This window comes from Bos mutus, chromosome 23 (genome assembly GCF_027580195.1).
Source record: "Bos mutus isolate GX-2022 chromosome 23, NWIPB_WYAK_1.1, whole genome shotgun sequence".
Taxonomy (NCBI): Eukaryota; Metazoa; Chordata; class Mammalia; order Artiodactyla; family Bovidae; genus Bos; species Bos mutus.
The window spans coordinates 9799556-10087913 of record NC_091639.1 but is presented as its reverse complement, the minus strand read 5'-3'; the positions used below and the strand labels follow the sequence as shown (position 1 = coordinate 10087913).

The following is a 288358-nucleotide window of genomic DNA, read 5'->3' as shown; positions in this document are numbered from 1 at the left end:
GCTCTAGGCTAAGGTACCCCAGATCATCCACTCTCCCACCCAGGATTCTTCTGGAAGTTTCTCTAAATCAATTGTCTTGATATCTTTCCATGTGAGCTCTCAGGCCTGTGGGGGTTCTTAGTGCTGTGCTTAGTCACTCAGTCATGTCTTTTCCGACTCTTTTCGACCCCATGGACTGGGTAGCCTGCCAGTCTTCTCTGTCCATGGAGATTCTCCAGGCAAATACTAGAGTGGGTTTGCATGCCCTTCTCCAATATCCCAAAGACACGGTACTAGCTACCACTGGGAGGCAAATGATGCTGAATGAGAATTTTTTCTAGTTCTCGCTCTGTCTACTAGACTGCTCTGCTCTCCCTATGGTGTTGCAATGAGAACATGAAAACAAACAAACATACCAACCTGTGTAACTTCTTTCCATCATCACCGAACGCTGTTTATTGAGTATCTCAGTGGATGTGCCAGTTGCCGTGGAAAGTCATGATATCTGCAGATGGACAAATTCATAACACGCGCTTGATGCAGGGGCCCCTGGGTGCCCTGCTGCAAAGCTCCACATTTTAAAATCACAAGTATTTAGGAATTCCGTCCCTGATTCACCAGGCTGAGCCATCAGTCGCCTACCAAGCCCAAAAGTGGACGGAACCGAGCATTTCCCCCATCCCTCCCCACTCAGGTCCAAAGCCAAACACTGGGCTGTTTGTTTCTCCAAAACCACAGCTTTAGCTTTTCCAGCAATAGCAGGAAAAGGTTCTCCGCTCCCCACCTCCTCCACTCCATCCCCTTCTTCAGTTAATACCAAGGGTTTCAATTATCCTGAAGCCTGGGCTCTGATGTGTTGGGAGAATCCTGTTTCAGAAAAACACATTCCCCACACCCAGTGTCCTGGAAGGTTTTTTCCTTCTCCGGAGCCACTGGGGTAGGACTGTGAGCAAAGGAACCTCTCTGGAGGTGGCTTGTTTCTCCCCTTTCATGGCCGGCTTGCCCAGGGAGGAGCAGGATCCCAGTGTGAAGAGTCTGAGCTACCTGTAGTCAGGAAGCACGAGGAACTTGATGTTTCCTCTTGGTGCTTGAAGTCCCTGAACGTGGATTTGCAGGGAGCCTGCTTCACTGGGCTGTCCCTTCACACGGGTCCCGTCCTGCCGGTGAGTGTGCTGCTCTGCGTGGAGGCGGGGTGGGGTGGGGGGTGGGGTGGGGCGGGGGGTGGGGGCGGGGTGCATCTTGTCAAAAGTAGACTTTTTCTTTTTTTCCACTCCTTATCCAAAGTATAAACTCCTTAAGGGGAAGATCAAATACTTTATCCATTTTTAAGAAGAGTAATCAAGAACTAAGCATGAAAGATGTGAATGGAAAGAAACCATGAACTAGAGGAAACACTCATTTATCAAACACAGGACTGAACTTGAGTATACACCTACAAGATATTTGCTTAACTAAAAGGCAATGGCACCCCACTCCAGTACTCTTGCCTGGAAAATCCCATGGGTGGAGGAGCCTGGTAGGCTGCAGTCCATGGGGTCGCTGAGGGTAGGGCACGACTGAGCGACTTCAATTTCACTTTTCACTTTCATGCATTGGAGAGGGAAGTGGCAACCCACTCCAGTGTTCTTGCCTGGAGAATCCCAGGGATGGTGGAGCCTGTTGGGCTGCCGTCTATGGGGTCGCACAGAGTCGGACACGACTGAAGTGACTTAGCAGCAGCAGCAGTCACAACTCAGCACTGGGCAAATAATAAAGCTTTTTTTCCTTTAATTTTCCAAGTAAGTGATATCGACTTTGCTTCTGAAGCCCCATCATTATGGGTTGTTGTTCAGCTGCTAAGTCGAGTTCAACTCTTCAACCCCATGGACTGCAGCATGCCAGACTTCCATGTCCTTCACTATCTCCTGGAATTTGCTCAAACTCATGTCCATTGAGTCGGTGATGCCATCCAGCCATCTTATGCTCTGTCGCCCTCTTCTCCTCCTGCCCTCAATCTTTCCCAGCTTCAGGGTCTTTTTCAGTGAGTCGGCTCTTTGCATCAGGTGGCCAAAGTATTGGAGCGTCAGCTTCAGCATCAGTCCTTCCAAGGAATATTCAGGATTGATTTCCTCTAGGATTGACTGGTTTGGTCTCCTTGCTGTCCAAGGGACTCTCAAGAGTCTTCTCAAGCACCACAGTTTGAAAGCATCAATTCTTTGGTGCTCAGCCTTCTTTATGGCCCAACTCTCACATCTCTACATGACTACTGGAAAAACCATAGCTTTGACTGCTACTGCTAAGTCACTTCAGTCATGTCGGACTCTGTGCAACCCCAGAGACAGCAGCCCACCAGGCTCCCCCATCCCTGGATTCTCCAGGCAAGAACACTGGAGTGGGTTGCCATATCCTTCTCCAATGCATGAAAGTGAAAAGTGAAAGTGAAGTCACTCAGTAATGTCCAACTCCTAGCAACCCCATGGACTGCAGCCTATCAGGCTCCTCCGTCCATGGGATTTTCCAGGCAAGAGTACTGGAGTGGGGTGTCACTGCCTTCTCCGATAGCTTCGGCTAGACGGACTTTTATCGGCAAAGTGATGTCTCTGCTTTTGAATAGGCTGGCTAGGTTTGTCATAGCTTTTCTTCCAAGGAGCAAGTATCTTTTTAATTTAATGGCTACAGTCACCATCCGCAGTGATTTTGGAGACCAAGAAAGCAAAGTCTGTGAGGTAGATCAGGAAAAATGGGAAGTTTCCCTGTTAAATGTATAGCAGTTTCTTCTTATGGACTTCAGACCCATACAGTCTCTTCTGGTTAAATCACTTTTTTTTCATGGTGATTCAGCATGGTCATGGTCATTCATTCCAAAGATAAACTCTTTACTATGTTAGCCAGCCTTCAAGATGGTCCCCAAGGACCCTCACTTCCTGGTGTTCACACCCTGGTGTAGCCTCCTTCCACACTGCACCAGCGTGGTTCTCTGTAACCAGTAGGAATATGGTGGAAGTCCTGGTGTGACTTCTGAGGCAAAGTCACTTAAAACACGGCCCCTTCCACCTTGCTGTTTTGGATCTCTCTCTCTCTGGAGGGCAGCCGGCTGCCATATCATGAAGATGCCCAAGCGGCCCAGGAAACCGTGGTTTCCTGTCAACAACCAACATGAACTTTCCAGACAGGTGAGTGAGCCATCGTGCAAAGAGTCCTCCAACCCCAGTCAAGTCCCCAGATAACAGTCACTCATCTTGGTCTTGACTGCAGCTGTGTGAGGGACCCAAAGGCTGAACTATCCAGCTAAACCATACTCCAGTTCCTGACTCAAAATAGAAACTGTGAGGTCATAAAATTTTATAGTTTTTAAGCCTTGAAATAATAAAGATTGATTGTTTTTTAAGCTTCTAAATTTTGGAGTCATTTGTTACACAAGAATAGGTAGCTAATATATCATCTGGGCTTTTCCTGCTTCTCCTCTTTTTTCCCTGGTGTCTGGTGTAATGTGATCTTGGGGGTCAAGGAGAGAGTCCTGTGTGGCAGCCTTGGCATCCTCCAGGTCTCTTTGATGATCCAGGTAGGGAGGGGTACTCATCCGATCTAGTCTCTGCTGATGAAGACTTCTATAAGTGATGTTTGTGGTCTCTTCTCTTGGCTCAGGCAGGTCAGTTGTTCTCTATAATTTGTTCAGCTTATTTAGCTCCTGCCAGCATGGCACACCCTTCCCTGGGGTCAGCTTATCCTTCCTGGTCAATTTCTGCCCCAGACATTCTGCCCTGTAGCACTAGGGACTACTGGTCACCTTGCTGTGCTGACAGCAGCCTTCCTGACAGCTTGTCAGGCAGCTCCTGTGGCCACCTTTCTTGTTCTGGATCCTTCCATGATACAGGGGCACCGAGAAAGGCTCAGGAGCACGGCCTCAGGCTTCCGCCCTAATAGCACCACACCGTCTTTGTCCCTGTTGTGGAGCAGACTCTTGTTTCACCAGGCTCATTCCGAAGGAGAGGCCCCCGTGGAGTTCCGAAGACGGAGCGGGAGCTGGGCCCTCCGGTTCAGGTTCCCCACAGGCTCCGACTAGCCGGTGGGGTAAGACTTGTCTCCCTGGTCGTTCGCTCCGGGACCTCTACCTCTGCTCTCCCCATGCTCCACCGGGTGGTCAGACAGGCCTTCCACTGCTGTCCAGAACTTTTCTGCCACACCTGCCTCCTTCCCTGGGGCAGTACAGCCCCTCACCTGGATGTCACAGGCAGGAATAGCATCTCCTTCCCATGGAAGAAACCTGGTATGCCTGCCCAACTGTGCTCCAGGTTTGGAAGCTGTGGAGCAGGGAAGAACTAGGCTACTCAAGATGAAAATGTGTGGATTTCAGTTCAGTTAGTTCAGTCGCTCAGTCGTGTCCGACTCTTTGTGACCCCATGGGCTGCAGCACACACATGGACAGGCCTCCCTGTCCATCACCAACTCCCAGAGTTCACCCAAACTCATATCCTTGAGTCGGTGATGCCATCCAGCTGTCTCATCCTCTGTCATCCCCTTCTCCTCCTGCCCCCAATCCCTCCCAGCATCAGAGTCTTTTCCAATGAGTCAACTCTTCACATGAGGTGGCCAAAGTATTGGAGTTTCAGCTTCAGCATGAGTCCTTCCAGTGAACACCCAGGACTGGTCTCCTTTAGGATGGACTGGTTGAATCTCCTTGCAGCCCAAGGGACTCTCAAGAGTTTTCTCCAACACCGCAGTTCAAAAGCATCAATTCTTTGGCACTCAGCTTTAATATGCTCAAATTATTGTCCTCGTTTTCCATTAATTTTGATTCAGTTGTAAAATATAAACCCTTCTCACCTCAATAAACTAATTCCACAAGCTTCCCAGATGACGCTAGTGGTAAAGAACCTACCTGCCAATGCAAGAGACATAAGAGACCTGGGTTCGATCCCTGGATGAGGAAGATCCCCAAGAGAAGGGAATCGCAACCCACCCCAGTATTTTTGCCTGGAAAATCCCATGGAGAGAGGAGCTTGACAGGCTACAGTCCGTAGAGTTGCAAAGAGTTGGACACAACTGAAGTGACTTAGCATGCATGCAAATTCCACACACACACGCACACATAGACACACACACATGCGCACACGCTAATGCTCACATGGAGCCAGTTTAAACTGGAATGATACTAACACATTTCCTTTGACAAGTTTGTCCAAAAGAAGAAAATCACCTCTAAACAGAACCTGAACTTGACTGTCATTCATTCAGTTCCAAACCTTGTGTCTAAATCAGACTGGTGTGGGGACAAATAGAGTCAGGCTGCCATGGCTTATGGCGGAGGTGGACACCCCTGCTATTTTGTCTCACCCAGTGTGTTGCAAAGTGTTAACTGCAACCACCTTTTTTTTTTTTAATTTCACTGGTTTATGTATGTAGCATTGTTATTATTATTTTTTCATGGCACACACCTCAGGAAATGCTTCCCTAGAGTCCTCTGCTTGGGCTTCCCTGGTAGTCCAGTGGTTAAGAGTCCCCCTGCTAATGCAGGAGACACGGGTTCCATCTCTGGCCCAGAAAGATCCTACATGCCACAGGGCCACTAAGCCCAAGCACCACAGCTACTGAAGTCTGTGTGCCCTAGAGCCTGTGCTCTGCAGCAAGAGAAGCCACCACGAGGAGAAGCCCGAGCACCACAGCTGGAGAGTAGGCCCTGCTCAGGGCAACTAGAGAAAGCCCTCTCACAGCAAGGGTTTTGAGAGAAAGACCCAGCGTAGTCCCCCCGCACCCCCCTCCCAATAGAGTCCCCTGCTCACAGGACTCACAAGAGAAAAAGCAACTCTGAGTGGATTTTTTGGATCCCTAGGTTCCGTCTTTTGAATGACACCATATCTGCTCTGAATTGGTTTTCCACATGTTATTCTACATCAGTGGCTGCAAATCAGTAACCTACAGGAGAAAGCCAGCCCTGAGATGTGTCTTGATTAGCGTGGGCACACTTGTTTCAGTTCCCGTGCATTTGAGAGCATCTAGATTGTGCCAGAAGTCTCCAGTCATTTCTGTTAAGAGGCTTACAGATACTGTCAATACTATTACTATATTATGGGGACTGTGAGGAAGTCTGTGCTAAGTGATGGAAAGGAGGAAGTGGCCGTTTTCCCTGGAAGGATCAAGAAAGAATTCATTAGGAGAGGATACTTGAATTGAACGTGGAAAGATAAGGCAGGGTTTGCCTGGAAGCAACAGTCTGAAGGACATTGCATGAGAGAGCAGTGTTGTGGAAGGCAAATTTCAAAAAGATTCTAAAGAAAGGGGGAACGTTATATCTTAAAAAGTGGACATGGGGGCGGGGTTATGGATCGCTAATAGCGCCAAATATTTCAGAAAGAGAAAGTAAAATGTGCGCTGGAAAAATTCTGTTGGTGTTGTAATATAAAGTTCATCACTGACAACCTTTCTCTGAGCAAAGCAGGTTCCGTGGAGGCTGGGGATGGGCCAGAACAGTAGGATGTGGTGGTCAAAGATGGGAAGATGAAACACAGATAATTTTCTTATCACAGAAGTGAGGGATGGTTAAGTTGGTCTGAGGGTTGTGTCTGCTGAGCAGGACTCATGTAAGGGTAGGGGGTGAAGGACGGACGTCAAAGGACGTGAGAGACACCTGGAGCTGTAGACTCTAGATCCTACACTGGGCAGGAAAGTGAGTGAAGCTATGAAGGGAACATTATGGCCTCAGGGAAAGCCTATTTTGAGGTCCATATGTGGAAGTTTGTCCATGGTCAGACACACTTAAATCAAACTTGGAGGACCCTTAAAGTTCATTCACACCTATTGGGGTTCATTAGAACCAATCTGAGCAAAACAGAAGGAAAAATTCCATTTCCCAAGCAGGATGTGGTTCTCTGATTTTTTGAGTGATCAAAATGCAATCTCTTTAAGGCATGAACATCTTCCTATTTCTATTATGGGAAGCCTTTGAAAGATATCCCTGGGAGAGTGACGTTGCTGCTGCTGCTGCTGCTGCTGCTAAGTCGCTTCACTCATGTCCGACTCTGTGCGACCCCATAGACGGCAGCCCACCAGGCTCCCCCGTCCCTGGGATTCTCCAGGCAAGAACACTGGAGTGGGTTGCCATTTCCGTCTCCAGCGTGTGAAAGTGAAAAGTGAAATTGAAGTCGCTCAGTCGTGTCCGACTCTTAGCAACCCCATGGACTGCAGCCTACCAGGCTCCTCCGTCCATGGGATTTTCCAGGCAAGAGTACTGGAGTGGGGTGCCATCGCCTTCTCTGGGGAGAGTGATGTTGGAACATCCTAATTCATAAACTAACATCACCTGTAAGCTCAGCATGAGCTGAAACTTGGGGTCCAGTTTCCTCTGGTTTCACTCACGCCTGTGTGGGGCTGTGGTCCCACCAGCAGCACCTGGGATTTTTCAGGTACATTGTGCCCCCGATACCTCCAGGCTCCCTGGCTACACCTGCCTGTCCCTCACAGCCTCTGCTATGGACCTGGGGACAGTTGTCCCAGATTCCTTGCCTGGGTAATGTCCCCCAGATTCCTCACGGCTGTAAAGTCACGTGTGGCCAAGGTAAGGTTCTGCCCGCCACGCTGTCATGGGGGCTCTGAAGTCGAGTCCCTCAGGGAGACGTCCCCCTGCCTCCAGACCCCTCTCTTCAGGAGTTCAGATAAGTCTGGTGTCAGACTCAGTCTGCTCCTCCCGTATTTCCCCCTCTTTCCACAGATTGTTGTTATTTAGTTGCTCAGTCGCATCTGACTGTGACCCCAAGGACTGTGGCCCACCAGACTCCTCTGTCCATGGGATTTCCCAGGCAAGAATGCTGGAGCAGTTGCTACTTCCTTCTCAGGGGATCTCCCTGACTCAGGGATCAAACCCATGTCTCCTGCAATGGCACTCCGATTCTTTGCCACTGAGCCACCAGGGAAGCCCCCTTTCCACAGATGCCCATGTACAAAGCCTCCTCCTCATGGCTTTCCCTACCCTCAGGACACTCTAACAAACAGACACCACAGTCTCACAGCATTCCAGGCTTATCCAGAAACCTCTGCTAAATTCCTAGAGAAAGTACTTTGGCTGAGCCTGTAGGGCCTTTGAGGTTGGCCATGCCCTGCTCTAGCAGCAAATCCCCTTTATGGGAAATTCCAGCAGGTGTGGGTATTTTTCCTTTTCACATCTCAGGATTTTAATTTGGTTATCCTCAAATGTTCTGGTCGTCTTTGATAAAATCAATCAGAAAAAGGAACTGGGGACAGGGAAGGGCATAGACAGGTAAGTAATAAGCAGGGGTGAGAGAGGATTTTGTCACCTGTATTTTGTATTCATCTGCTGAAGTCACCAAAACAAAATACCACAGATGTGGGGGCTTACGCTACAGAAATTTATTTCCTCACAGTTCTGGGGGCCAAAAGTCTGGGGTCAGGGCTGATTTCTGCTGAGGCCTTTCTCCATGACTTGTAGGTGACTGTCTTTTCCCTGCATCTTTGCATGGTCTTCCCTCTCTGTGTCTGTATTCTAATCTATTCCTATAAGGATACCAGTCAAGTAGGATTAAGGCCCACCCATATGGCCTCATTTTACCTTAAGACTCTATTTCCAAATATAATTACACGCTGAAGTACTGGGCATAGGACTTGAACATATTTGAAGGGGTCACAATTTAGCCCATAATATTGGCACTGGGGAAAACCACGGAAGGCGAGGGTGGTGAAGCAGGGCCTTCACGTGAGACCCCGAGGTCTACTGGGCAGAAGGACCCTCCATGGGTCGGTGGCTGGCAGAGCGTGGTGAAATGTCTGCATTCCTCCTCCGTGGCCAAGTGCCAGTTCATCATGGGCAGAAGAAAAGGTTTATAACTCCAGGTTCAAAGGAGGGGTTTGGAAAACTCTCTGTGGAATCACGAGCATTTATTAATTAAAGGCTTCCCAAAGATCTCTCCACCTTGATCAAACAGATGACTCTCTTTGGGACCACAGTGAGCCCTGAGGGACAGGAACTGTCTGGTGAACATCACAACCTTTAGGCTTAAGATCCAAAAGACAAAGTATTTGGCCAGATACAGAACAAAAGCCCCTTTCATGGTGATAGCATCATTGGAACTCAGTGACATAAAGATTTTGAAGGGTTTGGAGTGAGTGAGGAAGTGTGAATGAGAATTTGAAAATGGTGCTTGGACTGTATTCTCATTTAAGGACTGAAAATACCAAATATAACTTTATGATTTATTGTGCTATCTTTATCACTTTATTTTACTTAAAAAGTTGTGTAAGGTTTTAATAAGTTCACTTGAAATCTTGGTGCCCAAACTCTAAACACTCTTTTCTTTATGAAGACCTTAGTTCCAAAATGGCCCATACTTGTATGTAATCATAGCTGGGAAAGGGCTCTGTGGCACATTTTGAGATCTAAACCCAAGACACAGTCTTAGGGATGAGGGAGTCACAGGCCTGAGATATATGGTCTCTTTCCTGGTTTATGGCTCAGCCCTTCAGACACATATATTTCATTTTAATTTTAAGATCAATGTAAAAATGTCTTTCATGCACATTGAGTACTTTGAAGGGGTAGACTACATTATTACTATTAGTAGTAGTGAAACATTAGTAATAAATGCACTTATCACCGCCTGATGCACCAATCCAGTGTTCACTCATCACTCATTCACTCAATACGTTTTTATTAAGTACCTTCTATGTACTAAGTCTTGTATCCTCAGCTCTGACCACAAGGGACAGGCCCCTCCCCTCAGGGATTTAAAGAATGTTAAGTGCCAGGGTGACATAATAGGGAGGGCCTGGGGGGAGGTGACCGGGAGAGCAGGGTGAGAGTCGATGGAGAGAAAGCAGAGCCAGAATGTCTCTGGGGAAGCCCCAGAGTGATTTAATGCATCAGAGTGAGAGGTCCCAGTTCACATTCTAAAGCGGTCATCTGGACAGCTGTGCTCACAGGTCAGTGCTGAGCAGAGAGAGCACTGAGAGAGGAGGCTGTAGCCATGCAGGTGAGAGGTGATGACATTGGAAATGGAGCGGTGGTGGTGGTAGGGGTGGTGGGGGTGGGTTTGAGGAGGGGACGTCTGAGAGAGGAGACTGGGAGTGGTGCCAACATGAGACCACTGCTCGTCAGGAAGGACTCCCCTAAAGGCAGTGGGCTTACCCTTAATGGGTAAAGTTCAGTTCAGGCATTGAGGACCTCCTCACAGTCAGGGCTTATGTTCTGAAAAGGATTCTAGAGGGAAAACGGGCACATCTTCCCATGAGGACACCAGAAAGGGCGCTGTAAGTCAGGCTCCAAAATCACTGCAGATGGTGACTGCAGCCATGAAATTAAGACGCTTACTCCTTGGAAGGAAAGTTATGAGCAACCTAGATAGCATATTCAAAAGCAGAGACATTACTTTGTCAAAAAGGTCCATCTAGTCAAGGCTATGGTTTTTCCAGTGGTCACATATGGATGTGAGAGCTGGACTGTGAAGAAAGCTGAGCACCGAAGAATTGATGCTTTTGAACTGTGGTGTTGGAGAAGACTTTTGAGAGTCTCTTGGACTGCAAGGAGATCCAACCAGTCCATTCTGAAGGAGATCAGCCCTGGGATTTCTTTGGAGGGAATGATGCTGAAGCTGAAACTCCAGTACTTTGGCCACCTCATGCGAAGAGTTGACTCATTGGAAAAGACCCTGATGCTGGGAGGGATTGGGGGCAGGAGGAGAAGGGGACGACAGAGGATGAGATGGCTGGATGGCATCACTGACTTGATGGACATGAGTGTGAGTGAACTCCGGGAGTTGGTGATGGATAGGGAGGCCTGGCGTGCTGCAATTTATGGGGTTGCAAAGAGTAGGACACAACTGAGCAACTGAGCTGAACTGAACTGAGGTGGACTGAGGGCCACCCTGTGTGGGTGCAGGAGTTGAAATGGAAAGCCTGAAGTTGTCCCTGGCATTGATCCCAACCTGAGGGTGTTTCACATGTACACTAGCCGAGTTTCCTTCTCCTCCCAATGCCTTGATGGAAGCCATTAGCCATTGGCTGCTGCTGCTGTAAGTTGCTTCAGTCGTGTCCGACTCTGTGCGATCCCATAGACGGCAGCCCACCAGGCTCCCCCGTCCCTGGGATTCTCCAGGCAAGAACACTGGAGTGGGTTGCCATTTCCTTCTCCACATTAGCCATTGGAGGCCACTTGTATTTACATTTATACAGTTAAATGTAAAATTCAGTTCTTTAGTCGCGCGAGGCATGTCTCACACCCTTGGTTGCCACATGTAGGTAATGGCTCCCTCATTGGTTAGTGTGGCTGCAGAACATTTCCATCATCGTAGAAAGTTCTGTTGGGCCATCTAGCTGTAGAAGGCCCACTGTCGTGGATGAAATTCCTCTGGGAAAAATCTCATTTCTCTGTGTGCTCAGTTCGTATAAAATGAGGCAATCAATACCAGGATATTTTGCTCCATCGTGTTTTTTTTTTTTTTTTTAGTTACTCATGAAATGAAAATGAAACTGTTAATGCCAGCTCCATCTTGCTAGATCTCTGTTGCTTATTCTTTCATTTTGGGGGCTGATATGGTCTGAATGTTTGTGTCCTTCCCAAATTCATATGTTGGAATCCTAACCCCTAAGGTGATGGTGGGAAGAAGTAGGGGCTTAAGAAGGTGATTAGGTCATGATGGTGGAGCCCTCTTGAGTGGGATTAGTGGCTTTATGAAAGAGACTCCAGAGAGCAGCCTCACTACTTCCACTGTACAAGGACACAGCAAAAAACGGCCATCTATGAACCAGGAAGTAGGTGCTCCCCAGGCACCAAGTCTGCCAGTGCCTGATTTTGAACTTCCCACCCTCCAGAACTGTGAGAAATGAATGTCTATTGTTTATAAGCCACCTAATCTGTGGTATTCCTGTTACTGCAGCCTGAATGGACTTGGGGTGTCCTGCCTGCTCTCTTAGATCCACCTTTGACCTTCCCTAGTGCTTGGCTTGCCCTCATCTGGGGTCATCCTCATGGGATGTGGACCCCGGTCCTCTCTACCTTATGTCTCGCAGCCACAGTGAACCCTATTCACTCCCAGGCCAAGTACCAACCTTTGACCCACCTGGGGCTTGGCCATGGGCCCTTCTGGCTAAGTTCAGCAGGCATATCTTCCAGAAGAGGCTGTGATCCAGGAAGCAGAGAGCCAGGACTGAGAGTCAGAATCACATGCTCTGTGCTCAGTCTCCAGAGAGACTAGCTGGGTTTCTTAAAGGTGCGTGTTGATGCTCTCTTTGCAGGCACTGACCCATCAAAGACAATGGCCAAGGAACAAGTGTCATTCTCTGGGCAGTGAAGGAGTTAGGGGCCTCAGAAGAGAAACAATAAATTAAAGACAAAGTGCAAGAATGTCGTGCTTTCCCTGTACTTCAGAGAGCAGGTTTCATATATATTTCAACACCCGGCATGCTCAAGAATGGAACAGACATGCACGTGCCTGCAAAACCAAAACACAGCTGGTAGGTCTAATTTTAGGTCCCTGAGCCTTGGCAGTGTCCCTCTCTCCAGTGAGCACTGTCTGATCTCCCAGCATCTATGCCGAGAGCTAGACTCAGCTGAGCTCCATGACAGTCCTGTGTGCAAGCAGAAAGGTGGGTGCTTCCCCAGGTTTCCCAGGAGGGGATGAGAGGACTTGCCTGCTGCTCAGGGGCGACCCATTAGGACCAGAGGATGGGGAGGTCCTGCTCGTTGGTTCCCTCCTGGGCCTCAACTTGTTTGGGGAACCTTGAACAGAAGCACTTTGAAAGGGGTCTTGGGAAGAAAAATACAATCATACAGGGTCATCTGGTGGCCTGAGTAGGGGCATTTAGGAATTGAATATCTACCTGGAATAATGGTTCCATGGAACATTATTCTGCATCTTTCCAAGAATGATCACAGAAATGAGGGTCCTGGCTGACAGAAGCTTCTAGAAACCATGCTGCTTGGGTCTGAATCTGGTTCTAGCCTCCTTGGTGGCTCTGACGGTAAAGAATCTGCCTGCACTGCAGGAGACCCATGTTCGATACCTGGGTCAGTAAGATCCAGTATTCTTGCCTAGAGAATTGCATGGACAGAGGGAGCCTGGCAGGCTAGAGCCCATGGGGTCACAAAGAGTCAGACATCGCCTAGTGACTGACTCATACTCTGCCATTTACTTGTTAGGTGACTTTGGCTGAGGGGTGAGGGAGAGGATGCATGTAAAGTTGGAATGGCGCCCGCACACAGCACGCACTTTGTAGTTGTTAGCTATTATAATTGGCTGATTATTTTGGTCTGGGGTAGTTAGAATTAATAATATAACAAGCCAGCAGAAGGTAAAATGCGTCTGCCTGGACTCAAAGCCGAGTTCTACCACTAACCAGCTCTGTGAACTTGGGCAAGTTAGTTAAGTTCTTTGTGTCTCAGCATTTTCATGGATAAAATGAAGTTAATAATATGGACATATTAATAGCATCTTTTCCGGATGATAGTTGTGAGGATTAAAGGAGCTCTTACATGGGAAACACTCAGAAGAATACCTGGTGTTACAGAATAAGAACTTGAGAGGAGCCAGCTGCTATTATTATCATGATTATTGTTATTGCTATTATCACTGTATGATTATTGTTCGGCTTCTCACCTTTCAAAGGCAAGGAATGCAGGAAAGTTCACTGAAGGCTGAGATGAGACCAGACCTCATTTACTGTAGCTTTGAAGGATCAAAGTAGGATCTTAAGGCACCATTTCAGTTAACCAGCAAATATCTTTAGAACATGTACAATGTGTCCAGAACTGGCCATTATTGTAAACATCCGATGGCATCATGCTGGCGAATTCCTTGGTCATGACGGCTCAGACATTGCTGCCAACACAGAGGTCAGTCTGGGCCTGTCTGGTCCGGTAAGCCAGGCGTTCCCAAGGCTGCAAGTATCGTGGCGTCTCTAAAACATTGCCAAGTCTCAAGGCCAGGAGGAAGACCTTGAGCCTGTCTAAAGACTGAGGAGTGAGAGTCACTCAGTCGTGTCTGACTCTTTGTAACCCCATGGACTATATGTTCCATGGAATTCTCAAGGCCAGAATACTGGAATGGGTAGCCTTTCCCTTCTCCAGGGGATCTTCCCAATACAGGGATCGAACCCAGGTCTCCCGCATTGTAGGTGGATTTTTTACCAGCTGAGCCACAAAGCTGAGGAGGCAGTTCATCAGTCAGGACATCTTTTGTAAGTCAGCCATCTTCACTTTGGCTCCGTGAAGAAGTGAAAGCCAAAACTGTGTGTGTGGACTCTCTGAGGGGTCCTTGTCTGCCTCTGGCTGCTCTGTCCCAAGAGCATACCTTCCTTCTTCTCCTTTCTCTGGGGTCCGTGCTCCCTGTGGGGAGGACCTCCAACCTGGCTCCATCACCTGGACAGATGACCAAGGGGAGGAGGGTGGGAAGGGTGCCTTGCCAGGGAAACAGTAGGAACGAATAGGGATGCTGAGACTTCCAGTGGAGACAGGATCCTGGAGAAATCTGTCCTCTATTCTCTTTTTGTCACCCTGGTGTCAGAATTCCATCTCCCTCCCCAGTGAAGCCAGCCTCACTTTCTAGGACCCACGTGTCTTCACCTTTCCAAGATCTGTGAGCCTCACTCAAATGAACCAACACTGAACAGCCAGGAAGTGGTCGCCAGGCTTGGAGACCTGTTAGAGTCCCAAGGCCATCCTCCGCAGGAGTTAGGGAAAGCCAGGGCATGGGTTTAAGTTTTCCCTTTCTGACTCAGAGTGGGAAAGGAAGGCCACATCTCAGGCTCAGGAATGACCCCAAAATAGCATCCCTCTCACTCTTTTTCTCCATTAGTTGCTTTCAATTTAAGTCAGTTAGACAGAAGATGAGATCACAAAACCTACAGCTGAACATGCCTGGGTTTCTTATTTATCTGTTTATTTATTTGCCTTTTTTTATTTTTCCCCCTCTTTCTCTCTCCAGTACCTTGTTCTTGAAACTTGTCTGGTTCAACATCTCACCGGCTTGGTTAAGTATCTTGTAAGGAAATCATTTATAGTAAAGCTGGTGTGCTTGGGTTTATCATTTCTAAGTGTGGGTCAGGGTTTAGTTCGCTGTGTTAAACTCTCCATGCTGCATGTGATTTGTCAAGCTTTGTCAGGAACAAAAAGTTCCGGGATGTGCAAAGCAGGACTGCTTGGTTTCCATGGAGATACTGCTAGTTAGGCTATGGAAATCCTGAAAAGGCCAGAGGATGACTGACAATACAAGGATTTAGCGGCTGATCTGAAGAGCCAGACTGAATTAATGAGATTTTTCACAGAGCGTTATTAACAAGGCTAGCGCCGGATGGCTCTTAGGCCCTCGTTTTCTCAGCTGCAGTCTTGGAAAACAGACATGGAAGATTTAATTGCTGTTTTTTAAACCCTTTAAGATTATTTTAACCTATAACATTTTAAGGTGGTAATAAAAAATGGGGTTCTTCTTTGCTAACCCCCCCATCACTCAGTTACTGTTATTTCTATGTTTTTGGTGGCAGTTACCCTTTATCTGCATGGAGATGGGAAATTCAATAGTACTTATTATATTGAGCAGTTAATTCCCACATACTGTGAACACATTACTGTTCAAAGTAGGTTATCTGGAGTTCCACTTAGAGCCAAGGGAGAGATACCATGTCACTGGCTTTATACCTCCTAGGGCTGTATTAATTATTTATTATAGGCTGTTGATGTCAACTGTTAACTCTGGCAGGTCATCATTTGTACACATATCTATCCAGTGCTCTAGGTTTTCGGAGTTTGGGTGAGATCTCTGAAAACAAGCAAGTTGTGTGCTTTTCCAGTTAATTCCACGTGCTGCTGCTGGAGCAGTTAACGCCAAAAGGAAAGCCACTCAGAAAGGACACGTCTCACCATCAGCAGGTAGCAGTTTCCTCCGAAGTTTGGGAACCGTGCTGTCAAAAGGCCTTCTCCCATTTTCTTTGCAAAGATGATACCAGAACTCCTAATTCCAGCTGCTCTATTTATTTGTTTTTTTCTCCCTCAGCAGTCAGGAACCAGGCTCTGATCACAGAAGTTTTGGGTGTGATTAGCCTGACCTCCTTCTCATTCCCAGTGTGGTCCCTGCACAAACCATCCATAAAATGTCAGCATCTTCCCCTCCTGAAGTCGACCGGTATGGGGCAGGGACAGCGGCCGGCCAGCGCTGCTCTTCCTCCCTGGTTTGCAGAAGGGCACATGGCCATATGGTTCTGGGAGATGTAAAACCATAATGTTACTGCTGAGTGATCCACAACAAAAGCACATGCAGCCGCGTTCCCCGGATTCCTGTACAGTAGGCTAATCCACTTAATCTCACTGTTAGCTTCCCCGGGCGGGAATTTCACAGTCTCTTTTGATTTAGTGGTTTGTAAAATCTCTGATTAAGTGCCTGTGCCCTCCCGTTATTATCTGTCTATTCCCTACATGAGTTGGGAGGAAGAAACCAGGGAAGTTGAAATAGGGGTCAACATGCCCTCATCCTTCCCTATTGGGTTTTTCTTTATTGTTGTTATTTTTAAAATTTAAGTGGTTTTGTGTGTGGGGAGGGGGGTTACTGCTAGTGACAGCATTTAATTTTTTAAGTTTTTACATGTGCCCCTTTACCTTGACATCTGCACAGGGTCCTCCCAGCTGAACTGACCTTAAATTGATCTCTGTTGAGGACTTGTATGTTACCAGGTCTACTCGTGGTCTAAGAGTCCACTGCTCTGTGTGTCTTTAAAAGTGGTAAGGAGCAAGGCTGATGGGATCAGACAGATTTGACTTTGAGACTTGGTTGTGTCATTTGCTAGCTGTGGGGTTGTGGGCAAGTCACCTAACCTCTCTGGTCTCAATTTCCTCATCTGACAGTGAAGATTAAACACCATAGCATGTGTAAAGTACCTAGGTGCTGACACATAGTTCTCAATAAATTATGACAATAGTAGCTATCATTCATTCGACGGAATGTAGTTTTGCACAACAATGCTTTGTTTTGGGACATCCTGTTAAGCCCTTAGCTGTGTGTTCTTCTGGCACCTCCTCTTAGATTAAGCTTGTAGAATTTAAGAACCCAAGTTTTTCATTCACTTTGTAATTGCTAATTGCATTCAGTTTGAACTATTATCCACCTGATTCTCTGCCCCTTAAAAATGCTGATAAAAATATTTGGGGAAATTTGCCTTGGACAGTATAATTACAGAAATAATAGATATTCAGTTGAAAATCTGCCAGTTATATTGAAGTTCTTGCTTAAGTTTTAAATTAAGTTGCAAACTAGTTGAATTTGTGTCCATCCATAAGGAGAAATTCAAAGTGAAAAAAAAAATTCAGCGTTTTTGATGTTTGTTATTGTTTGGTTTGGGGTTTCATTTTTTTCCCCATGGAATTCTCTTGAAGACTGTTCAGACTAATGAAAACATTTTTTCTGCCTCCTCCTTCCTCAATACCTTTCAGAGAAGGGGAATTTGGAGTTTTTTTTTTTTTTTTTTCCATAGACACTTCTGAGTTTGAACAGTCCTATCATCTGACCCAGATAATCACGATGGTGTGATCACTGACCTAGAGCCAGACATCCTGGAATGTGAAGTCAAGTGGGCCCTAGAAAGCATCACTACGAACAAAGCTAGTGGAGGTGATGGAATTCCAGTTGAGCTATTCCAAATCCTGAAAGATGATGCTGTGAAAGTGCTGCACTCAATATGCCAGCAAATTTGGAAAACTCAGCAGTGGCCACAGGACTGGAAAAGGTCAGTTTTCATTCCAATCCCAAAGAAAGGCAATGCCAAAGAATGCTCAAACTACCACACAATTGCACTCATCTCACACGCTAGTAAAGTAATGCTCAAAATTCTCCAAGCCAGGCTTCAGCAATATATGAACCGTGAACTTCCTGATGTTCAAGCTGGTTTTAGAAAAGGCAGAGGAAACAGAGATCAAATTGCCAACAGCCGCTGGATCATCAAAAAAGCAAGAGAGTTCCAGAAAAACATCTATTTCTGCTTTACTGACTATGCCAAAGCCTTTGACTGTGTGGATCACAATAAACTGTGGAAAATTCTGAAAGAGATGGGAATACCAGACCACCTGATCTGCCTCTTGAGAAATCTGTATTCAGGTCAGGAAGCAACAGTTAGAACTGGACATGGAACAACAGACTGGTTCCAAATAGGAAAAGGAGTTCGTCAAGGCTATATATTGTCACCCTGTTTATTTAACTTATATGCAGAGTACATCATGAGAAACGCTGGACTGGAAGAAACACAAGCTGGAATCAAGATTGCCGGGAGAAATATCAATAACCTCAGATATGCAGATGACACCACCCTTATGGCAGAAAGTGAAGAGGAACTCAAAAGCCTCTTGATGAAAGTGAAAGAGGAGAGTGAAAAAGTTGGCTTAAAGCTCAACATTCAGAAAACGAAGATCATGGCATCCGGTCCCACCACTTCATGGGAAATAGATGGGGAAACAGTGGAAACAGTGTCAGACTTTATTTTTTTGGGCTCCAAAATCACTACAGATGGTGACTGCAGCCATGAAATTAAAAGACGCTTAGTCCTGGGAAGGAAAGTTATGACCAACCTAGATAGCATATTCAAAAGCAGAGACATTACTTTGCCAACAAAGGTTCATCTAGTCAAGGCTATGGTTTTTCCTGTGGCCATGTATGGATGTGAGAGTTGGACTGTGAAGAAGGCTGAGTGCCGAAGAACTGATGCTTTTGAACTGTGGTGTTGGAGAAGACTCTTGAGAGTCCCTTGGACTGCAAGGAGATCCAACCAGTCCATTCTGAAGATCAGCTCTGGGATTTCTTTGGAAGGAAAGATGCTAAAGCTGAAACTCCAGCACTTTGGCCACCTCATGAGAAAGTTGACTCATTGGAAAAGACTCTGATGCTGGGAGGGATTGGGGGCAGGAGGAGAAGGGGATGACAGAGGATGAGATGGCTGGATGGCATCACTGACTCGATGGACGTGAGTCTGAGTGAACACTGGGAGTTGGTGATGGACAGGGAGGCCTGGCGTGCTGCGATTCATGGGGTCACAAAGAGTCGGACACGACTGATCGACTGATCTGATCTGATCATCATGATAGCTGCATTCAAACTCACTTCACTTTTACAAATAAAGCCCCAACCTCTCATCAGGCCTGGTTGGCACAGACGGTAAAAACTTCAGTCTAAGATCTGGGAATGGGAAGCATAGCAGTTCGTTCTTTTTTAAAATCAAATTACATGGGGGCTCCACACTCCCACCATTAGTTGGAGGAAAGTCCAGGACTGGCTAATACTGGCCTGCGGGGCTCTGGTTCCATCACTCAGTCACTGGCTGATCTTGGCAGGTTACTAACCATTCTGTGCCTCAGTCTCCCCATTAGTAAAATGGGACTATTAGTACCTCTCTTCTTAATGGAAGGCTGTTGCAGAAGATTAAATGAATCTTACACTTACATGTACAAGTGCTTAGAGCAATGCTTCATATCAAATGTTCAGAAGGTGTCAGTTTGATCATAACGTTGATGATTATTGTTATCAATTGAGAGACTTATGTGATACCACCAATGTGGGACAGTGGCATGATCCTTAGTCTATAAAAATGACCATCCCTACCAGTTCACCCTTTGGGCTCCTTGATGTGCTCTCTAGTGTTGGCCCTCTGCCACCTGTTGGGCACCTGGGTGTGCTCTGGGCAGGTTGCAGAGTGGCCGCCGAAGCCAAACTCAGTGTTGGAGGACCCTCACCTGGAGCTGGGCTCCAAGAGCCAGTTCCCAGAAATCCACAGCCATCCCCACCAGAGGACTAGCTGCTTTCCCATAGTGGGATGGGGATGATGTCTTTTCTACAGGTCCAACTACTCAGTTTCAGAGTCTCTTTCTCTGTCTCCCTGCCCCTGTCCCCATGGACCCATGTCCTCCAATAATTTGGCCACTTAATATGAAGAGCTGACTCTTGGAAAAGACCCTGATGCTGGGAAAGATTGAAGGCAAAAGGAGAAGAGGGCGGCAGAGGATGAGATGGTTAGATAGCGTCACTGACTCAATAAACACCAATTTAAGAAACTCCAGGAGACAGTGAAGGACAGGGAAGCCTGGAGTACTGCAGTCCATGGGTCTCAGACAGTCGGACAGGACTTAGCAACTGAGCAACAACAATAACACAGCCTCCTAGACAATCCAGTTCTGTAGCTTTGGGACCGAAGTCTTAAAGCAAAATCTATGCATTCTCCCCTGGAGCAAGGAATGTTTCACCCTCAGAATGGAAAACTTGCTCAACTCACTATTCTCTCAAAGGTGTGGAATGTTCTGAGGGTGGGATTGGAGCAAAGGAAGACGACCTTTGTGATTGTGTTGAGCCTGTAGCTGAAATCAGGACACAGCTCATTTCTCATCTGGTCTTCACACTGGCTGGAAGGCAAGTTTTGGAAACCATGTGTTTGGCACACTCACCCCTTTAGAGCCTGAGCCAGCAGTGTTCTAGAAGCTGAGCTGAGGGAAGGGCGCCTCTTGGTTGAGTTGAGAGACTAAGGACTTCAGAGAGATGCCTGAGGCAGACAGACACTTAACGGAGTTGGTGGCTCAGAACTGAGTCTCCAGAACAAAGCTCATCTATTCAGTCCAGAGCTGCTGAAGAACCATAGGAAGTCAGTGGGTTCATGGGTGCTGGGGAGCCAGTGTATGGGGGATTCTAAGAGAAAGGAAGGAAGGGAGGGAGACGTATTTGGAGGTATTTCCGGTTGCTGGCAGTGGCACACTTTTGTTTTTTGCCAGTTATGTCACTTGTTCCCACGCTCTTCTAGGGTTATTGTCCTCTAATGGCCAGTGTGGCTCCTTCTTTTTATCCTATTATCTCTGGCTTGCACATCCCAATGTCTCAGGTCAGTTAGAATAGCCGGACTATCCACAAAGAAAATCATCAGGCCCCGCTTCTTCATTCAGTACCCCTGCCCCAGATCTAGATTTAGAAGAAAAGAAAACTAGCATCAATTGATCATTTTGTATACTATGGGGCACACGTAAGTGTGTTATCTAATTTAAGATCGGGTTCTGATCTCAGCTCTTCCATTTCAAGCATACTTATATATGATATCTTTTATATAAAGTCCAAAATAAGAAAAACTGATCTATGATGATTCAAGTCAGAATGGTCACCTTAGGAGGGAGGTGGTTAATAACCAGCAGTTATTAGAAGGTTCTCAGATCCTAGTAATGTTCTATATCTTTATCTAGGTAGTAAGTCCGTGGAAATGTTTACTTTCTACAAATTCATTCAATAAAAAAAAAAACAGTCCAAAAGCTAATTCTGGTATTTTGCTTATGGAAATAATTTTCGTGCTTGGCAGAATGGCTAAAAAGCTTGATATGACCCACCTATTTATTACATGTTCTTCTGCATGTAAGATGAAGCTAATCTGAGACAGTGGCTGAGAACTTTAAACCCAGTTGCTGTTTGCAGCTCGTGGAAGCTGCCCTGCTCCGCCTCCCTTGGCTGCACTCTAGGCAAGTCTTTGCTCTCATCTTGGTCCCTAGCATCCTTTTGCCTAGCCTCATTGCTCGAGGCTGTCAACCAACACTAAAGAATTATAGCATGAAGGCCAGCTTAGAAGCACCATTTCTTTGTGGTACAAATGAGCAGTGAGAAGGAGCTGTCTCCCCCGTCACAGATCTTCCTGGTTGAAGAAGAAACAGGGGTCACCGGGAGAATGTCCAGCTTTCATAGGAACCTGTTCCAGGTTATAATATCGAATCTAATCTTTGAACTTCCCTGGTGGTCCAGTGGTTAAAACTCAGCTCCCAGTGCAGAGGGCACAAGGTCAATCCCTGGTTGGAGAAGATCTCACAGGCCACGTGAGGCCATAACAGAAGTAACCTTTGGGGTGTGTGCCTATGCTCTAGGTTCTGCTGCTGCTGCTGCTGCTGCTAAAGTCATTTCAGTCATGTCTGACTCTGTGCGACCCCATAGACGACAGCCCACCAGGCTCTGCCGTCCCTGGGATTTTCCAGGCAAGAACATTGGAGTGGGTTGCCATTTCCTTCTCCAATGCCTGAAAGTGAAAAGTGATCCAATGCCTGAAAGTGAAAAGTGAAAGTGAAGTCGCTTAGTCGTGTCTGACTCCTAGACACCCCATGGACTGCAGCCCACCAGGCCCCTCCGTCCATGGGATTTTCCGAAAGAGGACTGGAGTGGGGTGCCATCGCCTTCATCTCCTTTTTGGTTTTCTTTTCATATGTGTATGTGTTCAGTTGTGTCTGACTCTTTGTGACCCCATGTCTGTAGCCTGCCAGGCTCCTCTGTCCATAGCATTTTCCACGCAAGAATACTGGAGTGGGTTGCCATTTCCTCCTCTGGGGATCTGCCCGACCCAGGGCTTGAACCCATGTCTCCTGTGTCTCCTGCATTGCAGGCAGATGCTTTACCGCTGAGCCACCAGGGAAGCCCTTGTTCTATTCTACATACTTTAAATGTATTAACTTACATGATTACTTAACGACTGTATTGAAATGCAATAACTTACCTAATTATATAACAACTGCATGAGGTAGTGTTATAGATTGAATATTTGTGTTCCCACCAAAACTCATATTTTGAAACCCTGACTCCTAATGGGATAATGTGAGGGAGTGAGGTCTTTGGAAGTAATTAAGTTATAAGGATGGAGCCCTCAGGATAGAATTAGTGCCCTTATAAGAATAGAGTTAAGAGAGCTTCTTGCTTCTTCTCTCTTTCTCTGCTCTCTACCATGAGAAGACACAGTTAGAAGGCAGCTGTATACAAACCAGCAAGAGGGTGTCCCCAGACCCCGACCATGTTGGCCCCCTGATATTAGACTTCCAGCCTCCAGAACTGTGAGAAATAGGTGTCTGTTGTTTAAGCCACCCACCCTATGGTGTTTTGTTATAAGAACCCAGACCGATAAAACAGGTAGAAACTATTCCCCATGTTGCTGGTGAGGAAATAGAGGCAGAGAGCAGTTCTGTCAAAGAACACACAGTTAGCAAGCAGGGGAGTCAGGGACTTGGCCTCTTCCTAGAGCCCTTGCTCATCACACACACGCAGTAAAAGACACAATCAACTTCCTGCTGCCGTCCATGTGTCTTCAGTTTCAGGAGACCCATAGCATGAGGCTTTCTCAACAGGGCCCCAGCTCTCTGTGAGCGGCTGGCTGTACATCAGAGGTCAGTCCCTGGGATTCAGGCCCCGGGGATGGTGAAGGGACCGTGAGGATCGTCCCTTCTTCATCTCTTGGTGATAGCGGCTGGGGAGCAGAGTGGGAGATTTTGCTCATTTCTGTTAAAAAAAAAAAAACAAAAAGCGTCACAGAGAATGTAAACCTAGGTAAATCAAGGATCTGAGCAAGGGCGACGAACACTGTTTTCAAAAAAAAAAGAAGCACGGCTTTTCTCATCGCCCAATATTCCTCCTGCTCCCACTGCATGGCTTCCTCAGAACCACCATTTTCTGAGCTCTCACCGGTAAACTTCATGAAGATTGATATCAGCGACAAATCTTGTCAACTTCCGTGCTGCGAAACTTAGTCACTGTGCAAAATGGACCAAGGAAAATAAATCACCCGAGGAATGATGAAGTGTGTAAATACTGATGTGGATGCCAGGCACCGGGAGGTTGGATGAAGCAAAAAAAGAGTTAGTGAAGGCAAGTTCCCATATCCTGATGGAAAGGAGAAAAGTCTTTTCACATTGATTTTAATTCTCTCTCATTATTTTCAGGATGGGAGTGTGTGTTGTAGGATTCCAAAAAGAACAAAAAAATCATTCTAGAAAAAGCATTTTTTAATTAGCTTAAAAAATTGCTATTACAAAAATAGTACTGTATATAGAAAAAATTTTAAATACATATATAAGAAAAATAGAATAATGAAGAATACCATCACCAAAATAATTCCATCACCGAAAATACTAGCTGTGAGTATCTTTCAGACTGTTTTCCATGCTTATGTATTCATTTCCTAATTTCTAAGGCCCAAGTTTTTCAAAATTTGGTATCTCTGAAATCAGACTGAATCTATGGCAGTGTTACCTTTTTTCCTAAAAGGCTGTTATTCAGTTAAAGTAGTTTCCTACCAATGATGACATCTTAAATCCAAAAATATATATGTGTACCACATATTTGTAGAAAATATTATATTGTACATACAATCTTTTCTTTTTTATTTTTTAACTGCTTTTTTTCTTTTTCTTTTCTTAAGGTATTATTGACATAACATTAAATTAGTTTAATGTGTACATTTAAATTAGTTTAAAATGTAATGATTTGATACTAGTATATACTGTAAAATAATCTCCACAATAAGTCCAGTTAGCATCTGTCACCACTCTTAATTACAATTTTTTTCCCTTATGATGAGAATTATCTACCCTCCTAGCTACTTTCAAATATGCAAATACAGTATTATTAACTATAGTCACTCTGCTGTACATTATATCCCCATGACATATTCCTTTTATAACTAAATTTGTACTTTTTAACCCCTCCACCCATTTCACCCGCTCTAGCATCTCCTTTTCTCCTTTTTTCTCATAGTATTGTTGTTGTTCAGTTGCTCAGTCGTGTCTGACTCTTTGCGACCCCATGGACTGCAGCACGCCAGGCTTCCCTGTCTTTATGGTATGCTGCTGCTGCTGCTAAGTCGCTTCTGGATCATTTTAACCATTTTTAAGATTACAATTCAATGATATTAAGAATATTCAGGATGTTGTGTAACTATCACCACTATTTAATTTCTGAACTTCTTCATCATCCCAAACAGAAGCTCTCTACCCATTAATCAATAACTCTTTCTCCCAACCTCCTCCTCCCAGCCCGGATAACCACGTTCTACTTTCTGCTTCTGTAAATTTGCTTATTCATCATATAAATGGAACCATAGAATACTTCTTGTCATTTGTGTCTGGCTTATTTCATCTTGCGTAGTGTTTTTGAGGTTCACCCGTGTGGTAGCACGTATCAGAATTCCATTTGTTCTATGGCTGAATAACACACCACATTGTGCTTGTCTGGCGATGGACACTTGGGTTGTCTCCACCTTTGGGCTATTGTGAATAATGTTGCTATGAACACTGGCACACAGTATCAATTTCAATCCTGTTTTCAAGTCTTTGGACTTGAATATCTAGGTGTGGAATTGCTGGATCACATGATAATTCTCTTCAGCTTTTTGAGGAACTGTCAAAGTATTTTCTACAGTGGCTGTATTATCGTGTATTCCCATTAGTGATACATTAGGGTTCTAGTTTTTCCACATTCTCATCAATAATTATTTCCTGCCATATATATATAATTTATAATAGCCATCCTAATGGGTGCAAAGTAGCTGTACACACTATTTTAAAATCTGCTTCTTCCTATTAATGATATATCCTAAATATATTTCCATGTCAGTTAATATTCTTCTATAATCCTTATCAATTACCATTTTAATGGCTGTAGTTTCTAGTTCTGTGTATGCTTAATTATATTAATATTTTTTTAAATAATCTTCTATTGTGGAATATTTAGGTTGTTCTCAGTTTTTTTCCTATTATAAATGATGATGAAATGGATACTTTATGGCTATTTTTTGCACACATTCTTAATTTATTTCATTGGTATAAATTCCTAGATATGCTATTGTTGGATCAAAAGTATGAATGTGTAAAACTTTTAATTCATAATTCTAATTTTCCTCCACTTAGTTTTAAAAAGAAAAAAATCAACAGTGTTTTAGTGATGAACCACCCACACCACCACTGCCAACTCCAAAGATTTAACTGGAAAATATTTGCAATTATAAGGAAAAAAGGAAGTGGAAATGAAGATCTGGTCAATGAAATAGAAATTGTATCAGTCAGCTCTTTTGCCAGATGGCTTGACAATTCTGGAGTGATGAAATTCTTTATAATATTCATCTTGGGTCTGAGAATAAACTTTTTTTCAAGGAAGTATGATTACTTTCTTTCTGACCTGATTTTCAGATTTCTCATCTACCAGTGTTGCCTGGATTGTAGTAAGAAAAAAAAAAAAAGAGTGAAAGTAGGCATTCCACCAAAGAGTTCCTCCAGCAGTTACTTAAACTTGAAATTCTGAGCATCTGTATGAAATTTCTATAGAAGAGGAATAAAAAGAAATTTCTGATTGGTATATCTAAATTAGTACAAATAACATGCTAAACCCACACCATAGAAATTCTCTGGAGGATTTTCTAACCTCTGAAAAATTGGATAATTTTATGGAAAGCATTACATTTCATCCCTCATTGCTCGTTAGGGTAGATGCTGCAACAGTAACCAGAGGGCAAGCAAGTGAGCAGTCATCCTGTAATTAGAATTTTCTGCCCCAGCTAAGTCACCTGTCCTAGTTTGTTTGGGCTGCTAAAACAGAGTGCCACAGACTTCTGACGGCTCTAGAAGCCAGGATGCCCAAGGCGCCGGTGGGTTTGGAATCTGGTGAAAACCTGCTTCTTTCCGTGGATGGCCATCTTATCACTGTGACCTCACGTGGTGGGAGGGACAAGGGAGCTCTCTGAGGTCTCTTTTAAAAGGGCGCTAATGGAATTAGGAGAGTTCCACCCTCCTGATCTAATCACCTCCCAGAGGCCTCATCTCCGAAGACCATGATGCTGGGGATTAGATTTCAACCTAGGAACTTTGGGGAAACAGCATGCATACGTGTGTGCTCACTCAGTTGTGTCTGACTCTTTGGACAAAAAGAGTGGACTTTATAGGCCATGGACTATAGCCTGCCAGGCTTCTCTGTCCATTGGGATTGTTCAGGCAAGAATACTGGAATGGGTTGCCATTTCCTTCTCCAGGGGATCTTCCCCGCCTAGGGGTTGAAACTTCATCTCTTTTGCCTCCTGCATTGGCAGTCAGATTCTTTACCACTGTGCTACCTGGGAAGCCCCTCAATGTATAGCGACATTAAAAAACCACAGCCCAACTGAGTGACTGAACTGAACTGAACACTGTGGTCCTTATGGCAGTAATTCTTAGACCTTAGTATCCATCACAATTACGGAGGGATGTTAAAACACAGATTGCTAGACTCCACCTCCAGAGTTTCCAATTCAGTAGATCTGAGTGGGGCCTGAGAATCTTCGTTTCTAACTGCTTCCAAAGTACTGCTGGTTAAGGACCGAACTGTGTAAAACCTGCCTTCATTGATACTGTCTTTCACTCGCCTCCCTCAGGACAGCTTTGGATGATCACTGAGATGAGTGGTTAAGAGCAAGCTAAATGCTAAACAAAACAACTGTATGGATTGTGATAATCATGACAAAGAGCTACAATTATGTTTTATTCATGGGGCAATTTTTCTCTAGGAGAATTATTGGAGTCCTCGTACTTAGAATTGGCATCAACAGACAACAGCCTTCTCACACGGAAACAAAGATGTCAATCCGGATCACACAGTAACTCTGATAATTAATTTTTTCACTGTGCTTACTTCAGTGGCTCTAGTGAATAATATATTTATGATGTGCATAAATAACACCAATGGGAAGTTTAAAATCCTTTCAAAGATGTATCTTTATAGGTTCCCAAATTAAATATATAGTCCTTGAGGCCAGAATCTTATTTCCTGTCACTCCAGGGCACTTGCTTCCATGGTAGCTCAGATGGTAAAGAGTCTGCCTACAATGCGGGAGACCCCAAGTTTGATCCTTGGGTTAGGAAGGTCCCCTGGACAGAGGAGCCTGGCAGGCTACAGTCCATGGGGTCACAAAGAGAGACACGACTGAGCAACTAACACGTCCTCTTTCACTTTCCAGGGTATTTGGCCTCTAGTCAGTATTCAGTACATGTTGTTGATCAATTCAAGGTTAACTCAACTACACAGCACATTTGAACCACCAGTATATGAGACAAAAACATATTTAGGAAGAACGGGAGGTGTGGTGTTAGACTGTGACAGGCCCTCGTGTGGGCCCTCCCATGTTGACTCTGGACTTGGCCATGTGCATTGCTTTGGCCAACGGAACAGCAACAAGTGTGATGATGCCAAGACTTGATCAGCACGTGTACACTGGGGCTTCTTCTCTGGAAAGATTCCTCTTGGATCCACCTCCCAGGCTGCTGGACACAATCACTGTGATGAGTGACCCCATGGAGAAAGAGGTCAGAAGACAGCTAGGATGTCCCCGCCCAGCTTCCAGGTGAGCACAGACTCATGAGTAACCTCAGCTACGGCACTTAGTCACTGAAGAACTTCCCACTGACTCCAATCAACTGCAGGCTCATAAGAAATGATGGGAGGCGGTGGGTACAAAGTAACAGGAAGCTGAAACAGGAGGACTGCAAAAGCAGTGTATTTTAAAATCTAAAAAATAATCCAACAGTCATGTAGATGATTTCCCTGGGTCATTTCTGCTTCTGTGATCCTTTTTCAAAGTCTGAGGAAAAAATCTGGATGTCACAAAACTTTCATTCATTTGTTTATCCACTCAACTGACTTTTGCTGACCTTCTATTACAAGCCCAGCTCTGTGTGAACAGAGGAGACAGGGAAGGAGGGAGAGACAGGGAAGTCAGTGATCCCCACCAGAGTGATAAGAGCCATGCAGGATGGTATTGGGGATGGAGGGAAAAAATGAAGCTGAGGCAGCTTCCCAAGACTGGCTCATGACTTCTATGGAACCCTGACTTGGGGTGATTGAATTCTAGGTACCTTGATGAAGCTCAGGATAAAAAATTAAAATTAAAACAAGAGCTAGAGAGGTGGACAAGATGGAGTGGCAAGCTTTTGTTATCCGTATAAAGGTTTCAAATATAGCTCTTCTCGAGATATGAGCAATCCTTCTTGGCTTCCTTAAAGCACATCCTGGACGCAAGGCCAAGAAACTGTTTCCTTCCATCACTGAGACAGAACATCTCGTGTGACAACACATGCACCCTCCCCCCAACCCACCTCCCACATGCTGAAAGTCAGAGCTCAGACTCACACTGCCCGCCCCCGCGCCGGACACTAACGACTTGGGAATCACTAGGAGCAGAGCCTGGCATGTGCGGGAGCCACCCTAAGAGAAACTGTCCCAGAAGAGAGGTGCTAACTAGGTGAAGACATATGACTCTGAGCTCCACTTCCTGATTCTAATGGAGGGAGAGTCTGGCATGGAGCCAGGAAGCAGAAAAGGCATGAAAGGAAGAACTAATTTGGAGCTGGCGCAGTGAGTGTTTTCTGGCTTATTTAAACACGTAGATATAGAATTCAAGCAGGGAGGAGGGAATCTGACTACCAGATGGAGATGCTGAGTGAGGTAGCATGTCAACAATGAAGGCAGCAATGCCCAGGCAGGAAAGGAGACATTTTTGACAGCAGGGAAGCTATAGAGGGATCGATGCTTGGTGGATTGGGTGGGTTCCACTTAACCTCAGGATTTTATTTTCACTTAAATCTCGAGGAGGCAGAGGATGAGGTTACTGGCTTGACCCCGTGTTAAAGGAAAACCACAACTCAGTCCTTTAAGGATGACTAAGGAAACAAGTCAAGTAGCTAACAAACAGGCAGATGTAAGACCTTGGAACATGAATGTACTGAGTGCCTGGTGTGAGGCAGAGGGAGTGTGCTGGAGTACAGGGAAGCACAGAGGAGCATGACAGCATCCTGGCCTCAGGGAACAGCCATTCTGGTTGCTGTTTAATGTCCCAAACACAGGGAGGTGCACAGAAGGCAGAGAAGGTCCGCAGGTAGCCGTGATGTGGCGGAAAGCTCCCAGAAAACCAGTCGTGCAACATCTCTCGGCAGTTTGCTTGCTTGGGGACCTGAAGCGAGTCTCTGAAATTCTCCTTTTCCCTTCTGTAAACTAGCGGTTCCTTCGAGGTCACACTGAAGAGTCACGAAGGCAGTGTTACAGGGTAACAGCGTGCTGGAGGGTGGAGGAAGGGCTTGGAGCCGTATTCTACCAGCTACCAACCCACATGTGGTAGCTCTCAGGGGATGTGACTTTCCCTGGATAAAAATGTGGCAGGACAGGCAAAACCACTGGGAGAACTTAGAGGCAACAGTCAGAGAGAGGGCTTCCCTGGTGGCTCAGTGGTAAAGAATCCGCCTGCCAGTGCAGGAGAGACGTGTTGGATCCCTGATCCGGGAAGATCCCACATCCATGGAGCAACTAAGCCCATGCACCACAGCTGTTGAGCCTACATTCTGGAGCCCATGAGCCACAACGACTGAGCCCACGGGCACAACTGCGGAAGCCCACACACCCTAGAGCCTGTGCTCTGAAACAAGAGAAGCCACCTCAGTGAGAAGCCTGCTCACCACAGCTAGAGACTAGCCCCTTTCTGCAACTAGAAAAAAGCCCGCATGGCAACAAAGACCCAGCACAGCCAAAACTAAATAATAAATGAATATGTGTGTATGTACTCAGTCGCATCTGACTTTTTGTGACCCTATGGACACATGGGGAAGACCCAGGGGAGCCTGGATCCCACCAGGCTGCTCTGTCCATGGGCTTCTTCAGGCAAGAATACTGGAGTAAGTTGCCATTTCCTTCTCCAGGGGATCTTCCTGACACCCGCAATCTCTTGCACCTCCTGCAATGGCAGACAGATTTTCTTTACCACCAAGCCACCTGGGAAGCCCAATAAATAAATGAAATTGTTTTTTAAAAAAGATGTTTAAAAAAAAGAGAGAGAGAGAGAGTATGCATCCACCTCCAGCCTAGTTCTATAGCGTCTGGAATTCATTGCTTCTCCCTCAATGTGATTCCATGATTCATGCTTCTCTGGATGTGATGTCACGTGCTCTCTGCTGTTCATTGCACTGCATTCCAAGGGTGGCGGAGGGAGCCTTTCCAATGTCAGAGAGCTTGGAAATGAGTCCTTGGTTTAATTTTAACTCCTTCTATAAACCGTGGCCTGATTTGAGGAAGACTCCGTCTGCGTCTGGCCAGACATCCCTGCCCCTCCATCGCTTCCTTCTCTTCACCCCTTTCTCCTGTGCTCAGGCCGACCGTCTCGCCTGTATCGCACATATGGACTTTGCAAATAAGTGTGAGGTGATTTGTGAGCTCATCTAACTTGAGAAGAAAGAAAGTGTGTCAGCAAAGCCGAACAGCCAGCCAAGTCATGAGCCCCTGCAGTTGGGGAGCTGCCTGCTCCTCTCAGGCAGTGAAATGTTATCTCGGCAGGGGGATGGAGTCCAGGCAAGGCCAACAGATCGGCCAGAGAGCCCCTTCTTTCTCTCCCAGCCCCAGATTCTGCTGTATTTTTGTTTCCTCCTTGAGCAGTAAGTCAAATTCCCTCTCTTCTTTGTATAAATTGAGTGACGTTATGGCTGAGGGAACTGCCCCCCTTCTTGTTCACGGCTTTTCCCCTTTCCCTTCACCCACCATCAAGGAGGCTGGATTTACAGATGGGCAACACCTTGCAGAGGTGGACACGACTGAGCGACTTCACTTTCGCTTTTCACTTTACTGCACTGGAGAAGGGAATGGCAGCCCACTCCAGTGTTCTTGCCTGGAGAATCCCAGGGACGGGGGAGCCTGGTGGGCTGCCGTCTATGGAGTCGCACAGTCGGACACGGCTCAGATGATAAGGAATTTGCCTGCAATGCAGGAAACCTAGGTTCGATCCTTGGGTCAGAAAGATCCCTTGGAGAAGGGAATGGCCACTCACCCCAGTGTTCTTGCCTGGAGAATTCCATGGATAGAGAAGCCTGTCGGGCTACAGTTTATGGGATTGCAGAATCAGACATGACTGAGCGACTTTCACACACACACACACACACACACACACACCTCACAGGGGAATAGAAACCACCCTTCTCATTGCTCAGATGCCGACAAAGGCACTGAACGTTCCACCGGGAGCCCCCAGATGATGGATGAATCCCAGTTAGTGAGCCACATGGTGGCCGTGGGTGGAGGATGGGGGTGAAACAGAGGGAGTGAGTGGAAGAGTCCTCTGAGGACAGATGGAGGGATGGCGACAAGCAAGGGTTAAAATGGCCGGCCACATTTTGACTGAGAAACATTAACTTAGGGCTGCTGCTGCTGCTGCTAAGTCACGTCAGTTGTGTCCGTCTGTGCGACCCCATAGACCGCAGCCCACCAGGCTCCGCCGTCCCTGGGATTCTCCAGGCAAGAACACTGGAGTGGGTTGCCATTTCCTTCTCCAATGCAGGAAAGTGAAACGTGAAAGTGAAGTCGCTCAGTCATGTCCGACTCTTCGAGACCCACCAGGCTCTTCCGTCCATGGGATTTTCCAGGCAAGAGTACTGGGGTGGGGTGCCATTGCCTTCTCCAACTTAGGGCAGGGGTCAGCAAACTTTTTCTGTAAAGGGCCAGGTAGTAAATAATTTGTTCTCTTTGTGGGCCATGCGGTCTCTGTCCCAACTACTCCGTGGTCGTAGGGCAAAACTGGCTGCAGACAATTGGTAAACGAATGGGCGTGTATCTCTGGCCCCAATAAAAGATGGTTCAGAACAAGAGGCGGCAGGCGGGATTGGCTCGTGGGCTGCAGTCCGTGTGTGCATTTAGCCAGCTATCTCGGGGAGAGGTGACCTCTGCCTCCTTCACGTGGCTCTGCTTTTTCCACCCTGCTTCTCTCTTGGTACCGACTCTGGGTGTTGGACCAGGAGACCCCCTAAATGAAAGCCACTGGGCTGGTGACTTCAGGGCTCAGGATTTTATTGATAAACCCCCCACCACAGGACAGGTAGAGAGTGTAGGCACTGAAATTCAGTCAGCGGAGGTGTTAGGAACTCCCTTAAGCAGTTTGGTATTAGGCTTCTCTGGTGGCTCAGTGGTAAAGAATCCACCTAGCAATGTAGGAGACAGAGATTGGACCCGTGGGTCAAGAACATCCCCAGGAGAAGGAAATGGCAACCCACTCCAGTATTCTTGCCTGGAAAATCCCATGGACAGAGGAGCCTGGCAGGTTACAGTCCATGGGGTCACGAAGAGTTGGACATGACTTAGCAGTTAAACAACAACATAGATATTATAGAATTCTATTTTCTGCCTCTTTTCCACTTTCCAGGTCTGAATGTTGACACTCTGACTTCAGCCTCTATATGTGTCTTATATTTCCTATTGTAGCTTCTATTCCTTATCCATTCTATGCTTTCAGGAAGGGCTCCTTAATCTAATACTCCACCCCCTGGGTTCACTCCTTAACTGCCCTCTGTCCACCACTTCCCCTTCCATTGGGCTCCTTCATCCAGCCTGAGAGTGAGCTCAGTGATACAAGCTAGACTCTGCTTGGGTTCAAATCCCAGCTCTGCCTGTAATTGTCGACCAGTTAACCAATTCGTGCCTCTATTTTCTCATCTGTAAAATGGCCTTAATAATAGTACCCAGCCCATGTTGTGAGAAGTAAATGAATAGCCTGTATAGAACATTTAGAATAACAGGATCACCAAACCTATAGTGTTCTCATGTGTAGTGCTTCGATTTCCTTATTTTTCTTCACAATTTTTTCACCATATTTTATTGATAATATAAAATGGATTCTGAGTGGTAAGAATGATAATGACTGCACAGAATCTGGAGTTATCACTGGGTGACAGAAACTTGTCTTCAACCCGTAGGTATGTGGGAGGTCTTAGGTTTTTCATGATCAGTTGAAATCCTAGCCCTTTAATACTTTGGTATCAGATGCTATTTGTTGTACAAATACCAGTTTTTTCAGCATCAGAACTCCTCAGGGGTCTAGTTGTGGTCAGATGAGCTCACGGTGCCCCTGGGAATACCAGCTTCTATTTTCTAGTGCTGTGCTTTGGGGACAGTCAAAGTCCTGCCTAGGTGAGCTTAAGGGGAGAGGTCATGAGCCCTCGGGGATAGCCCTGGTCATCCCAGGACCACCGGTCATCATTCCACCAGAAACCTCTGTGGTTTGGTTGAACTCTAAGCCCTTCCAGGGACTGCACTGGAAGGGGGCCATCTCCAAGGATTGCTCACCAGCCTGGGGGGGATGGGGGTGTTGGGGGGGCAAGCCTGAGGGCAGCTATGTAGCCTTAATTCCACTCCCCCCCACCAGGGTTTCTTCTGCTCAAATAGTAGCCCCGCCCCAACACCCCAGAGACCTTAGACAATAGGCACCAGTACCCTGCAGCCAATTTCTGTGTGGGATGGGTGGTCAGGGATTGTCCTCAGGCTCCTGGGAGGTGTGGTGGAGGCAGGGAGACCAGAGCAGAATTTTTAAAGCTTTCTTCCATCCTCTTCTCTCACTGTCCCTTCCAGCCACCTTCCTCAGCCCCACATCCCACATTCACACTGATTGAAGACAGGCCAGTGACTCAAGGTTCTGTGCGGTCATTATCATTCTCACTGCTCAGAACCCAGCTTTCCCTCTTGCTGCTGTGGTTTCTCAAGGGCTGATTTTGTTGGCAGGAGCCTGCACACTCTGCTAGTTCCCTATCTAAGGAAGAACCAGAAAACAGAATTGTAGAGTCTGAGAAAACTGAGATGCTGTCCAGCTTTCCGTCCTGGGTGTGACTCTCCCATGATGGCTCCAGTGAAGTGTCATTTGGGCTCAAACAGTGAAGGGATGGACCCGCTCATTTTCAGTGACTTGTATCTGAGACATACCATACATACGGACGAGTGCTAAGACCTAAGTGCATTGCTCGATACAAGTTACAAGTTACCATGCTCAGTTGTGTCCAACTCTTCGTGACCCCATGGACTGTATGTAGCCTGCTAGGCTCCTCTGTCCATGGAATTTTCCAGGCAAGAATACCTGGAAAATACTGTACCAAGGTGCCATTCCTTTCTCCAGGGGATCTTCCCGACTCAGGGATCGAACCTGCGTCTCCTGCATCTCCTGCATTGGTAGGCAGATTCTTTTCCATTAAGCCACCTGGGCAACCCTCACAAAAAGAATACATCCAAATAATCTGCACCCAAATTTAAAAATTCTACAAGTGGGTTGTTCATTTTCACATCACTGTTAGGAAAGTCTCCTTTATTTTAGCTAAGAGTTTCCTTCTTATAATTTCCACCGATAGTTTCAGCTCTATGGAGTTACACAAAAGTGCAATATTTTCTCACCATTAAGTATTTAAATATTTATCTTTCCATCAAGTTTCTCCCCCCGCCCGAAGTTAGACAATCTTATTTCTTTCAAGCAATTTGTCTGTAACAAGATGGTATTGCAGTGGTGACGTAAGGAGACGTACAAGGTTGAAGGACTCACTCATTTAGGCAAAGGGATGTTTGGAGGACAGATGTTTGGGGACTGGCCTAGAAGGAGGCAATAGAAGGAGAGAAACAGAACCAGCACTGTGTCTGCCAGCATAAGGAATCCAGGGCCTTTCTGCCGGGTCACACCAGGAAGTTTGGCAGCTCTGGGCTGCCAGGTGGGTGGGCATGGGGCAGAGAGCAAGCGAGGTGGACCTGCTACTGTGCAGCCTGAGGTCCTTCCAGAGGCCTGACACGGGGCAGTCATGGCCCAAGAAATCAGGGAGGTGTGATCAGAGCCAGCAGTGGGGAGATGACAGCTCAACTGAGGTGGAGCTGAGAGAGCTCTGGCTACTTCCAAGACTCCACAGCCATGCATCTGGAAGCTGAATATAGAAGCCAGTTCTCTGCAGTTCTCACTGGACAGACTGGCAGAGGGAATAAAGCATTCAGGATTGGTGGTGACACGGAGGAGATCTGTAGACCTGGGTAAGGGAAGGACTGATGCTGAAGCTCCAATACTTTCGCCATCTGATGTGAAGAGCTGACTCGTTGGAAAAGAGCTTGATGCCGGGAAAGACTGAGGGCAGGAGGAGACGGGGCAACAGAGGATGAGATGGTTGGATGGCATCATGGGCTCCATGGACAGGAGGCATGCTGCAGTCCGTGGGATCGCTGAGTTGGACATGACTTAGTGATGTAACGACAAAAAAAAAAAAAAGCATAATTCATTACAGGTGTCCAGATATAGGCTGAAGGTTTATGTGGAAAACAAGAAGTCCAACTCTGAGCCCCCTTCCACAACTGAGGCACCACAGGCGGGCCCTGGAGCCATGAGTAAGGACCGAGCGCGTGTGCAAAGGGAACCTGTGAAGCCTGGGAGCACTGGATCCATGTGCTCTTTGGGTTTCTTCCATTGTCCATAGAGGCCCCTCCTCTTTTTTGAAATTAATTAACCCATTTGGCTGTGTGGGGTCTTGGATGTGGCTCGAAGGATCTTCTTTGTCTCATGTGGGATCTCTCGTTTTGGCTCATCAGACTCAGGAATTGTGGCGTGAGGGTGCCGTGGCGCATGGGATTTTTAGTTCCCCAACCAGGAATCAAACCGGTGTCCCCTGCATTGCAAGGCCACTTCTTAAGCACTGGACCGCCAGGGAAGTCTCAGGCCCATCCTTTTAGCCTCTCTTTGTGCAGGCTTGGAAAGGAGAGTGTGGAGTTATCTCAGCTAAAGGGCCTCAGGAAAACTGGGGCCACCTTCTTTTTCTCTTCTTCCTCCTCCCTCTGTACTTTTTTTCTAACGTACTGAGTCACTTGAATAAAAAGAATGAAAAGGGTGAAAAACGAGCCCTTTAACTTGTGTGCTCCCTATTACCCGTTGTATCTATGCTTACATTTATGTAGGTGTTTGCTATGTTCCTTTTTATACCCTTCTTTAATTCAACTCTTGCTCTTTCTGTGTGCAGGAAATAATGGAAAATAAAAGTAGGTGATTAGTTTCTGCCACGTACAGAGACCGCCCCTGCATTTGCCACGACGGGCTGTGTTTATAGTTTCTCCTGTGTAGACTTTTGGTCTTCGACCTCCTGAGTTGCAGGCACTTTTGCTCAGAAGGAGTTCATCTGTTTCCTGTTGCCGTGTGCAAGTTTCGTGGCTCTTTTTCCCTAGGATTCCACGGCCGGCCATACAATACCAAAAAGCATCGGCTATGGCTTATCCTAAAAGACTGCCAGAAGGAAAAAGTGCTGGTGGAGAAAAGAGAGGTTATTTTGCCTTATTGCAATGAGGGGGAATTTCACCTTGACAGAATCTAGAAGCATCTCAGAAGGGAGAAGTCAGGGGAAGGTTACTAGGGGTAGATTACTTAGGCTTGCACTGAGTAGCTTTACGGTGGGTTTTGCAAGGCAGGGAACTAGTTGGGATTAGGCAGAATTTCAATGCACAGTAGCTATGGGTTGGTAGGCACAGATGTGAGTATCTAAAAGTGAGCTTTGATGAAGAGACTGGTAGTCTTGATAAGTTAGCCATTTTATTTGAATGTTATTTATGTATTTAAAGTTTAGTTCATGTGCAATGTTATGTTAGTTTCACATGTACAACATTGTAATTCCATATTTTTATAGATTATACTCCATTTAAAATTATTATAAAATATTACCTATATTTGCTATGTATGATCATCTCCACATAGATGCAGAAAGAGCATCTGACAAAATTCAACACCATTCCTGATGAAAACTCTCCACAAAGCTGACATAAAAGGAACTTATCTCAACCTGATAAAGGCCATTTATGACAAACCACAGGTAGCATCATATTCAATAATGGAACGGTGAAAGCTTTTTCTTTAAAATCAGTAACAAGACAAGGATGCCCACTCTACCACTTCTATTTCATATAGTATTGGAAGTTCTAGTCACAGCAACCATACAAGAAAAAGAAATAAAAGGCATCCAGCTTGGAAGGGAGAAAGTAAAACTGTTACTATTTATAGATGACATGATACTATTTATAGGAAACCCTCAAGTCTCCACCAAAAAACTACTAGAACTAATCAATGAATTCAGTAAAGGTGCTGGCTACAGAACTAATATGCTCGCTATTTTAGTAGTTACACTGTCTAATGTGCCAGGAGCAAGTATTTATTGATAATTTAGTAATTTTTGCCTGGTTCCAGCATTATTCAGCTCAAAACCAGGAAATTATGCTTTATCCCAGAACCGTTTAGCACAAGAATGGAAAAATATGTTGTTAGTTTTTTATTCTGTTGTATTTGAACATTTTGCTTATACTACAATTGAAGCATACAGAGAAAATACGGTTTCAATGTTTTGCATCTAACTATTCTGCTCTTCTGGATGAGTCAACTATTGGGGACATAACAACAAAGTCAACGGTGTAGTCATTTAAGTGTGTGTGTGTGTTAGTTGCTCAGCGTCTCACTCTTTGCAACCCCATGGACTGTAGCCTGCCAAGCCCCTCTGCTCATGGGATTTTCCAGGCAAGAATAATACTGGAGTGGGTTGCCATTTCTTTCTCCAGGGGATCTTCCCAACCCAAAGATCGAACCCACATCTCCCGCATTGGTAGGTGAATTCTTTACTTCAGAGCCACCAGGGAAACCAGTATGAATTTCAGGGAGACAAAAACATTCTGACCAAATTACCCTGCCATAGGGCCTCTAGATTAGACCAACTTGCTTCAAGATAAGCTTCTGTACTATGGAAATAAATGAAGACCAACCTGATGAGAAAAGCAAAGGCTATTTATTTTGAGCTTGGTATGGATCAAGGGAGTCAGCACCATCACTTGCATTTTGGCAGACTCAAGGGCAGGCAGAGGAGTAGGAAAGCTTGACAGTGGGAAAAAGGGAAGGCAGGAAACGTGTGCCCTGATTGGATATGTTGTGGGGAAGCTGGAGACAGGCAGGGCATCCTATGTGATTGATTGGGGGATGTGTGCATTTGATTTTTTCTGATTGGCCCTAAGATGGAGGTGGGGACAAAGGTTAGGAAAGATGTCAGTTATTAATCAAGTACTGGCCATTTGGGGCTGATTATTATAGAAGTTATTGTTCAGCTTCCTGGAGTCTCACTAGGGATAGCAATCTGGCTTCCTTCCCGCAAGACTGACTTGTATTAGGCTGCCTGCCTAGGCTGATTATCGTAGATAAGGAGTTGGCCTTCTGGGCAGATTTTAGGTCAGGCTTCTATTTTTAAACATGGCCTAACTATTTCCTTTGCCAACAAAGGCCCATCTAGTCAAAGCTATGGTTTTTCCAGTGGTCATGTATGGATGTGAGAGTTGGCCTATAAAGAAAGCTGAGTACCAAAGAATCGATGCTTTTGAACTGTGGTGTTGGAGAAGACTGTTGAGAGTTCCTTGGACTGCAACGAGATCCAACCAGTCCATCCTAAAGGAAATCAGTCCCGAATAGTCATTGGAAGGACTGATGCTGAAACTGAAACTCCAATACTTTGGCCACCTGATGCAAAGAACTGACTCATTTGAAAAGACCCTGATGCTGGGAAAGATTGAAGGCAGGAGGAGAAGGGGACGACAGAGGATGAGATGGTTGGATGGCATCAGTGATGCAATGGACATGAGTTTGAGTGAACTCCGGGAGTTGGTGATGGACAGGGAGGCCTGCCCTGCTACAGTCCATGGGGTCGCAAAGAGTTGAACATGACTGAGCAACTGACCTGAACTGAACTGTTTCCTGTTGGTTTGTTCCATCTCTCACTACCATAAACAGTCTGACCTCATCTCCCAGAAGTGCAATGTAGACCTCGGCTCGAACTCCACCCCATCCTCCTAACAATGCTGGGCTCTTCTGTGTTGTCTCAGTGCTCTGGCCCTTGGTGTCAGCATCAATTCCTTTGGGATGCTCCTAAATCAAGCCCTCCCCCAACTGCCTTTATCCACTCATCATCTCCTGGACAGGAAGGGGAGGACTCATCTGTGCTCCACTGAGGCATCTCCTCCTCCCCTGGAGCAACAAGCAGGTTGTATCTCCAGGGGAATAACTTTTCTATCTGCAGGAGAACACTGAGATTCTGGGTGCTTCTGGTTGGTGCTTAGCAGGTCAAAGGAGGAGATAAAGGAATTCCCATGGATCTGAGGGAAAAAATGGTCTTTTTGCTATTGTCTTGCTTCAAAAAACTTTTTTTTTTAGATTTTGAATATCAAAAGCCTCAATATCAGCTCTTTCTTTCTCTTTGCATACTGTATGTAACATACCCACAGACCTCTGGACAGATGACCCTGGAATCAATTAGGAAGAAGGACCTATACTTGCAAAATCAAAGGGAAAATTACATTAATACTTTTCCAAAATATGGCTCTCATTACAGAAGATACTTTTCATTGTGTTCAAATAGAATTTTTTTGTCCTGCTTTGCTTCAGCTGGCTTTCTTTGGAGGCCCAGAGGTTAATAGGGAGAGAAGTGTAGCTATTTCTTATGCCCTGTTTAGGAATGATCTCTTCCTCTTCATTTTAAGTGCTGGAGTATAAAGTCTCTTTTATCCTCTCAGTATAGGGCTCCATCTTCTCAAAAGGGTCTCCATTGGCTTTTCTATTTCTTCTCCATAATTTGAGCTCCCTGCCCCCTCTTGCTTGAATATTAATGGAAAATAGATCTGCAACCCATAACTTGTAAGGATCTTGTTCATAGGGCTCCCCACCTACTCCCCAACTTTACTGCAAGCTTTTTAAAGTTTGTGTGCACATGTGTAATAATAAGCCCTGTATCCCCTTCTTGTCTTGATCACTCTTACAGACTGTGTGTAATAATACTTTTATATCTGACTTTGCCTGTTACTTCATTCCGTCTAGTTCTAAGCCATTATTTAACATTTTCAGAGGCTCATTATGACTCATTGGGCAGCCAAAGAAACATAATGAGTCCAAGATGACTGCACATGGCGGTGCTCCACAAATAGATATTAAACAGCTCATGAAATCTATAAATGTCCTTACTATCCTGGGTGCATTATAAAGCTATGAATCAATAATTCAGGCAAGTTTTTTCATCCTGTCTTTAAAATCTGACTTTTGGGATGTTTTTCCTTCTGGAAGTGGAAGCTATGTACATACTGGGGAAAGAAAGCTGGAGGGAAAGAAGGCTAGAAAGATGATGAAGAATACAAAGAAAAAAAGGAAGAAAGCATGACTTATTTTAATAGTATAAGCCCTTTCTCTCAGCTTCATGACAGCTGTCCACATAAGGAATAAAAAAAATTGGCACAACACAAGCACTCAAAAAGTATTTGTTGAATGAGCAAAGAAATTTTATGATTGTTTTGGATTGAGTTTACATTGGTTTTGATGATTACCTTTGTTGAATTACCTTACCTGTCTCTGAAATGATCTCTCCCTCTCATCATCTCCTTAGTTGGAAGTTCCTTACCTACAAGATACTTTCCAAGACTTGGCTTTGTTTTCCTCTGGGATAACTTTCCCACTTTTGTGTCCTGCCCCTTCCTTCTCTTCATCTCGCTATTCCCTCATCGACCTCCGAGGTACACACATCTCAAAAGTGGCCTCCATGTCTATATTAGCCAGTGTCCCAGCAGGAAACGGATGGACCCTCTGATCAGTCTAGACTAAAGGAGAGTTTATCGACAAGGGACTAATTATAAACTAGTGGGTGGAGTTGAGTGCAACCATAAGAACTGGTGTAGAAATCTAGGGCCAGCGGCAGCGGAGCTGTCCCCAGGGAGAAGGTGAGCTAGTGGGTAGGTCTGTTGAGGATGAGCAGTGGCTTTCAACTGAGCCATCCTTCCAGAGAGGGAAGGGAAGCCCTAGCTTCCCTAGTGGCTCAGATGGTAAAGTGTCTGCCTACAATGCGGGAGACCCGGGTTCAATCCCTGGGTCGGGAAGATCTCCTGGAGAAGGAAATGGCAACCCACTCTGGTATTCTTGCCTGCAAAATCCCACAGATGGAGGAATCTGGTAGGCTACAGTCCATGGGGTCACAAAGAGTCAGACACAACTTCACTTTCACTTTCCAGAGAGGGAAATAAACGTCCTTGAACCCCCTCTCTCTCCCTCTGATCTCCTGAAGTGCTCTCCATTGACGGAAGCTTATGCGAGTTTTTTTTTGTTGTGGTCCCTGTAGGCCAGCCTCTCAAGGAAGAGAAAAAAGTGGTATAGAGGAAGAAAGACTTTTTTTTCTACCCTCTTAAGTTCTGACACAGTCTGAGAATGAAACCAACAAAAGACATATTAACAGGAGAAAAACAACACTTTTATTTGATGTTAATATTTTTACATGACACGGGAGCCTTCATAGAAAGGAAAATCCAAAGAAGTAGACAGGTCTGAGAGCTTATATGCCATTTCCTCAAAGAAAGATACATTGCGGAGATGTGACAAGACAGAGGAGAAAGGGTTTGGCCTAGGAGCAGTGAATTATGGGGAAGTGACTAGGAAATGTACGGGGAGCCCAATGGAAGATAAAGGTAATCCTAGTAGGTTTCTTTCAGATTCATCTCCGTATCAACTTCCCTTCTTGGGTGCAAGAATATTCACCTCTTCCTGGTGAAGGATGAGCACCTTTCTCATGGAAAATCTGGGCCCTACTTTCAGATAGAAAGAGGGGTGTGTGGGGAGCCCTTCCTGCTGCTGCTGCTTCTCAAAACCATATGCCAAAGGGACATATTTTGGGGTGGCCTACTCTGGTTCTCTTTAGTGAATCAGAAGGTACATGGTACCATTCTTCTGAGCCTCACAGACGTCCATGCACAGCTTTGGGATCCCACACCTCAACTGCTTAACCCTCTAGGGAATCCACTTGTTAGGGGGTCGGGGTTTTCATCATTTTATCCCATTCCCTATTAAGATGACTGGTGTGTAATACGGACTCATTCTCTAAAATGAAGTAACGTTTTGAGTGTATGTGGAGCCAGAATTGTTAGAAACCTAAGAGATGATTTTAACAAGTAGTCAGTTCAGAGCCAAATCCTAGTTCTCTTGATTCCCAGTCTTCCTCTCCTACTTCATTTTAACTGCCGTCTCAGGTTATCATTGGAAGGAGAATCCACACGCATTTCCCATAAAACCAAGAGTCTTATATTTTGGCAACAAGAGAGAGACAGCAAGGAGGGTTGGAACTGCCTGCCTCGAGTCCTTTGCCAAAAGCAATCTCGGAGCTCTCTGGATAAGCAACACTTTCAAACCCAGCAAAGTGGCAGGAGCTGGAGTCACGAAACAAAGTGCAGGGCTCAGGAATAACACGAACTACCTCTGGTGGTGGGTGGTGAGGGTGGCTTCCCTTTTAGCATCCTATTAGCCCATGATCTTTAGTTCCCAAAGTCTTTCTCGGTTCCAAACCCACAGGCGGGGATGGTGGGTGGGAGGAGGCTGGGTAAGATGTTCCCGAGTTGGGAGGCAGAGCTGCTGGTGCCTCCTCACTGAATGATTCAGCGAGGCACTGCTGCCCTATTGCTGTGTTCTTCCTGGGAAAAGCCACCCTTGCTGTGGAAGCGATTGCCTGCTAGAAGCACTCATCATACCACGTTGGAATTGTCTGTTTATTCATCTGCCCTCGGGGAACTGTGTGCTTTTGGGGGGCAGGGGTCACGTCTTTGTCTAGTCAAGCAGCTAATGTGTAGTCGGCACCCCACCCACCCCCCCACCCCCAAAGAACAAAGAAAGTTTGTTGGATTTGAGGATATGGATTCAGTGATGGGCTAGCTCCTAAGACCTGGCGTTCTTAGCGCTCACCTGACCCCCTAATCTGTCAAGAGAAGTGGTTCTATCAGTGTCAGCTGTCTGACACGATGACCCAGGAAGGTCACGTGCCTGAAACTCCATGTGACGTGAACTATAAAGGTCAACTGTAGCTGAACTGCCCAAAAGCCATCAGCTGATGGGATGACTTTGGACAAGTTAAACCACCTACGTGAACTTCGCTATTAAAATAAGAAGGTTGGAAACTGTGACTTATTAGGTCCTTTTCTTCTTTGGAATTCTTTAAAATTTCCCTGTTGTCAAACATCTGAACGTTCTTCTCTGACAAGACAGCAGCCAGTCCGTGAAGCTCCCCCTGAAAAGGATAAAGGGGGAATTGGCGGATTTGTGATCGTAACCAGTTCTGCTACTGCCAAAAGCAAAAGAGCGCTGGATTTTTTAGTTTCTCAGAAGACATACAATGTTTGAAAATCATCTTCCTTCTTGCATTTTCCAAAAAGTAAAAGTAGAAGAGCCATCGAATTCTGCATAGCTTGTCTACTTATAGACAGAATTTTTAATGCATGTTTTTTCTTTCCTAGAGGGGTAAGGGAGAATTCCCATAGCTGGAGGCGTGTGTCAGCCAGGGGACTCTGGGAGAAGGCGAGTGTGACTGTGGGGCTACGCTTAATTCATTAAAATGTGTGGTTTATGAAAATTGTTTTGCCAAAAATGAGCTTTGTGGGAAGAAGAAAGCAGCGGGGAGGACTGGGGTGAGGGGGAGGGAGGAATAAGAAGTGCCAAGAGAAAAGGGACTCTTATTTGTTGCTAAATGTTGAATCCCACATAAGAATGTGTCATGAGCCAATTCCAGGAAATTAAAATGCAAATTGGGGGAGTGTAAATCTATTAGGCTCAGATATTATGTGTTGACATTATCATTGTCCTATTTTTATACTAACAGTGAATATTCTCCAATGACTTAAGAAAGTTTGAGGAAAGTTCTTTTGAGTTCACCTCCCTTCTCATTTTTTATCTTCTATCAAATCAAATGGCAGTAATATAATGACTTTGTTCTTTTTTTCCCCTTTCTGTGGATACTGTGAGTTATTTCAGAAGCCAACTGCATTGGTGAGGGTAACACTAGCTGCTGTAACAAATAAACCCAACCTTCAGTGATTTACAGCAGGAGTCTATGTCTCATTCACAGAAGAGTCCAATGCAGATGTGCCAGGCGGGCACCAACTTCCTCAATGAGGTAAGTCAAGGATGGAGAGGCTGACATCTCATAGCTTTGCTGTCTCATAGGAATTAGATGTGCTTAGTATCCAGCCAGGGAAAGAAAAATTGAGGGTGGAGAAAGCTCTGTCTTCTTAATTGCTGTGGCTCAGAGTGACAAATCCTGATTCTACACATATTCCCTTGGCCCAACCCAGAGGGTGCTAGAAATAGTCGCTGATCGGATAGTATTTGTCCATCAGGAGCATTTTACTAGGGAAGGAGGAGCTTGAATTTTGACAGTCATTGGTGTTCTGCCCATTTATCTTCATTGCTCTCAGACTCTAAGAAAAATGGCAACACTTCCTTGTCCCTTGAGCGTGACTTTTTCTCTAAAGACCTTCAAAGCAGAGTCCTAATTCATCTTTTCCGTGAGATGGATGATTTGGAGGTGAATTCCCACGGGAGCACTACCAGCTTCACTCTGCATCTGCCTCCAGGCTTTCCCCTCATCCTGCTCCATCTCTTTTGGAATTCCACTTCCACCCAGGTACCAGGGCCCACCCGCAGTGGTTTCTCCTCACATTCTTTTTGCTTTTGCTTGTTTTCCTCTCCAGAGGTCTCCTCTCTCAGAGATATTTCTTTGAAAATCTTTGTCTTGATCAAAAGCATTTCAAGAATTGACAAACCAGTGGGGAGATAACTTCCCTTTAAGGAATCTCTTGATGGTCAGAGGCCCCAAGTCATACCCAGGCATGTCTGACTGTGCCTATACTCAGCAGTCACCAATGGGGTCCCCTTCCTCACTTATAAGTCAGGAAAGAACTATTCATAATAGTCTCAAACTGTAACCAATCAAACTGTAGCAATCAGAATCCAACAACACATTAAAAAGATCATACACCATGACCAAGTGGGCTTTATCCCAGGGATGCAAGGATTCTTCAATATCCGCAAATCAATCAATGTAATACACCACATTAACAAATTGAAAAATAAAAACCATATGATTATCTCAATAGATGCAGAGAAAGCCTTTGACAAAATTCAACACCCATTTATGATAAAAACTCTCCAGAAAGCAGGAATAGAAGGAACATACCTCAACATAATAAAAGCTATATATGACAAACCCACAGCAAACATTAAAAAAAAAAAAAACTGTAACCAACCCAAATGTCCATTAAATGGACAACAGAATGAATAAATATATTGTAAAATGGAATATTATACAGCAATGAAAATAAATGAACTCCTATTATATGTATACATGAAAAGCTTTCAAATATAATGCCAAGTAGCCAGACCAGAAAGAATATGTAAAGTACAGTTCTACTCAGTTGTGGCCTCAACGCAAATAAAACTGACCTGTGGTGTTACAACTCAGGAGTGGGCACCTTCGGAGGGAAGTAGTAATAATTGATGGAAATTTGCCAGGGCTTTCTTAGATGCTGATAATGTTCTGGTTGTTGAACAGATATGTTCATTTTGTGAAAGTTCATTGAGGTACAAACTTAGTGATCTATGTGCTTTTCTGTATGTATGCAATACTTCATTAGGAAAGTCTTAAAAGTCTATTGAAATTAAAGAAAAAAACTATTTTTCTTCCAACTAGCTGTTTCAATCCCAAAAGTAGGGCAAGACATACCAGCTGTACAGATTCTTAGGTGAGATTGCAAAACAGCTGTACATAGAAACAGCACTTGGAAATGTCCACACGAAGGCCCAGATGGCTTCAATGTGTTAAACTTTAAAGGTCATCAGGATGGGGGTAAGAGATAGGCAGTTTGGGATGGACGTGTACACACTGCTATATTTAAAATGGATAACAAACAAGGACCTACTGTACAGCACAGGGAACTCTGCTCAATGTTACGTGGCAGCCTGGATGGAGAGGAGTTTAGGGGAGAATGGATACATGTATATGTTTGGCAGAGTCCCTTTGCTGTTCACCTGAAATTATCATAACACTGTTAATCAGATATACCCCAATAGAAAATAAAAAGTTAAAAAATACGTCATCTGAGCTAGTGACCATTGTACAGAAGGAATAGTTTCTAGATACAACCAGAGAGGTTCATCTCAGAATTATCAGGTCGAGAGGACAGCACGAGGTCAAGTCAGAAGAACTATAATGCAATTCTGGTCTCTAGCAACAGTCCCACTTTGGTCTCCCTTTTCTCCTGCCAGTCTCCACGGTTACATCTCATGGGATGTGGTTTTACTCACGGGACACATGGCTGTCTATACCCAGTGGCTCAGACTTAAGTTCCCCTAGAGCTGGGCTGGGTTGATTGGATATTTTTGAAGCTCTATTGTTTTTAATATGCAGTAGCTGAGAACTCTATTCCTGAGCCCTGGAACTATCATCTTCATTACGTAAAGGGAATTTGGCCTCTCCAATCAGAGCAGAATGATTATTCAACTGCTTCATATTTTTCTCATCTAATCCTTGAAATCTTGAGAGGTCTCTAATTGAGACTTCCTAAATTCATTTCCTCTAAGTACTCCGCTGCAGCTAGAACCGTTACTGGGGCTCAGAATTTTCTCTGATGGAGATACAACTGCTCCTCTGTCGGAGTCTGGGGAGAACCTAACCTCAGTGCCCTGTTTTTCTAACCTTTGGTGGTTGAGAGAAGGCTGACAGGACGGCAAGGAGGGAAGGATCCACACATGTCACCTCGAGTGGAATTTAGAAAAAGCACAGACTTTGGAGTCAGACAGATCTAGGCTCAAATACAAGTGTCCAACAATCGCCAGATGCGCAAATGACTGCATCTTGCTTAGATTCAGTTTTTTCAATTATAAAATAAATTGTGTTTATTTGATAGAGACGTTGTATGTGAAACACAAAACAAGCTATGGAATGTTCCTAGTGCGATGACTGACCCAAAGCAATAAATAAGAAGAAGAATACTTAAATAGCATTTACCATGTACCAGGCATTGTTGTATGGGCAGTGTATATGTCAACTCATTTAATTGTCACAACAATCCTGTGAGATAAGTCCTGTTGACATGATCAATTTATAAATGAGGTGTAACTTGCCCAAAATGTCAGAGCAAGGCCACTGACCCAGGCAGCCTGGACCCAGGGCCCACATCTGTTCTTTTCCACTACACCAAACTGGTTTTCTGTCCCTAACGTGGAGAAATACATTATGGATTGTTCACTTAAAGAAACTCTTCTTTTCTCACCTTTCTCACAAATCTTAATGGCGTAGCTAATTTGTACAGTTTATGATAGAGAGATATTAAGGAGATCCCTATATGGTTTTCCCCTGGATCTTGCTTGAACCTCTTCAGTGAAAAGTTTTAGAGACTAGGACAGCTTTGGGGAGCTCGGCTATCCTCCACGAGCCCGTGCTATGGCATGCCGAGTGCTGTGCTGGGTGATGAGGAAAGAGCCTCCTCCCTCCTCACCCTTCCACCTCCTTCCTGTGGAAGCGCTGAGGAGCAAAGACCAGAGAACAGGCCCTCGGGCTATGGATGGGCCGCTGCTCCTGCAGCTGGGCCTCCTCGGTCGGCTTCAGGGAGGCTCATGTGACGCCCTGAGCGAACCAGCCCAGGGAGCCCCTCCAGCCTGGCCGTGCTCTGCTGGTTTGCTCCCGAAACAGCAAGCACACTGTTTCTCCTGGACGCACTTGCCAGCCGCAGCTCATGACCTTCCAGAAATTGCTTTGCTTTTATATAGCAGGCTTTAATTTTAACTCCCTTACCCGCCCGCCCCCCCCGCCCCGCTTTTTTTCCATCAAAAATTAATTAAAACACCATGGCAAGCACAGAATTCCCTCGCTCTGGCAAGAAAGGAAAGAGAAAGGAAAAGAAAGGAAAAAAAACATTTCATTGTTTGCCACACCTGGGTTGGCAAAGTCCTCAAGAGTTTTGCTGGAGTTGGCATTCAAGACAATCGCTTCTCCAACCCAAACAGTCCTGCTGAGGGTGGCCATGCCTCCTGGGCCTCCCTCAGATCTGCGGGTTGGGGGGGAAAGCCAGGCCCTGAAGGACATTCTTGGCCCAACCTGAATAAATGAGTGCCTACACAAAGTGCATTTTCTTGCTGCCCTCCACCCCACCAGCTTCTGTCTTCTCCCTCAGGCCACCTCTCTCCTTCCCAGGGGGCTTCTCCTTCCCTTAACACACCTAGGAATCATCCTCTCTACCCAGGTCCCAGCCCACCATGACCAGGCTGTCAGGCCTTGACAGGTGAACCTCAGCCCAAGATCTGGGGGGATGGGGAGGGCGTGCCTGACTCCCCTCTTCCTGGCTCTCCCTCCCCGCTCCCCATCCCCACACCCAAGCCCTGATATGGGTGGTGAGCGCCGAGACAGAATCACTCACAGGAGTTTGGAGTGTTTGCCTGTAGTTCTTCTGGCCCAAGCTGGTATTTTCGCGATGCTTCCGAAGTCGAGTTAAGACCAACAGTGATCACAGCAAGCCCAGTGGTACATTCATGTTGAAACCGACATTGGTGTTTCTCCTAAACTTGATGCTCTTGGAGTTTATATAAAAAGGAGGAAGGACAAGCTGGAGGAACTGGCATTCTCCCAGTTTGCTCCATTTTCTTCCCTGGTTGTGTAATGTTCATGGCTGCCTGCTCCACGGAGAAGCAGGAGTTAATGCCAAGGCTCAAAGGGCCCGGTGAGCGGTGGGCGGGGGGTGGGAGGGAGAGGGGCGGGGGGGGGTGGTGGGCGGAGCTGACGGCTCCCAACAGGGGAGCACGTGGGGCTTCTGTCCAGCTTTCTTGAACTACAGGACTGATTTTCTGCTGGAGTCCCCAAGAATCAATGAACCTATAGTCCTCCTTCCAGAAATTATCAGGCTCTGGGGAGATGATAAGAAAGGAACTGAAACTATTTTTGAAAAGTTTTCCAAAGTCAGTGAAGGCCACACAAGGCCCCCATTGCCTTTCATTTCTGCCGGGTCAAGGAAGGGAGAAACACGAGGTGACTGTGTGGTTGGAAGCTTTGGCCGAGGCCTATGTTACTCAGAGTTAAGACTTAGGAAGTAGAATGTCCCCGGGGGCCCTGGTGCTGACTTTGAGTCGAGATCTTACATGTGGAACAGGAAAACAGTTGCCCGTTATGCTTGCGCAACAGCAGCGTGAGAGAGTCTTTCACTCGAAGAATCTTTATGGGCTGATCTGAGAAGCCTGAACTTTAAGGAGATGACAAACGATGTGAGCTGAGGGGAAACTGGGTTGGTTCTGGGTGTCAACTACAAATTGGCACTTGCCGTGAGCACTTGCCATGTACCTCTCCAGGGATTAAGTCACAAGCTTCTGCTGCAACTGCTGACCTTCAATGGGAGGAGTTCGGGGTGGAGATCAGCAGTGAGGCGCTCTGTGCTGAGGGGGCAGAAACCTGGTAGGACAGGTCTTCAGATAGATATTTTCAGGAGCCAATTTCATGAACCCAATTCTTATATCTCCTCATATCTAGAAAAATGCCAAAATCCTTCAGGGCAATGACTGTTCCTTGTGACTAGCAAAGACTCCACAAAACTAGTAGAAACCTTCTGGAAAAATATGTGCTAGATTGCCCGTATTGCCCCTTCATCCAAATCACATGTATATTAACCTTGCCGCAACCTGCCTCTTCGGAGCAGTTTCTCAGAGCTATCTGAGGTACTGTCTCCTGGGCTGCAACTCGCATTTTGCCCCAAATAAAACTCAACTTGCAGCTCTCACTTTGTGCAGAATTTTAAGTCAGCCTGGGTCATGGAGCAAGCATTGCCCTGCATGCCTTGTGTTGTTCTTACTTAGGTTAGATTCACCGCAAGCATACACTGAGTGACTCATTTAAGGAACGTCCCCAGGAGAATCCGGTAGAAGGTTTGGGGAGTCAGGCCCAGAGAAGAAGGATACTAAGTAAGGGTGTAGCTTGGTGCAAAGCCCCAGAGAGGGAAGCGATGAGGGGCTGACCCTCTCTCCAGCCCCATGGCCCCTACCATGGTCCTGATTAGGACCCAGAGAAGCCGGAGTGTTTATATCCTACTTCCGCCTGTCATCTGCTGGTTAAGGGCTGTCACCCCTTTGTTGTCCAGTCGCTCAGTCGTGTCCGACTCTCTGCGACCCCATGGACTGCAGCACGCCAGGCTTCCCTGTCATCCCTGGAAGGATGCAAATTCTCGTTACTTTTCTCAAGCAGGCAAAGTAGTTCCAGATCCCGGAGGGTAACCTGCTGCCAAAGCGACAAAGGTCCTGCTCGGCACACCTGGAGCTGGAGCAGGAAAACGAGAAGGGAACCCTTGGGGGTGTGGCCGAGCACTGCCTGCGTCGGCTGTATCGTGTCTGGACCAGAGAGCGCTGGGCTGGCAGGTCATCACAGAGCAGGTCCAAGAGAACCCGGCAGGAGCAATCCACGGGGGCGCAGGGACAGGAGGCCCCACGTGGTCACTGGTGATTCGTGAGTGCCCCCAACCCTGCCACCAATCCCAGAGTTATTGTCAGCCTGTGGTCCCCGGGGGGTGTGCCAGTCATCTCAGCTTGTTCTGGTCCCCATGCCCCTGCTTGACTGCATGGAGGTGGGGGTCGTTGTGGGATGGTGGTGCATGAGCTGGGAAGCCACATACGTCGCCGTCATTAGCAACAGAGCCAGCTTTGCACAGAGACTTCTGAAGGCACATCCCTTGTCCCTAAACCTCAAGGAGGAGCCTGAAACACAGCCCTTGGCTTCTCAACTGTGGCCTGCCTCGAGGCGGCCTGCCAGCCTGCAGAGAAACAGAAATTAGCTGCAAAGGCAGCTCTGGGATCCGTTTTACCTGATACTGAAGTCTTTGGGAGACCGGTAGGGAGTCAGGGACGTGAGGCTACCACCCAGGGGCAGAAACAGCCAAACTCCTGGCTTTGTGCGAGTGCAAATCCCGCTGGTTAAGCCACACTGTCGCAGGCTTCCAGATCCTTGTCAGGCCTCTGCCTCAGACTAAAAATAATCTCTCGGATATAAACAAACGTAAATATATTTTTAACCCGCCTCAGAAAACCACCTTCCTGTTGGGTTTCAGGGCGTGTTCTCCACGTCAACCGGCAGATCACAAAAGCAACTGCAGCTCCTTGGAACTTTCCACCACAGATGGGCGATGGTGACCCCAGGTGACATCTGACTGCGATGACAAAGTGACTTGGGTTGAGAGATTAGAATCTCTAACTGCTTTGCGGTTTCAGAAGGCAAAAGGAGACAGACCTAAAAGAGGGGTGAGAGCTTAAAAATTCAGGGTGAATCGCTTCAGGACGATAGACTTGTCTGGTGGGTCATTCGTGTGGCTTCCTGAGGAAAAGCTTTTCAAGCCCCAGTTTGATACCGTTGAAATGGGCTGTGGAAACACAGGAAGCCCATCCCTCAACCGAGCAGCTCACTGGCAACTGCTTCCAGATGGAGTGGCGGTTCACCCCGTGAGGGCAGACAGACAGCGAAGGGAAAGCGGCCAGCTGACACCGATGTGGAAGACTGTGGCATTATAAAAACTGTATTCTGTCTTAAAGGCGTGCACAGGGCAGATGAGCCCTGAGTCACAGCTTATACCTGATGGGATAACACTGTGTTCCTGCCAAAACACTCATTCTCTCACTCCCTAATCGGACGCCGGGCACCCCTTCCTTCTCCTTGGCACTTCCCGCCATTCCGACGAGGAACTTCATTGCGGGGACACTGTGTGCTTTTCAGCGTGTCCCACATGGCCAGAAGGCAAGGCTAGGAATCGTTGGAAATATTTGTAGATAAAGAGGCCGAGATAGAAGGAGCCATGACATGTGCCCAAGGTCAGTGCTGGGTAAGCGGCAGAGGCATTTGCTGGGCACCAAAGGTAGGCCCTGTTCTGGTGATGACCTCAGGCTTCCTGTTCTTCCCATGAAATGGTGGAGGCTCGTCCAATGGAACGAGCACGAAGCCCGCTCAGGAGGGCAGAGCCCAAACTCCCAACCCCACCGCCTCCAACCTCTGCCGTTGGAACCGTTTGGGAGCCTCCTTCACCTTGGCCTTCTGCCTCCAACAGTGTCATTTCTCAGGGTGGAAAGAGGAATCCCTCCACTGTGCCAACATCACCACCCCCCACCCCGTACCCCCCGCATCTGCCTTCTTCTCACCCCGAAGAGGGAGCACAGAGGGGCAAGAGCGAGCCTGCCCAGAGACGGAGTTTTGAGACGTGAGGTAATGCTGGTTCCCCATCCATGGCAGGAACCAGAGGGAGCCTGGCAGGGGCCCTGAGGGAGCAGAGCGCCAGCCTGGAGATTTTCTTTATGTTTGGCCTGGAGGTGTTCCAACCTGAAACTCAAACGAAAGCTTTACAAATGTTCTGTTACCGAAGTGTGCGCGTGTGTACGTCTGGGGGGAAAGGATACGCGTAGAAGGATTTGAGGGGCGGGGAGGCCACTGCGAAGCAGCTGGACTCAACACCTATCCTTACCCGCAGCGTCTCCTGATGACCCCCGCTAGAAGGACAAAGCCTCACTACCCCAGCTCTTGGATTTTGTGCCTCAGTCACACACCAGTCCAGGGATGTGACTGGCACGCTTCGGTCCCAGCCATCCGCTTGTCACTAATGTGGTTGCTCACCTTCCTTCAATCTCCTTCCTTCTCTGACCCTCAGCCTGCTCGGTCATCAACTAGAGGCCCGAGGCAGACAGCAGGCATCTTTCCATTCACAGAGTGGTATTCAGACGCAATCAATGGCACATGTGATTTTTAAGCATCGGTCTCCCGTGCTTCTAAGACGGATTTGAAAAATGGGAAATGTTAAGGGGCTCAATGCATTCCTTTTTCTGTCTTTTTCAAAAGACCTTTGCTACTTCAGACACTGCCTCTGCGATGAGTACGTGTGTGTGAGAGAATATGTTTGCAAAACACACGAAACATTTGCGTATAATAGCATTTTCACAGCAGTGAGTATAAACAGGGCCAAACTTATCTTCTGCAAGTGATTAGGAGTGGCTTTTCGTGGGTGTCTCTGAAATGACAGATTGTGCAACTTTTAGAAAAAAAAAAAGTTTATAGGAAAAAACCCTACACAGGCAATAATATTTTGACCTTGAGGGGGAAAAATATGCTCATTTGTTTATAGAAAATAAACTCCCCTCCGAAGTTTACGTTCAGAAGACCCTTGGTTGGCTGCTTATAAATAAATTGAGAACAGAACTGTTGATTACTCAGTTTAATGTTCTTTTACTAAAGTGAAAATATTGTGCATAATTAGATTAAGAAGAGATTTCAGAAGAAAGGGTGACGATCTGAGTAATCGCGGAGTCAATACAGGCACATTTTGATTTTATTAGCCAGCTATTAGAGCCGTCTTTGGCATTTATATGTGGTGCGCAGGGCAGGCATGGAGCCGTGGAGAGTCATTTGTGTCCGCTGTCTGGACTAATTGAGCGACAATAATAAAACGCTGTTTTTAGATAAACAATGGGTGGCACAGCTCCATCAGTCCCCGCAGGGAGCGTGTTTATGTCTTTCAAAGAGCCACGGGCGGAGCTCGCCGGCCACAGTCATTTCACAGAGCAAAGTCAAGTCCTTTAAATCAACTAAATTGAACGCAGTTTTGAAATGGAAATCAGGGGTCCCAGTTTGGAGCTGCCTCGCTGTCAGTGGGAAGCTAGAGGCACTGATTGCCCTTTGGTCCTCTCCCAAGTCTTCTTCAAAGGAAGGAGGCCCCAAATGACATTAGCAACACAGGGGAATCAAAGGTCACGTATGATGTGTAATGTGTGGGTGCCGAGCAGCCTGACATGGAAATATCATCATAAATCCAGCTGCCCACTTCCATGCCGCCCTCCTTTGCAGAAAGTAGACAGGCCCATGACAGACGAACAGTCTGAGAGCTCCAAGAATTAAGTGGGTGAGTGCTGCCCCACCCAGGGCGCAGGCATTTCTCCTTGGGACCACGAGCTCTACCTCCATTCTCTGACCCCTTCAAAAAGTGTTCCTTCCTTCCTTCTCCCTCCACGCTCTTTAGACTGAAGAGTGTCTAGACATGAACCTCTGCTCTGTGTGGAGATTAAGATCTCTAGTTACAGACTAGGAACAGAAAAGCACTTGCAGACTGGTCTCCTGAAAAAGTCACTTTATCTTAACGCAGGCTCACACAACCGCCAGGCTTTTGTAGGCGCCAAGGGGTGGCTGGGAGGGTTTTAACACCTTTCTCTTTTCAGCCATCAGCCTTCTCCAAGCCAATTCAAACAACCACACCTTTGAGGGAAAAGCAGTGTGCTTGCGTGGCAAATACAGCTTCAAGATAGGTTTCCTGCACCCCACCAACTAAATTGCATGCATCTCTTTCCACTCTTACAAAATGTCATTGCCACCGCTGTGTTTTAAAAAGTTGGGTAGAGTCCACTGACATCTTCATTCAATAGCTCTTCCTTAAGCACCTACAGGACACCAGGTCCTGTGCTGGTTGCTAAAGAGACAGCCTCTCATAAGACCAACCCATGGAAGCTGAGGTCTTGTGGGGATACAGGGAGATAAGAACAATATGATAAAATACTGCCCTGGGGAGGCACTCGAGAGGCCATGAGTGGCTTCCTCTGTGTCTTAGCTCCTGCTGCTGTGATAAAACATCAAGGACTGGGCTTCTCCGGTGGCTCAGTGGTAAAGAATCCGCCTGCCAATGCAGGAGACATGAGTTTGATCCCTGATCCAGGAAGATCCCCCATGCCATAGAGCTGTGTACCACAACTCCTGAGCCTGTGCTCTAGAGCCTGGGATCCTCAACAACTGAACCCATGTGCCCCAACTACTGAAGCCCACGCGCCCTAGAGCCTGTGCTCTGCAACAAAAGAAGCTATCATAACGAGAAGCCTGTGCACGGCAACTAGAGTAGCCCCTCCTCACCGCAACTAGAGAAAAGTCCACACAGCAATGAAGACCCAGCACAGCCAAAAATAAATACATAACAATTATTAAGAAAAAAAAAAAGCAAAGCCTGAGTGGTTTAAACAACAGACATTGATTTCTCAGAGTTCTAGAGTATGTAAGTTCAAAAGAAAGTGGGGTGGGGCAGATTCAGTTCTCAGAGATATCCCGCTCTTACTCTTTTTGTAAAGGGCACTAATCCCATCATGGAGGCTCCACCCTCATGACCTCACCTGCCAAAGATCCACCTCCAAATACCCTCACACTGGGGGTTAGGGCTGCAGCATATGAATACAGGGGCTGGAGGGGGGTGACAGACATTCAGCCCATTATTCTCTGCCAGCATACCAGCTGCAGACCAGCTGTTCTCCCTTAGGTCTTCTCACTGTGCCACAACCTGACTTCCCTCCTCCACACTATCATTTCTGTCCATTTCTCTGATCCAAGCTACTGGGACAGATGAAAACTACTCTTCACACACTCAGCTGATCCCACTGGGTCCTGCCCATTGGTATGTCCCCAAGGTCTAACAGCCTGAAAGTCTCCTCCACTTTTCTAAGTATCTCTTCCTGAATTTCCTCCATCCTGGACATATTATAGTACTTTTTTCAAAAAATATCTGTGATGGCTAATTTTATGTGTCAACTTGTCTGGGTTATGATGCCCACATGTTTGGTAAAACTCCAGTCTAGATGTTGCTGGGAAAGCAGTTTTTTTAAAAGATGTGATTAATGTTTACATTAGTAGACTTTGAGTGAAGCAGATTACCCTTCCTAATGTGGGTGGGCTCAAAGGACAAAGCACTGAGCAGAAGAGGGTGATTCTCAGGCCTGAAAATCTAATGGAATTTACTCTGCTGGGTTTCAAACTGTGTCAGGATCCATGCCCCTTTTTCCTTCTGATTTCTCCCTTTTGGAATGGAAAGGTCTGTGCTTTGACTGTCCCACTGTTGTGTTTTGGAAGCAGGTAGGTTTCACAGGTTCCCAGGTGGAAAGGAATTTTGCCCTGGGTAAATCTTACTCTCTCACCCATACCTTATTTAGATGAGATTTAGGACTTAGAGTTGATGTTGGAATAATTGAAGACTCTCAGGGCTGTTGGGATGAGATGAATGCGATCTGCATGTGAGAAAGACAAAAATTTTAGGGGGCCAGAGGATAGGTCATTATGGGTTAAAATGTGTCCCCCAGAATTCACATGTCAAAGCCCTACTCTCAGAACATGACCATATGTGGAAATAGGATCATTGCAGACACAGTTAGAAAAGATGAAGTCATGCTGCAGTAGAGGGTTCCCCTAATCCAATATAACTTGTGTCCTTGTAAAAAGGGGTGATTTGAACATAAACACACATGCACACTAGAGAACATCATGTGAAGATTGGGGACTTCCCTGCTGGTCTACTGGCTAAGACTCCACACTTCCAATATAGGGGCCTGGGTTCAACCCCTGGTCAGGGAACTCAAATCCCACATTCTGCATGGTGTGGCCAAAAAATTAAAAACAAACAAACAAACAGCAAAAACAACACGGAAAGTCTAAGAAACTGTCATAGCCAAGAGGCACCTAGGGAGTCATGACAACTGAATACCATGTATCCTGGATGGGATACTGGAAAAAATAAAGGACTGTGGGGGAAAACTGAGGAAATTGGAAAGAAGTATGAATTAAAAGAGAAAAAAAAAAAGATTGGAACTATGCTGTCACAATCCAAGAAACTACTAGAAGCTAAGAGAGAGGCAGGGACAGCTTTTTCCCTCGGGCCTTCAGAGGGAGCTTGGCCCCAGCAGCACTTCCATGTCAGAATTCTAACTTCCAGAACCATGAATTCAACAAGTTTCTGTTGTTTAAGTCACCTGTTTGCAGTCCTTTTTACAACAACCCTACCAAACATCTTCAGCACTCTTTAAAAATTAAGCCAAAACATTATTAAATGGGGTAGGCACATTAACATCTGAAATGTAGGAATCCCATTCCTACTGAAACACCCATTCATGTAAAAAAATGAAAGGAGAGGACACAGCCTCAAAAATTACGTCTTTACTGAAAATGCTGAGAACACGAGATCTTGGCTACTCAAAAGCCAATGTGCTTCTTGACTAGCTCTGACCATACTAAGTCGCTTCAGTCATGTCTGACTCTTTGTGACCCCATGGACTGTAGCCCGCCAGGGTCCTCTGTCCATGGGAATCTCCAGGCAAGAATACTGGAGTAGGTTGCCACTTCCTTCTCCAGGGAATCTTCCTGGAGAAGGAAGATTGTCCAGGAAGAGAATCTCCAGGGATCGAACACTCATCTCTTAGGTCTCCTGCAATAGAGGCAGATTCTTTACCACTAGCACCACCTTGCCTTGGAAGCCAGCTCTGACCAGAAAGATCCACTTTCTTTCTTTCTTCAAATGAATGCCTCTGGTGGATTAGGAATATGGGATAAAGTAAGAAACAGCTGGGGAAGACTCTTGAGATTTGCCTGGACTGCAAGGATCAAACCAGTCAATCCTAAAGGAAATCAACCCTGAATATTCATTATTGGAAGGACTGATGCGGAAGCTGAAACTCCAATACTTTGGCCACCTCATGAGAAAAAGTGAAAGAGTCACTGGAAAAGACTCTGATGCTGGGAAGGACTGAGGGCAGGAGGAAAAGGGGGAGACAGAGGATAAGATGGTTGGATGGCATCACCAACTCAATGGACATGAGTTTCAGCAAACTCTGGGAGATAATGAAGAACAGGGAAGCCTGGTGTGCTGCCATGGGATCACAAAGAGTTGGACATGACTGAGCGACAGAACAACAAGAAACAGCAGTTAAGACGTTGAGGACCTGGGTTCAAATTCTGACCAGGTTTCTAACCAGCTCTGTGATCCTAGATAAATGACTCATTCAGCGCTTTGAGCATCATCTTTCTCATTTATAAATGAAGGCAAAAATGCCTAACTGAGAGACAGAGCTTCCTTTAAGTCATTTATTTTTCTGGCCTCTGACTTCTGAGAGGGAGGAAGCATTTTAACATAAAATATTGAAGTCCTGTAGTGAGAAGCCATCGTTACCAGCATGAGGAAGGTCTGCCCTGTGCATGATCCACAGGAAGAAGGTGAAAACCTCAAGATGGCAGGGGCCCCCTGCTGGTCCTCAGGTTGGGGCCAGGAATGCCTGTCAGCTCCCCAGAGAGCATCCTTATTTTGTGGAGTCTGGACCTTATCAATCTGGAGGAAGGCGCCTTCTGAAGGAGTAGAAATCCTGAATACAAATATAAAGGTAGACACAGGTCCTTGAATGAGGTTTGATGAATCCAAGCATGTCCATTTGGAACACCAGGAGGGCAGAGTCCAGACCTTGGGCAGTGCAGAAAGGGAAGGGGAAACGGACGGGGAGTGAAATAACAAAAATGATTTTAAAACGCCCATCAGACTAATCCAGCATGGCTGCAGCATCAGTTTTCATCCACTCAGCTGTTTGTAATGGACTACTTGTTGTTCAGTCACTCAGTCATGTCCGAATCTTCTGCAACCCCATGGACTATAGCCCTCCAGGCTCCTCTGTCCATGGGATTTCCCAGGTAAGAATACTGGAGTGAGCTGCCATTTCTTTCTCTAGGGGATCTCCCCAACCCAGAGATCAAACCCACATCTCCTGTACTAGCAGGCAAATTTATTTTACCACTGAGTAACCAGGAAAGCCCAACTGACTACTAGGAAGATTAAAAAAAATTTTTTTCAACATTGTTAAGTTTTTTCCCATTAACTAAGCTGGAACCAAGTGTCTGCTGAGATCTGACAACATTTTGTCTATTATTTTTTCTTAACTTGATGCTAAGGATGAGTTTTGTGTCATAAACTCCCACGTGCAGTGAGGGCCCAGCTTCGGGCCTTGTGTGGGCCATCCCCACCGGTCACACGGAGTCTGTGTGAAGCCTGGGGACAGTTGCTATTGTAGAGTCGAGAGATGGAGAACTTGACCTGCAAGTAGACCCAGGTGTGAGGAGTGGGGAGCGGGTCGGACTCAATCAGCACACGTACTGCAACATTTGAAGGCCACAGTCACGTATCTGAAGCTCTGGAAGACAGACAGATTTCAGAATTCAGAACATTTCCGATTTCAGTAAGGCATAAATGTGGTGCATAAACCAAATGTCTGATAACATCCCAAAGAGGTCAGAGGCAACCCCTGGGATCAAACACATCAATATTTCCAGTCCTGTATCAGCAAAATAGTACATGAATATCCACACTAGGGGGATAAATGTAGCCTTGTATCACTTCACATGTGGCCACCAAGGTGGTTATAAACAATCTCTCAGTTTTCGGGGACTTCTGGATTTTAGATGTATGGATCCATGACTGTGGACTTGGGCCTGGTGCCAGGCGGTGTTCTCAGTGCCCCGAGGACTGGTGCCTGCAGGAGCTGGAGGTTCCTAATGGGGAACGGGAACTCTCTGGGTCACATCAGACACAGGTATAAGCCCCATGGGGAGAAGGCAGGATTTGAAAGGGAAGAAAACAGAGCAAAACAATTAAAACTGTGTGCTTGAAAATAAGGGGTCTCACAGAAAATCACACAAGGAAGAGAGGACTTCCCTGCCCCCCCAGTTCCTGTCAACAACAGGAGGCTTGCTGACGACTCTGGTGTCCTGAAGGCCGGGGGCCTCAGCTGTGGTTGGAGGTATCAGTGCCCAGCGGACCAGAAGGAACACAGCTGACCCCGCCGGACAGAAGCAGAGCCTGATGGGAGGAGAGCCGCTTCTAGTGGCAAGTGTGCAACGTGTGTGTCAGGGTGGGGGTGACCGTGCGGCATTGTGAAACAGGAAGTCAGAATGCTTTAAGATCTGAAAGCGCCTGTAGTCTGTCAACAGAATGTGTGTGTGTGTGTGTGTGTGTGCACATTAAAACTCTTGGGAAAAAACTCTTCTTCCACCCACTTAGGTTGAATGGTCAGGACCTGCAAATTAACTGATGATAGACAGCCGAACAGGACAAAAGACAAGGTTTATTTGCCTGTGGCTGGGGAACTCTCGGTAATGAGTAACTTTCTCAGTACTCAGAGGTAAAGGCTTATATATCAGCTTAAAAGGGCGGGGGGCTTCACTGGGAAAACTGGGCTTCACTACACCCACTTCTTTTGGGTTTTCCTTGATGCTGCTGGGAATGGTCCGCCTGTCTCCTTCCTAGAATTTGCAGGGAACCCCTTGGAGGTGGGTTGGTGGCAGCTGTATTTTTCAGAAGGCTCTGCTTTGGTCAGATAAGGGAAGTTCAGATAAGATTTCAAATATTTTCACTCTAAATTAATTTTAGAGTGAAATGCCCAAATCATGTTGCTATATATATATATATATATATATATATATAATGTACTTAAATTCTTTTACCACCTGAGCCACCAAGGAAGCCCATACATATACATACATATATATGTATATGTGCATACATGTTGCTAATAATCAATCATGAGCACATTGATTCTCAAGGATGGGTCATAGCATCTCTGTTCCTTCTGAGTCAGCCTCAGTGGCTGTTCTGCATCATTCTTTGTTGTTAGGTTTTAAAGCTCCCTCTGTTTTTTTCTCTTGTTCTCCACTGTTTGCTCTCCTGGGGCTGTAGGATCAGGACAGGGAGAGGGCTGAGGAGGTGGAAGTGTGGCTTGTGTACTGGGGAGCTTTGCCATTTCCTGAGGTTCCGCCCCGGGCTCTTGGGCCCACCAGGAACGTTAGAGGACACTGGTTCTCTGTGGCTCAAGGGCTTTACCCTCTAAGTAGATTTCCCAGGGAATCTCTGAAACACCAGAGGGGCGGGGGCCGCTTTCCCTGGGGCATGTGCTCCACGGCAGCACATACGATCAATAGCCAGTGGGATCCTCTAGGCTGGGAAACGGAGGTCTAGACTTGCTGGTGAAGACCCTCCACAAAGTCTGAAAGCTCTTTACCTCTTCCTGCCACTGTGCAGCTCCTCCACCCCAGAGTCCCCAGGAGAGCTCCCAGAAATCATTCTGGATTCTTCCAGAAAATAACTTAGCACTTTTATCTCTCCTTTCGCTTATCTTTCGGAATGTAGGGCAGCAAAACTCATCACCCCAAAATGTCTCTTTGGCATGTGGATTACTTCAAGCTGAAAACAACCAAGGCCCAAAAGTCTCAGGAAGAAACTTTGACCTTGCCCCTTATCACCTAAGAGAATTCAGACAGAGGGCACATACCCGGAACAGAGCTATCCCCAAAGATGTCATCAGAGAATACAGGCTGGGTCTGGTGGGGGATGTCTAGGCAGAGCCTAGATATCAAGATATAAAGGTCAGAGTTCACGGCATGTCCCATCATCTCTGCCTGGCCCAATACTTATTTACCCACCGTTTACTCATCCGCCTCCATGTCGATTGACTGCCTTCCCTTTGAAGTCCCAAACCACTACCTTCAACATTCCTTTTTTATTTTAGCTGAAGATGGTATTTGAGGGTTTTGTCCATTTTGGCAAATGACATACCTGGGTTTCACCCATGTATGCATGAGTGCTAAGTCGCTTCGGTCATGTCCAGCTCTTTGCTACCCTATATAGACTGTAGCCCACCAGTCACCTGTCCATGAGATTCTCCAGGCAAGACTACTGGAGTGGGTTGTCATGCCCTCCTCCAGAAGATCTTCCCAACCCAGGGATCAAACCCACATCTCTTATGTCTCTTGCATTGGGAAGTAGGTTCTTTACCATTAACGCCACCTGGGAAGCCCCTCACCCATGTTTCAGTTCAGTTCAGTCGCTCAGTCGTGTCCAACTCTTTGTGACCCCATGGACTGGGGTGCACCAGGCTTCCCTGTCCATCACCAACTTCCGGAGCTTGCTCAAACTCAAGTCCATCGAGTTGGTGATGCCATCCAACCATCTCATCCTCTGTCATCCCCTTCTCCTCCTGCCTTCAGTCTTTCCCAGCATCAGGGTCTTTTCCAATGAGTCAGTTCTTCACATCAGGTGGCCAGAGCATTGGAGCTTCAGCTTCAGCATCAGTTCTTCTAGTGTACATGTCCTTCATCCATGAATAAGCGTTATTAAATTTTTGTTTGATTTTTCTCCTGTTCATCTGTCTCATGTCAATTTAATTCTTAGACCAGAAGGATAACTTAGAAGGACAGAGGAAACTTTCTTGCTCCCCAGCAGGGACAGCAGGTATAGACCATTGCCCCGTGCTGTGTCTCGCCCCACACCCTTCATCTCATTGCTCAGCGGTCCAGCATTTCCTCATCATCCACGTGGGCCACCCCACTCATTCAGGATTTACCAGCAGAGGCAGAGACCCACCTGGGGGCCGATTTGTTACTAAAGAAAAGGTGAAGCCATTTCTGAAGGAGGGGTTGCATTTGAGTAGAGAAAAGGAGCAAGTCTCTCACAGAGGTTTTGGTTCTCTGGGTAGGACCGCTCCAGCTCCTGTTTATCCAGCACAGGGAAAGTGTTCTGAATAGATGTCTTGGCTGACATGGATCCCTTTGCTCCGTGAATAAGGCAATTACTAAACAATGAAGCTATTACATAAGGAGTGAGGAGCTGGCTGGAGCCAACCAATCTTGTCCTCTAGGTTTACAGAGCTATAATTATCCCAAGTTTTAAAAAACAATGGTTATATGTGCTGAAAGGGAACATCTGGGAAGGAACCAAGCAGCCCCGATGAAATGAATGAGGCACATCCCATGGACTGCATGACTCCACGTTAATGGGGTGGCGGGTTTTTTCGGTGTCACTCAAGTTAACAAATGTGCTGAAAGGTTTAAGTAGAACAAATGCACAGGGCGGGGGAAAATCAGATCAAGAAGAGAGATCTGTTTTATAAGATCAACAGCAAATTGGCCAGAGGAAGCATCCTGGGTTGTGAACGCTAATCAAGAGAAGTAAATGCTCTATGAGGCTTTTCCCATATGAGAATAAAAGCTTTTTCCAGTGGCCCTTTCATTTAAAAATGAACTCTTTTAACCTCCAGGGGCCCCTGTGTGGAGGAGCGGCTAGGGTGGGGGAGTTAGTGGGGAGGTCTGCGTGGCCTGGTGATCTGAGACGGTGCCCAGCGTACAGTTTAGAGGAAATGGGTTGTTAAGGAGAGAAGGGAGCCTCTTTCCTAAAAATAGATTTGTTGGCCCAGATGGTAGCATTGGACTCTAATTTGAGAAGGAAGGATGCAGGATGTTCCCTTCCCCAATGATCTGGCCCCAAACTGAGTCCAGTCCACCCACTTAGGACTCTGGAGCACTTTTTCAAGATCTACAATGTCAATATAGGTTTCTACCCCCACATCTTCCCTGTATTGGGGCAATTCTTTCAGATAAAAAACTGAAAGAACAGCTGTGAGAATGACAACAAAAACAGACGGGAAGCAATCTCACTCAGTGTCTCCTACCGAGGGGAACGGACTTCCCAGGTGGCGCTAGAGATAAAGAACCCTCCTGCCAATTTCAAGAGATTGGCAGGGTTTGATAGTTGGGTCGGAAGAATCTCCTAGAGTAGGAAACAGCAACCCACTCCAGTATTCTTGCCTGGAGAATCCCATAAACAGAGGAGCCTAGTGGGCTACAGTCCATGGGGTCACAAAGAATCGGACATGACTGAGCGACTCCGAAAGCGATCGAATACCATCTGAGCCAGCCCTGGGCCGTTTGCCTCTGAGCCGTCACCTGCCTTTTCTCCTCTGCCTCCAGGACTGGCTTGTTTTAAGTTCTCCTTTTAAAGTAGATCAACATGTGCAATACTTTTTCTGTCTGTGAAAGATACCTTTAGAATTCTTGGACCTTGACACACATTTTTTGCCCTATCAAAGATACCTATCCACATACCTCTTCCCCAAATCTCCTTATCACCCAATTTTCCCATCATGTTCTTTCCAAGTCCATGCTCATCCAGCCAAACTATTGGCCACCGCCCATGAATCAGGATATAATCATACAATCACACATGTGGTCATTTCTCCTTCTAAGCAAATAAAACAACCCAGGGGCCCCTCTCACTCTTTTGCCCACTGAGAGGATTCCCCTTCACCACTGTCCTTCAGGGATGTTCCAGAAAGAAGGGCTGCGACGCTGCAGCTGTTCACTCTGGGCTGGTGCCTGAATACCTCTCAGAACCATCAGCAAACTAGACTCTAATCACTTCCTGTAGGAGAGAGAAAGCGGTGTAGCAGAAGGGGGAGATGACTGGCATTTTGACCATTTCTGCATGTAACTTACGCCTGCCTTGAGTACTGAAAATAGAAATCAGTAGCTTTTTTTTTTTTTTTTTTTACTTAAAAATTGTAATGAAGTATGTTGTACATTCATAGAAGTGTATAAATAATTAGGGTTTCAGATGAGTGACTTATTCCAAATATAATCAGACTAGAGAGTCAATTCCCAGAACCAATTCAGAAAACTCATCCTTAAAGTTCTATTCCACTCTCACCATTGTGGTGATGGTTGTATACAACATACACTTAACACACTTAATGCCACTGAACTGTACACTTGAAGATAGTTAAAATGGTAAATTTCACGTTATGTATATTTTACCACAAGAAAAAAAACATACTTAGAAAGAAAAAGGAAAGGAAATAGCCCAGGTTTAATGAAGACAGGAAAGTGGCAGAAAGGACTTGAATGCAGAGTTTAAATCAACAGATCGAGTGCTGATCAATTTGATGAATGGAGGATAATAAAAACTCAGGGTTTTAGGGTTTAAGAAAGGAAGTGTGAGTCTAAGTTTCTCTACTTTTAGTTTTATTTTAATCCTTCTTCCTCTTCTCCCTCTCCTTTCAATAGTCTAATTTCTTCCAGGCAGGACTTAGTCAAAAGTCTTCAACTTTTGGACCTATGATTCTATGCTAATTTGCACTTAAACATTTGTAATGTAATTTTCTCCTTGGCAAGATTAAAATAAAGATTAAATATTAACCTACTTCTACAGGTATAATTATAGGGAATAACATACATGAGTCTCAGAGATTTTGCTAATGTACCTTCTAATGTAAATTCTAAACCAGGCCAAAGGTTTAGCTTCGTGACATGCCTATAGGGTTGAGATTTTGACTTCCTTCACTTCTCTGCTACCATCTCACAGCGTATCTTTTGCATACTTTTCCAGGGATCATAGAAGTCACCCTAGGTGATTATTAGAAATCCCACAGCCATCAGTACTTGCTATTCTTCTTTTTGCTGTCTTTCTGGGGTTCCATATAAGAGGCTGGAAGGAGTAAGGGGACCATTGGCAATCGAAATGCTCTGATCTTTTTCTTCTGACATCCAAGAATCTGCAAAAGTTCCAGTTTTCCCAGCTTCATGTTAGGTATAGTTTCTATCTTATGTACAATTGTTCCCAAATGCTTGGGGGTTGAAATATGATTTTCCCATCTTGAAAATCTATTAAAAAGAAAGAGATTCTTCACTCCTCTCCCCACCTCCTCCAGGCATTGCAGATGGCAATTAGCACCCCACACAGCCCCTCCCTGTAACATCATCAATTTTTTGCCTGCATTGCATCTACTTCACAGCTCAAGACATGCCAAATCACACACGTGCTAAGTACTTGTTGCTAGCAACGAATCCATCTTCCTAAGTGGCCAAGCACGGGCTATATTTGGAATGTCAGAGCACCTCACTCCACCCTGGCCCACTTCCTTTAGCTGATACATCTCCAAGTCTTTAAGTAAGCTTATCTACATTTCTGGGTTCTGTTTCTCAAAAGAGATATTCTGGACCAACTCTGCAAAATGCAAATTGACACAAAGACAGGGAAATGACCAGATTCTTTCCCGTGAACTCCCTTCTCCTCTGTAAAAATGAACATTATTAGTAATGACAGAGGATGAGATGGTTGGATGGCATCACTGACTCAACTGACATGAGTTTGAGCAAATTCTGGGAGATGGTAAAGAACAGGGAAGCCTGGCATGCTGCAGCCCATGGGGTTGCAAAGAGTCAGACACGACTTAGTGACTGAACAACAGCAACAGCCTTACGGGAACAGCTGGAAACATTTGCTGAGATCATTGAAATATTAAAAATTGTCAGGGTTTTGACAATTGATAGTCAGGCGACTGTCAATCTGGCACATGGTCTGTGCTCCATACTTATACACCGCCAGGTGGTTCTACTCCTGTTTCATCCTCTCTTTTTTTTATAATTGAAGTAAAATTAACCATTTCAAAATGAACACTTCAGTGTCATCTCATAATTTCACAGGCTGTACAATCACATGTCTATCAAGTTCCAAAATATTTTTATCTCCTCCTCCAAAGAAAACCCTGAACCCCTTAAACAGTAACTCCCCATCCTTCTTGCTCCTCCTGAGCCCTTGCAAGCAACAACTTACTTTCTGTCTCCGTGGTTTTACCAATTTCTGAATATTTCATATAAATGAAATCATGCAGTATATGTTTTTTTTTTTGTCTGACTTCTTTCCCTTAGCATAATGCTTTCAAGGTTCATCCATGTTGTAGCATGGATTAGTATTTTATTCCTTTTTCTGGTTGAAGAATATTCTGCTGTATGGACTACCACAACTTGTCCTTTGAATCACTGATGGAAATTTGGGTTGCTCCTACCTTTTGGCTTTTGTGAATATCACCACTACAAACATGCATATACATGTATTATGTTCAAGAACTTGTTTTCTGTTCTGATGACTATATACCTAGGGATGGAATTGCTGCTTGTCATTTAGTCACTAAAATCATATCTGACTCTTTGTGAACCATGGATTGTAGCCCGCCAGCCTCCTCTGTCCATGAGATTTCCCAAGCAAGAATACTGGAGTGGGTTGCCATTTCTTTCTCCAGGGGATCTTCCTGACCCAAAGGTTGAACCTGAGGCTCCTGCATTGCAGGCAGATTCTTTACCACTGAGCCACCTGGGAAGCGGAATTGCTACTTGCTGTCTCTTTAATCTCTATTTCTCCTCTTAATGATCTCATGTCTGTGGGATCTATAATAGTGTCCTATTTTTAAATCCCTCATATTGCTTATTTTTGATGTTTTAACAGTAATTTTAAAATGTTACTAGTATTTTAATGAACCAATCTCTAATTTTGTGGCTTTACCTATTCATACATTTGAATTGATTTTAATTATTGCCTTCTCTTTGGGTTCATTGGCTGTTCTTTTTGTAACTTCTGGACAGGGCTGCTAAGCAGACCCTGTTGGGGCTCCACTCATATGCCCCTTTGCCTTTCTTATGCTCACCAGCCTGACTTACAAGAGCCAATATCTGATCCTCTGTCAGGGGGCTGCCATCGAGCTGCTGGAACCCTCGTTGTGGATACAGTACTCTGCCCCTCACAGCACAGTGTGTTACCAGACTTAAAATTTCTTTACAAAGTGCGTGCGTGTGTGCTAAGTCGCTTCAGTTGTGTCCAGCTCTTTGTGACACTGTGAACCGTAGCCCACCAGTCTCCTCTGTCCATGGGGATTCTCCAGGCATGAATATTGGAGTGCGTTGCCATGCCCTCCTCCAGGGGATCTTCCTGAACAAAGGATCGAAGCCCCATCTCTCGTGTCTCCTGCCTTGGCAGGCAGGTTCTTCACCACCAGCACCACCGGGGAAGCCGGGTGGCACCTCCACAAAGTGGTAGGCGTGAAGCAGTATCTTGTGGTTTCGTGTTTGCCTGACTAATAGTCAGTGTTGGTCAAGTGAGTTGGTCAAGACATCAGATATCTATTTAAGGAACAAGGTTGAACTTCAGAATGAGCTTTATCAGGGGTCAGAAAACTTTTTGTAAGGTTGTTTTTTTTTTTTTTCCTTTGCTGGGCATATGGTCTCTATTGCAACTACTCAGCTCTGATTGTGTAGTGCAAAATCATACTTTGTCAACACAGTGTGATTTTGTTCCAATGCAACTACTTATGGACACTAAAATGTAAATTTGATATCATTTTCATGTCACAAAATATTATTCTTCTTTTGATTTTTTCCCCCAACAATTTAAAAATGTAAAAATCATTCTCGACTCATAGACATATAAAAACAGACAAGGGGACATTTGGCTCCAGTGACCCCAGGCTTGTTGACCCCTGATCTATACCAGCTTGACCCAAAAGACTAAGAATACAATGGAAGGCATCCACTTCCTGTTAAAGCCACTCTCCTTGCCATCAACACTGAGGGTTAAGCTCCTTCCTGGCACATTCAAACCTCTTTCTTCTACTTCTGTACCTTATGAGGGTCTTCTTAGTTATGCTTCATGATCATATCTGGGTCCAGTTCAGTTCAGTCGCTCAGTCGTGTCTGACTCTTTGCAACCCCATGAATCGCAGCACGCCAGGCCTCCCTGTCCATCACCAACTCCCAGAGTTCACCCAAACTCATGTGCATCCGGTCGGTGATGCCATCCAGCCATCTCATCCTCTGTCGTGCCCTTCTCCTCTTGCCCCCAATCCCTCCCAGCATCAGAGTCTTTTCCAGTGAGTCAACTCTTCGCATGAGGTGGCCAAAGCACTGGAGTTTCAGCTTTAGCATCTTTCCTTCCAAAGAAATCCCAGGGCTGATCTCCTTCAGAATGGACTGGTTGGATCTCCTTGCAGTCCAAGGGACTCTCAAGAGTCTTCTCCAACACCACAGTTCAAAAGCATCAATTCTTCGGCGCTCAGCCTTCTTCACAGTCCAAATCTCACATCCATACATGACCACAGGAAAAACCATAGCCTTGACTAGACGGACCTTTGTTGGCAAAGTAATGTCTCTGCTTTTGAATATGCTATCTAGGTTGGTCATAACCTTCCTCCCAAGGAGTAAGCATCTTTTAATTTCATGGCTGCAGTCACCATCTGCAGTGATTTTGGAGCCCAAAAAAATAAAGTCTGACACTGTTTCCACTGTTTCCCCATCTATTTCCCATGAAGTGGTGGAACCGCATGCCATGATCTTTGTTTTCTGAATGTTGAGCTTTAAGCCAACTTTTTCACTCTCCTCTTTCACTTTCATCAAGAGGCTTTTTAGTTCCTCTTCACTTTCTGCCACAAGGGTGGTGTCATCTGGGTCCAGTGGCCCCAAAAGATTCATTCTGCTTTCTGACTGCATAGCTTCTTCACACAGCGAAGACCAAAGGCACAACCCTCACAGTCTCTGGATTACCAGACCCAAGTCTCCCATCAGTGGTTCAAGAACCCCCACATTACCCATCATCTGAATACACTTGTAGAAGCACTTTACAACATAATTTGTCCAGAACAGTGAATACTGGGTACCACCTTGTGTGGGAGAAAAGAAAACTCAGTAACGACAATGAATCTTTCATCAGAAAAAAAGGGAAAGACGTAAGAAGGCCATGAGATTCTTCTTTGGTGGGTTGTCATATGTTGAAAGGGATGAAGTGGTTCTAGGAGTCAAAACAGAGAACTGGGAACATCTGAGAAGACCGTGAGCAAGTCCCCAGAGCTGATTTTGGACATATGTGTGTTATGTGAATATTACACAAGATCTGGCTTTTCCAAAGGACCTGACTTTGCAAAGCTGATATAATGGTGCCTCAATGTCACTGTACTTGAGTTTCGCTGAAATGCTCTGAAGTCTGTTCGATGTGTAATTGGACATTTGCTACTGTCTCATTTTGGTCAAGCAGAAAACCACATGCAGGTCAAATGAGTTTAGTTTCTTCCAAGCCTGGAACACCCTCCACCCTCCAGTACGCTCAAGTATGGTGATTCGGATGAGTGCCATGTGGTGCCCTAGCCTCATTTCTCGATGGCTGGGACTACTATTCTCTCCCGGAACGGTTTTGTTTGCAATATATTTACTGGTACTGCCAACTCAGGGCATTGCAGAATATAAATCCGGTGCTGTACTCTCCCAAAGGCTGAGCAGAATCTTCTTTCTGTGAACATTTTCAATAGTTTGCTTCCAAGGTGAGGAAGTAGGAAGTACAAGAGGGACAGGCATCAAGGCAAATTTTTTTCTTTCTACCTTTACTTTTGTTAGGAGGGAACATTTCTATCAAGGAATACAGTTTCCTTTCATTTTACCTGATCCAGAGAAACTATGGAACTTCTGTTACCGATTCTTTATCCATAATTTATGTTCGTAACATAGGACCTGGTGATAGAGGTTATTGATGAAAACAGAAACGGGCGGCTTTCTTAAAGGAGGGGGCAGAGGCTCTTAAGAGAGTTGTGTCAGAGTCAGAGGAGCATTTCTCTGTCTAAAGCTTCCAGTGGGCTTTTTCTTTCCTTTTGCATCTGAGTTATCGCCACACTTACTGGCTACTGTTCCTGAAACGGTGAAAGAGGAAGATGCTTAAGCGTTTCTGTGATGTCACAGTGGATCTAAATATTAAAGTCTTCTCTTCCTCCCGTTTGTATTTGATCCCAATTCACATTGTTTAGTGATAAGTAATTTCAGGTCTCAGTAACCCACTCTAGCATATAATGCCAAGGCTGTTAAGGAAATAGGAGAAATAATTCCTGTAGTAATTACCATAGTGGTATTTCTAAATTTCCTGCACCCCAATATCTGTGGAGAGATAGAGCTGGACAAGTATTTGAAGCCTCGAAGTGAATGAGAAAAATCCATTCATCCATGAAATATTTATTGAATAACTACTATTTTAAAGGATACTGGCTCAGCACTCTGAGGGATGAACAAAAAATTAGAGTGAAGAGATAATATTAATTACTATTATTATTAATTAATTTATTTATTTTGTTTATTAACAGAAACTATGGTAACTGACTGGATAAGAGAGGGGAGGCAAGCATTCTGTGTCTCAGGCAATTCCAAAGGTAGATAGAAGCTACTGATCAATGCCAAAGACATTTGTTCTCCCTCCAATTTATCCCCACTGTGGTTCTACTTTGCCACTTAGACACTCCAGTTTCACTCATATTTCAGAGAGGAGATCAAAACTGATTCTTTGCGAGGTCCTAAAATGGGAATGTGTATGCTAGTCTAATCCCTTGCATAGGGAAATAACCTGCTTTTCCCCAGGTTTCCTATAGTTCTGATGGGGCTATAATGAACACTTCCTGAAAAGTAGAAATCTAAGAGCATGTGTGTAAGTGTGCCTGTGTGTTTGTGTGTGTATGGGTTGAGTGTTAGAATTTTGTTTCTAGGATTAAATGGCTAAATATCTTTTTTACATGTGCTAATTTCCACATTTGCTAAATTCTGAGTGAGTCCATAAACTAGTTTGCCTCAGAGTTGATTTTCCTCATTGCTATCAATTTTCTGCTCTGGAAGGTTTCAAAGATAAGAGGTTTTGAAACTAACACACTAACTAGCAACAAGAATAATCTTTTATTTGGAAAATGGAACAATGAGGAAGCTATTTGCATCAGAAATGACTCCATCATTAAAATATTCCACATCTAACCCATTTGCAGTGGAAGGTTTTTGCACGGCTTTGTTTTGTGTGGGGGCATCTCCTACCATGTGGTTTGGCCATCTGCATATAGTTATGGAGTCACCATCTCTGAGGACAGCTGAGCTGGTGAAACCTAGGGGAATCACAAGAATAACTCCACTCCATTTACTTGGATATATTTCACAGGGAATCCTTTGTATCAACTGAATCACTCCCATCCAGATATCCATGGGAAGTTCACATAACCTCATTTCCCTCTGTGATTGTTACTGAGTTAAGCACAAGACAGAAATATTCTTAGAAGATATATGGCTTCCTCTTCATCAGAGCTGGCCTAGAGTGGAGAAACAGAGCCCCTGGGGACAAAGCAAGACACTCATGAACTCTGGCCACCGTAAGACAAACAATGGGGACCTTATTCTTAATTTAGTTTCTAAGCAAAGGTTTTCCTGGTGGCCTCGTTTTTCTGGAGCAATCACAACACTCCCTTGATGGATTAGCAACTTGCCATCGTACCGTGAGTTCCCTCTTGCCTCCCATTTTCTTTCAGGAGATATGGATTTTTTTTTTTCCTAATTACATATTTCTTCCCTAATTCTGCACAACAGTGAAAATAAATATAACTTCTATCCTCTTAAAAACCTGGTAATCATTCAGCTGGAAGAAGGGCTACTGTTTGGCATAGATAAAAATAGTCTCCATGGTGACCTGCCTAGAAATAATCCAAACTTGAATTTATAGGGAGGATGACCCAAGGTCTCTCATGCTTAGGAAACCTTCAAGCTGTGATGGTGCCTAGCCGGATGCAGCTACTGTATTGCACTGGGGCTTAGGAGCCCTGAGGGATCCACATGGTTTATCTGGGTTGAGAGACCCCACCCAAAGTGCACGGTACCAACTTTCCCCATCAATGAAACCTTCACTGCCTCACCCCTACTGCCTCATCTTGTGAAGTGAGGAAAGCTGTCTGATAAGAGAAGTGGAAAAGAGGGAAGAAGGAGGAGTGTGCAGGATAGAAAGGAAGGGGAAGGTGGTTTCCATAGAGACCTAGCCTTCCTGGTGCCCTCATCCTCTGATGGTCTGGAAGAGCAGCCTCTGAGAGCCACTAGTCTGATTCCCCAGCTGCCTATAGAAGCCCTAGGGGCACTGAGACATCAGTTCTTTTTCCAGCGAAAAAGAGCTGTTAAATTGCCCATGGAGAACAGTGTGTAAGCTTTGCATATATCACACCATCTTTCAATGGAGCCAATAGAGCCAGTTTTGTTTCATTTTTTTCATTATTGAAATACATCTCTGATGAAGTAGTTGGCTTTAACGGCCATGTTAAGTGAGAGCTGTGGTTTCTGGAACTGTTGGCTTTTCTGAAAATGTGTTTGAATGCATATAAGTTGAATGTGAGTGTGATGTGTCTCCACTATGATGCAGAAAGGGGTGAAAGTGAAAAGCGTTAGTCGCCCAGTTGTGTCTGACTCTTTGTGACCCCACAGACAGTAGCCCACCAGGCTCCTCTGTCCATGGAATTCTCCAGGCAATAATACTGGAGCGAGTTGCCATTCCCTCCTCCAGGGGATCTTCCTGACCCGGGGATTGAAGCCGGGTCTTCTGCATTGCAGGCAGATTCTTTACCACAGAAAGGTATGAGGCTATTTTAAATTTGATATGGTCCTAAGATGAGCCGATAGGCAGAATGACATTTCTGTCCTTCCCCAGGAAATGCCTGGTATTCATTCTATGCTAAGTTGTTTGATTCCAAAGATCTACTGGTTTACTCATGGCTCCTCTGTAGTTTTCTTACCCAAATTCCATCCCACGCTACTTATTTGCCCGGGAGAGGTCAACATTTGAGGACCTAGTACATCAGGTCAGGCTCGAATTTCTGTTACAACTCTGATGTCTTCTGTGAGCACTTTGTATCACAGAGAAAGAGTCTGGAGGACAGGACACAGAGAGCTCAGAGAGGTTTCCACTGACATTTACTCAGATTTTATGTGAAAGTATTCTCCCCAGCTCCCACTTATATCCATTTAAAACACAGATATCCAGAGATGAGCACTATTTTGACTGATTGCTGCCACAGGCAGAAGGGAGGCAGTAAGGCCAATTTTGTTTTTTTCCTCTCCCCCCCCCCACCCCATTTTTTGGCCAAATAGTGAGGCATGTGGGATCTTAGTTCCCCAGACAGGAATTGAGCCTGTGCCTTCTGCAGTGGAGGTGCAGTGTCTTAACTCCTGGCCTGCCAGGGAACTCCCAGCAAGGCCAATTTATATCCCACCCCCACCCAATTTGAAGTGGCATGGTATAGGCTGGAGGGGAAAAACATGTGTGTGCGCACATGCTGAGTTGCTTCAGTCGTGTCCGACTCTGTGCGACCCCATGGACTGTACCCCACCAGGCTCCTCTGTCCGTGGGATTCTCCAGGCAAGAATACTAGAGTAGGTTGCCATGCCTTCCTCCAGAGGATCTTCCCAACTCAGGGATCAAACCTGCATCTCTTATGTCTCCTGCATTGGCAAGTATAATACAACTGTGTTTTGCATATTGGGATCCGTCAATACATGTTCATTGAAATCAATTAGATAAAAGTAAATGCCTAAAATATTTGTCTTGTGCTAACATGCTCAGAAGTGGATTTTTATTTCATTTTCCCTGTCATCTTGCAACATTTCCAAATATTAACTGATGTTTTGCATAACTCCAAAATATATTTATATTAGTATAAGGTGGTGTAATTGATAAGACTGTCACAATTTTCTGATCAATTACAAGGCTGATATAATTGTTGAACCTTACTTTTGAATGAAAGATTAAATACAGATGGGTGACAAAATCAAACTTGGAGGTGGAGATTGTTCTGCCCAGTCCAGATCCTGTTTTCAATCAAGATTTGGGATATTGTTTCAGGGAATTCCCAACCAAGATAGTATGAAATAAAAGCCAGATGAGTGAAGCAAATAAGGAGCGATGGGAAACCAAAGGAAGAGATGGTCATGTGAGAAAGTTCTGAAGAAAATTTTCACAGAGAAGATAACATGGGAGCAAAGGGCATGGATCTTACTGGCTTAGTCTCACATGGTACCTAGAGCCAAGCTTCACAATTAGTAGATTCTCAATGAGAAGATTTTAAAGTTATAATAGAAGGAAAGAGGGGGAGTTAAGGACCAAAGTTTTAATCTTGGAACAATCCCAATTTTTATTATGGAAAGTGCAAGTTGAATTGAACTTACACTTAACTTTAAATGAATTAAAATCATACAAAATTAAAAACTTAGCTCCTCAGTTCAGGTAGCCCGTTTCAAGTGTTCAACAGCCACATGCTACCTCGTGTCTACCTAGGGCAGTGGGACACTTCCGTCACGGCAGAAAGTTCTTCGGTGCGGCACTGCTGAGGAAGTCCACTCACCGTGCAAAGTGGTTGTCCCTGGCCTCACTCTAGAGACGAAAAAGATGATGTCCACTGAATAAAAGACTGGTTTAGTTGGTCTTCTTGTCCACCGAAGGAGGAAAGACTGTGATAAGCCAGGAGGTATGTGATGAAAAAATGGCGTCCGTGTAAGTCATTCCCCTCTTCCGTGTGGTGAGAGTGGGGTAAAGACTGAGCTTCTGGACTCCGTGGCCCCAGGAGCGAGCTCCCTAGAACATCCTCTCTCGAGGGAGTGCTCTGCAAGCCATGGTTGGCTCCCACTCTCCTCCTGGCCCACGCCTTCCCATTTCTCAGGCAGCCCAACTGCCAAGGTGGTTGGCAGTGCCCAGGTGCGACGCCAGGTAGCTGCACTTCCCCTCTGCGTGCATTCTGCCAGTCTCCTCTCAGTACAGTTTACATCCATCTGCTCCTCTCGCCCTTCCATGTCACAGAGTTAGGTGTTGTTTTGTTCCCTGGAGGAAGCCCATATTGTTCCATTCCTACCAGAGAAGAGACACATCAAGAGCAACAAGGAAAAATATGGAGTGTAAGCATGTGTTTCTAGGTCATCAACATGCAAGGAAATGTGCATGAAAATGAGTGTTAATTTTCTGCATGATTCAGTGTTTGCGAGACTATCGAGTCATTTCCCATAGGCAGCCCGACAGCCATCACATGATAATGAATTTCTATTACAACCATGTAAGATGGTTGAACCAGAAAACTAATGATCAAAGAAATGAACAAAATACTAACAAAGGTGATAACAATACTGATGTTTTAATAATTAACTGGCATTTACAATGGGGGTCAATTGGGTATTATAGTTACTTGGGGGCAGTTAATACAGGTCTGATTTTCTCATTTTAACATTTGTGGTTTCACCTGCCTTAATTTTTTTAAAAACAAAAATTCTCAATGAAAATAGACCTAGCCTAATGATCAAAATAGAAACAAGTTGTATGGTTAAGTAGTTTGTGCTTTTATTTACGTTTTTCTCCTTAGGTTTCAGAAGTCTTTTAAAATTACTCCGGACTGTTCTGCAGAAATTAAAATAAAGACTCTAGCTTTTTGGAATTTGTGTTTAGTATTAAATTATATTATTCGTTACCAATTTCCTCATTCATATATATGTAACTTTTGACTTTGCTTTAGTTATCTGTAAAACTCAGGTCGGCCCTATGCTTTAACATGGACTAAACCACTTGAAAACAAGACCATTTTAAAGATAGATATTTCAAAAATTAATTTTATCCTTTTTGCCTGTGTGCTAGTTATTCAATCATGTCCGATTCTTTGTGACCCCATGGAGTGCAGGCCACCAGGCTCTTCTGTCCACGGGATTTTCCAAACAAGAATTGTGGAGTAGGTTGCCATTTCCTTTTCCAAGGGAAATTTCCAATCGAGGGATCGAACCCATGTTTCCTGCCCTGGAAGGTGGATTCTTTACCACTGAGCCACCTGGGAATCCCTTATCCTTTTTTAAAAAATTACTATTATTTCCTTCTCACTTTTTCTTTCTCTCAGTTGTCACCAGGTATATTTTAATATCAGGTTGGATGGAAAATTGACCTGGTTTTTACAAGGTAAAAGTGCATGATGAATTTAAAACATCCAAAAGAGAATTCTGAAAATCGTAAATAGAGTTTAATGTTTGGTTAGCAATTTTTCTTGAAAAGTTGCCTCCGTTCATGCTTATTTTCTTTAATGGAGTGTTGTTAGTTATCTCATTTTAGGTAAATATCCTGTAGCAGGTTTCAGCCAGAACAAATATTTACAGTTAAACCCTCAACTCCAGAAAATGGCTTTGTGTGTATGCTGGAGGAGGGGTAGGGATTAAATGGAAAGGCTGACTTTGTCTTGGCTTTAGACAAGCCACCACAATAAATCACTCCAAGACATTCCAACGGATGTGTATTGGAGGAACGCTCCCCTCCAGGAAGCTAAGGTATAGGGTTAAGAGGCTTCGCAGGCTGTGATCCCATGTAACTAATGGGCACATGTTTCACAGACAGAAGGGCCATGCCTTAGTCATCGTGGTAAGTCTGTAGTGACAGACGTCTGTTCTATATTTGTGAGTGACCTGATTTGGCATGCATGCAGCTCGTTCTACTGACAATAATGGGAACATGGTGTGAGGGGGAGAGGCAAGAAAGGAGGAGGGGCTGGGGGAGGCAGCGAGGTTGAGGGAGGAGAGAGACCTGGGGACCAGGAGGGGGAGAAGGGGAAAGGAACTCTAAGCAGCTGAAGATCATGAGCGTCTAAACACGGCTCTAAGGAAACCTGCCCTTAGTGGACGGTTCTTTAAATTTGGGAGCAAGCCTTACATCTGTTGCTAATGGATTTGGGGAGGATCACCTTCCCCTCCTCGTGCTCCCTCTGTCTCTCTCACTCCTCTTCCCTCCAGTCTCTGGGGAAGATAGATATTCAGACAGCTGTCAGACGGTGGCAATGGGATGCTTCTGCCTCCAGGAGTCCCTCATAATTTGCAAAACGTGCCTGGCCCTCCACCCTTTGCTGTGGTCCTCCAACCTCTCCAGGTAGGAAAGAAACCGGCCCCAAGTGATGAAAAGAACAAAGGGCTGCCCACATATATATACATATATATATATTTTTTTAACTTGGAGTATAACTGCTTTCCAACGTTGTGTTAGTTTCTGCTTACAATGAAGTGAACCAGCTGTCTGTATCCACATACAGCTCTTGAACACATCCGCCTCTTGAATCTCCTACCTTGCACCTCCATCCCACCTCTCTAGGTCATCACAGAGCACCGAGCTGACTCTCCTGTGCTATACAACTGGTCTCCACTAGCTATCTATTTTATACATGGTAGTACATATATAGGGAGAAGGCAATGGCACCCCACTCCAGTACTCTTGCCTGGGAGATCCCATGGATAGAGGAGCCTGGTGGGCTGCAGTCCATGGGGTGGCTAAGAGTCGGACACGGCTGAGAGACTTCACTTTCACTTTTCACTTTCATACATTGGAGAAGGAAACGGCAACCCACTCCAGTGTTCTTATCTGGAGAATCCCAGGGATGGGGGAGCCTGGTGGGCTGCCATCTATGGGGTCGCACAGAGTTGGACACGACTGACGTGACTTAGCAGCAGCAGTATATATATGTCAATCCTAATCTCCCAATTCAGCCCACCCTCCCCCAATCCCTCCCCTGTGTCCACATATACAATGCAATATTAGTCAACCATAAAAAGGAACGAAATTAGGTCATTTATAGAGACGTGGATGAACCTAGAGTCTGTCATACAGAGTGAAGTAAGAAAGAGAAAAACAAATACATTAATGCACATATGTGCGATCTAGAAAAATGCCCATCATTATTGACATCTGCCCCAGCCAAGTAACCCAAGTGCTCCTCTCTCCTATCATCCTCGAACACAGCACTCAGTCTCATCTGAGACCATCTTATGATTTCTTCATGGCTGTTCGATTAGCTGGCTAGGACACCAGCTCCATGCAAAGAGGAGCACAGGCTGTCTAATTCACCACTTCTTTAGTGAAGAGTATGTTCGTTCTTGATCTCATTTATCTTCTCATTGTAAAATAAATGCTTCAGGAGCATTCAGTGAATCTATCGAGCTATTTTTCTACATTGAGTCCTTGCAATTGGCAAGTAGTAGAGACACAGTGGGGTTGCCTCAATGAGTGGGCATTTATAAGCGATACACCAGCAACAAAGGGCTCAGGCAACTCTTCTAGAGGTTCCCCTGGGATATGGAGCATGGCTCTCACTATTTGGGGTCCAGTCAGAGCTTTATGCTGGAGAAGGACATGGCAACCCACTCCATATTCTTGCCTGGAGAATGCCATGGATAGAGGAGCCTAGTGGGCTACAGTCCATGGGGTCCCAAAGAGTCAGACACGACTGGGCAACTGAAGAAACAGAGCTCTACGACCTGATAGTGGCCCTGACGACACAGCATCTGTCTGCTCACTTCTGCTCAGATCAAGTAGCCCTCGTCCTCTGCTCCAGGGCCCCTGTTCTGGGCTCTCCAGCATCATCAGGTCTCTGTGAGTTTTGAAGTCAGACTTGCTCCAGAAAGGGTTTGATTGATTTGTCTAATCACTATCCAGTATCAGGAGCCCCTCTGGGGAAAAACTGCCTTAAAACTAGTGCTCAGAGCTTCCTTACCAGGGGAGAACATCAGAAGCAATTGTACAGCTTTTTCAACTGTATCTCCCGCATTGGCAGGTGGATTTTTAACCACTGAGCCACCAGAGAAGCCCCATGTAGATGGGTGGCCCTGGGCAAGTCATAATATTTTCTTGAACTTCATTTTATTCCTCTGTAAAATAGAAACACAGAGAAGGCAATGGCACCCCACTCCAGTACTCTTGACTGGAAAATCCCATGGATGGAGGAGCCTGGTAGGCTGCAGTCCATGGGGTCGCTAAGAGTCGGACACGACTGAGCGACTTCACTTTCACTTTTCACTTTCATGCATTGGAGACGGAAATGGCAACCCACTCCAGTATTCTTGCCTGGAGAATCCCAGGGACGGTGAAGCCTGTTGGGCTGCCGTCTATGGGGTCACACAGAGTTGGACATGACTGAAGCGACTTAGCAGCAGCAGCAAAATAGAAACAATAATAGGTACCTGGATTTTAAATGATATATTTTATGATAAATCCCGGGGTCATCAACAGGACAGGGGAGGTTAATACAAATTAGCAAGGCTGTGGAATCCCAAGGTGGCTGGCTCCTGTCCGTTGCCTATAAATACAAATGCTGGACGAAGACCATTCCCCCACTTCTGCTTTGCTGAAGGGGAACTCCTCTCTCTATTTTTTTAAAGCAGGAAGCAGCTCTTGACAGCTCTGGCAAAATATCAAGTACTTTGTAAATGATAAATAACCATAAAAACACTGAGGATTAAGTACAAATGAAATAGTTCCATCGCACAATTTATATAAGATATGTTCCTGGGATGGAGGGCTCCACGTACCCTCATCCAGCCGTAGAGAGCAGAGGTGATTTTTTCCTTCAAGTTCTCTCTGGGGTAGTCCCACCCGACAAGCTTCCTGAACCATGCCTTTTCTTGCCCAAAATATGTCCTTCCTGTCCCAGAACCCTTCCTTTAGTTATGAGCAAATATAAGACAGGAGTTAGCAGTCTGTGTTGTGGACGCTTGCTGGTCAGAAAGCAGCAGGGAGATAAGAATGGAAGGTTGTTCCAGAGGCCCACGGCCCTGATGTAATTGGATGGTAAATTCAGGGGTGACAATGGAAGCCCACCCCTGCTCCCTGAGCATTCGAGGTGGTAGCTGGGCCTTCTCAGAAGGACCCATGAAAGAGACTCGACGCCCTTACTTGGAAAGAAGGGCTTCTCTGTGAGCAATCTCAGTTTTCAGATTTCTAACAGGCTGGAGTTTTCCAAGTGTCAGAGCATCAAGACACAGATCCATGTAGACTGGTGTCCTGGCTCTATCCGTCTCTCCTTCCTCGCACAGTTCAATCAGATCACCTGTTTGCAGATTCGAGTCACCACATGGCCGGCCCCTGTCTGTCATTTCCTCTCCCTGCCACCCGCTCACACCCTCTCGCCACTCGGGAGCTCAGTGAATACGGTTTTCCAAATATAGGTTTGCAGCCAGTGTGTTAGGCCTTCTAATGAGCCACGGTAATTGCTTCTGCTATTTTCCAAAATGGAAATCAACCTCGGAAGAGCAGCTGGTTTGTGGTAAAGCTCTCCTCCCTTGATTCCATCCCCCCTTCCTTCCAGTCAGTCAAGCTCCAGCCTTGACTGCTTCATCTGTGAGCAGGGCCTGAGGGACCCACGGGAGGAATGTGCTGATGGTGGGGAAACAGAATAAGGAGCTATTGTGCCTTTATTACATTGGGGAGAGGCAGGGAGGAATGGGGAGAGCTCGGCTTTTACTTTTGATTTCTAAGATAACCTGTTCTGGGTTGTGCTTTTCGATGTATCTGAAAAGACAACGAGGTTCTTTGATGACAGAGCAATGATGTCCCTGGCCTCCATCTTTTCAGAATTGACCAAAATAGCAAAGAGAACGAGAAACAAAAACACAGGCGCTGTATTCTTCAAGGGCAGGAGAGATCTGTAATCTGGAACCACAATATATGGAGATGAGAAACAGATGGAGGAATGGGAAGGTGTTTAGTAGATCTATGGAAAGTCAAGCCTGAAAGCCTGGTGGGAGTTACCATTGCTAATCAAGCCCATTCTCTCTGCAGAACACAGGGACGTCCTGGGCGTGGGGCCCACGAAGGCAGCGGCTGGGAGTGAGCATGGCCCTGAAGGCTGTCCCTGCAGCAGAAACGTAATAACACTAGTTACCATCGTGGTGTGCTTGTTGGTGCCTGGCTCTTCACATTCTCTCTTGCAATCCTCATGAGAGCAAAAGGTATTCATTTTCCCATTTTACAGATGCAAAAACTAAGGCTCAGGAGGGTAAAATCATTTGTCCCAGACAACAGAGAGAAAGATACTAAACCAATGTAGTCTTAATTCTGAAGCCTCACCACCAAATCCCACCGGTCGGAGGCTGTCATCAGCCCCAGAAAAGGGAACCGAAGGTACCAGAGTGTGTGGTCAGGAGCTGGGGGAGAGGTTCCCAGTGTTAACGAAGTTGTCCTTATTATCTGTGGCACTTGCTCTTCTATTAAATTGTGAGCTCTTTGAAAGGAGGTGATTTTCCCCCTCCAGGCCATAGCAGTGTGAGGGTAAGCATCTTCTCAGTAAGCATCTTTTGAACGAATGGATGGATGGATGGATGGATGAACCCATATGTTCAGAGGAAGGAGGACTGGACTTATCAGGAAAGATGTCAACGAGGAGGTGAGTCTGCAGCCAGGCCGAAGGTTTGTCATCCAGGGATTGATTCCATGTTACCAGCGGAAACTTCCGAAGGACAAGACAGTCCCAGAAAGACACTAACTTGAGAGTAAGCCCAAAAAGCAGGCTGGTGACAATGAACTTTGGTGAGACTGATGGAGACAAACGCATGCCACGGGGACACCAAAACAGAGCCTTTCTAGGAAAAAAGTAAAAAGTCAACTGTGGGTAAAAGAAGTATCTAGAAACAGGTACATGTTCTGATCCAGATGGTTGCCACTGACTATAAATTCCTATCTTGCAAAGACAAGGCGAGTTTTCTAATGCATTTATTGTTACTCCAGCCAGTCAATCTGCTCATTATTTGTACCCTAGGTGGCTACAACAGTCTTTGAAAGAACGTGAAAGTGAAGTCACTCAGTCGTGTCCGACTCTTTGCGACCCCATAGACTGTAGCCCACCAGGCTCCTCTGTCCATGGGATTTTCCAGGCAATAGTACTGGAGTGGATTGCCATTTCTCTACAACCAAAGGCTATTCAGAAAAGTGTGGAATTCTTGTTGGCACTGAACACATCAGAGTCGGGTTCCTTGCCTCCTACGCTGACATATCCAGCGATCAGGACCAGTTCAAACTAACTTCTGCCCGTGCTACTGACAGTTAAATGGAATTGATGGCTATCCCTTCATTCAGTAAATATTCACGAGCACGCACCATATGGTTCAGCACAGTCCTAAGTGGGAAACAGAGCGCTGGAGGTTGAATGGGGCGGTGAATAGACAGGGTGTCTGCTCTGTGGACTCTGGTTCTGGTATCTGCACAAATGCTCACTTCCTTTATTGGCGGATGCTGCTTCCAAGCTCCAGGGTCAAGAAACTACAACCTGGAGGTCAAATGCAGCCCACCACGTGTTTTTGTACAGCCCTTGAGTTAAGTTGGTTTTTGTTTTCATTTTTGTAAGAGGCTCGGAAAAGCCGAAAGAAAGATAATATTTTGTGACGTGTGAAAATGACATGAAATTTAAATATCAGTATCCGCAAACCGAAGTTTACTTGGAGCTCAGCCACGTGGGCTGGTTTATGTGTTGTTTACAGCTGTCTTCATGTTATAGCTCAGTCATTGCCACGGACCGCATGGCCATTAACCGGAAAGGTCTTCCTATTTGATTTTTTTATAGGAAAAGTTTCCTGACCCCTGTTCTAAGCTAACTTTCTCAAAATGCACTCCATAAAACATTATTTCTGAAGATATTGTGTTAGAGTTTTTGAGTTCTATTGTCAACATATTTAAACACAATGAATTGTAAAAAGTTATAAGTTTCTCTACTTAATATTTTCTCTACTGTGGAGTGTGGCCAGAATACATCGTGACCCTCTAAGACAGAGGATGTGGAGGTCTCCAAACCTGTTCCCTGTTGTTCAGTTGATAAATCGTCCCAACTCGTTGTGACCTCATGGACTGTAGCATGCCTGGCTCCTCTGTTCTCCTCTGTCTCTGGGAGTTTGCTCAAATTCATGTCCATTGAGTGGATGATGCTATCTAACTATCTCATCCTCTGCTGCCCCTGTCTCCTTCTATCTTCAGCCTTTCCCAGCATCAGGGTCGTACATGTGTCTGTTTCTAGCGAATCTCATAATCCAGGCGGTTGTGCACAGCGCTCTTTGGGAAATACTAAACAGAGTTCTTACTCATAGGCTTTGTGTTATTTCTGAAACTGGCTGCCAAAAAACCAAAGCAGTATCACTGCTAGTGAAGTAAGACTTCTGCCCAGATCTGAAGCCCCTTCCTCTTAAGCATAGCACGATTCTTCTGAAGGTTCCCAGTTTGATCCCAGCTAAACAATACCTACCTTCCCCTATTAATACCTTTGCAATTTCTTTTCTCCCACGCTCTCTGGGTGCCAATCACAGCACCTCATGGTACTTCCTGAAGGATCCTGTTGCCTCATTGACCAGTTAATACCTCCCTATCACAGAGTGTCCATATGCGTTCGGAAATAAAAACTTTGAGGGGAAGATCCCAATCCCCTAGCTGTGGGGTTATCTTGACGATGAGCTGCTCTTGATTTATTCTGTAACCACACACTGATTCATTCACATGTGTGTGTGTATAAAGGGTCTCAGGAAGAGCCCAGGATGGCTCAGCTGGAGCTCCGACACCCTGGGACACATCTGGAGAACTGAGGATTATCTGCAGGGTTATCTGGGAGGCCTCCTGGGAGAGCATTAAGGGAGAAATAAGCCAGGCACATGAATTTAACTTAGTTTTTTGTTTTTGGTGTTTTTAAGTTTTCATCATTCTGGGGAGGAGCAGTTCTGAGGACCGTGCAATCTCTGTCACGTAGATGTGTCCCCGGCTTCAACACCCGCCTGCTTGAGTCCTGTAAAGGGGTGGCAAACGGGAAAGAGTGTAAATAAAAACTGAAAGAGGTTTTTCTTGAAATATTTTAAAACCTCAAGGCCTGAGTGGCTCTGTTTCTAAACTGAAGGCGGCATTCTTCCCGCCACGCTGCAAGGTGTCTGTCGGGTAAGAGCTTTCCCCTTGAGGTTGCAGTGGCACCGGAGAGAGGGAGACGCGGTAGCATGGCCTCCTCGGGGCGCTGTTGGCATAGACGCATCCATCTGCGCCCCACCTGTGCTTCGGAACAGCAATGGGTGGTGTGGAATCGACAACCACAAAGAGATCATTGCGTCTGGTGGAGCAGCGGCTCTGATGGTCACCAGCGGAAGTTCTGGCGTCCGGTGGGAGAGGAGGCCTCTGGTCCTCTCCTTGAGCGGCAGGGGAGGGGCGGCTGCATCTCCTAGAGCGCTAAGTGAAAGTCGTTCAGACATGTCGGACTCTGCGACCCCATGGTTTATACAGTTCAGGGAATTCTCCAGGCCGGAATGCTGGAGTGGGTAGCCTTTCCCTTCTCCAACCCAGGGATCGAACCCAGGTCTCCCACATTGCAGGCGGATCCTTTACCAGCTGAGCCACCAGGAAAGCCCAAGAATACTGAAGTGGGTAAGTCTAGCCCTTCTCCAGGGGGATTTTCCCAACCCAGGGATCCAACCGGGGTCTCCTGCATTGCAGGTGGATCCTTTACCAATTGAGCTATCAGGGAAGCTCCTAGAGCACAAAGGAGACCATCTATTGTCCCTCCCAGGAGAGCAGATGCCAGGAATCCTTGGGGGTAATGGGCATGAGGCTGCCATAGCGTGTCAGGCTGGTGACCAGTGAGTTTGCATCCTTAGATCTCACTCCTAGTCCCAGATAGAAGGCGGGCGGGGGAAATTTGGAGTTCTTCAGTCTACTCACGGAACCACACATAAGCTCACACACTTACATGCATTCCTATCGAGACGTGTACTATGAACGTAATTGCTCACTCATACCCAAGCTATGCTTGTATATGAAACCATACACTGTGAAAATGAGGTGGAAATAGGTGAAAGTTGGGTCGGGGGGGGGGCGTTAAGTGGGTGAGTCTTGAGGGTCCCATCATCCCTGCTTCAACCAGAGAGCTCTGCTTTTGTCTGTTATATGCATTGTGGTGGTGATGATCATTTAGCAGTTTGGTTATGTCTGACTTTTGTGACCCCATGGACTGTAGCCCACCAGGCTCCTCTGTCCATACGCATTGTGCTTCTACTTAAAGATTTCTTTTAAGAAAGGGTTCCATGGCAAAAAAAGAAAAAGAACTTTGGAAATCCCACTTGATATAATCAAATTATATATATATATATTCCTATTATTTTATAAATGAGGAAATGGGGACACAGAAGGTTTAAATGACTCAGCTGAGTTCATAAAGACAAAAGCATTGGTTTAAGGGCTCCAATCCAATATTTTTGTTTTGTTTTTCTATAACACCCTGCAGAGAAAGAAAGAATATACACAATGACGATGAAGCCTGGATGTTTTTCAGAACTTGGTGTGTTTCTCAATTTTAGTGGTCAAAGGTTTGAGAACCGGCTTATTAGACCTTTTAATTTTTCTAACTATGATTTTATAGCTAGAAAAACATTAGCTATGGGGGTAGACATGTAGATTAAATTAACACAGTTATGTATCAAATGACCATGTTAATACAATTTTCAATTCAGCTCTAAAGTTGAATTAGAATCTACTTAGACATGCTATACTAATCAGAAATATATAGCAAAAATGAGATCATTGTGTTTTAGACAGGGCCTCGAGAACCATTAGCCCAATTTTCTAAGCACAGAAGGAGGCAAAAAATGATGACAGGAAAGTTTGTGAAGAAGTTCATGAGTAAATGTTAATAGAATTATTCACTCTGGAGAAGAAAGAACAAAAGAAGCTAACCGTTGTCCTGGAGCATAAAGAGTCTCTCGACTGAGACGCAGTCCCTTTCTCATTCACAGGAGGACAGAATAAGAGTGGACCTTTTGAGAGACCACAGGAGGTTCTAGGTGGTGGAGTCTGTAGGACAACGTTGAGGTTCCCCAGGCTGCGCTGAGCTATAAGGACCAGATGCAGTGCCCGTGAAGTGCCCTGTCCAGGGAGGAAATGGTAGCTGATGACTCAGGGTCTCTGCTATTATTTCAGAAAATATCAAGCATCACCGTATGGCAGAAGCTAAAGGTAATTCACCAACAAGGCATAGAGGTGGGAAGGAGAAGACTGGGGCACCACTTTCCACCTGTGTGCTAAGATGGCCACTCAGGATACCCTCCTGCTCTGCACGCTGTCCCAGCCGTGAGTGCTCTCTGTACCCCACCCTGCCTTCCTACTGTCAATCAGAGAGTCCCAGAGGCCTGATAGTCCCATGGTTGAAGTCTATGGATGAGCACTGGGAATAAGGCAAAACCCTTTCTGTAGAAACTTATGCATCTAATGTTCTTATCTCTTAATATGCTGTCGTAAAGGTCTGAAACATGACAGAGTTTGAGAACACAAGTTAGGTAGATAACACAAATGGCTATCACACACCCTTCCCCCATGTCACCTTTTCCCCCTTTCTTATCAGAGAAGGCATCTGAAGCTGGTGGAGTGGGATATATACAGTTGGGGAAAGGATGCAGACACGTCTCCCTGGAGGGGGTTGTGATAAGACATATACTCACATGAAAAGTGACAGAGATATGCTCATAGGAGTCACTAGCTTAACTCTTAATACCACGAGAGCACCCACATCAGGAGAGCAGGACTGTCCACTTGTCCATCTCTCAAGTTCCCTTTTTTCGGACCCCAGGTGTAATGTTGCTATATTCTATCTGTAGCTAACTTTACAACCCCAGGGCCCAGTGGTGTGGATATTTGTAATGGAAAAAAAAAGATTCAGAAATACAGTGATTATTCACTTCAGTTTTAAGGGACCCAGAAGATGTATTGGAATCCTATGGAATGAAAGCGTTATTTGTGACTGAGTGGAAGATTTTTGTTTAATTAACTCCAAGTCATCGGCTTAATTAGAAAGTGAAATCCAAGATTTCAGAAAGGCATATTTACAAATTGTTAATTATGAAAGCAAGCAAAAAAGCCAACTCCACAATAAAACTCCGACTCACTAGCCTGCCCAGTGCTTTGAGATCCTTGGATGACTTGTGGTCCAGTGACCAGTTCACTTTCAGGAAGAAGGAAATGAGCTGCTGAGACTGTCTCCCCAGGACAGACCTTGACTAATTCTCTTGTTGTTCCTACCTTTCTCAGTCTGGGTAAAGTCATCAGCTGGAAAACTCAGCTTCAGCCAGTGAGACACTGTCTTGCAAATTCCAAGGATTTAGCAGGAGTGGGTATTAATAATTTGCAGTGTCTGGTGGTGACTCAGGTCTCAGCAGACTGGCTGTTTAATTTGCAGCCAAGCTCCGTTTCTCTGACTGCGGCCCCGATCCCCACACATTTCTTCCAGCACTCCTCATTTCACAGGAGTCTTTGAGGATATAGACATGCCTCTGTCTTCACGCTTCTAGAAGTATGAGACACCCAGGAGGCAGTGCAGGGCCCTTTGAGCGTGAGTTGTTGAATCAGCCTGCTTTGACTGATTTTCTGTCACGAGTCTGCTGTTGAGAGCAGCTGTGTCCCAGTTATTATTCAAGCTGAGAAAACGTCAGCTTTTACCAATTGACTTGGGGAAGTCATGGGTCTTCCCAGGTGGCGCTAGAGGTAAAGAACTCGCCTGCCAATGCAGGAGACATAGGAGATGCAGGTTCGATTCCTGGGTCAAGAAGATCCCCTGGAGTAGGAAATGGCAACCCACTCCAGTACTCTTGCCTGGAAAATCCCGTGGACAGAGCAGCCTGGTGGGCTACAATCCATGGGGTTGCAAAGAGTCAGACACAATTGGAGCAACTTAGCACATTCCTCCATGTTGACCTATGGACAGGGCATAAGAGACGTGTACACTGCTCAATTGCTGGTTAATTACAGCAATTTTCTATGGATTTTTAAAGACTGGTATTTCAAGGACTGATTTGAGCAATTATTTCACTGGTCATCAGTATGAAATGGAAGAGATGAAAACAGCAACAAGATGGCATGTACATCATGACTATTGAATGAAACAACTATAGTTACAAACATTCTTTTAAGTAAGCTACTGAAATAAGGAAGAACGGTGGCAACTAAAATTTATTTAAAGGCTATTTGATCCAAGAAGATCCCACGTGCCTCGGAGCAGTTAAGCCCATGTACCACAATTATTGAACCTTATTTAAAGGCTATTTGAAACTTTTCTCCCTCCAAATGGCATTTCATCTCTAGCACAATGCAAACATCCTTTGAAACTTTCTCGCCCACTGACTGTGCCCCACCCGCAGTCCACATCTCTTCTCTCTTTTTCCAAACTCCTCAAACATCTCAGGTCCACATAATTGCACAGTCCTGGCGCCCTGCTCCACCCTACTCCTTTTCTTACCTCTTACTGGATTCTATTCCACCGGAAACGCTGACGTCTCCAACGGGCTTCACTCCAGCTGATCTTGGCTACGCTCAGTTCTGCCCTACCTCCCGATTCTGCAAACGAAGGACTAAAAGAGCAGCACAGCAGCTATCTTGTACAGGTGGGAAGAGCCAGAGGCTCTGAGTAATTCCTGCTTTTTTTCTATTAATTACACAGGAAAAGGCCTAAGACCTGGCCATAGCAAGGGAAATGATCAACAAGTAATTCACTCATATTAACTGATAATTAGCTGGAGGAAATAGAGTGAGGTTAGAAAAGCAAGAGAGAGAAAGAAAGAGAGGGAGCAAGAGAGAGAAAAGAAAGAAAGAAAGAAAGAAAGAAAGAAAAAAGAGAAGACATCAGTTCCTAGCAAAATTTTGCTTGAAGTCTCAAATTTAAAGTTCCAAATCTGATCATGGCAATCTAGACGTGGCCTTATTTGTAATAAAATTTGTAAATAAAGGTGAGACACTGTGACAAAACTGTGCCCAGAATACATCATGCGAAGAAATATATAGTATTAATAAAATGATAATGGTGGCTGCTGGGGGAGGTAGACAGGTAAGAAATGTAATTTTGAAAAAAAAAGATAAACTGATAATACACATAGAATCAAGCTATAACATCTCCCAAGCTACCCTAGCCTTCAATATCATCATTATTGAAACTCTCTCCATTGACATAAATACTCTTCACTTTCTTCTTCCTTTCCTTCCTCCTTTTTATCTTCTTCTCACTGTCTTAACCCACTCAGGCTGCTATCACAAACTACCATAGACTGTGACTTATAAATGACAGACTGTTATTTCTCACTGTTCTGAGGCCTGGAAAGCCCAAGATCATGACACCAGCAGGCTTGGTGTCTGATAAAAGCCCACTTCCCAGTTCATGGGCTCCCCTGGTGGCTCAGATGGTAAAGAATCTGCTGGCATTGCAAGGGACCTGGGTTCAATCCCTGGATTGGATTTGATCCCTGGGTTGGGAAGATCCCCTGGAGAAGGAAATGGCAACCCACTCCAGTATTCTTGCCTGGAGAATTCCATAGACAGAGGAGTCTGGTGGGCTACAGCCTATGGGATTGCAAAGAGTCAGACACGACTGTGCAATTTTCACTCCCAGTTCGTAGACAGCTGTCTTTTCACTGTGTCCTCGCATGGCAGAAGAGGTGAGGTTACTCCCTGGGGCTTCTTTTATAAGGTCACTCATCCCATTCCTTGGGGTTCCACACTCATAACCAAATCACTTTGCAAAGGTGTGTGTGTGTGTGCATTAGTGGCTCAATCATGTCCAACTCTTTGTGAGTCTATGGACCATAGCCCACCAGCCTCCTCTGTCCATGGAATTCTCCAGGCAAGAATACTGGAATGGTTAGCCATTTCCTTCCCCAGGGGATCTTCCTGACCCAGGAATGAAACCCAGGTCTCCTGCATTGTAGGCAGGTTCTTCACCGTCTGAGCCACCAGGGAAGCTCCCACCTCCTGATACCAACATGCTGGGGGTTAGGACTTCAACATATGAATTTGAGGGGGACACGCAAATGTTCAGCATACAGCAATCACCTTCAAGATTATTCAAGGATAAAGAGATTGATGGATTTTTTCCCGTCCACAGGGGTCCTGCCACACTGGTTATATCCCGTTGTCATCTAGTCTAAGGACCACACCACATTCCAATGGGCTGGACATCCATTCCAGTACCCATGCCTTACTGGCTGTTACCTGTTTTGAATATCACACGGGCCACATCTCACAATAGTATAGAGGGATCCGTATACGACAAAAGTGAGAGTCTGAGTCATTTTAGAATATTTTTGCACATGGGTAGTTACTGGTATCTGCATTTTCCAGATCGAGGAACTGAGGCTGGGATCTGAATGCTCCCAACTTAGCTTCTGTTCATGCTGGTTCTCCTACAGTGCCAAGGAATGCCCACAACCAGCTGCCTCCATCTTTGCTGTGAATTTAAGGTGACAACTGATGGAATGACCTAGTGAGACCTCAGAGAACAAACGAGGACTTTACTGTCTTTGTGTGAAAACATGCGGTGTAGTCACAAACTGTGTTGGGATCCAGAGTCACCAATGGCATCAGGACCCTTTGGAGCTGCCTGTCTGTCTGGTTCTGACTCATCCTAAAGCCCCTGCTAATTGTGCTGGCCGCGTGGGTGACCCAAAGCTTCTCTCGCAGGAGGACTTCCTAGAGAGGAGCAAGGCCTCCTGCCATCATGTCCGCTGTCAGCCTGTAAGATATTAAAACAGACTCGAAAAAAAAAATAAAAATAAAAAAAAAATAAAACTGACTCGAGATAGTGTTGAAAAATGTTTTCCTTTCCGGTATGCTAATAAGAACAAGATCATATACAACCGATGTGTATCGCAGCAGGACTGTTCCGTGGCCGAGGCTTTTAATGAGCTGTTTTGTAATGAGGGCCGATCTGCAAACAGTATCTGGGTGCTAGTCAAAGTTTAAAGACCTCTGATTCCCCCCAACACACACCCTCATCCAAGCCATGGCTTTAATTCTTTTAAACAGTAACATTAATTGGCTGTTAAGTAAAACAGGACAGAACACAATAGATTTATGATATTTTGAGAAGCGACACCAGTTCTCAGGCATTCAGAGAAACAGGCTTGGCTTTTATGAGCTAATTATGATTTAGTGGTTTCTCTCACCCTGTTGAGTCTGTGGGCTGCCTCTAAAATGGATCTGGGATGAATGTCAAAATCAGGATTTACAGTCAAACCTTTTCAACATAGAAAGCGCAGGAGAAGTTTATTGTTTTATTTTTTTCTCCTAAGCAATATTTCCTTCTGCATTTCTATGCTGCTAGATTTTGTAGAATTTCCACCCCCATCCTAGCTTTGAAATGGTGTCTATAAATTACTTCTCCTGTTAAGGCTGCTGTATCATCAAAAAGTGATTGTTTTTGCAAGCAATCACGAGAGAGCATGTCAATTTAAATAATCTCTTTTTTTCCATCTCACCCCTTTTCTCCCTCACCCTCTACAGGAGAACTGCTATCATCTTGGTTTTCCCACCCTTTCACAAATGAGCAGAAACTGACAAAGCTTGATGAACAAGAGATCTTTCTTCTTTTTCCTACATCTTTTTTTTTCCTGCTCTCTCTTTGAAATGAGAACTGTGTTTAGCTGTTGCCTTCAGGGACAGAAGACCCTAGGGATCAGGCTCCAAAGGTTTCATCCTTTTCTCCCCTCGAACATGAGGAAATCAGGCAGTTTCTTTTCCAATGGGAGCCTCCCTTCTCTTAATTTATAAAGTAAGGCAGTGATGATTTCTAAGATCTCTTCCAACTCTTGAAAGTGAAAGTCGCTCAGTCATGTTCTACTCTTTGCAACCCCGACCCCATTGACTATACAGTCCAAGGAATTCTCCAGGCCAAAATACTGGAGTGAGTAGACTTTCCCCTCTCCAGAGGATCTTCCCAGCTCAGGAATCAAACCCCAATCTCCCTCATTGCAGGCGGATTTTTTCACGAACTGAGCCACTAGGGATGTTACCTATATATGGCCCAACAGTAATTTGATGTGTGTTGTTGAAGGAGACATGGCAACCCCAAATATGCTGCTTTGGCATAAGAATTATTTTGAGCTAAATTCAGCTGAGGTCCTGAATCCCTTATCTGCCAAAAAACAGAGTCTCCTCCAAATAAATGAGCTGCTGTATCCCCTCCCTGGGAGCCAGCGTTACCTCTTCCTCTCAGAGACCTCTGGCCAGCACCACACCCAGTCGGGCATTGTCAGAAAACCATCATAACTCTCACCTATTCTCTTAAGGGCCCATTTATTTCTCCTAAAAGTCATTTGTCTTCTCGTAAGTGCTCTTCTTCCTCCCTTATGAAAACGTGACAGTGAAAGTGAAGGTTGCTCAGTCGTGTCCGACTCTTTGCGACCCCATAGACTACACGGTCCAAGGAATTCTCCAGACCAGAATACTGGAGTGGGTAGCCTATCCCTTCTCCAGGGGGTCTTCCTGACCCAGGGATTGAACCCAGCTTTCCCATATTGCAGGCAGATTCCTTACCAGCTGAGCCACAAGGCACAGTGACATGTAAGCCCCAAATTCCAACAACCTCCTCTGAATCACATTTTTTTTTTTCTGTGAACTCTCATGTATCTATATAAATCAAAATCTGTCTTTTCTCTTGCTAATCTGCCTTTTGTCAATTTAATTTGCAGGCTTCTATGAACAGAACATACAGGGTAGTAGAAAGGGCTTTTTTCCCCTGACATTTGTCTGTGTGTGTGTGTGTGTGTGTGTGTATAGAAGTTATAGAAATGCCGATGGAAAGGATGAGGCTAGGAGTAGTATTTTTCTTTAAAAAAATTTTTATGAGGAAAGTGTCATAATATGGAATTCTCCAGGTACGAATACAGGAGTGGGTTGCCATTTCCTTCTCCAGGGGATCTTCCTGACCCAAGGGATCAAACCCAGGTCTCCCTCATTGCAGGCATGATTCTTCACCATCTGAGTCACCAAGGAAGCTAGGAAATTTTGTGGCGAAAGTACCACTCACCAAGCTTCTTATCTCTACCAGGAACCTCTCTACAGTACCTTATCAGTACAGTTCTCCCTTCCCTAGTTAAGGGTGTAAGCATGGCATGCACTGGGTGTTTAGTTTTGATTTTTGGAGGTTTTTGTTGGGTGTGGGGAGAGTGAGGAAAAGAGAGAAGCAGCAGATGCCAATTCAAGGCCAGCAACTTTTCAAATGGCCTCAGACCACAGTTATTTAATTGTAAAGTTTTGTGTTTTTGCTCTATTATATTTTGGTTCCTTTCTTATTGGACAATCCTTGGAGGTTTTTCCTGACACGTTGGAAGGAGGAAGTTGCACCTCTGGTCTCTTCCCTGATGTCTCCATAGAAGAGACCGTTCAAGGACTTAGACCAGAGTCTAGAAATAGCCTCTGAACATTTGATTAGATTACATATTATATGCAATTTATTATCTATTATATATTGCACCATCGACTATGCAGTACACCCAAGATGCCATCATAGAGAATATACAGCTTTATAATATGGCATAGTTTATTGCAGCTACAATTTATTGAATATTAACTATGTGCCAGACATGCTATTAAGCCTTTTTCTTATGTTTTCTCATTTACTTTAGATGATTTAGTTCATATAAATGGTAATTTCAAATGACACTTGGTGTTAGTAATTTCTTCCAAGCATTTTTCCTGTCTCCAGATCTCCAGAATAAAGAAGTTAAGATACCTGGGAAAGGATTCAACAGTAAGGATGTTCTTGCAAACAGATGAGCATAAAAAATAGGAATCATTAGAGTTCCTAACCCTAGCTCTTCCCACCCCCAGCACCCAACAAAACTAACCACACACACACACACACACACCCTTTGATTTCTAGTACAGAATAATTCAAGGGTCCCATTAGATTCTAAAACCTTCCCAGCTGGGATAATTGGCTTTAGAATCTTCCCTCATCCCCATGACTCTCTCTCACATGCCAATATCTCTGACACATAGATAATTTATGAAAACAGAGTAGACACTTTTTAATAATTAAGTGATAGCTAATAGGAGCTTTTAAAACAAGCCGTAAGAGCTTGGAAAAGGAAGGGAAACCAAGATAGTTTGTCACCCACATATTTATTGGGAGTGACTCCAAAAGGCCCTTCACCTTGTACCCCACTACCCACGACTGGAAGCCCCGAAAAGTTTGGTGTGTTTGTTAACCAGGGTCTTCTTCCAGAGGGTGTTCAAAGCCGCAGTCGTTTCAAGGCAGAACCAGATGCCTGCCCCAGTCTCCATCACCCGGCATCACCCACTCTATTTTCTCCAAATTACAGTGCAAACAATAACACAGGTAAAATTAGGCACGGCACTAATTACGCGGTGCAAATGTGTAAAGGATATAGAATGACAAACGGCAGACGCCGGCCGTGTTGTGTCGTATCAAGTAATCTCCCCGGCTGCCGAGCCCAGGAACAAAGGGAGACTTGTGCCCTGTTTGTCTAACATGCTCCATCTCACAAATTGGAAATCCTTCCTAATTAAGATATTGTTCAATGTCCTTTGTTAGCAGATTTTAACAATGTTAATTAGGAGGTTAGAGTGATCATTGTTCATCTAGCAAACAATTAGGGTGATTCGCACTGTAGCTTTTGAGAAACTTCTGAGCAAAACAGAGGAGTTTCCCTTTGGCAGGGAGGGGAGCTGGGAAGGGAAGGAGCAGACGGGATGGGGAGAAAGGGCAGGGCTACTCCTAACATTTTTGGGCCTCGGACCAAGGCAAAGCCTGAGGAAATGTCAGCTGTGGGCGTTGCAGCTGGTGGAGAGCAGTGCGGGCCTTGACCTTGTGGGATAACAGTATTTGCAGATGCAAGGTCCATTCCCCCCATGGTTCTCGTCTTGATAATTCAGGAGACTGTGGTTACAGAAAGCAGAGTCCGGAGATCTCTTAATCATCTGGTTGAGTAAGGGCAAGGATGGAGTGTAGGACCTGCTATCTCAGAAAGAAACATCTGGCACGTCAAATGTGTTAAGCTAAAGGAGTTTGAGAAAACGGAAGATGCAGGAAGGTCACACTGACCTCTCCTCTGGTTGCCCTCCCTGAGACAAGTCAAAAAGCCCTCCTGTGAGAGCTGCCCTCCCTGGACCAGGAGGAGAGGAGCATGCCTGGCTCCAAAGACAAAGGAATGCCAAGAAGGATCCGAGTGCACAGGCCTGGCGATATGTCTCCCGGTTTACTCCCCTGACCTCACACCCTTGGCCCTAGGTATTCCTTCGTGACTGCCCTCTTCATCAAATCTGGGACAGACACACCCAAATCTCACTTTCTTCAGCTCATCTCCATTTCGTTATGAAACTCCTGTGACGTTTACAGTTTACATTAAATACATTTGTATGTGTATCTCCTGTTAATCTTTGTCAATTTAGTGTTCAGACCCAATCAGGCACCCTAAGAGGCTCAAGGAAAACTTTTTCCTCCTCTGCAGTTAAGGATACAACATCCCCTGGAAGAGGAAATGGCACCCCACTCCAGTATTCTTGCTGGGGAAATCTCACGGACAGGGGAGCCTGGTGGGCTACAGTCCACGGGATCACAAGAGTCGGATGTGACTGAGCACAGCACAGCACAGCACAGTACAGTTGAAGAGACAAAAACAGTACTATGCCAGCCGGATTTCAGACTTTTCTCAAATTACAACTGACTATTTTAGCATCAGATGAGTCTGTGCTCCTCCTTCAATACCCCCCGCCTCCTGCCAACTTTGTGCCCCACACACAGGAGATAAAGCGGTTGGCACTTTTTTTTTTTCTTTTGAAGGGTAGAAGAATATGCCACTCCAGGATATGATTGCAGGGGTTTGGGACATGACACCCCCAAATACGGCACTTTAGCACGTTGACAATTTTGAGAAACAGCAAATGTAGGTAGAGGCTTTCTCTCAACTCCCCTTACCTGTATAAAACAAACCCTCCAAAACGAACTCTATCGTTTAAGTCCTCTGCCCACCTTCCCCGGGAGTTTGATCAGCCAGGAGAGACTGGTCCTTATTGCAGGGGGCAAGACTAGAAGTTGACACCGTTGTGTGCTAAGTCACTTCAGTCATGTCCAGCACTTTGCGACCCTATAGACTGTAACCCATCAGGCTCCTCTGTCCACGGGATTCTCCAGGCAAGAATACTGGAGTGCGTTGCCATGCCCTCCTCTAGGGGATCTTCCCAATCCAGGGATGGAACCCGCGTCCCTTACATCTCCTGCGTTGGCAGGCAGCTCCTTTACCACTAGTGACACCTGGTACCGCATCCAGACAGATTGTGTCACAGTCGTTCCTCCTGTCTATTCTTCTACGGGCTCATTTGTCTCTCCTAAATACCACTGACTTTCCTCTAAGAGACCTGCATCTCCTCTGCCATTTGCCTGTTAAGATGATATTTAAGCCTGAATTCTAAGCCACCTCTTTGAGTTACTCATTTCACCCTGGTATCGCCCATGTTGATAAACTTCTTGTTTTTCTCTTGTTAATCTTTTATTACAGAAGTCTCAGCTAAGGGCTCAGAAGAGCAGAGGGAAAATTATTTTTTCTTTCCTTCCCACCGTGCCCAATCCCCAACCTGCTACTGGAGGTGACCGGACTAAAAGGCAGGGAGGAGGGGAGGGAGGGAGAAAAGCCTCTGTGTTCAGCTGCTTTGAAATTGCAAATATAAGAGCAAAATATATTTGCAGAGGAGGCAAGAACTGATCGTTTAAAAACTACCAGAGCACTTGGGTTTCTTTGAGACTCTTGTTCTCTCTTGGCAAAGGCACTGGTGGAGGGCAGGCATCCCAGAGAGAGGAAGTATTGACTGAAAATTGAACACAGATTCTGGGTTCTATTTTTAGCTCCATCCATGATTTCTCAATACAAACTCAGGATGAGTTGCTGAACTAAGAGTCACACCTACCTGGAGGTGGTTTCAGGTAGCTCAGTGCAGTGATTTTCTAACTATGCATGCCCAACTCCAGAGGAAAAACATCTCACAGCTATCAAGGAGCGGCTAGTGCCAGGCACTGTGCTGGATACTTTACATAAATTTAATCACAGCTAGCACTTAGCTTCAATCACAAACAGCCCGAGGCCCATTTAAGTGGCTCTTGAGTCTCTTTTATCCTTGGGGGACCCCATCTGCTGGGGGGATAAAAAGCCCTTTTATGTTCTACAACCTCACAGGACCACCCACCCCAACAGTTTGTGCTTTGTCACAAAAACCCTCCATCTAATTAACAGGGCACAATTTTGATGAAACACTGGTGAAATAAATTATTCATACATGTCAGAAATCAAATATAGATCGGATCATCTTGTAAACTGTTCCGAGGTCTGTAATTTGCTTTAAAGTGCTTTAGCATAGATAATGGAATATCATGTATGTGTTCGCTTAATTCACAACCAAAGTGTAGGAGTTACGCTAAAAGGAATTTACCTCTTAGGGGAGGGCAGTCAGAGTTTTCATTGGGAAGTCCAGTTACTACAAAGGCACTTCTGTTATCTTGAGCAATATCGGACAGTTTTTGAAAGAGCATGGTCAGGGTCAGAAATGAGTCTTCATTGGTGAATTTGTGACTTACTAATTAGCATACTGACTGTTATAAATGGGCTCTCATTGGTGAAGTTTGATCTGAGAGTCACATAACAGTAATACATAGAGATGAATTCAATTTTGTGTTTCTTTGCACTGTGCGCTGGGTATAAATACAAATTCATGTGTGCTCTTGTTCTCTTGGCCTGCCATGTCTGTTCTCCCCTGGTACATCTGTGCCTGGCACAGAGCAGGCACTCCACACACATCCCTTGAACCAATGATGAAAACTGCTCTGTTACAATTGGGGGAAATTCATCTAAGCATGCCACACCCCTCCACCTCATTCGAGACCCAGTGGAAAACTTGGCAAGTGCGGATCTTAATCTTCAGATCTCCACATGGGGCTTCCCTGAGTTGATATGTGTGGCAGTGTGACCCCTTCAAAAACATTAGTAACCCATGTTGACATTTAAAAAACTGTGCAAGGTGACAGTTGCAAGTTAAGTTTCATCTGGGGCAAAGCGAGGACTGTATCCTGGGAGACAGCACCTCAGAGAGCTCTGAGAAGAGGCAGGGGTCAAGATCAGTAAATGTGTGATTTTGGTGAAAGGGCATACATGCAGTCAAGCACTTATTTTTCCATAAGTCTTCTACTAGTCTTGTGAAGCTTTCATTAGTCATGGCAGTCATCACCATGAAGGATTTTAGTGCTTTGCTAGATATGAGGAGATACAAGAATTGGGCTCATAAAATCAGCTCCTGAAAATATCTAACTATCTGAAGACCTGCCCTGACAGTCCCCGTCCCCCCACCCCAACCCCAGCCCAGAGTGCCTTATTTCTGCTCTCCACCCTGAACTCCTTTCAGCGGGTGGCGAAGGCCAGCAGCTGCAGCAACACATGATTTAACCCTTGTAGAGGTGGATGGCAAGTGCCCATGGCAAGTGGCAATTTGCAGTTGACAACCATTCCCCTCCACTTAGAACCCTCGGTCCTCTTAAAGCCGGTCAACTTTTACAGTCGTCTTTATCCAGGAAAGGAGACCATAAACTCACCCACAGATAGGCCCTCCATACACAGGAGTGAGGAGTGGAGAGAATATTCAGGCTATGAAATTCTGATGGCTCATTACCATGACAAAGGTTGTAACAACTTGGACAGGAAGCTGAACAAAAGGCATCCACCATTCTATTTGCAATTCTAGGATTGTATTTGTAATCTCTCTTTGCAGGAGAAAGCGACTGCCAGTAAAAGGCTGAGACACAATAGGAAGAGAGGCCCCGTGATGCAGAGAGAGACCAAAGGGCTCAGTGCCCGTGCTCACACATACACACGCTCTGTGTGTGCGCCTCTCTGTGTGTACACAGTGGACAAGAGGAAATTATTGTCACGGGTAAGAGTTTAACATTATTGACCTGTAAGATGGCTTTAAAAAAAATATATATATATATATGTGCAACATGGCCGGAATGCCAATTGGAAGTGGAAAAGCATTTAGGGCGGGTGAATAGACTGGATGAATAGACTTGGAGCGGAGCGAGCCTCTTCAATTTGTTTGTTACGGAGCGTCGGGGAGTCAGCTAACATCGTAACCTGCTAAGGAAGGCGCCATGAACGTGATTAATAATGCAGACGGGGGAAGGCTCAAGAGTTATTACGTTATATAGGGTTTGGTGTCAGGGAGGCGGTAATTGTTCCAAAAGTCACTGACGATTTTGGTTAACAAGTGATACAAATAGAACGGGTCGCTCTGCTGTTCTTTGGAGCCAGCCCTCGCCCCGCAGCAGCTCGACTCTGCAAATTCTGATTCATTACCATTTGCTCCCCTTTTGTTACCTACCTAGCCAGTGATTGTACTTGGGAAGTGTGCGGTGGCAGGGACCATTCAAGAAAGGCTCATTGTCCCCGGAGCTCAAGGAGCAAAGCCATTGCTTTTGTTCCACTGGAAAAGAATGAAACCCACGTTCAATTCTATTGTCCTCCTGCAAACCTGGCTTTTAATTGGCACGTTGGTGGTTCGGATTGTAAAAGGTGTGTGATGACAGTTCAGAAGTCGGCATCATGGGGGCAGAAGTGACTTCACCTCCAGGTTAATGCTGCCTTGAATGAAATTCATGTGTGTGCCGACTCACAGGAATTGTGTGTGGTTGCCGTCAGCGGAGGGCAGACAGGGTTGAGATCACAGGACCACAGTCCAGATGCTATGCTAAACGAGCACTCAGGAGCACCGATCTCTTTTCCCCTCCACCCCTCTGACCCCCTGATGGACGTTAATAAAGTTGGCACCTAAGCACACTTCTCACCCAGCTTCCCTTGCTTCCTATCTTGTTAGGGACCCACGAATAAAAATTTCAATCTGTCAATCCCATTTATGTTTAGAAAGTGAACAACACCTAAGGACAAGACAATTAACACTGAGCAATTCAATGCAACAAGCATGTATCGAGCCTTAGTCTATGACTGATTGAAAGTGCTGAGTCATTAACAGAATCCCTTTTGTGACTTTCGAGACAAAGTCAAGGTGATTCTTGCTGTTAGCCACGTGGGTGTGTGTTTACAGCGGCCAGTGCAAACTGGCCAGTGGAAGCTGGGATGTTTGGTGTTGATGATGTCTAGCTGTTAAGAAATGCATTAGTTTCAACTCCTGTGAGTGCTTGCCTGCTATCCTGAACTTACCTCAAGTCTGGCTGCAGAGTTTCTAGGATCTGAAATGACGGAAAGCTATAATACTGATGACTGTGGAAAATCTGTCTCTACTAAAAAAGTATTGAATGTCTGGATTCCAAAAACTGGATACCTAGTTGTTCTCTCTCTGTATATCTTCATCCAGCCTGCCAGTGCTCAAACATTAAGCCACATCATCAACTCTGTTTATACACATAAAGTGAAAGTCACTCAGTTGTGTCTGACTCTGTGTGACCCCATGGACTGTACAGTCCATGGGATTCTCCAGGCCAGAATACTGGAGTGGGTAGCCATTCCCTTCTCCAGGGAATCTTCCCAAACCAGGGATCAAACCCAGGTCTCCTGCATTGCAGGTGGGTTCTTTACCATCTGAACCACCAGGGAATATCAAGAATACTGGAGTGGGTAACCTGTCCCTTCTCCAGCAGATCTTCCAGACCCAGGAATTGAACTGGGATTCTTTACCAGCTGAGCTACCAGAGAAGCCCTTATATACATGTAATGGAGGGAAAAAAATATTTTTCTTCTTCCCTCCTAGATTCTCCAGCTGGGGACTTCTAAATTAGATTAACAAAAGAAAGATTAGTGAGAAAAAAAATACAAATATAACTTTTACATGTCTCAGGCACCTTCAGAGGGAGAGGAAGACCTGAAGAAATGGTTAGACCAGAGTGTTTTGTACTAGGTTTGATGAAGAGTGGATAGTTAGGGAAAACGTAATAGGAGGAAGGAGTATGAGATATGAGGAGTAAACTGAGGGAAACGTAGCAGAAGCTTTTCACGTGGGCTCCTCTGGGGCCCCTCCATCTTTGGAGATAAGGATGTTCTTTTCCTGCAGGTATATAGAGAGGCCACCTGCCATGGGAGGGTGTAAGACCTGCATCAGAAAATAAGGGGGAGATTAGAAAATCCTATCAGCTTTGCCGTTTCTATGACCTTCAGCTTAAAATAATCAATATGCCAAGTTGCCACATTTTGAGGTAGTGTGTTCTGAACCCCAACAACATACATATATTCTTTAAAAAAGCATCTGCTTCTTAAATCTCTTTACTTTTAGGTAATGCTATATCCATTTTATTGTAGACTGGTTCATCAGCAAAGAGAAATATACTTAATTTTTTTAGAGTCCATAAAGAGAATTTTCTTTAATGTCAAAGGGGTTAGGATTAAGCTGTCTCTTAATTACTCTTATTATCTCAGGATTAACAACATTTTTCTTCCAAAGTTAATTTTGGAAATAGAGGATTTAGAGGTCTTTAGTAACATATGGAACTAATATAAGCTGATAAACATATGCTATTAAAATAATAGCCCTGGTCTCAACTGGTGTATTTTTCTGAAATGCAGTTTATCAATAGGCACGAATGGCCCTTTAAACAGCACACACCTATTGACCTAGTAATTTCCTTCCTAGGAATTTATCAGGAAAATGTTTGGACAAAGGGACAGAGATGTATGACTGAAGACAATCAGTGTAGACTTGTTTATAATTGGGGCGCCTTAGGAAACTCTTTTAATGTCCATCAATAGAGGATTGGTTGGATAAACAATGGTATATTCATGCGACAGAATAAGTTATACTAATTAAGAATGCTGTTATGGAGAAATATGTATATATTATGTTGGAATAATTCACACAGTATGTGATCGAGTGCAAATAGCAAGTTAACAAAATATTATCTACAGTATGCTTCTACTGTTACAAGAAAAACATCGGAAACTTAATGCTTCTATATAACCAGTGAGTCAAAGAAGAAATAAAAAAATCTTGAAACAAATGAAAGTGAAAATATAACATGCCAGAATGTGTAGAATATAGCAAAAGCAGTTCTAAAAAGGAAGTTTATAGTGATTAACACGTATATTAAGAAAAATGAGAGATCTCAAATAAACAACCTAACTTGATATCTCAAGGGACTAGAGAAAGAAGAACAAGCTAAACCCTAAGTTATCAGAAAGAAGGGGAAAATAAAGATCATAGCAGAAATAAATGAAATCAGGAAAGAAAACAACAGAAAAGATCAATAAGACTAATAATTTATTTTTTGAAAAGATAAACCATATGGACAGAATTAGCTAGACTTATCAAGAAAAAAGAGAGAGGACTCAAACAAAATTATAAATCAAAGAGAAAACATTATAACTGACACCACAGAAATAGAAAGAGTGCACATTTAGGGGAGTCAGTGCAAACGCGGAAGTAGAAACCCAGCACCAGAGGCTCACAGGTAACTTCGTGCCAGGATACAGGTCCAGTGGCTTTAATTAGCACTTGCTGTTTCCTTTCTGGCTTCGTGTAGCAGGCGGATCCGGTCACATTGTCTTCACCTCATCACTGCATCACTGTATCACCTGGAATGGCCCCAGAATCCACCCATCCAGGTTACTCTCTATATAAACCACAAGTAAAGCAACCGAGGGGGGGAAAAATCAACTGTGAAATAACAGACGTTTCTACAATTCAGACTCAATTTTTGTTAAGAAGCCAGGCAGAGGAATCATAAAAGTTGGGGAGAAAATTGAAGCAGATGCTATGAATACTGTTTTTGTGTGTGTTCTTAAGTAAGGTAATTTAAGAGATGGCAATCGGCAAAGGAGAAATATACATTTTCCATGGATTCTCCAGTAAGCTTGTTTGTTCCTCTGCTTTCCTGCCTGGTGTCTTCCCAATCCACTGTTTGCAAAAAGCCCTTGGGAGATACTTTATTTAATAAAACATCCAAATCTGACATTGACACATTTTTTTTGGAAAGGCAGTTTCCTTTATGCTTCTCCTAGCTATGACCCCAGGATTCTCTTGGCCTTTGACTTTCCTTTCATTTCTCCACTTTCACTGTGTTTCTTCAATTTCTTTTCCTCCTACTCAAGTGTTATAAGATCCTGTGTCTAATCATGCCCAGCTTTTCTAAAATAAAAATGAGGACACAGTCTGGAAAGTGTAAATGAAGCCACAGAACTTGAGTGGTGGCTTCTTCAGGAAGTAGAGGGCCTGATGGAGTTAGAGTGCAAGAGATTTATCTGGGTCACAGCTCAAAAGATAAAGGGGAGGAGGGGGGACAGGAGCAAGTAGGAAGAGCCTTCAGATAGATTACAGATCTGATGTGTGTGAAAGAAGAGTCAGGACTCTCCAGAGAAACAGAACCAAAAGAAGAGCTGTATATGTATATCTCCTTGGGCTTCCCAGGTGGCTCAGTGGTAAAGTATCTGCCTGCCAATACAGGAGATGTGGGGTCCATCCTTGGGTTGGTAAGATCCCTCAAAGATGGAAATGGCAACTCGCTCCAGTATTCTTGCCTGGGAAAATCCCATGGACAGAGGAGCCTGGCAGGCTGCAGTCCATGGGGTTGCAAAAGAATTGGACATGACTTAGCTACTAAACAATAACAATAATATATTTCCTATACATATATATATATATAGAGAGAGAGAGAGAGAGAAAGAGATTTATTTTTAAGGCATTGACTCATGTGATTTGGGGTGCAGCAGGCTGACAAGTCTGAAATCTGTAGATCTGTAGGACAGGCTGGCAAGCGGGAAACTCTAGGAGGAATTGATTCTGCAGCCTTGAAGCAGAATTCCTTCTTTTCCAGGAAACCTCAGTTTTATTAATTTACTTTTTCTGAAGGTGCTCAACCAATTGGATGAGGCCCGAACCATGTTGCAGAAAGCCATCTCTTTCACTTAAAATCAGCTCATTAGAGATTGTTAGCCACATGTACCAAGTACCTTCACGGCACCACTGAGATTAGTGCGCTAACATAACTGGGGTCTATAGTCCAGCCAAGCTGACATATAAAATAAACCACCATGAAGGGGAAGGAAGGGAGATTGGGTAGGAAGAGTCTCCATGTAAAGGCAGCTCTGAGAAAGCCTTAGCCCCCGCCCAGCAGGGCGCTCTGGGGCAGGGTTCACGTTGGGCAAAAACCCCAGACCCTCACCCCTGGTTGGGAGCTGCCAGGAAGAGGCTCAGGAACAACACAGTGGCAGGTGCAACGTTTCTGCAGCTGGGGGTGTCTCCTGACTGCATCCTTGACCAGGGAAGCGAAAGGGATCTGGAGCACACAATCCTTGTACATCAACATCTTCCATTCTCTTCTCGTACCTTATTCTGACACCCAATTTTCCCCTTTCGTGCCATCCAAGAAACAACACTGACAGTCATGACCTTCTCGCCTTCCTCCCTTAATTCTATTTCATGTTTCTTCCGGTTCCTCCCTCCTTTTCCATGCTCTTCATTTTTCATCAGTTCTTCCCCAGCTTCCCTTTGTCATTTACAAGATCTGTTGTGCCACCTCCCTTTCCTGAACCTTCAAGAGCAGTGGGTTTACGGGAGCCCTGAACCCACCGGTGTGTGATGTGGGAGGCTTCTCGGGACCCCTCCCTTGCTGTGGGGAAGACGGGCAGGCTGGCACCAACCCAAATGCATGCTTAAATAATGGGCACGCCAGTGCCAGAAAATTAAAACCCAGCATGGAAGTGCTGAATTCACAATTTTATTGTCACTGATTGCCTGGTGGCTCTGCATATTGAGAAAATCTTCACAGCTTCTTCCATTTTCCATGGCTTGGTTAATGTGTGGATAATGTTAGTGGTAAAGTTTTTATTCCCCCTTTCAACCTATTTATCCCCTCCTCCCCACCAAACCAGGCAGAACAGAGAAAAATTAACTCTCGGTCGTCACTAATGCGCTCTCTATTTCATCTCATTTCAGGATCCATCTTTAATACAATGGTGATATGTCATAACTGAAAGGTCATACAAATGGTTTGCCCACTTCGCAGAGGGAGAAGGTGACTTGTTAGAGGTGAGCCGGGGAAGTCGTGGAAAGGGCAGAGCCCAGGTGAGTTCCTCAGCTCAGGATGTGCTCATTGACTCCCTCTGGAGTCAGTGGAGAGAGAGGCAAGAGAGGGCCGTTCTGCAGCATTCACAGATAAGGAAGCTGAGTTTTGGCCCTTTGCAGGGAGGAAAGGGCAGATCCAGGTCTCCTGAGCCATTTATTACTCTTTTTGACACATGATGCTGGCTTTTGCTAAGAACCAGGGTAGTCTGCTTCCTTGATTGGAATTAGAGGTGGAGTCTGACAACTCACGCTCAGAAATACAGTGCCCACGGAATCTTTCTATCATGGAATAATGATAGATACGAAATAACATCTATCGTGTGTCGAGTGCTTCACTGTTTTCAGAATCACCTCTTATTCATTATCTCAGTGGGTCAGCACAATTGCTCCAGGCGGTAGCAAGTTCATGTTTCAATAGCCCCATTTTTATGGCTCAGAAAGTGAACGACGGGCCCAAATCACGTATTAAGTGAGGAAACCAGGACTTGAAGCCTGGATCTTCTGACATCGCTGCTCTTTATACTCCTGATCTGTCAGCTTGCTTGTAGGTGCTGAGGCTTCTGATGGAACAGTCACCCACGCAAGCCTGCAGTGACATTATCGCCGGCTTCATACCTAGCCCCTTCCTTCCACCCTCGGTGCCACTTGCCATTCCTACTTCAGTCGGCACGACAGCTTCCCATAGTTTCCGAGCCTCCACCCTTGCCGCCCTCCAGTCCGCGTTCCTCGCTGTCATCTGCTGCAGTCGGGCGATCTTTCTAAAGCAACTGTCCCCGAATTCTCAAATATGCGTTTATTTCCAAATGACAGGCACATACTCTGGCTACCACATTAAAGTGAATGTGTCAACCACGTAGAGAAAGAGAAAAATTTCAAGTGTGCAATCTTAAACAATATGATTAAAGAATCTAAAATGTTCTTATTATTCCTCTTTGAGAAATCACTCAAAAGTGCAAGTCTGATCCTTCCCTTGCTAAAAATTGACGTGGACCCAAGACGAAACCACAACTGAATATGGCTTCTGAAGGTGCTTCCCAGGTGGCTCAGTGGTACAGAACCCACCTGCCAATACAGGAGACACAGGTTCAATCTTTGGGTTGGAAAGATCCCCTGGAGGAGGGCATGGAAACACACTCCAGGATTCTTGCCTGGAGAATCCCATGCACAGAGGAGCCTGGAGGGCTAGAGTCCATGGGGTCGCAGAGTCGGACATGACTTCGCAACTGAGCACACATACGCACACACAAGCCTGCATCCAGCCAATCCCACAGTCCTCAAAGGGAGTAATACTTTTGACAGCCTTGCTCTTTTAAACCACCCAGTGGGGAAACTTTGCCTTGTCTGAGGATAAAAGTGCAGACACTCCATATCCCACAGCTTTACTATTTACTCTCGGGCAAAAGAGAAATCACACTGTCCTTCTACATCTCAGCCATGTCTCAGCTAATTCAGTAACAGATTGTGTGCAGCCTGCTATACCAAACAACTTCAGTATTCACAGGAAGATTGCAGGAGAGGATAAAGTTTTCCTCAACCCTCTTAGGATCCCTGTCTGAGTCTGAAGGTGAAACTAACAAAGACAAAGCAACAGGAGAAAGACACATACATTTATTTACTGTTCAGTTTCACGTGACCCAGAGCCTGTGTGAGGAAATGAAGACCTGAAGAAACAGTCCCGAGTCATGTCTCAGTTTTTCTTTTTTTGGCGCACGGGCTCAGTTGCTCCACGGCATAAGCGTGTGGAATCTTTCCAGATCGGGGATCGAACCTGTGTCCCCTGTGTTGGTAGGTGGATTCTTTACTACTGAGCTACCAGGGAAGCCCTCTGTCTTAGTGTTGATGAACAGTAGATAGTTGTGGAGAAATAAGACAGGTTAAAGAGGTGAAGGAAAAAAATGGTCAAGGGAGTGAACTGGGGGAGACTTGGCCAGGAAACCCTTTGCCTTCAGAGATAAGGATGCTCCTCTCCTCCAGGTGTGGGAGGTCACTTCTCATCTGAGAGCTTTATGACCTGTTTCATGGGAGAAGGGTAGGGAAAAGTCAGAGTGACCTTCCTGCTACTGCTGTCTTCTCAAACCCCTTCAGCTTAAAATATTCACTCTGCCAAGGCTCCATATCGGGGGGTGGCGTGTCGTGAACCCCATGGAGATACTGTACCTCCTTCTCCAGCAACTGTGCTGCCTCTCTTTCAGGAGAGGATGTGGTTGAATTTTCCCCTTTTCTGGTCCACCTTCTCCCCATTCACGGGCTTCAGTTTCTACTCTTTGGGGCAGAAAAGACAGGAAACAGAGATAATAACATTCTTAGTTGAGTGACACTGCCGTACGATGGCATCGTGACCTCTGGACCATAGATATTTCGAGTTGACTTTCTTAAGGGCAGTCTCATGCATTCTCTCCTCTTGACTCTTAAGGATACTGTCTACAACAGCCCAGGCCAACAGTACCAAACTGGGCTGCATCTCGGGTCCCTAGGATATAGGCAACTTCGCCCTGCCATTGCAGGGAATGTCATGATATAGCTCTCCTTCTGGTGACCGTGGCTTACTGACGTTCTCCCCAGGGATGAATCTGGCATAAATCCTCTGTGAGTTCCCAGCTGCAGAGGATACGCGTCCAGCTCTCTGGTGGTTTGCTGAAGCCCCTCTCTCAAATGTGAAGGAAGAACGAGGTGTCTGGGTAGAAGCTCCGGTTAGAGTCAGGTGGTCCCCAGAGGGAGGCGCTCATCTAAGGTTGCAGCTTTGACTCTCAAGCTGCTCCACAGAAAACAGACGCATTGAGTCCTGGACTTGCCCGTGTGCTGGGGACAGAGAGACGAAACCCAAGACGCAGGGTTCCAAGGCTTCCCGTACACGACATGGCACAGGGATCTTTAGCCCCTCTTTCTACCCAGTGATTGTATGCAGTTCCATGAGAAGGAAGAGATTACAACAGGACAGCCTAAGTCCTAAGTCTGAACGCCCCTTTTTAAAAATAATCACTTGTATTTATTTATTTAGTTTTGGCCGTGCTGGGTCTTCATTGCTGCGCAGGCTTTTCTCTAGCTGTGACCAGTGCGAGCTACTCTGTATTTGGGCCCTCGGGCTTCTCATTGTAGTGACTTCTCCCGTTGTGGAGCACAAGCTGGAGGTGCTTGGGCTTCAGTAGCTGTGGCCATGGCCTCAGTAGTTTGGACCCCCGGGCTCTACAGCACAGGCTCAATAGTTGTGGCACACAGGCTTAGTGGCTCCGTGGCACGTGGGATCTTCCTGGATCCAGGATCGAACCTGTGTCTCCTGTATTGGCAGGTAGATTCTTTACCACTGTGGACCCTGAACCCCTTTTCTTGATTGTTGAAAATACTGAGTTAAAAATTTTAGAAAGGCAAATGGAGCCTTGACTCCCAAGTCTTCTCTGCAATGGGTCTTCCCAAATTGCAGATATTTCCAACTCAAGGACTGAAGTTCTAAATTTCCAGCTCAAGGACTGCCATAAATAGGCTGGGTAATCCACATCCCATTCTTCAACCAAATCTACATCTCTTATTTATTTAAAAGGTGAAATTGTCCTTGGTGATCAGCTTGACTTTTAAAAATTCAGTTAGTGAATTTTCAAAATACATTAGCATCTTAAACTGTCTGATCTGTCCCTCTAAAGGCCGGCATTTATTACCCCATTCCTCAGAATGTGTTGCAAGATAGCAATTTTTTGTGGACCCCTTCTAAGGCAATGATAGCAAGATGAGACTTCCTGCAGCCTTTTAGAGGAGAAAAAAAAAATTAGGGGTATTGCTTAATCGGCAGTTTTAAAAAGACCCACGTGAAATCATAAAATGCACGCGTCTCTGAAAGTATGTTCATGAGACTATCATAAAAAGACCTGACTAAAAAAATACTTGCATCTAGAAGAGGGGGAAATGAAGGCATTTTCTTCTTGAGCATAGCAGAGGGTTCTTTGTTTCTCAATTTAATGGAATTCTAATCGAAAAACACTCAATGATCCATTTAAATAACAATGCCAGGTCTGACACAAAAATTCACAAAAACAAGGAAATCAATACCAACAGCTGAAAACTTAGCACAACCGGGCTGCCCTCAGCTCAGACTATTGAGTCAACAAATTAAAAGATGCCTCACTACGCCTTCTAGACACGGGTGTAAAAGTCCTGGCTTTGACAGCAATTTGAATTTTTACTCCTTAAGGAAAGTTGTGAAGCTTGAAAAGCAATTCTTTTGTTTTCTTTGCAGGGAAGAGGTGTGTGTGTGTGTGTGTGTGTGTGTGTGTGTGTGTGTAAAACTAAACGGCATTTGAAGGCTTAAGTGTTTGAGTCCATGAAAGTGAACAGACCATATGGTCTATTGTAGAATAAGTAATTACAGACTTATTAAAAATACATGTTAATTTTACTCACTGACACTCCATGATAATGGCTTCCTCAGGATCTAATCCATTCTGCCGATTATACTTATCTATTTCTAGTTCAGGAACCTCTGGTCCTGAACAAACGGCTTGAGCAAGATGAGAGCTGACCCAATCCTACCACAGAAGATGAAATCACCACTTTTCAGAGATGTCAATAATTTAAGATGTCTTTCTCTGTTGCCCTTTACATACTCACTTAAAGCCAGAGGCAGATAAAACAGAAAAGAGGCTTCTACTCCCCTCACCACCTCAATCTGAAGGGAAAAAAAAATACCAAAATATGCTAATTTTATAGGAGACAAGACAGAAATTTCCTTGAGTTGCCTCCTTAAAGAATATAGTACTCATTTACTTAACAACTCCAGAGTAAATCATTGATACTTGAACATGGGTTATAAATTGTATCCCCATCTGGTTTGGGGAAACTAGCTTTGACATTTCTCCCAGCTGTTAATGACCAAGTTACTTATCAATACTTCTCAAATTTTAATATGCTTATGAATCACCAGGGAATGTTGTGAAATACAGATTCTGATACAGTAGGTGTGGATGGGGCCTGAGAGCCTGCATTTCTAACAAACTCCTTGGCGATGCTGATGCTACTGATCTGGGGACCATTCTCTGAATAGCAAGGACTTGGCTGACTGATAAGATGCTCTGGTGCTGGTCCATGCAGACTCAAGCTGGAGAATAGACCAAGTATCTCTATTAGCAGACTATCAGTTGAATACAGATTATAACCCAGGCCTTAATTCTGAATATTAAACTTTATTTTCTTAGACTTTCTTTCTTTAACCACTGAAGTTTCCTTAGAGCTGATAAATCTGACCAGAAGACCCTGCCCTTCCATGGGATGCCATTCTAAAGAATAATTACAGAATACATTTCTCTCTCTTATAATCTAGGCCTGCTCGTTGTTAATCTGAGGTTAATAAATCTCCAAAGCTTTGTTGCTTATGAGTCTATATAACTCAAATCAGTCATGTGTCTTTTTAAACGGAAATATATTTATTATTTTTGAGAATTATAGATGACATATATTCCCCATAATAAAAAATCAAACAAGGAATAATCTAACATGTATTCTTCCCAGTTTAAATTGGTACCCCAGCAAAATATGACACATCATGGACATCTGAATAGAGGAAGTATCAAATATGAAATCTTGGAATGCCAAGTATAGTAATATGCCATTAAGGTAATTATAGCAATAGGTACCAGGTACTGAGAGTCTGCTTTGCAGAGCACCCGACTGTGTGCCCTGGCTGTATCATACACTTCAAGTTTGTAATGGCCAGCATTCCTGGATTCAAGGAAAGAGACACAAGCTGATTAATTCTGAGCAGAAAAGTATTGAAACAGTGTCAGAATGGAAGGCTAGAAAACTGAGCTCTGAAAATGAGCAGGAATCAAGGAAGGCTGAGCGGTGGGGACACAGCCTGGATTTTGTCACAGGGTCACTCTGGCCAGGACCTCGCCATTCTCAGACTCTGGGCCCCTGATGCAGCCTCCAGAAGGGACTTTGCTGCTGTCCCCAGAAGAGTGAAAGGCTCAGTTTTCCCGTGGGGCCGGAATCCTGCCTCCCCGATGGGACTCACACCATGGATTCCCCCAGGGTTGTCATAGAACAAAACAGACTCCACAGCTTTTCATTATCTTGCTTGATCCTTACAACTTGGTGACCAGGTTCCCCAAAATATGGTACCTTGGCATACTGAATACTTTAAGGATTTGGGAAGCAGCACTTGCAGGAGGGGCTTTCTGATTCTCCCCTGAAGTAGGTTGTAAAGCCCTCGTGTGAGAAGTGCCCTCTCTAACCTGGAGAGAAGCATCCTTGTTTCCTAAGACAACGGAACACAGAGAGGGACACCTAGGCTTGGCCAAGTCTCCACCCGTCCACTAGACTCACCCTGTACCCTTCGTCCTAACTCTGTCCGCTCTTCATCAAGCTTAGCATAAAGCACCCAGGTTCAGCAGTTTCTTCCAGTCTTCATTTTCTGGTGAAGGCCCCTTTGTGGTGTAAAACTTACATTGAATAAACGTGAGTTGTTGATGTTGCTGCTGCTGCTGCTAAGTCGCTTCAGTCGCGTCCGACTCTGTGCGACCCCATAGACGGCAGCCCATCAGGCTCCCCTGTCCCTGGGATTCTCCAGGCAAGAACACTGGAGTGGGTTGCCATTTCCTTCTCCAATGCTTGAAAGTGAAAAGTGAAAGTGAAGTCGCTCAGTCATGTCCGACTCTTAGCGACCCCATGGACTGCAGCCTACCAGGCTTCTCCATCCATGGGATTTTCCAGGCAAGAGTACTGGAGTAGGGTGCCATCGTCTTCTCCGGTTGTTGATGTTACAGGGATCCTAACCAAGACCCTAGAAAGTCAGAGGGAAAAGATATCCACCCTTCCCTACATGGCAGAGGCTGATAGTATTGTTGCCATTTTTGAGAGGAGGATCCTGGATCCTAAGGGTGAAGCTATTTACCCAAGAAACAAAGGTTCTGCCACATAAGCCCAGCACTCTCTTACCCTTAAACCACGCTCCCTGCCCCCTGCCCTTTGACTTCATGCCTCATCCTGAGGTGGAGGAAGCTGTATACCTTTCATCTGTGTATCTTTTGGATCAGAATCTTACCAGTGTCCTAAGGGGCAGGAAGAGAAACAAAAGCAAAACAAAAATAAATAAAGGAGTTGATTCCCTGCCCCCCTCCAGTGGTTGTCAGTCTCTTCATCTCTAAGAGAAGCTGCAGCAGAGAATCAAGGCCACAACAGAACCAGTTCCCCTCGCCCTTGTTTCTTCCTCGACGCCTCTTAGCACAGTAGACACTACTCACTTTATGCTGAGAATTTAGGTTACGGGGTTCTCCTTCTCAGACTCATCTCCAGCAGAAATCTTCTTCCTTCCTTCCCCACCTGTGGATGTTCACCACCAGTTCCCCCTGATGAAATATATTCACAAATGAAAGTCCTCACGACCCCAAAAACTGCCACGCGAGGCTACAGAGTGGTCATGAAATGCTTTGGGCAGAGGTGACAGCTCTGGAGAAAGAAGCTTAGTGTTCTGAAGGGACTTCTGGCCCAGATGTGACCTGGAGGGTTGGCTTTGTCTTAAGAAGGTCACAAAACAAAGATACAGGATGGTTGTGATAATCTGAAGACCTTTGGCTTAAACTGAAGACCATGGCTCTGGGCCAGCCAGGGCAGTCCATCAGGATGCCTCATGAGGTTAGAAAAAGAGAAATAGTGTATTTCCTGAAGTCTGGAAATTAAATTTTCCCCCCATTACTTTCAGAATGGTCTAGATTTCACTTCCTCCCCCAGCCGTATTCCCACTTTGGTAGGAAAAAAAAAAAAGCGCTTAGATCAGCAGAAAAGATTAATACATCAGCAATTCTATTATTGTGTGTATTGATTCTCAAGGGGCCAGAGCAGAACTCAAAGGTGAGTGTAAGTGGAAAATACACATAGGCAATATTCTACTAGCTGTATTTATGAGCCATTTGGGGCATCCCAGGAGGGCTACAGTTTAAAATCTATCAAAGCTTTGGCTTTTTTCTCTTCTTCCCAAGGAGATGCCAACAATTGTTCATTCTGCAAGTTTCTGTAAGGTCTCGATGCTCCCCATGAGTGGTACCTAGAAGGAGAATAGTGATCATCCTGCCGATAAATGAGAAGTGCTGGGGGTTGAGGTGGAGGAAAAAACCTGCCCTGTTCCAGTTTTTCATTTTACACCCATCATTTGAAAGCACAAAATGTGCACATTCTAGCCTGTGACATGGCCAGTTACCTTCTGATTTCATATACTGAGTTTTATAATGATCCATAGGCATGCTCTATTTTAAAAACCAAAATATTGAATCCAATTTCTTTACTTTGTTCTTTTCCTTTTTACTGATTTCCTCATTGTTTAGAATAAATAGTCTCATTTCAAATATGTGTGTGTGTATGCTCAGTCGCTCAGTTGTGTCTGACTCTTGGTGATCTTATGGATTGTAGCCTGCCAGGCTCCTCTGCCCATGGAATTTTTCAGACAAGAATACTGGAGCAAGTTGCCATTTCCTAATCCCAGGGATCTTCCTGACCCAGGAATTGAACCCTCGTCTCTTGCATCTCCTGCATTGGCAGGCAGATTCTTTATCAATGTGTTTTAAGAAATAAGTTTGCTCCACGATGGATGAACCAAATCAGGCTATTAAAGATGTATCCAGGCATTCTCATGGACTCATTGATTCACTCATCCAAAATACATTCATATAATATCTCCTCCATGCAAGATTTTGTCCCAGCATCTACGGATAGAGAAATATCCTCTAGAAAAGCTCACAGTCCTGTGGAGATGCCAGATAGGTAAACATGATTAGAGAATAGTGTGGGAAGTGTTGTCAAAATAAAAAGTTACCATTTTTGAGTATTATCTATTCTGGTACTATGTATGTTAGAGCAAATTATCTCTAATCCTCCCACTACTCCCTGATAGGGCTTCCCAGATGATGCAGTGGTAAAGAATCCACCTGCAATGCAAGAGATACAAGTGATGTGGGTTCAATCCTTGGGTTGGGAAGATCCCTGGGAGAGGGAAGTGGCAACCCACTCCAGTGTTCTTGCCTGGAGAATCCCATGGTCAGAGGAGCCTGGTGAGCTATAGTCCATGGAGTGGCAAAGAGTCGAAGATGACTAGCATCTAAAAAACAAGAACAAAACCCTCCAGTAAATTTCATTATCCCCTTTGTTTAAGGAAAGAGACCGAAAGAGACTTAGAGACTTTGCCTAAGGCTCAGTTCAGTTCAGTTCAGTCACTCAGTCCTGTCTGACTCTGTGACCCCATGAACTGCAGCACGCCAGGCCTCCCTGTCCATCACCAACTCCTGGAGTCCACCCTAACCCATGTCCATTGTGTCGGTGATGCCATCCAACCATCTCATCCTCTGTCGTCCCCTTCTCCTCCTGCTCTCAATCTTTCTCAGCATCAGGGTTTTTTCAAATGAGTCAGCTCTCCGCATCAGGTGGCCAAAGAACTGGAGTTTCAGCTTCAACATCAGTCCCTCCAATGAACACCCAGGACTGATCTCCTTTAGGATGGACTGGTTGGATCTCCTTGCAATCAAGGGACTCTCAAGAGTCTTCTCCAACACCACAGTTGAAAAACATCAATTCTTTGGTGCTCAGCTTTCTTTATAGTCCAACCCTCACATCCATACATGACTATTGAAAAAACCATAGCCTTGGCTAGATGGACCTTTGTTGGTAAAGTAATGTCTCTGTTTCTTAATATGCTATCTAGGTTGGTCATAGCTTTCCTTCCAAGAAGCAAGCGTCTTTTAATTTCATGGCTGCAATCACCATCTGCAGTGATTTTGGAGCCCCAAAAAATAAAGTCTGACTGTTTCCACTGTTTCCCCACTTATTTCCCATGAAGTGATGGGATCAGATGCCATGATCTTAGCTTTCTGAATGTTGAGCTTTAAGCCAACTTTTTCACTCTCTTCTTTCACTTTCATCAAAAGGCTCTTTAGTTCTTCACTTTCTGCCATAAGGGTGGTGTCATCTGCATATCTGAGGTTATTGAGATTTCTCTGGGCAATCTTGATTCCAGCTTGTGCTTCTTCCAGCCCAGCGTTTCTCATGATGTACTCTGCATAGAAGTTAAATAAGCAGGGTGACAACATACAGCTTTGATGTACTCCTTTTCCTATTTGGAACCAGTCTGTTGTTCCATGTCCAGTTCTAATGCTGCTTCCTGACCTGTATACAGGTTTCTCAGCCCTGGGATCCCAGCTTGGGCTGTGAGGCTCTACAACTCCTATTCTTTGCATGTTGCTCCAGAGTGTACCAAGAGAGCAAAAACAACTCATCCAGGCCTGGTAAGGGTCCCAGGAAGGCTTCCCAGAGGAGGTGAGCCAACAGGGAGATTGTGGTGGTGGGAGAGGCTTTCCTTTACGACATCTCCTTACACCCATACCCACCCCCTTAAATACAGCCTCATCAAAATGTGTCCAGACTCAAGCTGTGGGAGAAGGAAGGTGACAATCCCACTTTTTTTTTTGGTTGCTGTAGGAAAACCAGGCCAGGAAATGAACACATGTAATGATCAAGGGGAAGCTGTAGTCAGTAGCAAAGGTGACGTGACTTTTGGCCATAGTAGGTCCAGAGGAAGAACTGGCATCTACCAAACAGCCCCTAGAAACATGGAACTTCAGCTTTGTCATTCTGAACCATCACGTCTCCTCCCCAAGGCTTCGCTAACTTTCCTCTCACATGGATAAAGAGAGCTGCCGAGGAACTGGAATTAAATAGAGTAAAATATCTTATTATTTTGAGAAATGGGAGAGTGTGAGCCTCATTTGAATTAATTTTTAAAAAACATTCTTCCTCTAGGATTTGTTTAAAGAAATACTAATAATTACGTTACAGTATTTCTTTCTTCTTTTTTGCTATAAACTCAGAAATGAATGGGGTACTAATAAGGAAAATTAGCTAAATGAATCTAGGGTTTCATTTGTACAAACATTGTGTAAGAAGTGTAGACTGATAAACTTACAGATTTCTAAATTACAACCCTTCATTCAAACTTCTTACCCAGGAAGATCACGTGCCTTAATTAATACAAATTCCAAAATGCTGGGCCCAATTAAGGTAATTTTACTGTACAGCAAATCAGGAGGCAGGATATTATAATTCTGTGCTTATATGAAGAAACAGCTCTGAGTAGCAGTATTAAAAAATGTTCGAAGCCACTCAAAACACCGGGAGAGATTTAGTATGTGTATGTCGTGTTGTGTCAGAAGCCCTGTAATTGCCCTAGAACTGTTGCGCTTTCTGTATACTGATCACTGACTGCCTCCCGCGTGACCAGGTCCCCATAAATATGAGCAGGACGCAGTCAGCAAGGTACACCTGTGCTGGAGGGGAGAACACGGCCGCCACACACGTAGATATGGGTGTGATAAATCCAACACACACTCACCATTCCTGTCCTCCTCTGGCCTTAATTCCCTGGAGAACGAGTTGAGTAGTTTGGTAGATGAATAAACTTTCTACGGAAAGAAAGTTTAACAGAGTGGCTTAGAATTGTCATACCGTCTCCTAGAAGAGAAACACCAAGGATGGGAACATCAGGCTTTTGTAAGAAGATGATCTTGCCCTTGGCTTATAGGATCTTGGCTTGTGGATCCAAAACCAATTTTTGAATTTTCAGCTTCGCAAAAATGAAATGTGTCTAATTTAATGGAATTTGTTGGCAAACCTAATTTGCTTGTTTTTCCAAAAGTGACAGGAAGGGCCGTGAGTATAATGAGAGAGGTGGCAGGACCTGGTTCTCTGTTTATTTTCCCCAAAGCTATTATTGAAGGGTGTCCTGGAGAGTGATCTCGAAGTCAGTGGAAATTCACATGGTGATGCTTATTTTATTCCCGTGTAATCTGTCCCTCTCAGAGCCCTCCTGTGGATGGTTCACCCCCATCCCTTCCACCAGCATGGCCAGGCACAGTCCCTCAGAGCTGTTGTCCTGTCCCAGATGCCCAGGGGCAGACCTCTTCTCCCCTCTGGTCTGGCACTGGGTCACCCCTGAGAGCCTGCTGCTTCCTTCCCGAAGGGAGAGGCCCACAGCGCCTGCCTTCACTATCTGGGGTGCTGGTCCCTGGGCACCTCTTCCCACCGCTCCTTCCATCTGAAGTCTCCTTTTGAGAAGTTCACCTTCCAATTAAGCCTCCGTCATGACAGATGGGTTTAAGGGACCAATTAATCCACTTGCTGGGCGTGCCCTACAGCAGGGTCCCCAGCCTCCAGGATCTAACGCCTGATGATCTGAGGTGGAGTTGATGTGATAATAATAGAAATAAAGCACACAATAAATGCACTGTCCTTCTCTCTCTCTTTAGTCACTAAGGCGTGTCCGACTCTTGCGACCCTACGGACTGGAGCCCGCCAGGCTCCTCTGTCCATGGGATTCTCCAGGCAAGAATACTGGAGTGGGTTGCCATTTCCTTCTCCAGGGGATCTTCCCGACCCAGGACTCGAACCCAGGTCTCCTGCATTGCAAGCAGATTCTTTACCAACTGAGCTATAACATCACCCCAAAACCATCCCCGGCCTCACCAGTTCATGGAAAGACGGTCTTCCATGAAACCAGCCCCTGGTGCCAAACAGGCTGGGGACCTCTGCCCTGCAGCACCCAAGGTATGCATTCTGGAAGAAGGGCTCCAGCTTCGTCACAAACAGCTCACTCGGACCGCAGATGAACTGGAATAAAAGGAATACATGATATTCATAGGGGCATAGGGAGGGGAGAGAAGAAGAGAAGGGAGGAGATGGCAGAGAGAGAGAGCGCCAATACACCAATACTCCATATGCTGGCATTTGCTTTTTAAAAGTATCTTATTTGAATTGTTATATGAATTTTTAAAACCACTCTCAATCCACAACTTAATGTTAAGGAAAGCTGGAAGATGGAGAAAGAAGGCTTTCACATCCCCATGTTCCTACCTACCACCCCTGGCCCAGGTTATTTCTCTGACGATCTTGGACCCAGAGAAGTAGGCAAGAGCCTTTGCTAGCAGGGAAGGGAGGGAATAAATTGATGAGCTCCCTCCAAAACTGGGGGCTGGGTTTTTCTTGCAGTGGACAGAGCTAGGCCCCCATCTCAGCCACCCTTCTCACTGAGTGACTTTGAGGTTTTCCCCACATCCCAATTTGATGGCAAAAGTTACCAGTGATTTTCTCCCTCTGATTTACAGGCAGTGCTCCTCGAGCAGACGGATGCACCCACTTCCTCTCAGATTCCATAACTCTCCCCTTCTGCAGCCTCTCCCCACCATCCCTTCACTGCACACACACACACACACACATACACACACACACACACACATACATACACACACACACATTCTCACAGTTTTCCCTCAATTTGCAACAAGATTCAGGTACTTTTCCCAATGTATAACTTAATTCACCTACTCCTGAAACACTTATGAAATACCTATTAGAGTCAAGGGGCTTCCCAGGTGGCACAAGCGGTAAAGAGTCCACTTGCCAATACAGGTAGACGTAAGAGACACGGTTCGATCCCTGGGTCAGGAAGATCCCCTGGAGGAGAAAATGGCAACTCACTCTAGTACTTGTTTGCCTGGAGAATCCCATGGACAGAGGTCCCTGGGGGGCTACAGTCCATGGGGTCGCAAAGAGTCAGACACAACTTAGCAACTAACATTTTCACACTAGATTATCTTAGTCTGTGTGATTTTTTTCCTTCCTCCTTGGCCTCCTCCATCTCCATCTTTGTATTGTTATTATTTATTATTACTATTATTAATTAAAGCCCAAACATCACAGACTGTGCAGAGACGTAGATGAGCTAAAGAAAGCAGAGGAGAAGGAGAAACCAAGACAGAGCAGACAGTCTTAGGCACACACTATCAGACCTAGTTATCAGAAGGGAATGCCTCTAAGACTCCTTGAACTTTCTTTGGGACAATTTAGTAACAAGAAGAAACATGTGCTACTTCTGCCCTGGCTTTTAGCCTGAACATTTCTGGGAAGCGTGGTCACACTGTAACTGACTTGGCATCTGGAAATGAAGCTAAACCTCTTCAACCATAAGAAGAGTTTCCCTCTGCCCACTAAACTATTTGCAAAGTAAAAGAAAGACTGAGAAGTATAAATGTTTGGAGATCATGAAATAAATACGGCCATCTTTTTCTAGTCTCCAGCCATTCCAACATCCCGAGACCCTCCTGGTTGGTTACCCTTGGCCCCTCTCTACTTACTGGTACCTCCTCTTCTCCATCCGTAGGGTAGTGATGTCTGATGTGTCCCCTAGGCCAGGGTTCCCTATACGAGGGATGGGAGGTCATCCCCCTGCATGCAACAAGCCACTGGCATGTGGGGGTACCCGCCTCCAGGAAGAAATGAAAGTGGAAATGTTAGGTGCTTAGTCTTATCTGACTCTCTGCAACCCTATGGACTGTGTCCATGGGATTCTCCAGGCAAGAATACTGGAGTGGGTAGCCATTCCCTTCTCTGGGAGATCTTCCTGACCCAGGGATGGAACCCAGGTCTCCCCAGTTGCAGGCAGATTCTTTACCATCTGAGTCACCTGGGAGCCAGGAAGGGGTTTTACTAATTCATACTTTTACTAATTCATACATTAGTAATTCAAACATTTATAATTCATATAAAGGTGTACTGGGCTGAGATTAGCCTACACTTCCTTCTTATTTTGTGGAGAAGGCCGTACAGAAGCCACTTTCTCTTGCTAATTTCTGGTTGTGTTTTAAACCATCTAGATTTTTGTCCACATTTCTCTGGCTCCCAGGCAGTGACTGTGTATGGATACTCTCCCTTCCACGCAGAGAAAGTGTAACCATTTGGGCTTACACTGAACCGAACTTGAACCCTACATCTCCTACTCCTCATCCAAAGGAATTTGCATAGATGACATACCCTCCCTGAACGCCAGTGTCCCCATCCACAACACGGGCACAGCAATAGCTGTTCTGGAAGGATTGGTGAAGGATTATGTCTATATGACATATACAGTTGGCATAGAACATATCACCATTCATAGTCAGCAAATCACCAGGAAAAGAGAAATGCATTTTTTAAAGTTTCTAGGGAAAAAAAAGAAATTGTGTCTGGCTCCTGTCTTAAACAAACTGTACCAACTAGAGTAGACTTTTAAATTCTGTTCTTGCATCTCACGTGAAAATAATCTGATTACATAAAAATGCAGATCAGGCAAACAAAAAAATGGTGCCTCTACTTTTTATTGTCTCTTTATAATAATGTAAGTGGTTCGGCTACATTGAAAGAAGGATTCCATTAGCAGTTTCTTGACTTGTAGGCTGTTTTCTGAGGAAAGCATATAGCTTCTAGATTTGGGGTATGTGCCTCTCTCTTACAGAAGTGAACATTGGTAACCATGACAAAGATAAAGCTTCTGCAAATGACAAATGACTCAGAGGTGCAGAAACGAAACCAACTGATGAAGTCGTATGTCACCAGGAGAACCTAAGGCTTAGGGATAAGAAAAACTTGCCAACAGCTCACATTTTCAAAATGGGCCTCAGGATTCATTCACCTGGACAGCGGATTGAAGTGGAGAACTTGGTTAAATTGATGATATGTTAGAGCTGAGAAGCACATGGTAATCATGTGGTCCAAGCCCTGGGGAAACTGAGGCCTAGGGAGTCACACAGCTTGCCTGGGCACAGTGAGGCTAGTGCCATGACCCAGGTTTCCAGCCACCAAAGAATCTATATTTCATCTATAGGTTATTTTTCTAAGAAACCCACATGATTCTGATGAGATAGGAAAGGAATTTCAGCTCTAAATTTCCTGGCCTGCACTTGTTCAGATTACATCCTGAAGCCCTATTAGGAGCAGCAATGCAGTACATCAGGAGAAGACATTACCTGGGGAGAAGGGCTTTTCCTGGGATCCTTGTGTGGCTCACATGTCTTCATGCCGGTGTGATGCTTGGCATGCATGCATTCTCAGTTGCTCAGTCGTGTCCACTCTTTGCAACCCCCTGGACTGTAGTCCACCAGGCTCCTCTGTCCATGGGATTTCCCAGGCAAGAATACTGGAGTGGGTTGCCATTTTCTTCTCCAGGGGATCTTCTCCACCCAGGGATCAAACTCGTGACTTCTGCTTGGCAGGCAGATTCTTTACTACTGAGCCACAAGGGAAGCCATGTTGCTTGGCACACAGTAGGAATTCAATTAAGTCTTTACTGAATGAACAAACTTTGAGTGTGCACTTGCAAATCTTATTAGTTTAAGAAAGACAGTGATAGCCAGTAGCTAAGACTCTGTGCTCCCAATGCAGGGGGCCCAGGTTCAACCTCTGGTCAGAGAACTAGATTCCACATGATATAATTAAGAGCTCCCAAGCCACAACCAAAGATCCTGCATGCCGCAAGGAAGATCGAAGATCCCATGGGACTGAAGACCCAGCGCAGCCAAATGAACACATACAATTTTAAAGAATCCTTAAAAAAAAGAGAAAGTGATGATCATCATGACCTTTTGCCAGTTAGCAGGGAAAGAGAGCAAAGAAAGTGGGACAACACACTTAAGTAGAAGGATCAAGAACTCCGGAAAAAAGAGTCTCCAATTCCAGCTGTCCCCGCTGCCTGCCCAAGACAATTACCTTTTCTGAACTTCGTTTTTCTCACCTTTAAAATGGGATAAAAGTGTCTATCTCACAAGGTTTTATTAAGGTTTTGGAGAAGGAAACGGCAACCCCCCCCAGTATTCTTGCCTGGACAATTTTAAGGACAGAGGAGCCTGGTGAGCTACATACAGTCCATGGGATCGCAAAGAGTCAGACATGACTGAGTGACTAACCTTTTGAAGGTTTACTCTGATAATATCAACTGCTTGGCACTGTATCTGGCACCCACTAGGAGCTCCATGAATAATCACTGAGACTAGGAGAGAAAAAGACACTGTGGAAACACATGTCCTGTTGGGTTTAAAAGACGGGTGTTCCTAGAAGCACGCTGTCTGACAGCATCACATTCTGACAAACAGGGGATACACCCCCACACCAAAGCAAGTCACACCCGTCTGTTCTCAGGCTTCTTTAACATGAACCGCCCCTCTCCTCCCAGCTTCTGCGCTTGGCGTTCTTTCCCTTCCTTCTGCTCATTTCCTTTTCCCTCTCACTTTTGTCATGATTTCACTTGTGGTTTCAAGGGCTCCATCTGCCTAGGTCTCAGAACATACACCTTATTCACCACCAATCTCAAGGAAGCTGAGATAAGGCCCTGGGGTTCCAGGGGTGGCTCTGGTCATAGGGGGCATGTCTGGCTCCAGGCACGGCCCTGTTCAGTCCTGATCCAGGAGAGACTCCTTCCCCAGGCTCTCATGGTTCCATGTCTCCTCTAGGGCCCCGAGCCAGAAGAGGATCAGGGGAAAGACTGCAATGTGGGGCCCTGCTCCGCGGGCGGGCCCCTGGGGCAAACCCCAAGCAGCTCAGCTCCCTTTCCCAGTGCAACCAGAGGCATGCCCAAGCCACCAGCCCCAGCTCAACCCATCTCTCCCACACCCCCAAGTTGCCGCCTTCTGTAACTGCTTAAATCATTCCCCTGTTTGGGAATGTGGGTTTGAAAAAAAAAAAAAACACAACATTTAGAAACAGAGCAGAGGGAGGACTTAGGGGCAGAGAGGGGAGGCGCGGCGAGGGCCGACCAGAGAGGGGAGGCGAGTGGGCAGAAGCCAGGCACTCTGATGAACACACTCAGGGACGATGAGACAGGACACGGAAATCCACACACTTTATTCGAGAAACCGTGATGTCTCCATGTTCCCGCCTCTGCTGGGCCTTTCAGTTTACAAAGCACATCCAGAGACCTAGACTCACTCGCAGCTTAACAAAGTATGAAATGGAATTCCAGTGCAAGGTGATGACACAGGAGGCCCCAGGTCTCATCTCCTCCCGTGGACACACCGAATCTATAGCTACACATGGAAAATTCCCAGTGAGGAAACCCAGATACAGCTGAGTGACCCCTACACATGAGGTGAATGAGAAAATCCCCACATCAAAACAGGTGGAAAGGCTCAGACACACTCTTGCCTTAAACCCCACCTTTGGCACAGCAGCATACAATCCATGGGAGTGAGGGGACTCACAACTCCAAACTCTTTCCAAGGAGCAAAAGACCCAACATCCAGCGCCCCCAGTTTGGAGACTCCCACTTGAAGGTGTGGGTGCTAAGTCTCTTCAGTCGTGTCCAACTCTTTGTGACCCCATGGACGGTAGCCCCCCAGGCTCCTCCGTCCATGGGATTCTCCAGGCAAGAATACTGGAGTGGGTTGCCATTCTTCTTCCAGGGCATCTTCCCAACTCAGGGAATTGAACCTGGGTCTCCTGCATTGCAGGCAAATTCTTTATGATCTGAGCTACCAGGGAAACCCACTTGAGGGATGGGCCCCCAAAGAACCTTGCTCTGAAAGTCAGTGAGGCTTTGTGTCCATGAGACTCACAAAATAGTTAACAAAGAAATAGTTCAGCACCACTAGATTGGTCTTACTTGAAATGTTAACGGGGAGTCTTCAAGCTGAAACAGGTGGATGCTAATTAGTATCAGGAAAACATATGAAAGTATAAATCCCACTGGTAAAAAAAAATATGGTTAAATTTGGAATACTCGCATGTTGTAACGGTGGTGGCTAAATCACTTATAAATCTAGTATGAAGGTTAAAAGACAAAATTATTAAAAACAACTGTACAATAATTTGTTAATGGTTACACAATGGTTATTTATTTAAAATAACTATGATAATGTGTTATGAATTACGACATCAAAAACATAAAATTGGGAGGGAAGGGTAAAAATGTAGAGTTTTAATATGCATTTGAAGTTAGGTTATCATCAGCCTAAAAGAGACTGTAATAAACATAAGGTGTTTTATGTAAGCTTCATGGTAACCAACCACAAAGCAAAACTTATAGTAGATACACAAAAGGAGAAAGGAATATAAGAAAACCACTACAGAACGTCCTCAATCACAAACAGAGAGCAAGAGAAGAGGAAAGGAATGAGGGAATTACAAAGCAACCCCAAAACGATGACCACAATGGCAACTAGTACATGTCTATCAATAATTACTCTGAGGGTCACTGACATTTTCATAAAAATGAAAATGAAAAAGCGAGGACAGCCAGGCGAATCAGCCAAAGTAGATGTTAAGCCCAGACCATTACAGAGTGATAAAGAAGTCAATCCAACAAGAGGATATAAATATTTGTGAATATTTATGCACCCAACGGGCTTCCCCGGTAGCTCAGTAGTAAAGAATCTGCCTGCAATGCAGGAGCCAGAGAAGATGCAGGTTCAATCCCTGGCCAGGAAGATCCTCTAGAGGAGGACATGGCAGTCTACTCCAGTATTCTTGCCTGGAGAATTCTATGGACAGAGGAGCCTGGCAGGGTACAGTCCATGGGGTCCCAAAGAGCCAGACACGACTGAAGCAACTTAGCGGGTGCACACACACACACACGCATGCACGCACGCATGCATCCAACATTGCTGCTGTGGTTGTTTAGTCGCTAAGTTGTGTCTGACTCTTTTGTGACTCCATGGACTGTAGCCCGCCAGGCTCCTCTGTTCATGGGATTTTCCAGGCAAGAATACTGTAGTGGGTTGCCATTTCCTTCTCCAATGCACCCAACATAAGAGCACGTAAATGTATAAAGCAAATATTAATAGACCTGAAAAGTGAAGCAGACAGTAATACAATAACTGAAAAGTGCGAGCAAGGGCATTTAATGCTCTTCTCTGAGCAGCTGGGGGATAAAACCCCCACTTTCAACAGAGCAGCCACAGCAGGACTTCTCACAGTGGCTCCTACAGAAAAGGTGCAGGGGCGGGGTCCCGGGGTCCCTGCAGGCGCACAGCCAGAGTTCTTAAGGCTGGAAAGAATCTTAGATGTCAGTGGGCTCAACTCTCTCATCTCGTGGTTGTGGTACCTGGAGAGATGAAAGGACTTATCCAAGGTTACACAGCGAATGCTCATGTTTCCCCTAATTCAAGGGGAGCCTCCTTATACACATGCCCTAAGGGGCTGATACGGGCTGCAACGCAAGGACCACTGGAGGGCTCTCTTTGTATAGGAAAATGGAAGAGACATAGGAGGAAAAGGCACAAAGATGGGCAGAGAGTAGGAAACGAACGGTCCAGGCACCTAAGGCTGCAGAGACCTCTCTCCAGACAGGGAAGGCTTGGGGTTGTCACCGGTGATGCTGCGTGGGGACGAGGCTCTCTGCACTGAGGCTGGCAAGTGCGGGGTGACCCATCCACAGACGGGGCCCAGGGCGGCTCTGTGTGGCTGAGACCAGACAGACCTGCACCGTCCACAGTTGCACAGGCTCCTCGGGACACACTGACCAGAGGAAATGAGAAGCAGAGAGCACAGGACTGTGAGCAAAACCCTTCTGCGTTCTTCTCAGGGATCACAGAGCTCTTCCCCTCTTGGGGTTGGCACCCTGGGTGAGCCCTCGCCTCTGCTGTGAGGTAGGGACACCACAGCAGCAAAGTGGAGTGCTTCCTCCGGCAGGATACCGTCTCTGGAACCAGTGGGCTGCCTGGGTGCTGATGGCATCCTTGCTGGGAGGATGCACAGCTCCAGACAGAGAAACATTGCGGGAAGGTGGTCCCTTAAAGCCACACAAGGGAGCTCACAAGGGAACCCCATTTCCAGTCTTGGGGCTCAAGTGTGGGATGCAGCCGAGCAAGACCCAGTTCCTCTCCATCATGTGAACATTCTACACGACTGTTCGTCCTAAGCTTTCCTGTGCATTGATAAGCAGAAGCACCCCCTCCTGTGTCCAGGCTCATCTTTCCTTTTTAAAACTCTCTCCTTAGCCTCGCGTGCTCCTCATTCAGCCTCACAATAGCCCTGGCAATAACAAGGTGCCAGCGGGGAAGAGCTACGGTTTAATAAAGCCGGGGCCCAGCGGCTGCCGCTCCCCACACTTAGCGCTCTAATAAAGCCCTTTCGCCATTGCAGCCTGCAGTTGCTACCCCAGCGTCTGAAACAGAAAGGATGCTTTCTTTATACTCAGGACACGGTTGAGAGCAGGCATGGATTTCAACCACCCTGGGTGGGGAAGGGAATCAGGTGCAGGTAGCTCCCAACCTAATCAGGTGACAGGAATTTCCGGGAGTTGTGAAGCTTCTAGAAGTTTCTAGCGTGGTTCCCATCCCCTCTAGATGCAGTGGGATGCATCACTACCTGTACGCATGAAGCTAACTTGTTTCCTTGACTTTCTTTTTGCATAGAGAAACGATCTTTTCACTCTCCCCTCTGAAATCATGTAGTGGACTGGAAAAGAGCCCCTCAGAGGCAGTTCTTTCTGCAAATCCCACCCTTTCATGGCACTTTATAGAACGCGAGCCAAGGGCTTTCATCACCCTTGCATATTTACTCAGTGAGTCGCTTGTGCTGTTACTGTGTGTTTTTATAAAGTGTTTTTTGTGCTGTTTTTATAAACTGTTACTTTTTTTAATTACAAAGCCATTCAACACATTGGCTAAAAATGCAAGCATTCATGAAACATGTGAGTTAGAGACCGAAAGACCCCTATTAATGGTACCCTCTGGAGATCTGGGTGATGTGAGGGGGTTTTTATTTGAATTTTTCACCTTCGTTATGGGGAAAACAAAAGGATGGCTGGTCGGATGGGAGACCAGCTGGAAGCTCACAAGAATCAGGTAAGTCTCCTTAGCATGCCAGGCTGAGCCTCTTTCCCCACAGGCGGGGGTGCTCTGACTTCTGTAACTACTTTCTGCCCACAGATCATACCTGCCTTCACCTGGCAGGGCTCCTCTAGTCTTGGCTATGTGAAGGAAGGGTCAGTGTAGGGTCAGGGTACGTGCTGAAATGGGAGTGCTCTGGGCTGGACTGTGCTGTGCAGAGTGCTGCGCTCAGTCATTCAGTTGTGTCCGACTCTGCGACCCCACGGACTGTAACCCCACCAGGCTTCTCCATCCATGGGATTTTCCAAGCAAGAATACTGGAGCAGATTGCCAGTTCCTTCTCCAGGGGATCTTCCTGACCCAGGGATCGAACCCACGTCTCTTGTGTCTCCCGCATTGGCAGGCAGATTCTTTACCACTAATGCCACCTGGGAGGCCCCAGGACTGAACTGTATCCCCACCCCATGCTGAGTTCACTTGTTGAAGCCCTAACACGGGGTGACTATTTGGAGCTATGGCCTTCGTGGAAGGAATAAAGGCTCAGGAGGCCATGCGCATGGTGCTTAGATCTGATTGAACTGATGGCCTTATAAGCAGAGACACTGGAGCACTCTCTCTGTCTGCCCTGTGGGTCCCCTGGGGAGTGGGCAGCCAGCTGCAAGCCAGAAAGTGAACTTTTACCAGACCCTGACCACACTGGCCCCCTGATCTCAGATCCCCAGCTCCAGATCTATGAGACAATAAATGTCTGTTGTTTAAGATTTAAGCCACACAGTTCACGATTTTTCCTTAGGGCAGCTCGAGCTGATGAAGGCAGAGGGAGGGAAGCAGGACACCCAGCCTCGCTGTTCCCCATCTCAGCCCCTGCCCGACATCGCTCTTCTCTCAGTTCTTCCCCTGCTGCCAGCTCGGGGACTCTGAAAACGGGATCGGTGGGTAGGAGTATCGTCTTACACACCTGCATGTGTCTGGACTTGGCCTCCCTTCTCCCAGTAGGACCTTCTACTTCTGTCTGTACTTCAGTCCAGGTTCCCCAAAGGTCCCCATGTACCGGTAAACTTGCCAGACTATAATGGAGAGAAAGCCTTGGGGCACCCTCTACACACCTTTGAATCACATTCTCCATGTGTTTCTTGCTCTCAGCCGGCTTAGCTCAGATATAAATTCACTCAACAAAGCTGGTGCCCCTGATGGCCTTGGTTTAGAGGTTTAAAAGTTCTCTTCCACTTTTGAAAGTTCCAAGCTTGCTCCAAGCCTCCATCATTGAATTATTAATTATTTAGTGTCTCCTGCTCCTTCTTGGGAGAAGGCAATGGCACCCCACTGCAGTACTATTGCCTGGAGAATCCCATGGATGGAGGAGCCTGGTAGGCTGCAGTCCATGGGGTCGCTACAGTCAGACAGGACTGAGCAACTTCACTTTCACTTTTCACTTTCATGCATTGGAGAAGGAAATGGCAACCCACTCCAGTGTTCTTGCCTGGAGAATCCCAGGGACAGGAAGTCTGGTGGGCTGCTGTCTATGGGGTCACACAGAGTCGGACACGACTGAAGCAACTCAGCAGCAGCTCCTTCTTGACTGCACCCCACACCCCAGACCTGCTGATGGACTCAGGTTGGCGTCACCAACATCGGCTCACAGAGATCCTGCCACCAGCTCCTCCTGCAGCGTGAAGTCCACATGTAATTCAAAAAATGAAATCAAGGAAAACCCGGGAGGCACATGGAGCCAAAACAAAGATTTCTAGCTTTTGCTGCCAATCTTTAGCAAACATGTCTCCAAAACCACACATCAGGGTGTGTTCCAGGATGCAGGGTTTTTTTGAAGTGGCTGTGAGAGGGGAGAAGGGAAGCTCAAGGAAGCTGAGGGGCAGAAGGGACCCAGAATCAGTGCTTCTCCGGGCTTTTCTTGATGACCTAGGAGTATGTGCATCTACTCACACACACAGGCACATTTGAAACGGCTGTTTCACAGAACACTAACTGCCTTTATTGCCTGAGATGCACTCTAATGTTATGTAGTCGAATCTTGCCGATTTTTCCAAAAATTTTGGCTGAGAACTAACCTGATGTGATGGCTAATAGTAGCTGTCAACTTGACTGGGCTCAGGGATGCCCAGAGGGCTGGTAAAATATTATTCCGGTTTGTGTCTGTGAGCATATCTCCCGCGTGAGTGGGTAGACTGAGGAGACCAGATGGCCTTGCCAATTTGTGTGGGCTTCACCCAACCTCCCCAGGTGGCTCAGCAGTAAAGAATCCACCTGCAGTGCAGGAGACGCAGGAGACGCAGATTCCATCCCTGGGTCAGGAAGATCCCCTGGAGAAGGAAATGGCAACCCACTCCAGTATTCTTGCCTAGAGAATCCCATGGACAGAGGAGCCTGGTAGGCTACAGTTCACGGGGTTGCAAAGAGTTGGAACACGACTGAGCGCGCACGCACAGGTTAGCATTTGCAAGGATTCGGAGAAGAATCGGTGTTTACGTTTTAGGGACATACTTTGGTTAGACAGAGCTCAGCAGAGTACTTCAGACCCATGTCTTTTGAGTCAGAGGCGCCTCTGAGTTCAAGTCTCAGCTTTGCCCTTGAAGCAGCGGCATGGGCTCAGATGGGCCCTTTAACATCTGTGTGCCACGTGGACAATGAGACTTTGCTCACAAGGTTCTCATGAGAATTTTGAAAGATGAAGGGCTTAGCACAGTTCCCCCAAGACAGTCTACTCCCAGTGAAAGAAGTATTGTTATTAATGGGGAAGCAGCTTGTCATGTGCTTCCTCTGGAGGCTCTGAGTGCTGCTCCTCCTGCTTCGCTGGAAGCCAGTCAGCCCCAGCCCAGGCTGGGCAGTCAAGTCTGCCTCTGGGATTGCGGGCAGGGGGATGTTTATTAATAATAGTAAATGAAGCATCATTCATCTCAGCTGATAAGCATGGCCATCCAAAATGCTCATTTGCTTGTCTTAAACCCTAACTGCCGCTCTGCCACTTCGTGTCATTTCCAGCTATACAATCTTGTATATGACCACAGAATGGCCATCGGGCGGCTGAGATCTAATCTTTCTCAGATGCTGATGTATTATATTAGCGTATACCAGGCGTTCCGTCTTTCTGAATCGGTTCTTATAATAATGGGAATGATAATACCTGCGCGCCGTATCTCACACACAGGTTGAGAGGCGTGAGTACATTTAAAAACGCAGGAAGAGGCTTTGAACCCCTCGCAGACAGGCATATTATCAATACAAAGGTTTTACTATTTATTACGACTGTCTATCTTTCCTGGGTATTCCATTGTGAAGATTTGTGGATGGCACTTCATCTTTTTTTTTTTCTTCTTCTTCTTCCTTTTTAAAGGATAAAATTCATTTCTAACTACCTTTTGAAAGCCAATTTATGCTTTGGCCATTTGATTAATAGGAGTGAGGAAAACCAGCTCCCCTATCAAAGCGCTTTTGAATAATTCAATGCCCGATATTAAAAGAGGACGGCGCTGCCTGACACGGTTTACTCTCTACTTTGTGGGGGGAATACGAGCTGCCCCTCCACCCAGATGCATGCCTGGACCCAGGCAGCTCCCTTGTGTACCTCGAGCCCTGTTTCCTGCCTGGGGTCCAAGTCACAGACCCCAAGGAAGGGATATCTTTCTCTAGCTAGTCCACCCACGAGGGAGCACAAGGTTCACTGTATAGACTAGCTGAGGCTAGCTTCTCTTTGGGAAGATACAAGGCCAGGCACTGTCCCCACACAGACGTGACCACAAGTCCCTGGTAGACACCCGGCTGGAGCTGACCCTTTGGACCACAGAGCTCCTGCCCACAGGTGCCGACAGGTGCCGTAGCCCCCAGGGAAAGAGGACTAAGCCGCTGTCCTCTTTGCCTTAGGTAGGGCAGAGCCTGCACTGGGAAATTCAGCCTTTGGTGTTCTATCTCAATGCCTGTTGCGCAGATTAAATGAGAGATGTGTGTACATTACCGGCCACATGACAGCAGTGCTCAAAACGCACTAACCATCACCCCCTCCCCTCTGCTACTCCGGTTCCTCTTTCACCCTTTCCACGCCAGCCCCTGTGCCCCTAGTCTGCCTTCCTCCTCCTGTTCTTCCTCCCCTCCTCTCCTTCCCAAACCCAGGCTTCTGGAAGGTTCACATAGACTCCAACTGCATCCCGCATCTGTGATGATCTCCTTGCCTCCGTATTCTAATTCGCTTCATCCTCCCTTAGTTTTCTGGCTTTCTTCCTGGTTTATCAACTTCCTCTGGTTTTAAGGGCATGACGAATGAAAGTGCACGTGATGGGAGTTTTGTGGGTTTTTTTTTTCTCCTTTTATTCTAAGTGCTTTAAAGGCAAAGGCCCCTGTGTATTCAGTGTATTTTCCCCAAAGGATGCTGGAGGTCTCCAAAGCCATACATATGGTGATGGGAGGTAACGTTGCCACGAGGCACTCTGTGGCCTGGGGGACCCCGAGTCCAGCTGGGCCATCCTCGAAGCCAGTGGTGAGGTTCTGACAGCACTAACCCAACTCAGAAACAGGATGGTTAGTGCTGGTATTCACAACGGCTGAAATCTTCAAGATGTAATGTTTTGAGGAATATCTAAAATATCTACTCTTGTAATTGAGTCCGTCTGTGTTAAACATTGTCATGGAGGTGTCTTATTCTCCAGTTGAAATAATTTATCCGTTTTACTGTGACTTCATTGATCAGACTGTAGCGACTGAGGGAGGGACAATTCAGTTCAACTAACAATCACCTGTTTCATTAAGGACAAACTTGTCATCTTTTTCTCAGCTGTCTTACCAGCATCTAGAGGGATGCTGAGTACCCAATAGTGTCTCTGCTGGTAGGATAAATGACTGAGTGAAGGAGTGAGTAATAACATGTTCATCGTGGTGCCAAACACCCTTGCTTACCAAAAGGGGGAGGCCACGTAACGCACACCGACCATCTGTTATGAGAGCAGTTGTGAGTGTGTTTGTGTAGAGTCTTAAGAGAACAAGAACTCCGAACAGTAAATTGAGTGGCTGAGTGGAGAGGTGGAGGCGGGCTAAATAGGCCATCTTTTCAGGTCACGCATAAAAATTTTAACTGGAAGAAAAACATTTTAATTGGGAGGATCAATTATTCATAACATTATTCTCAAAATACAGTTAAAAGCCAAAGAACTAGCCATGTGCCGAGCCGTGTGATGGGAAAGCAGAGGCAGCTCCTTGTGTGTGGGCATCCCACGTGGAGGGCAGTCTCCTGGCCGGGAAAAGGCCACCCAGAGTGGACACGCGGGCCACACCACCACTCCGCCTTTATAACTCCTCAATCCAAACCATGAAAAGACTTCAGGCACAGCTTTGTTAACTCAATGCATATGGTGGCTGGATTTTCTTTAATTTTTTTTTTTCTTGTCCACGGTAACTCAAAGGATCAGAACCCCTTCAGGATAATAAGAAGGAAATTACCTGACATCCCCCCCTGGACCTGTTTCAGGAAGAGGGATCCCTTCCAGGGCCCGAAACTGGGCTCTTGTCTAACGCTCGGAAATGAATTGTCTGAGGAGACACATGTGCTGCCAAAGCAAGAGATTTTATTGGGAAAGGGCACCCGGGTGGAGAGCAGGAGGGTAAGGGAACCGAGGAGAACTGCTCTGCCGCATGGCTCGCAGTCTCGGGTTTTATGATGATGGGATTAGTTTCCAGGTGGTCTTTGGCCAATCATCCTAATTCAGAGTCTTTCCTGGTGGTGCACACATCGCTCAGCCAGGATGGGATGCTAGCGAGAGGGCTTCTGGGAAATGGATGGACATGCGGTGTCTGCTTTAGCCCTTTCCCCAACTCTTCCGGTTGGTGGAGGCTTATTAGTTCCGTGTTCCTTATCAGGATCTCCTGTCATAAAACAACTCATGCAAATGGTTACTATGGCGCCTGGCCAGGGCGGGCGGTTTCAGTCAGTGTGCTTCCCCTAACAGACCTGCTGAATTAGAATATCTAGAGGTGGGGATTGGAAATCCACATGAGAAAACCCAAGTGCCCTCGATGAGTTTTTCCCCCGCTAGAACTGACCTTAGATATTAGATTTTACAAAAAGTGAACAGAGAGTACTAAGTTTCCGTAGCACCCTCTGCCCACAGCTTCCCCTAGTACTAACACCTTAGACTGGTTGTTGTTACTGTTTGATCATTAAGTCGGGTCTGACTTTTTGACCCCATGGACTGCAGCACGCCAGACTTCCTGTCCTTCACTGTCTCCCAGAGTTTGCTCAAATTCAGGTCCATTGAGTCAATGATGCCATCCAACCATTTCATCCTCTCCTGCCCACTTCTCCTCCTGCCTTCCATCTTTCCCAGCATCAGGATCTTTCTCAGTGAGTTGGCTCTTCACATCAGGTGGCCAAAGTATTGGAGCTTCAGCTTCAGCCTCAGTCCTTCCAATGAATATTCAGGGTTGATTTCCTTTAGGATGGACTGGTTTGATCTCCTTGAAGTCCAAGGGACTCTTAAGAGTCTTCTCCAGTGAGTTTTTTTTAGAATTGACCTTGTGTTTTAGATTTTACAGAAAAAGTGAACAGAGACTACAGTTTCCATAGCATTCTCTGCCCGCGGTTTCTCCTAGTACTAACACCTTACATTACTATGGTGCATTTATTATAATTGATGAACCAATACAGAGACATTATTATTAACTCAAGCTCATAGTTTATTCAGATTTCCTTAGTTTCTACCTAATGTCCTGTTTCTGCTCTAGGATGCCATATTACATTCCCTCAATGATTTTTTGTTTTTATTAATTTTTAATTACAAAGAAAATTTATGAATATATTCTCTTATTAAAAGTTAACTATTACTGATGAAAAATCCCTTTAGCCACCCCCAGAGGCAAAAAAATGTCAAAAGTTTAGAGTCTATCCCTGTGGTCATTGTTCTGTGTGTTCATATCTATAGAGAAATGTCTCAACGGATAGAGTATTCCTTCGCATTTCTAAAACATAAGTTAAATGGTTTTGTTCTGCACATGTTATTCAGCTTCTCCCTTTGTTAACTCAGATAGTTACTGATGGTTTTATGCAATGAAACCTGCTGCTGCTGCTAAGTCGCTTCAGTCGTGTCCAACTCTGTGCGACCCCATAGATGGCAACCCACCAGGCTCCCCCATCCCTGGGATTCTCCAGGCAAGAACACTGGAGTGGGTTGCCATTTCTTTCTCTAATGCATGAAAGTGAAAAGTGAAAGTGAAGTCGCTCAGTTGTGTCTGACTCTTAGCGACCCCATGGACTACAGCCCACCAGGCTCCTCCGTCCATGGGATTTTCCAGGCAAGAGTACTGGAGTGGGATGCCATTGCCTTCTCCGGCAATGAAACCTACCAGATGCTTTTACAGTGAGGTTAAATATCCATACCTTGAATATGCTATATTTTATTCGTGAAGATTTACTGATAAGGGCATTACCTTATTTTATTTGTGAGGACTTACTGATAAACCTTTACACTGTTTAGACTATTTTTTTTTTTGCTTCACTACTATGAATTTGCAAAGAATACATCCCTGTGCATATGTGGGGCTGTTTCTCTCAGGCCCTGTATTCATTCATAGGGGCTGCTATAACAACAACAACAAAACCAGAAACTGAGTGGCTTAAAAAACTGAACCTTATTGTCCCTGGAGGTTAGAAGTCCAAGATGAAGTTGTTGGCCGTGTTTCCTCTGACAGTGCCAGGAAAGACCTTTCCCAGGCCTCTCCTAGACTCCACGTGGCCTCCCCCGTGTGTGTCTCTGTGTCTACACTTTTATAAGACCACCAATCATGTTGGATTGGGGTATGACCTCATCTTAACTAATCACATCCACAATCACCCTATTTACAAAAAAGGTTACTTCTGAGGGACTGGGCAGGGGAGTGAGGACGCCACCATAAGAATATTAAGTGGACACAGCAACCCTGTTGGTAAAGCATGTCTTTGAGCATATGCTAAAATATACGTGCATTTAAATATTAGTAAACAATATGCGTGTGCAGTTGTACACCTGTGCCTTATAGAACCTCCTTAGGCCAGCTCCCCAGGAAACAGACACCCAGGCTCTGAGCTGTGCACACTTGGATGTTAGTGGGGAGAGGAGGTGAGCTCCATGCAATTGCCAGCAAGGGCTCAGCGGGTCCCTGAAGTTCAGGGTTGGATGGCCACTCAGTGCTGCCTAGAACTGAGGCAAGGGGCTGGGCTCTCTACCCCCACATTGACCAGTCACCGGACACAGGTTGCCCAGGTTGGGCAAGGCAGCTCCCCTGGGCCAAGGGCAATCCCCTAGGTGTTGCTCAGCCATGAGTCTTTGGCAGTCACTCTTCCTGCCAGCTGAGGAACCAGCTAGAAAGGGCATCTAGGCTGTGCTTCATAGCACCTTCCTCAAACACAGACTCTCAACAAGACATTTAAAAGGATGGTGTACAGTCAAACTCAAACAGAAGTTATCATACTTTCCCTGATACTGAATGAGGCTGGTCGATCCCCCGAGATACACAGAATCTACCTTCTAGACCATGGCTGGGCCATAGAGAATATGCATTTTATTTATTTATTTATTGTTTACCATGGGCCATTTTTAAAATCTTCATTGAACTTATTACAACATTGTTTCTGTTTTATATTTTGGGTTTTTTGGCCACAAAGCATGTAGGATCTTAACTCCCCAACCAGGGATCAAGCCCACACCTCCTGCCTTCAAAGGTGAAGTCTTAACCACCTGACTGCCAGGGAAGCCTGGAGAACATGCATTTTAAATTTTTAGCAGAAACTGCCAACAGTCTCTGGCTACACAACATTATACTCCCATCAGGAGTATTTCATTATCTCATATTCTTATGAGATGAGATGGTACCCATTTCATTACCTCATATTCTTACCAACCCTTTAAATTATCAAACTTCTCAAGTTTTTCACCAATACTGAGTGTAAGAACATCTCATCCCTCTAATTTCCATTTCCCTGATAGAAAGGTTGAGAGTCTTTATTGTGAATTACATCTTCCCATCTTCTCCGCTCATTTTTTGAGTTGTCTTTTCCTTACTGACTTGTAGACATTGCTTAGATCTTTGATTATTGTGTTGTAGCCACGCGTTCTGGGAAACAAACTCACTCAGAAGGACAATGCAGATAGTGGAGTGCAGTTTATTACACCAGCGGGCCCAAGGCAGAGTCTCCTCTTAGCCAAGGACCCCAGCCAGCATTTGTGAAAATCTTTTATACCCCATGTGTACATGTCCGAACCCACCTCCCCAAATTCTCTGAAACTAGTCTGAACAAAGGAAAAGAAGGATATAATCAAAGTTAACCCGTGATTCACATGCCTTAAGCCTAGGTAGTTAACAGTGGACAATTATCAATAGGCCTGTGGTCATACCCCAACAAGCATAATAGAATTTATGATTCTATTTGGTTACACAGATAATTAGTGTATTCTTTTAGGCAATGGAGAATGTAGATACGAGCCCTGGGGCTTGTCCATCGGGTGGGTGGGGGGGCAGCTGGTAGTGGTCTGGTTTTCCAGTTGGTATGTCGTTTCCATAAATACTGGGCATAGAGCTCAAAGTCCACAGTCCCGCCCAAGGTGGAGTCCTGCTTTCAAGATGGAGTTTGTTCTGTCTTTTTCCTCCTTCAGTTGAACCATCATTCATTCTTCAGCACAGTAAAATCTGATGACCACACTCCCGTTCTTTCCCTGAAAGCTCTCTTCTCATCTTCCCTGATGAGTCTGTCCCCGAGACTAACTAGATGGCTCTGGTATCAACGACTTGGACCCGGAAGACTTGGGGCCTCAGCCCCCATCATCACTTACTAGGGACAACACAGGCATGAGCACTTAGGTGGTTGACACGGTCTCTCCGATCCTCAGTTTTCTCATAAGAAAACATGGGGATCATTCCCCCTCTCAAGATTGTTTTGAGAATTTACCCACATTGTGTATGTGAAATCTTTATGGTTATGGCTTATTTTTTGGCCTTTATGATAAAAATATAGAAGTCTGTATAGGTACATTCTCTCCCCACTGCCTGGGATTCATTCATCACTCATTTCTTCATTTGTTTATGATTCACTAAAGGGAAATTTATTATTGCTCACCACCTGCTGTGTTAAGCATTGATGGATAATGTGGTTCCCACCCTGAAAGAGGCCAATGGGGAGAGTGGATTAAAAAAAAAATAGAGTCCACTTATTAAAGATAATGGAAAAACTTTGCATTCTTTCTTGTCATGTTTCAGAGGACTTTTATAAATGAAAGCGGGGTCCAGCTGCTCACTGCTCAAAAGCCAATAAAGAGGCCAGTTTGGTGGAAAAGAAAGTTTGCTTTATTTTGGATACTGGCAACCAGGGAGGGAGGGCAGACATCTGTCCAAAGGCTGACTCTCTCCCCGCAAGCCTGCAATTAGTGGGCAAGAGCTTTTATAGTCTGGGGAAGGGGCTACATGCAGAAACAGCACAGTCAGTTCTGACAGTCATCTTGGAATTAGTCATCAGTGGTCTGACCAGCATCATCTTGATTAAGCACAGTTAGTCTTTGGTTCCAGGGTCAGTTTGTTCCCATTTCCTAGAGGCTAGTTCTTGGAATTGTGACATATGCCATGGCTACCATCTAGTCATCGTGCAGTTAGCTTCTCACCGGGTGGGGGTTTCAGTATCCATGAGACAGCCCATAGGATATGGCTTAGGTATTATCTATAGCCCTTGGGAAAGAGCTAAAGGTCCCCTTGACTGTGCTTAATGACTAAACTATTACTGTTTGGTCTCCTCTGACTGTTTTCCTTTGTTTCTGCCTGTTCTCACTTCTCTGATTAAACTTATTCTTTAGCTAAGGTTTTTGCACAGATAAAAGGCAGGCAGAGGACGTGGAGGGCAAGGACCTGCCCATTAAGGTCCTGCTCCATTTTACTTTTGCCTCTCCAAGCCTTGGCCTGGAGGGAGAGAACCATACATACAAATGCCTCCTGAATGTTAAGAATCAGAACTTGATATTCCCTGAGCCAGGCCTTAGCCCTGGGCAGTGTGACTGGGCTAGAAGAGACATGTAGGAATTTCCTAACTCCTCTCGCACATTCAGCCTCCTGGTCACAAACAGTTTAGGCAGCCTGGCCGTCTTCCTAGCTCCCTCTTCCCCACTGTGCCAGCAGGAGGTAGAGAAGGCCACTAGCTGTGCCCAGGCGGCTGGCTACTGCAGGGGATTTGATGTCTGCCCTGCAGGTCTGGCCACATCCTTCTCTCTCTCAAGTGCCCCTGAGTATTTAAGCCATCCGTCAGCTTATTGGTGATGAAAGGGAGGACAGATTCAATCCTGAAAGGAAACCATGTTTTCCAATCACGGTGTTATCAGAGAACCTTGCCTTTCTAGTAAGCAGGGTTTTGTCCCTCTTAATAAAGGATTACTTTCCCATTTTCCTGTCGGTCTTGAGTTAGCGCTCTGCTGGTTATAAAAGCATGGTCTTTTCAAGAAGTGGTGAGAAATTCTATGACACTGAAGATTCAATAAGCTCCGCTGGGTGAAAGTGCTAGAAAGGTAGGTTCCAAGTCAGTCATGAATTCATTTATACACCCAACATTGTAGTGGTGGAAATCTGAGTGTTTAAAATAGGAGAGTAGGACTTCCCTGGTAGAGGAGTGGATAAGGATCTGTCTGCCAACGCAGGGGACACAGGTTTGACCCCTGGTCTGGAAAGATCCCACATGCCAAGGAGCAACTAAGCCCGTGCACCACAGCTACTAAGCCCATCTGTGCTTTGCAAGAAGAGAAGCCACAGCGATGAGAAGCCTGCATACTGCACACTGAGGAGCCCCTACTCGCCGCAACAAGAGAAAAACCCTCGAAGCAACAAGAGCACAGACCCAGCACAGCCAAAAATCAATTAAAATAAATAATTTATTAAAAAAAAATAAAACAGGAGAGAGCATGCTAAGGTTTAATTCTTCAGAAGATGAGAATAGCATGAGTGTAATGAAGTGACAGACAGCTGGAAGCTTCCGTCGTCAGCAGCATCTTCACCCCTCCTCCGGGTCCCCTCTCTAGCCCGCCACCACCTTGGCTTTATCCTAGCTATCTCAGGCTATCTGAAGTACAGTGCAAATATGCTTCCAACTCTCCTGCCAGCATTCTGACTGCAAAGTGAGGAGACAGAAATGCACTTAACAGGCAATCACACAGAACAAACTGGAAAGCAGGAAAACCAGCATAAAAGCTGACTTTGCCTCTGAGCCTAAGCTGCATGTTTCAAACGTCTTTCCCCTCCCTGACTGTGGCGGACACAAGGCGGCCATGTCGTCCAGGCATCTCCCACCTGGCCTGTGTCCCACACGTTTCCAGCCGCAGGCTTACATTCTCTCTTCTCTTCTGAGATTTTAATGTCTTGTGTTTTCTTCTCCTGGTGGCCTTTTACAATCTTCCACTGACATATAACTCTTGGTTCTAAAATGTAGTTTTAATTATTATTGAGGTGTACTGAGGCCAACAGATCAAGAGATGACTGCCATTGAAAAGGCAGCTTGGGGACTTCCCTGGCGTCCCTCTGGTGGTTAAGACCCCGCGCTTCCAATAGAGGGGGGCGGGCGCGGGTTTGATCCCTCCTGTAAACAGGCTTAGGATTGGCTAGTTCCAGGGATTTCAGCAGGCTCTGGGGCGCAGGCGCGGGGCTGACCCTAGTTGCCTGGTACCTGGCTGCCTTAGTTCAGACGGCTGTAAAAGAACTCCAGTGACTGCCTGGCTTAAACAATGGACATTTTTTTTTTTTCCCCTCAAAAGGATGATCATTATGATAGTCTACTGGGATACGTTGATAGTGTTTGGGCCAGAAATTTTTAGAATATGCAGATTTCATCCTTGAGTAGTCTTACCCTTCGACAAGGCCCGCAGAATAAATACATGCATAGAAAAATGACATGCCAAAGTTAAACAACACTTTGTTTTTAACTGGGATTTCAAGGGCTAAACTACAATGTACTTAAGTGGCTAGACAGATCCTGTCTCAGTGAGCTCTGCCTAGGATCACAGCAGAGAGAGGCCTGATGTCATCTGTTCTTTTCCCCCAAACATAAGCCTTCACACTGTATCGCTCCAAAGAGAAGAAAGGGCAAGGCAAATTTCCAGAGAGCCAGAAAGTAAGCAAGATCCCCAGCCAAAGCTTGAACAATGCTGGCCTAGGTCTTCAGCCTCAGGCTTTCTTAAGCCAGTCAGGGGTTCACTCCGTGGGGGGAGGAAGAACATCTGAAATTGATAGTAAGAGAGGCATTGCTTCAGAGGAGCTGAACAGAGGACAACCCCATCTTCTAACACAGCCATTACACTCACCACCACATCAGCCAAATGAAAGATCACAAAACGTGACCAAAGACAGCAACACCTCCTTCGGGAGGGTGAAGTTCTCTCCCCGCCATCCCCAACCCAAGGAAATTAAAGGGAAAGCCTTGACTTCTTTTTTCTAGAAGCCAAGGATCCAGGGCTCCTTCTAGCTCACCCCACCCAGCCCCACCACATGGCCTCAGATGACGAGTTTTCATTTCACTTCTGCCATAACTTTACCTTGCACTTGGATCGCCATTCTTTGTAATCAGTTCCTTCTGTTGATCAAAACAGGTGACAGGGTTAAGGTTTCCATCTCCACAAAGAATGGAAAAGTGTGTGCAGAAAAGCTGATTGTAAAATTAACCGTAATGCACGCAACATGGTATTGAAATTCTTACACAACTACTCATTCTGTTAGGCAGAAAATGGTCTTAGATCTTGAAAAGTAAAGTCTGCTCTAGTCTATGTATTTGGATCCACACTTGATGTAAAAACACATCTGTCCTTAATCCCTAAAGGCATTGGAAAGATAGATTTGTTTTAATGTAGAGCATCTACTGGTCTTTTTTTCTATACAGCTTTCAGTCATTTCCTTTTATTTTAAAATGCCCTAACCTTCTGCCCAGTGCTTACCCTACTAGCTGCTGTTGGGCTTCCCTGGTGACTCAGAGGTCAAGAATCTGCCCAATGTAGGAACCACAGGAGATGTGGATTCAATCCCTGGGTGGGGAAGATCCCCTGGAGGAGGGCATGGCAATCCACTCCAGTATTCTTGCCTGGAGAACCCCATGGACAGAGGAGTGTGGTGGGCTACAGTCCATAGGGTCACAATTTCCTTTCACTTTAAAGCCCCCTACCCTTCTTCCTGGTACTTACTCTGTTAGAGTTCCCCAGAAAAAAATGTTTTTTACTAACTCCATCAGACTCAATTCATAGAGCTATGATGACTTACTGTCTTCTCTTTTTCTGATTCTTGAGTTTTAACCCTAATGTATTTGAATACTTTAATGCCAGTGGAGAAAGGTGAAGAGCTGATTCAAACGATCAGTCCTTTGTATTTATGCCTCCACACAATTTGGGGCTTTTCTTTCAGAGTAGATGCCTTTTTTTTGGCCATGCCCAGCAACATGTTACATCTTAGTTACCCAACTAAAGATTGAACCTGCACCCCAAGGATTGAAGGCTCAGAGTCATAACCACTGGGCCACCAGAGAAGTCCCCAGAGTAGATGCTTCTTGAGACAGGGATAATTTCTGGGGCTTTGGTTGGAATCACCTCGTCAAGAGCAGTTCTCTGCACAGAATGAGGATTCAATAAATGTTAACTGACTCGTGGTGACAAAGTAAACAAAGAGGCACTTACAGTTGGTAGACAACACCAACATTTTCTTCTCTTCGCTACCTTTTCTAGACATTGTAACCCTAGTTCTTTAGGTGAGTCTTTCCAGGTTATAGTAGTTACTTCCTAGGAACCTTCCCTTAGGCCATGTATTTCACAGCTTAGATCCTTTCTTCAGATGCAGGAAATTAGTGGACATGTGAAAACACATATGACCCCAATCTGGTTTAAAAAGCCTATTATAATAAGAAACCATTTCTTCTGCTCAATACAACTGCATATTAATTTTGTATTATGTGCAAATATTTAGGTATGGGTCCATGTACACATACATCCATTAAGCAGTCAAATACCTAAATTAAAAATGGCAAGCTGGAAAAAAAATTCAGAGTGCAAAGGTTTGATTGCTTTGAAAATAGCCAATTTAGAAAAGAGTTCAGCCTTTAATTGGCCAAGTTAAATAAGGCACAATTACTACTAACTTGGTCCCCAAAGATTGGCTCTAATCGTGTCGTGTTTAACTTGGCTGGTTAAATTGCAAATAGTGTTCTCCTACCCTGATTTGGTTCATTTACCTAATATAATGCCTTTCTATGGCTGACTTTTTCTTTCCTGACTTAGCTCTTTCTGTGAATGGAAACTCCATGGATTTGGAAATACTGTACCTATTTTTTTTTTTTCCCAGAAGAACAGCAAAAGGTGTGCGGTGGTATTGTTTTTTAAAGAGTTTCTGATACAACTTTCTGAGTATGTAGTTTTACAAATGTCAAAGGTTCATAATATGTGTATGTGTATATATGTCAAAGCTCTTCATATACTTGCTATCTCAAAATATTCTTGCAGATTCTTGTTTTGCTTTATGTTAACAGGTGAGGAAGAAGAATGTTCTTTTATACTTGCTTTATCCTCCTCCGTTACTGAGAGGTGAGTAGTTTAATTTAGACATTTAATGTTCGATTAGCTGGCTCAAGGATTCCACACAGATCCACGAGGGCAGAGTAGGATGGTTAAATATTTATCTCAATTTCTAAGAGCATCGGAATTCAGAGAAGGATAATTTCTTTGTTCAGAATGGTCAGTGTCATGCATAGTGGATTAAAAGGGCATCTCATTTCATATGCAACACCATGGAATGCATCAACCTGAAAAAAAAAAAGACAAATCTTTTTCTCCGGTAGAAGAAAATATATATGTGCGCATTAAGCATTAATTCATTCATTTACTTAAAAACAATAAACATTTAAGGAGTGATAACAATGTGCTCAGTTCTATATTAAGCACTACATGCATGCTAAGTCACTTCAGTTGTGTCCAACTCTTTGGGACCCTATGGACTGTAGCCCACCATGCTCCTCTGTCCATGGGATTCTCCAGGCAAGAATACTGGAGTGAGATGCCATGCCCTCCTCCAGGGGATCTTCCTGACCCAGGGATCAAACCCGTACCTCCTGTGCCTCCCAACTTGCAGGCAGATTCTTTACTGTTGAGCCACCAGGGAGGCCCATATTAAGCACTAGACATGCAGAAACTGGTAAGACACAATCTTTGCCTTTACGAAGCCTGTACATTTTACTGGGTTATTTGCACATAAACAAGTCAGGAATGAAATGGCTTCAGATTCCAAATTTTAGTTCTTTGTGTCTCTATTTAAGGCATAACATTGCTTAGGTTGTCTTCAGCATCGCTCACGCGTGTCATCCAGTTCTGTTTGGCCTCCCTCCTCAGTTGCATCCCTCTCCCGCCTCAGCTTCCACTACTTTCACGGGCACATGAACTCTTAGGAAAGAGTTAGTCTATCCTGTTACAGCAAACCATCTAATAAGACCTCTGTCCCACCTCTCCCATGGTTGTTTGCCTTGCGTGTTTAGTCGCTCAGTAGTATCCGACTCTTTGCGACCCCATGGACTGTAGTCCAGGCTCCTCTGTCTGTGGGATTCTCCAGGCCAGAATACTGCAGTGGGCTGCCATGCCCTCCTCCAGGGGATCTTCCTGACCCAGGGATGGAACCCAGGTCTCCCACATTGCAGGCGAATTCTTTACCATCTGAGCCACCAGAGACAACAAAACCATATGCTTATGAAAAAGAGAAAATTTTCAGATACCTTCAGGTATATTATTTACCAAAGAATAAACTAGACACACCAAGGCATTTTTATCTGAATGTGCAGCTTCAATCCTAACACTTTCCACATTTTCTTTTCTGCCAAGTCAGGACGTGCTTTCAGGGCAAAAAGTGTGTTGGGGGTGTGGGAGGATGGAGGCAGAATGTTCACAATCCAGGTCTACAGATGGGCAGAGGGATGGTCCAGTTTCTACATTTACTATCAAAAGTAATATCCTGATGTGGCTTTATCTGACATGCTCTTTCTGAAAGATCCAGGCTTAGAGCCTCAACTAATAAATTCTCTGCATCAACATATCACTCGGTTGTAAAGTCTGGATTTTCAGCAACACATAAATGATGAAATGAATCTGTACATAAAATGTCTGTTAGCCTTGTTGATCATTCAACGCACAAGTAAGTGAATGAACAAATAAAAACTCACCACTATGGAATGTAATGGATTCTGTGAACTAAAAAGCCCAGAGTTACAGAAGTCTCGGTAATATACACCCTATATCATAAAGAATAATTTAGAATTAAAATAGAATATTTTCTTCTGGGACTCAAGAGAAGGTGTCTATGGGTTATGCTGATACATGTGATAGGAACACCTGACCCACAGACGTTTCTGTTGTTTTTTAAACAAAGTCTTACCCATAGGTGAGTAGGCAAAGAAGGAACCAATCTTGTCAAAGTTAGAGGATGTCCCGCCCCCATCCACACACGTGCATATGAGTAATACACGTGCACAGACGCCCGGGAGCACACATCTGCAATGTGACCCTTGAAGAGTCTTCACAGAAGACTCAGAACATCTCTGCTTACATTTACCCTGATAGAGCCCGAAGCAGTAATAGCTGGGCTTGGCTTGGTGCCTAAACTGTAAATTTGTAATTAGTTCCAGGAAAAAAAAAATGACACTCAAATCAAGAATGAGCTTGGGAGAGAGAGAGGAATCTGATTTGGAATGTCTGCATATACTTATGAAATCATCTGTGAGATACAGGGAACCTTGAGTCCCAGGTTTTAGCTATGGCTACTAACTAATCAGATTACCTTGAATAAGTTACTTAAGCTCTCTGCCCTCCAGTTTTCTCCTATTTGTAATGAAGAATTGTAGTAAAATAATTTGTCTACCATCCATCATGCAGATGCTGTGTGCTCCCATATGTAGAAAAATACATTCCAAAGACAAATACTAGGGTGCCTAAAAATTCTTTCCCATGAACATTCAGTTTATTGGGCCATAAATAAAAGAAGAAAACAAGATTATTCTGCTAAATACAGCCTGTCATTTTGAATGACCCTGACCCATCTTTCATCAAGCAGTCCCTTCTGATGGTGGAACTAATTCTTGGATTTACAAAGAACAGACAACATGATGCTTCAGTACCATCAAATGTCTTAAGTCGCAATGTAGAAGAGGGAGCCAGGAGTGGAACTAACTGCAGTCCAATGCTGCAAGGTTTGGCCAATCATTCTATGCCTGAGAACTGATCCCATCCTTTTTCTGGATTTCCAAGTGAGTCAACCATACAGCATGAGCTAAGGTATTGTTGAGGAGGAACATACCACCAGGTGGCCCAAAGCCAGGCAGTGATAATTTAGGTCTCCCTGCACACGCTCAAACATTCATCACAGAATGCTGTGCAACACTGTCATGCACAGACTCCTCAGAAAGGCCATGAAACCTCCTTAGTTACCTTCTATCTGGACTGGTTTTGCCTGACCCCTTTTGGGACTCTTCATCTCTCATGCCCCTCTTTGTGTGGCTCCTGCCTTTCTTTCCTTTTTTTCCCTCCCCCTCTGTTTTTGGCCATGCATCATGCTGGACATTAGTTCATCCAACCAGGGATTGGACCTGCGCCTTCTGCAGTGAAAGCATGGAATCTGGATCACCAGGGAAATCCAGGCTGCTGCCTTTTCACTCACAGTGAAAAAAGTTCAAAAATTATAATTCTGTCATCCCAGAAAATATCAACTCTATATTGCAAATGCAAATGAAGTCCATATTAAAAACACAGTCAACAGGCATGTTGAAACATGCTTCGAGGTAAGTTCAAGTTTGTTCATATACAATTGGACTCATTCTCAACTAGACCATCCCTTTTGGGAAAGATCTTTGGGAATATTCTATTATAACAGTTCTGGTCCTATTAACTTCTGGAATTATTTGGAAATCAGCCCTTCTTAATTAGCTTGGCTAATTGAAACTTTTATATATAAGATTAAGACTATTTCACCTTGACATTAGTTTTTATACATTGTGTGGGTTCAAGTGAATAATCAGGGCAGTTCACAGAATTTAAGATCATGTTCAATATGAAGAAAGAAGAAAAACACAGGGCTTTCTTTCCTTAAAGCGAGAGTGAGATCAGTCATTCATTTATTCAACATTTTATCTAGCAACTGTGTGTCAGACAGAGATATCACTTTGCCGACAAAGGTCCGCACAGTCAAAGGTATGGTTTTTCCAGTAGTCATGTACGAATGTGAGAGGTGGATCATAAAGAAGGCTGAGTGCTGAAGAATTGATGCTTTTGAATTGTTGTGCTGGAAAAGACTCATGAGAGTTCCTTGGACTGTAACAGATCAAACCAGTCAATCAATCCTAAAGGAAATCAACCCTGAATATTCACTGGAAGGACTGATGCTGAAGCTGACACTCCAATACTTTGGCCACCTGATGTGAGGAGCCGACTCATTAGAAAAGATCCTGATCCTGGGAACGATTGAAGGCAAAAGGAGAAGCGGGTGGCAGAGGTTGAAATGGTTAGATAGAATCACCAACTCAATGGACGTGAATTTGAGCAAACTCTAGGAGATAGTGGAGGACAGAGGAGCCTGGTGTGCTGTAGTCCATGGGGTCATAAAGATTCAGACTTGACTCAGTGATTGAACAATAATGTGTCAGGCATCATTCTAGGCACCTACTAGTCAGAAAGGAGTAAAGCAGTCTTACTCCTGCGAATCTTCTTTATAAGGATGCTTTGGGGATGTTCAACATATTGTAGAAAAATATACATCTGTGATGTTATATTTAGTCATGCCTTCTGTAGGTTTAGTGCCATTGCAACTGTATGTAATGGAAGCAAGAACTCTTGATATGTTATCAGAAATTAGTAATACAACAAAAACAAACCAAAAATACTAGAGGTGGAAAAAATTGCCTAGATTTAATAAATTCCTATAATATTAGTTATTTTTACACTGCAAATTTTCTCCTGAACTTACTTTTGTGTGACAATGAAATGTTATGTAAGCCTCCATTTTTCCATCAGTAAAACTGAAGAAAGATATTGCTATTCTACCTTGAAATTAAGCAGCATTTATAACTATTGTCTTTTCTTTGTGCTAAGTTGCTTCATTTGTGTCCGTCTCTGTGACCCTATGGACTGTAGCCCACCAGGCTCCTCTGTCCATGGGATTCTCCACGCAAGAATACTGGGGTGGGTTGCCAAGCCCTCCTCCAGGGGATCTTCCTGACCCAGAGACTGAGCCTAGGTCTCTTATATCTCCTGCACTGGCAGGCAGGTTCTTTACCACTGGCGCCACCTGGGAAGCCTCTCTTCTTCTTTAGGACAGGCTAAATTTGTGAGAGCAGAGACCATGTCTGTCTGTTCCCCCATCTTCTCCCAAGTTAGAAAGCCTATGAGGCATTCAGAAACACGCACTGAAAGACAGTACACATTTGCTAAAGATCATTGTGAGGGTGACATGAGAAGACACACAACAGATTATCTGAACACTGTGAAGTATTTTTAAGTTAAACTCACTTTGTCCCCTACTTTCATGATATTCTTTTGATATTGATATTATTGCAGTTTGGATAAAAGTTTAACTTCTCTTTGCAGATAACCAAGATGCTTACCAGGAAAACCTTGGTCCCAAACTTTGAGAACAAAATCAAGTTCACTAGCCAGATACGTTAGCAGTTTTCCAGTTTTGCTGAGATGAGATGACCTGTCATTCCCCAGGCATTTTAAAACAAGGTTTCAAAGTGAGACTTCATCCTAGTCTCTGCAAGCATCTTCTTCCATCGCCACGAGATAGGATTCTATGATGTCCAGTGGTTAAGAGGCCCACCCCAGGAGTTTTCTGAGTCAGGCTCTGAAACAACCTGTGATGAATGTCCAGGATGGAGAACCATAGCAACACAAATCAAGAAACGATCTGGACCATGATCTGAGAGCACATCGCACTAAGTCATGTCACATTCATCATCCGTCCATCACACCCTGCTACTCCTTAGGAGGAACCCAGTTCTCTCCTGGCATTTCTTCTCCCAAGTCCATTGCAGTTAGCTTCCTCCAAGGGGAAGTCCGTCACCACCGCTAATCCCCACCCATCCTCAGGGCAGAGGACCCTGCTAGGTATACACTCACAGCTCTAAGTGAGCTCAGCATCTCAAAGAAAAGCATTTTCTTGAAAGATCCCTTCAAAACAACAGTCCTCATAAACTTCCTGTGTCATCTCTGGCCCCTTGGTGTCTCTGTCTACTTTCTAATGTAGACGCATGTGGTATGTGAGCCTCTCACGGCTGTTATTGACCAAGCCACCACCAGCCATAGGCTTTGCCTCATGACTTAGCTGGTTCCCCAACTCCACCAGCCCTCCAGTTCCCTTCGGTGCCTCCCAATTCCATCTGCACTCAAACCTCGTCCAGACGGTGACTCGCTGAAGCTCCCATCATGGGTATCTGAGGGCGGGCTCCTGGTGGCTCCACATCACTGCCCAAATCAGTCCATGTAGAACAGCAGCGTGATGACCATGCCACCTGGCATCATGTCTGAAGTGTTCCATTTATTTCCCTTCAGGGACATCAATGTATTTTTCTTGCCTTCAATGAATGCCCTATTGAAAATCCTAAGGAGAGGCAGCTCACTGTAGAAGACATTTACCATCAGCACATAAGTTCCAAGGTTTTACGATGTGTCTGACAGAACCAGACACAGGTTCCTTACACTGGGTACTCATAATTTCCAGGAAAACCCCCATTGTTCTGCTCACACCTGGAGCCCTGCTAAGTGGCCTGACTGGTGACTGTACCCAGATGTACATTGAAGTGTTGCTGGTTAGTTTCCTTCTCTCTTGCTGGAGGTGAGGGATTTGCTGAAAGAGTCAACCCACCCCAGTATTCTTGTCTGGAGAATTCCATGGACAGAGGAGTCTGGCGGGGTGGGGGTCACAAGAGTTAGACATGATTGAGTGACTAACACTTTTGCTTTCTTTCACTTTTCATGATTCCCCAGAGGAGCAACAATAAAGATACAAAATTTGGGTGCTAAGTCACATAAGGCTGAGATGGGCTCCCAGAGAAGTCGTGTGTAGGGAGCCATTCTGTATGTGTGTGTGTGTGTGTGTGTGTGTGTGTGTACACACGCATGCATAGGGGGAAGTGATGGTTTAGTAGCTAAATTGTGTCTGACTCTTGTGACCCTATGGATTGTACCCCACCAGGCTCCTCTGTTCATGGGATTTTCCAGGCAAGAATACTGGAGTGGGGTGCCATTTCCTTCTTCAGGGGATTTTCCTGACCAGGGGTTGAACCTGAGTCTCCTGTGTCTCCTGCATTGTAGGCAGATTCTTTATCATTGAGCCACCACGGAAGCCCTGTGTCAGGGGCAGGGGATATGGTAAATTCTAGTAGAGAAGGATGAATTATTTTGAAGTGCCAGGAAACCCAAGAGAATATGTATCTGATAGTAATGATGAGGAGGAAAATCTCTTAAAGACATTCCTGGAAAGGAAGGAAAAGCTAAGCTGTCCCCCCCACTTCTCTCTCACCTCCTCCCTTCACTGTTATACTCAGGTCCTAGGTGGCTGGAAGCAGAGTTCCTCCTCCCATCCAGCTGCCCAGGGCAGCCCCAGGTCACCACGGGGCCTGGAAGATGCCGGGACCACACCGGGCTTCCTGATGGGCACCGAGGGGAGACCCACTGGGTCATTCACAGCCTGGGACAAGGGCAGGGCTGACAAATGCCAAGCAGCTGCAAGAGGAACCTGGGAAAGGAATGGAGTAAACTTCAGGAGAAAGTTAAAACTGACACTTTGCTGGCACAAAATGACATTTTATCAGCTATTGGGAAAATGGGCCACAACAGCTTGGTCCTAAGGGAGTTGAGTGGTATTTATTTTTATTTTTAAATAATTCCAGACTTAGAAAAAAGTTGAAATAGAACAAAAAATTCCCATGACAGCTTCACCCAGATTCCCCAAATGTTAATAGTTTGCCTTGACCACGTTTGCTGTGGCATTCTCTCTGCACGGATGGATACACAGATGTATAGGTACAGATATACAGATATATGTGTGCATACACATATCATTTTCTTTCTGAACTAAGAGGTGGTTATTGTGTCCTTTTGCCCCCATCATTCAGATAACGTTATCTAGTTGATAAATTTTACCCTAATAATGTCCTTCGCAGCAAAATAATTTTTTTTCTGGTTCAGGTTTCAGTCCAGGATCATGTGCTATATTTAATTATCTTGTCTCTTTTGTATCCTTTAAACTAGAATTTGTCGTTGTTCAGCTGCTAAGTAATGTCCAACTTTTTGCGACCCCATGGACTGCAGCACACCAGCTTCCCTGTCCATCACCATCTCCCAGAGTTTGCTCGGACTCTTGTCCACTGAGTCAGTGATGGCATCCAACCCTCATCCTCCATCTTCCCTTTCTCCTCTTGCCTTCAATCTTTCCCAGCATCAGGGTCTTTTCCAATGAGTCAGCTCTTTGCATCAGGTGGCCCACAGCTGCCCAGTCTGAAGTTTTTCATTGTACTGAGAGTGGTGTTAAGAAATAACAATCTCTCCCAGAGACCCAGTATGGTTCAGATGGTTGCTGTGACCAGTGGAAGGAACTTGGATACACAGGAGTTGGATGGTATGCAGGCCGACTTGAAAGCCACAAAGTTCAACTCAACTAATTTTGGTACTCATCCGCCTTTCATAAAAGGCAAGCTGACTGTGAATTGATCACCAAAGGTCAGCGATGGGGGGCCTTCTGCATCCTAGACTCTAGAACTCTCATCACGTGGCTTCCTTCTCACCCTCCCCGGCCTCTCTCCTTGATCTGCCTCCTGCTCAGTCCCTTCCTTCGCATCAACCTCTTGTATTTTATTACTTTTCTCTTACTCATCTGCTTGGACCTTCAGCACCCAAGGGCATAACCTTATCCAAGAGACCAGATCTCATATCTGAAGCCTTTACTCACTGAATTCTTCTGAGAACTGAGTGTATAAGGCCATGGTCACTTGTGGGTTATGATTCGGAAAGATCTTGTATTGGTCAAAACTCTTTGCCAGCAACAGAAATCAACTCATCTAGTTTAAATACAAAAAGACATTTACTATAAATACAAAGAAGCATCAGAACAAACCCAAGAGCAGAAATGTCAACAGATCTTGGGGAGAGTTTAATTCAGACTGAAGTGCGGCCCAGATCCTGTTTTCATTTCTGTCCCTGTTCTGACATCAGCCCCATTATCATCTCTCCTCTCTGCAGACTGACTTGTCCTGCATTCCTGGTCCAAGCTGGAGAATCCTGCTACTCCTTTAGAGCCAGAGTTTATAGTAATGGTGGCAGCTAAAGTCCATAAAAAGAGGAATCTTTGTGTGTTAGGCAAATATCCCAATAGATAGCCCCAGGCTTATTACTCCAAACTTTCCCTTATTTTGTAAGTTCCACTATTAATAATTCTTTCCTTTTTTTTTGTTAGAAATCCTTCTTTAGGCATATTAGTAATTAAACAATTTAACAGTAAATTGTGGGGGAAAAAAATAAAAAAATCCACGTATAATCTACCGCCTAGTGACAGTTTTATAAATACTCAGTTTACATTCTTCTGTCCTCATTTCTATGTGTGTGTGTCTGTATATGTTTATTAACTACATGGGTACAATATTATACATGTACTGTTTCATAACTTGTTTTTCTCACCTAATTATCAGCGCATTATCTTGCCATTAGCCTTTATTCTAAAATACAATTTTGGATAGTCATACGGTCTTCCTTCCTATGGCTGGGCTATAATTTAATCAATTCTTTATTTATTAGACACTGAATGTCCCTTCAGTCCATAAGCCAACCCAGAAATTAATGGCCTTTGCTCCACAGCATTGATGTGGCTTTGGCTCTATTCCTCAGGTCAACATTTGTCAGCCTGGAGGGGACCCAGGATCCAACCTCAGCCAGGAAGAATCGCTCTCCGAGGAACGTGGAATCGGGACCTATAGCTTCTCAGTTTTTTGTGTTGTTATGCACATTTTTTATGGCTGAGGGGTGGCCATAACTTCCCATGAGGAAGGAGAGGCAGAAGTAAACAGTTGACTAAGACACAGATGAAAAAGCAGGGACGGGAGGCAGAAGGAGAGTGATTTCACAGGTTTTCTGTGATTTTTCATTCCCGGGCTCTTACAGTGGGTTGATTAGTGTTGTCTTTTTAAAATTCATATCCACTTGGAACCTCAAAATACAGCCTCACAAGAAAGTCTTTGCGAATGTAATTAAGGATCTCTAGATGAAATATTTTTGATTTAAGGTGGGCACTCAATCCAATAAGGGGTGTCCTTATAAGAGGAGGTGGAGCCCAGGGACAGAGGAGAAAGCCATGTGAAGACAGAGGGCAGATTAGAGTTACGCTGCCATAAGCCAAGGGGCACCTACCCCTTGGGGCCACCAAGCTGGAAAGGCAAGAATGATTCTGCACTAGAGCCTCTGAAGGGAGTGAGGCCCTGCTTACACCTTGGTTTCAGACTTTGGGTCCCAGAGCTGTGAGAGTTTTAAGCCTTATGGTTTGTGGGTACTTTGCTATGAAAGCCAGAAGAAACTAATACCAGACTTTCCTGAGGACCAACTGAATTACTGGTCTTTGGCTCAGGCAAGTGGGGGTCCCTGTCTTGAATCTCTTTTTAAATTTTTATTTAGTTATTTATTTATTTTGGCTGCACTGGGTCTTCATTGCTGTGTGGGCTTTTCTCTAGTTGTGGCGAGCAGGCACTCCTCTCTAATTGCAGTGCACGGGCACCTCATTGCAGTGACTTCTGTTGCAGAGCACGGGCTCTACAGCATGCGGGCTCCTGGAGTTGCAGCATGCAGGATATTCCCAGATCAGAGACTGAACCTGAGTCTCCCGCACTGGCATGTGGATCCTTTACCACTGAGCCACTGCTAGCTAGAAACTCCCCTAGCTTCTTTCTAGGGAAGCCCAGGAAGCTCCTGTCTTGAGCCCCTTGCCTTGGAGCCCCCATGTGAGGATCCTTGCTGCGCCCTCCTTCTAGTCAAGCTCTCCCCATGAGGGCTAAAGGATGTGTCCATTTGAAACCCAAACTTCCTTCTTTTAACCAAACTCCAGAAAAGCAAGGTCCCTAAACTTCCAGCCCAAATGGCCCAAGCCCACTTGTGGGCTGATGTGAAGCTAAAATTCCAATACTTTGGCCACCCGATGCGAGGAACTGACTCATCTGAAAAGACCCTGATGCTGGGAAAGATTGAAGGCGCGAGGAGAAGGGGACGACAGAAGATGAGATTGTTGGATGGCTTCATCGACTCAATGGACATGAGTTTAATAAACTCTGGGAGTTGGTGATGGACAGGGAGGCCTGGCATGCTGAAGTCTGTGGGATTGCAAAGAGTCAGACACGACTGAGTGTCTGAACTGATTCACTGACTGTGGACCCCACCCTGGGTCCATCCTTTAAAGCCATTTCACCTTGCTGGCACACATACTCCTAGATCAAAAGACAAGGCTAGGGGAGTTCTTTGTGGGGAGGAGGGTGGACCTGAATGGGTGGGCTGGTGAGTCCGCACGTGTGATGGTCAGCAGGATCCTGCAGACCAGGAGGTGAACAGAGGTCAGGGCCAGGGGTAAGGGGGCCTGGGATGAGAGTTTGGCTCTCCATGTGCTGAATTTTCTGGCATAAAACTCTGAGAAGTCTGGTTCCCCAGACTGTTGTGAAGGTATATTTGTCAAAGTAGGAAAACAGAACATTCTATTTAACAGTGTAAACATTATATGCACAGCTTGGTTATACCGTTTAAATACTGAGAGAACTGGAATGGGGACCTGCGTTTGTCCTCTTGCCCTAAGCTACAGATGTCAAAGGCAGGGCTGCCCAGATGTGTTCCTAAACTCACTTCCATGGGACACATTTATCTTTATATCATCAAACTTCCTCCTTTGCTTAGGCTGGCTGGTCTTGGCTTCTGCCTCTTGCCTCAGTAGAATCTCAGTGCCACAAAAATAGTGCACTATTGAAAAATAGTGCACTCTATTTTTTCAAAACTTACTTTCAGTTTGTGGCCATTATAAATTACACTACAGTGAATCCAAATGCATACCTTTTTTTGTGCTTTTCCCCAATTTGTTCATTAAGATAAAGTTCTAGAAAAGGAATGGCTACAGCAAGGGGTGTAGAGATTAAGACTTTAATACACGAAATTCTTCCTTACAGGCAGCGTAAAACGAGGACGTCGCTTCTTCCTTCTCCCGCCCTGCCAGTGATTAAAAGATATCTTCCAAGGATTTTTCTTTTCTTTTAACTTCAAATGTATTGAATTCTTGGTGAAAATGAGTTCATTCATTCTTCTGCTTCACAGAACATTCTAGGAAATATTAGACCCTAAGTTTGGAGCTATGTAAGACTTGCTAAAAGGGTTTAAAAGGTACGCTGCTATAATAGTTGAATCATTAAGTCGTGTCCGACTCTTTGTGAACCCACGGACTGCAGCACGCCAGGCTCCTCTGTCCTCCACTGTCTCCCAGAGTTTGCTCAAATTCATGTCCACTGAGTCAGGGATGCTATCTAACCATCTCATCTTCTGCTTCCCCCTTATTCTGCCTTCAATCTTTCCCACCATCTGGGTCTTTCCCAATGAGTTGGCTCTTCATCAGGTGGCCAAAGTATTGGAACTGCAGCTTTAGCATCAGTCTTCCCAATTAATATTCAGGGTTGACTTCCTTTAGGACTGACTGATTTGAAAGGAGCTCTCAAAAGGTATAGACAGGCAGTAACACCCAGGGCAGTGAAGTCAAACATCCCTCCTCTCTCAGCTTTGCTCAGTACGTCAGAGTCCAAACTCTCTTTTTATATTGTTACTGAAGATACTTTTCAAACAGCATTTTGGAAGAAGAACCCTAGGGTCCCCTCTATGTTATCCTGTACCTTTTATTTTTGTTTTCTGGAAACATGGAAGGGATGCTGGTGGCAAGATGATAGAAGGATACCAATATCTTCCTGGTTCTAAACGGTGGGTGAAGTTACCCTCACCAGCGTGGGGAGAGGGGAGGGACTTTTTTTTAAAAGAGTTGACAAAGGTTCTACAAGCATATAGGTCAAAAGGGGGAAGAGTCATTACCTCCACGCCAACAAGAGTTGAAAACCAAAGATATTAATCATTAAGTCCTTCCTGGGCAGTTAAGTTAAATTAAAACGCCTACTTACATACTTCCTAAATTGTCACACACACATACAGATTGCACGCAATTCTTCAGCCTCTGCCTGTGGAAGCAAAATCAATATTGTGTTGCCCATAAAGCACCTATTTAATTTAAAATTGCATTTTATAGTCCATTTACCCCACCAGAGTAGCCCAAAGTCAGTCCTTTCTTTCTGTTCATTTCCAAGCTCCGGCTCACTTTCTATTGTTCACCTTGTCAGCGTTAAGCTTGTGAAGGGGGCTTTGAAACAGACAAGAAAAGCTCCAAGCAGGAAACCAGCTCTGAGACCCCTGGTGAAAAAAGGAGCGCGCGCGCACACACACACACACGTGCGCAGCTCTAAGCTAACATGTATCCTTCAGCTTTTTTGTTCTTCCAACTCACTGTAGCATGAAGAAGGAAGAAAGAGAAAGAAATAACAGGCTCAGAAGAAGCGTGTGCATGTGTGCATGACCACGCAGTGCTGCGTTGGGCACATGGGTTATGATATCAAAACTGCAGACAAATACAGCATTGTCCACAAAGTTGTGCTCTCTCCCTTGGGGCCCCGGGTTTCACTTGCGTCATCTTCTGTCCCTCGGTCAGTTGATTCAGTCCTCACTGACAGCATAATTCCTTCTTCATGTAAGGAGAGAAACCCGTCAACAAAACAGTAATTACGTTGAGCTAAAACGGGCGTTACACACACCTGTCATCTGAAGCATCCGCACACTATATCATTTAGAGGCTTCTAAGAGATCTTGTTCATCGTTACATGTGGCAGCAACAAACTGCCCATAAATGCATGAAGATATTTAATTTTTTTTCATTTTCTTTAAATCTATTTCTATTGCAAATCTCTAAATGTCCAGGTACTTGGGACATAGTCTCGATCAGTTCAGGGTTTCCCTTTCCCCATGTTAACTCTAGAGTGACAATGTTCTACCAGGATACCAGGCAGGGCATGGGTTCCCTGTTGCCCTGTCTTCACACTGGCATCAACTGAGATGCCCAGTGCCGGCCTGGTCCCCAGAGACCCATCCACACATTTGGCCACAGCCTCCACGTTACTCCATTTTTCTGTCTTCTCTCATTCACTGGCTATTTCACTCCTACTCACGCAGGGATGCTGAAAACTCGAGGAAACTCCAGGCACCTCCCTGCCTCTCCCAGGTCCATGAGGTTCTTTGCTGCCACTCCAGAGGCTGCAGACCCCACCTAGATCTCCGTACTCAGCCGTCTCTACTTCAGAGGCTGCCTTCCCCACCAGGCTCCCCAGACGGTGAAACAGATTCCATCTCCTAACCTTCAGGCCCCTGAGCCTCAGGACTCTCCTGGCAGATGCAGGGCCTCTACCTCGTGACCCCATCTCTCTTCTGACTTCCTGCCTTTATCCAGCCTGAGAAATCCCTTCAGACCTACAGAAGCTGCAGCGGACAGAGTGGGTGTCTCGGCCAGACCACAGGGACCCTTCAAGGTCCCTTGGGGCCCATCTCCTGGCTCCGGGTCCATTTTCTTTTAATGTCCTGCACCTGTGACTCTCTTCTGAGTCCTCCGGGGGGCTACTGGAACTGCTTTCCATGAGCCCAGGCTCATACACATGCAGAGAGCCTGAAGGGTCCAAGAGTTTAAATCCAAACCTCCCCTTCCCGGGGGAGCCTTCAGCCAAAGATGGACAGAGGAGGAAATATGGAAGCCCAGCTCTCTGATCTCGAGTTGACACAAACTCTGAGGCATACTTTATGCCATGGGATCAGGCAGAGGTCGTCAATCATGCTCTCTCTGGCCATCTTTCTTTCCGTAGTGGACACTGTAGCGTGCTGCCCAGACCCCCTCCAGGACTGAAGGACTTACCCCCAGCACCGGGAGTACTGTCCCTGACAGCCCTGGCCAGAAGCCCTCGCTAGAGCTCAGGGCAGCCATCATCCAAGGATCAGCTAATGCAGGCGTACACACACACATGCCTTGCCACAACCTGGGACAAGGCTGAAGGGTCCCTCCACCTCCAAGCCCTTTCTGGGGTCAACTGAAGCCCTCACAGAGTCTGCCTCCCAACTCAGCTATATTTGGTAGGAGGCTGGGGGGAGAGCAGGGGTTAGATCTCATTTCTATGTGATGATGGCTCTTCCCCCAAACAAGCTAGTTTCTGCTTGGAGAGCTATCTTGGACTCCACAGATATCAATAAGGAAGACTCTTCCTCCCATGCTTCCTTGGTGGCTCAGCTGGTAAAGAATCCACCTGCAATGCGAGAGACCTGGGTTCGATCCCTGGGTTGGGAAGATTCCCTGGAGAAGGGAAAGGCTACCCACTCCAGTATTCTGGCCTGGAGAATTTCATGGACTGTATAGTCCACGGGTCACAAAGAGTCAGACACGACTGAGTGACTTTCACTTTCTTCCCATGGAGGTGTGCATACAATTCTTAGACTCACAAGAAACCCTTCCTCTCGGGCATAAAACAACAGCTATGGGAATTCTCTGCTGATGGAAAAAAACGGTTCTAAGGCTCTCACCCCTGGTAACCTTCTTAGCTGTGAGAATCATTCAATTGTAAAACCAGCAACTTTCAGGGGGCGGGGGACACCTTATTGACAATAGCGCAGGAGAAGGGCAGCTCAGATTTGGAATGAAATATTTATAATCCCTCTCCGGGGGCACTGAGCTTAGCCCAAGGAATCCACGGGCGTTGGCTCTCCTGAGGTATTTTTCTCATTCTCCCTGGCACGGATAAAATCTAAACTGTACTTAAGAAATGGTGTTAAATGTGTTAGTTGACTGAATCTGGCATTTATAATGCAATTTAGCCAAGTTTTATATTGACAGCATGACATTTTTAAAGGGCCCTTTCTGATTAACAAGGTTCAGAATCACTCCCCTGATTATGCCCGCAGAGTGAGCATAAAACGCTTCAGGCTCTGGGAGTGATGAATTGAGGCTCTGTTAGTGATCCACGTATTCTGCTTTCTTAGTGACCGTTTGGAAGGAGGATCAGGCCAGGGCTACGTTTTTTCAGGCAGAAGAAAATGTTTTCTTGCTTTCAGTGGACGTTCTGGGGGAAAGCGGCCTCTGTGGGCAGAGGGGTGTCTGCAGATTCCGAGCCAAGAATGAACAGGTGGTCCAGATGTTACCTGTCGTTTTTGGTTTCTGGGTAAAGAGAAGATCTCTGGCTGGGGGTAAGGCGGGGGGCACACACAGCACTCTTTCCAGAAAGCAAATTGAGAAAGTGCTTAATGTATTTTAGCCCCATTTCCATTCTTGTTTCTATTACACTAAATATTTCCTGAATATCCCCTAAATTTCCTTTGGGTCTCACAGAGGAAAAGAAGGGAGACATGGAAGCGATCTTTTACAAATGGAGCAAATGCCACACAAAGAAGGAACATAAATTATCCCAGCTGGTTCCCGGTGGAGCCAGATGTAAGCGTCCACTCCCCTGAAGATGATGGCCATCTGCTGAGCATCAGCCCGTGTGCCAAGCAACATGCTAAGAGCGCTACATGTCTTTTTTTTTTTTAATTGTGGTCAAATATAGATGCCCCCAAATTTTCATTGTATGTACATTTTTCTGTGGCACTTACTATATTCCCACTGTGCATCCCTCACCATCCATCTCCAGAACTCTTTTCATCTTGCAAAACTGAAACTTCATACTCATTGAATAATAAGTCCCCTTTCTCCCCTACTCAGCCCTGGCAAGCACCATTTTACTTTCTGTCTCTATAATCTGACTACTCTAAGGGCTTCATGTAACTGGAATCATACAGCATGTGTCCTTTGGCAACTAGCTTGCTGCACTCGGCATAATGTCCTCAAGTTTCCTGCATGCTGTACCGTGGGTAAGAATGGCCTTCTCTACTAAGGCTGAATGCTATTCCATTGTATGGATACACCACGTTTTGTTATCCATTCACCCACTGATGGATATTTGGGTTGCCTCTACCTTTTGACTATTGCAAATATGCTGCTGTGAACGTGGATGTGCCGGTGTGGGCCCTCTATCTTCTGATGCCTGTGATGATGCTGGAGCAGAGGCCCCACTTTACAGATGGTAAAACTGATGCTCAGAGAAGTGACCTGCCTGAGCCACCATGCTGCAATGTGAAGCCGTATCTGTCATCCTCCCCACCTCCATCCTCGGGTTCAATTCAACCCGTGTGTAGGGTCCACCCAGCATCAGACTTCTGTTAGGCCAGCAACTGTCCTTCAGGACAATCTCTCTTCTTCCTCATCACTTGTGACATGTTTTCCTATCCGTGGGTTGATCGAAACCTGGTGAGAATCCAGTCATAGATACTCAGAGAGCAGGCATTTCAGATGCCCCTTCCTTCGCATGCACGGAGGAATGGAGCAGTCAGGGGATATAGGAGGTGTGCGTGGGTACACGGAGAGGCATCACCACAGGGGGTCGAGAGATTCCACTCTCCAAGCCACGTGTCAGTCAACCTGAGATCCGGAGGAGAGAGCAGACCCTGGAGGAGCCATAGGTTCTGAATTCCCATCCACTGCACCGCACGCCCTTGGGGAAAGGGGTAGGGAGATCCAGCCAGAAACAAATCCAAAAAATGCTAATGTTCCTGATACCAAAGATCTCTTAAGATCACAATTCAATCTCTCTGAACATTGGACTCCTTACTGATATTCCCAGGAAGGCCTTTTTTAACCTGAATGAAGAGTTTAACAAGTCTAACTCCAAAATGATCTGATTTGCAGAATCTGACTTGCTTAGATTTTGTTTGGAGCTAAGGAGGAGGAAGGAGGTTAGCAGGTGCCCATGGGCTGGAGAGGCATTAGGGGTGTGGTTGCGATGCCAGTGCAGCGGGAATTAAGCAGAAGGGGCCGCCCTGCAGAAGTGGCAGCGGGTACAGGCCCTGCACACACGTTCCTAGATGACAGGAGGGGGAGGGTTGTGAGGCCCCCCCTGCAGCAGCTCAGCTCCCACCCCCCTGGGGGCATTGGGCGATGGGGGCATTGCCTGGGAGGCTTGGCAATGGCAGTGGGGTGGAGCCCTCCGGGCAGAGACCGTCATCAATGGGGGTCCCCAGAGAGGAAGAAAACGGCAGTTCCTGGTTGGGGAGCAGCTGACAGACGGGGCCTTCGGATGTGACAGGGGTGAGACTACATGCCCTTTCGTGAGTGCGAGCAAGAGTGAGTGTGAGCAGGTGTGAGAGCCAGAGAGCTCAGAGATGCTGTGCTGTCCCCTTGGACCCCCAGGCCCCGCTGTGGCCAAGCTTTTAGAAATGAGATGGTCTTTCATATCTGACCCACATCTAACCTCCTATGACTCTAAGTGATATTAACAGTGCTCCACGGACTAAGCAGAGAGTAAGAACCCCCCTGGGAGGCACGCAGTGTGAGCACATGCCATAAACACCATGACAACGTCCGTCCACATTTTCACAACACATTGTTTGCGATGAGCCCGGGATGCCCAGCTTCATGCTGCTGATTCCTGCACTCACGTGACACCCCTGGGCCCAAGCACTGCATCTGAGCTCAGCAACCCCTTCCCACCCCGTCATACTCACACGGGGCACCGGCTCCCCCAGGGATTGGCGCCTGGCAGTGCATCACTGTGAAAGGACCCATTAGTATTTCCATTTCCAACACCCCCCTTTGGAAGGATTTACTATTTGTGCGTTAAAATAAATTAAGCCTTACTGGAATCCAGGACCTCAGCATATAAGCAATTTGTGGGAGGGATTTTATTTTGGAGTGTGTATAAAATATAAAACGAGGTTCAAATTTATTCCAATTTGTTTGTAAGCTAACAGAAAATTCTGTCAAATATTTCACGATTAGTATAATTTTTCCCCCTAGCTGCTGCTGTTGCTGCTAAGTCGCTTCAGTCGTGTCTGACTCTGCGTGACCCCATAGATGGCAGCCCACCAGGCTCCCCCATCCCTGGGATTCTCCAGGCAAGAACACTGGAGTGGGCTGCCATTTCCTTCTCCAATGCATGAAAGTGAAAAGTGAAAGTGATGTCACTCAGTCGTGTCCGACCCTCAGCGACCCCATGGACTGCAGCCCACCAGACTGAAACAACTGCAAACGACAGTCAAGGAGCACAAATCTAACCTGGAAAGAAACTGCTAGGCACCCTTCCTCTTTCAGGATATTAAAGCCGAGCTCTCTCTGCGGCTCAGCCCTAATGAACTGACCAGTGATGAGCTAAAGGACAAAGCTGCAGGCAGATAGGGCCTGTCCCAGCACTTCCTCTGGGAGATTTCTGGAGGTGGGCTAGTGTCCCCCAGCTTTGCTAACAGGGTAGCACTCTCATCTCAAGGCCACCATTAGTAGAAACTTCTTCCTCTGACACTCCAGCCAGCCATCATCCCTTTCCTTCTGTATTATTATTGGAGGGAGGAGGGCCCAGATCCCAATGATAAATCACCCCAACACCAGAGGATGTGCTTCGGATGTCTGTGTTTTCCCCGTGTTTTCAGTGGGGTGAGGTTTGGACTGATCAGTTTTTGTCTGTGGTCGAAACTGAAAAGGAGATCCAACCAGTCCATTCTAAAGGAGATCAGCCCTGGGATTTCTTTGGAAGGAATGATGCTAAAGCTGAAACTCCAGTACTTTGGCCACCTTATGCGAAGAGTTGATTCATTGGAAAAGACCCTGATGCTGGGAGGGATTGGGGGCAGGAGGAGAAGGGGACGACAGAGGATGAGATGGCTGGATGGCATCACTGACTTGATGGACGTGAGTCTGGGTGAACTCTGGGAGTTGGTGATGGACAGGGAGGCCTGGCATGCTGCAATTCATGGGGTTGCAAACAGTCGGACACAACTGAGCGACTGATCTGATCTGATCTGATCTGAAACTGAAAAATATGACTTCTGGGAAAGAACTTTGGCTAGGAACTTCCAGAGATGGTTGTCAGTACATTTCTAAGCCTAAGTTGGCAGGACCAAGAGCTGAGACAAGAAAGAAAGAAATCCCAGCAGAAGTGAAGCCAGAGGTTTACCTGAAGACAGCTTGGTGAGGGGCTAACAGTGCTTTCTTTCTAGGGGCAGATGCCAAGCCCCGCTCTAGGGGCTTCATCTGTAGTAACGCGGTGACTCCCAACCGAAGCCCATGAGCCAGGAAGCACGGCCAGCCCTACTTTCACTGAGAAGGAGCCCGAAGCCCCGAGAGGTGGAGCGGCTGGGCCCCAAACACAAACAGCAGGGGTGCCCCTGACACCACACTCCAGGCCAGCAAGCCCCAGCCTCCGCCCCTTTCACTGCCCCAGAGACGGCTAAGGGTGGCCTGAGCAGATCTCAAGGGAAGGATAGGCTGACCTTTTGCTTTTTACCTTGAAAAGAAAACTGTCACTGACCTGGGCACTAAAAAGAAGCGTGTGCATGTTGGTGTGTGTGAGTGTGATGGCACAGGGCAGACCCGTGTGCCTGCTTGCACCTGGTACTTAACATTGCAGCTGAGACATCCCTGGTGGTCCAGTGGTTAAGAATCCAGCTTCCAACACAGGGGACACCGGTTTGATCCCTGGTTGAGGAACTAAGATCCCAGGTGCAGCAGAGAAACTAAGCCCTCATGCCACAACGAAGACCCAGCACAACAGTCGTCAGCAAAACAAAACCAACCCAAACCAACCAACAGCCAACAAACAAAACATTGTGGCTGTTAGAACTGCAGAGAAAGGACTTTGGAGGGAACTCAGCTGGTTTCCAGAAGCACGAGTTGGCCTGTCCACAGCCCACCCCACCACCCCAATGGTGGCACAGCAGGGCCTGGGACCCGGCGGCCCCTTTCAACCCAAGCTCTTCCGACCACACAGGAGAAGCACATCTCTCTTTGATCAAAGAGACAGAGGTTGTCAACGTGTTCAGGAGGACCAGACGAGACCAGCCCAGGAGGGAATTAGCAGTAGCTGACAGTCTCGGGAGTTGGGGTATCCACAGTCTTCCAGGAGTTTCTAATCCTCCTGTAGGAAACGCAGGTGTTACTCTTGGCAGATGGAGGGACACAAAGCGGGTGGCATGCCTCACTGGACTTGAGCCCCCATCCCCTCACCATCATTCCCCAGGACGACCACCCACTCTCCTAGAGAGGTCCTTGTTATTCACTTACAAACAGTCTTGTTTTTAAAAGAAGTCTAATTAGGAGAAAATGACATCAACAAATATTGCCTGGGCAGTGTTCCAGTGGGGCCTGGAAGACCTCCTTCTTCCCAGATTCATGGAGGCCATGAATGAACAGACCCTCCCACTCCAGCCCCAGGGATCGCCCTGGAGAGGGAGCAGAGAAGTTTCTCGGTCTCAACACCAAAACCTCCAACATCGAAGCCCTCCTGCAGACATCACTGGTTTGGCCAAACCTCAAAACATGAAAAGTAAACACCTCCCCCCAGTTAATTTTCTTAGTTATTCTTGAACACCCGAGATGGCTCTTTTTAACTCCCTCTGTCTTGGTGGGTGGACCTTTTCCATATAATTTTAGAGACCACCAGTTCCCCTATAGGACTTCCCTGGTGGCTCAGTGGTAAAGAATCTACCTACAATGCAGGAGATGTGGGTTCCATCCCTGGGTCAGGAAGATCCCCTGCAGGAGGGCATGGCAACCCACTCCAGTATTCTTGCCTGGAGAATCCCATGGACAGAGGAGCATGGCAGGCTATAGTCCATGGGGTCCCAAAGAGTTGGGCATGATGTAGTGACTAAACAACAAAAACAAGTCTCCACACAGCTTTTTAAAAGCAAAAAAGGGAAACCTTCTTGCAGGTTTCATCTCTCCAATCTCTGCTTCCTGTGGAAAGTCTGCCACCCGTGTCCCTTTGAGAGAAGCTGCCTCAATGGCGGGAGTTCCCTCTTGTATCCCAAGGGAACTCAGTAGGGAGGGAGCTTGGAGGGGAGGGAGCTCTGTGGGGAGGGAGCTCTGTGGGGAGGGAGCTCAGTAGAGAGGGAGCCCCGTGGGGAGGGTGCTCCATGGGGAGGGAGCTCAGTGGGGAGGGAGCTCGGTGGAGAGGGAGCGCCATGGGGAGGGTGCTCGGTGGGGAGGGTGCTCCGTGGTGGAGGGTGCTCCATGGGGAGGGAGCTCCGTGGGGAAGGTGCTCGGTGGGGAGGGTGCTCCGTGGTGGAGGGAGCTCGGTGGGGAGGGAGCTCTGAAGGGAGGGAGCTCTGTAGGGAGGAAGCTTGGTAGAGAGGGAGCTCCGTGGGGAGGGTGCTCCATGGGGAGGGTGCTCCATGGGGAGGGAGCTCAGTGGGGAGGGAGCTCAGTGGGGAGGGAGCTCAGTGGAGAGGGAGCTCTGTGGGGAGGGTGCTCCGTGGGGAGGGTGCTCAGTGGGGAGGGAGCTCCGTGGGGAGGGAGCTCTGTGGGGAGGGTGCTCAGTGGGGAGGGTGCTCCATAGTGGAGGGTGCTCTGTGGGGAGGAAGCTCTGTGGGGAGGGAGCTCTGTGGGGAAGGTGCTCGGTGGGGAGGGTGCTCCGTGGTGGAGGGAGCTCGGTGGGGAGGGAGCTCAGTGGGGAGGGAGCTCCGTGGGGAGGGAGCTCCGTGGGGAGGGTGCTCAGAGGAGGAGGAGGCCAGGCAGCTGCCCTCCCCTCTTCCCCTGGGTGCCTGCCAGAGCAAGGAGGGTCAGAAGGCAGCCTGCCTGCATGTGAGACAGGCCGGGGTCTGGATCCCAGCCCAGCAACTAGAACCTGCATGGACAGGTTCACAGCTGCCCCTCAGCTCCCTCGCTGAGAAAACTAGAAACATAATGTCCACACAGGGGCTGCTGTGAGGATCAAATAAGATGCTGTATAAAAGTCACCTCGCACCCGGGAGGTTGTCACGGGATGCTGGTTCTAGGGGTCACCTAAGCAGACAGAGGGGACAAGACTGCATTCAGGTGTGAGGCCACCTGGCACCTCTCTCTCTCCCCCACCAGAGGCACAACAACTGTTATTGCCTGGAGAGGAGATCGAAACTAGTTGCCACCACCGTTTCTTGCTTTCCTCAATTTGCAAGAGCCACCAACTGCCTGCCTCCCTTTTAGGACTCAAAGTGCTGAGTAACCAACACCTCCATCCAGCGTTTTCAGGCAAAGAGAGACAGGAGACCACCATGACCACCTTGAGAGGGTATGCCACCCCAGCAGACTGATGGGTGAGGGCTCTGAGCAAGCTGGTGCTGGATTTTCCAGGACTCCTCATAGACCACGCACTTCCCAAGGGAGATCTGAAAGACAGGCTTCCATGGGTCAGAGGGCTTTACACTGATGTATATACAGCTCCCAGAAAAGTGCCCAGCAGATGAAAGTCCTCAAAAATATGTGTTAAATGAACAAATAGTTGCTGAGCAGATGAATACTTCAGGGGCTTCAAAGGTAGCCGGCCTCAGATTGCTTTCCGTCTGACCACTTACTGCTGCTGCTAAGTCGCTTCAGTCGTGTCCGACTCTGTGAAACCCCATAGACAGCAGCCCACCAGGATTCCCAGTCCCTGGGATTCTCCAGGCAAGAACACTGGAGTGGGTTGCCATTTCCTTCTCCAATGCATGAAAGTGAAAAGTGAAAGTGAAGTCGCTCAGGTGTGTCCAACTCTTAGCAATCCCATGGACCGCAGCCTACCAGGCTCCTCCATCCATGGGATTGTCCAGGCAAGAGTACTGGAGTGGGGTGCCATTGCCTTCTCCGCTCACCACTTACTAGCAGTGAGCATTTGAAAGTCACTGGCTCTTCACTCTGTAGCCTTACTTCTAAAGTAGAGACAACCCCATCGATGTTGGGGAGAGTCTGATGGATTAGGGACAGTACATGCCAAATATGTGCGGAGAAGAAACCAGAGTGGTCTGGAGCCCTTAGGTAGTGCACCTGAGGACCTGGAGTCCGGAGCACCTGGCCTTATCCTGATGCTGGTGACCTTGAGATACTGCACTCCTCGGATCCACCAAGGCAGAACAGGGAGTCGACATAACCACAGCCCTTGGCCCCAACCAGACTTTCTCAAGGAAGACCATATTCTTATGATGAAACAACCCCTCCTCCTTCTCTCTGGTGGCCCTTGGAACATCTGATCCCAAGGATACTGGCGAGACCCTGTCGTCATCATTACTGACCTCATGCCTGGATATCACCTCCCCTCTCAGCGGGCTTCCTCTCTCTCTTTCTGGCTTGGGTGGTTCAAGGCCAGAGCTACCAAGGTGAGCTGTGTTTCCCCTCAACTGGGATCATTTGGCCGAGAGAGTTATGGCCTCTAAAACTGCAAAGCGGTTTGGTCAACTATAAACCAACAGGATACCTCACTTGCAAAAACACCCTGCCTTCCAAGATCAACGTAGTCCCGCCGTATCAACATTCCCAGTCTGTTTGCACTAGTATGGCTTCGATAGAACTTGTATCAGTATAAATATTACTTTAGCTTTTAACTGCTAATTATATCAACATAAACTTAATTTATAGTGATAATCACAGCCATAATGTGCGGCTGCCAGACACCACCACTCATGCTTTGAGGCTTCATGTAAACTCTGCCATTAGCAATCACGTAAATGCCCCCATTACTCATTACGATACTGGCTAAAGGACTTCTCTAATTGACTCCTTCCCAAAGTCCATAGTAGGCAAGAAAAAACAGAAGACTAGGCAATGTGGATCAATTCATTACCGCAAACTCGTTTCTTACAATAGCCCATGCTGTTAATATGAGATTGCAAAGGGGGACCTCAATCTGGCAGGAGCATAGTCTCAGTTTTGAACTTAGTTTAGGTCACATTGTATCAACTGAATCAAGATGCTCTCACTCAGATAAATGCCAAATAACACTTAGTTCATACAGCGCGCTAATTCTATCTCCCCGTGTCAGGATATAAAACAGAAAATTGGCTGCAGCTTGTGAATTCGTACTGCTTTTTGAATTCAAGAGATTTGAAGTGCTTTGCTAATTTCAACTAGTGGCCCTTTTCTGGTGACAGTTCAGTGAATGTTTGTTTATGCCACCCAGTATTTATCGAATACTGTTCCCATCTTGAGGCAACATCACCCAGAGTTTGCTTAGAGTACTCCGGTTCCCCAAGACTCTTAGTTCATACTGCTTTTGTAAAGAAGGCTCTACCTCCCGCTCCAAGAGCGAAGCACGTGATGACCTAGGACCATCCAATCAGCGTATTCTGCCCACACTCTGTCCACAGTGATTGGTTCGGGGTTGGGAGCACATGACCCATGTCTGGCCAGTGCAGGTCAATAAGACTCAAGCGTAGGAAGCCCAATTTCTTTTCTCCCTGGGGTAACTGCGCTGGGGGTTACAGCCTCAATTTGCTGACCCCATGAGGAATGCTGAGTAAAAATGAAGCTAATAACCAAGAGTAGGAGAGAAACAAGTGCCCGTCACATTTAAGCTCCTGAATCATTGTTTGTCTGAAACCAGCCCTTTCCCTGGACTTTTCAATTATGCGAGTCAAGAATCCCTTTTCAGCTTAATCCAGTTGGGCTGTTGACTATCACTTGCAGCCAAAGTAATCCTAATTGATACAGGCAGCAGATGGACATTGGGTAGGATTAGAAACATTTCGAAGATGAAGAAATGGGCGTATAAAGAAATAATACCCAGTCAGTAATGAAGTTGTATAAATTAAATACAGAAGGGTAAACAGATCCTAAATATTCCAGAGCCAAAGGACCTTTTGCAAGTACGAAAGGATTTTAACAAAATTCAAAAATCAGAAGTTTAAAATCACAGATACAAAAACCTGTGTCTTTCTCTTTTCACATATTTCTGATTCTCCAATCATTTCAGTGCTAAAGAAAGTAAAATCTCTGGAGAGAGAAACAGAGGCTTCAGGAGAGCTGTTTGGAATTTACAGGGAAGGGGGGTTACCCAGAGTCAGTGAAATGATCAATTCCAAAATCAGAAAAGTTGGTGAGAAACTAAAGTTAAATTCGAGAAGCCAGATGTGTCAGATCCTCTTGTACTTGGCAAATCTGGTTCCGTGTGCTGGGCTGAGCCGAGGAAAGGAAAAGCAAATCCTCGGGGCTTTTGAAGATACGGTTTTTCATCTTGGAATCCGTATTCCCAGAGCCTCACCTACTGCTCTCTGCCATGCCTTTGCCGGGCATGTTATCTGTCAGGGTCCCCCTCAATTAGCACTTTGAACGCAATCACAACATTGCAGAGTGTGCCCTCCTCTGCCAGGGGCGGGTTGGTCTCTGCAATTAAGCTAAAGTTCAGGTTTCGGCTAATAACAGGAGAGGAATGTGACAGTGAAGGGAAGCCTTAGTCATTAACTCATGCTAATGGCGCTGTAACCACCCAGCCACCAGCACGCCACGTGAAAGCCGCTCACGCAGTGTCACTCTGATCGCAGAGTGTTTGCAGGTTTATTTCACAATATTACCGAAGTCTGGCAGTTATCTAAGTGGGAGCGGTTTTACGGGAAGGGAAATGGATGGTCGTGTTTTAAGTGCCGGTCTTAGGTCTCAATATTTTATGAAATAGTCATTAATTTTCAATACAGGGAGGATGGTGATACTGCAAGGCCTGCATCTTTATGCAGAAAATGTTCCCTGGATATCCCTTAGAGTTTGGTGAATGTAGGGGAAACAATACTCTCTGATTTATGGAAGGGAGATGGGAATCATCTCACCAGCTCAAGTTATCCAAGAAGATGCGTGCATGTGTGCTAAGTCACTTCAGTCGTGCCTGACTCTTTGTGACCCTATGAACTGGAACCCGCCAGGCTCTTCTGTCCATGGGATTCTCCAGGCAAGAATACTGGAGTGGATTGCCGTGCCCTCCTCCAGGAGAATCTTCCCAACCCAGTGGTCAACACTGTATCTCCTGAGGCTCCTATATTGTAGGTGGGTTCCCACTGGGGAAGCCCCTTATCTAAGAAGATAGATAGATCACTGCAAAGAAGGGGACAGACAGTAAGACGCTGGGTGATAAAGAAAATGCAGAGAAGGAAGATAATCTGCTCATTGCAGAAACCCTAGAATCCACGCCTTCGATCACTTCTTGAACACAACTGTATCCAATATATACCTGTTAAGTGCCAGTCACTCCGATCGGCACTGCGTGTTCAGAAGCCCAGAAAGTAGAAACTGCTCTGCCTGCTGGCAGTTTATCTGGGATCCACGATATTATTTTGATCCTCAGCTCTGGCCTTCTGCCAGATGCCCTCACTTGGAGAACAGGCTTCTGGGGGCAGAGAGAAGAAGGGCTTCGTGACCTCTTTGGGCTCCTGGGTCCTCACTCAGGGTTGTACTTAGAGGACAGTATGTGAGTAAAGGGGTGCTCAGTCCTGGCCCAGTGATGATCAGGTGCCCTGCGGGATCTTAGTTCCCTGGACCAGGGATTGAACCCATGCCCCCTGCAGTGGAAGTGTGGAGTTCTCACCATGGAACAGCCAGGGAAGTTCCTGGGAGTTTATCTTCCTTTGGTCACAATGAGACCCTGTGAGGTCTTGCACTCAGGACATCCTGTCACAGAGCCATCGCAGGCACCCACCAAGTCTTTTAACTACTTCTGGCTCTTGGATCACCCAGTTTTAGCCACTGGTGACCTAGAAAAAGGTCGACTTTCATGTAATCGTTATATTTGAGCATTTGGGATTGTAGGGATTAACCCATGGGCCCTGACGCAGACGTGGTTCTTTCTAGGTCAGTCGGATAAAGCAGGCACGTGGACCCGATCCTCTTTCTGCCCGTTAAAGCTTCCTATCACGTTCTCACACTCCACTGGCTGCTTTGCACGCTGGCAACAGGAAACACACACGAACAAGGTGCCTGGATAAGACCGTTGTGGTTGGCGCGACTACAGGAGCAACAGCTTAAAACATATACTCTAAACACAGCAGGTCATTTGTCCAAAATGGCCACATCCGTGAAAACACACCGCACGGTCTGAAGGGCTCCAGAGCTCACAGTGTGATCAGGGTCATCTGTCAGGAGGTCAGTGTGGTTGGACTCTTACTTCAACAGCTGCAGATCTCCTCCTAAATGGATGCTTCCATTTTTAACTATTAATGACATGCAGGCACGTCCCAGCTTCCCTCTAGAGCACCATCTATTCAAAATTAATTTATTAAAAATGCATCCTAGTCATTAGTGCTAAGCAGATTTATGAAAAGCAGATCAACCAGGATACATAAATGTGCGGGCCCTGAGGTTTAGATCTGTGCCGTGTTTATGTATTAATAGAACCCTGGCGATGTGTGTCAATATTTGTAGATGATCATTTTGGAGGTCATTTATTTCTCCTGGTCCATTTCTCATGGTGACATGGCTTTCCAGCATCTTCTGACAGGTAGTAGTTGACACCAATCTACGTTAACTTCAGTTTATGCTGAAAATATCCCACTAAGTGAAGGCAATGTATGGGTAGATGTTGCATGCTAGGGAGACTTAAAATTTCTTATTTTAAAATGATGGGTGTTTAGGCTTTTAATTTTTTGACTTGTGTTTTTACTATTTCCTTTGTCTTTTTTTAGGTTGTCAGCTGACTTAGTGACAGCTGGCAATATGGGTGACAAAATCTATTTTTTTTTAAAAAGACTTTTAATAAGAACTCAGGTAAAGTCTTAGGTAGGATTTCTCTGTTAACTACCTCATCAGTGGGGGACCGGACTGTGCTAGTGGAAAGAGAGGGGAAGAAAACCCCTAAACCTTTAAAATAGGGGCTTTCCTGGCGGCTCAGACAGTAAAGAACTCGCCTGCAATGGGGGAGACCTGAGTTCGATCCCTGGGTCAGGATGATCACCTGGAGTAGGAAATGGCAACATACGCCAGTATTCTGGCCTGGAGAATCCCATGGACAGAGGAGCCTGGTGGGCTACAGCCCACGGGGTTGCAGAGAGTCGAACACGACTGAGTGACTAAGCACGCAGACTCACAATAATCATAAAGAGTTAAATTTGGGGCCAGCTCTTTGGGCTAGAATGGTGCATTCCCTAACGTTGTAGAATTTCCATATTGAGATGTATTTTAATACTTAAGATACTTAAGAGTTATCTTTCATACTTAAAAGTATTAAGTAACATGTAAGCCAGTTTCTCATTTTCAAAAGAAAAGTACGTTCATCTATTTATCATTGAATTCTAGGGCTGAAAAGGGATCACAGAAAGCACGTGGCCTTGACAGAACGCTTGACAACCGAGCCTTCCGAGGCTCAGGAATTAAGCGTGTGGCTCGTGGTCCCGTCACTGCAGTGGTACAGGCTGTACACACACTCAGATCCTTCCGTGACACCAGGCCTCCTACCTCCCCATTTATCATTCTCTGTGCGTCTAAACTTTCTGTTACCTTATCTGACTGCTTATCAGTGGGAAAGAGAGAAATGCAGAATTTTAGAGTTGGAAAGGACTTATTGACTGATAGACATCACATAAATATTTATGTAGCTAGCCCCTGTTATGTGCCTGGCATGACATTAGATGTTGTGGAAGCTAACAGAAGTAAGTCACTTCCCTGCCCGAAGCATTCATAATGGGGTGGGAGGGAATGGCATATGTGTGCATGTGTGTGCGTGTGTACGTGTGTGTGTGTGTTGGTGCTGGTGCCAGGGTGGACATGGGGGTTGGAAGGGACAGTTATTAGGGGAGAAATGCCATCTCGTACTTGCTCTGTGTTATAAGGGACAAGATACCGAGTCTGTCTGGGATGGGAGACAGCCCAGGACGGAGTGAGCCCTCCACCTATGGTCTGCAAACTGGGCTTCAGAAGCATGCAGGGAGTCTTATTTTTAAAAACTACAGGTTCCCAAGACCTCCCTGGTGGTTCAGTGGTTAAGACTTCGTCTTCCAAAGCAGGGATTGCTGATTCACTTCCTGGTCAGGGGGGTAAGATTTAAGATACCGCATTTCTAGAAGAGGGCTTCCCGGGTGGCACTAGTGGTAAAGCACCCTGCCCACACAGGAGATGTAAGAGACGTGGGTTCGATCCCTGGGTCGGGATGATCACTGGAGGAGGGCATGGCAACCCACCCCACTATTCTTGCCTGGAGAATCCCTTGGACAGAGGCGTCTGGCAGGCTACAGCTCGTAGGATGGTAAAGAGCTGGCACAACCAAAGCGACTTAGCACACGTGCCCACACATGGGGGACTTGGATTAGTCCAGAGCGCCTCAGCTGACCACTATTTCCCACCAGGCCACTTCTGACCTCCCTGGTGAAACAAAAGCTGTAGGTCAGTGTACCCTACACCCATCAGCGGTAAAGAATCTGACTGCCAATTCAGGATACGCAAGAGATGCGGGTTCAATCCCTGGGTTGGTGGGGAAGATCCTCTGGAGGAGGAAATGGCAACCCATTCCAGTGTCCTTGCCTGGGAAATCCCATGGACAGAGGAGCCTGGTAGGCTACAGTCCACAGGGTCACGCAAAGAGTCGGACACGACTTAGTGACTGAGCATGCATGCATCCTGCACCCAGGCCTTCAAGCTGCACATTCCTCTGACTGGGGGACCGAGCAGTCAGCAGGCTCAGGAGACCAAGGTGCAGGGTGGGCAGCGTCTTCCTCCAAGACTGAGATCTCACTGGGATGGAAAACAGGTCTCCCTGGAACCGGCAGCAATTCCAGAACAATTGTTCGCATTTCACTGCTAATTCATGATAAAATGAGAAAATAAAACTAAAGCTAAACTTACTCAATTTTAAAAACTCTTAGTAAAAAAAAGGATCCCTACTATCTACAGTATGCAAAATAATAGTAATATTTTAAATTTTCTTATTTGGAAAAAATAAAAAGTTGTCAATCTTATGTCAGTCCCTGGAATTTACAAAGGTTTTACTGGTCTCTGAAACCCACAAATCTATGTCTTCTAAACAGAAGCCTTTCCCTCCTCCACCCTTTCCCCTTGCCGTTGTTCAGTCGCTAAATTGTGTCTGACTCCTGATGACCCCATCGACTGCAGCTCGCCAGGATTCCCTGTCCTTCATCTCCTCCCTGGTGATGAAGGGCTTCCCTTTCTCCTTCAGGGTTTAGTATTTCACTGAGTCGTGTCCGACTCTTTGCAACCCTATGGGCTATAGCCTACCAGGCTCCTCTGGCCACAAGATTCTCCAGGCAAAAATCCTGGGGTCGGTTGCCATGCCCTCTTCCAGTGGATCTTCCTGACCCAGGAATCAAAACTGCATCTCTTCCAGTTTCCTGCATTGCCAGGTGGGTTCTTGACCACTAGCACCACCCTTACACACACTCAAGTTACACGGCAGACAACACTCAACCTTTTAAATCTGCTCTTTCGGAGGGAGGGGGTTACTATCTTATCAAGTTGGTTTTGTTTTTTTTTTTTCCCTGTTCAACTTAATTCACTATATTGTCCTTCCTGAAATCAACCTGAATGCAGGCTTATTTAAAACAACTTAAACTCGAGTTAGCAATGTGACCATTTATTCAAACTTCTAAAATCACTAAACAGACTTTTAGAGATATGACAGTTTTTCTCCCCAGTGGAGGCAGAAGGTAGTTATTCCTTCTCCCCAAGCCAGTTTGCTCTGGAGAACTCCTTTCTTTCAGTCATAATATTTGATGTCATCCACCGCTGTAGGATTTCAGAATCAGCCAGTAGAAGCACGTGTCTCCCTTGTGGCTGGGGGGCTCGATTTATGTGGATATGAATAAGATTTATGGTGTGTAATAAACATTACTAAAACGTGACAAAAGAGTGAAGATTTAAAGACACTTACTAATTTAAGATGACATTTTAAACATTCGCAGTCTTTAGAGCAATACATATTTCAGGTCTTTGTACAGGTTTTCAGGCAGAATGCCTATTAGGAAATGAGAATCATCTGTGTACTTTTCTCTCTTTGCAGGGGGGCCCCACCCGCACTTAGCGCTCCCCAGTAGCTCCCCAATCCCTCAGTGTTCACTGCTGCCTTCATGCTCAGCACCTAGATGTTAAACAAATTAGCATCTTAATATATGAGGTGTGACTATGAGGTCTAAAGGGAAGTGGGGAAGAAAAACATATGAAAAAAAAAGAAAAAAGGCTGGCCAGGACTTCAGTTCTGGATGCCTTGTTAGAAGCCCAAGTTTTAAAGGACTGAAATTGATGTAGTGCCAGTCTTTTGGAACCTGCTGCCAGGGCTATTTTTCCTCTTACATGGGAAATTATACAAGGAAGTCTACTGAGAAAACATGTCATGGATTTGGAAAGTTGGTGCCTGGCCAACTTTGACACATCTGGTTTGCCGGGCAGTCTCTGCTCATCAGCTAATAAGGACTTACGTGAACCCAGCTCAGTCCGGAGCCAGCCGCTTGATCCCTATTTGATCTCACCTGGACGCCGGCCCTCAGCTCTGGCCTGGCCCCTCCATTCAGGGCCTCTTTTATTTCCAACACAAAATGGTCTCGTGTTGTTAAATGGTCTCTAATTTTTCTAATAGCAGACAGTAGAGTTCCTTGCTGGTTTTCAGTAACGTGCTTTATTTTGCCTCCCTAATTTGCTCCCAGTCGAATCTGATTGCATTTTACTTGGGCAGCCGGGAGGGGCTGTGGCTGCCCAGAAAGCCATGGACTTGAAGGAGTCCTAATGATCTCACGGGGTGTTGTGTGTAATGCAAACCCCAGGTCCCCTCCACTGTGCACACGCCAGTCTTGGTGACTGACATGCACTTAAGCACTCAGGGCTGGTTTCCAGCGTGTGATTTACTCTCTCCCTTTAATTACCCAGGAGATGGCAAGCCAAGAATATTCGAGGCCTTCCTTTTTTTATTTTAGGATAAAGCGTGTTGCCTGGAACAGGTCACAGGCAGCACCTTTGGCCCTTGGGGACGTGAGTTCATTCAGGGAGGGGCTCCGTGACAGGTTCCAGGAGGGCCCATCTCTGCACTTCTAGTCATTTCAAAAATAGAGACCTTGGAGAGGAGTTGCAGGAGTGAATTATGGTCAGTCACAGAAGAGAACTTAACTCATTCCGAGGTAGCCCATAATGTTCAACAACCCATATTATAGGGAGCGATTTTCCTCTCTTCTCCAATTGTGGCATCTAGTACCCCACGCGTGGAGGAGCAGAGAGTGGTTCCCTCTCTTGTATCTGCTTCAGGGACTATCCAGGGCCCCCTATACCTATACGGATAAATGAAAGTTAATTCTTGACGATAACCACTCGTTCCTGTCATCAACATGAGCGCTGTTCAAACATGAAAGCACAAGAAATGAGTCAGGGCTGCAGAGCTCGCAAAGATGATTTCTTATAGCTGCGGGTGTTCACACACCCGTATCCTTGGATTTTTTTACGCTAAGTGAGTCTTCTTTTCGTTTACCTTTCTGGATGCTACACCTTACCTACCATCAGGTAGACACATGCCTGGTATTATTTTTCTACCGCCACTGGAAGAGGAGTCGCAGTTTATCAGCCGACTCAACGGACACAAGTTTGAGCAAACTCCAGGAGATAGTGAAGGACAGGAAATCTGATATGCTGTAGTCCACGGGGTCACAAAGAGTTGGACATGACGGAGCCACTGAACAACAAGCCCTGCCTTCTTGAGGTAGAGAGAGCTTTTCAACATCATCACAGCCCCACTCTCACATCTGAGCTAACCATGCCACGGAGAGGTCTTTTTCCTTGAAAATGATGACTTCCTTATACCACAGGTGGTTCTGTGCTATGATGTAGTGCTGACCTGGGATGCATTGGTTACAAAGAAAGCAACTGTTTTCCTTGAAGAAAACATCAGCAGAAAAGGTGTTAGGGTCAGGCTCCCCTCTTGCCAAGTTCTCTAAAGGTCTTCATCCCATGACATTATCATCAGAATTTGGAGGTGGTGTGGGACAGTGGTTAGGTGCTCAGGTTGTTAGCTTCAGAAAGCAAGCTGTGTGACCTTAAGAAAATGACTCAATATCTCTGGATCCATGAAATGGTAAGAGTGTTAGTTCAGTCTCTCAAAGTTATTTTTGGTACTAAAAACTGGTGATTCAACACTAACAATGGTTGGCAGGCAACTCTGTACACACTGTTCAGTGAACAGTATCTGTTTATCTCAATGTTTGGGAAAGTTCCCTCTGTTTTTTAAATTGTGCCCATCTTTACTCAATGACTTTCAGTTACGCATTTCTGACTGTTTTTTCCTTCCACTCATTCATGATGTTGACTGGTTCCTTTTGCTTTTCTCTCAAAGCAAATGAAACTATTCAGGCTTGTCCTTAAGCGGAGGTGTAAAACACTAGATACTCAAAGCAAAAATAGTAAGAACTATTGAGAAAGAATTGTGAAAATCAACACTTGTTAATAGACGTCATTTAACTAAACAGTTGGGACCATAATGAAAGTTCCCTAGAAACAAAGTTCCTTCAAGCTCAGGCAGAATGAGACTGTGGACTCAAGAACCTTGTGCAGGCAGGGTAAGGGCTCTGTCTGGAGTCTAACTACTGCCTGAAATGTTAACCTCCTCTAAGTATTTAGGAGCAAAATGAGATCATGTTAAGTAAACAAAAGTACTGAAGTGGAGGGGGAGAGAGAAATGAAACAAGAGTGGTACCACATCGGTACCAGATTGAAACTGGGGAATGGAGGACGAGGACATAGGGTAACATTATTCTCTTTGTTTATTTACAAGTATATTAAAAACTTTTCCAATATAAAAATTAAAAAGAAATTCAGCTCTGAGGCAGGTCTTACTCTAGAACAAAGAGGTTGCAGAAAGAAGGGTGGAAGGTTCTGGAAACTCATCTGGCAGAAGTCCCCAAAGCCACCCACAAGAGAAGAAAAATCCCACAATGATTTTACTAATGTCACTGCTCCTCCAGAGAGATCTGTAATCACTCTCACATCCTATCTGAAGGTGGGCTATAAACCTTGATGAAATTAGCCAAGGCCAAGGAAATTCTTTGCTTCTGTTTCATAAACATTTCCTTGACCTCCCACTGGGCGATAGATAGTCTAGATCCCATGGATATTTCTAATATGGGCTCTGAAAGCTCTTAGCACAATTAAATTAGGTGAAGAATGAAGACGACTTATTGCTAACTACTCCTTGGAGTGTCTGTTTCCTTGAGTAGACTTCAGTTACCCAGTTCCATGTTCCCTGACCTAACATAGAGCCCGTTCCCTGGTAACGACAGAAGGAATGCTGGTTGATTAGGGTTGCAGTGACACTAACAAATACAGTCTACCAGAGGCTCCAAAAGGAGATTTAAATTTTCAGCGCAGCATGGTGAATTAAAGAGCACACACTTTGGAGTCACACATAACAAGCAAGTTAAGTCACTCAGTCATGTCCAACTGCTTGTGGCCCCATGGACTGTAGCCTACCAGGCTCCTCAGTCCATGGAATTTTCCAGGCAAGAGTACTGGAGTGGGTTGCCACTTCCTTCTCTATACTGATGTTCAAATCCTGCTCCACCACTAGGGAGGCTGGTGGCACCGGGTCTGTGGTTTGGTCTCTGCATCACAGTGATGAGATTGGTACCTCAGCTGACTCACATCCCAGGGACTCTGGTGTGAGCTTGAACCAGAATCAGAAGGTGCTTTGGGAATAAAGGAACATTTAAATGCATTACAGAATTGTAAACATTTAAGACAATAAACATAAGAAGGTGAAGATGCTTCAAATAATGTAAAGTGAAAGTATTAATCACTCAGTCCTTCCAGGCTCTTTGTCACCCCACAGGCTGTAGCCCACCACGTGCCTGTGTCCTTGGAATTTTCTAGGCAAGAATACTGGAGTAGGTAGCCATTCCCTTCTCTAGGGGATCTTCCTGACCCAGGGATCAAACCAGGGTCTCCCACATTGCAGGCATATTCTTTACAGTCTGAGCCACCCAAGAAGCAAGTTGTTTAAAAGCAGAAAATGTCCTAAGGTCTTATTTTAAACCAAAAGTCCTAAAGCTGTTTAAGTCCCAAAGCCTCAAAACTGCTTAAAAGTAAAGATTAACTGAATTTATTCTCATCTCAGTTGAAAACAGAAAGGATAGAGTCTATATTGGAAAGACGCACTGGAGAAGAACATGAAGATTGTCTGGAGTCTGATGGCAGAGATACAGGCAGTGCTGGGCTCTGTATGACCATCATGAATACCAAAGTAATGCTGTATTTATTCTCTCCTTTTCTTGATGTGTATATATATATATTTTTTTTTCCTCCAAATTTCTGATTCTAAGGGAAAGCTTTTGCTGAAGGAAGAAAAAACAAAGTAGGGTTGACCCCCTATTCTACTCCCTCACCAGGATTCCCTAGGGTCAACATAACCTCTCTCCATGATGGGAAGAGATCCTCCAGCCCTTCAGATGGGGCTGAGCTTTGAAACCATGACCCTGGTCCATCCCCACTCTAAGACGTCCTGGTCATTAACCAGCCATGGCTGAGGCTGGAGGGGGCCTATCGCATTCTGTGAAGTCATCACCGTGCATAACAAGCCTCAGAGAGACTGAGCCTCTAGCTTCCTGTTACCATCATCAAAATGAATGAGACAGGTCTGGGGTGACGCTGGTCACGAAGTAAGGTCACCTAATGTGACTTCTTCACTGGAGAAATGAGAGTGTGAAAAGAAGTGGAGGGCTGATCTCAGAGCTGTAACTTGTGGCTTGACCTTGGACACATCTCAACGATTGTAACCTGAAGCTGCCACATGCCTCAGGCGGTACCCCTCTGTCTTAGAAGTGGCCTATCCTTCTTTCAGGCTTCCCGGTGGCTCAGCAGTAAAGAATCTGCCTGCAGTGCAGGAGACACAGGAGACAGGGGCTTGATCCTTGGATCTGGAAGATCCCCTGGAGCAGGGCATGGCAACCCACTCCAGTATTCTTGCCTGGACAGAGGAGCCTGGCAGGCTACAGTCCTTGGGATCACAAAGAGTCAGACGTGACTGAAGCAACTGAGCATGCACGCGGTGGTAAAGAACTTGTTGGCCTATGTGGGAGACGCAGGAGACACGGGTTCAATCCCTGGGTCAGGAAGACCCCCTGGAGAAGGAAATGGCAACCCACTCCAATATTCTTGCTTGGGAAATTCCATGGACAGAAGAGTCTGGTGGGATGCAGTCCATGGGGTCACAAAGAGTTGAACATGACTGAGAGACTGAGCACGTCTCCCCCTTTCAATCCTATATCATTGATTCTGGAATCCTGATCCAGGCTGGCAGCTCCAAGCCATTTGGAGAGAAAAGCAGAGGGCTGTGAATGAGCTTTTCCCACCTTTACCTCCCAGCCTGACCTGCAAGCCCCCACCTCCAAGTCCCTGGATGTCCTGCAGAGGCAGAAGGAAGCCCTTGCCCAGTCCAGCCCTTCTTCCGCAGTCAGGAAGCCCTGCTCTGAAGTAGGCAACTGACCCCTGTCTCAACGTCTTCCTCTTCAGTACGTTGTGGCTCATTTCTGTCCACAAGCATGTATTTATAAATAGAAGATTGATCCACTTTTTCACTCATTAATACATCAAGTATCTGTTAAGCACGTCTATATGACAGGTGTATCTGGCTACATTCTGGAAGAACCACAGTGAGTGAGATGCCTCCTGTCCATCAAGATCTTCTAAGGCCAGGAATTTTGATTGTTTGTTTCAATGTCCAGGATGGTAACTGACCCTGAGGAGCTGTGCAGAGCGTCCCTCTTATTACTGATAAAAGTGGCCAGGGCCACCCACATGGAGCAATGGACCCAGGACAAATCACAACCTACAGAAAGACAGCTCTGCCCCCTGGCTTCTTCCAAAAGGTAACATCTAATTTAAAGGAACAATAAGAAACCCTTGGGAAAGAAACAGAAAGAAATGTCCCAGAAGGGTAACCTGCAGCCTGCGGTGGAGATGGAGAGAACGTGGGGTGGGGGTGGGGCGAGGAGACGATGTTATTGGTGGGCTCCCTGGGTAAGTCCTCGGTAGGGGAACTTTTTAAAACCTTTGAATAAGTTTTCATGTGGAACCTCCCCCTCCCTCTTCCCTATTCTCCTCACCCTAAAGTAGTTCTGGTTGTCTGATTAAAAACATCACAGGGGACCTGACAATCACTTTACCAGGGCTAAGCAAACCTGTATTCACATATTCTACTCCAACTACAACCCTGAGCAAGCACCTAGGAACCAAAGGAGGCCACGAGGCTCTTCCTCTCTCTTCTATCTGAAGCCCTGTTCACCAAGTGAGGGCATCTGGCAGAAAGCCAGAGCTGAGGATTAAAATAATATCATGGAATCCCACGCCTCCCTTTGGAAAAAAAAACCAGAGATACACGACACAATGGGGAGAAGAAAGAAAATCCACTGGGCAAGGAGGCAGGAGTGCCCTCGAGTTCCCCTTCTAACTTCAAACTCCCACCCAACAAGTGACACATGAGGACCAAGGAAATAATACATTTGAAAAGCACTGCAATAGCTCCCACCTTAACCTTTCATCTGTAAAACGGGCATAGTAATAGCACCTACCTTATAGGGTTATTGCAAAGATTAGAGTTAACGCACACAAAGCATTTAGAATAGTGGTAAAGACAGAGTAAGCGTTTATATAAATGTTTGCTATTTTAAAAGTCAGATCTGGGCAGGACGCAGATGGTAAAAACGTTTAACTAGAGTTACTGAATGTCGGTACTATTTACAGAGGTGGTGGTTTCAGGAGTCAATGAGGGATGGCAACATGACTACGGAGAGCGAGGGTCCAAGGCGGGAGTTGTCAAAGACACAGGAATGGGAGGAGACACACCAACCTTTCTCTCCTTCCACCTCTGATCTCCTGCCTGTGTCTCCATCACCTGAACCAATCAGAAGCGGAGGACAGACAGGACCAGGTGATGCTGCCCATGGGGTCAGCCTCTGGGGCCCCCATCTAATGGAGGGGGCAAACCAAGAATAATTAGCATAGCTGTCCTTAGCAATGATTCTGGTATTAGTATTAACCAGTGCAAATTAATACTATTAATAGTTAACTATTAACTATGAATGCTATTATTCATTACAGGACCTGTTTCTTTCGTTATGGTTTGAGTGTTATTCTTAAATGGCTTCCTGTTTGAAGGATGTGTCGACATCACTGTTTACATTTGGGCAGTTTTCGTTGCCCATGAATTAAAGAGCAACCAGAGCCCAAAGCACTTGGAGCTTCATCCTGATTTGGAATCTCAAGCACTCCCCTGCTTGCAAACCATCTCCCACCCTGGCGAGCCTCAATTTCCCTTAACATAAAAGGGAAAGAAGAGTTCTAACTCTCACAGCAGAGTTGTGAAAAAGAATACCCTGCCAGAACTGAACAAATATAAGGAACTGGCAGATATAAAATTCTAAAATATTTCTTAATAGTATGCACGAGTTCTGACTTAACAAGCACGGCATATTGTGGCTACCCTGTTAAAAAAAAAAATCCGCTGATCATTTTTCACAACTTATTTATTCTTGGTGCCTATTTCCTTTCCAAGGAAGGAAGGGGGATAAAAGAACTTTAACATCTTTCCTTCTTTACAGAGTGCCTTTTACATTATTCCCGAAATTCACTTCCACACACAGAATGTATTTCAGGGTCTGCTTTCTGATTTGAAAAAAATAAATCTAAATAATTTTCTATAGACTTTTAAAGCATTTTGTTCACTTAAATGTGTATATTTCTGCTCTAATTGAAATTCCTAAATAGTCACTTTCTGAACTGTCAAAATTGTAAAGCTGTTGATGGGCGCAGCACTGGGGTTTCCATGGCAACTACTTTCATTGCCTAGGCGACGCTGGTCTGGTGATATCACCACTGAACTGGCTCAACTCTTGAAAGCTTGGCGGCTCCCAAAAATGTGCAAGTATGTCCTGAAAGTTTAACGGGCTTTTATTTTTAATGGCTGGCACCCAGCTTGGATCCACCAGGACTCGGGAGACGGCAGTACTGTTCTGAGGTTCAGTGTATGGGATGGGAGATTTGACAAGCATGCTCATACTACCAGATCCTACTTGGATGGTGATGTATTATGTGAAGAGCTCCCAAATAATATTTCCATCAGTCATTGCGGCTGGGATGTAAGTGGAGTTAAGAAACACAATCTTAGTTCACTCATGAGATAATAAGATGTTCCTGAATATTTGGAGTTTAGACTGTCTCATAACCCTACTATTTTTTCTTCTCCTTTTTTCTCTTTTTTTGCATCATGTGTTTATTTTTTTCTCTCTTTCCCTCTTTCCTCCTTTCCCCTTCTCTCTTTTTCTCTCTGTCTGAAGAGACAAGGGATACTGAAAGTGGGAAAAATCGTGATTTTTTTCATTTTGGATGTCTATTCGAACACAGTTGTCATTCCTAAACTACCTCCTATTACACTGTTTGTGGGAAAGTTACATTTAAAATAAATCATTTCTTGATAAGCAGTTTTATTGGTGCGTGGTCAGAAATTACCCAGGGAGAAGGAGCTCATTTAGCTTGCCTTTTTTTTTTTTTTTTTTCTGCCTATGGAACTCAAGTTTCTTCTAATTACATCCGGAGGAGCATTTAAACAGGGTGGTCCGTTTTAAAGCAGTCACATTTAAATCTACTTTGCATTAAATGAGCTCGCTTTTAGATGAGTTTGGCTGGCTCAAGAATACATCACAAAATGCAAATCTGATGATAAATAAAGCTTTGGCTACATCACGGAAATGGGGAGCATTTCAAAAAATGATGTTAGCACTGACTGCTAAGTGAAATGGCATCTCTCGAACACGCCTCATATTTTAAACATTGAAATGTATGCTACTGAATCAAACATGTCCATTTGACGTGTGGCAATTCGTAAGTCACACAAAATGAGGTGCAAGCTTTCCCTCACAAGTTAACACTGGCGAAAATACGAGGTTGAGAAAGGGCTGTTAGAAGTCAGGAGAATAAGGAAATGGCTCTGCATACTTATTCCAGAAGTCATGCTGAAGGAAGTAGTGGGCAGAATGGGAGTTGCTGTCTGGCGATTATTCCTCATCTCCTTGGGACCTGCTGCTGTAGAGATGTAGCCCCTGTTAGTCTGGCTCTCAGGAGAAAAGAGGGGGACTGCAAAGGGGAGGATGTCAGATAGGACTAAAAATAGTGTAATGGGCTTTTTAAAGAAATAGCTCAGGGCTTCCCTGGTGGCTCAGTGGTAAGGAATCCACCTACCAGGGCAGGAGACATGGGTTCAATCCCTGATCCGGGAAGATCCCACGAACCAAGGAGCAACTAAGCCCGAGCACCACAACTACGGAGCCTGTCCTCTAGAGCCGCGGTCCACAAGAGAAGTCACCGCAGTGAGAAGCCCACCCACCGCGACTAGAGAGGAGCTCCCACTCGCCGCCCTCACAGAGTGAAGATGCAGAAGGGTCAAAAATAAATTAATTAAGTTACAGATACACAGAAACCAAACAGCTCAGACTCTACATACAAAAGAAGACTGCTCACTTTGAAGTATTGACCAGTGACTGAACTCAATCTCCACTTCCTCTCCCATTCCCAGAACCAGACCCATCTCTGATGGTTGGGGGCCACCTGCAGCTCCAGGGGTGGGAGGTAGGTATCATCGGTGGTCCTAGTTGGAACCTTCCTACTCCAGACTGCTGTGATATAATAAAGAACGTAGGTGGTCTTTGTGTCTGGTCTGGCACAGAGCTTCAGAAGATCTTGGGCTATCCTGAGTTATCCTTTTAAAGTATAAACTTTAGGCGTATCCCTTTAAATTCATAATGAGACCTTTTTTTTTTTTTTAACCACACCTGTGTGTGTATGTGTTTGTGTACTCAGTTGTGTCTCACTCTTTGCAACCCCAATCCCATGGACTGTCCCACCAGGCTCCTCCGTCCATGGAATTTTTCAGGCAAGAATACTGGAGTGGGTTGCCATTCCCTTCTCCAGGGGATCTTCCTGACCCAGGGATCGAACCCTCATCTCTTTCATCTCCTGCACTGGCAGGTGGATTCTTTACCACTAGCCCCACCTAGGAAGCCACACCTGAGTTTATGCTAACGAGATGACTCAGGGTAGGGCCAGGAGACAATTTCAGCATCCAGACTAAGGTCAGAAAAACCAACCACAAGATTACAAGGTTGGGATTTCAGCCCCCTCCTCTGACCTCTGGGAATGGGAGAGGGACTGGGGATTGAGTTCAGTCACTGGTCAGTGATTGAATCAACCATGTCCACATGATGAAACCTTGATTACAAAAAATAATAATAATAATAATACTAACAAATGAAGCAAGGAGGCCGTGAGAGCTTCCTGGTTGGCGAACACACCTGGATTCCAGGAGGAGAAAGCGTAGGAGCTGAGTCACACCCTCTCACTCCCCAGGACTTGGGCCTATGTGTGTGTTCATCTTGGATGTTCGTTTGCCTGTTTTGTAATAAAACGGTAATTGTAAGTATAGTGCTTCCCTGAGTTTGGTGAGTCATTCTACTGAACTGCTGAATCAGAAGGAATCATAGAAACCACTGAATTTATACCCAAGATGGTAGAAATGTGGGTAGCCTGGGACCTCACTTGTGGCTGGTGTGTGTATAAGGGTGGTCTTGTTAGAGATCTTGCCCTTTCACTTATGGGATCTGATGCAAACTCTGGTTAGTTAACATCAGAGTTGAACTAAATTGTGGACACCCAGCTGAGCAGGGTGAAATATCAATAACCTCAGATATGCAGATGATACCACCTTTATGGAAGAAAGTGAAAAACTAAAGACCCTCTTGATGAAAGTGAAAGAGGAGAGTGAAAAAGCTGACTTAAAACTCAACATCCAGCAAACTAAGATCATGGCATCTGGTCCCATCACTTCATGGCAAATAGATGGGGAAACAATGGAAACAGTGACAGACTTTATTTTCTTGGGCTCCAAAATCACTGCAGATGGTGACTGCAGCCATGAAATTAAAAGATGCTTGCTCATTGGAAGAAAAGCTATGACCAACCTAGACAGCATATTAAAAAGCAGAGACATTACTTTGCCAACAAAGGTCTGTCTAGTTGAGGGCTATGATTTTTCCAGTAGTCATTTATGGATGTGAGAGTTGGACTATAAAGAAAGCTGAGTGCTGAAGAATTGATGCTTTTGAACTGTGGTGTTGGAGAAGACTCTTGAGAGTCCCTTCGACTGCAAGGAGATCCAGCCTCAGTCCTAAAGGAAATCAGTCCTGAATATTCATTGGAAGGACTGATGCTGAAGCTGAAACTTCAAAACTTTGGCCATCTGATGTGAAGAACTGACTCCTTGGAAAAGACCCTGATGCTGGTAAAGATTGAAGGAGAAGGAGAAGGGGACAACAGAGGATGAGATGGTTGGATGGCATCATCAGCTCGATGGACATGAGTTTGAATAAGCTCCAGGAGTTGGTGATGGACAGGAAAGACTGGCGTGCTGCAGGATATGGGGTCACAAAGAGTTGGACGTGACTGAGCGACTGAACTAAACTGTGGACACCCAGCTGGTGTTGCAGAATTGGCATCAGATTCCAGTATGTCACCCTGAGGCTAAAACAAAAGGTCCCAGGATGCAGAAGGCTTGGGTTAAAATGCTCATATTGTTACTGTTCACGTAACTTCTCTTAAAGATTCCATTTTTCTCATCAGGTAATGTTGGTAAAAGAACAATGGTCATATTCAGGGCTAACGTGAGAGTTAACTATATTGGAAAAGCACTTTATGAACTGAGGAACACAAAGCAAATATTGGCTACTATTGTGGCCCAGACTCTAATGTATAATCAAAAATCTTATTTATAACCCAACAAGAGCTTTGTGGCCCAATTTTCACCCTTTTTCAAATCAAGTGAGAAAATAATGAATGTAGATTCCCAAAGCTCAAGACATAAATTTGGTTCTATGTGTCTTTTGTGTGCATGTCTGGGATTTTTTTCAACCAAGTTTTTTCCACTCCGTTCCAGGCAGAAACTCGACAATTTCTTCTCATGAATCATCTTTCTATGGCACTCTTCCACACCCGGCAGAAAAATGATGTGAGGCCACGGTCTTTGCTGGCCGGTACTCAAACAAAACATGCAAAACCGAACTGCATGTGGTCTTTGAGTCATTCCTGAGATGCTGAATTCTCTCAACCCCTGAATCTGAGTTGGATTAGTGGGAATGCCAGCTGGATGCCGTGGGGACGGTTGCTCTCAAGAGTCAGCAGAGAAGGATGGCGGTGAAGGGATGTGAATAAATATGTTAGCTGCACCCACTCATGAAAATGAGACTCTATGCCTGAAACAAAGGTGAAGTGAGCCTGCCTCTGTGATTTTTAACAAATTAAGGCTGTAGTAAGTAAGATGCTACTTTCCTGGGTCCTCTATGCCCCAATCCAAAGATGGGCAAGGACAGGTAAGAGTTGACGAGACAGCAAGAGCATATTGCGTGCACTGTGTATCCGGTGCTGTAGGGATCAGGAAAGAAGAGAAAAACACCCAGCAGCACTCCAAACACACACGGAGTACTTCGTTTTCACCAGGACTGGAGATGCATGAAATATAGCCTTGAGTTTCAAATTCTCTGTGTTTGTACACACACGTCTTCAAAGAGACAAAATATAATGGGTCTATTGGTACTTTACATGATCATTAGGATCTTGCAAAGGAAACCCAAAAACAGATCCTCAATGCTCCACGCCCTGGCTTCTCTTCAGGGATCCTGAGACCCAGGGCGCTGGACTTAACTTGCCAAAAACTCCCCAAGTCGGACTTGGTATGCACAAGAAAGCACTTCCCTCTTGTTAAATGACCTCGCCTCATCATGGAACCATAAAAAGAAAGCTTTCAGATCATTTGTCTCCATCACGAAAATTTATAAAAATGAGGCTTTTTTTTTTTTTTTTTTAAAGTTAAATTATTTTGGCCTGTGAGTTTCAGATGGGGTTGTGTATTTCCCTAAAGGGTCAAAAATAGAACATTTATTAAATGGCAAGTTATTCAAAAACCAGCACAGGCCCCAGTTGTCTTTCAAAAGCTCTGATTTACTGGATATTTCTCCCTTGAGAGAGGCCTTTTTAAAATGTTCATTTCCATTTTAAGAGACGGAGGGCTTTGATCTGTTGGGAGCATTCTTTTTCTTTCCCTGAGTGGGACCTGTCGACTCCTCCAGGCAGAACTGGAGCCTTGCTCTCAGGGTCTGTATTTTTCCACGGACTTCCCAGGCATCCAGACAGCACCTCTCAAATCGGCATTCACCCCGGTCAATCTGGAAGTCAGCATTGGTGAGTCCCTACCCAGGGGACATGTGGTCTCATGTTTTTGTCACACCTAAATCAGAACCCAGTTTCCAGGACATAAGGCAAAGGTAAAAATAAATAGTCTTGACATCCCTAGGTCCAGTAGATGCTGCCAGGCCTTCCTTTAAATCATTCAGAATTTCATAACCAATTTAATCCTATTAGTCCTATAAAGTCAAATCACAGCTGTCGTGACATTAAGAGTGTATTTTGCTTTTGAAAGATTTTTACCTTTTTGTTTGTGTATTTGTTTGGCTTTGCGGAGGTGATGCCAATATGGGCACAGAGCCTGTGGGCCATGCATTTGTCAATTCTAGAGGGGTAGGAAGATAAAGGATGATGTAGCCACTCTCAGTATCAAAACTCTCACTGTGCTTTGTTTTCAAAGGACACCACACTTCTCCCTACAGGACCACCTCTGGCCCCCTGCTGTGTCTTAGCATAAGTTCAAGAAAGGACAGGCTTGAGTCCCACCAGGGTGCCCATCTCCTTGAAGGCTAGGTCTTAGCTCCCACCCATCTTACAACTGTAGGAACTGAGTGCCTGCCCTCCTAGTTGTATCCATGTCTGCTCCAGACACACACACGCAAGTACACACACACACACACACACACACACACACACACACACACACTGAAATCCCCAGGGGAGCATCAGGTGCTCCTCCCGGGGAATTCATTGCTCATCTACCTTTCTCCTTCCTCTCTCTCTTCTGCAACAATCCAGTGAATATTTCGTTTATATAAGCGTTCCGTGCAGTCAACCTGAAGATTCGTCTCCTGTATTTCAGGGCTGGGCCACTCTCGGAGGTAACTGTCACTCAACAGTTTATCCTTGCGCTGTTCCATTGAGTCTATTCCATATGTTAAGCGATTGATAGTAGACATAGGGCCACGAGGGGCGGGGGCTGTTGCAGAGACAGAATGAGCAATTGATAGAGGTGGACCCGCCTGCCCTGGGCTCCTGCTGCCATCTCTCACAGGTAAATGACATGTACAAGCTGAGAAAAAAACAACTCTCTCATTTTCTTGTAGCACATTTTGTTTGTTTGTGTGTCAGATTACACATTCAATCAATTGTGACAAGCCACTGGGCTATGCAAGGCATCGCGAATCCAATGTAAACCCCAGGCTCTGCAGACAGAGAAGAAACCAATCCCAACTGTTCACGGCTGTTCCCCACTGCGGAGGGAGAAAGGCAGGAACAAGGGGGTTTTTCCAACTGACTTTCTATGACAGGGAGGGAAAGAAATTGTGTTCCCCAGGAGAAAGTGGTTAATTTTATTTTATTTTTGTAGCTGCAGGCAGTCTGTGGATAAGTGGGTATTATGATCCTGGTACATCTCTAATTAATAAGATCAATTGCCACTGTATTTTCTTTTACAAACTCATTTAGATATGTCAGGGCTGCAATTATTTTGAGAATGATCTGGCTTTACGCTTATTCATCTTTCCTCTTCCTCAAGGAGAAAATAAAACTGTCAGCTTAAATGCCCTTTGAAGTCTGTTTTAGATCCTTGATTGAAAATTAAAAACAAAGTCGCTAGCCCAGTGCCACTTACAGGGTCAAAGTTCCTGTCCTCATGTTGGGGGGTGTGTGTGTGTGTGTATTGTGTTAATGCCTGTTGTTAAAAGGGTCACATGTTGGTTTTCTAATAACATGCTGCATCTCTTTGCTTTCATCTCTTTAGATCTACAAGAACCCTGAAGTTCCTATTATTTTGAAACTGAGAAGCACCAGGCGTTTTGCTTAGCTGTTGTTTTTTGATTCCGAGAACGACCTTTCTCCAAATGGACGTTATAACTCTTGGTGTAAACCTAGAGAATGGCTTAGGAAGCTTTGCTCACCACCCTCCTGCCTCCTGCAGGAATTACCGCCAACTGAACGTGCAGAAATCCACCCCCACTCCTGGGGACCCAGATGTCACCCCACTAGGTGGGAAGGGCCCGCCATCCCTTCTCTGAGTCTGTGCACTCAGTTCCGACAGCATCACCACCGAAAAACCCGAGAACCTGCCTGGTCGTTCCATCCGTCTCTGGGGAGCCCCCCACAGACACAGACAAATAAACCTGGTCAATCCTGTGATGCCCGAGGAATGCTTCTAGACGCTCCCTCTGGGAAGGGCGAACCCAAACTCTTTCAAACAGAGACCTAAACCTTTTAAACTTGGAGAAGCCAGAGAGGCTGGCGTGAGGCTAAGAAATCAGAGAAGCTGCTCTGAACTGAAGCAGCTGTCTCTCCCAGGCCATCCCCTGCCTGCTTCTCCCATCCCTGCCTTCCGTCTGATTTGTCTTTAAGGTTTTAACATTATCCCTCTGCTGACAAATGAATACTTTTCTGGAAGATGAGGTATTTCCAGAAGCTGGCAGACACTGGAGTGCAGTGGTCTGGCTCCCTCGATTCATTATTTGAACAGGAGAGGCCTGGAGGCTTGCACTAGCATCACACTCAAGGTGATGATAAATGTGGTCTGGCCGGGGTGGTAATATGGGAATTTCTAGCCAGGTCGTGTCTAGACCACGGTTTTGTTAGGGAGTGAAAACCACAAAGGAGGGGGCTCCAGTACCCTGCTCCTCAGAGAAATGGTCCCCAGGGAGCTCCAGCCACATTTCAAGTCTGAACCCTCATCCGGCCTCTCACTGGGGCTGCTGTAAATAACATTAACCTGTCTTTCAGTGAGCTCTGGGAAGCTTACAGACTGAACACGCTTTTTGTTGTCTGTAGTTGGGCATTAAGCTCAGTACTGTCAAGTCTAATTATTCTCATTAAGGCCTGAAAGTTTTAGGGATTAATTAAGCAGAGAGCAAAAGCTTATGCAGAACAGCAATATTTTCCCCCTCAAGGATTAGCCCGTCATTCTGGTGGGGTTTTCCTTGAGCGCTGCCCATTACTTTAGGAGATAGCAAAGTGTGGAGCTCATATAATATGGATTAGAAATAGCCTACATTTCACATGTGCTACTCAGCCATGAAAATAAGTCCTGGCCCTTGTGCCCATAACCCAGAAGGCTCACTAATGAGAACCAGGCAGTGGGGCTAATGAGAAATCCAATACGTGCTGTCTCTTTTTCCCATTTCCTTTCAATTTACTTTCCACCAGATTCGATGTGTATAGGAGGAGTCCGAGTTGGTGCTCGTATTCTTCTCTTCACTTGGTGAGATGTTTAGAAATTACCTAATTCTACCCCTTCATCCCAAGATGTGAATTCTGGGACTAAGTGATTTGCTCAAAGAGCCATAGTTATTGACAAAAGTCCTTTAAGTGAAGGTGGCAGGAAACTTCTGGAAGCACTGACGGTCCTCACGTCAATTAGAATGGTGAAGGTACTTAGCACTTGGGGTTGGTGTGCACCAAAACTCAGCAGAAGGAAACAAGGTTGTCTCACAGCAAAGGGATGATGATGGTGAGGACCTAACTTGCGTGTGAGCCCCAGGGAACCCTGGGACACCAGGAGGTGCCAGCAGGTGTCCTGTTCAATGAAGGATTCCAAGGCTTTGTGAAGAAACGGGGGCAAGAAGATGGATAAGCAGGCCCTGCCATTGCCAAGGATAAAAAGGAGAGACGTGTGGGTAATCATCCTTGCTCTATTCCGTGAACTTGAGTTTTCAGCAAGATGGATTTTCAGAGCGGTGTTTCTGTTGTTCACTTTTTGCATTTCACATAGAGACATGGTTCCCATTTGAGGATCTGAAATGGAGCATTCTGGCTCCCACAGACTCCCATGTTCATTTACTCGCTTAGCCCTTTAGATTGGCCCCTGGTGTGCGCCTAGAACTTGGGCTGCAGGAGAGCCACCATCCCTAGGGCTTCTCTGTGCTGAGCTGTGGCTTCCACCCAGCAGAGGTAGGGGTCCCGCTTCTACCCGAGACCTGGCCATACCCTGCTGCTCCCGCTGTACCCCAGCACATCTCTGGCACACCCAGAGGACTGCCCAGCAACCTGAAGGGGGCCAGAGAGAGCCCCTCCCATAGACACCAGTTGGAATACAGCCAGGAAGAGCAAACTTGGCTGCCATATTAGGTCGGGTACCTCAGTGGAGCTTCCTTTACTGTCTCTGGGAAGCTGGTTTTGGCTTCTCAAAGAAGGCAACAGGAAAAGTGTAGCTTGCAGAGGCTGGATTCACTGGGCAGAACCACATCCCAAGAGGAGTGGTCAGTGAAGCCAGGTATGACAGCAAAAATGGGAGCAGCAGCTATCCAACAGCCTTGGAGAAGGTGGTCAGAGGAGACAAGCCACCACTGTCATCATCAGCTGGAGCCCTTCTCTGAACGTGACAGATCCTTCTAGCTCCTCTGCTCATAAAGAGCCGTTATTCCCTTCCCAATTCTCCAGGGCACTTTGCTTACGGTTCTTTTTGTTTCCTAAATGCTGCATTTGCTTGTATGTTTATCTATGAACCGTGAGTCCCAGAGGATCTCACTGCTTCGTTTACCTTTGGCCTGTGTCAACCCTGCAAAATTCATATGTTGAAGCTCTAACCCACAATGTGACAGTATCTGGAGGTGAGGTCTTTGGGAGATCACTAGGCTTAGATGAGGTCATGAGGATGGGTCCCCCGTGATGGGGTTTAGTGGCTTATTAAAAAGAGGATGAGACAAGAGGTCTCACCCTCTCTCTGTACCTACACTCTCACCAAGGAAAGGTCATTTGGGACCATAACCAAGAAGAAGATTCTCACCAGGAACCAAATCGGCTGGCACCCTGACCTTAGACTTCCCAGCCTCCATAACTGCAAGAAAGAAATGTCTGTTGTTTAAACCATCGGGTCTATGGTAATTTATTATATAGCAGCCTGAGCTGACTCAGAGAGCCTAGAGCCATGATTCTTACATAAGAGGTGAAAGCAAACTCACTGACTGATGGGCTGGAATCTCTCTCACCTACACATAAACAGTGACCCAACAATTAATCGGTACATCCATTTTCAGCTTCTACTGTGGGAAACACGATGGGCTGAGCAGTGGGAAATGATAACTTCTTTTCAAAACCGAACCAAAGGTCCAAGCAGCTTAACACAGTATTAGATTTTGTCAAATGGGTATGTGTCATTATGCACGCAGATCTAATTAATTGTATTTCTAGTGGATGCATTGAATAACGTGAGAGAAGAAATCAATTACAGAAACTCATGTTGCTCATAATTTGAGGACTTTATGTCTCAAGGTTTAGGTTTGAAATCAAAACTGTTTAGCATGAGGGGTGGGAAGATGGGAGGGAAGTATGCTTTTTACATTCTGAAGACATTTAAGGGTAGGGGATATAGGATGGCTAACCTGTATGTGTTAATGGGATATCTCTGCATCTTTTAAATGTTGTGAGCATAAAAGGTGAACAAGAATTATTTTATAAGTAATACAGCTAACTGACACGTCTTCTGTTGTTTCTAAATCTGAAGAGAAAGCCTGTGACTTAGTACTTCTGCCCCAGCTCTTCCAAAGGCAAAACTGTGCACTGAATCAGGAGTGGAAGAAGGACTATGACACAGAGGATAAATGAACACAGGGTCAGGAATAAAGAATATCATTTTCTCTATTGCTTGTTAATTACAGTAACTCCTTAGATACTGAAAGCTTGCGTTCTGTTCAGTGAGCACTGGGTCGACACGTGTAAGATGTGCTCAGCTGTACTTCTTCACCCCATCGCTGACACCACGAGGGCCTGCTCAGCTCTTTGTGGCCTTTCCCAGGAGGACCCTGGCCCCAATCCCTCTGCCCACGTGCTTGACTGTCATGGAAGCGGGTCCACAGTGAACTAAGTCCAGGAGGGCCAGGGTGAGCTTTGCGTCCAGCAAGGTTATCTAAAGGGCCTGGAACGCTGCCTGAGCATAATACGAGCTTAATCAAAGTTGCCGCTTGGTTGAATAAAGGGACTCATCAAGGCTCAAAGCAACAGCCCATTCAGGCCCCAGGGCACCCCCAGGACAGGCTAACACCCACCACAACCCCCCCACCTCCCACCCCCTCACCTCCATCTTGGCAGTTTTCTCTGGTGTCAAGGAGGATCCAGTAGAGGTGGGGAGATGGGAGCGATGTGATTGGATCTGGGGAAAGGAAGCCAGATTTGGCAGAATCCAAGTTCAGTTCAGTTCAGTTACTCAGTCTTGTCTGACTCTTTGCGACCCCAAGAACTGCAGCATGCCAGGCCTCCCTGTCCATCACCAGCTCCCGGAGTTTACTCAAACTCATGTCCATTGAGTCAGTGATGCCATCCAGCCATCTCATCCTCTGTCATCCCCTTCTCCTCCTGCCCCTAATCCCTCCCAGCATCAGGGTCTTTTCCAATGAGTCAACTCTTCGCATGAGGTGGCCAAAGGATTGGAGTTTCAGCTTTAGCATCAGTCCTTCCAATGAACACCCAGGACTGATCTCCTTTAGGATGGACTGGTTGGATCTCCTTGCAGTCCAAGGGACTCTCAAGAGTCTTCTCCAACACCACAGTTCAAAAGCATCAGTTCTTTGTTGCTCAGCTTTCCTCACAGTCCAACTCTCACATCCATACATGACCACTGGAAAAACCATAGCCTTGACTAGATGGACCGTTGTTGGCAAAGTAATGTCTCTGCTTTTTATTATGCTGTCTAGGTTGGTCGTAACTTTCCTTCCAAGGAGTCAGTCAGTCAGTTCAGTCGCTCAGTCGTGTCCGACTCTTTGCAACCCCATGAATCACAGCACGCCAGGCCTTCCCTGTCCATCACCAACTCCCGGAGTTCACTCAGACTCACGTCCATCGAGTCAGTGATGCCATCCAGCCATCTCATCCTCTGTCGTCCCCTTCTCCTCCTGCCCCCAATCCCTCCCAGCATCAGAATCTTTTCCAATGAATCAACTCTTCGCATGAGGTGGCCAAAGTACTGGAGTTTCATCTTCAGCATCATTCCTTCCAAAGAAATCCCAGGGCTGATCTCCTTCAGAATAGACTGGTTGGATCTCCTTGCAGTCCAAGGGACTCTCAAGAGTCTTCTCCAACACCACAGTTCAGAAGCATCAATTCTTCGGCGCTCAGCCTTCTTCACAGTCCAAATCTCACATCCATACATGACCACAGGAAAAACCATAGCCTTGACTAGACGGACCTTTGTTGGCAAAGTAATGTCTCTGCTTTTGAACATGCTATCTAGGTTGGTCATAACTTTCCTTCCAAGGAGTAAGCGTCTTTTAATTTCATGGCTGCAGTCACCATCTGCAGTGATTTTGGAGCCCCCCAAAATAAAGTCTGACACTGTTTCCATTGTTTCCCCGTCTATTTGCCATGAAGTGATGGGACAGCATGCCATGATCTTTGTTTTCTGAATGTTGAGCTTTAAGCCAACTTTTTCACTCTCCTCTTTCACTTTCATCAAGAGGCTTTTTAGTTCCTCTTCACTTTCTGCCATAAGGGTGGTGTCATCTGCATATCTGAGGTGATTGATATTTCTCCCGGCAATCTTGATTCCAGCTTGTGCTTCTTCCAGTCCAGTGTTTCTCATGATGTACTCTGCATATAAGTTAAATAAGCAGGGTGACAATATACAGCCTTGATGTACTCCTTTTCCTATTTGGAGCCAGTCTGTTGTTCCATGTCCAGTTCTAACTGTTGCTTCCTGACCTGCATACAAATTTCTCAAGAGGCAGATCAGGTGGTCTGGTTATTGATATTTCTCCCGGCAATCTTGATTCCAGCTTGTGCTTCTTCCAGCCCAGTGTTTCTCATGATGTACTTTGCATATAAGTTAAACAACCAGGGTGTCAATATACAGCCTTGATGTACTCCCTTTCCTATTTGAGGTTAAACCAAAGCAAGGAAAGATTAGAAGCCAGGAAATGTGGCTTCCTTCATCAATGTGAGGAGAGCAGTGAAGAAGGTGGACAGATGGGACCTGAATGGAGGAAGGGAGGTGGGCTGGGGTGGCCACCTGGGTGGAGGTGGGGTGAGAAAGAGAAGAGAGCTATGGATTCTTCCAGGTTTCTCTGGCTCGAGACTGGAGGACGGCATGATTAACCCAAATTAGAAATGAGTTAAGAACAGATGGGAGTGCACCGGATGCTTCATTCAAGCCTCAGCCTGACTCCGTCAACGTCAAGTCAGAACATCTCAGTCATCCAGCTGAGTGGTTTGATGGAGACCTAAAGGTACGTTTTTGCTAACAGGCTGTCGGATGTAAGATCCTATTGATAGAAAATTCATTAACCACACACCTTGTATTCACCTTCCTTGTAGAAACAGGCGTGGCCTTTTTAAGCACACAGAATGCACTCGACAGGGACAGAGGGGCAGAGCTAGAGGTCACGGCCATGGAGGGTTTGCCGTCTCTGCCGGCTATCATGGCCCTGTGGGCCAGAAAAGGCTCCTCTGGTCGGAAAGCAAAACTTGGCCTATTCTGAGTGTCATGCATAGCTTCTCAAAGGCCCTGTGAGTTGCAGCATAGTGTTCTTCGCATTTTCCACTCAGAGGCACAGCAAGAGGTATTTGGCACGCAGGAGTCGGGCTGCCTGAGCGCTAATCCCTTCGAGGGCGGGTGTCCATCCTGTTCCTGCAACCCCCTCACTCTCCCCTCCCACCCTTTGCATCTTTTCATTTTCTTGCCCCTTTCATTTTGGTTCCTCACCCGGGTGTGGCTTTGTGTGGAAGTCATTTATTCTTGGAACCGGCTACTTCCACCAAGTGGGGGAAATGTGGAAGAGATTAGAAGGATCCCAGCAAACTCCAGGTCCTGATCCAGGAGATAAGGGCCCCACCTGTGGTTTGAGGGAGGAATGGAAGGGAGGACGGTGGGTCTTCTAGAAGGATCTGCGGCCAGCGCAAGGGAGTCCCATCCTCCAGGAGGATAGAGTCCTATGGGCTGTGCTTGCGCCTGATGTCACCTCCCTGAGAAGGAAGTGTGGTCCCCACTGCGTCCAGATGAGCAAGGTCAGGCATGTAGCACCCAAATCTTACTGGTGGCAATAATTTCCCTGTCTCCAGCTTTTGCCCTCTTTATCACAAATTGGCTAAATGGGATGATCCTATCAAAGATTTTGAATGATCCTTCCAACCTACTAGGCTTCCCTGATGGCTCAGATGGTGAAGAATCTGCCTCCAGTGCAGGAGACCTGGGTTGGATCCCTGGGTTGGGAAGATCCCCTGAAGAAAGGAACGGTAACCCACTCCAGTATTCTTGCCTGGAGAATTCCACGGACAGAGGAGCTTGGCAGGCTGCAGTCCATAGGGTGGCAAAGAGTGAGACACGACTGACTGACTAACACTTTCACACTTCCAACCTACTAAGGAGGTGAAAAAAAAATGTGTAAGAACTAGAAATCCAGTTCACTGCCAGTTTCTAGCTTTGCTTGAACTTCACAATTGAGGTGGCACGGAATAATTTGAAAATTTGACCTATGGTAAGTGCCCTACGTACGAACCTTCAAGTTTCGAGCTTTCAAAGATGTCAACGTGTCCCTGTAGGCCAGCTGTTGTACTGACTGCTGTACTTTTCAAGGTACTGTATTGTAAGATTAAAATGTTTTTTTTTTAATTTTTAAAAATGTTTTCTGTATTTTTTAAATGTTTTTTAAATGTATTATTTGTGTGAAAAGTATTGTAAACCTGTTACAGTACAGTATTGTGTAGCCGACTGTGTTAGCTGGGCACCTAGGCTAACTTGGGAACAAATTGGATGTATGGACACTCTCTCAGAATGGAACTCATTCACGTGTAGGGGACCTGCTGTATTATCCAATATCCCTTGTGATAAAGGGGCTGAGGCATTGGTCTTTAAACACCTCATTATGCCAACAGGAAGGAGTGAGGCTCTTCAACCAGTTCAGTAGCTGTTGAATCCAAAAGTTCAAAAGGTCCACAGATCCCCTGTAGAATCTGTTTCCTAGCCCGACTCCTGCTCTAGGATCTTCCTTATCCTAATCATTGTGTTATCACACTGTGACCTAGTAAGTGAGGCTCAACCGTGCCTGACTCTTTTGCAGCCCCATGGATGCGGCCAGGCTCCTCTGTCCATGGAATTTTCCAGGCAAGAATACTGGAGCGGGTTGCCATTTCCTCCTCCAGGGGATCTTCCCTATTTAGGAATCAAACCCGCATCTCTTACGTCTCCTGCACTGGCAGGCAGGTTATCATCAGTGCCACCTGGGAAGCCCCGTGGCACATTGGCAAGTGGATTCTCCATCACTGGTGCCAGCTGGGAAGCCTACTGTGATCTAACGCTATATTCTGGTCTCAGGAATGGGTGGTTGGCAGGATTGTCCGTAAGGTGTCCTAAAAGACCTTGCTCCACATTTGCTGGGCAAGGAGAGCAGAGGGGCAGGGGGCCCCGAGGGGATGACTGCCTCCCCCTTCTTCTGTGCAAGAGCCCAGCAGGCAGGCTGAGCCAGATCCGCAGACAGCCACTGCCAGCCGAGTAGAGGGCAGACAGAACACACCGAGAACCTCAGCTCCAAAGGGCCCAGCACCCAGCTCGCCGACGTGGGTGCGTCCGTCCGCACACACCGCCCCTGCCTGCAGCTCTCCCCACACGAGGAGCTGCTTTTGATCAAAGGCGGCTTGCCGCCCCCGAGGGGCAGGAGGAAAAGCCACAAGTGGTGACAAGCTCCAAAGACAGTGGAGTCACCATCCGCCGGAGTGGAATCTTCCGAAGCCTGCGGTCTGGGGAAAAAACCCAGGTGCCTATCCACTCAGCCACATCCACCGCAGGGGCAGGGAAAGGAAAACAACAGGCTGGAAAGGCAGGCCGCTTCCTGCTCTGTGCGGAGACAAACAGTGTCCTGCCAAGAGCTGACCTGCAGAAGATGTTTGTTGGGTGAACCGGTCTTGAGCAAAGCAGAGTCAAGTTTGAATGTAGGCCCATGATACATTTCATCATGATTTGAAAAGATTAATAATGTAATACACCAAAAATCATTGATTTGTACACTTCAAACAGATATAGGAACTGTATCTCAATAAAGCCATTGTTAAAAATGCAAAACAAGTAAAAAGACACATTTTGCAAAAAACAAAAGCAAAAAACCTAAAGCTCCAATTAAACTGTGTCTGTGAAAACTTTTTTAAAAGATGCTGTGTGTACTAGCAGAGTTTCTTGCCAGCAGCCTGGCACTGTCTTTAACTGCCTCCCCGCTCCCCATTTTTGGCTGTTTCTTGTATGTCACCACTGAGATTTGAGCTCAGCTTCAGGTGGGTGTTTCATGCAGGAGATGGTGCTTGGCTGCAGGCAGAACCCCTTGGTTTGGGGAGTTCTGATTCCTCAGCCACCTGATTCATCAGTCAGGCTGCCCACCTCTCAGACCCTGACCTTAAAAGTCTAATTTTCTCTCTTGCTGCTGCTGCTAAGTCGCTTCAGTCGTGTCCGACTCTGTGTGACCCCATAGACGGCAGCCCACCAGGCTCCCCCATCCCTGGGATTCTCCAGGCAAGAACACTGCAGTGGGTTGTCATTTCCTTCTCCAATGCATGAAAGTGAACAGTGAAAGTGAAGTCGCTCAGTCGCATCTGACTCTTAGTGACCCCATGGACTGCAGCCTACCAGGCTCCTCTGTCCATGGGATTTTCCAGGCAAGAGTACTGGAGTGGGTTGCCATTGCCTTCTCCGTAATTTTCTCTCTTAGCTGTGCCCTAAAACCCTGTATGCAGGCTCTTTGCCTTTCCTCCCTTACTTAGCACATCCTACACTTTTTTAAACCATCTCTTCTATCCTTGGTTTTCCCTTAAACCTTTAGCATTTCACTACATCACACCTTTAACTTGCTGAGAGCTGCAAGCAGGGTCATGGACTGTTTTGACTGAAGGAATCATTAAAATAGCAACAATTTACAATACACGCTGTATATATGCACACACAAAATACAGGTAGACACAAAGACAGAAACAGCTTGTCAGTGTCTCTCCTCTCACTACATTGGGAAGGGTAATCTGGAATCCCTGACACTGCATTTGCTGCAAGAGGACTGGAAATATTCAACCAGCAATGATAGAAGAACTAGGTCGTAAAAACATCTTGTATATAAATATCTATTGTTCACGGGGAGGTGCCATGTCCAGAGCAGGGCATATATTGTGATTAGATTTAACACTCATGTAAACATTTCCCAACCTGTCATTTTCTCAGCTGGATTTGTGCTTCACCCACATTAGACAGTCAGCAAAGAGTGCCAGAGAAGCACAGAAGACAGGGGGGGAAGCAATTAGGGTAGGGGAAAAAGAAGGAAAAAATAAAAACAGTCTTGAAAATATATCATCCTAACACGCAAAACAGCTAGTGTTCAGAGAAGATGTTAAGAGATTCAGAAAAAAGAGAATGACACTGTAAGAATGGTTGTAAGCATGTTTTTTATCTTACTAGAATCTTTAGAAAGTCAGCAATTTGCATACCGCACCTGTATTAATCAGATACTTGATTGAACAGAGGTTTCTCATTCCTTTCCTCCGTCAAACTGTCTAGGATGACACTGGGGGAATTGACTCTGATGTTCAAACGAGTAGCAGGGAGGAGTGTCTGGAGTCACCACTCAATGAAATAATTTAGCACTTTTATTAGGAAATCATTATATTTACCAAAGGAAAAACCTAATTTTCACAGCAAACACAGGAAAATCAAGCAGTTTCAAAGGCTGCATAAGAAAGATTAGTCAAGTACACATCTGTCCCCAAAGATAGACAAGTTGAACAGGTAAACCCACTCTTGGTTATGCAGACTTGTAGGTGGATCATACAACAGCTTTGGTATTGTTTCTTACTCTGAGCGATTGCCTCCTGCCGTTGTTGGCTGGCTATGCAAGAGCTATCCTGAACTACCAACTACTACTTACTTTCCAGTGTCCTTTGTATCTAAGGGTGTCAGTGTGACTTGTCTTGGCCAAGGAAGTTTGCTGAGGATGAGAACGAAGCTGGGTTATGGGAAGGCTTGCATGAGACAGGTAAGCTGTCTTATGGGCTTCCCAGGTGGCGCCAGTGGTAAAGAATTCACCTGCCAAGCCAGAGACATAAAAGATGTGGGTTCGATCCCTGGGTTGGGATGATCCCCTGGAGGAGGGCATGACAACCCATTCCAGTATTCTTGCTGGAGACCCCCATGGACACAGGAGTCTGGTGGGCTACAGCCCATAGGGTCGCACAGAGTCAGACACGACAGAAGCAACTTAGTAAGCAAGCAAGCTATCTCTTCCCCTTGTTTCTGCCCTGTAAGTGGTTTTGATGCTATGAGCTGCAAAAGTCATCTTACAGCTTCAGGATGGCAAGGACAAGGGACAAAACTCAACACCTCAGGATGTCAGAGTGAACAGAGGAAACACGTGGCTCCCCAAAGATTCAGTTGAGTGGTTGAACCAACACCAGCCTCCAGCTCCCGCCAGATGTCTTAAGTGAAAAAGCAAATACCTATGGGCCTAAGGTACCATTTTGGATTTCTATTACCTGCAGCCCAAAGCATTTCTAAGTGACCCATCATGTACCAGGGATCCACATAGGCCCAAAGCAGGAGCTAGAATCTGGGTGTCTGATGACTAGTGTTGCAAATTGCCTGAAGTCACCTGTTTGCACTTTTAGAAGTCGAATTACTTTAGCTTTCACCTTTAGATCTGTAATTTTCCTGGAACTGATATCTTTTATACCATGTAAGAGAAGAATCAAGACTTTTGACATATGGCTATCATTAGACTCAGACCATTATGAAAAAAAAAAATCTTTTAACCAATGCACTACTGTGTTAACTTTGTCATCAAGTATGACTTTATATAAATGAGTACACTTTTAATATTTTCTTCTGATATACTACTTGATATTTCTATTTTGTATGAACAGTAAGCTCCCTTAACTGTCTGCAGCTTTACAATACTTCTTTATATAATAAACTCTCCACTTTTATTTTTGTATTAAAAGAGTAGTTGACTATTATCCTTTGAATTTTCATACAAATTTTACAATCAACCTGTTGGTTTCCCAAAAAAGAGAAAAAGCAAAACATACATCTTAAATATCCTAGATATTTAATTTCTTGAGTATCTTGATCTGTTGGTGTCTTTATAACACTGAATCTTCTAATCTATGAATGTAGCCTATTCTTCTTTTATTTAGATCTTATTTGATTTCTCTCATAATGTTTTCTTGCACATTTTTCATTGTATTTATTTTAGAACTTGATGATTTGGGGATGCTATTATAAATAGTATGGATGTTATTTCCTTTACAATTGTTGCTGTACCATCATACCCAAAGTTTAACTTCTGTAGTTTCAGTAACCTGCAGTCAACCATATTCTGAAAATATTAAATGGTAAATTCTAGAAATAATTCCTAAGTTTTAAATTGTGTACTATTCTGAGTAGCATGATGGAATCTTTCACTGTTCCTATCCATCCTGCTGAGGACCTAGAATCATCATTTTTTCTAGTGTATCCATGCCGTATATGCTGCCGGTATCAGAAAAAAATATAGTCCATATAGGGCTTGGTACTGTCTAAGGTTCTGACATCCACTGGGAGTCTTGGAACATATCTGCTGCAGATAAAGAGGAAATACTGTATGTAGGAATAAACTGATTATTGTATATTGGTATTGTATTCAGTGGCGTGGCTGAACTTACTTAATAATTCTAATTATTTTTCTATAAATTCTTTTGTATTTTTCTAAATGCACCATCATGTCATCTACAATAGCAATAATATTGTATCTTCCTTTTGAAACCTCATTGCTTTTATCTCTTTTTTCTTGCTAGTAATTCAAATAAAACACTAAAGAAGGTGACTCTGGTATCTTTTCTCATTCCTAATCTCAAGGGATGGCTTTCATTATTTTACCTTTAAGTATGATGTTTGCAGTAGATTTTTTTGAAGATGCCCTTTATCAGATTAAGAGAATGACTTCTATATTTATTTTGAGAAGTAAGAATTTTATTCAGAATGCATACTGAATTGTATCCAATGCTTCTACATTTACAGAGATGGCCACATCTCCTTTATTCTGTTTTTATTATTCTAAATTGCCTATATTATCCTAGGTCTAATTTATCATTCTCCTTTACACTATTAATGTGTTCAATTATAATTGCAGTCTTTCGATTATTAAACCATTCCTATATCTCTGGAATTAACCCAAATTGGTTCTGATTTGTACTTTTTATACATCACTGGATTAGACTTGCAAATATTTTAATTAAGAATTTTAAATCTACAGTCATGAAAGAGATTCATCTTTAATTTTTCTGACTTGTGATGTCCTTGTATTATTTCAAATTATAGTGAAAGCGTTAGTAGCTCAGTTGCGTCTGACTCTTTGAGACTCCATGGATGTAGCCTGCAAGGTTCCTCTGTCCATGGAATTCTGCAGGCAAGAGTAATGGAGTGGGTAGCCATTTCCTTACATCTGACTTTATAAAACAAGTTTTAAAATGTCTTTTGTTTTCTTATTCTCTGGACGAGTCATCCAAGATCATTTATTTATTAAAGTTTGGAAAAATTTTCCAAACTGGACCTGGAGTTGTCCTGAGGGCAAGGTTTTTAATAATGGATTCAATTTTAATAGATACTGGAATTCCTATTTCTCTCAGTATTTATTTTCATAAGATGTGTTTTTATAATCTATCAAATGTATTGGAATAAAAAAATTCATCATATCATTGATTTTCCTTTAATGTAAGGAGAATATGTAATGATGTCCCTTTTTTCCATTCCTGCTGTTGAGAAGTCTGGGGTTAGTGTTGCATGTTTTAAAATAATAAAAATTTTTTTAAAAATCTGGCTACTTTTAAGATTTCTACCTTTAGTTTTCACAGTCACGTTTCAGATCATAATATATCTAGATAATATATCTATATCTTGTATTTATCCCATTGGGGTTTATATGCTTCTAGAATCTATGGCTGGTCTCTTTTTCAGTTTAGGAAAATTCTTAGCTGTCATCTCATCAAATTTTGCTTCAGTTTCATCATCTTCTTGTGGGATTCTAATTATAAATTGGGACTCTAATTCCATGCATGCTAGGGCTTTTCCCTCTGCTCCACAGCCTGGAAAAGACTTGAGAGATGCAGCTGCCCTAAGTGAACAGTGTCTGTGGCCTATTTGTAGACTATTTAACCATGTACCCTCCTTAGAGAGCTCTTCCTTATAGAGTTTCTCTCTGTATCACCCAATTCTCACCCTCTGTCCTTCTCCTTAAACGTATTCTGAGCCGCCTCCTAGTCCCAGATGCAGTGCCCGTTCCAATCACTCTTTCCTTGCTCCTACAACCTGCTTTGAAAGCTATATCCAGGAGGGTTTCCTGAACACTCAGGGAGGATCTTGGATCAAGTCTTTGACTTTTTTAAAATTTATTTTTGGCTGCTTTGGGTCTTCGTTGCTGCTATGGGCTTCTCTCATTGTGGTGCACAGGCTTCTGACTGTGGTGGCTTCTCACACTGCAGAGCTTCGGCTCTAGAGCAGGGGATTGGTAGATATGGCACATGGACTTAGATGCCCCACAGCATGTGGAATCTTCACAGACCAGGGACTGAACTCATGTGCCCTGCATTGGCAGGCAGATTCTTAACCACTGGACCACCGGGAAAGCCCCCACATCTGTGCCTTTCTATCAGCTTTTGGCTGTCTATGCAGAGTGCAGGAAAAACTAATATAATTAGTCAGGAGGATGAGATAATGTAACTCTGGAATTTAATACCGGAACCTTTTATCCACGGGAGGATAAGACAGCCATAATCCCTCCTGGTCTTTAAAAAGGTTTCATCTTAGTCTTTATGGTTGGATGTCATCACTGGTTCAATGGACATGAGTTTGAGCAAGCTTTGGGAGATGGTGAAGGACAAGGAAGCCTGGCATGCTGCAGTCCACGGGGCTGCAAAGAGTCGGACACGACTGAGTGACTGAACAACAACAAATAATAATTTTATGTTTTTAAATGTTGCCTTAACTACCCACTTCCCCAAACAAAAGAAAAAGAAAGAAAAAAGTGGACTTGGTATATAACCCCTTGTGTTCGCCTCAGAACAACCTGATGAAGATTTATTATTGTCACTTTAGAGCTTATATAACAAGGGATGGAACTTGGTCTTGTCCATCTGTTTTCAAGTCTGGGCACGTGTGTGCAGGCATCCAACTCTGCAACCCCATGGACTGTAGCCCTCCAGGCTTCTCTGCCCGTGGGATTATTTAGGCAAGAATACTGGAGCAGGTTGCCATTTCCTCCTCCAGGGGATCTTCCTGACCCAGGGATCGTCTCCCGCATCTCCTGCCTTGGCAGGCGGATTCTTCATCACTGCACCACCTAGGAAGCCTGGGCACGTGCAGTGAAATGAAGATCCAGCCTCCCTCTCATTCTCCTTTAGCCCCCTACACGCTCTTGCTCTCTGCAACGCAATCAATAGATCTAATGAAAAACCAGGTGACGTAGGACCAGGACCCCACTGGCTACAAGACTCCCCGCTCGGCTCTGCCCCGTGTGGAGCAGCATGTAAGGACCTTCAGCTCTGCTCACCTGTAATCAAGTTGGGAAGGTTTTGCTTGGCCCCATGACACCCGCGATGCTGGGCTTCTCCCCCAGGCCTCTCACCCTTTCACTTCTCAGCGATTCAGTAAGACTTCAGTAAGATTTCTGCGTCCACAATCTTTGAGGCTTTTTTTTTTCCTTAGGCGACAATGAACCTTCAGTGAGGGCAAGGGCGAAGACACCTGTTTAATGAAAAGGCTGTGCTATGCTTAGTTGCTCAGTCGTGTCCAACTCTGCGAACGCATGGACTGTAGCCCGCCTGGCTCCTCTGTCCATGGGGATTCTCCAGACAAGAATATTGGAGTAGTGGGTTGCCAGGCCCTCCTCCAGGGGATCTCCCCAACCCAGGGATGGAACCCAGGTCTGCTGCATTGCAGGTGGATTCTTTACCGTCTGAGCCACCAGGAAGACACTTAAAAAAAAAAGCACCAGGCAGGCAGGTAGAGAAAGGGTCATGAGAGCGAGCTTTGCACCAGGATGTGGCTTTGTGTGTGTGCTCAGAAGCCACTGCATGTGTGTGGATACGTGTCTTATGTGCATTTCATTGGCTCTGAGCACGGACGGGACCAAGGAAGGGGCGGGGCGGCTTTGAGGCCGTGGGTGGGGAAGGAGAGGGGGTCCTCAGGTGGGGCGGCGGAGGCTGGGGCGTCTGGGTGGCAGCCGTGGGTGCAGTCTCGGAGCTGCTGACTGACATACGATTCCCGGCAGGCCGTCACCCGTGTGCTCATCATCCTGCCACTCAGCCTTAAGAGACGCTCTGTGTTTACCCGTCCGGAAGGCCCGGCTCAGGCCGGCCTCTGCCTCATTGGGCAGGCCGTCGCAGCCATCAGCCGTCATCATTCCAGAGGCCTGTCACACAGCCCAACACCCGCCGCAATTCCCAGGCACTTGAAAGGCACCAGGCCCCTTCCGAGCAAGCACAGCATCCACGGAGGCGCCTCTTCTCTCCTCCCCGCTGCCCTCCGTGAGCGCCCACCAGCTGCCTGCCCCCAACCCATTAGCCCCAGACAGAACAGACAACCCGGCAGCCCAGGGACTCTGTTTTCCACTGTCATTGCCTCCAAGTCAGGTGTGAGGGTCAGGGGGGCCCGCGGGGTGAGGCTGTTAATCAGTTAGAAAACCCTGATTGCATCTTAATAACAAATGCAAAGCACCCGAGAGCAGCAATTTGCAGTAATGGGAAAAATCAGCAGGTCCCTGGGGGTTGACAGGAAGTAAACACTCTCCAGGCTCAAATTGGGGGGAGGAAAAATCATTTGTGAGAGCGTCCTGGCAGGGCTTAAAGCTGCGCTGCTGTCTGTCCTAAGAGGGGAGACGCTGGAGTGAGAAGAGACCAACAATAGATGGAGGAAGGCCCAGCTGTTGGGCATGGCCTCACCCTCAGGCAAAGAGCCTCCACCCTACCAGCCTCCCTGCCTCCCAGAGGATTCCAAAACTATCATACTCTTTCTGGCCCTGGGGCCTCCCTGGTGGCTCAGATGGTAAAGCATCTGCCCGCAATGCTGGAGACCTAGGTTTGATCCCTGGGTTGGGAAGATCCCCTGGAAAAGGAAATGGCAACCCACCCCAGTATTCTTGCCTGGAAAATTCCAGGATGGAGGAGCCTGGTCGGTCTAGTCCATGGGGTTGAAAAGAGTCTGACACGACTGAGTAACTTCACTTTCTTTCTTTTCTTTCTCTCTGGCCTCTCTGGGTGCCAAGCGCCCATCAGAAACAAACAGAAAAAAATCTCTCACAAAATCTGGCCAAACAAGGGTATCCAACTCAAAGCATTTGAGATTGATGGGCAACCAGGCAAAAACAAAAAACTCAAAGCATTCGAGATGGAAGAGCAAGCAAGCAAAGGTTCATTTCCCCCTCCAGCCTCAATGACTGTACACACCTCTCTCTGTAGTCAGAGGGGGTTGGGAACTCACCATTAAATATTTCTATCCTGCTGGGACATTCCTTTCTTTTACAACTTCCTCAGAATGGGAAGGAGCAGTTATCCCCACTAGAAGGTGAAATGTTTTTTCATAGCATCAATTTTTCTTCCTCTTTGAAAAGGTTCCCAGCACCAAACACGCACATTTTTCTTAAATGTAATTTGATTTGGATGGTTTCTTGACCTGCATCCAAATCCAGCCGTGGGTAATTATTACTGTCACTATTGTTATTAATACTGATATTTATCATAATCTCACAAATGCTGGGACAGCCCTTAATCTTGCTGTTTTATTTGGTTGAAAGGAAAATGGAAACCACTGGCCCCCCTCCCAGTTGATCCTCTTGTATTCACCTTCCCCGACTCCTACCATGCGAATAATCAGCCCGGTTACCAGTGAACTCTAGTCAGCTCTAACTCTGAATTGCATTCAGGGCATAGAGACAATGCCAGCAGGTGGAAGAGTCAAATAGTCAGAAATATCTCACTACAACTGAGGAAATATCTAATTGTCAGGGCTTCTCACCAAATGCTTCGCGAACCAGTGAGCTCTCTATAGCCAGAAATATACAGGTAGAGGCCACAGAGATTATCCTTCAGTTCAGTTCAGTTCAGTCGCTCAGTCGTTTCCGATTCTTTGCAACCCCATGGACTGCAATACGCCAGGATTCCCTGTCCGTCACCAACTCCCAGAGCTAACTCAAACTCATGTCCATCGAGTCGGTGATGCCATCCAACCATCTCATCCTCTGTCGTCCCCTTCTCCTCCCGCCTTCAATCTTTCCCAGCATCAGGGTCTTTTCAAATGAGTCAGTTCTTTGCATCAGGTGGCCAAAGGATTGGAGTTTCAGCTTCAGCATCAGTCCTTCCAATGAATATTCAGGACTGGTTTCCTTTAGGATTGACTGGTTTGATCTCCTTGCAGTCCAAGGGACTCTCAAGAGTCTTCTTCAATACCACAGTTCAAAAGCATCAATTCTTCAGCGCTCAGCTTTCTTTATAGTCCAACTGTCATATCTGTACATGACTACTGGAAAAACCATAGCCTTGACTAGATGGACTTTTGTTGGCAAAGTAATGTCTCGCTTTTTAATATGCTGTCTAAGTTGGTCTCCTTTTCATCCAAGGAGCAAGCATCTTTTAATTTCCTGGCTGCAGTCACCATCTGCAGCGATTTTGGAGCCCAAAAAAATAGTCTCTCACTGTTATCCTTCAGGTATGCCATTTAGGGAGGTAATGAATTAGGACCTTGGGTCTCAGATTTCAGGTCCATCGGAATCACTTGGAAGGTTTGTTCACAGATCTCTAGGATCCTTCCCAGCAATAGTTGCTAATTCACTAAGTCTGAGGAGGAGTCCAAGAAATTGCATTCTTCTTCTTTTTTTAATATTTATTTAATATTTATTTGGCTGTGCCAGGTCTTAGATGTGGCACTTGGGATCTTTAGTCATAGGGTGAAATTAAAAGACACTTGCCCCTTTGAAGGAAAGCTATGACAAACCTAGATAACATATTAAAAAGCAGAGACAACACTTTGCCGACCAATGTTCATATAGTTAAAGCTATGGTTTTTCCAGTAGTCCACGGGGTAGCAAAGAGTCAAACATGACTTAGTGACTAAATAACAACAACAACATCAAATTGGAACTCAGTCGCGGCATGTGGGATCTAGTCCCCTGACCAGGGGTTGAACTCCAGTCCCCTGCACTGGGAGCACTGGGAGCACTGGGAGCACTGGGCCACCAGGCAAGTCCCAAGAAACTGCATGTCTAATGAGCTCCCAGATGATGCTCTGAGGCAGCTGGTCCAAGGACATGCTTCGAAACCATTAAACTAAGGAGAAGGCTAGATTAGATCACTTAACTCTCTCTGGAGGCTAAGATTTTATGATGTTACAAAATAAGGATTATTTAAGAAGTCACCAAGAGTGCCTGGCTCTGGGTAAAGGGATGAGGTGTGACAGTTCTCTTACAAACTTAATATGCACGTTTAACAAGAGGACAACTTCACCCTTCACCTTTCAGCACTGTCGTGTCTCCATAGATAAGCTGATTCATCCCACAAATGCTTAGATGCCGGTCCAGCCTATCACTGGAAATTTTCCACTGCCTCATTTAGTTGAGGTGGATACGCGCACATACACAAAAAGATAAACCCCTGGTTTTTACTCTCCCTGGAATAACTGTACACCTTCTGGCTGCAGCATTTTTAACAAAAATAAAAGGACAAAAAAAAGTCTTTTTCCCGGACACAGGGTAACACAGCCTCAGCTTGTGATTTCTCTTACTCTGTTTCTTTCCGGGGCTGTGAAATCCCCTGGAACCCTGTTTTCAGTAAGCCGTGTATGGGTTACTGAAGCCCAGCCTTGGGCGGCTGTAAAGGGGAGTAAGGAGAGGAGAGCAATCCCAGTAAACATCTCACAGAATATGACCCTGTATGAGGGCTTCCTGACGGCAGAGCATCTTCCACAGCCATTATCATATCTGATCCCCAGAAAACTATAGAGGACAGACAGGAGAGGCGGCATTAACTTTGTATTACCGATTAGGAAATTGGTGCAGACTTTCTGAATTGCCCAAGGGTCACTGAGTGCACCACAAGTGTGTAGAAGAAAAATTCAGGTTTTCTGACTCTTGGTGAAATCTTTTCAACTACCTCAAACTGCTCTTGAAACAAAGCAGGAGCAAGGACAATGGCCAGGAAAACGGTAAATCTGCAGGAGTTGGATAGAGACTGAGTGTCTGGACAGCCACCGGCTCTCCTCCTTCCTCTTCTCAGTCTGTCTGGCAGGTATTCTCACAGACCCATCCATCTGTTCATGCATCCACCCATCTTTGGACCCACCCATTCATCCATTCATGCATCCAGGTACTCAACTGTCTATCCATCCACCCATCCTTGGTCCCACACACCCATTCATCCATTCATGTACTCATCCATCTATCCATCCACCCATCCACCCACTCACCCATCCATCCACTCATCCATTCACTTCATTTCAATGACAGAAACAGGCCTAGAGAACTGAAGTGCCTTGCCCAAGATCACACAGGTAGTTAGTAGCAGAGTCAGGACTAGAACTAAACATAGAACTCAACTTCTGAATCTCAAAAAAGTATCTACTATTAGCATGCTACTTTTCATGAGAATGGCAGCATAATATTAGAGTAGATTTGCTGAGGTAATTCTTCCCTGTGTTTTTTGTTACCCTGTGACTATTCCCTTTATTCTAGAATTAGCCTGATATTTTATGCTTACAGCCTGAGTGAAGGAAAGCGATATAAGAACAAACTTCCCCTATGGTATGAAGGGTGCCAGGCAGATATTTTTGCAGGGGATAGGAAACTGTCTGTAAAAACAGTTGGAGCTACCCTAAATTATCCTGTCAGTAGCACTGGAATCGGAGAAGGCAATGGCACCCCACTCCAGTACTCTTGCCTGGAAAGTCCCATGGACGGAGGAGCCTGCTGGGCTGCAGTCCATGGGGTCGCTAAGAGTTGGATGCGACTGAGCGACTTCACTTTCACTTTTCACTTTCATGCATTGGAGAAGGAAATGGCACCCCACTCCAGTGTTCTTGCCTGGAGAATCCCAGGGACGGGGGAGCCTGGTGGGCTGCCGTCTAAGGGGTCGCACAGTCAGACACGACTGAAGCGACTTAGCAGCAGCAGCAGCAGCAGCACTGGAATAAGGGTCCAACAATAAGGGTCCAACCTCATACAATTCTGACAAAGAATCACTGCTCCATCCAGTGGAAGTGATCTCATCACCAACCTACTCTTCTATAAAGAGCCAAGCCCTGGGGCCCTTGGCTGATCTTATAGGTACAAGGTCTAGGGCCCCTTGGGCATCTGGTAGACATCTGGCATCTGGAGGAAAGGGTCAGACAGTGGTCCAAAGGAGAGAAACGGAGATGGGCCTATGTGCCTTTCAGGGGCCAGAGGAAGATTTAGAAAAGTTCAGAGAAGACACTGCAAAGCATGGGGTTCCTTGAGGCACAGGGCCTGGGCAGGGGTCCCATTTGTCCGAGTTAATAACAGTACTGCACCAGACCACAGAGGGAGGGCAAGTCAGTACAAGCTTGGACGCGGGGGCACTAAAAATACTTGATATAGAAGCAAGGGTTCTCCACCCTGGGGCGAAACAAAGATTCTCTGGGCTGGAAGAATGAGGAAGAAAAAAGCTGAAAGGGAAGGAAAGAAAGCTGAGATGCTGTTGAGTTTCACCCAGCCAAGTCAGAAAGGAAGAGTAAGGAGTGACAGAAACCCCTGAGTTCCTGAGACGACGGTGCCCCTGGGCCAAGCCCCACGACCTGCAGCTCCCACCTCCTCTTCCGCCCGATTCCACCATGCCCGGCAGGGTGAGGATGGAAAAAGTGTCTGTGAAGTGTGTCTTCGTGGGTGGGCCTGAGGCAGCTCAGAAGTTCTCCTTGAGTGTGGATCACACAGGTGATATGTTTTCAGTGCTCCTAAGAGTGGTGGAGAGGGCAGAAATGGGGTGGGGTGGGGGAGAGGGAAGAAGGGGGGAGGGGAAGGGGAGGGAGGGGAAAAGGAGGGAGGGAAGGAGGGGGAAGGCAAGGGGGAGGGGAGAAGGGGAGGGGAAGGGGAGGAGAAAGGAAGGGGAGAGGAGAAAGGAAGGGGAGAGGGGAAGGGAGGAGAAAGGGAGGGAGGGAGCGGGAGGGGAAGGAGGGAGGGGAAAGGAAGGGGAGAGCGGGAGGGGAATGGGAAGGAAAGGGAGAGAGACAGAGAGAGAACCCTAAGAGGTTTCGGTATCAGAAGCAAAGGAGTCCCAAAAGAAACCACAGGAGGAAGAAGGGCCTCTCAGCAGAGGCGAGAGATAAGACCCAGGCTAAGCCAGCCCTCCTGCTCCCAGACCCCCCATTTCAGCACCGCATGCCTCCCAGAGAACGGATGCAGCCTTGAGGTGGAGGACCCTGACTGGACCAAGGGTAGGTTTTTACCACTTGGCTGAATGGGGGCTCAGAATAGAAATGAAATTGTTACTGAATGCAAAAAAAGACATTAAAACACTATACACTCTTGCCTATCTCACTTTTTAATTTAGCCTCATACTTAATACAAGAGGCTCTAGTGAAAAGTGACAACTGAAATCCTAGAGAATTCGAATAGACAAGGGTGCTCAGGAACCGTTCTGTCTTCAAGACCCGGGTGAGGGTTGGACAGAAGAAAACAGGTTCTGGGAATCGCCTGGCATTCTGTTTGTCACTTGGGGTTCTCTGTCTTGGTCTCTGGCATGTCCCCGGGGGCCCGTCATGTGGAAGAGATGGCAGAGAAGTGGCTGTACACTCTGTCCCTTCACCCTCACGCCAGCCCCTTACAAAACGATGTGAAAAGCCTGCAGAAATGGCCCCAAGGATGTCTCCGCAGGGTTACAAGCAGCACTGGCAGGGCTGGCAGGCTGTGGGGTCACGGCTTTGTTCTCATTTGACAGCAGTGAAACAGGAAGCTCTGCTCGGGCACACTGGCTTGCCTTGACCCTGCTCACGGGAGCCCTTCTCTGTGTGCAGGAGCAGGTTCACGGCGGGTCTTGGACAGGACAAGCATTACTATTCACCAGCAGCCCTGGGAACTCTCCCTGAGGCCTCCACTCCAGTCATTTCATAACCTGGCAAGAATCGTGTCACCTTCCGGGGTTTTCAGCACTGATGACACTCTTGTTTCCTCATGAAAAAGCCTGGGTCACCTGAGGACGCTTCTTGCATGGATCCAGCTGGCCTGCACCTTCCTGTCACCAATTCCCTGTGTTCCCTCCAGGGGCGCTGAGCATTGTTTTCACTGTGATGAATACACTGTAACTGAACTAGTTACGAGGATTAAAAAACAAGTCTTTGCAATCTGCTAAGTAACGCCTTGAGCCCTTGTCCTCTTTCAAAAAGGAAGACAGCAACTGATACCCCACCAGGTTTTAGCTGGGCTTACTGAAAAGCCGTATTTTTATTTTTATTTATTTTTTTTACTTCTTATTTTGTATTGGGATATAGTCGATTAATAATGTTGTGATAGTTTCAGGCAAACGGTGAAGGGACTTGGCCATACATATACATGTGTCTGTACTCTCTCAAACTCCTCTCTCACCCAGGCTACCACATAACATTGAGCAGAGTTCCATGTACCATACTTTTTAAAAATACAAGTGTAATATGAACCAGCCACACATCTCAATATTTCACCTGCTTGTAGAGAACATGTCTCCAAAAAAGGCTTTGGGGAAGAGCACTGCAGTATAAGGGCAATGAGGTCAGATCACCTGCTCATTGTATATACACAAATTATATGTGGAAAAGCCCAGAAGGCATATCCTGTCAGGAGGTGGATCGAATCACCAATAGTCACTGATTCAGCTGTTACTGATGGTGCTCCTAACTCCCAAACCACCCAAGGTACAGCAAGGTATATACCAATAAAAAGAACATGCAAACTGCTTCACCCTCACATAAACGGGGGACTCAAGGTTTTACCTATAGGGAACAACTGGAGAACAATACAAAGAATTCTTGTAATTAGTGAATACAGTAAGAACAGTGGTTGATACGCAATAAGTCCTAGGCCTTTGGTAAGCATTTGACATACGTTATCTCATCAAAACTTTAGGAAGACAAAGACAAGCGCTGTTATTAGACTGATTCAATTGAAACAGAGACCGAGAGGTCTGCACTGGCCCAAGGTCACGTGGTCAGAAAGGCAGGACTTGAACTCAGGTCTGCTTGACCTCAGAGAGCTCAAGTGCTAAGGTCTGTTCTGTGCATGCGTCAGTGAGTAGCCCAGACAGGACGTGCTGGGGTCATTAGGAGAAGACAAAGAAGACCACAGGGCAATGCCTGCTATGTCAGCAGTGCGCCAAACCTGGCCTGAATTGGGACCCAAGTAAAAAGGCCAGTCTGGCAGCTGGGCTGGTCTTGGTCATGTGGGAGAGCTGTGAGCGCTGGGCAGCTCCACTCCCAGGTCCTTCTGACTGCAATCTGGAAAAGTAAGCAACCTCTGCAGCGTCACACAGATCCCTGAGCCATGAAAGGTGGTAATTAAACAAGCTGCTGTCCAACTCCTGTCTTGGGGAGAGGGTCAGAGGAGGACACAGGATAGCTCAGGACACAGCTCGAATCCTGGAAGCGTATCTCCTTCGTAGGAACTTCTTTGATTGGCTGTGTTCGTGCACCTTGAGTGTCATCAGATTGGCACTGGCCCTGACACGCAAAACCACCTGAGACGGGCACGTTTTACCTGCTCTGTGAACGGATACTAAGGTTCCCAGCTTTCCCGTGTAAGGCCTGAAGCCATCGTGAAGTAACCAGATCTCAGTGATACATAAGATAGAGTGCTGCATCTTGATTGTGTGAAATTGGAATCTGAGAACCTCTCCTCTCTTTGGGAGGTAAGAATGAGGTGAGAATGGGAGACAAAGATGGGAGTGGGAAGTGAAAATAATCTTTTGGAAGGGTGAGAGATGTGAGTCCAGGGGACCCATTTCTTTTTCTTCATCATAAGCTAACGTTTTTATTTAGTGGGAAAAACATCCAAGGAAATGTTTCTGGGAGCTTTCACACACATTTCTAAGTAAAATTCCAAAATTCTCTGGAGTATGATCTAACACATTATTGTCTAATGTATTAATGTCTAATAAAAGCAACTCTCATTTTATTCTTAATATAGTTAAGAGTGTACAGTACGTGTGCTAATAACATGCATGTATTTTCCTATCCAGTCTCTTAATAACTCTATGAGGTAAGCATTATGCTCCTTGCTTAATGAGGTGAAGAACTAAGGGATAAGAAGTCCAGTAATTTGTTGTTGCTGTTCAGTCACTAAGTCATGCCTGACTCTTTGTGACCTTAGGGACTGCAGCACACCAGGCTCCTCTGTCCTCCACTACCTCCTGAAGTTTGCTCAAATTCATGTCTGTTGAATCAGAGATGCTGTCTAACCATCTCTTCCTCTGCTGCCCCCTTCTCCTTTTGCCTTCAATCTTTTCCAGTATCAGGGTCTTTTCCAACGAGTCAGCTCTTTGTATCAAGTGGCCAAAGTACTGGAGCTTCAGCATCAGTTCTTCCAATGAATATTCAGAGTTGATTTCCTTTAGGACTTACTGGTTTGATCTCCTTGCTATCCAAGGGACTCTCAAGAATCTTCTCCAGCACCATGATTTGAAAGCATAAGTTCTTCAGTGCTCACTCTTCTTTATATTCCAACTCTCACATCCGGACACGACTACTGGAAAAACCATGGCTTTGGCTATATGGACCTTTGCTGGCAAAGTGATGTCTCTGCTTTTTAATATGGTTTTTTCAGTAATTTACCCAATTTCAGTAATTTAAAGTCAAATGGCCAGGGGACACTGGAGCCTGGGTTCAAACCCCAATCTGCCTGAACCCAAAGTCTTAGCTCTTGACTGGCTCCAATGGCAGAGTAATTATCAAGTCACTTTCCTCTCTCTACGCATAATGTGATATGTCTACAATGAACCAAGACTCATTTGCACAAGGGACTCCTCTGCATAATGGGAAGTTCAGTTTTACACACAACCTGATGTTTGTTCTTCATAGTTTCCTTTTCAAGCCACAAGATCACGAGCAGCACCACCAACGAAAATCCAATATTTTTAAGCAAGGGTTAGAAAGCAGGTGTTCAGAGTCAATAGCTAATTTTTTAAAGGTACATTTTATACACAGTAAAAGGTATAGATCATAAGTGTGCATCAGTGAGTTTTGGCAAACCTATACACCTGCATAATTACCACCCGGTGAAGATAAGAGTATTTCTATCACACAAGAAATTTCCATTTTCCTACCTTGCGAGCAATCACCATTGTAATTTCTAACACCACAGATTTATTTGCTGTATATGTGTGGGTCAGTTTCTGTACTCTATTCTATTTTCCATTGATCTATTTGTCTACTATAATGCCAATATATTAATTACTGTAGCTTTACAATATATTGTGAAGTCAGATGATTTTAGTCCTCCAACTTTGCTCTTTTTTTAAAGTTTATTTTTATATTCTAGGTCACTTGCATTGACATAAAAATTTGAGGACCAGTTTGTCACTTTTCATTAAAAAAAAAAAAGCCTGAGATTTTGATTGGGAATGCACTGAATCTATGTATAGACAGCTGACATCTTAACAACATTTAATTCTTGATTCAAGAAAGAAAGTCCTTGAATATGATGTACCTCTTAATAATCTGTCTTCTTAAATATCTCTTAGCATATATCTTTTATAATTTTGTTTAATCTATTGCCAAGTATTTTATGTGTTGGTACTACTGTGAATTATTTTTATTTCATTTTAATTTATTTGCTATTAGTATATAAAAATAAAATCAATTTTTATACATTGACTTGTACCTTGCAAATGTGATAATTATTTGCTATTTCTAGCATTATTTTGTAGATCCCTTAGGATTTTCCACGTGTACAATCATTTGTATCTAAGAACCAGTCACTTCTTCTTTTCCAATCTTTATGTCTTTTCTTTTTCTTGCCTTATTACCGTGGCTAGGACCTTCAGTACCTGTTGAATATAGGAGATGAAAGCAGATGCTTTTGTCCTATTTCTTATCTTAAATAGAATGTGTTCAATAGTTCTTCATTAAGTATTAAGTTAGCAGAAGGATTTTTATCTCTGCCCTTTTTCAGATTTAAGAGGCTTTTTGTTTTTGTTTTTTTACTGAGAATTTTTAATCTATAAATGGTTGTTGAATTTTGTCAAATGCTTTTTTTTCCCATCTCATTACCTATTTGTATTTTTATTTAAAACTGAGCTCCAATTATTTCTTTCAGCTATTTGCTGTTTATCTCCTTATTTTCTGATATGTGTGGTCTCCTAGGCAATTTTGCTGACACCAACACAGCATGAAGCCGGATTCATACGTGACTGAAATCTGGTATTTCCTGACAGCTGTACTTTTGTGTGGTAGCTTCTGTTTTCACTCAAATACTGTTCATTGTAGGAATGTTTTTAATTTTGAGCCAAATCATACTAGAATTACATATTTAACTATTAGAAATAGTCATTACAGAGTTGTTTTTTTTTCCACCTACTACATTTCTTGAGACAAATGTAGTCAAAAGCCTCAGAACTTGGCTTGTTCATCAATTCACAATCTGAAAAAGAAATGCAGAAATATTGCACGTCTTCCCTTTGTATCAAAAACCATGCAGTCAAGACAGATTGGAAAGAAAATGAAGCACTGAGATGTGCCGTCCAGCAGCCAAATACCATGTCATCTGTGGATCAACCTGACCAAACTACGTGCATTAGGGAGCAGTTTGGGGAAAAAGACAGGCTATGACCCTGCCAGCCTAGATGTGGCTAGGAAAAATAACTACCTCATCCCCAAGGATTGCTACACACTGCTTATACTATTTCCTTAACAACTGCCACCCAGTCTCTAAAGGAGTTATCCATCATATCATTAGACATGACAATTTAAATGTTTGAAGCCAAGCCTAGGCCAAATTAAGAGTTAGGTTTTTTTTCCCCCCTCTGTGGTTTCATACTTTATATCTCTCTTTTCCTTTTCCTTGTTTTCTTTACTTCTAAACGGTTCTGTCAGCCAAACATACCAAGTGTCTAGAAAGCAACTTTTGTCTCCGACTACAAAAGAACAGATGCTCAACCAAGACTCTCTTCACGGTCAACGTGGGGATGGTCTTATTACAGTGATATTCTCAAATCTCAAACTCTTCTGGAACAAGCATTCCTTTGAAACTACGCTCAGGGTCAAGTCACTCATGAAAACCAACCTTTGTACTTTTGGCCTGAATGTTGCATCTAGTGAGAAAACCCTGCCAAACTGAAGGGAGCTGGAGGAAATAAGTTTACAAGTGTGACATTCTTACATCCTCCTGGAAATTCACAAGATACATTTGTATATCAAAAGCTCTTTGATACATTCTTTAACTTACTATGGCTTTCACTCTTTTTGACCATAGACATACTGCTTTGGTTTGGTTGACTAACACCTTTTAACTCTCATTCCACACTTTGACACTGTCCCTCTACTTTCTGTGTTCATTGGCACCCTATAAACACTCAGCTCTGCATCCTATGAAAGGGAAAAAAGCATCTTTTAGAGCAACACTCCACAGTGGATAATCAAGACCCTTCGATCTGGCCTTGCCTTCACAGCTATTTGGATGGTAATGCCCCCTTTGGAAAAGGATCACAGTTAGCTCTCCAACTTGGCTTAAACATTGAAGGAAGTTGAGGGCGGAAGGAGGGTAAAGGTTTTGCAGCCCAAAGTACAGACAGGGTGAAAGCGCTGGCAGAGAAAGGAGAGAGGAGAAGAGGGTGAAGACATGCGAGAGCTACGGAGAGGGTAAGCTGCCTTGTGGGAGAGTACAGCCCACCTGTGTGGTCCACTCCTGAGGGATGCGGTGGGACTCTACCCATGCGAGGCCAGAATTAATGTGGAGCATTATTAATGTGGTTTTTTAGGAGCAGAATTAATGTGGTTCAACCCCCACTTTGTTATGTTCAAAACATTCCTCTCGTGGGCAATGACATCCTCTTCTTTCGCCTCTCCTGCCATCTCTTCGTTTGGTATCCTAGTTTGGTTTAGTTTTCATTATTAAGCCAACTCATTTTCTTTTAGTGTGAAACTTCTTAATTCATTCTAATATGTTTTAATTTTCCCCCCCATATCTCAGAATATCCTTCTTCTGCATAGAGACTCTTGAGTTTGAGGTCTAGGCCACTGCTGTCCCACAGGATGTACTGGGCAATGGAGATGCTCTACATCTGAGCTGTCCTGTGGTCCCCACTGGCCGGCCACACGAGGCGACTGAGTGCCTGAAATGTGGCTCGTGCGACTGAGGGGCTGAAATGTTAATTTTAAAGAATTTAAAGTCAGATAAGTGGGGACTTCCCAGGTGGTCCACTGGTTAAGACTCTGCCTTCCAGTGCAGGGGATGCGGGCTCGATCCCCGGTAGAGGAACTAAGATCCTACGTGCCTTGCGGCAACTAAGCCCATGCACTACAACTCCTGAGCCCGCACACTCTGGAGTCTGTGCCACAACTAGAGAGAAGCCCCCGAGCTGCCAGGAAGGATCCTGAGGGCTGCGGCTAAGACCTGATGCAGCCAAACAAACACATAGATAATTTTAAAAATAATAAAGTCAAATAAACACACATGACCAGTGGCTACTGCATTGGAGAGCAGATTCAGATGCCTAGACCCTGAGAAGAAAAGAAATGTGCTTTTATCACATCGCACTGGGATGGCTACACCACACCTGGCACCCTGGGGAATCTGTTAAATCCATTACTGTGTGCTTTAGTTTTAGGCTAGCGCATGCGTACCACAGGACATCTGGAGATACAGTTTTCGGCAGTATCCATGGTTTTGTACATACAGGGACTCGTTCTCCCGATTATTTGACTTCACATATCCAGGAGGCTGTGTGTGTAAATACGTGTAAAAGGGCTCTGAAGGCAGACAGACTTGGGTCAGAACCCTCATCCCAACAATCTCTAATGACCCCTTACCCACGTTCCATCTACGAAGTTGCAGCAGCAACTATCAAATTCCTATCATATAGCCCTCGGCACCAGGTACAGGTATCTAGAGAGGACAGGTAACCCAAAGTGGGCCATTCTCTCCCTGGGAATTTGGGAGATTAGAGGGAGAGAGAGAGATTGGATGCTTCATTGGTTGGATCCACACACCAACATTGAGTACTGCTGGTCTCCTCATTTTCAATACCCAGATTACAAAATTCAAAGGAGCCAGTGTACAAGAGAGACAAGAATGACACAGGCAGGCAGAAGCGGGGTACAGACACTAGATGAACAGGGATGGGGAGGGCTCCTAGACCTCCCTCTGATGGGCATCAGTGCTTGCCCACCAATGCCTCTCCTCCGCTGACAACAAGAAGTTGCCCTCCCCAGCACTTTCGCAGGGCCATCAGACTTGCAGTAACATGTGGCCTGAGGCAGCGAAATTCCTCTCTGAGTTGCCCCAGGCTCTCACTGCCCTGCTGGGGTGCATTTAGGAGCCTCACGATGAGACAGATCCAATAGTCCAGAGATCCAAGCAGCTGGGTCTCTGAGTCACCACGTGGAGGACAAGCGCCCTGGAGAACCACCCGGGCCTGCATGCTGGTGTCTCGAACCACCGTGATTGTGAGGTGGTTATGAAAGCATAACTTGGCTTCTTCTGGCTAACATTCTCTCTGAGCCTCCGTTTGCTCATCTGTGAAATGGAGCTAAGACTGTTCTGTTAGAAGAAGCCTTTCTTTGTTCTTCAGCAGCGAGAGCTCCAGGTCTGGTTGATTCTTGTTGTTGTTGTTTAGTGGCTAAGTTTTGAGTGACTCTTTGCCATGGACTATAGCCCGCCAGGCTCCTCTGTCCACATGATTCTCCAGGCAGGAATACTGGAGTGGAGTGCCATTTACTTCTCCAGGGGACCTTCCCGACCTAGGGATCGAACCCACATCTCCTGCATCTCCTGCATTGGCAGGCAGGTTCTTTACCACTGAGCCACCAGGGAAGCCCCGGATTGATTTTAGTACAGTCTAAAAACCTCCCGAGTACCACAGTCAGTATGATAGAATCAGTGCCAATGCAATGGCATCTGAAATGCATTTGCCTCAGCCTAAGGAGCTCGAGCCGGTCTCAATAGGGACCAGTCACAGAGAATACACTGTCCTTTATCAGGGCGGCAGGAGGGGACAAGTGTAGGGCAGGCCTGGGATGGCTTGTCCTCCCGGGGGCCACTGAAAACTCCTGCATCCTCACAGCAAATCAGGGCAGGTACCCCGGGTTCTGGGAGAGGCTCCCTTCCTTCTTCTTGCTGCTGGCAGATGGGCAGTGACTCACAGAGCCAGCCCCTGAGACAGAGGAATTGGCTCCACCAGTTGGTGCCTAAGAGAAAAAGAAGGAAAATACAAGGCTTCCAGAAATCAGCTAGCAGCACCAAGGCTGGCATTGGACATCCCTCATCACCACACGCCCATCGGGCTCACTGTGCCTCAGCTTCTGTGTAACTTCCCACCGGTGCAAGTCTCACGGGTCCCTGTCAACGTTGAGCGTGTGTGTGTGTGTGTGTGTTGTGTGTCTGTATGCGTGTGTGCATCTGTGTGTGTTGTGTGTGTGTATGTGTTTGTATTGTGTGTCTGTATATGTCTGTGTGCATGTGTGTGGGGGGTGGCGGGGGGGATATCCACGTTTGTGATGCAGCAAAGGGAACCCCTGTGCTTTCTCCTCCAGAGTTCCACGAGGTCCTTGCTGCCCTTGGTGTTCACTGTTGGAAAGAAGAGCTAAGGTCCTGACAACAGCCTTGCTCTCCAAGCCCAGTCAGCTGGACCGGTCAGAGGGGCACATTGATGAGGTGTGAGCTTGAAAATGGGAAAGAGATCAGTTTGGGTTCATAACCTGTGGAATCCATCTAGTTCCTCTGTGTCGTCTGTTGGGAATCCCACACAGAACCGTGCCCGGCAGCTGGGAGGCTTGCCTTTCTTTCTGAAGTGGCTGTAGACTGGGGGGTTTAGCCGGGAGCTTTGGGACCTGGGTAGAATGCTCTTTGCACAGGTCCTGAGTGGCCTTTGGCCTTGCCTGAGGGGCAGGCCCAGGGGCTCAGAAGTGGACAGCTGCTCAGAAGAGGAGCATGGCTGGTGGGAGGGCAGGCGCTCTGACCCGGGCTGGGGTCTCCAGGCTCTGCCCAAACCCAGATGCGTTCACTTCTTGTCGGCGCCCCTCACGTGTGCTGGTGATTGCCCTGGAAAGGCAGGAAATGGATGAAGAGAGTAAAAGTCTTGGGCTTCCCTGGTGGCTCAGTGGTAAGGAATTTGCCTGCCAACGCAGGAGATGCAAGAGATGAGGATTCAATCCCTGGGTTGGGAAGATCCCCTGGAGAAGGGAATAGCAACCCCAACTCCAGTATTCTTGCCTGGAGAATCCCATGGACAGAGGAACCTGGTGGGAATAGTCCATGCGGTCACAAGAGGCAGACACGACTTAGTGATTAAAACAACAGCAGTCCTCACCTCAGTCATTCCGAGGCACTGCCAGGATCTAACTTATCTAATGGCCATTTCCACTCTTACCTTCTCACTGCTGATTCTTTCCCTGGGTGGAGAAGGGGTTATTAGATTTTCCCTGAAATTGTTTTTCTTCAATTCATGATCTCCAAAGCGCAGAGTCCTGGATCAGAAATGTGTGTGTTACACATAACGCCTTCTTGAAAGAAAGCCTGGCCCTTGAAGGCCGTGTCTCAAAGACTGAGCTAAAACCAAACTGAGAAGAGAATTTGTGTATCTTTTTGTGGTTTAGAAGGTCAGGGACTTCATTTCCTTCCTCTGGAGCTTGAAAAGGGCTCCCTGCTACGCTCTCAAGGAGCCTTTCATTTGTGTGGCTGCGAACGCTGGTTTATGTTGATGGCAACGTATAAAATTAAGTGAGTGGCTGGTTATTTCATTTCTAGTACATTAGAGTTCTTCTTATACAAAGCAGTTATTCACAGAGTTTATTCTGTTATTTGTTTTCTTTTAAATCCCGGGGTAGTGGGGGATGTTAACAAGGTTAACTCCCAGTTATTCAGGTTATCTAGTTTGTTTGCCGGTGGCTGAGTGGGGCCTGGGGTACAGTCTCTGGAAGCAAGAGGATGCAGGGGTGCTGTTACAGGGAGAGGGCTCATCTGGATTTAGGACTCAGGAAAGGAAGGGGAAGGATGAAAGGACAAGAGACTGGGTACCAGGGCTTGTTGACAGATTTGGTATGGAACCACAGAGCAAAACACAAAGAATAACTCCAGGATTGCAAATTCTAGAGTTGTTGTTGTTCAATCACTATGTCGTGTTTGACTCTGCAACTCCAAGGACTGCAACACGCTAGCTCCTGGAGTTTGCTCAAATTCATGTCCATTGAGTCGGTGATGCTATCTAACCATCTCATCCTCTGTTGCCCCCTTCTCCTCCTACCCTCTCAATCTTTCCCAGCATCAGGTCTCTTCCAATGAGTTGGCTCTTCGCACCAGGTGGCCAAACTATTGGAGCTTCAGATTCAGCAACAGTCCTTCCAATGAATACTCAGAGTTGATTTCCTTTAGGACTGACTGGTTTGATCTCCATGCAGCCCAAGGGACTCGTAAGAGTCCTTTCCAGCATCATAATTTGAAAGCAAAGTCTAAAGTACTTTCATACAATTAAAATGCAATGCATTCTATATATAGGAGCCACATTAAGAAAGTAAAAAATAAACAGATATATAATATTACTATTTTGATAATTTTAAAATTTAACCCGCTATGTCCCAATATCGTTAATATTTTACCTTCTGGGTTTTTCTCAGACTAAGTCTTTTCAAATTCAGCATGTGTTAACAGACCACATCACAGATCAGCCACACTGCAAGTGTTCTGTGGCCACACATGGCGGGGACCCCCAGAAAAGTCCAAGGGGATTGGAAGGATCTAAGAAGAAATGAGTAGGAAAGGATCCTTTGTTTGGAGAGGAGCCTGATAAGCTGTTGCCACGCTGTGTTTTGTGGGATGCCCGAGATGGTTGGAAGGAATTAAAGATACAGGACTGGTGGCTGGGAAGGGGAGGCAGAGAAGATGGATTGGTCAAGGCAGATTTGAGGAAATAAAAATCCCCTTACTATATTCGACAACACTTGTTTCATGGATGCCCAGACACTGCTCTGTATTAAGATTTAGCCCATTGACACGTGTGCCCATAACGGTAAAGGGCTAGGACCATCTGTAGTGGGCCTGAAAGAGTGAAAGTATCAGTCAAGTCCAGCTCTTTGTGCCCCCGTGGACCGTAACCTGTTCCCCGTCCACAGGATTCTTCAGGCCAGAATACTGGAGTGCATTTCCACTCCCTTCTCCCAGGGATCTTCCCAACCCAGGGATTGAACCCAGATCTCCCGCACTGCAGGCAGATTCTTTACTGTCTGAGGCACCAGTGAAGTAGTGAGCTTAGGCTTCCCCTAAACCTCTCAAGCTTGAAGTATTTGGGGATATTAATGCCTATCCACCAACCTCCAAATCACTCCCAATATACATCAAGGATTCAGGTACAAGTGCTTTTTGTTAAATTCACGTATGTTAAAATATCCAAGTACGGAAGTGTATAAAATAGAAAATAACTGTATTTTCAGCTTTCTTTTTGTTTCTTATAAAATAAGGATGCTATACTGTACTATATCATTTTCTTTAAGGTTCTTTGTTTTGTTTTTTCACTGGCTGTAATGGCATACAGGCTGTTAGTTCCCTGGCCAGGGATCAAACCCATGTCCCCTGCATTGGAAGCATGGAGTCTTAACCACTGGGCCCTCAGGAAAGTTCCTCACTTCCCCTTAAATGAGTATTGTGAACCTCCACCTCATCCTTTGAACCGGATGTGCACTACTCTATTGTATGGATGCGTTTCACCATTCATTTATCTGGTCTTTACTTGATGGAAATTTATGTTGTTTCAAATATTTTTGCTATTATAAAATACTACAATGGCTGTCCTTTCATATATATCTCTGTACAATGGTTGGTTTTATTCCTTAGGAATACATTTTGAAAGTGATTATCATTATCAGTATGAATATTTTAAAGTTCTCAATGAATACTGCTAAGTTGCTTCATAAAGCTTCCCTTTAATACTTCTTGAGGATTCTGTTCCCACGACTCCGTGCTAATACTGGTTATTTTCATTCTTTTCAATCTTGTCCATCTGATTGGTGAAAAATATATTACAGTTTACATTTTAACTTCTTTGATCACTAGTGAAGTAAAGCAGTCTTTAAATATGTATGAAACATTCATATTTCTTCTGTAGGTTGAAAGTGAAAGTCACTCAGTCGTGTCCGACTCTTTGTGACCCCATGGACTTCTCCAGGCCAGAATACTGGAGTGGGTAGCCTTTCCCTTCTCCAGGGGATCTTCCTAACCCAGGGATCGAACCCAGGTCTCCCGCATTGCAGGCGGATTCTTTACCAGCTGAGCCACAAGGGAAGCCCAATTCTGTAGATTGCCTGTTCCTATTTTTTGCCCATTTCTAGATTGAGATTTTGTTTTTCTCTTACTAACAAAATGACACTGACATTTTATATGTAATATACCCTGCAGGTGTCTCCCCCAATTGTTTGTTTTTTATTTTGTTTGTGGTGCCTTTGCCTAATATTTCCATTACAGGTAAAATCAGGCTAAAATCATCATGTGGAGAAGCTGGAGTTGGGAACCAGCAGAAGGGCAACAGTGGGAAGAAATAATCTAGTGCTTTCCCTCAGTGATAAAACTGGCCTAAAGGCAATACACAGAAGCGGTAGAAATCTCTCAACCATCTGGACATCTGGGGTAAGCCTCATTTTATTAAAAACAAAGTAGAAGTTTGTATTTTATTTAATAAACAATTGAGTCTCTAAACTGTAATAAGAATGAAAAATAAAGAAGGATGCTTTCCCTTCCAGACTTAATTCTGATTTTTCTTCAGAGAAAGGTCAGTTGGGATATAGGGAAAAAAAAGCTCTTGGAAAAGTAATTTTGCTGCTTTAGAAGTAAGGGTAATAACCATTTGGAAATTCTTTGCAGTTTAAACAAGTTTCTCCACGTTATCCCTTTTCTCACAGATGGGGCTTCTGGGCCAGGTTAAGCATAGCATTTACTCCAGAAACATTTTTTAAGCCCCTACCCTATGCTAAGTGCCTCTAAAAAGGGAAGAATTTCTTGCCAACTGGCAGTAGGACAAAAGCATGAAGAAATCAGGCTTTACTCTAAATGTGCCTGAACCCAATAAATACAGAAAAATCAATTAGTACAGCCCAGTCTTGAAGGCCTTATGGTCTCACAGGGAATAAGGTTATTGAACACACATGGGCAGCGCGCTGCCTCCGGAATGCTGGAGGTGTAGCGTGCTGGGAGGGGATGGGATTCCACCTAGAAGGATCCAAGGAGTTTTCAGAAGAGGCAATCCTCAAGCAGTGTTTAGAGACAGAGTATGTAGTTAAGTGATCTGGAAACTAAGAAAGCAGATTCCAGATATTCAGCGGAAAGACAGACGTGACTGCAAACACCAGGGATTTTTGAAGCACTTGTCATCCTCAGGATGATCTGCTAAAGGAGTACTCCGAGATACAAAAGTGTAAGTAGTGATCACTGTGGATACACAGACCATCAGACGGTGAGAACTGTGGGACCTGGCATGTCGGTACCCAGGGCTCCAACATGGGCCAGCTTCTGATGTGACTCTTTTAAAAGATAAGATGCCTTTTCAATCTATAGTAATAATACTCAGTTCAGTTCAGTTCAGTTGCTCAGTCGTGTCCGACTCCCTGTGACCCCATGAACCGTGGCACGCCAGGCCTCCCTGTCCATCACCAACTCCTGGAGCTTGCTCAAACTCATGTCCATTGAGTTGGTGATGCCATCCAACCATCTCACCCTCTGTTGTCCCCTTCTCCTCCTGCCTTCAATCTTTCCCAGCATCAGGGTCTTTTCCAGTGAGTCAGTGCTTCTAATCAAGTGGCCAAAGTACTGGAGTTTCAGCTTCAGCATCAGTCCTTCCAGTGAGTATTCAGGACTGATTTCCTTTAGGACTGACTGGTTGGATCTCCTTGCAGTCCAAGGGACTCTCAAGAGTCTTCTCCAACACCACAGTTCAAAGGCATCAATTCTTTGGCACTCAGCTTTCTTTATAGTCCAACTCTCACATCCATACATGACTACTGGAAAAACCACAGCTTTGACTAGATGGACCTTTATCAGCAAAGTTAACTCTGCTTTTTGTGTTTGTTTGTTTTATTTTATTTATTTATTGGACATGCAGCATGTGAGATCTTAGTTCTCCAACCAGGGTTCGAACCCATGCCCCTTCCATTGGGAGCTCAGAGTCTTAACCACTGGGCTACCAGGGAAGTCCCATCTCTGCTTTTTAATACGCTGTCTAGTTTGGTCATAGCTTTTCTTCCAAGGAGTAAGTGTCTTTTATTTCATGGCTGCAGTCACCATCTGCAGTGATTTCTGGAGCCCCCCAAAATAAAGCCTGTCACTGTTTCCATTGTTTCCCCATCTATTTGCCATGAAGGGATGGAACCGGATGCCATGATCTTTGTTTTTTGAATGCTGAGTTTAAAGCCAGCTTTTTCACTCTCCTCTTTCACTTTCATCAAGAGGCTCTTTAGTTCCTCTTCACTTTCTGCCATAAGGGTGGTGTCATCTGCATATCTGAGGTTATTGATACTTCTCCCGGCAATCTTGATTCCAGCTTGTGCTTCATCCAGTCCAGCGTTTCTCATGATGTACTCTGCATATAAGTTAAATAAGCAGCGTGACAATAAATAGCCTTGAGATACTCCTTCCCCAATTTGGAACCAGTCTGTTGTTCCATGTCCGGTTCTAACTGTTGCGTCTTGATCTGCATACAGATTTCTCAGGAGGCAGGTAAGGTGGTCTGGTATCTCACTTATATGGCCCTTCGTACTTTCCAGGCTCTGTTCCAAGCATCTTACATATAACAGCTCAGTTAACATTCATAAAAGTCTTCTACTTCCCTTTGGCAGGTAAGGAAATTGAGGGACAGAGAGTTTTAGCCACTTACTGAAGGCTCTTTGTTTCAGAGGTGATAGTGTCAGAATTTGAATCTGAACTGGGATGTGAGTCCAGCCATCCAGATCAGTGTCTTCCAAGCAGATATAGTTATTGAGTATTTACTAAGTCTCAGTAAATAAGTTGCACGTGAACTCAATGGACATGAATTTGAGCAAACTCCAGGAGATAGTCGAGGACAGAGGAACTTGGCGTGCTGCAATCCATGAAGTCACAAAGGGTGAGACACGACTTAGCGACCAAACAACAAGTTGCAGGTCGAGGTATTTATTCTGTACATGTGATTCTCAACTGCCATAGATCTGTGAGGTTGTGAGGTTGATACTACAATTTCTCCCCTTCGATAGCATTACAGAGATTATCTGCTTGCCCAGGGTCACAAAGTAGAAAGTAGCAGACCCAGGATTTGAGCCCAGAGAGAGTGACCTTGGAGAGCGGCAGAGCTCCTGGGCATGGTCACAGAAGCACACGACGCAGGAGGAGGGAGGGGACGGTCCCACGGCATTTGGCATGTCTACTCTCATAGCTTTCTCCGGAGCCTCCAAGACAAACGAGTATTCAGAGGATGCTCTGCAAATACTGAGGAAGACTGCAGGAAATGGGGGTGACAGGCTTAGCTAAAAGGAAACTGGGAAAGGGGCATGCAAATGTCCCAGTCATGGGCAAAGGAAGAACTGTCAAACAGAGAGATGGGACTGATTCTCTATGGCTTCAGAGGGGAGAATCAACAGGGATTTTCCAGTAGTACACTCACAAATGGAATGGCATTGTGAACCCCTCCGTAGCAAGGTTTTTCTGAGAAAAGGCAGGAAAAAAATAACTGTCAGAAAGTTTGGAGAGGGGCATTCCATGCTGGATGCAGAGCTGGCTTAAGTTGCCTCTAAGGTCACTCTCTTCTATGAGCTAATTGAATCTTAATCACCTTCCAACAAGCTCCGTTCCTTTTATGGAAATTAACATATGACAGAATCAAGACTTGCGAAGTTCATTAGAAGCTGTTTATCCAGCATTCTTTTGCCTGTTTTACCAAATCTTTGGCGCACGAGGTTCATAATCAGGTTTCTAAGGAAATACAAGTGGCATCAGTAGCTTATAAAATAGATTGGATTATGTTCCTTGTAATTTACAGTTCAGAGTATTTTGTTGCATACTAATGCTCTTGAAAAGTCATGCTCCACGAATGAGAGCTAATAGGTCACCTTTAACCAGAAGATATGATTAACCAGGATAACCCACCTGCATGCCATGACAAATAGCAAACGTTCTGGAACAGTCTCCAAACGGGAAACTGAGCAGCAAAGTATATGAAGCCGTTTCCTACTGGGAACCCAGAGGCAGCAACCCTCTGCTCATTTCCTCCACTGGCCAAGCCCAGGTCCCGGAGGTTATGATTTAGTGTCGGCCACAGGGTTTATTCAGCTGTTTCGGGGACAGAAGAGCTACTGCTCCTAGGCTTGATGGCCAGGGGCATCCAAAAAGGCGGCCAATGTTCACGACGTGTGTGTTCTCCAAGCACAAAAGGTCTGTTCTTACGCAGGACTGTCTGATGGTCTGGACGTGAACCCTAAGGGAGAGGCGATTACTCTCCCCACCAAGCTGCAAGATGCTCCAAGGAGAACTCTCCCAGAAGGCCGCAGTTCACTCAGTTTATTTAGGGAGCTTCTAACACCAGTGATAAGGAGAAGGCAATGGCACCCCACTCCAGTACTCTTGCCTGGAAAATCCCATGGACAGAGGAGCCTGGTAGGCGGCAGTCCATGGGCTCGCACAGAGTCGGACACGACTGAGCAACTTCACTTTCACTTTTCACTTTCATGCATTGGAGAAGGAAATGGCAACCCACTCCAGTGTTTTTGCCTGGAGAATCCCAGGGATAGGGAAGCCTGGTGGGCTGCTGTCTATGGGGTCGCACAGAGTAGGACATGACTGAAGTGACTTAGCAGTAACATCAGTGATAAAGAATCCTCCTGCCAATGCAGGAGATGCAAGAGACGTAGGTTCGATCCCTGGGTCAGGGAGATCCCCTGGAGAAGGAATTCCAGTATTCTTGCCTGGAGAATCCCATGGACAGAGGAGCCTGGCAGGCTGTGGTTCATGGGGTCACAAGAGTTGGATACGACTGAGCGACTAAACAGTGATGGCACCTCGAGGCGATGTGCCCACAGTAGGCACTGCATGGTCACACCTGCCCTCATCACCCTGTCTCCTGCCTGGCTGCTCTCATCACTGATGTTAACTTTGGGGAGTCACCTTAGGGCTGACCGGTCCCCCTGCTCCCAGGGCCACCTGGCTCACCCCCTTTCCTGTGTCCCAGAGCAAAATGAGCCCCTGCCCCACAGACAGGAGGCCTGCTGCCAGGCCCTCCGCCACCCCCGGCCTTTTCTCCACTCCTGTCTTGTCACCGACTTGTCCCTGGACCTGTTCTCTCTATCTGGGGGCCTCCTGTCCCCTCTCCACCTCCAGCGTCCACTTTGCCAAGTGCACGCCCAGAGGGCTCTGCCCATAACAGCTGTGCTCCAGGGAAAGCACCATGGACCAGACACCGAGAGCCTGTGTGCTGGTCTCTGTGTGGTCCCGAAGCCACGGGGCTTGTTTCCTCAGCTGCAATCCAGGAATAATAACTACCCCCTCCCCTGCTGGGTATAAAAGACCTTAGTGAACTGAGAAACGCCCCACGATGTAACAGAGGAGACGGACATACCATCTTAAAAAGCAAGGAAATCCTGATGCACACCACAGCGGGCACAAACCCTGACACTATGCTAAGGAAACACGACAGTCACACAAGTAGTAGCTCCCTGGGGCCACCGACTCAGGCAATGAATAAGGAAGTACAAGCCTGGAGGAGGAGACGAGTGTTCCAGAGGAATATCCCAGTGCTCCAGAAATCTCTCCTGGAAGCCTCTGGGAGGTTTCAGAGATGCCAAGTAACACAGGATGGAAAAGTAATGCACGTTGCATAAGTCAAAAATAGACTAAAACCCTCCATTCTTCACTATTCTTCAATCACAGATTTAAACGTTCATTAAGACAAATTAGTATTTTGTTAAATGCAAAAAAAAAAAAAAATCCTAAGGCATTTCACTTCCAGGGATAAACCCCAAAGAACTGAAAACAGGAACTCTAACAGATTTTTACACTCATGTTCATAACAGCATTGCTCACAACAACACAAATATGGGAGCAAACCCAGCGTCCACTGACAGATGAATGAAAAGCCAAAATGTTGTCTGTCCACGCAAAGGGATATTATTCAGCTTAAAAAAAAGAGGACATTTTGACATAGACTACATCAGGGATGAACTCTGAGGACACTGTGCGTGCGTGTTAGTCACTCAGTCGTGTCTGACTCTTTTAGACCCTATGGACTATAGCCCACTCGGTTCCTCTATCCGTGGGATTCTCCAGGCAAGAATACTGGAGTGGGTTGCCAAGCCCTCCTCCAGGGGATTCCCCCTCCCTGCATTGCAGGTGGATTCTTTACCCACTGAGCCACCTGGGAAGCTCTTAAGAACATTATACTATGTGAAATAAGCCACAACTTACAGTGCATACAAACGAGTTCCGTTCTGAGAGCTCATCAATTTGTTTGTAAGTTAAACAAAGTTAGCCTAGCACAGTCGGCTATACACCGCTGCTTTTTCCCTTGCTTCTGGATATCCTGGGCTTGAAATAAAGACACTGCACTACTGTACTCTATACAGCACTGGGCAGTAAGTGCCGCAAAGCACAGCCACTCGTAGAGCATGCCCGAATTTGACAGTGTATGCCAGACACATGAATGATTAATAACTTACCTGACTGGACTTGCAAACCCACGGTCACATCTTTGAAACTTCTCAACTTGAACGTTCGTAAGTAGGAAACCCCTTACTGTACAAATACTGTACTCTAGGAGGAATCTAGAATATAGGCATACCTTGTTTTATTGCTCTTTATTGCATTTCTCTCTCTTTTTTTTTTTTGCAAACTGAAGGTTTGTGGCCACCCTGCACCCAGCAAGTCTACTGGTTCCATTTTTCCAACAGCGTTTGCTTAGTTCCTGTCTCTGCGTCACATTCTGGTAATTCTCCTACTATTTCAAACTTTTTCATTATTATTATATTTGTTCTATGATCTGTCATCAGTGATCTGTGATATTAACATTATCACTCACTGAAGGCTCAGATGGTAGTTAACACTTTTTTTTAGCAATGAAGTATTTTTCTTTGTTATCTCAAACTTTAAACTTTTAATTTTGTATTGGTGTATAGCCAATTAACAATGTTGTGATGGTTTCAGGTGAACAGTGAAGGGACTAGCAATAAAGTATTTTTAAAGTAAATTGTATACATAGTTTTTTTTTAGATATAATGCTATTGCACACTTAATAGACTACAGTACAACATAAACATAGCTTTTATATGCATTGGGAAAGCAAAACATTCATGTGACTTGCTTTATCACAGAGGTCTGTAACCAAACCCACAATATCTCTGCAGTCTGCCTGCAGTCAAATTCATAGAGACAGAAGGTAGAATGGTACTTTCCAGGGGCTGCGGGGGAGGAAGCTATTGTTTAATGGGTAGAGTTTCTGCTTTGCAGGTTAAAGGGGTTCTGGAGATTGATTATACAACACTGCTGCTGCTGCTGCTAAGTCGCTTCAGTCGTATCCAACTCTGTGCAACCCCATAGACAGCAGCCCACCAGGCTCCCCGACCCGGGGATTCTCCAGGCAAGAACACTGGAATGGGTTGCCATTTCCTTCTCCAATGCATGAAAGTGAAAGTTGAAAGTGAAGTTGCTCAGTTGTGTCCGACTGTTAGAGACCCCATAGACTGCAGCCTACCAGGCTCCCCTGTCCATGGGATTTTCCAGGCGAGAGTACTGGAGTGGGTTGCCATTGCCTTCTCCATTATACAACAATGTGAACATATTAATACTTCACACTGTGCTGTTCTGAGTTGCTTAGTCATGTCTGTCTCTTTGCAACCCTATGGACAGTACCTCATCCGCAAGGCTCTGTCCAAGGGGATTCTCTAGGCAAGAATACTGGAGTTGGTTGCCATGCCTTCCTCCAGGGGATCTTCCCAGCCCAGGGATCGAACCCAGGTCTCCTGCATTGTATGCAGATTCTTTACTGACTGAGCCACCAGGGAAGCCCAAGAATACTGGAGTGCATAGCCTATCCCTTCTCCAGGGTATCTTCACGACCCAGGAATCGAACTGGGGTCTTCTGCACTGCAGGCAGATTCTTTATCAGCTGAGCTACCAGGAAATTTAATACTTAACACTCAGTTCAGTTCAGTCACTCAGTCGTGTCCGAGGCTTTGCAACCCCATAAACCGCAGCACGCCAGGCCTCCCTGTCCATCACTAACTCCTGGAGTCCACCCAAACCCATGTCCATTGAGTCGGTGATGCCATCCAACCATCTCATCCGCTGTCATCCCCTTCTCCTCCTGCCTTCAATCTTATCCAGCATCAGGGTCTTTTCAAATGAGTCAGCTCTTCCCATCAGGTGGCCAAAGTACTGGAGTTTCAGCTTCAACATCAGTCCTACCAATGAACACCCAGGACTGATCTCCTTTAGGATGGACTGGTTGGATCTCCTTGCAGTCCAAGGGACTCTCAAGAGTCTTCTCCAACACCACAGTTCAAAAGCATCAATTCTTCAGCACTCAGCTTTCTTTATAATCCACCTCTCACATCCATACATGACTACTGGAAAAACCATAGCCTTGACTAGACAGACCTTTGTTGACAAAATAATGCCTCTGCTTTTTAATATGCTGTCTAGGTTGGTGGTAACTTTCCTTCCAAGGAGTAAGCTTCTTTTAATTGCATGGCTGCAGTCACCATCTGCAGTGATTTTGGATACTTAACACTACTGAATCTTAAACATGATAAAGGTGGCAAATTTTATATTTATATAATTTTATATTATGTTCATTTTGCCACAACTTTTTTTCCCTCTGTGTTGGCTCTTAGCTGTGGCACTTCCACTTAGCTGTGGAATCTTCGTTATGTCATACAGATATTCCGCTGCTATGCTCAGACTCTAGCTGTGGTGCCTGGTCTCAGTAGTTGCAGCTCAGGGCTCTCTCATTGTGGCACTTGGACTCTGGAGCACATGGGCTCAGTAGCTATGGTGTTCAGGCTTAGTTGCTCCGTGGCATCTGGGATCCCAGCTCCCTGACCAGGGATTGAACCCACGTCCCCTGCATTGCAAGGCAGATTCTTATCGACTGGATAGCCAGGGAAGTCCCTACCACATCTTTAATAGGAGACATGAGCCCTGAGCATCAGGTGTTCCCAGGGGTCACTTGGTTTTAGAGGAGTTTCTGAGATTCACATATAGTAAACAGTCAACCGATGTTTATGGAGTTGAAAGGCTACCTTGGGTGCTTCCATAATACCTCAGTTGGTAAAGAATCCACCTACAATGCAGGAGATCCCGGTTCAATTCCTGGGTTGGGAAGATCTTCTGGAGAAGGGATAGGCTACCCACTCCAGTATTCTTGGGCTTTCCTTGTGGCTCAGCTGTGCCTGCAATGTGGGAGACCTGGGTTCAATCCCTGGGTTGGGAAGATCCCATGGGGAAGGGAAAGGCTACCCACTCCAGTATTCTGGCCTAGAGAATTCCATGGACTGTATAGTCCATGGGGTTGCAAAGAGTCAGACATGACTGAGACTTTCACACTTCACACACAAGACTATCTTGAACTCCCCTTTCTCATCAAGGGGCTCAATAAAGGAAAAGGTTTCTAACCAGAGAGGAAAGCTTTGATTGGATGAGGAGGCTGTCAATCACATCATCTTTCATACACATGGAAGAATGACTGATGAAGGTTGCTCGTCTCTATAGCTTTCTAATTCCACTCCTGTTGCCCCAGACGGTGGATTCTCAGCCTCCAGTGCATCAGCCTTCCGAGTGTCCCTTCCTCAGGGCAGCTGCCTGGTTTTCCTTCTCTTCCCACTCTCTGCATTCTGCCTGGGTCATTAGACTTTCTTTTATGGCATCTACTGTGTCTATGCTAATGAATCTCCAGCCCAGATTCCTCTTCTGAAACATAGATTTTTACAACCAAGTGCCTATGGAGAATTTCCATTTTAAGGACTCTCAGTATCTCTTTCTACCCCAAACCAATCTACTCCAACTCTCCTGGCATTTCAGTGAACATCACCACCATCCTCCCAGTTAAAAGCCAGGACCTAGAGGTCAATCACAGCTTCCCACCCTCATTCCTACATCTAAGTCCTGTTGCTTTTATCTCAAAATTAACCTTGGACTCCACTGACTCCCTCCTGACTCTTCCCCACTCTCATTTTTGCCTGGGCAGATGTTAACAGCTTCACGTTGCACTGTTCCAGCCACAATCCCTTGTGCCAGGGCCAGAGCCCAGCAGATGGCACCCTGCCACAGGCCCTTGAAGAATCCCTATTTACAAAGGGTCTTGGAAGGGTTGATGGAAACCCACAAGGGATGGTGATGTCCCCTGGGGCTAGCAACAAGGGGAGCCTTAGGCACCTGGACCTGAAGGGAGCTGTCACTATGTATAAGCCAGAGAGACAGAACACAAAGAGGGGAAAGGGCAGCCAGGCAGGACTGGGGCTGCAGGAGGGGAGCAGAGACTGCAGGAGGGAGCAGAGCCTCAGCCCATATGAGGCCACAGCAGGGAGGGAGCTGGGGAACAAACGCCCCAGTTTCCAACTCCGTCCCCCTTCCCATCCCCTGCTCCTGCCCTCTGTGGTCTGGACTCATCTGCAAATCAGCGGGCAGAGAAGCCCTCTGTTGCAGTCCCAAAACTGTCAGCCTACTGGAACACAGAGAAGGATGGAGAGAGGCAGCAGGCAGGTTTGGAGCAACAAATGGAGAATATCCCACACACCCTCTCTGTTTCAGCTCCACACTGCAGTGAAAGCACCTTTCCTATAGTACAGATCTGATTATGCCATCCCTTCACTTAAAGGTCTTCAATGGCTCTTTACTGCCCCAGATGATGCTTGAACCTCTTAACACCATCCCTGCATTATTGCTGCCAAAGTCTCTGGGCAGTCACCCATCAACACCCCCACTGCCGATGGTTCCCCTTAACCTGGCTGCTCTTTCTCTCTCTCTCCACTGCAGCCATTCCAAAATGATGGGCAATGCCCTCTTGGGTCTTTGCACCCCCTTCCTTGCCAACTTATTCCACCAATCAGTTCTCACTTCGGTTGTGGCCTCCTCCAGGCAGCCTTCCATCACCATCCAAGACGGGGCGGGGTGCCCCTCCCCTGACTCATCTCTCTTTCCCTATGGTAGCCCACTGTGCTTGCTCATCAGACACGATTGTCTTGATCTATTTCACATCCACTTCTCCCATAAACCTCAGCTGGTAAAGAATCCACCTGAAATGCAGGAGACCCTGGTTCAATTCCTGGCTTAGGAAGATCCACTGGACAAGGGATAGGCTACCCACTCCAGTATTCTTGGGCTTCCCTGGTGGCTCAGATGGTAAAGAATCTGCCTGCAATGCAGGACACCTGGGTTTGATCCCTGAGTTGGGAGGATCCCCTGGAGAAGGGAATGGCTACCCACTCCAGTATTCTGGCCTGGAGAATCCAATGGACAGAGGAGACTGGCGGGCTACAGTCCATGGGGTCACAAAGAGTTGGACACGACTGACCAACTTTCACTTTCACTTTCTCCTGTAGACCAGAAACATATTGGAAGCAAAGACTGACAGCCCTAACATTTGCTCAGTGCCTGGCACACAAGCACTCAACATATACTTGCTAAATCAATGAATGATGTTTACAAAAATCCTGTGACATATTGGTATTTGAGGCTAGAGATGTTTAGGGACTAGTCCAAAGTCACAAGGCTGCTCAGATGAGGCCCGGATGAAAGAACCTGTGAGTTCTGATTCTTGAATCAGAGGGTGGTACTCGCTCCACCTCCCCAGGCTGCCTGCCAAGGATGCCCCAGAGATGCCAGAAGAAGGTGCTGTTGCTTTGTCTGATGTGCCCAGAAGTCTAGGCTCCCCTGCCACTGGTTCCTCCTCCCTATAGAGCATATAAGATGTGTTCGTGGTCCTCAAATTTCCTTCGTTTGCTGGTTTCTCCGGCAACAAGGCAATTGATGTGGGGAAACAGGGTCAGAGGATTACAGAAGGAAAGTCTGAGGGCCAGATGCTTTTGCTGGAAAGAGGACAGAGGTAGAGACACAGACAGAGAGAGACTGAGTCACTGCAACTCGAATCCACCCCGGCCAATGTACTATCATGCCTCCCCAGCACCGGAAGGCTTCTCACACCAACCCATCTTATGGAAAAGCCCAGTCCCCGTTGCAGTAGGTATACCTGCTCCAGATTTAATTTCTCAAAGCACACGAGGGCTGAAGCAGGGGGAACCCTGAGAAGCAAAGGCCTACTGTCTACTTTGGGGAGCAGTTATTGGATTCCTGCTCCCTTCCCCCACTCCCTACCCTCTCTTCTTTCTTCCCACTGAAGGGAAAGTGCTTAATAGAGTGATCGCAGGCTTTCATCCAAAGGAACAAACAGCTAGCAAGCCTGGCTCTCGAAACACTAGTAGGAAGGATGTCAACATGGGAGTCTCGGAGAAATTCTTCTTGGAGAGTACTTTAGTCAATAACACCGGGGAGATGGCGAGGGCGCAGAGCAAACTTAAGTGAAGGCGTTTCTCTGTGAATGCTGAGAACCACGGCATGCCCAGCACTCTCCACTTGCCAAATGGGGGGCTCCAAGTCCTTTAGAAATGCACAAAAGCCTCCCCGCACTCCGGTTAAAAGGAAAAGGGGTCATTATCTCTGTTTTATAAACGGGGGTGCAGAGAAAGGCACCAGCGCTTTGCCCTGGTCCATAGCAGGAAAGCCTGAGCCCTCCCCAGATCCCACCTGGGGAGGTCTTTCCTGGCCCAGACAGGGGGCACCTGGTCACTGGGCTTGGTCCCACACACCCCACTTTCCCCAAGAAAACTCATGGGTGTTGGAGATCTCCAAAATGAGAGAGCAGAAAGACACAGGTCCTGTTGGGTCAGAGGCACGGTGGAAAACATATTTAAAACTAAATAAAGGAACAACAGCAGCAAAGGCTTGGGGCTCGGGCAGCTGAGTAGGGGCAGCTGCGGATACACGTGGCCCTCAGAGAAGGAGCTGCAAACTCGGGTTGCCTTCCTGCCTGAGGGATCTTTAAGGCGTTCGCAGATGGGAGCCCCTTTTGAAAAATAAAATTCTAAAGTAAATTGCGCTTGGGGCTTGAAAACACAGAGTGTCCTTAATGGAACAAGCTCCCTAATGGCCTGATGCTGCAGTGAATACCGTGCAGAGGGAGTTGGGTCTTATTCAGTGATGTCTCAAGGCCTGGTGGGTTCCGGCAGAGGAAGGGAAGGAGGGAAGGATAGAAGGAAAGTAGGGTGGAGGGAAAGGAGAAGGGGAAAGAGAAACAGAAGGGGGGAGAGAGAGGAGAAGGCGGGGAGGAGGGATGGAGAAAGGAGCACCAGAGAGCAGAAGGGAGGGAGGGGGTGAAGGGCGGTGACAGGACAGGAACACAGAGAAGCAGAAGTATTCATTTCCCTCGCTTCTCCCTGCTTCGACGCTGAGGACACGGTTTGATGGGGCCACGCTGCATCCCTGGACAGGACCAGCTCCCGTCCACTGCCCTCCACCCCACACTCACAGCCTCTGATGACACCCGGCCCCCTGCAGGCTTGGGGCCAGTCACGGCTTCCCACTCAGCCCCAGAGGCGCCATCGCTTGCCCCCTGCCCACACCTCAGTAAATAGCAGCCCTCCTGAAATCCTCTTCTGGTTAAGCTTTTTGAGTGGGTCGTGAGTTTCCTGCCCAGGTCCTGAGTGGTGGGGCAGCTACTTACTTTGTCTGAGAGGTGACTCCTTTGCCTCTAAAACAAGGATGCTGATACTAAGCGAGAAAGTTTGTTTCTAGGCAACAGTAGGTATGATGTCTATGGGGCACCCGCTATGCGCCTGGAGTTAGATTACAAATTCTACAGGCGTGAATTCCCTTCCTCTGACTTTTACAACAAGCACCTTGCTGCCACGCTTTCTGAGAAGGATGAGGGCGGTGATGGACTTGCCCCCTATGGCCAGGGTCCAGCAGCCCCGAGCTACCCAACCCGGCAGCCTGGCTGGCCTGTGTAGACATGGCTTTGTCAGCTCACAGCTGGGGAAGAAGCATGGATATGATACAGGTTTGGGCAACCATCTCCAGCCAAAGATAAAGCCTGCGCTCTAACTTAGGAGAGAAGGCCACAAATGCCTGCTGGACCCCCTTCTTCGAGGCCAAATTATGGAAGCAGTGACAGATTTTATTTTCTTGGGATCCAAAGTCACTGCAAATGGTGACACAGCCATAAAATTAAAGAACCTGTGTTCCTGGGAAGGAAAGCTATGACGACCTAGACAGTATATTAAAAAGCAGAGACATCACTTTGCTGACAAAGGTGCATATAGTCAAAGCTATAGTTTTTCCAGTATTCATGTATGGATGTGAGAGTTGGACCATAAAGAAGGCTGAGTGCCAAAGAATTGATGCTTTCCAACTGCGGTGTTGGAGAAGACTCTTGAGAGTCCCCTAAACAACAAGGAGATAAAACCAGTCAATCCTAAAGGAAATCAACCCTGAATATTCATTGGAAGAGTTGATGCTGAAGCTCCAATACTTTGGCCACCTGATGCGAAGAGCCAACTCACTGGAAAAGACCCTGATGCTGGGAAAGACTGAAGGCAGGAAGAGAAGGGAATGACAGAAGATGAGATGGTTAGATAGTATCACAGATTCAATAGACATGAATCTGAGCAAAAAACTCTAGGTGACAGGAGAGGACACAAGAGCCTGGCATGCGACAGTCTATGGGGTTGCAAAGAGTCAGACACGACTTAGCAACTGAATAAAAATAACAACAACACTCATCTCGCTGGGTGAGGCTCTCCTTTTGGGGGTGGTATTTCAATAAGCTTCAAGTTCTGGGGTCATAATCAGCCATCCCCACTCCGAACCATTAAAGTGTCTTAATCACTCATCATCATTGTGGAGGGTCCATCCAACCTCCAGAGGAAATCCAGCTCACTCTTTCCATTACGCCTTCTTTCAGTGAGTACACAGTAAGGACTCACCATGCGTCATCATTTTGGTTGCAGCTGTCTTCATGGAGACAGAAGAACAGGAGAATTCGGAAGGCAATCTTCCAAGATTATGGAAGTCCTGATCACTAGCGTGTGGGCTGACTCGTAACCAGACGGCTCTGAGCCTGGCGGTCTGTTTATTACTTCCATTTAGTCATCTTGATAGTTGTCTCATCAGCCTGATTAGGCTCCAGGCTTACTTCTGTTTTCTCATCACCCCTACTCTTGCTATTCTTCTCACTCTCATCATTGCTGCTATAACTATAATCCACTATGTCCAGCTTACAAAGGACAGTTCATCCTTCATGTGCGAACATATCTGATGAGTTTTTCAGCTGGCCTGTTATTAAGGGTTCTGTGATCACCTGCTATGCTTCACAGTACTGTAAACACTGAGAATTTCTAGGGACTTCCCTGGTTGGCCAATGGTTAGACCACTGTGGTCTGTGCTTCCAACACCGTGGGTACAGGTCTGATCCCTGGTCAGGGAACTAAGATCCCACATGTCACACCATGCAGCCAAAAAATAAAAGAAAGAAAGAAAATTAACAGAAGCAGAGAAAATTATGGGATGTTTTAAAAGAGACCAATTCTCTTGTGAAACATTTAATGTGTAGGGTTTTTCATCAGAGTTTTATGGAATGAATTTATGTACAGAAACACATTTCTGTTAATACTAGTCTCTGTATTAACAGCATGTTAGTATTTACATGAATCTCATGAAATCAGGAATAATAACAATGGTTTATTTCATTCATCCAACAAATTTTATTACGCACCTACTATGTGCCAATCACTGTTCTTAACATCAGGGATATAACAGTGAGTGAAATGAAGAACCCCATCTCTTGGAGATTATAATCTAGTAAAAGGAGGTGGAGAATGACCGTGGATACGACGTCAGGGAGTGACACATGCAAAGGAGGAAAACTAAAGCAGGAGAAGTAGGCAGAGAAGGTCTGGGTGCTGTATTAGGCAGCATGGTCAGGGAAGGCCCCCTGATAAAGCAAACGTATTGGGAATGTGGGTTTTTGAAGTCAAGAGTGTCCTAACTAATAGAACAGTCAGTGCAAAGGTCCTGAGACACAGAGCTTTGTCAGGGGAGAGGAAGGTGGAGGAGGTCAGTGTGACTGCAGCAGAGTCGGGGAGGGGCGAGTGCTGGGAGATGAGGTCAGAAAGCTTGTCCGGATGGCATATTACTCAGGGTCCCACCAACCATGGAGAGAACTCTGGATATGGTTCAGAGTGAGCTGGAAGCCTCCTTCAAAGGTTCTGTGCAGATTCTGAGCATAACATGATATACTCTAAGTTCCAGAAGACCCACTCTGACAGCTGTGTGGAGAATAAACAGACGTCAGTGTGGCCAGGGCAGAAACAAAGAGGCCAGTTGGGGCCACTGCAATAGTCCAGGCAAGAACGGGTGAATCCTCTATTAGAACTGACATATTTGATGTTTGGCTTATACTGTCCTTACAGCCCTGGTGGCTCAGACAGTAAAGAATCCCCCAGCAATGCAGGAGACCTGGGTTCGATCCCTGGATCAGGAAGATCCCCTAGAGAAGGAAATGGCAACCCACTCCAGGATTCTTGCCTGGAGAATCCCAGGGACAGAGGAGCTTGGAGGGCTACAGTCCATGGGGTCGCAACGAGTCAGACACGACTGAGCTACTTTCAGTTTTCTCCTTGACTTACCTAGGCTGCCATTTCTCTTCCTCCTTGATGAATATAGTTTCCTACTCCTAACCACACAATACAGATTTTCTTAAGTGGACATAACACTGACCAAAATTATGTGAACAATATAGTCTTTTCATCCCATTCACCCTAACTTGAAGAAAGAAATACAAGATTCCTTTTTTCTTTTCTCTGTATAAAAGTGCTCCTAGCAGTTGGTCTCAAATGTTTGAGGAATTGGTACAAGATGAGATTAGAAACTGAGAACTCTGCTTTATTAAATGCTCTTTTCTTCTAGTAAAATTGGGCTAATCACTTCCAAACTGCGCGTTTCAGACTTTCACAAGTTATCCTTCAAAAGGAATGCGTGTGATGCTAATTTTCAGGGACTGGATCACATTCTGAATTGCAGTATCTGAAAGTTTTCAGTTCTATTAATAAAAGACTGTCACTGAATTTTCCCTTGAAATTTGGTTCAAAGAAATGGAGAGAGCAAAATATTGCATTGTTACATGCCGTATTATTTGTTCGTAATATTCACTGCCCTTCTCTGCAGACCAGTTTCTACAGAACAATTATTCTTCTGTTCCTGCTAACATTGGGCTTGACCATTTGATTCCCTTTGGGCAATGAAATGTGAGAGATGGCACAGCCTGTGCCATCTCGGCCAGGAGCCTTCAGAGCTGATGGGTCGTCTCGCCACCGCTCTTCCCTCCGCAGTGAAGCTGTTGTGTTCCAGGCAGGCCTGCTCCTTCAGCCAAGGTTCTGGGATAAAAACGGCACAGAACAGAGTCCAGGTGGCCTGCAAACTGTAACTTAGGGAGGAAAGGACCTTGTCTTTGTGAACATAGAGTTGGGGTTCTTTGTTCCTGCAGCATAACTAAACTTCAGCTGACTGATATATATACCTGTATTTTACCCATTTCAAATAGCTGAAGCCTTAGAGTAGGGTCTGTCATTTTCTTACACATCATTGGTGGTCGTGGTTTAGTTGCTAAGTCGTGTCTGACTCTTGCAAACCCATGGACTGTAGCCCACCAGGCACCTCTGTCCAGGGGATTTCCCAGGCAAGAATACTGGAGTGGGTTGCCGTTTCTTCCTTCTGCAGCGGATCTTCCCAACCCAGGGATCGAACCCACATCTCCTGCATTGCAGGTGGATTCTTCACCCCTGAGCCACCAGAAGTCCTACAAATTGTTACAGCTTGATTTGGAGAAACACAACCTGGAGAAAACTTTACTGGCATTTTGAAGATTTCTTAAAGAGATCACTCCATTCTCTCCAGTTTAGTTACATTTGGGAGAGCTTTCTAATTTAGAAAAAATCTCCAAGGTGAAATTTCATTTTGTGACCTTCCTCTTCAATATCCAGGGGCCAGGAATATAGACTATTGCCTCGTCCTCTTGAAAACAGTGAGAAGCTCAATTTTGAATAAAGACCTGTAGACACCAGAAGGTGCTGAAGAGAGACATCTGGGATGCTGTGCGGCCAGCGGATGGGATACTACAAGCAGATGGACGGGTCTCTTGTACCCCAGCCTACCCTGCAGATCCTGGGCTAAACTTCGATAAAGACTTTCAATAGCTTATCATTTCAGAGAGTGTCCGGAAGTTTCTTAGCCATCTTCCTAAAGGTTGAGTGAATACATATCACATCCTTTGCAATTCCCCAGCTTAAAGGCCCTGGGTTACCTACACACTGACAATAAAAATCTAAGCTCCCTCCCACGACCCGCATCCACCAGCCCGCAGCCCAGCTCTCTCCCCCACGACCAGCCGCTCCCCTCCTTTGCTCTCTCTTCTCTCTCCCTACTGGTCTTTCAGTTCCCCAAACACATAAAAATCTTTCCTAGGTTACAGACTATGCAATCGCTGTTTCTTCTTCCCAGAACATTCCTGATTCTTCACTTGTTTTGATTTTCCAAAGCATAAGAGACGCCGCCTGAATAGCTGGGGCTCCCCTGAGGAAGGGTGTTTCTAAGCATCACGCGCCCAGCAGCCCACGTGCTTATCACCTCTCAGGATTGACAGCAAAGCAGAGAACAGGGTCGGGGAAGCCCTCTCCACCATTGCTCAGATTTTCTCAAAACCCTGCCTGCAGCTCACCGCCATGCCCGCTCTGAAGAGGCCTAACCGGGGCCCCTACAAACCACCTCCTGAGTCAGAGGTGCTAGCCCCAATTAACATCAGGAATACTCTTTGTTTCCCAATTTGTTTCCTCTTTGTTTCTTTACTGTCCCTTCCCAATTCAATTCCCCCAGGGTGCTGTCTAGTACTGTCTGTATCACCCAAGTGAGAGATCCCTAACCAGAAGGCAAACCGTTTTATGACAGTGAGTATCTCCCTTTGCAGGAGCTTCCCAGGCAGCTCAGTGGTAAAGGATCCACCTGCCAGTGAAGAAGATGCAAGAGACGCCAAGTTTCAATCCCTGGGTCAGGAAAATACCCTCAAATAGGAAATGGCAACCCACTCCAGTATTTGTGCCTGGAAAATTCCATGGGCAGAGGAGCCTGGCGGGCTGGCTACAGTCCATGGGGGCGAAAAGACTCAGACACAACTGAGCACACACACAAGAGCACACGCGCATCTTCCTTTGTAAGACGATGGACTCCTTCTTTAAGTGGCTGGAGTTACCACCAGCTTCATTTCTCTTGCATAACGGGTCTACCCTGAGGTGTAGCTCTTTTAAGCCATCCATGTGATTGTTGTCTCTCTTTGTTCCCTGAAACCTACATGGATCCTATTGTAAGTATCTTGGCTTCCTTTATTTCTGCAGGTCCTCACTCCAAGGGGGAAAAAAAGATGAATTATTTTATTTCTTTCATTTAATTTTCCAGACGCCTGGGGAAGCGTGCTTAGAGAAATCCAAACAGAAGAAGAAGAAAGAGTGCTGTTGAAAGACGATAGGCCCCGATGCCTTTACTTGGCTTCAGAGAGAAGAAAAAGGTGCTTCAGTGGGCAGTGGTCCATTTGAAAGGACACAAGAGAAATCTCTTTTTTTCTGTGACGGTCTCCTTCACAGCCCACAATGCTTCCCTCTACATTTTGCAAAGGAGTATTCCATGAAGCAATATACATATGTACAGACACGCACATGCACACACACACACTCCCACATGTGTGCAAGCCCAAAGAATGTGGAAGGGCTTCTTCTGTGAGCTGGCAGCAAATCTCTACAGAGAGAAACACAGTGATGATGCCTGTAAGGGTCTATGTAAATACTTCACTCCTGATTATTATCCAAAACTCGTACATTTTTCCTAAAATTTTCCCATCATCAGTATTATCTTTTATGTACTCTGAACCTTCCAGTTCATTAAAACAATATAAAAATAATACTGTTACTGACAACGGAAAACAATGGCATTCTGACCTCCTTGTTATGCTATAAGCCAGACACTAAATGTGTCACGTGACTCGTTATTATTTAATTTTTAAAATAGTCCTCTGAGTTAGATACAATTGCTGCTGTTGCTGTTATTATTATTATCATTTCCAGATTATAAAGCGAAGGCTTTGGGATTTAAATAACTTGGTGCTTGGGTTTCGAATCCCAGCCATCTGACCCCAGGACCCAAGCTTGTAGATGGAAACTGGCGTCGCCTCGCTATGCAAACCATATGGCAGAACAGAAAGCAAAAGAGCAGAAATTCACCATTTAAGCAGTAAACCGTTTTTCCTAATAAAGCCAATCGTACCTGGCAGGCTCTCTCCTCTCATTGCAATACCGACCAGGACAATTTCCCAAAGTTCTTTGCTCATTTCTGGGTTTCCCCGCAGCCACATTCCATCACTTGAGCCCCTATCCATAGGAGCAGTCTGTAAGTGGCTCAGCTCATAACAAAATCCTTTGGGTAATCCCCTAAAACTCACTGGCAGGAATCCAAGAAGGAAACGTCGTATATCAAATACCACTCTCAATGAAAAAATATTTTAGTAAGGACCTAGAATATTTATAGTAGGTGTGATTATCCCCCTTCCCACTTACAAAAGTGATAGGAATTCTGGATGAGATATCGCCACCAAGACAACATCTTCTCCCCCTCGGTGCCGGGAACCACAGAAATGCCGTGATATATCGGAGAGTAACAGCACGGAAACAGCATGTCGGAAAAGACCTCATGAAATACTAGCCTGCAAAAAGGCAGTCTCTACACATGCAAAGAACAGGCTTGAAATCATTTCTGTGTGATATGCACAGAGCAGGGAGCACAGGACTCAGCTCTAATATATGAGAGAAACAGAAACGCGTTGCTTGCGCGGAGTGCAATGCAACAGCCGGGCTGGGGATCAATGCTAACTCGGTCAGACACCTGCATGATCAGTCTCGAGCTTCCCAGCAGGTGGAGGCTCCAGCCAACCTCCCGGAAAATGTGACAAATAGCCGGGCCGCCCACCCTGGGACATACCTGGTAAGAGGACGTGACTCTGACTAGTAAGCGTATTAATTATTTCCAAGGCCTGGCCAATCACTCTTGGGGTTTCTGTAGCACAGTGTCCAGGTCAGTGCTCTGAGCTCTGCAGGAAGCAGAATGGGAGCAGAGGGAATTTTCCCTCCAGCAGCCACCCCTCACGGCTTGTTGTTGTTTTCAGTTGCTAAAGGAAAGTGAAGTCGCTCAGTTGTGTCCAACTCTTTGCGACTCCATGGACTGCAGCACGTCAGGCTTCCCTGTCCTTCACCATCTCCCAGAGTTTGCTCAGATTCATGCCCACTGAGTGGGTGATGCCATCCAACCATCTCATCCTCTGTCGTCCCCTTCTCCTTTTGCCTTCAATCTTTCCCAGCAGCAGGCTCTTTTTCAGTGAGTCAGTTCTTCAAACCAGGTGGCCAGAGTAGTGGAGCTTCAGCTTCCCTGGTGACTCAGGGGTAAAGAACCCGCCTGCCAATGCAGGAGACGTAGGTTCGATCACCTGGAGAAGGAAATGGCAACCCACTCTAGTATTCTTGCCTGGGAAATTGATGGAAAGGGGAGACTGGTGGGCTACAGTCCATGGGTCGCAGAAGAGTCAGACACAACCAAGTGACTAAAAAACCTCATTATTGCAGGCAGAAGTAAATGATGTCCAAAACCGGGCTGAAAAAGGAGGAATCCTGTCATTCCCTTGAAGGGTTCCCCAAACATACATTCCTCACCACAGTTCTCCCAGCACCAAAACGTCATCCCTCTTGCCCCAGGCAGTTTTTTTTCATTTTCTTCCACCCCAGGTGAGTCCACCTCTTTGCTGTTTTTCCTCTAGCACAGGGCTGCCTGTCCCTCCCTCCTGGCCTCTGGAAATGCTTTCTCCCAGCCTGGAATGCTCTTAATACCCATCCCCACCTTCACATTCCCAGCCCTTCTTCAGAGTCCATCAGACCCTGGAATCTGCTTGATTGTCCTCGTCCTTCACACTCAGGTGGGTGAGAGCTGGGCTGTGGGAGATGAACTGTAATTAGGATGAGAGGGAGCTCGGTCATCTTCTGGATGTTTGTCTTGAAGACTGGCGAACTTCCGTTGAATGCAAGGATGCTTGGTGAGGGACCAAGGTCTGTAAGAATCCCCACCATCTGTCCAGATAGATCTTGGAGGCTCTCCACCTCTGGACCATTCCAGGGACTGGTAGGATGACACAGACCCTGAGGAGAGGGTGCAGGCATAACACAGAAAGGTGGGGAGAGCAGAGAAAGTGGGAACTCAGCAGAGGCTGCTCTAAGTCAATTAAAGGGCTACCAATGGGAAAAGGCTTCTCTGAGAGCTCAGTTGGTAAAGAATCCACCTGCAATGCAGGAGACCCTGGTTCAATTCCTGGGGCAGGAAGATCCACTGGAGAAGGGAAAGGCTACCCACTCCGGTATTCTGGCCTGGAGAATTCCATGGACCATATAATCCGTGGGGTCACAAAGAGTCGGACAGGACTGAGTGACTTTCACTTCACTTCCACTTCCAATGGGGAAAGCAGAGAACTGTTTGACACCTTCTAGAAAGCTGTGTGTCTGAGTCTGTGTATCAGCAAGATTATTTTCTTGCTTCCTATATGCTCTTCTGGGCTTCCCAAGTGGTGCTAGTGGTAAAGAACCTGCCTGCCAATGCAGGAGATGTTAAAAGACATGGGTTAGAGCCCTGGGTCAGGAAGATCCCTTGGAGGAGGGCATGGGAACTCACTCCAGTATTCTTGCCTGGAGAATTCCACGGACAGAGGAGCCTGGAGGGCTAAGGTTCATAGGGTCACAAAGAGTCTGACACAATTGAATCGACTTAGCCCACGCACATGTGTGGTCTTTGAGACATGATAAGATAATGGCAGAGTTCCAGAACATGCTCAGCTACACCAGCGCCCCTGACCCAACCTGGTTGCACACCTTCCCAGGGTTCACTCTTGGTCCTGTGCTGAGTCGCTCAGTCATGTCTGACTCTTTGTGACCCCATGGACTGCAGCCCACCAGGCTCCTCTGTCCGTGGGGATTCTCCAGGCAAGAATACAGGAACGGGTTGCCATTTCCTACTCCAGGGTATCTTCCCGACCCAGGGATCAAATCTGCATCTCCTGCATCTCCTGGATCCACCGTCTGAGCCACCAGGGAAGGTCCTGCTCATATTTGCCCTTAAATAAAGACTTGCTGCTTGTTGTATATGTGTGCACCGTTGCTTCCCAATGAGGTTCTAAGTTCTCACAATGAATTTCTTGTATCCCACAGCCTGGAACTTGCACATATGCTCAATTATATAACCTCTAATAAGACATAGTTTTGTAGTATCTTTCTCCGTTATTGTATTATGTAAAACAGCAGGGTGGATTTTCAGCAACTCTGTGGAATTTGGGGGGGAGAGGTGGGGAGCTTGAAACAACACAATTGTATTATTATTACAGAGTTCTGGAAGGCAGAGTGGTTCTTATTGGGCTAAAACCAAGGCGCGGGAAGGGCTGTGCTCCTGGAATCTCTAGGGGAGAATCTGGTTCCCAGTCCTTTCCAGCTCTTGAGGCTGCCCCCTTCCCTTTGCTAACAGTCACTTTCTCCATCTTCCAAGCCAGCAGCACAGCTTTCTCAAATCTCTATCGGATCTGACTCATGTATAAGGATCCATGTATATGGGCCACACCTGGATAATCTAGGATAATCTCCCCATTTCAAATCCTTAATTACATCCGCAAAGCCCCTTCTGTCATATTCACAGGTCCCAGGCATTAGGACAGACATCTCTGGGAGAAGGGAGGGTCATTATTCTGCCTACCGTAGTGGAGGAGCTATTATTACTCCCAGACCTGAAGAGGAAGAAAAAGGGATGAGTTCCCAAACCAAGAACGAGGTATGGCACTGCATGCACGCTCAGTCGTGTCCAACTCTCTGCAATCCCATGGACGGTAGCCCACCAGTCTCCTCTGTCCTTGGAATTTTCCAGGAAAGAATATTGGAGCGGGTTGCCATTTCCTACTCCAGGGTATCTTCCCAACCCAGGGATCAAATCTGCATCTGCTGCATCTCCTGCATTGGCAGGTAGATTCTTTATCACTGAGCCGCCTGGTATGCTGGTGAGGAGGTCTCAATGGGGGCTCTGTGGTGGTGATAAATACCATGGTGGTGATAAATAATCCCTTCCTACTTGGCAGAATGCTTTTGAAATGGTCTCATATAAAATAGAAGCTGTATAGTATACATACAAACTTAACTGTAGGGGTCTTGGGTAGAGAGAAAAGCCCACTGCGTGGAAAGAGATGACCCTCTAACAGAGTAGGAAAGAAAGAGCCCAGACTCGGGAGCCAGACTGCCTGGGTTCAAATCCCAGTGTTACCATTTACTGACTAGGTGACTTCAGGCAAACCATGTCAGCCCTCTGTGTCCCCATCAGTCAAACAGCCATGATGATGAGAACACCAAGCTCACAGGGTGGTTGTGAGAATCTGTTGAGACATTATTTGTGGAACTCTTGGCATGGCTCATAGTGAGTGCTACTGTTATTCTTGTTGAAGAGGCTGCAAATGGATTTCTGTGAGAAGCCTCACCATGCTACAGACAGAGAAAACAAAAGTGGTTTCAAAGTGAAGGTACGAGGTCAAGCATTCAGAACCCCAGGTCCTGCTTTTCAGACAACCTGCTTCTCACATTGCGCAACTCGATGAGGACTTCTTCCAGGGTGCAGAGCAAGCAGGATTTACATATTTCACACGCACACATAGAAAAGCCAGCTAGTGCTCAAAGTATACCTGTTGAATTAAAGCAACAGCTCTGCGATGGATTTAAAATATGTTTAGAAAGTTCTCCTCCAAGAAGTGAAGGCTGCTTCTCTTCCTCTTCAGTATTGACTGGATTTATAGACTTTCTAATGTACTGAATACTGTCCATGGGGTTCTCCGTGGACAGATTTTTTTTTTCTTGGGCACCAAAATCATCGTAGATGGCAACTGCAGCCATGAAACTGAAAGACTGTTGTTCCTTGGAAGGAAAGCTATGACAAACCTAGAGAGTGCATTAAAAAGCAGAGACATCACTTTGCCGACAAAGCTATGTTTTTCCAGTAGTCATGTACAGATGTGATAGTTGGTCCATAAAGAGGGCTGAGTGCAGAAGAATTGATGCTTTAAAACTGTGGTGCTGGAGAAGATTTTTGAGAGTCCCTTGGATGGCCCAAAGAAAGGCAATGCCAAAGAATGCTCAAACTACTGCACAATTGCACTCATCTCACACGCTAGTAAAGTAATGCTCAAAATTCTCCAAGCCAGGCTTCAGCAATATGTGAACCAAGAGCTTCCAGATGTTTAAGCTGGTTTTAGAAAAGGCAGAGGAACCACAGATCAAATTGCCAACATCTGCTGGATCATAGAAAAAGCAAGAGAGTTCCAGAAAAACATCTATTTCTGCTTTATTGACTATGCTAAAGCTTTTGACTGTGTGGATCACAATAAACTGTGGAAAATTCTGAAAGAGATGGGAATACCAGACCACCTGACCTGCCTCTTGAGAAACCGGTATGCAGGTCAGGAAGCAACAGTTAGAACTGGACATGGAACAACAGACTGGTTCCAAATAGGAAAAGGATTACGTCAAGGCTGTATATTGTCACCCTGCTTATTTAACTTATATGCAGAGTACATCATGAGAAACACTGGGCACAAGCTGGAATCAAGATTGCCAGGAGAAATATCAATAACCTCAGATATGCAGATAACACCACCCTTATGGCAGAAAGTGAAGAATTAAAGAGTCTATTGATGAAAGTGAAAGAGGAGAGTGAAAAAGTTGGCTTAAAGCTCAACATTCAGAAAACTAAGATCGTGGCATCTGGTCCCATCACTTCATGGCAAATAGATGGGGAAACAGTGGAAACAGTGTCAGACTGTATTTTTGGGGGCTCCAAAATCAGGGCAGAAGGTGACTGCAGCCATGAAATTAAAAGACGCTTACTCCTTGGAAGAAAAGTTATGATCAACCTAGACAGCATATTAAAAAACAGAGACATTACTTTGCCAACAAAGGTCTGTCTAGTTGAGGCTATGGTTTTTCTAGTAGTCATGTATGGATGTGAGAGTTGGACTATAAAGAAAGCTGAGCATCAAAGAATTGATGCTTTTCAACTGTGGTGTTGGAGAAGACTCTTGAGAGCCCCTTGGACTGCAAGGAGATCCAACCAGTCCATCCTAAAGGAGATTAGTCCTGGGTGTTCATTGGAAGGACTGATGTTGAAGCTCAAACTCCAATACTTTGGCCACCTGATGGGAAGAGCTGACTCATTTGAAAAGACCCTGATGCTGGGAAAGATTGAAGGCAGGAGGAGAAGGGGACAACAGAGGATGAGATGGTTGGATGGCATCACCAACTCAATGGATGTGAGTTTGAGTAAACTCTGGGAGTTGGTGATGGACAGGGAAGCCTGGTGTGCTGCAGTCCTTGGGGTCAGAAAGAGTCAGATACAACTGAGAGATTGAACTGAACTGAACTGAATGCAAAGAGCTCAAACCAGCTAATCCTAAAGGATATCAACCCAGAATATTCACTGAAAGGACTGTTGCTGAAGGTGAAGCTCCAATACTTTGGCCATCTGATACAAAGAGCTGACTCACTGGAAAAGACCCTGATGCTGGGAAAGATTGAGGGCAGGAGAAGGGGACAGCAGAGGATGAGATGGTTAGATAGCATCACCGACTCACTGGAGATGAACTGGAGCAAACTCCAGGAGATAGCAGAGGACAGGGGCACCTAGAATGCTGCAGTCCATGGGGTACCAAAGAGTCAGACACAACTGGGTGACTAAGCACACATCCACTAACTTAATAAGACCTAAGTGTCGTTCTCTGGCAATGTCTCACACACACGTGCCCTCAAACTTAACCAAGGACTGCCGTTCACTCATTCAGCATTAATTAATTACTAATAACTAATTAATAATGAGCATACCAGGCACCGACCTTCACTGATGAAAAGACATGGCCTGTGCCCTCAAGAACCTTCAGGAAAATCACATCACGTCATCATGGAGCACTGCTGTGGAACAGCATTCCGAGACCCCTGCAGGAGGGTGGGGAGACCGTGCGGGCTTTCAAGAAGGGAGGGTGTTTGTGCAGACTGAATGTAAACTTCTGAAAAGGAGTTCTGTAACAGCTTCAGGACCCCCTACCCTGGCCCTGAGTGGAAAACCAGAAGAACACAGAGCATGGTATTTCTGATCTGGAGAATTACACGACGCCTGGCGGAGCACTCAAGTTCAACAAAAGCACCAGATAATAGCATCCGTAATCCAGGACGTCAACGTGAGCCCCAAACACCCCCTTGGTTCCTGTGAAAGGCTGAAGCCAAGGGCTCAGTGCTGGGCAGGGAGGACACACAGACATCTTTTCCTGGACAAGCTTTGTTCCAGGTCAGCCTGAAAGGTACACAACGCTGCCCAGGCTCAGAGGCCGGCAGAACCCACATCACAGGTGGAATTATCTATCAGTAAGAGACTTTCAGAGTGTTTACTCACTTGCCAGATTTATTTATCAGGTATGGGATTGAGAGGATTTCCCGACAGGATATGTAGAGATTAGTGTGCAGCAGAAATGCTTTTTCAACAAACCTGTCTGCTAATCAGGTCCTGCTTTTCTCATTCGAGCAGAACGGTGCTTGTTGCCCTTCGCTGGCATTTCTGGCAAAAGCAAACATCCATGCTGACAAACAAAGCCAGCGGAAACATGGACATCTCTCTATAATGCTGAAGAGCAGCTGTCACTTTTTCCAAGCCCACGGGCACATTTAAATATTTTGTTAGAGCCACATGTTTAAGATCAAAAAACCTCAGGTTTCCTTGAGTCCACAACACCTGAATGAGAAGGAAAAATATTTTCCACTCGCTGCCTGGTCCACCTGGAGTCATCATGAGATGATTTCCAGAAGCGTCTCAAGCCCACGCTGGGTCTAAGGAATGTGTTCATTAAGAATGTGCCACGTCAGAGCTTAAAAACGCAGCTGAAGGCTCACGGGTCTCTCGAAGGGCAAGTGGAGAGTGGGGACAAGTCCACTCAAGCAAGCTTCTTATACAATGTCTCGCACTGCCTCTCCAGTGAGGCCAAAGCAAGCAGATGAAGAGAGAAAAAATCACCTCCTCATCTGGCCTGTTCCAAGCCAAACATCTGGATGTTACATAATGAGCCATTGGGGTCGTTTTTCTTGCTTTCCTTTGCTGGCTTTTTAAAAATAGGTTTAACAATTAAATCTGGTTTTTACACTCTAAATTTCATATATTTTCCATAAGCTCTTTGAGCAGACTGGTCTTGATTATTCTTTTCCATTAAAAACCCACACAGTAATACCTACAGCGGAAACCTCTAAAATAAATCAGAGGTTACCACGAGGTAACTTCTGATCTTTCCTTAGCAACTTCAGATGTCCATTCCTCACAGACAAATGGCTCAGGACAGTAAGGAAGATAGCAACATGCCAACAGTCATAGATGCCAACGACCTCCATGCTGAAGAAACTGGCTTTCTGCACAGTGGCTCAGTTTTATGCAAGGGGGAATGATACCAACAACTCAGGGAATTTCTTCTCGTTTAGTTCAGTTCAGTTCAGTTCAATTCAGTCGCTCAGTTGTATCCCCTTTGCGATCCAATGGACTGCAGCACTCCAGACTTCCCTGTCCGTCACCAACTCCTGGAGCTTACTCAAACTCATATCCATTGAATCGGTGATGCCATCCAACCATCTCATCCTCTGTCGTCCCCTTCTCCTCTTGCCTTCAATCTTTCCTAGCAGCTGGGTCTTTCTAATAAGCCAGTTCTTCGCATCAGGTGGCCAAAGTATTGGAGTTTCAGCTTCAACATCAGTCCTTCCAATGAATATTCAGGACTGACTTCCTTTAGGATGGACTGGTTGGACCTCCTTGCAGTCCAAGGGAATCTCAAGAGTCCTCTCCAACACCACACTTCAAAAGCATCAATTCTTCGGCGCTCAGATTTCTTTATAGTCCAACTCTCACATCCATACATGACCACTGGAAAAACCATAGCTTTGACTAACTGTTTAGTTCCTTACAATTTCTCAAAGCACCCTGAGACAGGACAGCAGGCTACAATATGCTGTCAGGTCACAGCTGACCATAAGGTTGCAAGTCCATGGTCAAACACAAGGTGCGGTGGTGAGCAGGGAGTTTCCTGGTTCTGGCTCCCCTACCCTTTCTAACTAAAAAAAACACTGGCCTAAAAGATAAAGACCTATCTGCCCATTAGACATTCCTCTCTAGTTATATCTAGAGATACAGGTATATCTATAGATAGATAGATAGATAGATAGATAGTTATATCTCCTGTGGTTCTACTAAATAAACTCTGCCCCCAAGAGATACTCTACTCAAGGAGGCCAAGTAAGTCTCAAACTTTTCTATTGTGTCCATTTCCTGCAACCTTGCACACCAGCTCATCTGCAACTGGGACACCCTTTTTAATTCTACTCAAATAGAAAATTTCCCAGGGCCTCCCTGGTGGTTGGGTGACAAAGAATCCGCCACCAATGCAGGAAACATGGATTTCCTGCATTGATCTTCCTGATCTGGGAAGATTCCCAATGCTGTGAGGCAACTAAGCCTGTGCACCACAAATATTGAGCCTGTGCTCGAGAGCCCGGGAGCCACAAGCACTGAAGCCTGTGCACCCTGGGGCCTGTGCTCTGCAGCAAGAGAAGCCGCCACGATGAGAAGCCTGCGCAGCACGACTACAGGGCAGCCCCTGCTCGCCCAACCAGAGAAAAGCCCACTCGCAGCAACGAAGACCCAACACAGCCAAAAAGAAATTAATTAAAACGTTTTTTAAAAAAGAAAATTTCCCCAACATACAAGGCTCCTTATGAGCCTAACATACTCATTTTGCACCTTACACACTTGGTGTGACAGGAAACAGAAAGAAGTAAAAGATGCAGTCTCTGTCCTCACATTTCATAATCCAGTTGTACAGAAAGAATATAATAAAAGTTGGGGATAAGGTGATGAGCATGATTAGAATATACATATATATATATATATATATTTAGAAAAACAACCTGTACTTCCCAATGAGTTGTACTCTGCCCATATTCCTCAGAGCATATGCTCTTCAGTAAGGCTGCCAGGTCTCACCTCTTTGGAGAATTTTCTCTTCTGGAATTACGTTTAGATCCAGTATTCAAGTCACAGAAGCAAACCAGACTGATCCAGACACTGAAGTCCAGAGTGTATCCTATTTCCCTTTAGCAAAAATGGTTTCTCTTACCTTGATGGTTGGCTTTTTCACTGGACTCCAGGTGACTTCTGGATGGTTCCAAGCATCATATTCACCTTCAAAAACAGCTGTCAGCATCGAGGTCTGAACAGATGTGCCTCGGGTTCTGAAGGCGATTCCTCAGACGATGCCCCATCTTTTCTTAGGGCACTGGCATCTCCACAGCCATGACCAGACTCCTGAGAGCAGAGAGGCTCCTTCAGCTGGCCCAGCCAAGGAGGGTTCTTAGACCAGAACAGGCAGAGCTGAGCCTTGAAGTCGAGTGAGGTTTGGTCAAGAATAGGAATAAAGATTCAGAGATGGGGAGGCACTTGGGTTCTACACCTAGACTCTGAAGTCCAGATTCAAATCCCGGTTCTGCCGTTTACTAACTGTGGACCTTGCACCATTTCCTTAACTTCTCCAGACCTCAGGCTCCTCTTCTATGAAACAGGGACAGTAAGACTATCCCTCAAGGCTGTTGTTGAGGATTAAATGAATGAATACACGTAAAACAGTAAAGATGATGTAAATGCTTTCTGACGTCAGTATTATCAGTCCCCAATGTTAAAAAGTTTAGCCCAATCAAAATTAAAAACCTGTCTCTTTCATTTAAATCAGCACTTTTTCTCCTTCTACCAATTGGAAGCTGGGGATTTATGCTTGGGAAAACGATTTGATCAGAGTTTATCTCTTCCTCTCAGACCCTCCAATCACTGGCTGGTGGCTCAGGTCTCTCGGGGCCAAAGTTCTTCAAGGAGGGCTTGGGGATAACTGGAGTTCAGGCAGGCGTACAGATGTTGGCTCTTTCCCTGGTGGGGTCCTTCCATGGGTTCTTCTGATGGTTGGAGTTCCCCTCCCAAGGGTTCTGCTGGCGGGCCACCCTTCCCCCACAGATCCTTGTTCCCACTGTTGACTGTGCCCCTCCCTTGCCTGGGGAGGTAGGCCCACTTTGCCAACAGGAAGACTGGCCTGTATGTGTGCCTTGCCAGCTCTTTCTCTCGCCACTGTAAACAGTCTCTCTACTCTGAAGCCACCTTGGGCCCTGTGGCCCCCTGCCCCCGACTCCAGGAGACATCTGCGAAGCTCTCCAGGTAGTTCTCTGAAGCCCTGCTCCCCTATTTTAAGAGAGGTGGGAAAGCATAACAGGTGAGCATTTTTCTAAAAAATGCTCCCTACTGGCCTTTCCTGAGTCCTTAGCCTCCTGTCACACAGCCTGGAGGTGAGAGATGGCCTTGTCTGTCCAGCACTCCTGCAGAGATGACCTGCACCTCACTGGAGACCGCAGGCGGCATTCAGTCGGCACATATGTTGTTCCATGTTTGAGCATGGGTAGAAACCCCAACATCTGTGAACAGGAGTTCCCCCTCTGTAGTCCTGTCACAGGTGGACCGTTGCTAGGCTGGAGCAGACTAGGAGCATTGTGGGAAATTCCCTGGAGGACAGCTTAGGGAGCCCAAGGGAAGGGCTTGACTACTGGGGCATGGAACTGGGCTGGGTGGTGTAGACAATGGGAAGCCAAGGGGGTGTTTCTCCCTCCTTTCTCCATAAGTCGGAATGTGCAACCCAGTCCCTTTCTTGCCTTCACCTCCTCTGGCCTCTCTCTTTCCCAGACAGCCCTCAGAATAATAATAATAATAAAAAAAGAGCGGGAAGCATGTCCGTGTGTATGTGTGTGTGTTTGTGGGTGTGTGTGCAGGTGGGGGGGAGGGCGGGCTTAGACTATGGTAGGGGGCGTGAGCACAGCCACAAGCCAAGGAGGAAAGTGAACAGAGGGGGAAAAATAAAATTCCAGTGAGCAGGGAGAAAAGTCGACCCTCCAACCCGCACACGCTGAAAGAGGACACCCGGCGCCTGCAGCGGGGTCAAACGAGGTCGGAGGAGCTTATCTCTCTCTGAGTCTGGAATTAAGGGCAGCCCGGGACAAGCCTCGGGACCAGGACGTTCCCGGGATGTTCTCCACTTGAGCGGGTTAGGATTCCAGGACGCCGGTGCGTGGAGAGATCCTCCGAAACGGTGGTGGTGTAGACCTTTTACCAAAACAACAAAAAAAAAAGGAAGCTGCAGATTGCTTCGGGGGAGGAGGGGGAAAGGAGGTATTCTCAAGAAGACAGACAGTAATTGTCCAAGTGTTTGTTTCTTTCCGAATGGATTCTCAGAATGACTCTCAAAGGAAAGAAAGAAAGAAAGAAAAAAGAAAACTGCTGAAAACATCAACATACCTGCTGCACTGACAGACCCCAAGTTCTGATTCCCTGAGTTGGGACAAAGACGCCATCGGGGCATGCATCTCTCCCAGGGGAGCCCCCAGATCTGAGGGGCGCGGCCAGCCAGCCCTGGGGGTGACCCAGGTCCGGGTGTGTCTATAGGTTCATTAAAACTTTGGCAGGAGGGAAGTGCGGACTCCGGCCGCCCGGCGCGGCGCGTGCGGACCCCCGGTCAGGACACCAGCAGCGCGGCACTGCCACCTTGTGGACACCGGCCGCCCGCCCGGGCGCCGCGCGGAGACTTGCAGTCTGCAGGGGCGGGCGGCCGAGAGCTCGGAGCCCGGCGCGGCCCACGCCACCCCCGCAGGAACGCGCCGCGGAGCCGAGCCGCGGGAGCCCGCGGGGGCGGGGGCGGGGGCGGGGCCGAGGGCGGGGCGCGCCGGCGCCGATCACGTGGGTTAGCAACAGGCAGTAGCCAATGGGAGCGCGAGTCAGGTGCTGCGTGTGCTCGGCGCCCGCGGCAGGGGCCGGGCGGGAGTAGAGGCGTCCTTGCGCTCCGGAGCCGGATCGGGACGCGAAAAGGCTCCCTAAATGGGTGCGCCTCTCGTGCAGGGAGCCCCTGGCGGCGGAGGAGCGGGCGAAAGACGGAAAAATAGCAGAGAGCTTTAAAATAGGACTTTCCCACTCTCTGGACCCGAAGTAGTGACCCCGGAGGGGGCAGTGGGCGGCGGCGGGGTGGGAAGCAGGCGGCAGGAGCCCCGCCCCGAGCCTGGGTTCGGGTTCCCTCTCCCCGCCCCACCTACTTGTTGCCTTGCCAAACCCTTGAGGCTGAAACGGCCACTTGGATCCACAGAAGGAGATTAAGACAAAAAGAATAATGAAGTTCCTGGCCTTGGCCTGTCCGTGCTGGCAACCCTGTAGCGTAGAGAAGACAGGCACGGCCCTTAGGCCCTCACGGAGCCGAAGACTTAGCCCCTTAAGAGACAGAAGCAGAGGAAAGTCACGAATTAGGTCAAAACAAAAAGTCAACTTAGTAGTTGGTTTTAATTACTGTAAGTGGAAAAGCCACATCCAGAAGTACATCTAATGACTTTTATGGTAATCCCACCATGCTGACATAAACCAGCCCACCCCTGCATACAGAGAAGACCACAACACAGAATGTCAGAGGTCTATTCCAGGGCATGGGCGAACCCAGGACCAACAGAGACAAGCATGGTTTCCATCAGATTCTTGCTTTTCTGGTTTCATGGTCAGGCACACGCTTGATTTCTCTAATAGGGCATCTCTCTCTCTCTCTCTCTCTCTCTGTGTGTGTCTCTTGTTGCTTTGTAATGTTCTCCTGGAAGATCTTTTACTTTATTGTTGTTTGGGAGTTCACCTGGTGTTTTCTCTCTCTGAAATGAATGCAGGGTGTAGATGGCCTCAGAAGGGCATCTAATCCTTTGCCCTGCCTCAAGGCACTTTGAAAGAAAGACAACAGACTGTGATACTGTTGTGAGGTGGTATTAGAGAGAGGAGAATATCTTGAAACCAGCAGGATCTAGCCATTCCTATTCTTAAAGTAACCTAGGCAAAGATATCAAAGAGCACTCTTTAATAACCTACTACAAATGCTAACCACTTTGGGTAAGGTATAAGAACTTTCTGATCCCAGGTTTTATTGGTTTCTATTTAAGCTCATTCAGGGTCAGGCTACCCCAGAGGGCAGTTGAACACCTGCCTAGAAGCTTATGGACAGGACGGTGCACTTCCCTCTGCCAGGAACAGAGGCCCGTGAGGCCAGCTGCCACCAGGAACTTTGCCTGATGCCCAGACTCTGTGGGGCAGTTCCTGGGCGGCTCTGAGAAGGACATCCACTCTGAGTCATATTTTCTTCTATAATGCTGCCAGCCGATTTTGTTGATTCACTCAGTGAACAGGGCTTGTGCACTTTTCTGTGTGTGGAAATAAACCTACTATATTTGATGATTAGGTGTATATAAATTTGATACAGTATTTGATTTTTTTAATCCATCATATTCTCAAGTCCTTGACCAGGAAAGGGTTTTGAAGATGTCAAGAAGATTTGACAAACATTAATGGAGCTCGAACTAAGTGCCAAGCCTTTGTTTAGGTACTGGGGATACGGCACTGCAGCAGGGAACTTGCATAAGGAAATAGACTCAGGAGGAAAAGAAGTGAGGAGGGATGTGCCTGTTTCCACGGTCCAGGAGTAGGCCCATGCTGACTGATTGCTGCTCCCTAAAACTCCTCTATGTCAGCCCCATATTCTTTGGGGGACCTCTTAAATCATGAATCAATAAGGTCACCCGCATGTCAGTATTATTAAACAATGTGACGTGATAGGAAAAGTCATGGACTAGGAATAAAAATATATACCATATACCTAGTTCCAGCCTGGTTCTGCCACTTGATGAAATCCATTCCTTTCTACAAATCTCTTAAACTTTGAATCTTACGTCCCTCATCCTGAGAGTGGGGTCATTCTTGCTTTGCAACTCCATGGGGTCAAGATTCAAGGCCTTGGTTTTCTCATCTGCAATTTGAGAGGTTTGAACTCGATTTAAATTTTACATACTTTCTTTAGAAGTGAATTCTGCTTTTGAGATAAAATCTAACCTAAAACCCCAACATGTAAAACAAACAAAGACTAGGCTTGCTCCGGTGGCCTTGAGGGAGAAAGCTAAGAATCCTATATACCTCTTCCCCCATCCTTAGAAGACCCTTGAGCCACCTGTGTGTGACCCCACTGAGCATAGTGTGAAACCCACTGAACTAGATGATTATGTTTAAAGTACCTTTCAGTCCTAAAATTCTATAAATCAAAATGTTCCAATATTGGAAAAGAAAACTCCAGTTTTCTTCCTTCATTAATTAATACAGGAGATAGACACAAGCTTCACAGAATACATTTCATTACAGTCTTCCTATTTGTGAATCCAATCTTTCTGTCACAAAATGAAATTAGATTTTAATGGAATACAGTATCCTGTAATGAGAAAAAAGCTTCTCACTGGGGGTGAGAAGATAGATGTTCGAACCCGATCCTGGGTAGCTCCCCAGCCTTGATCAAGTCAAGGAAACTTACCTCTCCAAATCAATAAAGTTAAGAAGTGCGGTGGCCTCGTAATCACAGGGTTGCACATGATCGTTTCTGGGCTCCATGCCCTAATAAGTTTCTCTAAATTCAGTAAGTTTCAAATTCCACCCTGCCTACAAGCCAGGTCGCTCCATCACACTCTCCTCGGTACGTATACTCACCCTATTTGGAGAGGAAGGGGAGGAGGGTGGGGAAGAAGACAAATTGGGTTGTAAATGACACCATCAGGACATCGAGCTAGAAGTATCCACTGGATCACTGCTGTGTTTGTGCAGGTGGTTGGAGCTCACAGCGTGCCTTGACCTCGGCTCACCAAGCAGGATCCACAGCTCCATTAATAAGTGTCCTGCTAGGTGCTGAACGCAGCATGGGCATTGATGAAGGCAAACCAGAAAATCCCAGGGCTTGGGGAAGGTTTCAAGCAAACAGTCTGGGCTAAGGACCCAGGACATACAGTTTGATTCATTGCCTCCAAGAGTGCACGTCCTGGGAAAAAGCAACAGGCCCTGCCTGGGAAGCCAGGGAACTTTAGGGCTAGACAGAAGAACAACAGCTCTGGTCATGGCTGTGACTTGGTTATAAGTTAACTTTATGGGTCACCGAGTGTCTGGAAACAGACCATAAAAAAGAAGAAAGGGTGGCCCAAGCAGCTTTGTGTTGGGAATGGCTGTGACCAGTTGCTTCTGGAAGGGAGACGTATTGACTGCAATAAAACTTGATGGGCTCAGCCCTGGTTTGTTCAGGCTGGAATCGGAAGTAAACTTTGGACCTGAGTAATTGGTTTGAAGCTGTGCTTAAAGAGTGGGAGCAGAGGGGATTTTGTTCCAAGCGGTAAACAATATGGTACCCAACTGATGCGCATGGGCCACCTTCCTTGTGACCCCTAATCCCATGATGCTGTCTGCAGGCAGCTCTTTTAGGTTAATCTCACAGTCCACACAAATGGGTATAGTTTCACTTTCACTGTAAAGGCTTTATATATATATATTTTTAATTTTCCTTGTTTATCTCAGGACAGCAACACATTTCAGGTAAAAATAAATAAAAGCATCAGCCTTAGAGACTTACTATCCTTAACTGTCTGTTCTGGAGGAAACAGTACATTATGTTTCATGTTAACTTTTCCCCAGCCATCCAACTTTAGCCTCCTCCAGCTAGTCAACTTAATTATGTATTAAGCACAGACTTTCACATCATCAGGTGTCAGAGAGAAGACCACCCACTGCTCTAAGCAACAAATAAAATAAGATTGTGCCAGAAATATTTCAAAAAACATGGATTATTTTTTTCACTTGATTTTTTTCTTGTTTCAAAGTTTGAGGGAAACATGTTACAAAAGCACTGAACTGAGTTTTCTCAAGGCCAAAGAGCCCATCTTAACTCTCCTTATCTCTAGCTGTGTGGCAATCAGAACATAACCCATATCTCTGAGCTCCCGTTTGTTTATCTGAAAGATGAGGGAGGCTGAGTTGAGTCATATTCCGTATCACAAAGCTCAACTATAATCATCATTAATGTTTCCTGAGACAAGCACTTTGCCTTCTTTATCAGATATCCCTTGTAACAACCCTGTGATGTGTGTATTATTATTTTCCCCATATTCCAGATAAGGAAACTGGACTGAGAGAGGTTTTGAAACTTGTCCAAGGTCACACAGTGAGTGACAGATCCAGCATCGGAACCTACTTTGGCCCCAGATTCCAAGATGCGGCCACAGTTTCATGGCACAGAACTGCCTTAGAGTTCATCCGGGAAGGGGGGCACCTGATCTTTAATGTATATCAGATTTTCACTTTGACTTTCTCGGAGCTGCCAGTAGCGATCAGCTCTACACTGGTTAATGCCATCTTAATTTCAGAGAGGCACCCATAAGTGGGTGCTGGAGACAACCGGGGGAGAGGGAAGAGCTGGGGGTCGGCACGCCCAGGCCTCTGAGGGTTGAGAGTAGACTTCTGTCTGGTGAACTTGCCCCAGCACTCAGAATCCAGGAGGCCACAGCTGCCCAGAAATGGCTGAGTTGGGAGGGACAAGAGGAGCCCCGTGATGCCTGACGAGGACCTTCCTGTCATCTCCCTTCACATGCCCCTTAGACTAAGCCTGGTGCCTACATCCCCCGTTGGGTGTTTAAGGAAGACAATGCCATGATGGAGCCAAGTAGAGCTAAGAAATAGCAGTGGAAGCCTCCTTCTCAGGAAGCTGGGCGTCCAGGATGGGGGACAGGGCTGCCCAGTTTGGTTGCCCTTGGGTCACTGCTCCTGCATGGACACCCTGCCAAATATACATATGCTCCATCAGACAAAGCATCAGCCCCCACTTGCCTCGTGACCAAAGGCTTAGAGTCCTTGGAATAAAAGGATCCCATGGCTTCTCCACCGACCTCGGGGGAATGTTTGGGTTTCCATGATGTTAAAAATGAAAAATAGCAATTTATACAAGAAGGGGCAGTGATGCTCCATAGATGATGAAACACAGCCCCTGCTCTTAAAAACTCACTGTTGGGTGGGGTCCATCAAGGCTTCCTTTCCCTTAGGATCCCTTGGGTTAATCCAGTTATCCCGAGTCTAAGAAAAAAAAAAAAAGCTTCATACAAGATAAGTACAATTTTTTTAATACACAAATTTTTAGCATGTATTTAATGAATTAAGTAGAAAATAATCAGTTGAGAAATGTCAGCCTCCAGAAACTGCACGTTTTGTTTTGAAATACTGAGGCTGTCAGACACAATAAAAAATAATCTCATTCATTACCAAGAATAAGGGAGCAGCTATGCATATGCTCAAGAATAACAGTAGAAGAGCTAATTCTCCTTTACTTGTTTTTATTAGATTAATCTTGATCTGTATTGTGGATGTAAATTACACTTCCTCCTATAAATTCAATTTCGCAGACAAAGATGTACTTCTTTCCCGATCTATTTTTAGTGGCTTGAAGACTGGCCCACATTTTTGCTGACCACACAGGTATTATGCAAACCCCCTACCAGCTCCCTGAGGTGATAATTACCATTTGGGGAATCCCACTTGAGGGATGAGAGAATACTCCTGTGGAAAGAACTCCGATTTCCATGTGAGGAGACCGAGCATTGATTCTAGCTCTGCCCCTAACTGGATGTGAACTCTCAAACAAATTACTTCACCTCTCTAGTTCTGTGTATAGTGAGGGAGCACAATTAAATGATGTCTTTCCAAGACTCCTTCCAGTTTTAAAATTATGTCTTTGCTCAAGTCTCACGAACAAAAGCCAGGAGTCTTTGTCATATGAGAACATTGGATCCACTGGGAGGAATGGTAAAGGGGACTCTAGGGACTGGAGGCTGAGCCAGGGACCCTGGAAGCAAGCACGTGAAAAGCGGCAAAGGCTGCTGCCTGGTTCCCAGGAAATTCCCTGGGTGGATTCCAGGTTCCAGCCTGGAGCGCACATTGAAGATTGGTGCACTGGGATTCTAAGAGATGTGACATTGAGTAGACCCATTTATTGTCCTCTGAATCAGTCACGAGTATTTTCCTCAAAAGAAAGGACAGCTAAAAAAATTCAGCAAGAGTGAGGAGTTTAATAAAGAACGGTACCTCCAGGGAGAAGAGACCCATTTTCCAGCCCAGTTACAAAAGAGGCTGCTTACAGAGCTCTTACAGGGTTTCCCAGGTGGTGCCAGTGGTAAAGAACCCACCTGCCAATGCAGGAGACATAAGAGATGCAGGTTCAATCCCTGGGTTGGGAAGATCCCCTGGAGGAGGGCTTGGAAACCCACCCCAGTATTCTTGCCTGGGGAATCCCACGGACAGAGGAGCCTGGTAGGCTTCAGCCCATAGGATTACAGAGTTGGACACGACTGAAGCAACTTAGCATGTACAGACAGTGCTCTCATGCTTCTGTTTGTCATGATAGGAGTCTAGGTCAAGAAGTGTACCCATAGCAAAGCCAGAGCCCCCAGGAAAAGCCCACGATGAAATGCAAGAGAGCAGTGGAACTGACCATAACCAAAAGGGCTGACCTGGGAAAGTGTTCATTATCTCAAAGGGGACATTGGAGCCCCTCCCAGATCCCAGGCACCGGGAAAGGGGAGCCTTCAGGGGGAGGCATGAGCCTGCAGGTGGATGATTCACACACGATGCTTGTCCTTATCTTCACTACAGTTAATCTTCATGACTCCCTGGATTCCTAGCCTGGAAGAGGAGGAATTTTTACATAGAAGCCACCCTTCAGCTGGACTTTGTCATCTTCTCTATGTTGCTGTACCAGCCTGGCCAGGACACTATTTCATCTTTTAGAACTTGCCTCTGATTCAACTATTCAAGAGAGAGAAGTTCTTCTCCCCGTTTGAATACTGGAGTCAGGATGGCTAGAGTGAATTTTGTGTCCGCCCCGTAAAAAGTACCAGAATTTGTGGTCTTCCTCCATTTTTGGTCGATGCCGAAAATGGTCCTCAGTGGAAATGCAAAGGGAAAGAGGAACATCAGCGACTCTGCGTTCATGCGGACTTGCAGGATTGTTGTTTAGCTGCGTCTCTCTGCTTGTGACTGCTCGGTTCAGTTCAGTCGCTCAGTCATGTCTGACTCTTTGTGACCCCATGGACTGCAGCACGCCAGGCCTCCCTGTACATCACCAACTCCCAGAGCTTACTCAGACTCATGTCCATTGTGCCGGTGATGCCATCCAATCCTTCTCCTCCCACCTTCAATCTTTCCCTGCATCAGGTTTTTTTCAAATGAGTCAGTTCTTCGCATCGGGTGGCCAAAGTATTGGAGTTTCAGCTTTAGCATCAGTCCTTCCAATGAATATTCAGGACTGATTTCCTTTAGTATGGACTGGTTGGACTTCCTTGCAGTCCAAGGGACTTGCAAGAGTCTTCTCCAACACCACAGTTCAAAAGCATCAATTCTTCGGCGCTCAGCTTTCTTTATAGTCCAACTGTCACATCCATACATGATTACTGGAAAACTGCTGGTTACTTTAATATTGCCCTGTATGTTTGTAATGCATGTTCCAGATGACGCTAGTGGTAAAGAACCCGCCTGCCAGTAAACAGAAGACGTAAGAGACAAGGGTTTGATCCCTGGATTGGGAAGATCCCCTGGAGAAGGAAATGGCAACCCACTGCAGTATACCTGCCTGGAGAATCCCATGGACAAAGGAGCCTGGGGGGCTATAATCCATAGGGTCACAAAGAGTCAGGCACGACTGAAGCGACTTAGCATGCACGTGATTGTAACAACCGTGGCAAGGGGTCAGGAATATATATTCTTTGTACTTTTATACAAATCACACTCTTTAATCTTGAACAACCTGGCGAAGATGCCTTTACCTTAGTTGTACAAAGGTGGAAACTGAGGCTTGTGGAGATAAAGTGACTTAAGCTGGGGAGATGAAACCTACAGCATGTTTATCTGATCCCAGGGCCTGTGAGCTCCTCTTATACCACAGCTCACAACGGGCCACGTCTCATGAAACTGGAGCCAGAGACAGAGGAGGCAAGTGCTGGTGTGGTTTATACCAGTGTCAAAATGTTAAACGGTGGTGTATAAGGCTTTTCTACGTGGACAAACAGGCTTAAATAAGGATGTTCTTTCTAAGCAGAGACTTTATAGCTAAATATTAATGGGGACGGGGGTGCTTCCCTGGTGATCCAGTGGTTAAGACTTTGCCTTCCAGTGAAGAGGGTACAGGTTTGATCCCCGGCTGGGGAGCTAAGACCTCACATGCCAATAGGCCCAAAGTCCAAAACATAAAACAGTAGCAATATTGTAGCAAATTCAATAAAGATTTTTAAAATGGTCAATATAAAAAAAATCTAAAATCCTTATATACATAGTGTGTGAGTGTAAAAGTCACTCAGTTGTGTCCGACTCTTCGGGATCCCATGAACTATACAGTCCATGGAATTCTCCAGGCCAGAATACTGGAGCCGGTAGCTGTTCCCTTCTCCAGGGGATCTTCCCAACCTAGGGATCAAACCCAGATCTCCGCATTGCAGGCAGATTCTTTACCAGCTGAGCTACCAGGGAAGCCCAAGAATACTGGAGTGAGTAGCTGTTCCCTTCTCCAGCAGATCTTCCCAACCCAGGAATTGAACTGGGGTCTCCTGCATTGCATGTGGATTCTTTACCAACTGAGCTATCAGGGAAGTATATATATATTTAAATTATGTATAAATAGGACTGATTCTTGAGAAGTCCCTTCTGGGCACGGCCGTGGACTTCCTGTCTATCTCATCTGGCAGCTGCGTCCCTGCTCTCTGGCATCTCGACCAGAGCTGCCTCCCTCATTCATAGAGCAGCTGGGGGCCTGAAAAGACCCTAATAGTGATGTCCTGTAAGACGGAAGAAAGGGGAGGCTACACCAACTCCATCCCAGAAGATTCCAGCCCCGCTAACAGTGGCAAGAGTTTCCTACAGCATTTCAGGTCCTGCTCCTCTTTGGAAAGTCCAGCCCCATCAGAGACCAGCTTCCTCCGCAGGGAAAAATTGGGAGACTTCCTGAGCTAGGAGGGTCTTCTGAAGTGCTGGCCTTACTCTAGGCTATCTTTGTGAACCAGGGGCTTTCTGTGACATGTCTTCTGATTACTAACAGCCAAGTGCTTGGAAAATGTTTAGAAGGATGAGTGCTCATTTCTGGGACTGGAAGGCAGTGGATGCGCTGCAAAAGGTGTTCAAGTGGGAGAAGACAAACCAAGGAAGAAGTCAGAGGTGGGAGTCAGCAAGGGCTGGGGAGGCTAGTGCCAGAGATGGAGAGGAGGAGCAGTGTGTGTGTGTCTGTCTATCTATCTCTGGGTTTGCATGTTTCTGTGCGTGTATATCTGTATCTGTGTGTCTGTGTGTGTGTGTTTCTGTGTCTCTGTGTGTCCGAGTCTCTATGTGTCTCTGTTTGCTTCTGTGTGTCTGGGTCTATGTGTGTCTCTGTGTGTCTGAGTCTGCATGTGTGTGTGTGTGTGTGTCTGGGTCTCTGAGTGTGTCTGTGTGTGCATGCAGGGGAACAGGGTGACAAGGGCTTACAAAGCAAGGAACAAGACTGAGAAATGCTCTGAGCTGAGGGGGGCCTTTCATATATTTCCAAAACACTTGAAAATTCCAACCTGGCACTCCCCTGGGGAAAGCTGCAGGGGGTCCCAGAGAGAGTTCTGCTCTGCGGCCTTCAGACCGAGCTCCTCTAGTCCCTGCCAGTTCCCTAGAGGCCCAGTTTCTTCATCTGAGAGACGGGAACAACAATACTTCAAAGGACTGTTGTGCAAAGTAAATGATATACCACGGGAAAGCACAGGCACGCGGGAGGCAGGCAGCACCTGACCGTGAATCTCCTCGTGAAGCCAGTGGGATCTTCCAGTTTACTCAGCTGAATTGTGTGTTTTAGCGGGGCTAACATAAACAGAGGCGGTTGGGCAGGGCCAAGTCATTCTTCTCAGATGTTTTCTCACTAAGATGTCGTGAGGATTAAATGAAACAACACATAAAGGACTGGAATGGCACCTGTCACTGTCAGTGCTCAATAGCCGTGAACTTAGTTAGCTCAATTAGACAAACGAAAGGGAGGTCCAGAAGCTTTGGGTGTGAACAATTATTATATCAGTGCCATCCACAAACTTAGTTATTCGCTTCCATTCTCCTCTCACTCCCAAACATTACCAATATCTTGGTCTAGATTTTCTGAGGAATACCTTGGTTTTTTAAACCACAAAATGCCTATGTTAAGAGAAAAAAAGATCGTTGATCTGGAAAGCCCAAGATCTAATTTTCTTATGTACATACATTTATTTAACCAATATTATTGAGCACCTTGGAGGTACCAGACACTATTCCAGGGACCAGAGACCAAGGATACAGGGAGCAAGACATCCAAGTCTTCCCTCACATTTACATATATATATTATAGGTATGATAGGAATAAGCTTACTGTTTAGTTGAATCTGACTCTTTTGCCACCCCAGGGGCTATAGCCGGCCAGTCGCCTCTGCCCATGGAATTTTCCAGGCAAGAATACTGGAGGGGGTTATTTCTTTCTCCAAGGGATCTTTCCCAACCTAGAGCTCGAACCCTTACCTTCTGTATTGGCAGGCAGATTCTTTACCACTGAGCCACCAGGGAAGCCCAGTTGTAGACTAGCAATAAACATATAAATATACACTAGGCTAAGAAGAAAAATAAAGCAACAAAGGAGAGTGAAGATGGTGTACTATGTTAGATCAAGTAGTCACAGAAGGCCCTTAAGATAATACATTCTAATATTAGCTTTATTCCCAGAATTTAGACCTATTAGCTCCAAAGAGTACAATAGTTGAAAAAAAATGTTTTACTAAGTAAAGAATGGCACATAAAACGAGACATAAAGGTAAGAAAAAAGAGTTAAAAAGAATATACCCTAGAAAACTATATAATATACACATATCATTTGACTCCACCAAAGAATATATTAAAAACCTGTCATCCTTCGGCATCCATTGAATGCATCTGGGTTTCCTTGAAACAAGAATAATATGCTAAAAAAATATTTAAAGATGGAAACAAAATGAATATGTGTCATTTTCCAATCCTTTCCTGGAAAATTAGACTGGTCAATGCACACTTGCTACCTTAAAATATCCTAAACAAATAAAAAAGAAACATGTTATAATGAAAAATATATGAAATAATGAAAAATATATGAAATTTTTCTCAGTGAGAAATCTATGCTGGTTGTCCATGCAGGAATGGCAACGTCTCTTGCCTTCAGACGGTGTTGAGGCAACAACTCTTTTGCAAAGAGCTATCTGTATCACTGGTTGACTCTTGCTTTATTTTTCTTCCCAAATTTCTCTCTCACTCTATCTGCTGAGTCTGCTGCACAGCAGTCACTGGCTGTTGTTCTCTGAGGTGTGTGAGCTTCTCACAAGATTAATGGCCTCCAGTACAATTATCTTCCCATTACTACCCACACTACCTGCCCATGCTGAATCACCATGAGGTTACTTACCTGGAACCATCATCACATGCCATGTGCTTCAGTGAACTATTTAGGTATTTAGAAAACAAAAAAACAAAAAATTAGATGAGGGCTTTAAATTTCCATCATTTGGAATTTTCCTGTGTTTCGACATCTATCACATAGACATCAGGCTATAGAATGATTTCTGTGGTGTTTTATGATGGACAAAGCCCTCTCCTATGCTTTCACTCATTCGCTCTTAACAACACCCTTGTGAAAAGATGGGGGCTGGGATTGCTAGCTGATTACCAGAACCGTTTCCACTGGTCCCTGGACACGCCGATAGACTCCATTTCCGTGTCCCCTGCACTTGGCTGTGGTCATAGACTCCGTAGAAATCTCCTGCAGGAGTTTCACCATACTCTTTCTTGTCCACAGCCAACTTACGGAGATGGAGGAGACACAGGATGGAGCTTGGGTCTCTAAATTTCCACATAGAGTGGAGTTACCTGAGGAGTAGGAAAGACTCATTTTGAAAAAAAAAATTTATTGCATTATATCCTAGGTATGTGGGGGTTGTCTATAGCTAATGTTACTTTAATAATCTACATTTCTCCAGTGTTCATCATTAAGCAATAGCTTCCCTCCAATATACTTGCCTGGAGAATTCCATAGATAGAAGAACCTGGTGGGCTACAGTCCATGGAGTCGCAAAGAGTCAGACATGACTGAGAAACTATCACTTTCATTTATTTTATCTCATCTGAGAAAGCTTGGAGCAAGTATTATTTTTATTACCTCCTCGTGTCTGTCCCTTGGTGCCTCAGATGGTAAAGAATCTGCCTGCAATACAGAAGACCTGGTTTTGACCCCTGGGTTTGGAAGATCCCCTGGAGTAGGGAATGGCAACCCACTCCAGGAGTTTTGCCTGGAGAACCCCCTGGACAGAGGAGCCTGGTGGGCTACAGTCCATGGGGTGGCAAAGAGTTGGACACGACTGAGCAGTTTTCACCACTTTTTCAAATTCGACAAAAGAAGGCTCAGAGAGACCATGTAATGTAGCCAAAGCCATGAAGCTGTTAACAGAGATGGAATTAGGTATCTGATTTAGGTGTAGTCAGACCCAGACCTTGTGGTCTTTCCACTAAAACGTGATAATTTCACAAGATTGAAGTGATGACGCTGGTCTTAACTTTCTAGGTCATTTTGCACGTAGTGTTTGAGAGAGATTCTTTATCAGCATGCTTTGCTGCTGGTATTTTTCTGGATCTGAATTGAAGAATTAAACCTTGCATGCAGTCACTTGCTCACGGCCCATAGGGCTGCATAAATATTGTTATCCCGTTGGTCTTTGGTAAGATGCCATCTGCCTTCTAGCTAGGCAGCCTCCTGAACTTCATTTTTCTAAATGTCAATAAAAACAAGTCAATCCTTTCTTTCTCCCCCACTTTACAAGCAAATATCTTATTTAAATATTTAAATATACATACCACATATTTTAAATAAATATTTAGATATTATTTCTCTATATATATTTATTTTAATATTCAGTGCTCACTAGATACAAAGCACCAGATATGATGCTCTGAGGGATTTTGTTGTTGTTATTCAGTCACTAAGTTGTGTCTGACTCTCTGTAACCCCGTGAACTGCAGAATGCCTGGCTTCCCTGTCCTTCACAACCTCCTGGAGTTTGCTCAAACGCACATCCATTGAGTCGGTGATGCCATCCAACCATCTCATCCTCTGTTGCCCCCTTCTCCTCTTGCCCTCAATTGTTCCCAGCATCAGGGTCTTTAAAAATAAATAAACAAAACCCACAGCATAGTGGCCAAGAGTGTAGACTCCGTAATCCATGCATGAATTAAAATTCTGAGTCCACTATTTGCTAATGGTGTGACCTTGGACAAGTTACTTAACTTCTCTGTTCCTATGTTTCCTGACCTGCGGCATCTGGGTCAGGAAACCTTCATAAGCCTACTTATGAAGATGTCATGATAATTAAATGAAACAATACCTATAAAACACTTAGAATGACATCTGACACCAAGTAAGTGCTCAAAAGCTGTCAACTCTTATACTAGGATAAAGGAGGTGTACCTAAACCCTGTCAATGAACAATTATTATATCAGTGCCATTCACAAACAGACAGTTCTGAGATTCCACATCCCCCTTACTATCTAAAGCTACCCATATTTTGGTGCAGTTTCTTTGAAACCATAAAAATCTCTTCCCGTCACATACAAGGTATTTTCCACTCTCAGTCTCTGCTAAGAATGTGTTAGTAGCTCAGCCATGTTTGATTCTTTGCGACCCCACGAACTGTAGCCTGCCAGGCTCCTCTGTCCATGGGATTTCCCAGGCAATAATACTGGAGCTGGTTGCCATCTCCTCCAAGGGATCTTCCCAACCCAGGAATCAAACCCGTGTCTCCTGCTACCAGAGAAGCTTCAGTGTTTTCTATAATCAGGCACTAGGGGAAGGAAAACATGATAACACACTTTTTTTCCTTTCTGCGTCAGGTACTACACTAAGCACTTTACCTCTGGGTTTCTAGTTGTTTTGTTGTGTTTAAACCTTTCAACAACTTAATTTCTCATTTTCAGATGAAGCCTCCGAGACTTCAGAGAAGATAGTGTGTAAGCCTCAGACCTGGATTCAAAACCCAATCTGCCCTGCTACAAACAAAGCCAGAGCCACAACCCTCACTAACCAGCTCGGTGATTCTCGGCTAGTCTAATTAAAGCCCCAGAATTTCACAACCTTCCCAGAATACAGTCAAGGAAGATGAGATACCATTACTTTCACCTACCTCTGAGTCTAGGAAATGATGGGCCTTGATATTAACAAGGCAGCTTCTCCCCTACGTGCAGAAGACCCTTGAAAAGGGTATTTTAATCATGGGTGTCATATTTGATGATTGTGTCTGTTTGTATTTAGAACACTTGTTATCCTTGATGTTTTTGCCCTGAGGACATTCAACTGAACAAAACTGCATACATCTTTGTGGATTGCCCTTTCTGCATCCATAAGTTATCTGCCCTTTTAAAATAATTTGCACTAAAACACCAAGTGTTTCTTCTAATGGGAATAGACAGCTAGAGTTTTTTGATGCAAATGACTTCTCCCCACTTTCTCCCCAGCCCAGAGCTAAATCTGCAACAGCCACGGAGGGGTTCTGTGTTTCTAGAAGCAATTTAAGCACAGCGGTTGGGAGCTGCAATGTGACTTCAAGCCCCTTGCTTGATGTTAGGGGAGGCTAAATGAGACGGGGGAAAGATTCCGTGTGATGAGCAGGGACGTGTTAAGGGAGCTTATTATAATATTCACCTCTTTTGCTTTTAAGAAACCATCTTCCTCTCAGGTAGTTTTGTGTTTGTGTGTAAAGATTAAACTGTTGAATAAAATCATAAGCATAACCTATTGTTATTCATTTTCTCCTGGATGTAGTATGTTGGGCCTCTTTTTAACTTTGATAGTATTCTGAATTCTATCCATGGTAAAAATCAAGAATTCCATTTTAACTTATGCTTATTCTAGCACTTAAACATATGATGAGTTTCTGTGTTTTTATTTCACTACTTTTGGTTGTTTAGTTGTTAAGTCATGTCCAACTCTTTTGTGACCCCATGGACTATATGTAGCCCACGAGACTCCTCTGCTCATGGGATTTCCCAGGCAAGAATACTGGAGTAGGTTGCGATTTCCTTCTCCACGGGATCTTTCTGAGCCAGGGATCAAACCCTCATCTCTTGCATTGCAGGCAGATTCTTTATCATCTGAGCCATCGGGGAAACCCACTAATTTTATCTGAAAAAAAAAAAAGTCAAATCTCAATTCAATACAATAAAAGATTGAAATATCTTAGTAGAAAAAGGGAAATAAGCACAGTATCCAGAAAGAAAATTTGAGCATTGCTGCCTCTTGACTAAAAAGAAGTATATTTCTTACTACAGTTCTTTTTTGATTTTAACAGAAAACTGACTTTGGAAGAAAAATATATAGCAAAAAAGACTATCGTAAGACTAATGAGACGTTTGAGAAATGAGCTCCACAGGCAAAAGGCAGTCCACAGAAAGAATTATGCATGGCCTTAATTGTTGTTAGGATTATAATTAATAATTACAGCTAGTTCTTAAGCTGTAATTACTTCGATGTCACTTCCAGCAAACCTCTGGCCGGAGGATACAAGTACAGTGGGCTCCCGGCCCATGAGCAATTGGACAGCACAGCTTCTCCGTGGTGGGAACGGAGACAGGTTACCCTGGGAACCCTGACTGGAGAGGGATGTTAAATAATTTGCAAACCGTTAAATGATCCGCACATCACAGGGGCGACCAGAGCAGCTTTCTCACGCATGCCGCTCCCCACCCTCCGTGCACTGTCCTCGGGCCCACCCTGGGCTGTGCAGATCTTCACAAGCTCCACGGTCTGGTCTCGCAAGACACGGCGCTGCCTCCTCGGCAGCTGCTGCGCTTTCAGCCCCACCCCACCTCAGGCATTCTGGGAGCCTTCGAGGAATTTTCCAGAGATTCTTGATTCCATGCCCCTGTCTCCTAAACTACCCCGACTCTGATCTCAGAGTGCAATCTGCCGAGTACTCACATCATGATCACAAGGGTGAATGTCTCAAACCCTCCCCTGGACTGGTGGCACTGCAGTCTTCAGAGGTCCTGGGAAAATGCACTTAAATGGTGACCTTCCTGCCTTCCCCCACATCCCCCCCATTCTAAGGCCGCTGGAGTCTGAGAATCGCCAGACTAATCAAAGGGCTTCCCAGGTGACACAGTGGTAAAGAATCCGCCTGCCAGTGCAGGAGATGCAAGAGACACAGGTTTGATCCCTGGGTCGCGAAGATCCCCTGGAGTAGGAAATGGCAACCCACTCCAGTGTTCTTGCCTGGGAAATTCCATGAACAGAGGAGCTTGGTGGGCTACAGTCCATGGGGTCGCAAAGAGTCAGACGCAACGGAGCATATATACTTAATCAAAGGACTCATTTACCTATCTCTTCCTCTCTTGCTTTTTCTTTCCAGCATCTCTTTTTTGATTACTCACAAACATTCCCAAAAACCCAAGAGGAAGCCTCTAATACGGTCCTCCCCTGCAAGCTTGCTTTCTGATCAGCATCACTCCCTCCCAGAATGCTTTCCCATGAGCAGAACCGAGGGCATTTTAAGTTCCTCCCTTTCTCTCTCACTTTAAAAGCAAATGCTTGCATCCTTTTTAGACAATCACTCTTCTGTCTCAAGGGCCTCTCTCCCAGACCCTTCAGCAGGATGCCAATCAGAATAGAAACCCAGGCTTCCCCTCTGCTTCCAGGAGGCTGGATCCCTGGGATCAGCCAGCACAGCCTCCTCTCAGCAGGCGATGCCCACCATGCCTTCCCACTTCACCCCACTGCCCCCACACCTGCTTCAGGCAGCCAGCCTCAGCTCTCCCTCTCTCCTGCTCCAGGGTACACGTATCCCCCAAAGGAGGAATGGGATTCGTGTAAGGACCAGCACATGAGCACACCAAAACAGGCACTAATCTGATATCAACCCTGCATGTGGTCTTTTCTGCGCTCACACGCAGATTGCAGACAGCCTAAGAAAGTTCTGGTGCTGGCAGAGGGCGTCAGGCTCTCCTGGACACTCGGAGACTCAATGTGGATGGACAGATGCTTTCTCTGCGCTGAGTCCCCAGGGGAGTTCTATCCACAGGTCACGAGGAGGGAAGAGCGAGCAGGCTGGCTGAATCGTCTCAACCCCCTCCAAAGTCCCTTGGGTGAAAGGGCCATCAACTTTTTTTTTTTTTTTAAGAAAGCTTTCAGCCTGCACATGAGTTAGGAAAATCAAGATCAGGATCATTCCCCCTTTTCTCTTTGTTCCCAGGGCTAAGACTCACTGGCTCTACGAAACAAAGTTGGAAGAAAGAACTGTCTGCATTTTGGCACGTAAGGAAGACCTCCATGCATCCCATTGTGTTTCTGGAATTTCCATATCCACTACCCCAGAGAGATTTTTTTTTCCCTTTATGGAATAGAATCTTTAGTATTTTACCAGACTAGTCCCACGAGATATAAAATAAAAGAAGAAGACTAACGAGAAAGATTGAGGGTCTGAAATTTGACCTTCTGTTTGGGACAAGATGAATAATGGAGAGATTTTACGGTCCTGTTTCTGACCCAAATAGCAAACGAAGATCCTTCTTTCTTCCTCCCACTGCTTAAGCAAAAAACAGCTGTGCGCAGCATCTGCAAGAGTGGTTCCGACCTTGTTTCATACTATTTGATTCCCACTGGCTTTTATGTTTTCCATAAATGATTGAAGAAAAGTTCTCAGTTGGAAATAGCAGTAAAATCTTTCATAAATCCTTGGTTAGCACCAGCTTCAGGCAGCTCATTGGATCCTCCACCCAGTCCCTAGGTGAATGCTGGCTGGCGAGCCGAGGGGAAAAGAGGACCTGGGTCTCGTCAAGAAGAAAGTTGAAGGCCAGCGTCTTCTCAGTCTCCTCGGGCTATTACAGAATATGCAGTTTCTCTTCTCAACCGTTACACCCCTCTAAATTCCTCTGTGTCGCTGAGACTCCATTCCTCTATTTATTAAATGAGGAGTCATCATATCAACCCACTCCAGTGTTCTTGCCTGGAGAATTTTGTGCACAGAGGAACTTGGCAACCCCATGGGGTCTCAAAGAGTTGGACATGACTGAGAGAATAACACATTATATCTACCTCCTTAGGACAATGCCTAGGACATAGTACAGATTCATTTTTATGATTGTGAATCCTTCAGTTAATGCATAATAAAAGTAATGAACATTTATTGACAGACTGTGATAGGTATTTTATTCACTTGGTGTTGTTTCATCCTCAGAATAACTCCTAGAGGGGAGTTCTTATCTTTTCATTGTTTGGAAGAAAAAAAAATTGAAGTTTTGCAAATTTAAGTAGTGGACCCAGGGACTCTCCACTTTTAAACAGGGAAGCAGGGTCTGTGCTCACCAGAACTGTGCTCTTTCCAGCAAACAACAGCATCCAGCATTGGGAACCTACTATGCTTTCTGGTCACTGGGGATTTAGGCAAGACCAGATAAGAAGGCCTTGATCCCTGAAGACTGGTTGTGCCACTCGCCATAACTCCCAAATCTTTCATTGGCTGGTGACCGTGTAGTTGGAGGGATGAAATGAGAGAACCGTGCTCAGTTGCCCATCACCCACCTTGAATACAGTTGGCTGGTCCTCAGCTTGTGCAAACTCAGCCTGTCTCTAAGTCTCTTGGTCCCAGCTTGAATCCTCTCCCTGCTCTGGGCACCATGACCCTCTCAGCTTCATCTCTACCCATTGGTAACACAAGAGCTCTTTCCAGACTGATCATCTATCAAACTGGCTCAGAAAATTCATGTTTTCCTTGGATGTGAACCTTCTCCAAATGTCTGACCTGAGGATGACTGCTCCCAGGAGCCCCATGTCTGAAAACTGGAGAGAAGGGAATCCAACAGTCAACAAACTGTGAGGAGACCACCCCAAAGTTGACTCAGACACTATCCAGCCACCAGCTCATACTGTTCACAGCAACCAAATCTACCCTTTGAAGAATAAGCAGAATTTCAGCTCTTCTACCAGTGCCTCCTGATCACGTGTCCAGAGTCAGATTGAGCGATAATTTTACTCCAGATAATGACTACATCAGGGCTTCCCAGATTGCTCAGTGGTTAAAAAAAAAAAAAATCCACCTGCCAATGCAGGAGATGCAGATTCGATCCCTGGATCAGGAAGAGTCCCTGGAGGAAGGCATAGCAACCCATTCCAGTATTCCTGCCCAGGAAATCAGAGAAGGCAATGGCAACCCACTCCAGTACTCCTGCCTAGAAAATCCCATGGATGGAGGAGCCTGGTAGGCTGCAGTCCATGGGGTCGCTCAGAGTCGGACACGACTGAGCAACTTCACTTTCACTTTTCACTTTCATGCATTGGAGAAGAAAATGGCAACCCACTCCAGTGTTCTTGCCTTGAGAATCCCAGGGACAGGGGAGCCTGGTGGGCTGCCGTCTATGGGGTCGCACAGAGTCAGACAGGACTGAAGTGACTTAGCAGCAGCAGCCCAGGAAATTCTATGGACAGAGGAGCCTGGCAGGCTACAGTCCATGGGACTGCAAGGAGTCAGACGTGACTGAGCATAATGCATGTAAAAACTATATCAGGGGATTTTGCAAATTTATAATTTCCAAAAGGCACATCAGCCAACATTCTAATTTCTTAACTCCATTTCTTTCATTAAGGAGCTATTTTTGTTCCCGAGTGGGTCATTAGCTTTTTCTCCATTTTGATCAATTGAACTCATCATCAAATGCTACCAAAGGTTGAACTGAGAAAATTTCACCAGAAGAAATGCTATCAACTCCAATAGTGTTTAAAGAACATTTAAATTTTGTTTCCTATGATATTTTCCAAAACTGTAATCAATTGAGTGTTTTGCATTTTGCATAGGGTAGTCTTAACCTCACCACAATTTTGGGGTCCAAATTTTACCTAGTCAAGGCTCTTTTAATACTCCAGTATCACGGTCCTAACTGAATCAAACTGTAATTTATCTATCCCAAATATATTGCCTGCTACGTTTCCTTTTTGGCCAAGGAAAGAAGTTTGCCTTCCATTCCTGAGCAAAAGAGGCCACAAATTCAGGGATTTGTAAGCTCAATAAAAGCTTCGGAAAATAATGGAATGAATTCATTTTAGGACCTCTTCCCCTGAGCCCAGGATTTCTGAGGGGTGTGTAAGGGAAAGGATAAAGTGAAGGTCAGAGACTTTGGGCTTCCCTGGTGGCTCAGTGGTAAAGAATCCGCCTGCCAGTGAAGGAGATGTGGGTTCCATCCCTGAGTCAGGAAGATCCGCTGAAGGAGGAAATGGCAACTAGCTCCAGTATTCTTGCCTGGGAAATCCCTTGGACAGAGGCGCCTGGCAGGCTACAGTCCCTGAGCTCACAAAAGGTCAGATAACAACTTAGAGACTAAACAACAACAAAACAGTTTTCCACTTGATTGATTAGGCACTGAACATTTCTAAATTAATGCTTTTTTTTTTTTTTAGAAAAAGAAATGGGGAATGGGATTGGAGGAAAGTCCATTGTGAAATTATCTTTTTTTTTCAAATTTTTTTGGCCATATCACCAAATGTAGAGGGCATCTCAATTCCCCGACCAGGGATGGAACCCATGCCCCCCTGTAGTAGAAGCACAGAGTCTTAACTGCTGGACCACCAGGAATTTCCCTGAAATGGTCCTTATACCAGGAGTTCAACATCTTTTCCAAATGTTTCATGGTAAGTAAATAGTGCATCCCCTAACCTGCCATGAAGCTGAGCAGCACTGAGAGACCCTGGAAGACAAAACAAAATGTACGAATTCCGCCTTTCTTTCCTGTTCTACTTTTCCCATTGATTTTCCTGGAAATGTTAACAGACCATGAAATTTGCCAACGTCTACTTTACTACAGATTGCGTCTCATTCTTTTCAGTCTAATGAAATGGGGCCCATGGGGAGAGACAGGTAAGGCAGTAACCTGGGACGTGGAGAAAGAAACGAGCGATGTCCACAAACACGGCTCTAATCCGCTCAGGTTGCGGAAGCCAACGAAAACGTTTTGGGGCCCAGATACAAATATTTTGTACCTTTCTGCCAGGCAGTACAGTTTATTACAGGAACCACGTTTTAGAAACTCACAGGCAAGTGTTACAAATTTGAGAACATAAGTTGGACCCCTTCCCGTTCCAATAAGCAGTCGCAGGTGCGGTTCTCATGGAATTGTGTATTTAGGGAGGGAGGGGAGAGAATTACATGTTCTAAGCAAACTGTATTTGCATACACATTATGCATGTACCCAACACACACTTGTGCAAAGACGATTAAATATGTTCTGTGTTGGCAGCCTCTTACCGTGTTTCCTTAAAGCAGGAATAGCAAATGGGTTTGTCTCGCATGCCAAATCCAATCAAAATGCAGTGACTGTTTGAAGGGCCATGTTGAGAAGGAGTCAGAGGTTGTGCCTGTGTTGTTATACCTACGTTCAGTCAACAGTTCTTGCCTAATACGTCCCATGCTCAAGGCTACGTTTTATCGTTTGGGTGGGTGGAGAGGGGGATGGGGAGACATTCCCACAGATTTCAATACACCTGGTACCTCCTGGAGTGGTACTCCCCAGCTGCCTGGAGTGCAAGGCCAGGATCTGGGGTAGGTTTAGAAAGCATGGTGACCAGTTGGCGATGTCCACAAGGACTGGGCCGGCCTGGGAGGGCAGCAGTGGGGGGGGTGGGTAGGCTGCAGTGTTCATATCATGTATTTGTCATCCCTGGTGACAAGCCATCAGAAATACACTCACCCTTCCTTGCTACCAACTGGCATGCGTTGTGCATCTGGACAACCCAGCATTGAGTTACGGACGTGTTTACAGTTGGGACAGGGCAACGCAAAACACAACGATAAGCGAAAGGGCCGCCCGCCTTTAATGCCCTGGGAGGAGGAGAGGGTCATCTTGCTGCTCCCAAATGTCTTGTTTCATTTTTATTAAAGACCAGGACATACTGAAATTCCTTGACTTCTGAATTTCAGTTTTTTCTTTCCTCTTCCAAAGACCTATTCACTTAGATGTCCTCTGACTATTATGACAGGAGCGTCCGCTGATGCCCACGGAATACCAGAGTGGAAGGAACCCCCAGCCACCTTTGGGGGCCACTCTGCCACCTTTGGCAGAGTCTCATCCCAGAGAGAACGAGGGTCTGTTTCTCCCCTGACAGAATTCCAGCTGAAGGGCCTGTGATCCCCAGGCCTTTCTGTTCTCCACAGTATTTTAGGGAACTTCCTCTAGAGGTCAAAGCTGGGCCATATATGAGAGAGGGTTAAGACCATGTATACTAGAATACTCCATCCTTCTCCCAAACCTTCTAGAGGTTAGTATATGTAATGCTTGCTTTAAGGAAGGAACATATGAATTAAACTTGATGGTCTCACAGCCCAAGTCCATTAATTGCTTCAGATACTATAATTTCCTCTGCTTTTTTTCTAGGCCAGTGTTAAAGTTCTCGATATGAAGAGACCTAACAAATTATTAGAAATTCTCTTATTTTGCCTTTTTTATATATAACTGGGTCATTCAAGTTGATGATTGATGCTAATTAGTCATGCAATAGCCATTTAGCTATAGGGCTATTAGAAACTCTTTTTTATTCATTCATTCAACATGCATTGTAAAAATACGTATTTAATGCCTGCTTTCATCCTAGGCTATTCTTTTAAATTAACCAATTTGGTTTTTTGGTTGGGCTGGTCTCCGTTGCTGTGCGTGGGCTTTCTCTCGTTGTGGTGAGCGGGGCTACTCTTCGGAGTGGTGCGTGGGCTTCTATTGCCGTGGCTTCTCTTGTTGAGGAGAATAGAACCCAGAGAGCAGGCTCAGTAGCTGTGGTCCATGGGTTTAGTTGCATGCGGAAACTTCCCAGACCAGGGATCGAACCTATGTCCCCTACACTGGCAGGCAGATTCTTATCCACTCTACCACCAGGGAAGTCCTGACATTCATTTTTGAGGCCAGGACAGACTCAGCCACCAGCCTCAGGAAGCTTAGCACTCCTGGATTGTCCAGGGCGATCCCAGGGCCTCGAGGTAGTTGCCAGGATGGGAGAGGTCCAGGGGGCAGAGCAGGCAAGGGGAGGCCCTACACCCTGATTTAGGTGTCAGGAAGGGCTTCCTACAGAGTGCAACATGCCATTGAGACTGGAAGAATAATTTCTGGTCTTCGGGAGCTGGGTTAGAATGAAAGGAAAACATGCTAAACACCCTAAAAAATAGACATGTCAAATATGCTTTTCCTTTGAACCAGCAGCTCCATTTCTAGAACATTTCCTAAAGAACTAATCAGACAAGTGCACAGATATGCAGATAAAGAATGTCCATCACAGACCATTTATGACAGGAGGGAGAGAGAGAAGAAAATGAAAAAGCAACACAGATAATCCATAAGAGATCAGCTGATTATACTGAAATACATTCAGGTCGCTAGGTATAAATGGAACCGTTAAAAGTAATTTTGTAGAACAATGTTTCTTGATAAGCCAAAATGTTCACAACAGGTTCTGAGCAAGTGAAGTGAAAGTCACTCAGTTGTGTCCAACTCCTTGCAACCCCATGGACTATATCATCCACGGAATTCTCCAGGCCAGAACACCAGAGTGGGCTGCTGTTTCTTTCTCCAGGGGATCTTCCCAACCCAGGGATCACACCCAGGTCTCCCACATTGCAGGTGTATTCTTTACCAGCTGAGCTACCGGTGGCTCAAAAGATGGTCCCTGTGACTTCCCTGGGGGTCCAGTGGTTGAGAATCCACCTGCCAATGCAGGGAACACAGGTTTGATCCCTGCTCTGGGAAAATTCCACATGCTGTGGGGACCCCAACTATATGCCTATGCACCCCAACTACTGAACCCCTCTCTAGAGCCTGTGAGCTGCAGTTATTGAAGCCCACGTGCCTAGAGTCTGTGCTCTGCAACAAGAGAAGCCATCGCATTGAGAAGCCTGCACACTGCAGTGAGTAGCCCCCATAGAGAAAGCCCTCACACAGCAACGAAGGCCCAGTGCAGCCAAAAATAAATAAATAAATATTTTTAAAAAATAAATAAAATTCATTAAAAAATAAACACTGGATTTAAAAAGAGAGAGAGAGATGGTCCCTGGATCAGCAGTATCAGCATTCCCTGTGTGTGTGCTTAGTCACTCAGTCGTATCTGACTCTTTTTGACCCCATGGACTGTGTAGCCCACCAGGCTCCTCTGTCCACGGGGGCTCTCCAGGCAAGAAAACTGGAGTTGGTTGTCATTCCCTTCTCCAGAGGATCTTCCTGACCTAGGAATCGAACCCAGGTCTCCAGCATTGCAAGCAGATTCTTTACTTCTTTACCTTATGAGCTACAGTGGAGTTCCTAGGGGCATGTAAAAATATCAGATCTCAGGCCCTGTTCAGACCTATTCAATCAAAATCTGCATTTTAAAGAAGCCGTGTGTGCTGTGCTTAGTCACTCAGTCATGTCTGACTCTTTTCAAGCCGATGGACTGTAGCCCTGCAGGCTCCTCTGTCCATGGGGATTCTCCAGGCAAGAATATTGGAGTGGGTTGCCATGCCCTCCTCCTGGGGATCTTCCCAACCTAGGTCTCCTTCACTGCAGGCAGATTCTTTACTGTCTGAGCCACAAAGAAGACTTAAATGTTCAGAATTCACTTTAAAGTTTGAGATGCACTGGTCTGGATGACAGACTGCTCTTTGTTGGCAATTGAGTTTCCTCTGGTCCGTGGCATTGTGTGGAAAATGGGCAATATGTTGAGTTTTTCGCAAAGTTAAATATATTTAATTAATAGTAATACTCTTTATTCTGAGATTATAATCTTGCTTTTGTGGGGTTAAACTTCCTTTGTTTTGTATGATGCTGGTGATTTTTGGATGGTAGGCTTTGTTTGTTGTTTTGCTGCTGTTTCGGTGGCCTTAGTTAGCAAAATAAACAGTTGGTATGGTAATCCTATGTGTTGTTTTTGAAATTTTACTAGGAAATCTGGGAATCATGATGAATGCTAACACACATTGCTTTCAAGTGAAATATTATGTGTGGGTGTGTGGTCTGGGTGTGTGTGAATTCTATGTAAACACTGGGTCCCTTTGGGAGGTAGAACTGTGGACATTTTCAATGCTTTTTTGCTTTTTTTCTGAGTTGTCCAAGTTTTCCACATTTAACACTTGAAAAAAATGGATTGAAGTAGAAACTAGAGGAGCCTACAGAAAGCAGCATTTGGTCTCAAGTCTCAGGAACCTGTGTCTGTTTGGGGATCCTGATGCAATGATGAGGTATCAATACGTAGACTGTGGACCTAGTCGGTCAGGTCGAAGGCCAAGGACTTAGTGTCCTTGAGCCTCAGGATCCTTATTTATAAGATGGGTTATAATAACAATAGTACCTGATTCTGGGGTGGTTCAGAGACTAAGTGACTAAGCAAATGTAGCCATTTTTCAGTACCAGGGCTATTGAAACAGGGGCTTCCCAGGTGGCACTAGTGGTAAAGAATCTGCCTGCCAATGCAAGAGATGCCAGAGACACGAGTTTGACCCCTGGGTCGGGAAGATCCCCAGGAGAAGGAAATGGCAACCCACTCCAGTATTCTTGCCTGGAGAATCTCATGGACAGAGGAGCCTGGCGGGCTACAGTCCACGGGGCCACAGAGAGGCAGACACGACTGAATGATTGAGCTCTAATGAAACAAACTATTACCAGACAGGTGGTTTAAAACGAGAGAAATGCAGTCTTTCACACCTCTGGAGGCCAGAAGTCCCAGATCACAGCATCAGCGAGCCATGCTCCCTCTGAAGTCTCTACAGGAGATTCCATCCTCGCCTCTTACAGCTTCTGGTGGCTCCGTGTGTTCCTTGGCTTGTGTCTGCATCTTTCCAGTCTGTCTCCGTATTCACAGGGTCTTCTCTCTGCTTCTGTCTCTTGTAAAGACACCGTGGTTGGGTTTAGGGCAGGCCTGGGTAATCTAGGATGATACCATTCAGATCCTTGATTTAGTTACATCTGCAAAGCCCCTAATTTCAAATAAAGTCACATTTCCAGATAATAAAACTGGGCCACAGAGATATCTCTGCCACGGTGGGCAGGTGGGGTGGGAACCATTCATCCCAAGGCTGAGCTGAAAATATAATCCAACTTTGAATAACAAGTGACACATTGAAGTTTCTGTCTCCTTTCTAATCTCTGGGAAACTTGTGTTTCAGAATTTTCTCTAAAGGCTCTTGTTTGGATCGAAGTCCCTTGATTTCTAATTTCCCAACCAGGAATTATTACTATTACTAAAGATAGCCATTTCAAAAATCCATTGCTGTTCCTGGGCTCAGCATTTCTGTTCACCACAGTTACCACTGGAAATGGGGAGAGAGGTTGAGGAAAGTAGCGTGAAGCCCTAAAGGGAATCCCCTCTAGACTGACGCTTACACAAAAGGGAGCCCACTGAGTCATTTTACGCCACAGAGCTCCGTTTTGTTTTTTTTCTTCCAATACTGCCCACAGGACATGGGAAGGACGCTGACTGGGGGTGTAGGACAGTTATGTTCGCAGGCCAGCCCTCCAAGGGCCACAGGAGGGAGTTTTAATAAAAGGCAACCAGGAAATTCCCTAGCGGTCAAGCGCTTAGGATGGAGTGGGCCTCCAGCACTGCTTCTCCAGATCAGCTGAGCAGGTTGCTAATCATCACCTCCAGATTCCTGACCTGGGCTTCAAAAGGTCAGATGGTGGCTCAGATGGCAAAGAATCTGCCTGCAGTGCAGGAGACCCAGGTTCGATCCCCAGGTTGGGAAGATCCCCTGGAGAAGGGAGTGGCTACCCACTCTCACATTCTTGCCTGGAGAATTCCATGGAGGAGTGGTGGGCTATATAGTCATGGGCTTCAAGAAGCTGAGATAACAATATTTCCCTGTAACTGTTGAAGGTGTTCAAATGGATTGTGGAATCTAGAAAAATGGTACAGATGAACCTATTTGCAAGGCAGGAAAAGCAGAAATAGGAACACAAACATATGGATACCAAGGAGGGAAGAGGGGTGGGATGAATTGGGAGATTGGAATTGACATCTATTTGCTACTATGTATAAAATGTGTAAAATAGATAACCAGTGAGAACCTACTGTATAGCACAAGGAACTCTGTTCAATACTCTGTGGTGACAAAGAGGAGAAATACATATATATATATATATATCTGATTCACTTCACTGTACCGCACAAACTAACACAACATTGTCGAACACCTAAATGGCAATTAAAAAAAAAAAAAAATGTAAGGCTGGGTTTGGCCTGTGGTTGAAGTGCAGCACATGATTTATTGAATGAATAAATGAATGAATAAATGTTTGTGACTTTGAGAGAGTAGAGTTGCACTTTAGAATTCAACTGTAAAATTCATCTGACAAAATACACACATTTTTCTACATGAGTTCTTTCCCCTCCTCCCAAGGGGGTTTTCTCCTAATGGGAAATTAAATAGCTTGGTGGGTACATCATTTCCGCTACTTGCCAGGGTGGAATGCATCTATAGAATCAGCACTAATGAGACAAACTTACAATATAGCTTCTCATGCATACATGGGAGGCACCTAATCACCCACTGGCTGCCTCCCCGACCTGAGGGTCCTTCTCCTTCCAGGGAAGCCCCCTTCCCCACCACTTGGCACCCCATTTACTTGAAATACCATACAGGAGAGCCACAGGACAGAATCCTTTCCTAAGCCAACTCAGGCAACTTCCACTCTCAGAATTGCGAATCCAGGTAACAAGTCCCCTTTTCACAGCATGATACAGACTTCCTTTGCTCAGATCTGGGAATACGTTTGTGGCTCCTGCTGGCTGGCGTGGAGACCATGCAAGAGAAGCAACTTAGTCATCACCCAAATCTAGTGTCTATTCAGACCCAACTCCCTGACACCTAGCCCATAAAACAGCCTTCTCCCCACGCGCACATAGAGAAAGAAAGCTGTCATCTGGATATTTCAGACTAAGAATAATGATAGGTTCCTGAAAAATTCAGACAACTAAAGCAAACCTGAAGTTGCCATTCGCCTTGGCAAGAAAATTGCTTGAGTTCTTCCTTCGGTCTGCAGTCACCTTCAAGATTCGAATGTCATCTCTGCTACGAGTTCTTTCACTGGTGAGCCCTGGAGTTAAAATTCATTCAGTCGTGAAGCCGTCCCAAAGCATCTATGAGTGGGGACTTGCAAATAATTAGAACCATCAGCAATTTGAAAAGCTTCACGACTGCCCCATGGAATGGTTTCTTTGGCTAATGTTGTTACACCCATTCCAGTGGTGGTGGTTTCATTTCAGGCTACGGGCAGGCTTTATAAGAATGTGAAAATCAATACGAAAGGTTTGTCAGGGCGACATGTTTGTTAATGTTTTATTGATTATGCTATTGGTTGTAAATTTTCTAACTTAATAAAGCTCAAGATTTTTGCAGTAAAAGACAGAGGTTATTTAATTAACTGGCAACTTAATGCAAACTACTAACATGATACATTGTGAGTGCTTCAAAGTGACACCCGATTCATCACTCTCCAAGTGGGCATGATATTACACAAGAATATTATGCCCCTTAAAGAATTATGGAGTAGGAAATGGCAACCCACTCCAGTATTCTTGCTTGAAAAATTCCACAGACAGAGGAGCCTACTGGGCTACAGTTCATGGGGTCGCAAAAAGTTGGACATGACCGAGTGACTCACTTTCACTTTTTCTTTAAAGAATTAAGAGAGGGAAGTCTGATACAAAAAAGAAAGGCATCGATTACATAACATTCTACAGCAACTATAATTGTTTAAAAAAGAAGAAAAGGAGAGGCATCTACCCATGGCTTTTAATCCTAAAAGAATCTGACAGTGTGCACTTAATATTAAAAGAAAAGCTGAATAACCACATAGTTGCTTTTTTTTATAAAGGGAAATTAGGGGCTCCCTGGTGGCTCAGTGGTAAAGAATTTGCCTGCCAATGAAGAAGACACGGATTCGATCTCTGATCCGGGAAGATCCCACCTGATATAGAACAACTAAGCCCCTGTGCCCTGTGCCCCAGAGCCTGGGGCAACAACTGAAGCCGGATGCCCTAGAACCCATGCTCTGCAACAACAGAAGCCACTTTAGTGAGAAGCCAGCACACCGCAACTAGAGAGCAGGCCCTGTCCCCATAACTAGAGACAAGCCTGCACAGCAACCAAGACCCAGCACAGCCAAAAATAAATAAACACATTTTTTTAAAAAAGACATTAGGATAAGGCTCCTAAAAAGGTAAGCCAAGTGCCCATAATTCAGGTAGCATTTGTAATCAAATTCATGATAATCCACTTTCTGTCTCCTAAGTGAAAATACTCGACTTAATTCAATGATCTTGTGATATTACAATTATTTATTAACATATCTAATGCTAATGAAACCACATAAATCCAGTCCTTTAATGGTTTATGTTCCTCTTTCCCAGATGTGTTTGGTCTATTCTATACATACTGTATATTCACTCTAAAAGGTCCTGTATGGAAAATACTTTATGTTCTTCATTAACATGAGTGCTGATTCTCTCCTGATGTAGGCGGCTGAAGCACAGAGTTGTTAGACTTGAAGCATTTTCCAGTGAACTATTAGTAAAACAAGTCTAAAGTGTTCGTTGCTCAGTCGTGTCCGACTTTATGTGACCCATGGACTGTAGCCTGCCAGACTCCTCTATCCATGGATTCTCCAGGCAAGAATAGTGGAGTGGGTTGCCACGCCCTCCTCCAATGGATCTTCCCAACCCAGGGATCGAACCCAAGTCTTCCCTATTGGCAGGTGGACTCTCTATCGTCTGAGCCACCTGGAAAGCCCAAAATAAGTCTGTCTCTCTTCAAATACAAGTCCTTTAGGATGTTAAGTATAGGACATTGAGCTTGACTTTCCTTGCTTCCCCCTCCTTACTATTAAGCCCTGACACACAGTATTATATCTTTTGTAGCCTTACTAGAATTACATTGTGATGTTCAATCTGGAAGGGAGATGGTTCCTATTTTGTGATGATGCAACTCAGCCCTCCGATGGGCCAAGACGTGACACTGCCATTAAAGCTACAGAATGCCCTGTGGGGATGCTAAACACCTATTTCCACACAAATAACCAAACTGGCATTAATTCTTTAAAAACTTCTTTCCTCCGGAAATTATTTTAAAACTGTCTGTAGTCACAAAAGCCTCTTGAATCAACAGCTCTTCCAAGAAATTGTAAAGATTTTCATGGAAACCACTTCAATAAAGCATTTATTTCCTCAGAAGAATGGAGGAAGGGAAAGAATTACCATCCTGAGCACTCACAACCCCAATTACCATCTGCGGGTCTTCTCTCTACCTGCCAGGTTAATCACCAGCTTGTTTCATCACCACGCCACATAAAAAGCTTCCTTCTCTCCTAATTATTCTCTCTCCCTTTCCCCTAATTTTTTTTTCTGAATTATTTTTAACACATCTTTTCAAACCTTTTCAAACTTTCTAATGGAACTCTTGTGAATGTTTCAAAATTTTCTTCCATTTGAAATCTCACACAAGCTCTTCCAAATTCTCAACAGTAATTCTCAATTAATAAAAATTTCACTGAGGCATGAGTTCCATTCTTTTCCACTAATTTAAAAGTCTCCCACAGTGGGTTCCTAGAATATTTGGAAAATAATTTTTAAATGAGAACAATTCTTTAAATATGTAGCTATGAAACCAGATTCTCTTCGGACTTGACCTGGTCTTGGTTGTGAGTTAATACTTCCTGGAAAAGGCTCTTTCTTTTCTTTTTATCCTCTTAAAAATATTTTGTGCCTTTTTATATAAAGTTTTAGAACATGAAAATTTTAAAACATTGTCTTTTTGCAATCCATAGAGGTGAGGTGAAACTCTATAAACTTGGAGAGAACAAAATTGGGAACAGGAGTATGGATATTCTTTCCTTGGGCCAAAAAAGGAGATGTGCTATCCTGGGGGTGATGATGAAGTAAAAGCCTTTGTCAAGGTCCTGGTTTTAGACTGCTTGAGGAGTCAAGGCACCTGGTAAACGTGAATAAATGAATGAGGATGTACATGGAACCAAATCTGAAAATGAGTCACAGGCCAAGACTATTGTTCATCTAAATCCATGCATTTGGGGTCATAGAAAAAGCAAAGTGCTATAGAAAAAGATGCATAGGAAGATTTTAATTTTTAGATACTAACAACTCGCCCTCCAAGGTGACGATACAAC

At 45.7% G+C, this 288358-nt stretch overlaps 3 long non-coding RNA genes across 5 annotated transcripts; 2 read left to right on the top strand and 1 right to left on the bottom strand.

The window, feature by feature from the left end:
* Nucleotides 1-28879: 28879 nt before the first annotated feature.
* Nucleotides 28880-54125, top strand: LOC138984904 (uncharacterized). Its single transcript, XR_011462147.1, has 4 exons — nucleotides 28880-29081; nucleotides 44326-44467; nucleotides 50573-50833; nucleotides 51432-54125. It is a non-coding gene; the product is annotated as an uncharacterized lncRNA (long non-coding RNA).
* Nucleotides 54126-136230: 82105 nt separating this feature from the next.
* Nucleotides 136231-256910, bottom strand: LOC138984976 (uncharacterized). Of its 3 annotated transcripts, XR_011462211.1 has the most exons (5): nucleotides 256579-256910; nucleotides 254369-256386; nucleotides 143293-143499; nucleotides 140356-142598; nucleotides 136231-140040 (listed from the first exon to the last, which is right to left on the bottom strand). It is a non-coding gene; the product is annotated as an uncharacterized lncRNA (long non-coding RNA). The 3 variants fall into 3 exon arrangements; XR_011462210.1 differs by lacking the exon at nucleotides 143293-143499; XR_011462212.1 differs by lacking the exons at nucleotides 136231-140040; nucleotides 140356-142598; nucleotides 143293-143499 and adding an exon at nucleotides 251622-253119.
* Nucleotides 210581-212034, top strand: LOC138984937 (uncharacterized). The gene is made up of 3 exons (XR_011462188.1): nucleotides 210581-210780; nucleotides 211205-211280; nucleotides 211860-212034. It is a non-coding gene; the product is annotated as an uncharacterized lncRNA (long non-coding RNA).
* Nucleotides 256911-288358: the final 31448 nt, after the last annotated feature.